The sequence below is a fragment of the Rissa tridactyla genome, chromosome 2 (genome assembly GCF_028500815.1).
Source record: "Rissa tridactyla isolate bRisTri1 chromosome 2, bRisTri1.patW.cur.20221130, whole genome shotgun sequence".
Taxonomy (NCBI): Eukaryota; Metazoa; Chordata; class Aves; order Charadriiformes; family Laridae; genus Rissa; species Rissa tridactyla.
This window is the reverse complement of record NC_071467.1, coordinates 121,284,732-121,573,089: the sequence shown is the minus strand read 5'-3', so window position 1 is coordinate 121,573,089 and position 288,358 is coordinate 121,284,732. Positions and strand designations below refer to the sequence as shown.

At 42.3% G+C, this 288,358-nt stretch overlaps 6 protein-coding genes and 1 long non-coding RNA gene across 14 annotated transcripts; 4 read left to right on the top strand and 3 right to left on the bottom strand.

The window, feature by feature from the left end:
* Positions 1-30,880: 30,880 nt before the first annotated feature.
* Positions 30,881-47,570, bottom strand: MTURN (maturin, neural progenitor differentiation regulator homolog). 2 transcript variants are annotated; one of them, XM_054193026.1, is made up of 4 exons: positions 47,396-47,570; positions 41,387-41,509; positions 34,989-35,141; positions 30,881-33,160 (listed from the first exon to the last, which is right to left on the bottom strand). In XM_054193026.1, exons 1-3 carry the CDS (start codon positions 47,555-47,557, stop codon positions 35,031-35,033), a joined length of 396 nt encoding a protein of 131 aa, XP_054049001.1. In that variant the 5' UTR covers positions 47,558-47,570; the 3' UTR covers positions 30,881-33,160; positions 34,989-35,030. The 2 variants fall into 2 exon arrangements, with proteins under 2 accessions (XP_054049001.1, XP_054049000.1); XM_054193025.1 differs by having other exon boundaries at positions 30,881-35,141.
* A 14,120-nt stretch (positions 47,571-61,690) lies between these two features.
* On the bottom strand, positions 61,691-81,177 carry EAF1 (ELL associated factor 1). Its single transcript, XM_054191532.1, has 6 exons — positions 80,871-81,177; positions 77,249-77,343; positions 73,869-74,005; positions 71,159-71,325; positions 64,256-64,486; positions 61,691-62,221 (listed from the first exon to the last, which is right to left on the bottom strand). The coding sequence occupies exons 1-6, from the start codon at positions 80,971-80,973 to the stop codon at positions 62,175-62,177; spliced, it is 780 nt and encodes a 259-aa protein (XP_054047507.1). The 5' UTR covers positions 80,974-81,177; the 3' UTR covers positions 61,691-62,174.
* METTL6 (methyltransferase 6, methylcytidine) lies at positions 80,983-101,574 on the top strand. Of its 2 annotated transcripts, XM_054191530.1 has the most exons (9): positions 80,983-81,107; positions 82,701-83,085; positions 84,816-84,950; positions 86,142-86,312; positions 87,866-88,007; positions 90,699-90,836; positions 100,096-100,182; positions 100,546-100,750; positions 101,470-101,574. In XM_054191530.1, exons 2-7 carry the CDS (start codon positions 82,804-82,806, stop codon positions 100,113-100,115), a joined length of 888 nt encoding a protein of 295 aa, XP_054047505.1. In that variant the 5' UTR covers positions 80,983-81,107; positions 82,701-82,803; the 3' UTR covers positions 100,116-100,182; positions 100,546-100,750; positions 101,470-101,574. The 2 variants fall into 2 exon arrangements, with proteins under 2 accessions (XP_054047505.1, XP_054047506.1); XM_054191531.1 differs by lacking the exons at positions 80,983-81,107; positions 87,866-88,007; positions 100,096-100,182; positions 100,546-100,750; positions 101,470-101,574 and adding an exon at positions 81,291-81,364 and having other exon boundaries at positions 90,699-91,203.
* Positions 101,575-101,583: 9 nt separating this feature from the next.
* Positions 101,584-123,234, top strand: LOC128905434 (uncharacterized). The gene is made up of 3 exons (XR_008464873.1): positions 101,584-103,081; positions 121,864-122,024; positions 122,792-123,234. It is a non-coding gene; the product is annotated as an uncharacterized LOC128905434 (long non-coding RNA).
* Positions 123,235-123,550: 316 nt separating this feature from the next.
* SH3BP5 (SH3 domain binding protein 5) lies at positions 123,551-176,005 on the top strand. Its single transcript, XM_054189617.1, has 9 exons — positions 123,551-123,744; positions 125,905-125,967; positions 136,696-136,824; positions 156,859-157,023; positions 165,051-165,181; positions 168,402-168,444; positions 170,667-170,886; positions 173,548-173,808; positions 174,547-176,005. Exons 1-9 carry the CDS (start codon positions 123,664-123,666, stop codon positions 174,726-174,728), a joined length of 1,275 nt encoding a protein of 424 aa, XP_054045592.1. The 5' UTR covers positions 123,551-123,663; the 3' UTR covers positions 174,729-176,005.
* Positions 176,006-176,999: 994 nt separating this feature from the next.
* Positions 177,000-212,909, bottom strand: CAPN7 (calpain 7). Of its 6 annotated transcripts, none has more exons than XM_054189610.1 (21): positions 212,739-212,907; positions 207,952-208,060; positions 206,188-206,345; positions 203,882-203,949; positions 202,579-202,779; positions 200,971-201,057; positions 200,098-200,224; positions 199,166-199,251; positions 198,151-198,244; positions 196,404-196,550; positions 194,550-194,656; positions 193,307-193,427; positions 192,931-193,075; positions 191,002-191,101; positions 189,220-189,355; positions 188,693-188,768; positions 186,116-186,261; positions 185,347-185,409; positions 182,272-182,402; positions 180,938-181,030; positions 177,000-180,856 (listed from the first exon to the last, which is right to left on the bottom strand). In XM_054189610.1, exons 1-21 carry the CDS (start codon positions 212,838-212,840, stop codon positions 180,712-180,714), a joined length of 2,442 nt encoding a protein of 813 aa, XP_054045585.1. In that variant the 5' UTR covers positions 212,841-212,907; the 3' UTR covers positions 177,000-180,711. The 6 variants fall into 6 exon arrangements, 5 of the variants coding, with proteins under 5 accessions (XP_054045585.1, XP_054045586.1, XP_054045587.1 ...); XM_054189611.1 differs by lacking the exon at positions 212,739-212,907 and adding an exon at positions 206,684-206,770 and having other exon boundaries at positions 206,147-206,345; XM_054189612.1 differs by lacking the exon at positions 212,739-212,907 and adding an exon at positions 206,684-206,767 and having other exon boundaries at positions 206,147-206,345; positions 207,952-207,970.
* Positions 212,910-243,777: 30,868 nt separating this feature from the next.
* On the top strand, positions 243,778-287,989 carry LOC128905102 (collagen alpha-4(VI) chain-like). Its single transcript, XM_054190583.1, is given in 36 exon segments — positions 243,778-243,782; positions 246,425-246,955; positions 247,062-247,072; positions 247,471-247,512; positions 247,515-247,814; positions 247,817-248,032; positions 251,787-252,136; positions 254,320-254,398; positions 254,982-255,127; positions 255,222-255,314; positions 256,616-256,669; positions 259,380-259,451; positions 259,929-259,955; positions 262,483-262,527; positions 262,755-262,808; positions 263,059-263,121; positions 264,053-264,118; positions 265,234-265,287; positions 266,255-266,290; positions 269,571-269,633; positions 270,272-270,334; positions 271,223-271,285; positions 272,727-272,789; positions 273,239-273,289; positions 275,301-275,336; positions 275,461-275,523; positions 275,841-275,903; positions 278,265-278,300; positions 279,207-279,243; positions 279,832-279,843; positions 279,955-280,442; positions 283,316-283,406; positions 284,521-285,192; positions 286,075-286,168; positions 286,385-286,653; positions 287,817-287,989. Coding segments are annotated over 36 exon segments (4,581 nt in total).
* Positions 287,990-288,358: the final 369 nt, after the last annotated feature.

The window sequence follows — 288,358 nt, the reverse complement described above, 5'->3', positions numbered from 1 at the left end:
CTTTGTTTCTTGAGCATTGCGTTTCTCTGCTGAGGCTGTAAGAAGCCAAAGGCTGGCCATTCTGGATTACAGCAGTCAAAACCTGTCTTTCCTTTCTTCCCTTCAGATACCAGGGCTGTCAAACTTCATGTCTGGGAGAGCATTCGAACTGGAAAATAGCTTTGATTTCTTATTTATATACACATTTCTTTACCTCTGCTCAAGCTGCCTGAATGTCAGGTTTTGGCAACCAAGGCACAAAGAACCGGGTGGGACTGGGACTGGAAGAGACTGCTGTCTCACAAGTGAAGTCAGGAGTGTCTTGGGGACAAGTCAAGCTCCTTGGAGGTAATGAGGAGATTTGATGAACCAGGGTCACTAATTCTGCTGGAACACGGTAAGGCAGGCATGGCTGTTACCAGCACTCAGAGCCAGATTTGCAACGTGTATTTAATTGCAAGACACCCAGGCTTCATTTGCCATTGTGAGGGACCCTGCATAGCGGGGAGGACTCTCAACAGATGATTTTCGTCCATCTTAAAGACTATATCAGGCTTTATTATTTGTGGGTTTGATCTTTATGGCCTAATTTTCAGAGACAGCTCTCACCTCCAGCCCCAGTGACTCTAACTATACTTTGGGGGATTTACTTCCTGTGAATTCTTAACTAACATAAATTACCCTATTGATTACACAAGGGGGAAATGTTACTGCTGTGTATAAAAGCTGCGGGACTGGACTCTTGAGGGTTAAGATTCTCCTGGCTATGATCAGCTTCCCCATTTGGTCAGCCTCCAACAAATTGAAGACAAGCAGAGCATCAGCGTACAATATACAATTACATTTCTGACACATCACATCTTTCCGTGCCATGTCTTTTTAAATCAGAACCTGTTTTCACTCTTGTAATTTAATAGAGCATGATATGAAGCCTTGAATAGAAAGCATTTATTTTAAATTTGACTAAAAATAGGTTTCCTTACACAGTGAGCTCATGAATTTTTACTTTATCTTATGGTCAGTTGGCTTCCCCTTCACACATACACTTATTTTATGACGTGGATTCATACAAATGAAGTCTCTAAATTATTAATTTGCTTTGTGGTTTATTTTAATAGTTTCTTGTTATAAACTTTCTCGGAAAAGGAGTTGGCTGTTATGCAAAAGCACTTGTTGCAGACATACCACCTATTCTTGTACATACTCAAACGTAGTCAAGTATATACTCTTATGCTTTTCATTTGAAACGCAGTAGCTTTATTGGCTGCTGAGGAAGAGTTTAATTTGCATACTTTTGTCACCTGTCTATTTCATTAGTCTCTGTGACTGTAAATTTGCAAAATAAGTTGTATACATTTGTTGGTCAGGCATAATATAAGGCCCTATTCCAAGTAAAAACTGGGCCCTGTTCCTACTGAGTCAGATACCTGGAGTGAGGTTGTGGGAAAAGCTCTATTTTTTATTTTTCCAGCATTCTAAGGAAAGACAGAGTAGCTTTGAGGCTGTGCTATGTTACCTTCTGCTTTCCAAGGTTTTCTGTTAACTCTGGGAAACGGACATCTGCTGGGACCTCTCTGTACAACTCCTGGTCAGCTGGCTGGCCACTTCAGGCTCCACTTATGTCTTAAATCCCTTTACTCCCACTGCGGGTGCGATTGCCAGCTATGATAATGGTGTTTTCAGCCACTCATTGAAGGAGAACTTTATGTTAATGAAAAAAAGGAAAGAAAAACTGGATTCTGCATTTCGGTGCTGTGGAGTTGTGGTTAATTAGCCCTGTGCAAGTTTTAAGAAGTTGGGTGAAATTGTCTTCTTTGATCCACCATTGACAAAAGACTTCGGCACAATGCAGTCCTAATTATTTGGCCTAGTGGCATCATTCATACAGATGCAGTTTACTATTTATCTTCATTTACTTTTGAGCATTTCTAGCAACACTAGGCATTAGTAATCCATCAGTCACACTCATGGTAGCTCAGTAACTTTTCTTTATGCTTTATAGTTTGGGTCTGAATGAGGTAGCCAGAAGTATTTATTATTTGTGGTAATTTTTGTTCATTTTCCAAAGGGTGCAGGAAAAAAAGTTGTCCTTTATAAAATACGTGTTAACAGGAAGAGCACACTAAGCTGCAGGCAGTTTATCTCTATTCCAATCTGGAACATGAGTTAGGATGGTCTTACATCTTGGCAACTTCACCCATACTCACATGTGCTTGAGTGCCTTTCTCTATACAGTACAATCAGGTTTCTTGTCCCAACATACATTGTCCATTTTTATGCTTACACATTACAGTGGAAAACCTAGGCATTCTGGTAGGCAAATGTTCGTAATAAAGTACAAGTAGTATTTTAAAGAGAGCCATACATCTGGGACAGAGGTTCTCTGCCATACCTGTCAAAAACCAAATTGCCTAAGGATGGCAAGAAGGGAATTCACGTTCACAAAGTTCAATCAAATAAGAAAGACCTGCACATTGACCTGGCAATGGGGTGTGGGACCGTGTGCCACCACAGCCCATATTTGTTCGGGAGAGCTGTGACTGACTACCAACAATGATGCGACTGATTACTCTGAAGGCCTGAAGAGACTTGCAAGGGGATTAACACTGGAGAACAGAAAATGCTCTTGGCACAAATGACCTCATTGGAATAGATTTATTTATGGAAAGAAGACAAATTTGAAAGTGTCCTTTGTATTCCAAGAAAAACCTCTTTGTGATAGGTTGCTTCAAGAGTGCAACACATTTAACATATTTACTCTGTTAGGGATATTCAGGACCAATGCAATAACTGTGGTGGTGAAAATTAATGAGGCGACTTAAAAAAAAAAAAGACAAGTAAGAGCCAAGGTTAGGTTGTGTGTATGTTAGAAGCTGTGTCTGTTGACTCAAAAGCTGTAATATTGGTTAAAGGGATTCTGAGCTTGTTTGCAGGAGGATAAAATTTCAACAGACTTGCAGAAGTCTGAAATATTAGAGTGACATTAAGACAACTCAATTACACTTCACCAGGTCAATGTGACTTTTCACAAAGCATTTGTTACAATGTCCAGAAATCTGCTGAACAACCAGATTCAAGTATTTCCTCCAACTAATAGCCTACTATGACTGGAAAAAAGAGGAAGAAAATCAAAGTACAGTGTCCTGTGCAGTTTAGCAGGGCAGCCAAAAAGACATCTGGCAAGTGGCAGAAATTCAGCCATGGATTTCTTTGTCTCTTAGTCAAAAGGGAAATAATGGGAGGAGATGTCCTGTTGCACTAAAGCACAGTATCTTGTTTTTGTACTTTGAACTTGAAACAAGAGACCTGATCTTGATCTTCAGGGTAAATGTGAGCTACAAAGAGACCAACACGGAGCAGGTAAGCACCGAGCACTTCAAAAATCTAAACCCTGCAAGACAATTAAGATCATGTCTAATTTCATAACATCGTGATAGAGCTAGTCTGCCAGCACCACAATTAGCAATATGTAACTGCAAAAACAGGAGTCACTTTCAACTCTGCTAAGCAGTCCCTCACCATAGACTAGTCAGAAATATCTCAGGAGGTGAGAGCTTTACAACAGCTTGAAGCTCCCTTAATGTCAGCAGGGACTTCAGAAGGTACTGAAGTACTGGGACCATTGAGGTGCTGTTAAGATTAAGAGCATGGGTCTCCTTTTAAGGAAGACCCTATTGAAACTTAAGAAGAGCTGCGTTTCGTAGAAACATCCCACCTAACATTAAGAAAACGGTACAGAGTATCATGACTGAGCACCATAAATGTCAGCGTTATAACCTTAACTCTGCCCCTTGGTCCATGACAGTACCAGTCTGGCAGGGCACACTTCAGGACAAGCGGCTGGCTGAAAGGAAATCCTAGAAAGCCTATAGCTTCCATTAACATGTATCTTAAGATACTTCTCTCTGCATCTCTCAAGTCCCTCACAAGCCAGTGGTCCCCCTCCTGCCTAAAGCAGCAGTCTTTCCCTTCTGATACCCACTTCTTGCAGAGTGGGAGGGAGGGGAAATTCTGCTGCTGCTCTGTGAATCCCCTGGGTATTTTGAGAAAGACTTTTATCAAATTTACTATCAGCTAAGCATTACCTGGTTCAGGTACTTGCTGGAGGCTATGGGAGGTGACAGTTTAGAGAACAGCCATGCCTCTACTACCATGAGACTATATCTTTTTCCTGCACCAACACGCAGCAGGAATGTGGCACAGATGTTCTCCTTTCACTGTTGTTAAACTGTGACCATGAATGCTACAACTGTAAATTCATCAGCTTAATCAATATTAACAGTAATTGCAAGAATAATTTCTGCAGGTTAAATTAGAAATGCTCTCACTTCAGATGAAGGCCAGCACTTCAGCCATAAAGTTGATGTCAGTTGGTTGTTCATCATTTTGTCTAATTTTAATTCTCTATTATAACCGGGTTATATTTTTTTGAAAAGGAAAAAACAAACTAGAAAGTTCCCCTGTTCTTTGCAGAGAGTATTTGCTGTATGGCTCATGACATTTGAATGTACATATAGCCTACCTGAACAGTAAGAGCCTTAACAGAAGAACTATGCCCAGTTCCTCATCAACCATTAATAATGTTATGGTTAACCAATACCTGAGCACTGTATCATAAAGCATGTGCTGATTTTGACTCTTTGTAGACTGCAGAGCCCCATTATTTGGGAAAAAAAAAAGGGTTTATGTAGGTGACTGTCTCCATTAATTAAGCTATTCAAATCCAATTAGTTTTTCCAGAGGGTACTTTTATCTCATTACAGTTCTCCCAACTTAAACAATAAAACAAACAAGCAGAAACTACAAACCCAATGTCACTGTTCCCGGTGTCACAACGAGTTAATGTCCTGCTCACCAAAAAGCGATCAGTGATGCTAACACTTTTAGTCAGGCATGCACTTTGCCTTCATCTAAGGGGGGAGGGAGTAGGTCCGATGTTCATTAGAGACACTCATCCCTGTCGCAAGAGAACGGCAAGTCATCACACCTCTCTGCCTACACCACAACAGCAATGGCCCACCATGGCCTTCATAATCCAGCAGCAAGAAGCTTTTGAATGTAACTTGCCTTTGTAGGCAATCACAAGCCTGGCTACTGCATTTGAAGGAGAGGCCAAAGTTGTGCTCTTGACTCGAGCAGCACTGACCGTATGCTGATAGCGTAGCGCATGTGTGAGGATTTCCAGGACTCAGGCCCAACATAGTTGTTTCTCACACAGGATTTCACCCAGCCATGTGGAAGTGAGATGCTACCACACACCAACTTGTTTTGCCATCTGGACACTGCTGGAAGCATTTTGCTTCTCATAAACAGACTGAGATCATCTTTCCTCATTAGCTAGGTCATTGAATGGCAGGCCAAGTTATTGTGCCTTGTTATAACATGCACACTTCAATGCTTAATCCCTTCCAACCAATAGCCTTCAAATGCCAGAAATAAGGACAGACCCCTAATTTTTAGGTTTCTTTGCTGAAACATGCCCCGAACTCATGTTCAATGATACTTGGCAGTATGAACAAGCACCAAGTCATTTACTGAACACTGATACTGATTGGCAGCTCCAAGAGAAACGCCCAGACATTCCTGTTCATTTCTTGCCACCTTGCAGGACTGCGGTGGGTGACTGTAATCCAAGAAAGGACTCGTAAAACCAGAAAGAGGGAGAAATAAAGGCCAGATACACTGGGGAGCCCATGATATCAGAGAACAAGCTGTACTGCCAGTGACTCAGAAGCAACCTCCTCCCTTAGGAGGCATTATATGTATTTTTGTTAGAGGGCAGGATTTGGATTAATGAGAGACTTGGTGGATATAAATAATAATATCGCTATTTGGGAACTTGCGTAGTCAAGAAAACTGATCCAAACAGTCTGTGAGTGCTCATAAAAATTGATAGCTCCTGAACCAAAGCAATGTAGGACTTGGCGAATTAGCTCTCTGACTCTTGTCCGTAGCAGGTGCGGGTGCTGGCACGCAGGTGGGACGTAGTAGTTGCCAGGGATAGAGCAAACTGAGAATGGTGTTCAAAACTGAACACCACCACCAAGCTTGAGAGAGAGAAAACAAACAGGCCAAAAGTGATTTTAAACTAGAGGGTTTATAAAACATTTGTTATTGATGTCAAAAAAAGACAATTTGACACATAAATCCTTTCCTCCTCTGGTCTCTGAGGCAAATCCTTTGTGTCTCAATGTTATATTTTACAGTATCGGATTCTTCAGTAGTGCAAAATCACATACCATGACCCTTCCCTTTGTCCTGCTCTTCTTCCACAACTGGTGAAATTTCAACCTATATGGATAAACAGTGATTTTGAAATCAGATCTGCATCATCCTAGTTTCCTTCAGTGCATGGACTCAGAAGGAACAGCATCGTAGATGTTTTTACTTTATCAGATGACCTAGGTGGAAGCTGGGAGTGCTGTGGAGGGCATAGCTGGAAGCAGATGAGGGGGAAATAGGACACAGATCTGTAGGAATTCAATATCCATTTGTTCTGCTGCTCATAGAGCAATGTGCTTACCTGAGGCAACACTTACAGCCGGCTTCGGCAACAGGTTCTGCTTTGTAATGATGACGAAGACCTAACAGCCGAATTTCCCTGTGACATTTGAATGGTTAAACAGGTTTTGTTTCAGAAACCAGGGGAAGTATGACAAGTATTATTATGATTAATGGGTGTTGTTATACTGCCCGTTTCCTAGATGTGTTGTAGCTAATTTTAGCCAATGCACCAACTCTTTGTGCAGTCACATGAAAACACATCAGTCAAAGAGGAACGTGCACAGCTACGAGCTGGGCACGTGAATTTTAGATGTCTGTGAAAATGGCTAGCTTATTCTCTTTACGCACCCTCTCCTCTCTTCTGCCCTCCAGGTTGGCCTCAAAAGCTGTGGTCGCAGATTGGTCTCTAGATGCCTGTGTCCAAAGTTTTGTCCTTCCACTTACTAATTTTGACTGGTTTTGTGGGATGATTTCAGGCTATCCTGAAAGCGCTAGCTTGGCCACTAGCTGTTCTTTGCCCCAAGCTAACTAGCTGTGAAAGTACTGCTCAGGAACCCAGAGTCACCCATCCTCACTGAATGCATGTCCCAATGCTGTTGAGACCCTAACAATCAGGTTGTAACACTGAGGAAACTGTTGCAAGACGGAGTCTCGGTGTTGATGACATATCCATGAAGTGTATAGCCAGAATCCAGTACAGGCAGCGCTTGCAGAAGCTGTGTTAGGCAACTCTACGGAGCCCAAGATTACTATTCAGGGAGGAGAGCAGCAATAACAAGTGTCAGACACACAGTCATTTTGGCTGAGCCCTGAAATCCTTCATTCATTCCAAAGGCAACTTTGTAGATGGCTAAATGACAGGTTTGCCTTTGAAATGCAGCAATTGCTGCTGATTTGAAGGAACGGTACCAAGATCGATAAGCTTGCCAACCGCTATTTAGCTGGCCTCTCAGGGAGATTGTAACACTGGCCTGGGGTAAAAACTGCTTTTTCGATACTGATGATTAGGCTGAGCTCCTGGGTGGTGCTGGAAAGGTTGCCTCCTAAGCATGGGACGGTGCTACAGCCACCAACAAACAGGATTTTCTGGATGATCTCTTCAGTGACCCTTGCAGTTGGATCTCAGCAGCTGTGGGTGAATCAGTGGCCACTGTCACCATTTGTCACACCCTGAGAAGGACAAGGCAAGATGACTGAAAACAGGGGGCTTGAAAAAGGGGATGACTGCCTGGTTCTGTCTAACCCTGAAAACCTGCTGCTTTGCTGACATTCGTGTTCCTACACCATGTATTGCTGTGTCAGTTGGCATGGTTCTCACAGGCGCTCAGCCTAAAATTGGCCGCTACAGCCACCTGGTCTGAACGACCACATAACCTGGGCCACTGTGTTTAATCTACAACCTTGCCTCTGCTAAGCTGATCCGGGCTATCATTCCTGTGGGCTGGGAGCATACCCAGACAGTCCTGAATGAATGGTGACTTTCTTCTCTAGCTGGTGTACATCGATGTGAGAAAGCAATCAGACACAAGATTTCTCATCAAGTCACCAATTAGGGTAACATATCATACAGGTGCTACGCACTCTGCATGTCTTGTTCTTTGTCTATCTTATATTTTGCGTCTTAAGGTAGTCTGGCCAGTCAAGGTGGGAGTCATCTCACCTGACATCAGATGTCTCCATCTGAGCTGGCCTTTATCATCAGTGAAGAGGAGAAGGTACTTGTAAGGCATGAGTCATCTGCTCTCTTTCAGATGTCTGCACTGGGGTGAGATGACTCACACTCTTCCCAATGCCCACAAAGGAAGTTCAAACTGCAAGTTCAGATAAAGACATTTATATTGTAATGTCTAAAATTAGATGAGTTGAGCACTATTCTTATTATCTTGAGGTGTGTCAGTGGCCCAGTCTCACTCCTGAGCTGTCATTTCTAAACAAAGCAATACATTTGCCCTGAGAATGATCTGTCTAATTCCCACCTACTTAAGTGGGCACTCTCAAACTGGAAATAGCCCAGTGTCAAGCAAAGTGTTTAAAAGATATTATGGAAATGCCTCTTGTCCCTGGCTTCTATCCAGCCAGCTTCTATCTTTTGCTGCTGTTTTATAGTCACGTCTTCCTATTATTTTTTAAATTATACTTCTCCAGCCTTCTACTCCCAATGAGCTGCTGGGAGACCAAAGAAAGCATGCAAGGAATGGACACAGGAAAGAGAGAAGCTAAGATATGCCACTAATTCTGCCAGCTGTATGAAATAAAGTGATTACCCAAAGGATTTTTTTTCACTGTAGTCTTCTATTAAAAAAAAAATTAGTTACTTATGACAGCAATACAGACTTCTCCAACAGAGTGATCTTAGTGGGCAGTGTCCCTTTAAATTAGATTTTTCTAATCGAATAACTAACTTCATCAAGCAGCCAAAATCAATGCTTTGTATTAGACATGGACCCAAACCCATTAAGGCCTTATTATTCAAGCATGCACCTCCCTTCAGCTTTTATCTCCCCTCAAGGGTTTTAATAGTAAAGCAGGCTTTTTTTTTTTTTTTTAATTAGCCCTTCTACCCTGGAGTCTTCTATTTGATTTTCCAGTATCCAGGGAAGTTGTTTTTTTTTTTTAACTGCTCAATCCTTGAATAGAAAATTTTGCCTCTTAGTTCTTCATTACCAGTCATAATAAAGCTTTGTGGAAGAAATTCTGATAATGTAGAGACAGAAGCACACAAAGGCAAAGCGACACTTCAAAGGGGCATTAGCTCTGATATTGGAATCTCATTCATCTAACTTGCTCTTAAAGGGCAAGATAGCAATTCACGGGGGCGCAGTTCACGCGTGTACGTGAAGTGGCATGAAAGGCCCTTCGGTTCAGCGGAGCTGCCTGATCCCAGTGCCCTTGAGTGTGTGGAGCTCTATGAATGTTGTTGTTGTATTTTTATTTTTCCTTGACTTTATTCAGTTTCATATAGAGAATCGATCACTTGCTTACCTGTTTCTCCGTGTGTCGTGGGGGACCCAGAAATGGTTGTACAAGGAGCACAGTCATTGTACGAGGAGCAGTATGCATGTTTGCTGCCTTCCCACGTACGCCAAGCAACCTGTGACCGCTCACCAGCCAACGACATGCAGTACCCCATGACTACCCAGGTCTACACCTCCATATCACAGATGTTGTGCCTTTGCTACTTAAGCATGGTGTATCTCATCAATAGTGTAACCAATGTACACATCAATCAATGCATAGTTAATCTGTGTACATGTATTCAATGGGCATAGGTATGTATATCGTGCATTGTCTTATCCACGGGACATATTACGTGCACCTATTCAGGAACTGTAATTTTATTAATGAAATAAGGGCATTGGAGTGTATTGTCCAAGAGACTCCTCAAAGCTAAGTCCGCATGCTGGACCCAATTGCTATCAGCGACTGGTGAATCTGTATCATGAGCACCACCACGAGCACCAAGAGCACTAGTGAACTCAAAGCTGCTCGGAGGGGCTCGTCCCAGTGTGCCATGATCAAGGCAGAGGAGCGCATCCCGTGCTGCAGCAGCCAGGGCTCCAGTAGCAGAAGGGGTGTAAGATTGCTATCACATTGTCTGTTATTTCCATTCTTTACACAATAAACTGATGAGCCAGCCTTGAGTGCTGGTGCAGACGCTACACCTCCATGGTGCTGTGCTGGGCCTGACAGGCACACCTTTGGTAATTTTCCATTCAGGCAGGTAACTAATGCATCTGTCTCCTTTCCTTTACCAAAGGCTTACACTTTACCTTATTTCTGAGCTTGGCTGGCAACTGCCAAAGTCTCCGTACCTTGCTGAAAAACTGGAATGTGGAAACTGAGACCAAGAAGCTAAAGGTTTCAGCAAGAGGGAAGCTCAGGAGCCAGTGTAAGTGAGTGGGAACAAGGCATCTGGTGAAGTTTTACCTCTGTTGTTTTCAAACAAGACATCACTGCGTGAAGAAAACTCAATGAGAATTGCCAGCAAGTTGTTTTCCGGAGCATGAGGCAGTTTCAAGCAGTAACTTCAAAAGGAAACTGTTCTCCTCCTTTTGATGAAAGAAGAGCTCTGCAACCTAGACGTAGCCATTTAAATGTTTATGCAAATTATTTCATTCAGTGATCATTTTGCTCCTGCTAATGAGTTCATCCATATCCTCCCTAAATCCTCAAAGCCTGGGAACATCAAGGTTGCACACTGTTTTGGGGAAAACCACAATAAGAGCAGATGAAAAATGGAATATGTTGAAATAGTGTAAAAAAACTGAAATTGCCTGAAATAGCTGTCAGACAGAAAATTTTGCCTTGCTTTCTCAGTCCGATAGGGTCATTTTCAAAGTTAATTGCTTCTTAACGTAAGCTTGTCAGAAGCGAGCCCCAGACCAGTATGGAGGGCTCTGAATTGTATATTCATTTTCATACTTACTCTATATGTTCTCATATTTAAATTGGGTTGCCCCAGAATCCCTGCTCCGTCCCACCAGAGTGCTCCCAACAAAAGGAGACTTAGGGCAGAGCTTAGCATCATCCTACTCACTGCGTGGATTTGGAGATAATGGTTTTCTTCATTCTGCACCTTATAGAATCATAGAATCATAGAATTGTTAGGGTTGGAAGGGACTTAAAGATCATCTAGTTCCAACCCCCCTGCCGTGGGCAGGGATATCTCCCACTAGATCAGGTTGCTCAGAGCCCCGTCCAGCCTGGCCTTAAAAACTTCCAGGGATGGGGCTTCCACCATCTCGCTGGGCAACCTGTTCCAGTGTCTCACCACCCTGGAATTTCTCCTGTAGCTCTTTGATGGGACTCCAGGAGCTGTGGCTGGGAAGAGGAGGCTGATAGATCAGCTGTGCTAGAGGGATGTCCATGACTGCTGCACAGCAGAAGGCCTGGCCATCTCTTCCTTGGATCTCAGTAGGCCATCTGGCTTAGGTACACTGAACCTACAGGTCCGCCCTTGAAATCCTTTCACAAGAAGTAGTAATCTGCAGGAAACCACCTGCTTTTTGGCCTTCTCCTATGTTTTCCTCCACAGGGGTGACTTGAGTAAGCACCCTAGCCTTCAGCTGGCAGCAGGCAGAGCAGGCAGAGTATCATAGAAGGAATATGGACTGAAGCGCTGGTCTTTATGGCCAGGTCCACCTTGCCTCATGGACACTGTCCAGACCTGACTCCCTTGCAGGGGCATGGCCTTAGCTGTCCACAGCTGGTGGGAGACCTCTGGTGTACCTGATACACTGAGGTGTGTGGACAGCACGGGCTGTCACAAGCGGTCAGGAGCTAGGCAGGACTGTGCATAGAGCTGGTTTTCAGCAGAGCAGACAAAACGATGGACAAAATGTGAGTTTTACCCCTGACCAATGCACAACCTGCTGGCTCTGCCCCTTGGCCTGCGCTGTGACCCTGGGTGGCATTGCCCCATCTTCCTACCTTCCTCCCCACCTCTTGTAGGAGTTGAAACAGTCTGGGGAAGCAATGTGAAACAGGCACATCTATGAAGAAAGCGTGTCACAGGAGAGCATGGGGGAAGAACCTATTTAGTGACAAGGTTTTCCTAGCAGGTTTTCCTCTGCAGAGACACCGAGTCCAGCACCACAGGGGTTAATGGAAACCTGGTTTTTTTGCAGATTGCCTCAAGAACTGGTTGACAGCTGCTGCAAAACCACTCTGTATGGAGGCTCGCCTGTCACCCACAGGTGGGCACGCCGTCTCAGCTTGTGGTATGCTCCATCCTCAGAAAGCAGGTGTCTTTTTGTTCTCCGTTTTCCCATGGGAGTCAGGTTAGCGGTGGATTTTAGCATGTTGCCTCATCTGGACCTCTGTGTTTCTGGTGAGTTCAATAGGCCAAACCAGGCTAGATCATGCTGTACTGGAAAGTAACTGGAAATTCCCAGAGCAGAGTGTCCCTATTGCTTGTTCCAGCCTGTGCTGGGGGTTCCCAGGCCCTCTGACCTGACACCTTAGGTGCTTGTGTGAGCACTCCCAACCCTGGTCAAGTCTAATCAAGTCTGTTTATTTGTCATAAATCACGGATTTTTGCTAACTTAAGGAGGACAGGTAGACATATATGGGGTTTCCTAAACGCGTGAGCCAGGGAGTTTGTGCGCTCCATGTCCTGAAGCTGGCTGGCTGGCAACCTGATGAATATGCTGCTCTTAAGAATATGTACCATGAATGGCATTTTTAATACAGCTGATTTGCTTGGGACATTGCTCGCTGACTGAAAGAGAAGTTTCCCTTTGTAGCCAGACCATGGCTAAGAGCATGCCAAACATGCCAAGTATGCTAGGTATTAAAAACAAATACCTAGCTCTTATGAACTGTTTAGATCATTAGCACATCTAAAAGCACCTCAGGAAATAGAACTGCTTCAGGCCTTTGGTAGCCATCTAGTCTATCCTTCTGCCCCAAGGCAGAATCAATTTGATGTAAACCATTTTTGACAGTTGTTTTCCTAGTCTGCTCTTAGAAACCTTCAGCTACAGAGATTCAATAAGCACCCCAGGCAATCTACCCCAGTCTCTCACAATGCCTAGAGTTAGGAAACTTAACTTTCTGGTCTAAGTCTCCCTTGCTGCAGTTCACTTCTCTTTGTCCTGTCTGTGGTAGAAAGACTCTTCCCTGCACATCGGTGGCAGCACGTTTGAGGGCTGCAGTCCTCGTTCTTCTCAGTCCTCGGTTTTCCTTTCTCGTCTCACTGAGCACTACTCATTCGTATAGCCTTTTCTCACCGGTGGCGTTACCTAGACATCCCTCCCCTCCTGGGTCATTGCTTTCCCCTGAAGTACTGAAGTATATCAACTGCTTTTTTTCTGGTGTGCTGTTAGATGCCAAATACAGGACTCCAGCAGCTCTGTGGTGCTCACGGTGCCTAATGTATGACACTCTCCTATCTGCGTGAATCCAGTGTCTCCCTTTTTTCACTGCAGCATGATATCACCTGTGCAGGTTAAATCGGGAACCGTCGCCCTTAGGTCTTTCTGCAGAGCTTCTCATGGGTGGGTGGGAAGACCACGAGCTACAGAAGTAAAATGTCTTGCTCGGTCCCCCTCTGGATCAGAGGCAAGGGTAGGAACAGGCAAGAGGAGGTTGCTTTTGAAGAACTGTGTGAAAAGCAGAGAAAGGACATGGGAATGCAAGCGGCAGGGGTTCAGAGGAAAGCCCACAGGCGGCCTGTAGGACTTCTTGTTGTCAGAGTTTCAGCCAGTTCCCAGACCACCCTCCTGCATCCCAGCCCAACCTGGAGCTTTCACTGTTTCCTCCAGACAAAACCAAAGCATCTATTCCAGCACTTGCAGCCTTAAGAAGTCCCCAAGGCGATGAAGGCTGTAGAATGTCACACTAAATCGGGGGCCCTCGCTCACTCAGATATACACCTGGAGTCCTCCGTGGGTGGTTTTCTGCCATGTTGGAGTGAGGTTCAGAAGGGAAACCGGCCAGCAAAGCAAAGACTGCCATGCCGTAGGGGCACGTCTGCCCAGACTCGCATGTCTCTGCTGCGCTGTTGCAAGACGCGTGGCTGAGCACAGCCCCCTCCATCTCTCGCTGACACAGGTCGGGAGGCAGAGCACTGAACACAGAGAGGTGACAACAGTGTGACGACAGCACCGGCACAGGGTCACCGCGCGGGAAGGATGCTGACGCACACAAGGGTGGCAGGAGGGGGATGAGAAAGCCAGACCCAGAAAGCTCTGAGCATATTGCTCCCTTGTTACCAATTTCCATTTGCATTGAGAAGGCAGCTTTTTTTTCCTAATCATTGCCCATACAGGGCATATTTCCTGCCTATTTCCTTCTCCTTTCACGCAGCAAGCAGTGGTCCAGTCGAGCAAGCTCCTCTTATTGAAAGCCAGGTCGCTTGGAAATGGGAAAGTCTGGGTTTGAAGAAAGCCACCTTTTTTTTTCCCTTAATGCCCTATTGTTTGGCAGGCTCTGACAATGCTCGATCCCATGTGCACAGCATCGGGGGGAGGGGGGGGGCGTACCCCAGTGAAAAGATGCACAAGGCTGTCATCTCGGCTGCAGAGAAACAAAAGCTGCAGGAGGCACTGCTGCCGGGAGCGGAGGGGATGTGGAACCTTGCGGCTGTCACGCTCCGAGGGAAGCTCCCTATTCACTCACCTCCTGCCATCCGTGCTCATCGGGGCTCCAGATATTTCCCCCTCCCTCTCCTTGTCACTGATGAGCCCCCGGGGATGCTCATGCCGTACCCTCTCCTCTGCAGCATGAGCAAGCAGCTCTCCTCTGAGCTCGGTTTAGTGGGAAGCTTCGCACCACTAATTAGAAAAGATTTGGGGTTTGGTTGGGGTTTTGTTGTCTGTTTTGTTGTGGGTCTGCAGTGATGAGCCAGCTCTCACACCCCCAGCAGGGTTAATTATTTATGAATGTTCCACAGAGACCAGGTCCTGTCGAAAAATGATGAAGCCAAACGCCTGCCGGCTGCACCGCTTGGCTGTTGTGGCAATCATTCTCACTCATCGCTGGCAGAGCAGGATACAGACCTTATTAAAATAGGTAGACTACCTAATTGCCTCTTCTGGGAAAAAAAAGGCCCTTTCCAAGTCCTCATCTCCTTGGAAAATAGCAGACTCAAAATAGCTATTTATAGCTAATACAAATACATACGTAGGTATTTACGTTACTGTAGTTAATGCGTACACACTCGCATGTGCACACAGGCATTAGAGAAAGGTGATAATGGTATCTTGAGTATCTTCAGCATGGTGTGAGACAGTGGGCAGGCTGGTGCTATGGTGGTAGGTGGATCTCACCAGGCATCACAGAGAAGACAGCTCAGTACGGATGTGCAAGGGGAGAGAGCCAAGTAGCTGGTTCCCTTCGCACCGGGCCCTGATGGACCATCCCTGCCTTGCTGCCCCCTTTGCTACACCACAGTGCCATAAGCCTTCTCCTAGTCGGTGGTCCCACAAGCCAGTACCTTTGGGCAGGGGCAGGAGAGAGGCTGATGGCTCTGTATTTGAAATATTTTGCAGTATTTGCACTCTAAAAAAGCAGGAGCCCAGTTTAGCGTGTGTCTTGGAGCACTGTTATCAGTACTTTGCCCACTGATTCATATTTCTGGAGAGGGCTGGGACTGGTGAGTGGTGTGTCCAGCTCAAATCTCTATCTCCTATCAAGCACTCATATGCTAGACACCTGATGTGGTGCGATCAGTGTCCTGCTGGAGATATGGAACAGGGTGAGGATAGATAAGGAGGAGACATTGACCCAGTAACTACCATCTGTTGTGCAGTAAGTACTGACAACAGAGGCTTCAATATATGATGGAGATGTATGTTGTGAGTCCATCACTGCTTTGTTATATGAACAGCAAATTTTGCTTCCCTGACTGACAGGTCTCCTCCAGTTCGGGACTCGATGCTGCTCCTGTTCTGATGGCTGCATGCAGCTTCTCCTCTGCCACTAGAAAGAGAATGGGGGGCACTACAGCCATTTCTGGTCCCCCCATAAATCTGTTCTTCTACAAATTTGCCTAGTTGAGCTAAATTTTGGGCACCCTCGTTCTCCTGTGTTAAGTAACATATTCCACCACTTGAGTACGTTTTGGGTGAAGAAACACCGTTCACTTATTTGAACCTGTCTCCTGCGCATTTCATTGATGGCCCTTACCTCCTGCATCGGAGGAGAAAGTGAAAACCTTTTTCCCGTTCTCCACCTTCACATCACTCATGACTTTATAGCCCTTTAGTATCCCCCTCTGCACTTTCCCTTTTGCAGGAAAAAGAGTCCCAGAGACATTTACCAATGTTAAGTTTTATCTGCCATTTTATTGCCCGTTCCCCTTGCAACTCTTTGCATTTGGCTTTCATTTTACTACGGCTATTAACTTGAACTTTCAGAGCCAAAGAATCAATATATCCTGGAGACCTAGCTCATGTACACCACAACTGAGAGTCCTTCTGCTGTGTTGGAAAGCTGCTTCAAAGCAGGCGGCCTTGGATCTCGTTTATGATGTCCCCAAGGAGAGCTTAATCTATAACTTTCCTGAACAGAAATTCCTAAAGATTTCGGAAGCAGCCAGCCCCAGCTAGCAGCCAGCTGGCTGAGCCTTGCACCTTAAAACAGAGAGGACCCACTGCTGGTAGCTGATGCCGTTGGGAGATGCCTGGGAGTGCCAGGGCATTGATCGACACAACTGGATGCATGTTCTGCTCTGCTGCAGTGCAGGGATAGAACTACACGAGGCATGCAAGGTCTTGCCTTACTCCAGTTTTCAGAGGAAAGATGCTGCTTTCTGCACTGCCACCAGTCCATGGTATTTAAAAGCCTTAAAACGCTGGTAGCAAAGGGCAGCTGCCCATGTGTTAAGTACAAAACCAATTTGTTTTGGCCCAAAATGCAGTTCCTCTGTTCCTAGGTTTACAGCGACATGTGCCACCAGCGCAAGAGGAAGATGCATTTGTGAAAGCCTATAAATAAAACCTTTACCAAAAAAATGGGGCAGCTACACTTTACACGAGCCTTTGCTTCTCTCTGCCGCAGACATATCCCTTATGCGCCCAAAAGATGGGTGAGGTGAACGAGGTAAATGCTGAGCTGTGAATTCCTGAGCCACCCAGCCTGTTACTAATTACCATGATTAAATATTGACACAGTGACTGCACACAGGGCTCCCAGCCAGAGATCAGTACCCGCTCTGTGGTGGCGGCAGAAAAATCCAGACAAAGAAATAGTTCCCAGTGCACTTACACTGCACTACCCCAATCCATCCTACAATGAACGTCCCCTGGGGTCTGCCAGCGTGTGTGAGAACTTGCACAGCTCTAGCAAGGGGCTGGCGGGGGTCAGGAGGTTTCTGATCCAAAATCGTTGCCTTTGGGATTCCCCTTGCTGCAGTCTCCAGCAGCTGGTAGGGCGAGTGGGATGAGGCAGCACAGTGGGATCTGCTTCCCCACAGCAAAGGAAGGTTGTTCCTCAGAAGAAGAGAGTAGGGTCCTGCTGCTCTGGCTGCCAGCCCCAGGGCATCCTCAGGGAAGCTCCCAGACAGACCTCACAGCCCCGCTTGGCTACCTCTCTGTACGCCCGCACAGGCTGGCAACCCGGGTAACTGCATCCCCCTACACGTTTCCTCGAGCATCTTATACCCAGCTCTTTCGCAGGTCCCAGGTAAGAGATCGGAAGGAAAAACCTATAAATATACACTTCAGATTGCCCCTACTCAGGAAACCATTAATCATACGTCTGGAGTCGAGTGCTGTAAAGGGATGCACAAACTCGCCCGACACAGGAGGATTTTGCCCAAGAAAGACTCGCCATCAGAACAGGGAAGCCTCTGGAGGCTGTAGCTCTTTCTCCCCTCTCCTCCTCTTCCCCAGCGCTGCTGGTTAACGTGCTGGGCTGTGTGCCAGGGTAGCAGATGTACTACTGCACGCTTTCTCCTCCCCATATTGTGGCCGTGTCCAGCACTGATTTTGCCCGTGGTCATTTTTTAATACAGCAGCTGACTTGGTCACAAGTGAAAAATAAAATACGATCCCTTGCAATTGCAAACCGCCCAAAGCCATCTGCAGCCCTGAGCTCCTTTTCCTCTGGGAACAAGGAGCAGTATCTGTGAAGCTCTCCCGTATCCAGTGCCTCCACCAGCCAAACCCCCATTCCTTCTTCATCAGATCTTCCTTCTTCATCTCTTCAAATCCTATGGGGCGGCCGCAGAAGCCAGGATGGGTCTGCACCAGGCTAGTACTCTTTAAGCATCAGAATAATCATGTTCTCAGCTCGACCCTGCTCCCATGCTAAGGTTTTTTATGAATGCTGCCTGTTACTTGTGTTAAGAACAGCCACTGCTCATAATTTGAAGCTCTAAAGAGCCTCTGCTTTGTGGGTGAGCTGTCTTGTCCTGATGCCGGGCAGAAAAGTGCTTTCCAGGAAAAATATTTTATTTCAAAAGCGATGATAGAAGCGGTAGCGTTTGAGATTACATTTTCAGGAAAACACCAAAGAAACCAGGTTGTCTATTAATAAAAATTGTGGCAAGGCACCAATTTCTCCATTCCCCTGGCTTCGCATCCAGCAGCTTTGCCCCTGCGGGGTGAAGGGCTGCAGCTGCAGCAGCCGAGGGGGGGCCGGACGGGACCACCCTGCCTCCAGCTTCCCTCCTCACTCCTCTGGGAGCAGCCGGGATGGGGGGAAAGAAGGAAGAAGTTGTACCGCAGCTCGTTTCCCTGTGGGAGATCAGAAGCTCCAAAGACAGACGAGACAGGGGGCCAGGGAGAGGACTAAGGTACTCACTCAAGGTGGTTTTTATCCCCTTTCGGTGTAACCTGTGCTGGGGATAGCCCATGTTAGGACCTAGTGGCAGCCGTGAAAGGCACTCACAGTACCTCCTTATTTGGGATGGGGAGAGCAGAAGACAGGACACAGTGTATTTATTATCCACCCCAGACATAATCAACAAGCTGTTAATTATCAGGCTGTAGCATATACAGCTCTAGCATACATGGCTTAAATGGGAAACGGTTGTTTAAACAAAATATCAAGGGTGATATTCCTTTGGCTTGTGGTTTGTCTGTGCTTTAGTGTGAGCCTGGTATGTTTCCAGTTAACCAGAGCTAAACTGCTCCTCCCGGGGAGAAGCCCAAGCTCCCCCTTGGTTTGCGGGTGGGTTAGGAGCGGGGTCAGGGAATCTGGGCCTTGTTCCTCTCCACCACAGCCTTGTCCCCTGGCTCCAGGGGAGGGGGTTATTCTAACCCAGACGTAGGTCCCACACATCTGGCCTGATTATTTTTTTTTTTAGCAGCTGAGAGATGCTTGGTGGCCAGTGGTAGGAGAAGACCTTATCCAGTGGGAATGATGGGGATAGCGATGTGGGAAGGAAACACACTTTGTCCTGATTTCTCCAGGTCCTTTTGTGACCTTGAGACAACCAGAAGGAGCTTCAATTCAGTTCTTGCACTTTTAATGATACCTTAATATTTGTTAATCAACACAGTTACGAATTCAAGCTCTTAAACAGTCATTGTTGTTCATGTGTAACATCCACCTCCAGTTCAGGGTTAGCCACAACTCAGGATGAACATCCTTGTCCATAAACAAACATCAGTGAAGCACGTACAGGAGGACTGACAGTCCGTCATCTTAGGCAGACTCACATTTCTTTCAGCAGTGGCTTCTTCCCTTGCGATGAATAGCATTCATTGCCCCTTAGAAACATCCCCTTGTTCCATCAGCTCTTGATTTGTGGCCAAAAAGTGAACAAGCCTAGGTTAGAAATAACCTCGTCTGTATGGGAGGTTGTTTTTAACACAAATCAAGTCTCCGGTCCTGTTTGTTGTGGGTCACAACAAATAGTCTCACTGGCACAACTGAGAGAGCAGGGCTGGAGAGAAACGGATGGCCAAATGCAGAATGAAGTCCCACTTGAGCTAGACTGCCTCCAAAAATGTGCATACCATGCAGGTGCTGACGCTGCTGCTGCTCTGCGCGCAGGGGCTGCCTATTGCACACACTCTTCAAAAGCTGTGTTGGCAGTGCAGTGCCATATGCACTCTAAATACCAAAAAACAGCAACTGCGATACATCTACTGAAGAGCTGAATGTGTAATGGAGAAGGCAGCTGTTCAGATGAGAGTCCCAAGCCTTGCTGCTCTTGGATCCCCAGTGACTCTTTTCCCTAGTTCCCGTTTTCTGTAGCTGTGTTTCCAATTCACTTATTAAAATGCATAACAAAGAACTCCCCTTATTTATGCAAATTTGTACCCAGAACTTTAATTATTGAAAGAATAGCATGGGCTTAAGTACAACTGATCTGAATTTCCTGATGAAATGCACCCAGATTTTACTCTTTTCTTGAGAACAGCTAAATATTTGGCAGTAACTTATACCTCCGCAAATCAAGTACCTATTATCCATCCACCTGCATTTTTTCACCCTTCTTTCAAATCACCTTTGATTCAGACTTTGAATGCTTAAGTTCAGCCTGTAAAAGCTGTTCATGGGTTGGCATAGGGTGTGAGCTGAGACAAACGTTGTCCCAGGCTCTCTGTCACTTCAGAAGCCATCAGTCCAACACAGCCAGAAGCTGGTGTTACATTAAGGCATCTACGGTACGGCCGCTCCTATAAATACATCACTTACAGCAGAGGCCTCTATGGGTTGTCAAGGGGCAGGTTTGTATTTTATGGCACCCATTGAATAAAAAGAGGGAAAATTAATTTCCTGTTTTGAAACGAGTCTCAATTTTATCAAAGGGAAAACTACATCACAAAGCTGACTAGCTGCCTGCAATTTGGTGTACACAGCTTTCCTATTTAGCCATTAAGCAGATTATTCTCTGCTGGAGGGATGTGTCATTCCTGTTAATGATAGTCCCACATATGCCGTGACAGAATAAATGCCAAACTACGTGAACCATTTACTCCCTAAAGAGAAATGCAACTCCTTCAAGCAATGTAGGAGTCTGCCAGCAAAGTGATGGGAGCCCAGGAAGAGTAGAGAGAGCTTCTCGCCAGGCTGAGATATGGGGGAGTTGCTTTGCCAGCTTTGGCAGCAAAGCCAACCGAAGACGTTCCCACCCATCCTGTCCTCATCCCTGGCCCCTTGTGCTGTTGCCCCCTGCTCCCTGAGCTGAAACAACTGTAAATGAGCTGCTAACATGTGATGGAGTTTTTAAAACAGTCCTTCAGAAGAAACCAGAAGCCTGGTTGCTCCTCATTGATTTTTTAACCCTACTCAATGCACGGCGCAGCTCTGCAGATAGTTGTACCAGAGGCACCGGGAGCAGCAAACTGTGGCCAGAGGCCAGAAATAATGAGTGATTAGGGCAGGGCTGGGGTGAAAACTTCCTGCGCTGGCGTAGGAGGGAGCAGGCACGTCAGGGTGCCTGTCTTGGCACCCAGTGTGTGTCTGTGCCACCTCCGCACAGTGACACCAGCTCATGGAGCCGTGGGTGAGCTTTGCCTCCGCAGCGGCTTGCCCAGCTGCTGGCTCCAGCACGTGGCTTCTCGCCTGAGCGTTTCCCCAGGCTCTGCGGCAGGCTGTCCAGTCCTCCTGGATCAGGGCCAGGCCATTCCAGGTGCATCCCTGTCGTCTGCCCTCCGAGGCACCTCTGGCACTCATGTACATGTGCCAGGGCAGCGTGACAGGTGACTCCATGACCCAGCAAGTCCTGAAGCCAGAAGGAAAAGGTTTCGCCAGAACACCTTTAGGAGTTCTCTATGCAGCAGTAAAGCAGTTGATTAGATGGACAAAAAGTGGAAGAACTGGCTGGAAATCAGCTCTCAGATTCACTGATTAAGCTGAGGAGGAGATGGGGATTTTGCTCTCTAGACTTTTATGAGGCTCTTGTAACGGCTGAGCTATGTCGGTAAAATTAGCTTTAACCATGTGCTGTCTTTTCACACAAATTTCACATCTTAGCAAGTTTATCACTAAACAAACCCCGTGGCACTACTTAACACCAGGGCCACTGTGGAGGAACTAAGCTTGTCCTGCCCAGCGTATTCCCAGTGGATCCAAACCCCATGCATGTCCCCAGTAACAGCCCACCCACAGACCTGGGATAATTCCACTCCCTGCACTTTGCCACCAAACACGTGTTTCTTGACTTTAAGAAATAAAGAAGGTTCTTGCATTTCTGAGATAACCCTCATGGCATGAATGCAGGAATACGTCATGTGGTGTTGAAGGAATGCAAACAGTCAAACAGCCACAGCAGAGGAGGGAAATAAACCAGGCTTTTGCTGCTTCCACATAGAACCAGTCACAGGATCAAGTTGTTTCCTCCCCACGTAGGGTTTTCTTCCATGGGTGAGTCAGACCTAATTCACATGCAGTCTCTCATATGGTGCCAATAGGATATGAAAGAGAAAATAGCCAGGAGGGTTCACATTGCACATCTGGCAGGTCAAACTCTGCAAACCCTGTTTGGCTTCCCATGTTCTCCTGCTTCTCAGGGACTACAGGGGACTTTGCAAACTCTTGATGTGTTGCTGTGGCCAAGACAGCTCCACGTGCAACCTTGCTACTCGCGGGCTGCAGGCAGCGGCTCCTGCTGATGTGTTTGACCTGCTCTTCTGGCTGACTATGGCTTGGTGAGCCACTTGCCTGCTCTGCCAGCCTGTGTTGGCTACAGCTTGCTGTAGATGAGCAGAACTGCAGCTGAGAGAGGGGAAGAGGACAGAGGACCTTTCAAAGGAGGCTTCATGGAGAAATGCCCACCTTATCTAGGAGGGGTTGTGCTGTCCATCAAGGAGGCTGTGAACTGTGACCAGTTCTTGGGGTCAACAGTGGAGGTGACAGTAGAACATGTAACTCTGAGAGCACGGTTGTCCATTCAGAAGCATGTGGCCACCACTGCCGCCACAGGTCCAGCTACAAATGGACCAGCACCAGCCAACTTCATCTGCGCAGACTGGCTGCTGGACAGGTGGGTATTGGTTGTGTACTCTGCTGCTACCACATGTTGTAAGACTCACCGGTCATCAGCAGTAGTGGTTACTGGTGGTTAGGACTGCACGGGAGCACCACAGGGAGTCCTCATTCCTCTCAGCTGCACTTCACACCATTCCTCAGTGCTCATCTATAGACACAGCAATTTTTTCATTGTGCTTTAGCGCAAGTTTAACAAGGCAAATGGAGCTTGGGCTAGAGACATTCGGGCTGCTTGAAAATTTTCAGGAATTTCCATGTTTTCTTATGTAAAAAGCTCGTTTGCCAGCATAGTAATACAGACATTGGTGATATCAGCAGTCTTCCCCTTCTTCTTGGAAGCTGTTTTCCTCTGTTATCATGGCTAATGAATCATTTTATGGGGCATGGGGATTGCAGCCTGACACTATTTAAGTACTGCTGCCAGATGAGAGTGGTGCATGCATTTTGAGAAATGAAGGGTAGGTGACGGGCACTGACTGGAAGCTCTACTCTGCTGAGCAGCAGCTGCCAAGGCAAAAGAGAGCAGAGGTTCAGAGACCCGCAAGACCACACGAGCCACCCATCGGATGTGTTGGCTTCAGTGGTAATAGTCAGAAATACATTATTTGTGTCTTCTATGCGATTTGCTTGCATGTCTAAATGTCCGATACAACAGCACGTGCCAGGCCACTGCAGGTGACTGAATTTGGTCACTTTGCTTTGGTTGTATTAACTCTCAGCATCGTTGTCCCATTAGTTCTCAGGCCTCAGCATGGGTGAGCACAGGGACCTGCAGGCCTGGGCAGGTCCCTTGTCTATGGGCAAGGGCAAGACTTGCCATCAATTATACAAGGGCCAGTGGGAGGAAAGAAACTGCCGTAGGGCCAGTGGGAGGAAAGAAACTATTAGGAAGGAAAACATGATTTTTATTGTTCTGAAGGAACAGTTGGTGGTGAAAGCGCCAAGGGTGTGATAACACGTACAAGTTTGTGAACCGTGCAAACGGATGTGGTGAGAACCTGTGCCAAGGGTACGGAGAACTTCAGCCACAGAGCTGCAGAAGTGTCTCACACAGCAGCAAAAAGCCCTTTCTGTTCGGTGTGCTGGGTGTGGAGCGCCATGGCAGCCAGCTGGTGCTTAATCACACGGATTTTAGGTCCTGCTGATGCTCTTTTTGGAAAGGCAGAAGCAGCTGAGTGACAGGGCAGGGAGCCTCGGGTGGGCTGCAGATCCCAGAGCCCACCATGGCTGATGCAGGACCAGGCACAGAGCACCTCACTGAAGGATGGTGTGGAGGAAGGAGAGGTGCAGTGATTGCTGCTCACAGGCACTTCCTACAGCCATGTTTGCCTACATGTTTTCCATTAAGATGCTGCTACATCTCCCTGTCCATGTCTGTTGCCTGCTCTGGCCGAGACAGGCTGCACTCAGCTGTCACAAGGCCTTCTCCAGTCCCGTCGTGGAGTACAATGATCCCCTTCTCCACCAGTCCCTTGCTATGTATGATGCCCTCTTACGGGTCTCAGTCCTCTTGTGTGGGCTGGCTGTGTCAGCATCCCTCCTGTGAAGCAAGAGAGGTAACAAGCTGCTGTTCATTGCTTGGTTTCTGCAGTAATAAAGATGGTTTTTGTTGGGGTTTTTTCCCCAAAAAAAACATCCCCCCTTGCCCCAGTTTTGAGCTGCTATCTCCACCACCTCTTTCGCATTTCAAGACCCCAGAGATGGTAAGCCTATCCCTAATTTCCCTCTTGAGCTCTTCTGTGCACTGATGCACGAAAGCGGGTTCCTGGGGCTGGTGGTGCGCGCCTTTGCTGATCTGCTGCTGCGCTGCAATCTATCTTTTACGAGGAACGCTGCAGGGGGCCAGTTACTTAATTAACCGCTCATATGCGCTTGGGAGGGTTCAGGGAGCGCTGATGCAGCCCGGCTAGTGATTGCATTACCGGTTCTGCAGGTAGTGCCCTCCCTCCCTTTTTTGGATGACATGACAAAGAAACTGCACGCTGACAAAGCCTAAAGGAATGCAGCGAGAGCCTTGCTGCGGTTCTTCCAAGAAAGGTGCCTCCTGCTGTCCCGCAGAGCTGGAAAAACACGAACCCATGTGCTGGAACTGGGGGGAAGCAAGGCCTGACACGTAGTTTGAGGGGCTTCAGCAAGCACTTCATCATCCCACTTTACATCCCCAGGTCAGAGCTTGTTGCCTCCATAAAGCTGTCTTGGGCTCAAGCTCAGATATTTCATGGAGCTGAGAAAGGGTCCACGGCCCAGTGCTTTGTAATTTAGGCTTTGCATACATAATTTTGTTGCAGTCTGCTACACTGACTTCAGAAGGCTCAAGAAGGCTCAAAGCCAGGGCTGAATTCATTAAGGTCAGGGCATACACTTTCTGTAGCCAGTGGCACGTGGAGGAAAGACGTGACCGGCGTTGTGGTTGACTACCCTAGGAACTGCATCCAGGAAGTCCATCGACATCTGGGTGACCCACCAGCAGCCTTGTCATGAGACAAGTGGGGCACAAACTCACATGCTGCCACTCCCCATTGCTGCTGCATGACTCACAGGCCGTTCAAAACCTTCCCTGATAAAGGTTTTGGAGAAACAAAAAGAAATACAGCAAACAAGAAGTAACAGAACAATTTTAAAAAAACCAAAACCACAACAAATCTTCAAGAAGAGCCAATATAAAAATTTCCTGACTTCTGTTACTCAAAAGAGACAGAGTGATGGGTTAAAAACTGGCACTGATTTTCTGTGTGAATCACCGCATTTCCAGCACAACATAGTCCTGAACGAAGCATGCAAGTCTTGGTTCTCATCAAATGCCTTTGCTGGAGCTGAGCGTATGGTCCTTAAGGATACGGAGAGAAACGGAGAGCAGGGGAAAGGGCAGCCACAGTCCTGCACACACTGAATAGAAGAAAAACTGGGGAGGAAGAGGCGTATTTCGATAACTGCGCTCCCAGTTATTTAGCCTGCACCTGCTGCGGGGGAGAGGGTGAGCAGTATGTAGGGTGAATGCAAGTTCACATCCACTTGAGGTAACTAATTTTCTCATTAATGATAAGTGAAATGCATGGCCCTGGATTGCTAGCACAGGTAGGATTCACCACTCGCCATCTCCTCAGCATCCTTTAGCCTACGTCTGTGCCAGTGCTTTGTGCCAAAGCTGTTGTCCCTCTCCTGGGATTGTAGAAAGCTGACTGTACGTGGAGTGGCTGTCTGCCACCAGCTTGTCAGCCTCAAGTCATCTGAATGTGGCACAGCTTGGCTCCCTTACACGGCCACTCCAACCCCAGAAGCTGAGAAGGTCCAGGGAAAACCAGTCCCACCTCCAGTCCCGGGCAGGGGTGACAGTTAAAGCAAGTGAAGCAGGTTGGGATTGCAAGGACCCGAGCATGCAGAGGGGTGACATCTAGCCAGCGGCTGCAGCGTGGCTGAGGCCAGCGGAGCATCGGGGAGGCAGCTCAGGGCTGGGAGCAGACCAGCGCGACCAGCAGCCATGCCACAGCAACACTGAGGAGCAGATGCGTGCACACAAAGCGTGGCTGCAGCAGAGCTTACTCTGACGGGACATTGCTCCTGATGTGGAGCAGTCCAGCCGTGGTCCCAGGAGGTTTGGGTACCACTGGGACCAAGAGGTGTAGGCACCAGCTCCCACTGCCCTACGCAGCTTTGACAACGCCAGCACCCATCTTCAGGCTGCTTCTCACCGCTCCTCCCCACGGTTTTTCTCCACGGCAAGCTTTCAGCCCATCCATCTCCAAAGCGGGACTTTTTGTCCCAGGCGCTGATTCCTTTTTTCCCAGCCTCATCCCTTCTCCGGCAACGACTGAAGTTGCAAGAGAGCAAAAGCAGGGTCTGGCAGGCCAGCAGCAGCAGACTTGCTTTTATCATCCTGGCAATGCTACCATCGGCTCGAGTTGCTTCAAAATTTAGGCTCTGCTGACCTCTAGGGGACTGCTACAAACCCAAAAGCATAAAGGCTTCAAGGCTCATGGGGTGCTACAGCCCTTCACACGCTTTAAGGAACCCCGTGGTGGGTATAACATAGCTGACACCCACTTCTGGGCCCTTAGCGCTACTAGAGGCTGTAAATATAAACCTGGCTCAAACACTGCCTCTTCCATCGTGCCATTATAGCAGCAATATCTTAAGAAAAGCGTACAAGCAAGGTGAGGTTGTTGTGGAGAGATATTACCTGCTATCAGACTGCTCCCCATAATCGCTGCTTTTATTTCAGCGTGGAGAAGTATTTGGGAGCCTGAGAGCTTGTGGCTTTCCCCCCCTTATGTATTGGTTTGTCTAATAAAAGGCATAAAAACTTTGCCTTGGTGTCACAACTACAGCACTACTCAATGAAAAGCGTGGATGCATACACCGAGGCATTGGAAATAAAGTTAAATGTGCTTTTTCATGGCACGTCATCACTCACTAAACAAGTGGTGGAGGCAAGAACCTTGTCACAGAGAAGGAGCATGAAGACAGAAAATCTGATGTGCTCCTTAAAACCGCACATGGAGCTGCTGAGGGGGTTAACTCTACATTTCCCAGCTGAGGATGCTTGAGGACAGCTGTGGTGGAGACCGAAGCATTAGGCAGATGCCTACAGAGGCAACGCCAACTGCACACCTCTAATGGATCTGTTCTCCTTGATTCATAGCCAAAACCTATCATAGCCCTGGAATATCCCCATTTCTTGACTTGGGGAAGGCGTGATATAACTCTGGAGAGCTGGAGTGTGGACGGACCCAGACTGGGGCAAAAGCTACATGCACAGTAGCGTGCCCCCAGCTGCAGCCACCACCTTCTGTGGGAGCTCCCCACCGCAGCAAGGCACTATATCTGAGGTCCGTGTTAGCAGAGAGCTGCTATCCAAACTGTTTAAGTTCACTCAGCCTCCTGACATGGGAAGAAGTCCATCTAGCAGACCTCAGCGGCCAGCGGGCTCCAAGTAGCTGAACACATGCTGGGACCATCACCTCTTACACGAGAGCAGCTGTATCTCTAGCCAGAGCCTAATTGTCACAGTGACTTCCACCATACACAAAGGTCTCTCAAGAGGTTGTGGGGCTTGTGTTGCCAGGACCAGGCACCAACACGAGGGAGTAAGTCCTGGCAGGCACTCCACCAGCTGCAGGAACAGCTTTAGTGCCAACACTGAGGGCTTGGGATGCACCACAGGGCACGTAATTGGCACATTCCTACTCAGCACTCATGCCCTGGGAAGTGCCAAAAATACAAGGCAAGTGCTAAGTTAAAGCACTTTTCCACAGGCTGGAAGATGTTCTTCAACCCACAGACAGAAGCTCATGACAAAAGGTAACGACTGACAGCGTTCCTTCAGCTAAATCAGAGTGAGAAGGTGTCGAAGTGGCAATTAAAAGTGCAGTGTTTAAAGAAAAGAGACAAATGAGTTGAACAGAACAACCAATTTTCATTTTAGAATTGTTACACGTCTCTTAATTAGAACAGATGCCTCCCTAATCTGTGCAAAACAGAAGAGGACCTGGGAGGTCTGAAATACTGGCTTATCGACAAATGTTAACACCAGTTCCCATCTTCTGACAGCAAATCCACCACCTCAGACTGCACTGAACCGAACCACCCGGCAGTTCTGGGTCCTGTCCTGCCAAGCAGGGCTTACTCTGCAGTGCCCAAAGCTCAGATGAAATAATGTTCTCCTTCTTACACCTGCAAACACCATGTTTATCCCACCGTGCTCCGACACTGCTCAGGAAATGCAAGCCTCTCGTTCCCTTTGCCGCACGCATTGTAGTTACACTTTAGCCCCTCAAAATCCCCGTTTAGTTGATCTCGGTCACAAAGAAAAGACTCCATCAGTCATCAGAGTTTGGTAAGCTCTTTAATGGCAAGCTCATGGTGTAACAACACTGCTGGATTTGACGCCTCGGTGGTGGGAGAGGAAGGAGGGTCGGAAGAAAGGCAGGGGTCCACTGAAGGCTTACACCTTTTAAAGCATTGAACAAAAGGGCAACATCTTTTGGCAACTCATTTCACAGCTCTGTAGCCCCAAAGACAGAGAAGAGAGCTCTTCCAGCCAGAAAAATGGGGGAAAGCACACCGAAGACGGTTTTTGCATGGTGTGGTGCAACATGGTTTCTGCTTGACGTGTTGAGGTCGCATTGGTCCCTGCATTAGTAAAGGAAAACTTGACAACAACAAAAGAAGTTGCATTGACTGAAATCCAGAGCTGACATTTCCACCACCACCCCCGAAGATGAAAGCAGACACCTTTTACATGCAGTGTTACCGCAGATCTTTGCCTACATGAGCAACAGCATGTCGGTACAGAAAGGAAATTTCAAAGTTCAATGTATTTTACATTAAACCAGTGAGCTTTACTGTAGTCAGCAGCAACTAGTTCAAAGAAGGTTTTCTCTGCAGACAAATGAACACCCTTTTTGTTAATCTGTATATTTGTTTATAACCAAGCTCGTACTGACAGTGCAGTGTTACATGGCTCTGTAGAAACTGGGGTGTGCAATAAAGTATATGCACCTTTAGGGATTGCCTTTCTTATGAAAAAAAAAAAGCAATCAGAAAAAAGTCAAATGTAGTGCATGTAAATTAAAATTTGGCTCACTGAATGGGTGATCCATAGAATCATAGAATGGTTTGGGTTGGAAGGGACCTTAAAGATCATCTAGTTCCAACCCCCTGCCATGGGCAGGGACACCTTCCACCAGACCAGGCTGCTCAAAGCCCCATCCAGCCTGGCCTTGGACACTTCCAGGGATGGGGCATCCACAGCTTCCCTGGGCAACCTGTTCCAGTGCCTCACCACCCTCACAGGAAAGAATTTCCTCCTGATATCCAATCTAAATCTACCCTCTTTCAGTTTAAAACCGTTACCCCTTGTCCTATCACTACATTGCCTGCTAAAGAGTCCCTCCCCATCTCCCCTGTAGGCCCCCTTTAGGTACTGGAAGGCCGCTATAAGGTCTCCGCAGATCCTTCTCTCAGATAAAAGAAAGCATTTCCCTCTGCTCAGAAATTTACAGTCAGAGGCATCCAGCTAGAGCCCATGAAGGAATCCTTCCCAGTTTCCCATGTCCTGTGGCCAACCTGAAACCAGCCAGCACTGAGAAAGAGACCTGGAGGCTGGGCTGGGCTCCCCAGCAACCGGCAGTCAGAGGGGTCTCATTTTCTGGATGCCCAGCCTGGAAAGCCTCAATGGGTCATGATTTTCAGAGACTGGCTTAGTTAGACATTGCTCCCCATGAAAAGATCTTGGGTTTGGCACCTAAAATGACTGCTCTCTTCTGCATAACCCCGGTCTGTCATGGACCGCTCAGAGGGTGGTCCTCTCACACGAGTCCTCAGAGGGTAACACATCTCCCTTGCCACTTTGTCCCCCTGTGAGAAGGACAGTGTGGCTCCATAAAACACACTGTTCTGAACTGTGTCTCCCACAGATGCCACAAGCTGTAGGAGGCAAGAGGTGTTTCTCTCCCTGTTCCTCTGCTTCCCTTCTTCTGAGAGCAGGAATTTCTGAGAACAGAGTGGTAAGGATGGAAACGAGGGAAGGTTGGACACAGGGTATGGGTGGACACAGGTTAAGGATGGACATGAGGGAAAGACGGACGTGGGCAGAGGTCATGGATGGACACAAGGTAAGGATGGATGAACCGGTAACCTTGCCTCCTGCCACAGCTAAAGCTGTCTGTGAGTAACGTAGCCATGGACTTCAGCCCTGGATCCCAGTGAAAGATCAGGAAACATGCTGAAAGAGGCTGAGAATCTGTCCTGTGTGGCAGCTTTCCAAAGCAATGTCCATAAAGTCATTGCAATCACTTCTGCTGTCACCGTCCCGTGCCACACCTTCCAGAGAGGGAAAGGGCAGTCACCTTCTAAGCAATGCTGTGGCAGAAGCTGTTCCCCGCTGCCCCCAGCCACCATCTCATGCAGCACACCTCGCCGGGGACACAGCGCCAAGGCGCAGCAGCCAGCATGCAGGTCACCGGCGCAGGAAAACTAACTCTGGCTATGTCCATCAAAGTGACATTCTTACAAGCACACAACTTTCAAAGGCACAGCACTACGCCCAGAGGGAAACCACCTGGAAAACAACCCAGACCAGGGCAGGAGGCAGAGCTGGAGAAGTCTGGTAGGGTTCAGGTCAGGGGTGTGATATTGCCCCCATTTTTTTGAGGAAACAGCTTGCCAATTTTTTCGCTCATGAGCAAGTCCTTTTAAGAGATGTTACTGTGCACCTAATAAAGCAGCTTTGTGCTCCCTGACTGCTGTTCCTACCTACTCACATGCTATCATAAATAACAATGTTGGAGAAGAGAGGAGGAGAAGGCTTTTTAGTTTGCTTTTTCTTCATCCCTTCCTCTCTCAACCTGCATTCATCAGCCAGGACGCTAACAGAAAAACACAACCGAGCTCAAGGCCCCAGGAATGTTCAGAGCAGCTTTTTTTTGAAACTGCAGTGGTTCAACAAGCAGACCCACGGCAGGCCGGTTTGGGCCGTCTCAGAAATCCCAGCACCTCTCTGCAAGGGGCCTTTCTCACTCTTGCCCCTGCTAACCAAACCATTCGTTACATTTCTGGAATCCCCATGTATTTCCCATCCTCCAAGCAGCACTCCGCTCCCTGCATTCATGCAACTCGTATTCAGAAACGCCAGTTCTGCAAAAGGCTCTGCTCTGGTATATTTATATTTAGCTAGAGCATGAAATGCCTGTGAGAGAAGTGCGAGGGAGGAGAAGGGAGACTCTTCTCTGTCCTTTCACTAATGCTTTGCTTCGAGGACAGGCGATGACAATGCAGACCTCTTACCACCCACAGATCTAAAAGCACTTTATACACTGGTGGGCAAATAATACTAATGGCCCCTTTTTACAAAAGGCTTAAGGTGGGACTGTCAAAGGAGTTACCCTACCCTGCTCCCACTGAAGTTCATGGAGGCCTGGATGCGTAACTGGAGGCTTGCCTTGAATTCCCAGCCACTGAGATCCACCCGAAGCTCAGGGCAAGGCAATGGCAGAGCTCTGAACCCACGTTTTCTCACTGCGTCCCCAGGCTTGCAACCATTTATGCATGTGGTTGCGAGTCTTGTTATCTCAGTCTGGCAGCCTAACCACTGGGTCATGCTACCCCTGGTTAATCATTGAATGGCTACTAACCTCACTATGTGGTGGGCGTGAGGGAAAAATAAAATACAAATAAAATATAAAAATACTTTGTAATACAAGTAAACCAGTGCTGCATCTCTTGCATCGTTTGGTAAGTATGGAACAAGTAACACGGTCATACAGAAATGTATTTGGTAAAAGTAAGCAATCTTTTTTTTTTTTTTTTGATAAAATACATTCTATATTAATGCTCATTCACATTTAATACACAGGTAAAGCAAATTTTCTACGTATAAAATTCCAGTTTATCCTCAGTGCTGCCTGGTCATGCTTCAGTTCAGCAGCAGCAGGGCTCAACACATTCGTCTCCCAGCGAAGTGAGAGGGGACAGGAGCGCTCAGCTCTCTGCAGGACCAAGCCTCCCATGTCCCCTGGAGCGCCCGCCCGGTCCTGCAGGTCCCGTTTCAACAAACTCTTGCCAACTTCAGCAGGAATTTCGCAGGGGTGAGGGCTGCAGAAGGGCCCCCCCAGCTGTCCAGCACTTGCAGTCTTGCTGTGGAAGTCACCCAAATGGCATACGGCATTCCGAAAAAAAAGCGAGATAGTGGATACAGAAAATAATATATCTACATAATTTACAGCGTCAAGTTTGCTTGCAACCATATGAATGCTCAACCGCTCATTAACAATTCCGTCAACCGGCAGGGAAAGGCAGCAGAGCACAGTTACAGACTACAACCTCCCGTATGCAATTACAAGCGCTGGATCTTACAGTTTTTTCTCATTTCGGGAATTCCTGTCTATCCCGCTGCTGCCCAGAGCCCAGTTCTCCGTCGAGCCTCGTGGAGCCAATCCTTCACAGCACTTAGGGCAGTTCAGATTGCGTCCGCACCTCCGCCACGGGCACCTTCTGCTGCGGGTCCTCGGCTACCACCCGTGTCCACCCCTGCACCCTCCCCTCTGCTGTGCCGGCACCCGTCCGTGCAGCCACAGCGCGCCCAACCCCACACAAAACGGGTGCAAGTGGCTCAGCAAACCTGACTTTGTGCCTCCAGCTTGCAAATTACGTCTCGTTGCATTACGTTACGGCAGAGGAAAGTCAGCCCCCAAAAGATCTACTTGTGTGAGCCGCAACCCAAGGATTGGACGCTAGGAAGAGGATGGTTCTCCTGAAGCAAGGCTGTTTAAGGTTATGGCGTCTGTTTTAGCTGGAGAGGAAAGAAAAACTTAGGGACTTAGAGCAGGGATGGAAACCACTGGTCTTGCACTTTATTTTAGTAAGCAAAAAGCCTATTGCTGCTGTACAGTGTTATACAATGAACTGCCACAGTTCTCACGTCACTAGTCCATAGAAAATGTGCTGCGACTACCATGTTTACGCCTGCATGCCGAAAGAATGTACAAAGTTTCATTAAGCTCTGTTTGTCTTCCCTCCCCCTCCCTTTTTTTTTTTATTTTTAATATTCTTAAATTCCGACTTTTACAGTGTTGCAGACACTTCTGTGCATACTCAGGTACCACACACCTTCCAGTTATGGAAGGCCTTTGCCCCAAATTGGAAGAATCAAGTGGTATGCATCTCTCAAGCCATCATCAGAAATGTAAACCACCACAAAAACTTGCTCTCTTAGGTAACCTTTAAAAAAAAAAGTCTTTAAAAAATCTATTGTAAAGGAGATGTCGCTAACAACAGGGTTTTCAAAATGGTGCGAGGTGTTTCTGGGAGTTGTCCAAGCATTTGCTCTTCGCTCGCTTTTTGGTTTTACAAAGCTAATTCCATAAAAAAGGGCTTTTGAAGCATGTGACCTTCATTTCACGATTTTAAAAAAATTGGAAAAAAAGGAGTAAATTTAGAAACATTTTGCTCAGTTGTGGAAAACAGCTGTGTAACAATAGAATCCCTTTGCTTCTTACATTTTCAGTACAAAAGGCAAGTAAATAAAGAGACCTTGCATCTCCACAGTCTGGCACTCATCCGAGTCACTTAAAACTATGCAAAATAGGTATAAAATACGAGGGGTCTTCTCCTTTATACCAAGACCCCACCAAACCCCTCTGGGGAGCAAGTCCCCAGCTACGTAAAACCTCACTAGTTGTTATATCAGCCAAAGCAGTCGTATTTTAGCTCCCCTCCAATGAGGTGTAAATGCCTGGATTGGTTCAAAGGCCCAGGTAGAGGAACAGGTCCAGCATAATTTTAAGAGCCAGGTGCCGGTTTATACCCTTATGGCTTCAAAGTTAAGCTGCACTTTATTTCACGATGCCGCAAGGTTTGAGGAATAATTTAGCAGTGTATTAAAAACAGCGAAGCTTAAAATTGGTTGTCATGCAGAAGTGGGATAGACAATGGCTACTTTTTAACTGATTCGTACGAATGCAGCATTTGGCTTTGGATCAAATGATGTCAGAGTACCAGGGTTGGTTATAACACGTACTGATGTGATACTAATTATTCCCAGCACTTGTAAATTCAGGTGTCAGTAAAATGACATTAATACATCTGACACCAATATCCCCTGGATTTCCCTTGATATTTGTTAAGCCTTCGTGTGCACTTCTGCAGTACCGACCACTATTAAACTAGTGTTTTTCGGGAGAAATCTCTCCAAGTTTGGTACTCTGTCAAAAACCGTAGCTGTTGAACTAAAAAGAAAAGCGCAGGTCGCGTTTGCTGTCTGCGCTGGTTTCCTCAGAAAGGTCACCGGTGAGGACTTGGCACTCTCACCACACGCTTCCTACATTCTCGGTACTCTACATTCATGTCAGCGAACGCTACTCTCGAACACAAATCGAAGAGACAAGTCAGCGACAAAACTACTTCTAGACTGATAACGGCAGAATGCTACCAAGACAACTCCATAGAAAACCCATTGAAGCAGGAGCAAAATTCAGGTCACTTCTTAGCAAAGCTCATCACAGATTATTATTATTAATTTTTTTTTTAAAACCGTTTTGTAAAACTTTTCTCCTGGGAGCCAGATATCCCCATGTGATGTGCTAATCCGAACAGGCTAACGTGGGACCACCTGACCCCACCTGGTACCAAAAGCTTCCGAATTTTTTTAGCTTGTCAGAAAATCACTGCTGACTGACACCCATCTGTTGGTGATCGGCTTCTGGTTCCTCTTCTTCCACATCTGCGTTATATTCTTCAAATGCATCATCATCGACATCTGGAAGCCCAAGTAACTACAAAAAAGAGAAAATACTGTGTAATAGCGAATTACCCACTTGTGCAGCTTCGCTGCAAATCTTCACATACCACCTAGGTGCCACTCCTTGAAAACCTCAAATCCTGCAATAACAGTATTGCATAACAATCTCAACTCTCTTTCTCTCCCTCCTGTGATAGAGAAAGCTTTGAACACGCATCTTCACACCAAATTAAGTGCTCGGAGACTGGAAGATAAATAAAACCAAAGCAAAGCGCTCGCAAAAAAGCTTTGCGTTCTTCCCTGAGGTCATATCATGAATTACTGAGTGTTTAGACTTGGCAGTGGTTTAACTTCAGAAAGAACCATGATAATACTGTAGCAGTAGTTATCTTGGTTTAAGATTGCGCTTGGCAACCCTACAAAAGCCAAAGAAGAACGCATCCTCATGCAGAACTGGCTAGTATGGAGTAGGCAAGAAGTCCCTAAAAACCTAAAGATCTCACCATGTTAAGTGTTTCTCTCGAACCTTTCACTCCAGCACACCAGACTAAGCCTTGCACGCCGTGTGAAGCCCTCGCAGCGAGAAATACTGCGAATTCAACTGAAAATTGCCCAAGCTCCTTTAGGTTTCTGCTAATTAGATTTGGGCTCGTGAAGAACGGCCAGCCCATCTTCCTTGGACAATGTCTGGATGCCTCCACCTGACGGCTCCGATCACTGCGGCAGCACTCGTTTGCTACAGGCAAAAAGGAGCAAACAGCGATGTTTGAACTTTTCCCCTCTCCAAAAGGTTGCCAAGCCAACAGAAGTCAGGAAGACAGATAAACCAAATAACAGTCAAAATAGCGCATCTGTTGTGGAAATCTCATATTAGAATCCTACACTAGCAGCTATTAATATCCACAAAGGAAAAAAATCACACGCTAGGCATTACTGGGAATACCGTGTATTTAGCTTGCCAGGGCTGGAAGAGCAGCACAGATGCCTGCAACACCCTGTACGGAGGGTGATGCAGCTGTTAGCTCTCAAAAGAGGCAAAACCCAGAAAAATCGGGAGGAGAGTGACACTCACTAGGTGGTAGCACGAAGATGAGAAGGCTGTGACGAGGCAGATTTTTAAGGACCTAAACTAATTCAGTCTGTGATCAACATTCAAAATTATTCAGAGATTACAAAGACAATGCACAGAATTAGTCTCTGGGTCCTATAAAGCTTATATTCCTCACTGCCACCGGGAGAAAACCAGCTTTTTAGTTGCAGGATTTCTTCGGCAGGGAAATGAAAGGAGAATTTGCTGACTAAACCCCCTCCTTCGCATTTTAAAAATACTTACAGAGAGACCCCAAGCTCAAAACATTCTTGTTTTCTGAGAACAAAGAATAAATACTCCAATGCGTACATATTTTTCAAATCAAATGCTTAACTGAACGTGAAACTACTTGGTTCATTTTCAGGATGCGGGGGTTTTGTTTCATGTTGAAGCTAAAATTAAAATACTCAGTTTTTAAAATGCAAAAGCAAGGCCTCTAGACTTTCTTTTCCAACAGTATTATTTTTGCTAAACTGACTCAATGTATTCAAGTTAAATGTGAGCGTTGTACCGCTCTGCTTATATCACTTGGCAGAAAGACCTTTGATCACGTTTTTTTGGACCAGCTCTGGTTATAATTCCTCCTTGATTTGCAGGGAAATGAGCCACGAGTCTTCATTTCACGGGATACTGTAAGCCTCTCCCATGCAAAATTAGCACAGAAAACACAACAGACACCGAAGACACGCGTGATCCTGAAGGATGGGGAGCACGTCCTGCTTTTCACACATCCCTTCTCCCTTCGCCCTTGGGAATCCCAGCTCTCCTCTCCCTTGCGCAGTGTCAATTAAAGAGTGATGCCGCTGAAGTTATCAGTTTTATGGAGCATAGGAAGGATGGGGATGGGGTGGGATGGGATGGGATGGGATGGGATGGGATGGGATGGGATGGGATGGGATGGGATGGGATGGAATGGGATGTTCCTCCAAGAGAGAAGCAGTTTTGTTATGGACACTTTAGGATCTTCCAAGGCAGCGAGGACCTCAACTATGCAGGTCCTGCTTTTAGGGGTCACATCTCATCACTTCCCAGAAGGCTACGGTCCCTCACCGTCATTAACCCCTTACTGCTTTCTGGACTGCAGTGACAAATCAGTCCACACCTTGACCCCGAGGAGGGAGGACCGGGTACAAAGTGCACGGTGCGCTACAAACATTGGGTCAAAGCAGAAGGACAGTGCTTTGGAGAGGAGAGATAAGGACAAAATAAGACGATGAAGGTGGCGTTAAGTTGACCCTAGACCGACTCCCACTTTGTCTTCTTTCAAACACACTAGTTTCTGCTTCTAGTCCCTATCTACTTCGTATATTAAAGTACCAGCTATGTGGCAGACTTGAAAGGACTTTAATAGCAAAAACAAGGAGGAAAGAGGTAAAACAGGAAAGCAGAGTAGAAAGTGAGAGCTGATCCACCAACCAAACAGCCAAGGGGAACAAAACTGGTGGGCACGTGGGGAGGAGGAGGACAGGAGGGTGGTGAAGAAGGAGGGAGGACAACAACCAGCAGCGGCATCGCCTCAACTACATCTATTTATTATGGCTGGCCAAACTAACCACCTGGAGGTAAACTGGGACATGTATGAATTCAATGAATATGGGATAAATGGCTTTTACACTGCAGACTCCCCAGTTCAGCTGTTGGCTTTTTAGGCTCAATGTGGGAGCCCTGGAATTTGCTGCTGAATTGTACGACTTGTGTTTTAGTTCTCTGCAAACTCTGACAGCTAGTGTGATGTCCCTCAGGCAATTTTTATTTTTTTATTTGCCTTTCTTTCTTAACTCTTTCAAAGTTAAGCCCTGGTTTTATACAAATAACCTAGCAGGTTTTAAGTCACGAAAGCAGAGTGGCATTGCCCCCTACCAAAAGCTGACATACAAGCACACTGAAAAATAAACCAAGTGCAAGACGTAGCTTTAGCAGTCCACATGATGCTACACTGGAGATAATGCGGTTCTGTCGAGTCCCGCTGTGAGGGACACCAGCATGGACACCTCTGGCACCAGAAAGACAAGGGTGTCGGAGGAGCTGGGGTGCTCTGGGGTAAATAGTGGCATTTGAGCCCAGTGCTATTGACATCAGTTCATGTACCTGTGTGATGTCTCGTACTTTTGGATGCTCCCTGAGTAAGTGGATAATAAGGCAAATCACAGAGTTTTGTGGAGATTGAGCCAGGAGGGCAGTAATGGGCAGAGACAACAATGCCCCCCAACACCTCCATGAAAGAAACAGCTTGACCTTGTCTACAGCAGGATTCAGAGGCGCAGTTTAGCTGTTGCAGGTTAACCAACACTTTTAAAGACCCCCATCTAAATAAATATCCTGCCCTGGGACTGTGTTTGCGCCCATAAAACATAAGAGAGAGATGCCTGAGAGCAGTGACGGCTGGTGAGGAGCCCCCAGACCACCCTCATTGCCTCCTGTGCCCAAGGAAGAGCAGCGAGCGGAGGGAAATCTCTGTCTCTCACTGAGAAGGATGCTAATTGCTGGGCATCCCTGCCCTCACCGCCTCTGAAATATTGGGCAGCTTGAGCAGCCAGTCCCTTCCCATGCCGCAGCCCCAGGGTAAGCCTGCGGAGACACAGCTGGGCTGTTATCACAAATGTGTGGATCAAGGATGTGAGCTACTGGGCAAAAATTGGTCTGGGAGCCTTCAGTTAAGGGAGGGCAGGTGCTCGTGCTGTGCACAAGGGCATGGAGAGCTGCAGATGCACCACCGTTGTCTCCTCCTAAACATTTCCCTTCAAAGGACCCCAATAAGGACTTTCAAAACTGTCTAATAATCTCCGATGTCCGGCTGGAAACACTGAAATGAAAAAGACTTTCAGATCAGAAGGTGCTTACCAAGCACACGCTAAAAAACAACTCAGTATCTCAGACCGAGTAGCCAGGACCATCAGACACTTCAGAAGAGCCCGGTATGACCTTCAGCACCAGTTTTTCCTAAACTGCCGTTTTCCAAACTGAAATTTGCCAGACCGGTCTCCGACAGCCGACTTGGTTGGGATAGCAGAGAAGCAATGCCCTGCAAATGCACGGTTACCTCCACGCTCACAGCAAGGTGGTTTCATTAGCAAAAGAGGTCCAGCAGAAAACAGATGGGGAACAGTGCAAAGTAATGCCAAGGAAATAACTTCCCCATACTGACGAAAAGTGGCTTTGTTCTGGCAAAGGCCTGAGGGTGTAAAATAACTGTTTCCATACATCTATTGTAACACCCTCCACTTTTAAAAATCTATCCTACCACGCATGTGCTATTTTTAATAATCACAATAAGGGGAAAACGTCAACACATTCCCTATTAGACTCGTCTACACACAGCCATCCCTCAAACGATAAACTCAGTTTTGTTACATTGATGCAAATCTCTCAACACTAGGTCAAAGGAGAATCTGAGAAACTTAAATCTTTGTGGTATATCCAAGAGAAAATGAAGAGGTACTTGAATACTGTCTGCAAGAGGCCTCTGATAATCGAGGACACCGTTCTTCAGCAGACAAATGCATAATGAAATTCAACAGCTAGGAAGCAAAAGCTAGAAAAATGCAGATTGTAAATAAGAGTTCTTCACGGGAGCGTAACTAATGATGATGAGAAGAAAAAATGCCCGGTAGTGTTGTATCCTTTTAGTCACCTGAAGACTTTACATCAAGACTGGGTGTCTTTTAGAAAAGACACGCTCCAGCTCAACCACGATTTATGTGCTCAGTGGTAGGAATCACGGGGTGATACGTGATGTATTAATGAAGGGCCCAGACCAAATGAGTACATTGGTTCCCCTTGCTTTGAACCTTTTTATTCTGAGGAGTAGTGCAACTTGGTTTAACTGAAGCCAGTTTCTCGGCAACTTAAGCTATGCTGAAATAAATGTGGTTTAAATGAAATAAGCTATCTCTACCAATTTAATTAAGTCTTTTTGAAGTCCTCTTTAGTTAAGCCAATGGAAGTTTTTTCTCAAAGACACAGCTTTTCTGAGCGGGAGAAAACAGCTATGAAGATCCAAGAGCCGAATATTCTTCTGGGAAACATATTTATATTTTTGTACGTTTTCACAATTACAAGCAGCTGTACCGACGGATCAGATTTCCAGTCCTTTCTAAGAAAAGTGTGCATCTGTTCTATTTATTTCCAGTCTCTCAAAGAATTCTTTAAAACGATGCTCTTTCATGTCGACCAGCTGCAGCGGTCCGCGGCAAGGCAACGCAAGGGTGTAACACAGGGAGGGCTGGTGTTTTCATATGGGAGCTCCAAGCCCTCCCTTTCGCTCTAAATACTTGGGATACATTTTCAGTCTTCTCCACTAGTTGGCCAGAAAAACAGAGGAGGGAAAACCACCTATATTTTCAGTTAAGTATAAAAACGTCCATCGGTCAGCTTTCCCACGGACACCATGGTTCTGGCAACGAACCTCCACTCTGCTTTGCACCAGCCCCTTACCCAACCCCAGGCACTCAAAAGGAGAGGCTGTGCAAAGGGATTTGGCAAAAATGAAGGACAACGGCCAGCCTAAGTCACCTCCCCCTGACGCAACCCAGGCTTTGACCCAAATCTTAGTGTTAAACAAGGACAGAGAAAGCTGAGTAGCAGCAAAACAGAAAAATACGAGCCTCCTCCCCACAAAACCAAGCTTCTGCTCCAACCTCGTCTCAAGCAGTGACCAAACTGGCATTTGAAAATACCAAGTGGCAACCACCCTAGCAGCAAAAGCTGGACCACTTGGGGAAGAAAAATGCCAACCCTAAAATAAAACAAACCACTCTTCTCCAGCTTCCCAGAGGTTTACTCTCGCTCCTCGGATCCCTGCAAAACTCCCCAGTTTCGGTGCCAGGAAATAACTCTGCCACAGAGTCCCGCAGCGCTGACTCGCATCCCATTCCTCGGAGTCAGCGCTGCATCAGCAGGACGGGAGCCCCCGCGCAGCTGGGGAGCCGCTGCCGCCGGCTGCCGCACCAGTTGGCCTCCCACCCTGCCCGGGAATCTCATCCTCTCGAACCCAGGGCTGGAAATAAAAAGGCAGCTGGCTTCCAAGAAACAATTTCCAACCGCCTGATAGCAGCTTATGTGCGAACACCAGGCAGCTGACTGGAGATGTAAGTCCCCGTGGAAGAAAAACCACCTTGCTCCACCCAGCGCTATCCTATTAAACGTCCCAGGTAACTGTCAATGTTTGGAAGTAAAAAAGAGGCACTTACGGGTCTGAAGGATTTGAAGACTTTTTCCAATATTTCATGGAGTGTCTTTTTCCCACAGGAGGAGATGTAATCCTGCGCGAGCTGCAGGAAAGGCAAGCAGTCCTCGCTTTCGCTCCACACGTGCTGAAAGCCAACAGCGACACAAGAAAGAAAAGGCATTAACAGGAATTCACGCTGGCCTTTCCGCGTGATTTTATAAGGTGACGTGTTGTAAACATCTGCCAAAGTATGCTGGGCCTCCTGCAGTTCAGGCCTGCAGTGGGGACGGGCACTGCAGGCTGTTTCAGAAGCCACGCTTCCGAGAAGGAGCCTTGATTTTATTAACAGGACGCATGAGAAAGCAGGGAAATCGATCCAGAAGAGACAAGGCCTCATGACGGCACCAGCAACGAAGGGTAGCACCCCTCACGCACGTACATTTTATGAGTAAAGGTGTTTTCATTTGACATCAGCCCTGCTCAGACCTGGGTTTTCTCTTCTGCATCATCCACCACAATGAAGCCCCTCAGGAAGAGCTAAACCATCTCTTTGTCTTCTTGGCATTAGTGCAAGCGTGATGCGACCCTGGAGGTGGAACTTGATGTGTAATTCTCTTGACAATGCAGACAAAAAGATGCAAAATATGCCTGCAGGTTAGACGCAGAGCCAAGGAGAGACACTTGGGCACTCACAACATCCTGACGCTCCATGCCTCCCTCCCTCTTTTGAGGATTACTCCTCCTAGACCCAAATCATGTCTTCCCAGGCAGGCACGTTTAAACCCATTTGGGATATTCCTCTCGTCTTGCTCTTGCTTCGGAGACGCTGGTTCCCCAGCCAGGCTCTGTGAAGCCTCTCCCAAAACTGATGCTTATTCTGCTGCTACGAGGTTGTTAAAGATGGAGCTGGTGCGCGATGGTGGGAGCGCTCAGGCACCACTTCTGGCACACAAGGGCAGCACCAGCTAATGCATACGTTTACAGACCTTTCTTTTTGAAGACTGTGCACAGGACCGTCTCCGTCAGTCTGCTACGCAGAGAAGCGTAACGCTGCCAAATTGTTTCGAGACTCCTATACCTCTATTTGTGCACAGCAGCTCTTTTCCCCAAAGCGCCATGCAGCTTTTTACTGGGCTATAAACAGTCGGTTATGCTTAAACGAGGGAAGAGGAGGGTCTCTCTGAAGCTTAACTAACGTTCAGGGAAAGAGTGAGGAAGGCAGATGTTTCAATCCCTAACATAAGGCTTGCACGTTGCCTTCCTGCTCAGTGGTGAATACCTGCCAGGGATGCAGTTTTACACTTACGGAAAGAAAACACTACTTAACATCACCCAAGTTGCACCTTTAAGACTAAAACAGTAACTCCCTTGCTATGAACCTCACTTGACCTACATTTTCTTTGCTGCGTGTTGCATCTTACAAGCATAAACATAGTGAAATGTTTTGTTATGAAAAGAGCCCTGCCTTACTGAGTAGGTTCTGCTCTTTCCATATAACCAGAGTCATCTCTTAACCAGTCTGGCAATAAAAATAAGTTCTTTACAGTCTTGCCAACTCTCAAAGGCGCATACCACAAGTCTCATGATACTTCATGCCATCTTAGAGTCATGGGCCTTGTAGCCCTATAAATATACAACCAAATCTCAGCTTCTGTTTATTAAAAAAAAAAATAAATAAATGTCTGCACTTTGTGATTTCTATGGCCTAAAAAGGCAGAAGGTACATGAAGTAAACTCAAATGAACCCTCTGTAAAAAATCAAACGAACGCTTTCAAATCACAACGTTTTAAGAACAGCCTCAAGATTTTGGAGGCCTGGCCCACGATTTCTTAATACTTGTAGTTAGCAATAACCGTTTAGTAACTTATAATCTTTGCGCCAAGCGTAAGAGCTGGATGTTGCAGCTGGGCAATTCACGGCTCGTGCTAAACCTGTTGTAATTGTTTATGTGTATAAAACGATTATGACTGCTAACATCCTGATTCTTGTTTAAATTGTGGCTTCTTTTGACCAGCAGAGCTATACACAGGAGCTTCCACATAAATGAAAATCAGGCCCTGCCCTTTTATAAATAATAGCTAGTTCGTTCCCCAGGGAAAGTTAACCCCATCTTGATCGTGCTTTTACAATCTCTTTTCAAGATGCACCACGTTTTAGGCTCCAGTGTGAATTTGTCAGCAGTAGCGCAAAATAAAATGATCGAGCACACGGGGAAGACCTAAGCAAGGAACTTGATCATTGAGCCTTTGAAGAGACTTTTTTTTCATAGCATCGTAAGGCAATAAGCAAGGAAGACTTCCAACAATTTCAACATCTGCAGAAGATTTAAAACTTTGGCTGTAGGAACAAATGCACTATGAAAGATCTCACGTGCCATTAGTGCATGCATCCCATTCAGAAATGGCTTGATTTCATCCTTCCCCCCCAAGAAAAATCCTTAACCGTAATAAAGACCAGGGTTATAACACTTATAAATTCAACTGCATCTCCAGTTCTCTGTGGAGGTTCAGCTCTGCACCAAGGCAGTGCAGGAACTGAGTCTCACCACTGACTCACACATCTCCAGAGGAACCTGCAAAAGGAATTTTGGCCTCTCACAATAAAAACAAATGCAATTTGAGGATTTGGCTCTTGCTTAGAAAGTTAGGGCAGTCAGTGAGGCTGCACATACAGAGATGCTTTTCCTGGAAAAATCCCTGATGCCTGAGAACCTCTTTGCAGCAGGAGAAGTGGGCTGCTGGCAAACCAGTGGACCATAGTGCTCAGCCATGGCTGCGCAATGAAAAATATTAACCTCATCATCTGAGTATGTGCTTTCCAAGCTTGCCCAGTTTTGCTCACGGCTGCTTTGTGTCACTACAAAAGCACCCAGCCGCTCATTTCCACCTCAGCTGACCTAGGATCATGGTTGAATTATTTAGTTCAGCATCTACACACAGCACAGAGCTGAAGCAATTCAGAGGGGCTTGCTTTCCCTCACGCCTTTAGATGATCCAGTGTCGCTGGATGACAGGGTCACTTGCTGGACCACCTTCTCCTAACCAGCCCACCTGTTGGGCATGGCAGCAAAACCTTTTATTTGTGGGGATAATCCCACTTGCAGACAATACTCAGACTCACTGACTCTGCCCTAAAATATTTTACAGGAAATCTTGCATCAAGGTGGCACCATATTTTTATTTGCTTTATCGGTTACCTTGAACACCAGCAATAACGCTGTGACAAAACAAATGACAGACTGTAAGGAATAGCATCGCAACCCTCACCCTCGTTGGTTACGGCTACACAAGTCCAATTAATTTTCTGAGAACACCACGTGCCTCAGGAGCTGAATTATATGTAGTTCAGCAACCTAAAATGCTGATTCAAAGAGTCTGTGTCCAGGTGGTACTGAAAATGCCAAGCAGCATCTAGATGGGTCTTCTGCACCCCTAGCGTGTTAAGAACCTAGCCCAAAGATACCTTTTCAGGAAATTAAAATTATATGATTGTTGTGGTCTGGAATCTGATTTTATACAAAATTCAGAGTTACTCTCCCCCAGACCGCATCTTGGCAACCTTTCCATGTTTTTTTTTCCTCTTCCCTTTTAAGTTCATCATGTTCATCACTTCCTTCTTACAAGTGGACTTTTCTAGCACTTTCTACATAGCTTTTTAAGTCACATTATTATGAAATTAAGATCTAAAGAAAGAGAACAAGAACACCAGGCACCGGATGCTTATTCAATGCGAGGCTCCTTTATGAGAGTCACAGTGTGCAAAACGGCTGTAATTCTGTGAATGCTGTTTATATTTACTCACTTTCACACTCCATCATGTTACGGAGCCATGCAACAAGCCTCAAGTGCAAATGAGAATCAGGCCCCTGGCTTGTATTAAGTCTCCTTAAAAAAAACTTTAGCCTGTAATTACACATAGAAAGGAAACTTATCTTCTGGAACATAAAAAAAAAGAAAATGACTGAAAAAACCAAGATAGCCAAGCTGGGAGTAGAAATGAAGCCCCACAGCGCACTAGGAGCAGAAAACATGATGCTGGTGTATCAGCTCATTAGTAGCTCTTAATCGCATTAAAGAGACACCCTCAACAGGAAAAGAATTAAGAATGACACCTATCTGCCTGTCTTAAAAGTATTATTACTACAAAAAGTGCCTCAACTAATTATCCCCCCAAAAAAGACAGAAGAAAACACTGCCTCTAGTTTTCCACTGTTTACGTTCTGCATTCGACAGCAGTCAGCCCTTTTGCTCAGTTTTACTACTGGCGGCTTTGGGTGGGGAGTCCTTCCCACAGCAACCCTGGAATGAAAATATTTGCCAAAAAAAAAAAGAAGGGGAAAATGTGGTTGCAAACCTACAAAAATTGGCCACTGATGGATGCAGGGGAATAGGGTCTGAAACTGCTTAAGCTTTCTTTTCTTGAAGGTGGCTAGATTTTGTTTTGAGAGAGTTTGTTCAATTATTGAGCAGCATATAAGGAAACGACACATGTCTAAAAAAAGTAATGAGCTTTCTTTGCAATTTCCGATATCGTTAGCATCCAATAACAACTTTAACTGAGTCCTGGAATTGGATTCATACATATCCCTGCTTAACAGTCCAGCAGGCATGGCCCTTTCTGGGCACGGGCATCTCTAGAAGGGAGTGAGCACCGGGGTTTGGCACGCTGTTAAGGAAGACATGCTGGGGAGATGGGTGTGCAGGGCTAGTCCCACCATGGACCAGGAGAGTCCACACCCAGAGATGCTCCACTCCCACAGCTGGGATTGCGGGAGGTCTCCCGTATCCCTGGACAGACGCGCAACTAAACTCCAGATAACTTCTTCCATAATTCAGCACGACCATCTGCCCGGCACGATAAATAAGTGTCCTGCTCGCTGAGATTTGTGGTCTTGGAGAAGTCACTTCAGTGCCCTTGTTTCCACGAACCCATCTGTCACGTGGGTTCGTTCTGCACTTACCTGTTGGAAAGGGAATTAAGGAACGTTTGTCAAGCAGGTTGAGGGATGAAAGTCGCTCCGGGAAGGGAAGGACCAACAACATTCCTACAACAATAGTCTGTGCTAGGAGCTATTTTTTTTTTTAAATAAAATAAAATTCTTTCATTTTTTTCTTTCCAGTGATTAACTGGAGCTTTGCCGGTTACAAACCTCGTGGCGAGGTGCTGCTTTTTGGTAACTCTTTTTGCACTTCTGCTCACCACCGGGAGGGCTGGGTGGGGTGTGTGTGGGGGGGGAGGGGAACAACCCCTCCATCCCATCCCGAAGCCAGGGGTTGTTTTGCCGGTGCCATTTCTGCACAAACTTGTCGCTGAACTCCGCGAGGGGCGGGGAGGGGACGCGGCGGCGACAAGCCGGCACCTGCCCGGGGGTCCCCCAGCCCCGGCGGGACCGGGAGCGCGGCGGGAGGGGGCGGAAGGGGGGTGGCGCGGCCCTTCTGTCATCCTGACTCCATTTTATTCCTGCCCATTCTCCATTTGCCGTGACAGCCCTGCCAGCCCGCCCGTCCCTCCGCCGTGCCCCGGCCCCGGTACCCCGGGAGGATGGAGGGGGGCGGCGGGGGAAGCAGCAGCTGCAGCCCCCGCGGGGTGCAGGACGAGCCGGGCGGGAGGAGGGGGGGCTCGCACCCCTCCTCCTTTCTCACCCCCCCCCGGAGCCCGCAGCCTCCCCGGGCCGGGGTGATGGGGGATGCCGAGGGATGGGGGGGGTCCCTGCCCGCAGCCCTGCCCGCGGGGCCGCCCCGCACCGGCAGCGGACTCCATTTTGCGGATTGTGGTGCGCGCTGGGGAAGATCCCCCCGCCCGGTCCCCCCCCGCCCTCCATCCCCGCATCCCTCGGGGGCACGGCCCCGTCCTCCTCCCCACCCCCAGCCGGCGCTCCCCCTCGGGCGCTCCCCCAGCGGAGGGGTGTGTGTGGGGGTGGGTGTCCCAAAGCGATACAGGGGCTGCCCGCCCCTCCGTGCACACGCACCGATACCCACGCACGCTCCCCCCCTCCTCGCCCTCCCTGGGTCCCCTTCCCGGGTCACTCACGAAATTGTCGCCGCAGGCGGCCTCCGGGCAGAGGACGTAGAAGGAGACGCCGGGCTCGGCGTAGAAGTCCATGCGCCGCTCCGTCTCCTCGGCGGCGATGAGCTGGAAGGGGGTACGGGCGCACCACCGCTCCGCCGCCTCCGCCAGCGCCTCGAAAGCCATCCCCAGCCCCAGCCCCGCCGCCGCCGCCGCCGCCGCCGCGATCCCCGCCCGCCCGCCCGCACCGCCCCCCGCCCGCCCCCCGAGCGCCGCCCTCCCCCCCCCATCACCCCCCCTCCCCTGGGTGGGGGGGTGGGGGGGGTCGGGAAAGGGGCGTCGAGGCTCGGCCGCCCCTTCCACCCCCCCCGGCCCGGGAGGGGGGATTTGCTGCAAGACAATTAATTGAGTCGACTTGGCCTGGCAGCTTGTGGGGGGGAAGGAAGCCCACCCGTGGGAGACGTTGTGGGCACGGCGGTGCTTCCCGTCTCCCTTTCTCGCTTTCGTAGATGCGATCCCGAATTCCGCCTTGTACCACAGAGAAAGTCTGCCCAGCAATACCCTTTTATGCTAAACAAATCCACCGAGTTCTGCGGAAGCCACCCAATATGCAAGATTGTTGGGCTTGTCTAAATCCAGACGGATTCACCCCATGACATTTGAAAGCTCTACGGTTTGTATCGATGCTGGGGGCCGATGGATTTGCTGTGAGGTTCATATTACCTCTTCCCAGTGCATCCCAAGTGATTCGCTGTGTGTCTAGCAAGGCATATGAGATGCGAGAGCCAATCTGCATTTATAAAGGGCCTTCGATTTGCATCCGTGTCTGCGGCGCCAGGAGGGAAAATAAATCCCCACAGACCTGGGTGGGTTTTTGGCTGGAAGCCTGGGATCTCATGGGGGTGACCAAGGCAGCACAGAGCCCATACATGGCAGTGGGTAGAAGAGTTTATCATAGAATCATTTAGGTTGGAAAAGACCTTTAAGATCAACTTCAACCGTTAACCTAACCCTGCCAAGTCCACCACTAAACAATGTTCCTCAGCACCACATCTACAGGTCTTTGAAATACCTCCAGGGATGGTGACTCAATCACTTCCCTTGGCAGCCTGTTCCAATGCTTGACAACCCTTTCAGTGAAGAAATTTTTCCTAATAGCCATCCTAAACCCCCCCTGGTGCAACTTGAGGCCATTTGCTCTTTCCTAGCGCTTGTTACTTGGGAGAAGAGACTGACCCCCACCTCCCTACAACCTCCTCTCAGGTAGTTGTGGAGAGCGATAAGGTCTCCCCTCGGCCTCCTTTTCTCCAGGCTAAACCACCCCAGCTCCCTCAGCCGCTCCTCATAAGCCTTGTTCTCCAGACCCCTCACCAGCTTCACTGGCCTTCTCTGGACACGCTTCAGCACCTCAATGTCTTTCTTGTAAGTGAGGGGCCCAAAACTGAACACAGCACTTGAGGTGGGTCCTCACCAGTGCACAGACAAAGGTAACACTGGCTTCCAAATAACACCCTGCAGCTCTTACTTGTCTCTGGAGCAGTGTGTAAATGCATTTCCACCACGAGTGCCAAACGCCCAGCCAACGAGGCCTGCGTTACCCATCATGCACTCCCACCATACATATTAGTCAGTGCATAAATCATTCTATGATTCAACCACCAGTGAAGTAAGCGATGGGGTCACGAGCTGCCGAGGGGATGAGGCTGAGCGGGGCAGCGCCAGCACCCTGCCTGCCTGGCCTAGGGCACCCTCCGAGCACCCATTCTGCTGCTGCCCTTGGCCTCGCCACCATCGCTCCTGTGTCCCCCAGTTCCCTTAGTTCCTTAGTTTGGGACTAATGATGCCACAGAGCAAAACCTCTGCTGGTGTTGCAGCCGAGCACTGAGGCATCAGGAAATGCCAGCGACATGAGTGCTCCTGCAACCGTAACTCAGCCCTTTGTGCATCCGGGATGTGATCGCCTGGTTTTTCCACCAAAGGACGTTTCATTTATTCCGTGCAGATATTCTGGATGTTGCCCTCGTTCCCGGGGTTGCGATTAGAACGGCAAACGCTGAGCAGCCCTGGCTGCTCTCGGAGCTGTGCTCTGACCAGGCAAATCACGGTAAAAATGCCAAAGGAGGCCAGTAACATCAGTCTCCTACTGCACAGGCCTGGGGGAGGGGGGTGCAGTAACACCGGCAAAGCACTCGGTGTGTGGGGGAAACTCCACGGGGTCACCTGTGGAAGATCCATGGCTTTACGGGCAGCCCAGAGCCAGAGCGGTGAGTCCCGAACAGCTAGAAAGGAAATCTTAAGCCACTTGCCATTTCCCAAAGGTAGCAAGGGTCCTGCAGAAACCCGACCATGACCACCCGCTGCTGGGGCTGTGACTTCTGTGCAGGGCTTTGCGAATTCAACATTCTTTCAGCGTCGGGTGTTTGGTGGAGTTTGTTGGGTTTTTTTTTTCCCAAATATATTTACATAATTAGTGTGAAAATAGGACATGGAAAAATACAGCCCTTTCTCCTAAAACGTGACATTGGTAGCTTGCCTTGCAACCAGTGGTGGGCAGGGTGCCACCACCCCGGCAGACATCTCCCCCGCCACAACGCTCAGCCATCAAGGTCAACCCCAATCCTTTGTTTTCCGTCCTTCCCAAAGGCGTTGTCAGCATTGGGTAAGGGCACAGCGGTGGGAGCGAAGCCTTGGCCTTCCCTCTCGCCGGTGGGCTCGTGCGCAGGGTTTGGCACCAGGATTTGGGGCCACCCGAGGTGGGCAGCCAGGTAGCCACGTCCCCCCAGCTGGTAGCACCCTGGCCCGTGGCAGCAAGGGGAGGTCAAGGCTGCCTTGCAAGCAGCCATGATTTCAAATAAGAGAGGTCTCGGTGCTAACACCTATGATTTATGTGCATTTTCAAAGCCCCAAGTGAACGTCTTTTTAGTCCTTAAAACGTCACTTTGAAGTATGTGCTGTTCGTTATCTCTCTTCTGTGGGGTAGGGAAGCTGACAGGTCTCGAATGAGATTTTAAATATCTTATTGCAGCACGTGCCGCAAAATCCTTTGTCACGTCTGACAGCGGAGCCATTCACACCAGACAGCCGTGCTTATTTGTTTATTTACGTGTGACGGGTCTCTTTGCCCATACACCCGCACCCCAAAAGCAGATTATAAAAACAACCCGGTAAAGGGTGGTGATTTTGGCAATGCTAGAAAGCAACGTGCAGAAGCGCTACTTGCAGAGCAAGCCAGGCTCGGCAGCCCTGGCCATCGTGCCGATGCCAGGGGCCAAGGGGTGGGAAGACGGATGCAAGGTGGATGTGGTGCCCATGACACCCTTCTGCCTCTCTGCAAGCCAAAAGCAGAGTAGAGTAGACGGGTAGATGGACAGCAGTGCTGCCCTGTGCCTCAGCGTTTCCCAAATACTGTATGTATAAATCACGTGCACGGTTTTGCTTCTGACTTGCTCCAAATACCCATGAGTATCCATGCCCCGAAGGACAGCCACATAAGGGGAGCAGCTGTCTTCTTGGGAGGGGATGAGAGGGGAGGTCAAGAAACTGTCTCCTGTGGCAAGGACAGCTTGCAGAAGGGAAACCGCACCAGAGGGAAAGTATTTCCTCCTACCCTGCGGGGATGTACTTCCATTTCCATCTCCCTCCAGGACACAGCAGCTCTGGTGCTTTCCATTGCCCTGATCCAGGCCATCGCAAGGTCAGGGAAATGGTGTCAGGTCATTTCAGAGAGATGCCACTAGCCAGTAATTATCACCTACTGGAAATGGCATTTCACTTTGAAGAGCGTATGGAGAGTATTAGGAAGGGAGCGCACGTGCACTGCCATAGCCATGCTACTTGAATCAGAAATATAAATATCGGCATTTTACAGGTGACTTTTGGTTTTATGCCGGTTCTCCACCTTCCCAGAAATGAAACTGTCAGGTCAAAGGTGAATGACAGCATGAGGGCTGAGTGGATAAACCAATTTTCTGCCATTTGCATGGATTGGTGGAGGTGTGGAGGGGAAGGTTTTTGAAGTATCAGGTACCTGGCTCCCAGGAGTTACCTTTAGGAAAGCCCTTGCCACTGCAATGCCTGGTGATGAGCATGGTCTAGAAGGCTGGAAACTCAACAGCCCTGTGCTTGAGGGAGGAAGGGAAGAGCAGATCGCTAAGTGTTTACTTACTCTTCCCTTACTCCCCCAGGACATGGTGACATTAAATGACATGGGGAAAAGGGACGAAGTGGAGGGAAGTGAGGAGCTGCAGAAGGTGGAGGAGCAGAAGGGTTTCTGAAATGTGTCAGGCAAAGGCAACTTGCCTGCGGCTCTGGTGTCTCTCCAAAACATTGAACCACTGTTCTCCTCTACAGCAGGTTAGAAATCTGACAAATCCAGCCCATGGAGTGGCCACCTTCAAGATTAGGTTTTTTTCTGTTTTGTTTTTTTTTTTTTTTCTTATGAAGAGCCCTCATTGGTCTGCTTTTGGTGAACTGCCAAGCAATTCGCATTAATTCGCCTGACCAGCTGTAAGAACTCGCTTGCCCTCCCGCGGCCCTCATTACGCACCCTTCCTGCCGATCTAAATACAGAAAGGTCAGGAGGGTGAGCTCCAGTAAATTATTAGAAATACACCCTTAATTGCTGTGCTGCGTCAGCGTGCATCTCTGTGCTGGCTCCACAGTTTGGTCCCCTAAGGAAAGACTGGTTCCCTTGCTCCAGAAGAGAAAAGGATCAAGAAATCCTAGGGGAAAAAAAAACAGGTGGTGGGGGGGCTGATCCCCTCATGGCCAACCCCTCATAGACCTTCTTTACACTATGGACCTTGAAAAAGAAAATATTTCTTACTGTTATCAGTACCGGCTCATCCGCAACATGCATTTCACGTGTCCAGAGCCTTGACTATCGCGCTTGCTCGTGAGAGGTGCTGCAACAGCTGCCCCTGCAAAAGCCTGGTCTACGCAGGGCTTCCAATGGTGCTGGCACCGGCACAGCTCTACACGTTTCACCAAGCCTGTAACAGCATTAAACGTCCTACTGCAGCAGAGCAGTGGTGTTTTTTTTCCAGGGATTCAAGCTGAGTGACTGTTGCCCAGCAGAACAGTTTTTAACTGCCGAGCATCTACAACGAGGTTCCTAAAAAGCGGAAAATTCCTGGCTGCTATGACATTTCCAAGCCACCCATCGGGTGCTGTATCCTCCCCCCTCACACAACCCCAACCACAGCATCCCCCGAGGCTGGAGTCCAGGAGCCGGCAGGCTGGTATCTTGCACATTGCTCCACACATGACTTCCCTGCTCCTGAGGATACTCTGCTTTCCAGCATGTCTAGACAGCGATTTGTGTTTTTCTTGTCTTTAATGAAAAATGTCTTTTCTGCTTTTGGTTGTTGTTTTTTTGTTTTTGTTTTTGTTTTTTAACCCATTGCCATGGTAAATGGAGTTGAGGAAAGAGAAAGAAAACTGTGAAGAATGATCCAAGCCAAGAAGACGTTGTGGAGGGAAGGTGAACTAGAAACGCACAGTTTCTCAATTAAGTTTTAAACTACCAAAAAATGTTAAAAATCTATATAGACCGATGATCCTGCTGCTCCCACAAATCCCGACATCCTCCTTTTCAAGTCAGTGGTTGAACATCCTATTGCTTTGGCAGCAAGAATTCAAGCACATAAATAGTGATGAAGACCTGGGCTGTGCAAAACCCACTTGCTAATTAGCAGCTTTCCCTGGTGGCTTTGCCTTCTCCAAAACGTGAAGTTAAGTTTAAAAAAAAATAATCATCAAACAACACCCAAATCTGTCCTCCTCCAAGTCCCTGCTTTTTAGGAATAAGAAGACCATGTACTAAATGTGAGGGAGAAGATACTCATGCCCTGTCTTTTCCCTGGTCCTGCAGGCAGGCAGTTTTGAAGCCTCCATTGCTCTTGACCAGCAGTGTCATGCCGCGTTGCTGGGTGCTGTGCAGCAACAGTGGAGCGGCTCCAGGCTCGATAGTGCTATGCATTTATTGAAGCGATGGCACATTACATTTATGAGCAGCGTGCTGAAATACGACGGAAATATTTGATGACTCAGCAAACTGAGGGTGACACAAGAGGCTGTGTAGATATTTTCATCCATCCTCCCTTCATTCTGACCCTCAAAGCCCAGCATGAAGCCTTCATCCTACTGCATGCAGATAAAAACACCACCAGCTGATTTTGAAAGAAGTTGATTTTCCTTCGAATTTTCCAAAGCGCAGGCTGTGTACACATTTAATATTCAGTGCCCTTTTGAAAACGGTATGACTCATCCCAAATGTAGACGCGGTGGTAGAGTTGTGAACTTTGTTTAGGGCCGGCCAGCTGAGGGTCAGCAAGCAGCTGGCCAGATGTGGCCAGAGATGAGGCTTAGCGAGCCCAGGCTGGATACAGGGATGGGAGACACTCAGAAGAGAGCACTGGGCAGCTTCTGCCCTTGCGTCTTTTTTGGCCATGGAGGTTGGTACACCACAGTTCCTGCCTTTTTCACCAGGAAGTATCTGCCAACACTCTTGCTTACGGACCTGTGTAGCCATGAGCAGAGCATGTGGCCAGGCAAGCCAAGTCAGGGGGTATATTATGACTTGGCTCATTAAGAGCTGAAAGGTGATTTTGCAAAGACCTGAATGGCATAAGGCACCGTGATCTCTTCAGGCAAACGAACAGGACTGTTTGTCAATTTGCGATCCTTTATGGTATCGAAAAGGCCCAGAGCTACAGACTGACCCCGATTTTCAGATGAATTGCTCCACTAGTAGGAAAGATATTCTCATAATAGTCCCAAATTAGTTGATTGCTTGAAGTGCCAGAATCCTTAATGCTCTGCTATTTTAAACATATGGAAATCGATTCAACACTTATCATCTATTTAGAGATGTAAATTTATTGAAAAAGATGCTACTTCTTCCTAAGCTTCAGGCAAGCTCTGATATTTAGCTTTCTGGGCACAAGCAGGTTTTTATGAGGACTTGTGATTTTAACTACAGTGATTTATTTTCCTTCTAAAGGCTGGGAGAAGCAGAGGAAAATTGACTGTACTGTCTACAGAGGGGAAAAAAAAAAAAAAGATACTGGTACAAGCACTGGTGTGAATTGACACAGATACAGCAGTATCTGGCACATCCTGCCCTGAGGGTCTTCTCCCAAGCACGGCCACTGGTCCAGACCTTGCCCTAACTTCTGTCGCAATTGCTCTGTCAGTAGGTCCACAGTGATGTTAGAAGCATCACTTATTTCTGTTACAGTCACTCACTTTTGGGGAAGAGTGATGAAAAACTGAGCGCAGGCAGTGACGGTGATGACATTGGTCAGGTCAACACCCCGCGGCAAAGGAAGCTCCCCCCCTTCCCAAGTGTAGCCTAAGCTCCTACAAAGCAAAAAGCATCGATCGTTCATCTGCAATTAGTTCTTCTCTGAAAGTCAGATGGGTTTCCCAGCTTCAGTCTGTTGGGCTAACCTTCCTGCGCGGGCAAGCCCTGTGTTGGTGTTGGGGGAATGAGGCTTCTATTAGGATTAGATGAGAAGAATCTGCAGCCTGGTCCTAGCTCTGCTACCGACAGACACCTTTTTGATTTGGCATAGTCACTTAGCTCCTTCCTTATAAGATGGAGATTTGTGTGCATTATATAGGAATGCTGTTCGTGCCTTAAAGCTTGTGAAAATATGAGTTTCTCCTGTGGAAAAAGATATTTAAAAAAAAAATAATACGGTTGTCTCAGCTATTTGATCATGTGTTATTATTCAGCATGATTCATATATTAATACCATACGGAGAATGTCTCCATAAAGCCTAATATTATGCTTCTGGGATTAAGCAATATTTCTTCATGTGTTTCTTATCCCAGCATTTTTGCAGAGAAGCTGGAATGGGGCCCGTTCACACAAGGTGCCTACATGTTAGTGGTTAGCTCAGGTCAGGAGAGCACTGCCAAAGCCAATGTCCCAATCATCCCCACTTACCCCACTGCGGTTTGCATCACGGAGAGGGCGCAGGAGGTGGATTCCTCTCAGATGAAAGGCGCACGGCGCGCACGTTGCAATCTCAGCACTCCTCTGCATTATGGACCCGCTCCCAGGCTGCACGACTCGCTAGTGTAGACACAGCTACAGTGTATTTACTGCACCTCAAAATCTCTTGACGGCATTTGGGAAGCGAGATGACTGGCTGGATTAACGAAACACTAAACCTGGTATCTTGACTGGCTAATGTTTAATCAAGGGTTTTATTTTCTTGTTTATACCAGTTTCTTTAGGATGCTGAGTCCAGCCTCAGTAGCGTGGAAGAAAAATCTGGCTCCGTTCCCGAGGTAAAGCACTTTAGTCTTTTGCATAAGCCTGAAAGAATTGATTTGGAGCGATACAGGGTTACCACAGAGCTGGTTTTTGGAAGGGCCCATTCACTTCTGGGTTCAGGTTCAATCAGTATATTTTCTCCTAGTGGGAACTGGCCATCTCTATTGTCTTAAGACCCACTAACTCCCCTTTGAAAAGAGGAGGGAACCAACCAGAGCCTGCTCCTGCCGAGTGGTCCACGTCTCTACCCTTCCCTTCCACCTTCACTCTCCACCACCATCCAGACCCAAGCAACCAGCTCTCTTCCCTAATTACGCAATGACTGCGTACCTAAACATACCTCTTACATCATGAAGGAGACGGTGACAACTACCAGCATCTCGCAGGGCATTCAAAGCCTCTCCCCCATGCCGGTGACCTCTCATGTTGGTTGTGCTGGGCTGCTACGGGACTATGGTGTGACCTGGCCGCTGGGACCCTTTGGCTGTCATCACTGGACTGACGTTCACCTTCTTGTCCCCTCCACCTCAGTTCCACCAATGGCCCTGCTGTCATCTCCTCAGTGCAAACCACTCCCAAAGCTTTCCCCCCATTCAGGTTCCCAATGCACATGGGGCACAGCGTGTGGCTCTGGCGTAATTGAAAATTTTGGTATGCGTACCATAGGCTTATGAAATTTTTGGCCACCTTTGTTACATGTGATGAGCGTTCAGGTCTCATATCACAGGCTCTGTGTTCCTCGCAGACGACCACAATCACAAGACTTCTTCGAAGCACTGGAGTAAAAGCCAGGCTGAAGTATTTGATCACTGTTTTCTTGAGCAGATGCTTGTTTATTTTTGTTAGTAATTATAATGTCTGGCAGAAGGAAAATGTTAAGGAGCTATGGAGGAAAAAGCCAACTCCCAAGTTACAAAGGGGTGACCACGGAATTTACAGGCTGGCTGGGGGTGCAAAGAAGGGGACAATTGTATCTTACTCGTAACATGCAGGGAACATTTTCCTTCGGACCAGGCCCTGTACAAGTGTGCCTCAAAGGTTTTCACACAGGGTCCTACAACAAAGCGAGTGGGTCTGGGAAGAAATGCAGGTCAAAGTTTTCATGCGAAACATTCAAAGCCTAAAAAAACCCTTTAGTGCATTTTTACTCTCTGCCTTTCAGAGACCCCCGTTTTTACAAAAGTTCGGGAGAATTAAAATCACTGGCAGATGTACCAGAACCTATGGATTCTGTGGGATATCAAGTCAAATTCATACGATTCCTTCCAAGATAGGCCATCAGTTATCTCATTTAGCTTGTCAGTGCCATGTTTAACACACGCGGTTCAACTAAATCCTAACAGCACATAGAAAAACCACCACGTCAGCCTCACTCCAGCCCCTGCTTCCACCAGCATCTGCCTCAAAATTCAGGGAGACGTGGTACCCCCACGTCACACCTCAAACCAGGACACCCCACTACGCACAAAAACTCACTGGCAGAGCTAATTGAAACTTAGCAGGGCCAAAACTCTTGCGCAAATCCCTTTAGCAAGATATTTTTAAGCCACTTTTTCTCAAAACTTGACTTCTCCCAGCTATGGGGCAACGGTAGCAATGCATTTTGTGATTTATTTACAACGATGCTGTGAGATCAAGTCAGGCCAGCTCAGGTCACGGCTTTTCCGAGGGAGCATCCTCCATGTACCTACCAGCTGGAGCTATTTCACCCTCTCGCATCTCACCCTTTTCTTTCTCTGTTGTCCAAAGGAATACGGTTCAGTCCCAATAAAGGCAAAACCAAGGAGGGAGGAAGACGGGTCCATTGACAAGGTCTTGGTCATTTACAATAAACTTAGAGGAAGGGTGAACACAGCTAATGCATTTGTAACATTTCAACGCCCACCCCCTTTCCGGTAAATTCCTGCAGGACTTTGATGGCAGAAAGCATACATGTGCTAGAAATCATGGGATTACAAAAGAAAGAAAGAAAGGAAGGGAGTGTAAGCAGTGGGAATAGGAAGAAATAGCTAAAGAGGTACCTTTCAATTTGCATACACACCCTTCTCACATAAATCGGAGGTAGTAATTGGCTAACAAGCTATTAGTTCGTTAATCAGCTTATCTTCTGAGAACAGGGTTTGGGTGTACTGATACACATAACAATCAACTACTTCAAGTTCCCACACCTGTCCCAAGGATTCCTCAACATCACAGCTTTTGTTTTTAAGACGAGCATCAGCAATGCTCTTTTTCCTTTGATACTACATGTATTTACGTGTGTATAAAAAAACCCCTGTAAATAATCAGGTAGATTCAAGATGTTGTCACTCATCGTCAGCAGCTGAACCCGGGACCCTCAGAGTTACCAGCAGAAGCCTTCATCCCATCAAGACGCCCATTGCTGTGTTTTCCATTGTTTTCCCATAGGATCCCTCTGACTCAGCGGCTAGCAGGAAACGCATGGCACGCAGAACAATGAAGCACGGGCAATTACTGAAAATAAGTGTTCTCCATTACAAGTAATTCCAGGCTACATTTCTCTTAGTTTCCAAATTAAAAAAAGAAGAAAAAAAGGGCGGGGGGGGGGGGGAGGGGGGCGCCAGACACATGCATGGATTGTTGAATTTAATTTTTTTAAATTCAAAGAAATGGACTTTGAAGGAGCGAAAAAGACTATAAAGCTTTGCACAGCGACCTGTTTCTATACAGAGCTATAAACAGGCCTGTAGCTAGTCTATAATAAAGCAAACAGCGCAAATCAATTTAGGCAGAGATTCTTCAAAACAGATGGCCTACCCACAGCTACGTGCTGAGCTATTCCAAGCGGTGCTGAAGAAAACAAATTTTTTCCGATCAGTCTGCCTTCTCACCAAAACCGGTTCAGCCAAGGCTCGTGACAGGAGGGGGACGCTTTGGAGGAACGAGAGAGGTCTGTGTGACTTTCATCAAGGGGAACCGGGACACCTTTTGTCCGGAGGTGACGGTGTGACTCAAGCCGAGGTGCTGGCAGGGCTGGTCAGCCCTCGGGGGGTGGAACAAGGGTAAAAGTTTTTCTGCAGAGGACAGAAATTTGAAGCACCAGCTTGGGCATTGCTGCAATCATATTTCAAGGTGTCCCAAGACAGACAAGCAGGTGACTGAATCCGTCAATTTTGGAACAAAACCTTATTATTTAAGAAGTATTAGCAACTATAGTTGAAATACGACAATCTAATTGTATCAGTTTAAATCATTATTGGCTATTACTCCTACAGCAAGTCTAATTACGGGAAAAGTCATTTGCCGCTGAAGTTTTAAGCAAAGTCAAACCTCTGGAATGGATGAAGTCACTGAACAGAAGAAACCATCAAGAAAGCAAAGCTGTCTTGAACCTCTATCCTTGCGCCTTAACCAGCAGGTGGCTTCCCCCATCGATGCAAGGAAATATTTACTTAATTTCAGTTCATTCCAATAATTGCATTCCACATGCACTGTTAATTCACATTTCAACTAATTGGCAAATAAAAGATGTTCCTACTTCATGTGAAAAAAGTAGCGTAAAGTGGTAAGATCTGCCAGTGCTAAAATCCTGCAGGATTAGAACCTACCAGGAATAAATCACGGATACTTTGTTTCATTGCCAGGTTTAATCAAAACATATTTTAGCCGACTTATTTCTCCAGCATGGTAAAGATCTTGCCAACTAATTCTAAATAACTGCTTTTCTGCAAGTAATTTGAATTACAATTTCCATCTGAATAAAACTCACCCCAAATCATGAATAAATGAACAACCATCTAATAGAAACATATAGACAACTTTTACTATTTCTTAATATATGAAAAATAAAATTTTAAGAGCCCCAATCAAAACGTGAGGCTGGCAATGGCTTTAAAACACACTCAAGTGAATTTAGAAAAAGGAAAAAAAGCATCAGCCACACTTTTTGATGAGTTGCCTACTGAAGTCTCCACACGGTTCACCTTCACGAAACACGTGCCACGTACCTGTGAGAGCTGTGGGAAAGGTGGAGATCCCAGAGAGCTTCTCTGGCAGGAGACGCTGGGAGCTGCTCGGGGCACAGTGGCAGGGAGGGGACGGGCTGGTCACACACGTGTAGGGACTGTCCTGCTTACGCCCGTGAGTGGGCTGCGGGCCACCACGGTACTTCACTGGCACCGTGGACAGCCAGATGCTGTAGTCTGGGTGTGGGATGGGCAGCTGAACAGCTCACGAACAACAGATTGGCCACCCTTGATAGGACGAACCTCCGGGAGGTATGAAGGATGGCCAAATGTAGTTTAAAAGCTGTATGTAACTGTGAAAAAACATTTCATTACCAACAGAGAAGGGACAAAATCTTTTAGGGAGGGATAGAGCAGGGAAAGGTGACCTAGTGTACAAATACAAAACAAGGCAGAAACTGATTATCTGAATGAAGCTTTCCCACTTGCTGATCTAAACCATAATGAAATTGGCGATTCAAATCAGTGTAGCCTGGTATTGTCTTACCCTCTTATGTTTCATGTATTTTATTTACACGTAACTAGTAAACTTCCTACAACATGTCCTGGATTTTAGAGCGCATGTGCAGCCAGTGAATGATAAGCAATGAAAATGCTGCACTGCTGCTTTTCCATTAAAGCACAAATAATGTCAACAGAACTCAGGAATAAGCTCCAGTAATGAGGAAATGGCATCAGAGAAATGTCTCCCTGCTTATTCAAATCTTAAGCTGGAGAAAAATCAGGAGCAGTATTAGCATTAATTAGACTGCCAACCACCCTGCAGATCTCCCGCGCCACGGTGTAAAATCCCAAATTGGTACCAGCTTGTTAGAACAGAGCACTTTTACTGTCAGAGGAAGAACGGGGGCAGGGGAAACAAAAAAAGGAAAAAAAAAAAAAAAAAAGAGAGCGCATTTGTGGCTTTACGTCAAGTATATTTCATAATTTTCTGTTAAAATATGTACCCACATCATAAAACACTTTTAAAAAAACAAGTATTTTTAAATGTATGTACAATAATGCAAAAATATGCCTAAATATGTATCCAATGCAAAACAAAATAAACCATTTAATAAAATCTCCCTTCAAATGTCCCCTTGCTCTTCAACACCTTAAAAAAATAAAAAAAAGGAACGAGCTCAGTAAACAGACAAGAGTTAAAATACAAACTAACTGACAGACAAAAGCAGTGCAAAGCAGACACTCAAGAATGGAGAGGCATCCAATTCAGCTTCCTATTCCCCTGGATTAAATCACAACTACAGCACCACTTGTCCTATGCCAGTTGAATATTGTTTCTGAAAATTCAGCCTGCTGTTCAAGCTATAAGGCGGCTGCCTGTGGCACTCATTTCCTATGCGAGCAAAAAAAGTTAATGATAATCCAACTAAGCACCCTTTAAACCCCCCTTAAACAGGGGTGAATTTCACCCTAGGCAAATATTTCATGTTCTGTGTACTCCTGTACTGCCAAGCACAGAGATCCCGTCAAACAAACAATATGGATTAAAGTCTACCTGGACAACTGTGGTGGGAGAGACTTCTGCTGTTTCAAAGTTAATTGTTTAGTCATCTCTTCTTTCTGCATTCTTTAGGAGTAAAGAGGGCTCTGGTCTTACAATTTCAGTAAGTCCAGTATCTTGTATTTGTGACGTTGCAATTTCACTAGTAATCGGGTTCCTAAATATTTCTGAAGACTATGTCTGAATGTCTGAGTTAAATGAGACACTTCAGTTGCACAAAAAAAATGCCGCTCTGGTTCTTATTTGGCTGTCTTCAGGTAACTGATGTATTATATCCTTTATCTTGCCAGAGTAACCACCCTCAGAGTACAGCTGGCTGTATGTGAGATACAGCTCTTGTTTGCAAATGCAATCTGAGGGGGTTTCAGTATCGATCCCCACAGGAATGGTGGCACAAACTGAAGCTCCATTTAAAAAACCTGCTTATAAGGCACTGGTGCAGCAAGGTTTGTGACGAACGTGGTTTTATGATTTCTCTTTTCCAACTGTTCAGAAATCCATTAAATCAACCATAAATAGCAATAAAAAGACATTAGAAAAGTCCCAAAACCAACGAAATCAACTTAGTATTGAAACTAATTTACAACAGTCCCACTTCAGTGCACAAACTAACTCCTGTATGTTTTTTTTAAACTTGTTGTTGGCTCATGCTCATCCTATATACAAAAGTCCTCCCTGCAAAGTTATGATGGGCTGAATATCTTCTACAAACAAGAAATTTTTAGACAACATCATAAAATTACACATTAAACTTACAGATGATAGACAGGAACATACATTGGCTTACCCACTGCACATATCTATTTAAAGCCTTAAAAGAATAAGAATATACACAAAATATACACTTAATTCACAAAGTAAAACAGCCCTCAATATCTCCTATTTTGTAGGGCTATGCGTTTCTTCTATTAAAACTCCACACTTGGAACTATCTCCGTGCCAGCTCCTCTTCGTAAGCAACAGGATCACTTCAAGGTAAATTAGTTCTTCATGTGTATGTAACAGAAACAACAAAAGCTCAGCCTCTAGTCATCACTGTCGCTCCCAGACTCACTCAACTGCAAGTCGTTTCCTATGGAAAACAAAAAACAACAAAACACAAGTGGGTAGGCATTAATTCACACTTCATGGCAATCAAATCAAAGAAAAGTCACATTTACACCGGAAGATTTAAATAAGAATAACACAAGAAATGAACGCAAACATCATCTGTCATTTAAGGGAACTGCTCCCGATGCCCAAGAAATTAAGAGCTGCATGGGGCTAATACACAGTCGAATCCAGGCCAAACCAAGTGTCCTCCACAACCACCAAAGCTGCTCCTGGTGGGAGAACAGCACTCCCCACACTAGCAGCTGTGGAAGGCATTCCACAGCCTTCACGCACCCAAGTTCCCGGATATGGCTCGGGGACAGGGCATTGGGGAATTCCCTGGCTTTCTCGGCCCTTTTAAAATAGATTTTTTTTTGTGTTAAGGCCATTTACGTAGCCAAGGCAAGGCCTCCACATGTCAATAAACCAAAAGGAATGTTAAAGCCTTCATAACTCAAGGCTATCGGCTGAACTTAGCTGAGACATGCTGTGACAGTGAAAATCCCCCTCCAAAGTGCAAAGAGAGATTAAACAAAAGATGGCCAGGATACGGATCAAAACTACAGTCTCAGACCCTGTTTTGCAGAACACTTGTGATTTGGTGAGGTGAAGGGGATGAAAGGGGGCAAGAATCATGCTTGTGTTCTTGTAATTGAACCCAGCTCTTACAGCATTCTCCCATGGTCCTGCCCCAAACAGATGCAGAGCAGCTATGCAACAGCTATACCCTGGATTTTTTCATCTCCTCTTCCCTTTCATGATACAAGAACGCGATTCTCCCCATGTAGATGGTCACCAGTGACTTAGTGACTTGAATGCTCAAGGACAGATTAATCCTTGGCAAAAGGATTTTAAATCCAAATGCAAAAAATCATTGCCTGAAGAAAGGAGCTACCCTATCAGTTCCCAAATTTTCCTGGAGTCAGAGGATTCTTGACATTGTATTATTGTATTTGTCCAGGAGAAGCAGGGAAGAGGCAGCTCACAACCAAAAACAGAGAAATGGAAAGAGTCCTACTGACTTTGTTGAACTCCGGATTTCACTTAGACTTTCATTACTGACAGGACGACTGACAGGCCTCTCCAGTTTTCCAGCAGGCCTCTTCAGTATTGTCTGTATAATATACTCATCTTCTTGAAGCTGGAAACCCTACATTTATCTGCATTTAAACTCCATCAGTTCCCTATGTGTGGGTGCCAAGCGATGTATGCAAACATGCCTCAGGAAGAATTAAGAACAATTTATGATAACTGAGTTCTAGTTTCTTGTAAATGCAGTATTTTAAATCCACTGAGTTAGAATATATTGATCTAGCATAAGAGCAACACAGATGTATATCATCTCCCCAGAGAGAGTCTCATGGGACAAACGTATGCTTTAAAAACATTTTTTACACTTTTTAAAGGGTGGAGTGAGTTTGTACCGATCCAATGTTTGCAAATGCCATAGCTGTAATATCTTAACCAAATACATGGCACTTTAAATTTCCCTTGAAAATGTGGTATTTGTGAAAACACAGCATAGAGAAAACACAGTATAGAGAAAATATAAAGCAATAGAGATAATAATGAAGACCACAGAGACTGCATTTATGACCACAGGACAGCCTTGTGCCATTCATAATTCTTTACAGACCTTTAACCAACATAGCTGACAACACAACTATTTATCTAATCTGTGTTTTCACATTAGAATAATTCCCATCCTCCGCTGCACCAGATCCTCCCACACTGATGCTTTTCTACCCACTCATTCCACTTGGAGGCCTGAATCAAGGCTCAGCGCAACCATTGCACTGATGCCCACAGGCTCTAGACCAAACTGAAGCAATCTCCACACTTTCAGACAGGTCTCATCCCCCTGTTCAAAAAACCTGCCCAAGTATTTCAGCCAACGCAACTCCCTGGGATTACTATTTGGCAAACTGCACTTCATTGAGCTAGCCTAACATCCTAAGAAAAGGAATGGTCTCAAGCAGCTTTCCACAGCGATAAGACACAAGCCTTTACTTACGGAGCGTGTTCATGAGATGATTGCTTCCTTGTGGCCTGCTCGTGCCATTAGCAACAGCATTCCTGTTGTTATACTGCTGGTGCGGTGGCTGGGAAGGGGAAACATGTGCTGGCTCTTCCCCCTCGCTGCTGGAGCTTTCATCTTCACTCCCAGATGAGCTTTCTGAATCCGATGAGCTGCTTCCACTGCTGCTGCTCATCTGCTCGATAATTTCAACCTCTGCTCTCAGCTCTGAAATAAAGGGACATTCATCTGGTTGAAACCATAAACAGGGACCCATGGAATTTTGGAAAAGAATGTGAAAATGCAATAGTTTTGTCAAGTATAATTTATCACATCAAAATATCTCACATGAAAGAGAGAGACAGGAAGGAAAACGAAAAAAATTCTGGGGGCTTTTTTACTTAATTGTAGCTAAATTTAAAAAAGCAACAGCGTAGGTTAGTATCATAAAACCTTCACTTTCACTATTATTATTTATATACATTACACTCCTAAAAGCACTTCCTACTTCATTATTTCCAACAGGTTATATGCTCTACATATAAAGTAAGTACATTTCCTGATTGAGTTTTATGGGCCAGCAGTCAGCCCATTTTTTAAAAGCATCTTAAAGTGGAGGAATCTAAACTGTTAGATGTCAGTGACATTAAGGCTTTTGGAAAACATAAAAAGGGGAGGAGGGCATAGGCACATGATCACAACAGAAACTGCCTTGACTTCAGATAATGTATGAAACTGGTCCAGCGTAAAGTCACACACCTGATTTTGAACAAACTTCAGAAGCAGATGGATGACATCAGATAACTCTGCAGCAGGGCACATGAGAATACTCACAGGCTGGGGAGTGGTTATAATACCTTAACCTGCCATAAAGCTTACAAGTAGCCAGGAAAATACAGAGTCTACTCTGAAACTGGGAAGTTATTCAAGTCAGACACACCCCACTTCAGGGTTTCCAGTGCAAAGAAACACTGGAATACCATGACAGCACTACAACTGCTGTATCAGCAGCCGCTGGTGTTGAATGATTGGTTACTAAACAGCTATTAAGGTAAGACACCCCAAATCATACCCTACTGTTAAATTTGTCATAATTACAAGTGGCCTAAACACTATTAGAGGACAATTCTTTTGTATCCACTCACAAAGTTGAGGATTTAATGACTCAGTTCACCTAGGCCGGTTTCCATCAGAGAACAATATTCACACATATGTTAAGCATAGGATGTGAAACCCTCAAAATTCAGACTTTTGTTGTGCTAGCAGTTCTATACCCACAGGGTTAGAACTCCTTGCTTGTCCTGGAGAAGTTACAGGATAAAGGGACAAGAATGAAAGAAGGAAGAGGTGAGGTATTATCATCTCTACCTGACAAATGGAGAACTGATGCCAGGAGTAATTCACCTCAGGTCAGATGTGTGTCAGTGAGACGAACCCCAGTTCCTCAGCTGGGGACATCCTTCTTGTGTATGGCATAGCCAGATCATGTAAAATGAGCCTTTCATTTATGTAAAAATGGCACAATTTTAATGCTTTTTATGTTTAGCCCCTGCAGGATTAAGTCTGAGCAACTGGAACTCTTCCCTTTTTTAATAAGACCCATTTTCCTTGGGCTGCTTAACATCATAGAGTAACAGCTAAGTTTTCGGCCTCCATGTTAGAGAGTTTCTCTAGCTCAGCATGTTTTGGTTTTAGACATTAAGTTTTCTTTTACCAGTTTTAAAACTGCTATTTTTCAATTTCAAAGTTCAGAGCTCAATTTCAAATGCTATAGTTATATTGAATCAGAGCCAAGGAAGGTTTATTGAAAGGGAATAACCAGATGACTAACTCCAGCTGGGTATTTAAGGATAGTGGGGTTGTTCCTCCAACTTACTTGCTAAATCTACATCCCTGACTAGACCACCTGTGTTCTCTGTACCTTATTTGTACGCCAGGTAAAACTTACTCTTTCATCTTGAAGACATAGCATAAGAGACCACTGGAAGAGGGAGGAATAATATATGATTAGGCCAACAGAAGATATGACTTTGTACTGTATTGTCTTTCTCCCTTGCAGGTCTTGCAGGTATTAAAAATCCATTTCATGCCTGAAGTCTGATATACAGACAAATGAGCACTTGTAAGTCACTATTCTCAGCCCACCCATACTGAGGATTTCAAACGGTAACTATTCTCAGTATTCCAGACTAAGAAATTCATAGGGGAAAGCTAAAGGAAAGATCAACAGAAATAAGGGTTCTTTGTCTTTAAAATGCCCAGACTTAATTTTTTGTCCCCCTAGCTTAATGATGTAAAATTTACGCATACCTCTAGCAACGATTAGAGTGGTTAGTTGTAAGTTATATTGATAATAATAATATAGTTAGAATATTCTGGACTGTAGCAAGAACAATCACCCATAGACCACAGTACATACTGCAAAAACATTCAATAAACAAGTCTAATAAAGGACAAGCATCTGAGAATTACACACATATGCTTACAGAGCTACAGAGTCTATAGCTGAAATGGAAAAGTGCTAACATAAGGGCTGAGAAGAATACAGCAGCCCAGAAAGTAGCATATAAAATAGCGTGAAGAAGGTGAAGCAATCTAAGAGGCATTAGTGATGAAAGGGAAAAGATGCAACAATAAATGCACTTGAGAGAACTAGGAAAAAAAAAATCTACACAAAAAGTTTGAACTTGATACAGCAGGCGAGGAGATAACTGAAGGAAGTGATGCAGTTTGACAAATGGGAAAGGAAGATTAGCCTCGCTAATTTTAAACAGAATTAGAGATTAGCGTCAGATTGAAAAGCGAGGGTTTTCTGCTGGGGAAGCAGAAACTAAGAGCCCATAGAAGAGGTTTGGTTATGAGGAGGGAAAGGGAGAAGGGAGAATGCTTTGGAAGAACTGGTAAGGCCCACTATGCTGAATACAGGCAGGAAAAGCAAAACAGTGCCAATATCACAAGCTTCAAAGACTGTGAAGCTAAGGGTGTTCTCAGTAACAGCAGTGACTGGTGGAAATTTGGTCTGAGTCCATCTTCTAAGTCAATTTTTGCCTCACAGGCTGTCAGCTTCCCCTCAGGTCTCTCTTGTCTCTTAATTCCTTGAGCCCAGAGTTCTAAACATTTTGTCTGTGCAGATGAGAAAAAAAGTAATTGTTTTCACTCATGTTATGGGGGCTGCTGCATCGCTAAAAGTCTGTCAGGCAGAACTCCAGCAGGACCACTAAGGAAGTCTGTTCAAAACCCTCTTGTGTCACATTGTCAAAGATGGTGGCTAAGCCAATGATGACACCAAAGCCTTGTAGGAAAAACACATCTGCTTTAAAATTGTGCAATTTTGCATTTTCCTATTTGCTTGTTATGCTTAGTGCCGTTACAGGTACTGAAGCCTTGGCTAAACATTTCCTACCGGTGCCTCCAATCAAAATAGTTGTGTGTGTACAAGTGTACATAAGCTGAACAACGAAAGAGTCAGACCTTTCCCAGATCTTTTTGTGCCATAAGATCAGACGCCTCATGTTGATGCACCTTTAAGGTTTAAAAGATGACAAGAGCTAGGATGTGCAACAGTTACTTTTAAAAAAAGCTTTCCATACAGTATGGTTTCGAATGCTTGCCTTAATTGAGTCTACTTCATCTGAAAAGGCTGACATTGCTAGGGGAGCCTTAACTTTTGCACATTTCATGTTACAAATGTAGGCTTTCTTTCAAGAAAACAAAACGGCTTACTGTTTTACACTGACAGTCAATGCAGTTTTTAGAGTCAAAAAAAAAAAAAAAATCAAGGTCAGAAATCAGTATACAAACAGAACAGCTTTTCTCAACCGGGCTGTCTTCTGTATGTATTCAGTATCAAATGCCCTAATTTCTTTCCATAATCATGTCTGAGGGTTCTTACTTCTTCTCTCAATTTCAATGGGCTATACAGAATTTTTAACTAAAGCCCTAACCTTGGGCTGCAAGTATACCAAGGGCTTTTGGAAATAAAGTCATTCAGCTTTAGGGAGGATAAGGTTGCATGCCTATCACAGAACGCTTACTGTTAATAATGGTACACGAGGTGGAGAAATCAACTTGACACTGGCACTTTGAGCACGCGGAGATGGCATCTAGAAGAGGCAGTATTTTACACTGAAGTGCAAAAAATTTGACTGAGGTGTTCTTGAGAAACAAACACGGTGCTATGGCATAATCCTTATACACTACAGCTGCATTTTAGGTAAACAAGATCTGCTCGGATTTTTAAGCACTGAATTTACAGTCTCCAAACCAGAAATACGTTTCTGTGGGTTTTTTTTCCAAGTACAGCATGCTGTAATTATGTCAATGTTATTGAAAACATTTCTGTTGTGGTCAAGTATGTCTGATAAACAGCGATTATTTAATGTACACAAATGGTTGTATTGTGGTATATGTGTGCAAACATTCACTGCTTAATGAAATGTTATCAGATGTAGCCAAGTATTCACAAGAACAAGCTCTTACCCTCTCTTTTGCTCCTTTCAAGCAGGAGGACTATATAAAAGCTTGCAGGGGAAAAGATTCCTCTGGTGCAGGACCCCAGACACAGCCTCCCAAAGGCCTCTCTGCATGAAGGAATGGACTGGTTCACCTCCCACATGCTCTGACTCTGTCCTCAGGCACTGCTGTTTAGACAGCTGTGTAATGGGACAGAAAACCGACCTACCTGAAAGTTCTTTTCCCAGCTCATCTGTAAGGGGAGCTATGGAAATACACAGCTGAGGGTACCAGGGGAAAGCAGAAACCTGCACTGAGGTTACCTTAAGACTATTGTTAAGCATCGCAAGGGCCGTGTGTCTTACCATACCCTTAAGTAGGGCATACCGAGACCAAGAGAGTGTCATAGCATCAGAGATCCTTTCAACCACCTCCTTTGGGGACTGGTGGGTAAGTTCTGTGCTGTGTCCATTCAAGAAAAAAAAAAAACAGAATTTCAGCTTTATGTTTATCTTTCTTCCGTACAAATGAGGTACTTCACCTAAAGGAAAGCTACTGCTTCAATGGAAAGAACACAGCCTCTTCAGAACTTACAAGTCTTTGTTCATAAAAAGACACATTAAGGGAAGATGACAGGACTGAAGACTATCTCACAGCTTTTACAGTTAAGTTTTATTAATTATTTTCATTGTAGAATGGTGCTATTTTAGTTCTACCTTTCCTGAAGTATGTTCTTATGATATAAATGGTTTAGTAATGCTGATGCTCTAGCTAATCAATGCTGGAGAAAAGTTATAAAGAGCATATACTGTAAGCATAAAAAAAAACCCTGCCCAGCTATTAGTGCCCTTTTTGGGCCTTGAGTGAACCTCCCTATAAAACACCAACTTGAAGTCCTATTTTTAGTTCAAGCCAGGTGTTCTTTTGCTTGATTTTGGAAACAAAACTCTACAGGTAATTTATTTGAGGTACTTTCCAATAAAAGATGATCAAGTGTCAAAAAAATTACTAGGACAATTCTAAACAATGTGGCTTATATTTTAGACCACTAGAAAATGGTCTTTGTAGAATAGATGTCACACCAGACAAATGTAATTATTTTACTGTAACATGGCCTTTACAAATTGGTGTTTGTATACAAAAAGAGTGTCCCAATGGTTAAGTAACTTATTACATACTACAAGAAAAGACATTTAAAATTAACAACTGATTTAATTTTTAAATTGATATATCACCTGTTATCTTTCTCCTTACCTATTACACAGAAAATAAAAATGGCAATGCAGCTAAGGGTACTGTAGCTAACAGACTCTCAGACGTTGATTCTGTCTGCTGACCAGCGTCCAGGTATTGAAAATACTACTGCTGTGAAAGAGTGAGACCAGTCAGCACCTATGCAAACACACAGATAGCTTAGCAGTAAAAAAATGTCACCTAGTGATTACCATGAACTGAAAAAATACCCTGCTAAGTAATTAACATAGTCTGGGCAATTAACATCGACTAAGTCTACAGGCAAAAATAGCTATATGGGACAGAGAGGAAAAAAAAGAAAGAGAGACCCAGAAAAAAATATTAGACAGAAAGGACAATCTAAAATAAAATAATTGCATCTGGTGCCAGACAAGAAACACAAGAGAATGAAATAAAAATTTTAAATTAAAGTCTTCCTCATTATCCACAGCAATGCCAGATATCACACCCATATGAAAGGAAGGACATGGTTAAAGAAAGTGTGCCCTGCCCACAGCGAAACACTGAAACAAAGCGTTGCTTGAGCAGGAGACTGAGTTGAGCCAGTCATCCCTTCAAGGTACTTTAACAGCAGTACAGCAACTACACGGCAGATGTGATCAAAGCTGCAGAGGAGTGGTTGTGGTAAAGGGGAAGCTGCAGGGTTGTTCACTCTCATCCCTCCCCTACTAGCACTACTTGGCAGAGCACAAGCTCCAGGTCTTGTGATGGGAACACAGCCACCCAGCCCTTCCATCCCACTGGCAAACGGCTCCGACCTTACTCAGTACTCACTGCAGGAATAATTTCCATCCAAGTTACTTGATTGCGTAACTAGATCTTGGACCATTAGCTTTTGTTGTTGTCGTTGCCTAAGACACCCATTCAACTTGTCTAGCACTCAGCTACAGGTTTCTGAATTCATGCTTATTTTGTCTTCTTTTCAGAACAAAGAAATAGTTTGGAAGAGAGAAAATTATCCAGAAAGTTCTCTTGTGCCAGAGATGACTGCAGTATAAATATCTATGCTGGCAGAAGAGAATAAATAATTCACTAAAATGCCTTAAAATGAGATATAAAGATGACAAACCAGCTGTCAAGTACCATCTTTTAATCCCTGAATATTCCAATATTTTTATAAGTTGTAGTCATAGGTTTTATTATAAAGAAAGACAAAACCAACCAAAACTCAGGAAACTACAAACCCTTCTTTACCTCTCTTAATGTCATCCAGCTGAGGCTCAGGTGAAGGATTATCTTTCAAAGGAGAAGTTTTAGGTCCAACTGCTGGCTTGGTTGGGGCTCTAAACTGTGAAGGAGGCTGAGATGCTCGGGCAGACTGTTGTTCTATTCGGGCTTGGATCTTACTGCTGCCCTCTGCTCTGAAAAAAACAACCAGAGACATTCAGCGGTACTGTGCAACTATGTTCAGCTTTTTCAATATCCTTGTACTAATGGATCGTATGTGACTTCCTTTTGTACAGATCTCTACTTTGTCTTATAAACAATGAGTTACAGCTTTCTGTATGCAACACTTGCTTTCAATAACAAATACGCATATACAACTACACTGCAACACCATTACAAAATGTATTTTGAAAACCAGATGTGGTTTAGTGAGCGGTGCCAAATTCTCTACTTGAAGAACAATGAAGGCTTTAATTCAGAAATTAGTATTTGTATTTTTAAAAAAGAATAAGCAATCATAATAATTTAAAGTAACTACATGATAAAACAAATCCACTCACAACAAAATCCTGCTTAAAGCAATCACAGCAAAAGAAATAATTTTCTCACTTGCAATTAAAACATCTCAAACTGAACTCTCTTAGAGGTCAACCTGACTACAGCAATCATTCTTACTGCTAAATACAGCATGTAAGCATTTAATTCCTGTTTTTCATTCACTTGCTATTATCCCTTAAAAATAGTTTAAGCTGTTTCCTTAGTGGGAAATAGTCCCCAGAATCACACTATGCCTAGCTGTTCAATTCAAATCAGGTATTTCTTCCTTTTACTGAATCAATGATGTGATTGAGATTGTAAAACAGTCAATACCCTTGGCAGAAAAAAAAAGCCAAAACAAAATACTCACTCAGGTCCCTCTATGGTGCACCATAATGAGGTGTGGTGTATTTATCGCGTAACACCAAAGCCTTTTGGGGTATGGCTTTATGTAGTGTAGCACAGAAGCAGCTTATGTGGATATTAGAGGTCAGTTTCGGTTTTAAGAGGGTCCCATCTCAGCAGTGTGATATTTTGTGCCTGTGAGCTAATCCCACTGAGAAACAAGTTAAACCAGTCCATGCAGGACTTCCTGGGACTTCACCTAAACCACTTCTGGTATCTGAGCTAGTACATTTCGCACTAACTCGGCTATCTCTGTGCCTCGTTGAATTGCAGATGCAACCTCAAAAAATTAAGCACAGAACCACCTCTTCATTCATCACTGAAATGCAGCTATTAGATACCACATTAATGCAGTTTACACAGTCATTTACAATAGAAGTGACGATTTGGGAATACACTCACTGTATCAAGTGAAAGGCAAAAGCAAAAGACTGCTTCCAGTTTTAATTATGCTCTTGCAACTACAGAAGGTTCTATGGAGAATAAGTGTAATTACTCCCCTGTGAATGTGAGTGACTTTAACTCTAAAAACTCTGCTCTCACAGAGTGTCAACAGGTCATTAAAGATCAAAGTAGCCATGGGGAAAAAAAAAAAAAAGAGAGACACTTCTGATCTAGAAAACGGAATGACTTTGCAAAGCACTATTCCTCAAAACAGGGATCCCGAGTTTTTTACTACCCTGCCTCTGCTTGAGAAAAGTTGAAATATTTTTCACATCATCCGAGCCAAAACTCAGCGTGTCTACACACCTCGCTGAACCCAAGCCCTCCTGCACTTCTTTGCTCCTTTCCGACTTAAGCTTCGCCTGGACAAAGTCCAGTAGAACTTAAATTGGGAATCCAAATCTCATCTCTGATGTGCTCATATCACTGGGCAAGATGAACACCACATGGATGAGTTTTCACATCACTGATTCAAAGCAGCATTACAGTCCATTTACCTTGAACTCAAGGTGCTCTTGGCAAACTTCCAGCCAACTGTTGATGAGCTGCAACCCACATTTCTAGTAGTTTTAGCAGCTAAAAGTTCTACACTGCAATAAAGTAATTTTTCTTTTTTGAATGTAAAACTTGTAAAATTATTGAAGAGCTTAATCTTCAGGAGACATTTGAATAACTGCTTTCTCTTTAGATCTCAATAACCCATGGTCCAGTGATGCTGAAAGAACATGATCCAGAGACTTTAGGTACCTGCACAGCAGCAAGACTACTAAAAACGTTGCAACACTTTGTAGCATTTGTGCAGTGAAGAATACTGGGTCAGAGAGGATTTCTGGCCTCAGCAATTCTAGGCAAAACCTCATAACCATTATTTCTACAGTTCCGCCCCCTGGAGCTGGAGGCTTTGGACTTGTGTTCCACTTGATATATCACTGATCCAATACAAGGATTAGTGTTTCTTGTTCCCTAAGAGTATATTATTAAAATCATGACTCCCACAGGAAGCTGTAGGGAACAAACCTAGAAAGTCCAACAATCCTTTTGACAGCCTAATATTTCCATGGTCTTTTTCAGCTAACTAGAGATTCCTGAAACACATCCCATCCTTCAGCCAGCTTCCAAAGCTTCAAATCATCAGAGGTGTTTCACTGCAAACTATAATTATGTCCTTTCAGCAGTGGAGAATTTATGAATTCTTTACTCTTGGATTCACACTCCTATTTGCATTTTTAGGCAAGATAATTGGCCATGTAAAGCCCATAAGGCTTAGTACTGAGTTCTGGTTCAAATGACAATCTGAAGAAGAAATTTCAGCAAGAATCAATCCTATCAACAGCCCTGTCCCCAGCTTTACCTTGTTTTCTTCACTTGAATGCTGCTACTAAGTTTTTCCAGCACATATTCCCCAGTGTCATGATTGATAATAAGCACACAGTCCTTCTGATATGGCCTTTTATTTCCTTTAAACACAGTCATTGGTGGAGTTGAACCCTGGTATCAAAGAAAGAGCACACATTTCTTTGGTTATATTCCCCTACCCAAAAGTTTACAAACACTAAGAGAAATTTATATATGTATCGTTCTGACCAAGAGGCTAAGCAGTTAATGTTTAGCTCCTACAGAAAATGTTCATTCATGAAAAGGAAAAAATACAGTTATATGCAGTAGATCAGACATTTCCTCATAGCAATATTATGCCTTTCATCATTTTAAGTGTCTCTGCAGTGACAAAACATCTTCTCCATGGTTGCCATTATTTACAGTTTTCATTCCCAAAATGGTAACATAACTGAATTTGCGTAGCTGGCCCTGGTAAGTATCAGAAATCATCTTGACATTTCTGCTCTGGAAATCTTGGGTTTGGACAAGAAATAAAGTTCTAATTATTCATGTATCAGGATTGTTGCCAAAAGAAATATGTGGTCAATTGAAAAATAATTTAAACTACTTTGTATTTTTTTATATATATATATATATATATGTATATAGAAAAAGGCAGTATTTTCACAGTGGATTACAAGCAACTGTCACGAACTGCATAAGAACAGCTGCCTTCTTCAAAGTCAGATTAGCGTGTAGATGCCATGGAATTATACTGAAATGTCTTCTCAAAAGCGAATGGGGTATTTTGACGCCTTCCATAAAGTTCCCAAGCCCACACAATGCTGCATAGACCCACAAAAGTCTAATGGCTTAGACTGAGAAGCTATAAAGACAAACTCAGGTAGTGGTGCACGCTGGCTAACTGATACTACTGAGATTATGCTCAATTGTACTGCATCCATGCCCAGGCTGGCTCATACACCTGGTTTTGGGGTTACAGGAGGCAGAATCTATGGTCTATCCGCACACAGCAGCACACACAAACACCTGGCCATGTCAAAAAAGGATATGTTACTCAAAGGGAATATACAGAAATATGTTCTCAGCTATGAAACCTACTCAGATTTCTCTGTAATGTATAGCTACTGTACAAAAAAAAATTTTAAAAAAAGTTTATTCATGTGCACTTTTGCATGTGCTGTAGGAAATCAACCAAAATCAGGGAGAAATGGAAAAAATGTACTCTTTGACATTTTATTCTGAGTAGCAAAAATGAACAATCATATTCTAACCACTCAGAATGCAATTCTTATTCTCTATATTGCTAACAAATAGAGTACGTTTCAATTTGAAATGGCTTTGGACCAGTAAGGGTGAAAAATCTGAATTCCTAACAAAGATACAGTAAGAGATACAGATACGATTCAGAAAAGATGTCTCAAGAAAGTCTAGTCTTTGAAGGCATGTTACATTTTTATCATTCCTACATTTAAGAGAGGAAACCAACATTTAAGAGAATAAAAAGCAAACTGAAAGTCAAATCCTGCTCACTGTTGACAACTAAGTCAGGAAATGTATAATGCACAAATTTAATGAAAATTGACCAAAAATCGGTTCTGCTACCCACAAGCTTCAGCAAAGACCGAGTTTTTGGCTAAAAAAAATAAGCAGAAATGAAATCCTCCTTAAACAAATTAACAGTCCCACACTTCTACTTAAAATTACATGTTTAGGTTTTAAGTGAATGCCTAAATAACACTGGCTTACAAATTCTGCTGATTACAGGATAGAAGAAGGAGGTGGGTGAAACAGGTGACATTTAATCAATTTGTTTTCATGCGTTTTCATTCTCTTAACAGAAATTCTACACTTCCCCAACCAAGACTTTATCAAATATTAAAGCCACTAAATACACATGCAGAAATAGTACTTCAATTTATCCAAGCAGCAAGGGACACCAAAAATATCTCCATTGAACAAATTATCAGAGACATCCTCAGGGACCAGGCAATTTCAAAAAACAACTTAGAATCTGAATCCTATCCAGCTGTTGGGCAACTGAGATCCAACTGAGATCCAAGAAATTCAGTACATCTTGTCAAGATGAAACGATCTCAAAACTTCTCACTCTTTTCCAGCATAGTCAGTGTTTTCCAGCTCTCTGCCTGGAACACAGACAGCACTGCCTTGGAACAACATACGCACAGTAGCTGCATTCAGTGCAGTTAGCTGCCCAAGCCTCTGATGCATACTATAAGCTTAAAGCTGTTCATACTCACAGGAAGACAATCAAATTAAACTCAAGATTACAGAGATTTGGAAAAGGACATTAGGAGTTGTTCAACACAAAAGATGAATGAACAACACCGTTCCCAGTCAATCCAAGATGAATGCCACTGCTACTAACCGTTTTGTTGCCTACTCTCAAATAGCACTACCATGCTTATCGTTTTTATAGGCAAAAACCAGTATGTGACCTCCTACAGCACTAGGTGACCAAAGCCATATAAAAAACAGGAGCCAGGGGGAAGCAGGCTAAAGCCTCATTCAGTGAGAATTACCACATTACCATCACCTAGCAATTAAAAACACCAACATGCTACAATAAACAATACCAAAAGGACCTGACACACAGCTTTCAAACTGGCTGGTGCCCCCCTGCAACCACCAATCGATGTCTGTGAACTCTGGTTTATTGGCTTGACACATAGCATTAACTTCAGCTAATAAACGAATTCAGTTCCAGCATGCAAGCACTGTCTTTTGGGGTTTTTTTTGGTAAGGAAACCACTGAACCTTCAAATACAAAACAGCTCCACCTATAAACAGTTTGATCACTTGTTTTATTGCTGTTTGACTCTCACACAGTAGATCTTTATGGCATAATTTGAGTAGGAAGTGGATAGGAAACCACTTCATTGCCATTCACCAGAACCATCCCCCTTGCTTCCACGGATAAAACTAAAGGCAGGGAACCCTCTATGCCATCTGTACATGTTTTAGTAATGGGAAGAATATGCTTACAGGCCTACCTGTGGCTTCTGAACATCAAACCTTGACTAAAGTCCAAATTACTCTGTCTTTCTTCATTTAGCCATAGCACTAAAACTGGATGGAAACCAGGTATAGAGCTTCAGCTAACAGTACAAGTCCTGTCGTTATTTAAGGAAGAGTAGGAAGGAACCAAAAGCAAAGAACAGACTAGAACCTTACAAATATAACCCTTTACAAAGACTCAATTGTACAGTCCTTTCCTAAGGTAACACACTACAAGTCTGGCCGCTCAAATATTGAATCCACTTGTATTAACAAAGATGAAAATGAAAATAACATTTACATCAGACTGCAACTACACTGCAAATTTGTTGAAGAGTAAACAAGGACACATATATATGTATAACACAAACTTACTGGAATATGTGGCAAAGTGATTGTTACGTCATCTCCTTTACCCACTTGAAGGTCCCCCTCACAAGATGTATCAATCGATGCTGGCTTAAAATCATCTAAAGAGGAAAACAATTGCAATTACATTTCTTAGAGTCTTCAGGAGTGTCATCCTGTCTGGCAAAGAGTCACTGCACATTTACTGCGATTATAGGGAATGCTAAAATACACACCAGTGTTTACAGCAAGGGTGGAATAACTCGCCAGTACAATGTGTCTATGCCCAGTGTCCCAGTCATATGATGGTACCAGATTCTGAACTTTCTTTTTAAAATGTAAATAAGGTCTAGATCTCATGTTTGAAGACCAAAAGCAGACTTCTCCAAATCCCAGGCTTTGAGTGACGCCTTTTAATTTTACAGGCAAGTGTAAACCTGTACCATGCATCTCAAAAGAGTATCAACTTCAAGACCCAGGGCTCTGTGTGGCTCCTGCCAATTCCAAACCTGAGGACTCTCTCTGTCACAAAGACTAATTTAGTGACAACAACTCATTTAGCCTTACTGATATTTCTGGCTATTTAACAGCCATCTTGCCTCCACAATACGTCCTCAAGGGTAGAGGACACCTCAGATCTCATCTATGAGGAAAAAAGAGTTGCTGGTCTTACTTCAGTAGGCTCCATGCTAGTCCAAAGCCACTGTGGATAGAAAGCATGACTAAGGTGAGACACTGTAATAGGTTTAAACTAACCCTAGTTTTAATTATTTTTCCTTCTTTGTACAGAATGCTTTGTCCCCCAAACAAAGCACTTCTGTTTAGCGTATTTATTTGAACGAAGAACATTTTAACTCAAAAGTGTTTTTCCCTCATTATTCTGTCATGCTGATAAGCCACAAAACCCAGAAAGAACTATCAGAACCAGTAATATTTTGACAGAGGATTTAGACGAAGGGAAATAAGATCAGACAGAGACAGGTTTTTTTTGTTTGTTTGTTTTTAAAATGAGCCTCCATTCAATTCTAGCATCTCTGGATATGCAGAGGTGCAATCATATTCACGATCAAGGCTTTTAATTACTGCATTAGCTAAGAAATTAATACCTCAGAACAAATTTTAAATATAATTCCACTATGAAAAGCACATCTGCAGAAAAAAAACCCAAAACCCCAGCTTGTAATAAATTCTCATTAAGAGGACATTAATGTCTAATTGAGTTTTATCTTCACAGTACAACAAGCAGAATCAGGCACACTTGACTTAATCCTCATGCCTTAACTGCCAGACCAAATCATACCCTTCATTTTCATCTGAGCAATCTATTTCTAGCTATTGTTTCCCACCTACTTTATGTGCAAGCTTGCTAAATAAAACCAGCCAGCTGTACGTGAACTGGTGTCTTTGCCAAAAAAGGATCAAGAGTTTCAACAGCGAAGTCACCAAATTAAAAGGAATATCACTATGACAGTGCTTTTTTAGGTATCATCAAAGTATAGTTACTCTAAACAAACACTCAACTAATTGTTTTCATTTGGTTAGCTTACTAGGTGTACATGCTTGGCCAATCTTGCTGGAGATCGAGTGCACATATGTCCCTCCAAACGTGCCCACAGTTCTTCTTCCAAAAGTCAAATGTTTTTAAGATGCGTTTTCCAGGGATAATCCAGTTTTTCAGTACAGTATTTCATGAACATTACAGAAAGGAATGAAGTATTTTAAGAAGGCCGAAACAAATTTAGCCTACAAAATCCTCTTATTGTAGTTTGTGTGAAGAGGATTATTGGAACAATGTAATGCTCGGATCCCAGATAAATCATTCCAGATCAACAGTTAGAAAAAAAAATTTATAAGCAGGAAATGAAAAGATCTCACTTGAAAGTCACGGATGGAAAACACAGCACACAGAAAGCTCTTTTGAAATAAAACTGCATTCTTACAGTTGTAGTCTGAAGACCTCTGGTTTTGCAATCCCTTAAGAAACTGATTACTGAAGCACTCTCAGTTCAGTTCAGCACTTTCAAAAATCCAGTGTATTTCTATCTGGATACAGCTCGGGTTTAATTCATGCGCTATCAGACAACAATTTCATTCATTTGATAGTTGGGCTATTTTAAAATGTTGATTTATAAATGGATATTTGCTAGTATGTTAGTGCTGGATAAAACTATTCAGTGTTATGTATAAACAGTTAAATGTACCAAACATATGGCATGGTATTTTTTAGCACGGTGGAATTATGTATAACCAGAGGGGTGAAACACACAAAATTTGTGTTAATCCACTAGACAGAGTTTCCTTTTGAGCAAAATAGCTTTTCCTCAAGCATTGACCATCTGCTTGAGTAACAGCTCAATCTAGAAAACTGTTCTTTCAAGTCACACTCGGGTAGCTAATATCACCAGAATTACTTACTCGTCGTGTATGAATATGTGCCGTGAGACTGGGCCTGGGATTATGCACCATACAACAAAAAAATCCTACTGTTAACCATATAAATTCCCCACCTTAATACAAAGCTACTGAGACATATGTTTAGTATTACTTTCATTTACTGTTGGTGATTTACTACTCATTTTAAATCCAGGGCTCATTTAGGGGATGAAAAAGCAATTTCTTGCCCACAGAATTCAAGTACAGAGATACACCAAGCTCCTCCTCAAAAAAATCCTCTAACATGAACTTAAATGTACCAAATACTGAAATAGAGCAGTTGGAATAATACCTGTCGTCTTTAATAAAACACATATTCTTCCAATTATTCAAAAACTTCGCAACTGCTCGAGACCCTACCTCTTACACTTATTAGGCAGTAATGTATGCAAAATTACTGTATAAGTAACTTCTGCTTGCTTTACTGGGAAGTGACGTATTACAGCTGGCTGGAGTTGGCACAAGCCAGGGATGGGGCTGCTGGGTCACACATTGCCTCATGGCAAAAATAACTAGTTAAAAAAAAAAAAATATCAAACTGCGGGCGCTTGGGCTTCCGACCAGCTGTGCTCCTCTCCAGGCACTCCTGCCAGGCCGGGGTCTGCGGTGACCTACCTGTCCGGCAAGGGTCATAAAAAAATCAAATAAAATAAAACAAAATGTCAAGCCACCCCTTCACGGTGGGGATGGCTTTGTGCCCCTCAGCCACTCACGCACTTTCATGGAAAACTTCCTATGCCGTTCGCCCTCCTCCTCCCCCGGCCTGCCTGCCTCAAACCTCCTCCGTACCCACCTTCCCCTTCTCCCCTCAGGCTGCCCCCCGTTTCTGTGAGGAAAACACTCGTGCGAGGGAAGATGGGCGCTGAGGTGAGGAAGGAAGCCCGGGGAGGCGGCACGAAGGAGGTGGTGAGGAGCCGGGGGGACATGAAGACTCCGTGGTGGCGGGCTGAAGGGCCCCGCAGGCCGGCAGGGAAGGGATAGCCCTTAACAAGTAAGAAGCCGCGGCGGGACCCCGGGAGGAAACCCTGGGCTGCCCCCAGCCCCGGGGGCCTGCCGGGGGAAGGGGTCCGAGGAGAGGGGGCTCACCGGTGGGTGCGACAGAAAGAGAAGCCGCGCCAGCGGAACGGGACGCGGGGAGCGGGAGGAGAAGGGGGAAGAAGGGGCGGCCGCGGCGGGGCCGGCCGGGAGCGTGGGGGGGAGAGGGGGTGGCGCTCACAGCGTATGGTGTGGAAGGAGGCCTTGGGCCGCCGCTCGAAGCTCTCGCCCAGCTGCAGCGGGTGCTCCTCCTTATCCAGCAGCGAGTTCGCCGAGCCGTTCATGGCCCCGGTCCCGTCCCGTCCCGTCCCCACCCCTCCCGGCCCTGGTCGGTCCCTTCCTCTCCTCCGTGCGCTGCCGCCCGGCGCCCTTCCGGGGGCCGAGTGCAGCCGGGAAACTGCTCCGGGGCCGGCGGCGGGTACGGCGAGGCGATGCTAGGCTAGATGGGGGCGTTGGGCCGAGCAGGGGCCGCTGATCCCCGCGGGAGGGGTGCGGGTCCCTCAGACGAGAGCTGGGAGACAGCGCTCCCCGCCCTCGGGAGGGCCGGGCCGGGCAGGAGGGGCCCTTCCCGCCGGGGTGGTCGGGGCGGCGATAGCGGCCGCGGCCCCTCTGAGGGGAGCGGCCGTTGGCGGGAAGGCGGTTTTCCTCGGGGGGGGACCGGGAGCTTCCACAGGGGTATGATCTGTTTGCGCTTTTAGGGCAGGATTAAACATCTTTAAAAGGCTCTTTCAGCATAAGCACAGGCTGTAAAAATCGTGCTTATCCGTAACTTCGCACCACGGCGTTTTCTGAGCGCAAATGGGTCAAAGAAAGGAGTAGCTTGGTTTTATTTTTTTTTTTAATTTTCTAGCTTGTCCTATGAAGATATATAAAAGTTGATTGTTTTGTAGCGTGCCAGGCACATAGTAGAAATTTTGCTCATTAAGCTGTTTGTTGAGGGTATACTTTTATTGAGGAGACTTTCTTTCAAGGCAGACTCTTCTCTGTAACCTTTTCCATTGGTTTTGAGGGAAAAAGAGAGTGCTGTCTGTCTCCCGTGAAGCTGGACAAAATTTTGACAGTTCTTTATTTCATTTGCACACATTTGTATTTTATGTTTGTGTTTGTCTCATGTAAGATAAAATATGTAAGTGCAGTACTACTCCTTTTTTGTTTTAGAGGGGGCATTGTTGGGGTTTTTTTCATTTCTATTTTGGTAGAATGACACCAATGCCTGTTTCTGGGCACTGACATACAGCAGTGGCACCTTTTGGCTACCTGGACTTCCCTGGGAGTTACTGGGCCATGTAGGATTTAATTCACATGTGCCATCGTCCAGAATCCAGATGTTGGCGGCAAGGCAGGGGTCAGAACTAGTTTAACATCAGATAAAAGATTTAGATCCCTTCCCAGCCTACACAGAGCCCATTTCTTTGCTCCATTTTTGTTAACTTCTCAAAAGAAAACCACCTGTGATTGTGAAAAATGGCATGGCTCCTTAGGAGGAAGCGGTGGAGGGAATGCTGACACAGGCTGGCCATGGGCCTTTCGGCCACTGGTTTTCCTCTCTTGTTCGAGTGACGTGCTGTTATAAATGCTGATATTTTCACTAGTGTTTTCTCACAGCGGTGAGAGTAGGAAGGAGGAATGCTTACATGAATATATTTTGTTTCATCAACTTTATGGGACTTCTAAATGTCATCTGTTTTTCAGTTACAATTTTTCAGAGGTTTTCTAACTGGCATTAACAAGAAGTCCATTTTAGTGAAAATAAGCTTGGAGCTGCACCATCTTTCTCTTGTTAGGTAGCTTTCTAGGATGCAGAGGGAAGAGTAGCAGACTCTTAAGTATCTTCTTTAGCTTTGACATCAGTGTCACACTGATGTCATATGCAGTTGTTAGTTTGGATGGAGGATTTCTGAAATTAAGAGAAAACTGGTGGCCTTGTAGTCCATCAGGTAGGACAGATCACCATAAAACCCATAATAAGTTCACACTGTAACCCTTTCTCATTTTTTTCTTCTGCTTCTAGATCCTTGGCTATTTTACCTAAGTTAAGTGATGGAAACATACACTGAAGAAAAAATAAACACCTTTGGGTCTTTGGCATTCATATTTGTGAGAAAGAATCTAGGATGTTCCAAGAAAACACATCAGCCAATTGCTTAAGTAGAATAACAACATCTACTGAAGATGCTGCTTTCCAAAAAAAAGGCCACAGTGCAAGAATCCTTAGCCCAGAAGAAGCTGAGAAGCTGGCAAAAGATCAGGTTTTGGTGTCTGAGTTCAAACAGCTAAAACTGGAGAAAGAGGCACAGAAGAACTGGGATCTGTTTTACAAAAGAAACAGCACCAACTTCTTCAAAGACAGACATTGGACAACCAGAGAATTTCAAGAGTTAAAAGCATGTTGGGAGGTGAGATCTATATGCTTTCTCTGTAAAAGAGGGGATTGATTGTTTCCAAATGATTTAATAATACTTCTAACAAGGCCATTAGCGTAAGAGCTGTCACATGTTAAGTTTGCAGTGCCCTGCATAGTCTCTCTTAATATCAAAGATACCTCCTCAGAACCAAATGCATCAGTTTGGTTTCAGTTTATAACTGACCCATAGTAGATACTAAGAACGAAATCCGCAATATTTATTTTCTGTCCTAAATACGCAACTTGTCTCTGCGATGTGAGTTTTCAGATGCAAGGTGGCGCACTTCAGAGCACTACTTTAGCAAAAAGCATCCAGAATTACAGGCTAATTGCGAAACGTTGTGAGGGGGAGTAGCCAGATGCATCTGTTGTTCATTATAGCTGAATGCTCTGAATTGATCTGCTGGATCAAGCACTGGCTGGATGGATGGTCCCAAAGAGTGGTGGTCAATGGAGTTAAATCCAGCTGGTGGCTGGTCACAGGTGGTGTTCCTCGGGGCTCGGTGTTGGGACCATTTCTGTTTAACATCTTTATTGATGATCTTGATAAGGACATAGAGTGTATCATCAGCAGGTTTGCAGATGACACGAAGCTAAGCAGGAGTGTTGATCTACATGAGGATAGGGAGGCTCTACAGAGAGACTTGGATAGATTGGATCGATGGGCCAATGCTAATGGAATGTGCTTCAACAAGGCCAAGTGCCAGGTCCTGCAATTGGGCCACGACAACCCCATGCATCGCTACAGGCTTGGGGAAGTGTGGCTGGAGAGCTGCCTGGCAGAAAAGGACCTGGGGGTTCTAATGGACAAGCGGCTGAACATGAGCCAGCAGCGTGTCCAGGTGGCCAAGAAAGCCAATGGCATCCTGGCTTGTATTAGAAATAGTGTGACCAGCAGAAGTAGGGAGGTGATTGTCCCCCTGTACTCGGCACTGGTGAGGCCACACCTTGAGTACTGTGTCCAGTTCTGGGCATCTCAATACGACAGAGATATCGAGGTGCTGGAGCGAGTGCAGAGGAGGGCAACGAAGCTGGTGAAGGGCCTGGAGAATAAATCTCATGAGGAGCGGTTGAAGGAGCTGGGACTGTTTAGTTTGAGGAAGAGGAGGCTGAGGGGAGACCCCATCGCTCTCTACAACTACTTGAAAGGACACTGTAGACAGGTTGGTGCTGGTCTCTTCTCACAGGTAATTAGCGATAGAACAAGAGGGAATGGCTTCAAGCTGCAACAGGGTAGGTTTAGGCTGGACATTAGGAAAAAATTCTTCATGGAAAGAGTGGTCAGACACTGGAATAGGCTGCCCAGGGAGGTGGTGGAGTCACCATCCCTGAATGCGTTTAAGAGTCGTTTGGATGTAGTGTTAGGGGATATGGTGTAGGGGGAGAACTTTGTAGAGTGGGGTTGATGGTTGGACTCGATGATCCCAAGGATCTTTTCCAACCTAAATGATTCTATGAAAGACAAGACAGAAATGGTACAACAATGTGTTAATTACTTAAGGGGTAGATGACTAAAGAAATATTAATATATTCTAAAAAGATACGTAATTTTGCAGAAATCAAGATTTCTGTTTTGTAGTGTCAGATTATCCAATGCATGCCAGTTTTTGAATCAATAGCAATTAAAATTGATTATAGCAAAATGCTCATTGAACAGTGTCTCTGCTCATATCATGAGGAAACAAAAATGATGTGCTTTATCTTTGATTTCTTCCTTCCCAGTTTGCAGATCAGAAACTGACCATTCTGGAAGCAGGCTGTGGGGTTGGGAACTGCTTGTTTCCACTCTTAGAAGAAGATCTGAATATTTTTGCCTATGCTTGTGATTTCTCTCCTAGAGCTGTTGAGTATGTGAAGGTTGGTGTGATATTTGGAACTTCTTTTAGAGTGTCTTTAGAAGCTTCTCTTGCCTTCCTTTTTGTAAGAAGGGTAGAATAGCTTTTGCAAAAAAATGAAGACTGACATTTCAGATGCAAGAAGCCAAATCATTGCTCAAGTCCTAGTTTTTCAGCGTTGAATTGTAGTATTATGGTAATATACGTATATTACTTTACTTGTATGATTTGTGAAGACTGTTTTTTGGGAGGACTGCTGTGTCTCTGCTGACTGTGCAGTACAAGCAAAATTTGTTTGGGATGGAAGCTTGCCCTTGATATTTGTGAGGAAGAGGGAGTCCTGTGAAGAATCTTGAAAACAGGGCCATGAATGTTATTGTTAGGGAAATTTGTAGCCTAATTAGAAATAGGTGTGTTTATGCTTATTCCTAGGTAAGTGGTCCAAAGTTAAGTCTTCCAGCAAAGCTGGTGAGGGCTTTGGGCTTTAAAAGTCTCCTTGTTTATTAAGTTTGTAATCACAGGTAAATTTATATATATCTGTTATTTGAAAGCATTCTCTTGTGGGACACTTGTGACTGAGAACCACAAGACACATACTGCATATCTCATGGGAAAGATGGGAAGAAATACGTGTGGCAAACAGGAGAGGACAGCAGCTCCCTGGGGTGGCACAGCAGCACTGCAAGATGATGTTGGGCTGAGCGTGTACTGTGGGTTTTGGATGACTTAGTGGTGTCTGCCTCCACAGCTCTTGCTGAACATATTTCTTGCCAGGGCCAGGTTTCCTTTTACTCATCAAAACTGTGGGTAGAACAGCCCAGCTGCAGGTTATGTGACATGAACCCGAGCTACTCACAGTTCACTTAAATCTTAAGAGCTGTGTACTTTGATCACCTTGTAATACAGAATTACTTTAAATATTTCTGTATTTTTAAAGAGTAGAAGCAGCAGTAAAACAGATGTTTTCTGAAGTGTCTTAATGCACATTCCTTCTCAAATTCTTGAGAACAGACTGTTCTACAGTAGTTGTAGTTTCACTATTGTAGTATGCAGCAAAGAGATTCTGATTGCGTTAGTCACCTGTTGGAAGTTAATGTTCTTTTGCCACCATGTTTTGTGTTGCTCTACTGATTAGTTTCACAAGTTTTTTACTTTTTTGAAATAACAAATGCTGATAATTTTCAGTGAAAGCATACTCTTTTCATTTCCCTAGCAAAATCCCTTGTACAGTACTGAAAGATGTAAAGTGTTCCAGTGTGATCTTACCAAAGATGATCTTCTAGAAAATATACCAGCAGATTCTGTGGATGTTGTCACACTTATATTTGTGCTTTCTGCCATTCATCCTGACAAAATGCATCTTGTCTTGAAGAATATTTACAAGGTAAAACCAACTGATTTTACAGCCTTTAAAGCACTTTCCTTCTTTTTAGCTTGAAAGCACAATTATTTTTTTCTGAGAAAATAACCCCTCTCGTAATGGTGATTTTTAATACTATATTCCATGGATGTATTTAATTAGCTCACCTAGTATACAGGACTAAAATATGTTTTACAATGGTTTTTTTTTCCTTTCTTGGTATTGTGAGGTTGTTTGGATTCTGGCCTAATGCATGCCAACAATATAACAAAACGGTATTTTGAACTGTGACTTGGGCTCCTAGGTTGTATGCTACAAATAATGTTTATGGATTGCAGACATTTCTGCGTTGATAAGGTGTGAATGACAGTGAACCAAAATTGACTTCCAGAAGATACACTGACTTGCAGTTAGGATGTTATTGTTATTATCAAACACGCTTGGTTGGGGCTCATTTAGAAGTGGGATCTTCAGAGATCAACGTTAATCTAGAGAGACTCATCTCCCTGGGCTGCCTTTGTTAGTTGATAGACTAGGATAGGCCCATCCAGAGAGGGGGTTTAAACAATCTGAACTGTGATTGTTCTGAATTTCCCTGAGGTGTCATATATTGACTGAAGAGGGAAATAGTCAATGTATTTTTTATTTATGCACGTGTGTGTATTTGGGGTTTTATATTATCAGATATCCTGTTTGTGTTATCATCTTTTCAGTACTTTGAAAAGGGAACATTTTTGGTATATCTCCAGCTGTTTTCCAAAGTCAGTATTGGTTCTTAGCTCATGCACATGAAAAGGCTAATTATTGTTTTCTCTGTGGAGATGCCTGGCTCGTTTAACTTGCTTGTAGGTTTGTGCACAAATTTGCAGGTGGCAAGTACTCCTTTTCTCCTCTAACAAATACAGCTGGTATTTGATGAGGTAGGAAAGTTGCCTGCATCAAATGTCTAAAGTCAGCATGACCAATGACAATGTATTTCTAAATTTTAAACTCTTTATGGCTTGATTTCCTTTTCAAAGAGCAATTAAAAAAAACCCAAACAAACCCAAACCTGCAAACCATTTTCCTAAAATTATTCCTTTTTCATTTCTTATTATATCACAACATTTTTCTTTCTCACATGAAAAAAGAAATGTCATGGTATTCTAAGAAAAAGAAATGTCATGGTTAATCACTAAACAAAATCAGGTGCTAGACTGTATACTACCCAACAAAGAAAATGCCCTCTTAGGACTTAATTTTTATTGTTAAACTATATATTTTCTTAGTTGCTCTGTATTTGAAGAATTTTGCAAAAAGCTTATTTAGCTGATCAGCACCCAAACATGTATCTTAAAACTATTTGTAGTCTACTGTTCATGGTGAAGAATTTTTCAGAGTGGACAGTCCAGTTTATATACAGCTTTTTTGTTGCACAGGGAATGAATTAAATACACATATATATCACTTCTGTATTGAATATGTTAGGATACCTTGTCTTAGTTATATGCGTATGTGTCTGTATATGTATACAAATAAATAAATATATATGGCTAAATCCATTTACCTTATTAAAGCATATATGTATTATGTGACAGGTATTAAAACCAGGCAAGTGTGTCTTGTTCAGAGACTATGGACTGTATGATCATGCAATGCTCAGGTTTAAATCTGGCAGCAAACTTGGAGAAAACTTTTATGTTAGACAAGATGGGACAAGATCGTATTTTTTTACTGAAGGTAAGACATACTGTAGAGCACTTTCTTTTCCATGAATCTTCTGTTTAAACTTGCTTCAGGGAATTGCCAACATGTTCATGGAAGTTTTGTTTTACACAGAGGAACTGTTAAATCGTGGTGTACTTCATTTGCCACCCTTTTTGTTAGGAAGAAAGTATTTAGACTGGCAGGACATTTTGGAGCGCTTTCTTGTTTACAGACTTCTTCTATGTGCTATAATGTGCCAAGAGCAGCAGCTTCTGAATTTGCTGAATTTCATTCAGATTTGTTTTTTTTGGGAAGAAGACCAACGTTCAGTAACAGAATTGATCATCTTCATGAAGCAGCTAAGGAGTTCTCTTGACATCGTTCTTTTTGCAAGGCTATTCCTCATGTGCAAGGTGAAATCTACTGAAGAAGTCAATGACTTCTAAAGCAGAACCATGACTACAGTGCTGAGAAGCTTGTGTACAAATCCTGCTGACATAGCGCTGAGTAGCTGTGGTCACTCTGTCTTCTGTTTTTTAATAGAGATGTTGCAAAAAACATTTCCATGTGATACAGTATTTAAACAGTTTTTTGTTCAGTGCTCTTAATGTTTTAGGGAAGGAAGGTAATTATTGCAGTATACTGGTGGAGAATTTGAAGCACAGAGATGTGAAGGAATTTGCTTAGCCTCTCACAATGAGTTGGGATTATAGCTCGTCCTCTAACTCCCAATTTCTCATGCTAAACTTTAGTGAACCCGTTACTTCTCCCTATCAAGTATAGGGCATTGTGTAATAAGAGTTGTGTGTTTAGTTCTGTCGGGATCTTTGTTCTTAGTCTAAAGCAAAATACAGCTACTGAAGAGACCGATTTGGAGCCAAGTAAATGTTATATTTTATGACATAATGTATTGCCTAATTGGTTCTGATATATAAAAAACATTAATCTTGTCTGAGCTCCCTCTGTTCTTTATAGGACAATGATGAAATCTAACATAATGCAGGTTGTGCTACAGCTTCATTGAAGCATTTCTAGAGCTGTTATTTATTCAGTGATTTTTGGTTCTGTTTAAACAATTAGCTCTTAGAAAGAGAATGGATGCTAAATGGAAAAAATAAGAGACTGACCTAGCTGTGGAATTTTAAATCCCATTTTTCTTGTGTGTTAGAATTGTTTCTGAATGAGAAATTCCTTGCTAGTGTGCATGTTTGCTTTGGGGGAAGAACTGAGGTAGGGAGGAGGAAAAGGAAGGAAGGGAAAAAGAGAGAATTTGTCTTGTATTGCTCATGTTAGCAATTGTTTTGCCTTGTTCTGGTCTGTGACTGTCCCATGGACCACCTCTGCTCCCATTTTTAATCATTATGATCTCATTCATCTCACTGATTTTCATATAAATATTGCTTAATGCTTGAGAACTCTTTTGTTGCTAGAAACATGACTGCCATCATTTCCACACAGTTTGCAACCCATACTATTTTTTCTTCTTTTTTAGCACTACACTGGTACACCAAGTAATTGGTGCATGGGAGGATTTGAATGATACTTACTTATAATATGTCTGGCCTCAGATAACAACACTGAGCTGCTTCTGTGGAAAAAAATATCCATTCATACACTGTTTGAAATAATATTAAATTTGTGGAGGAATGCATGGTTGTAATTTTCTGTTATGAAATAAGTAAACTTCCTCAACAATGAGATTTCAATAGGTCCACAATTAAGTACTGTTTATTTATATTATATTACATTGATATGTGTCCCCCATTTTACATGAACACACTATGTCTACAACCAGTGCACGTGGCTTCACGATGGGCTTAGGTTGCTGTAAGCCTGTGCTACCACCAAAGTGGGTGGTCTCATCTTCCTCCCTCAGCCCCGCCTCTTCTAGTGCTGGGGTTCCTGTACCCACAGGATCAGCTGTTTCATCATGCAGATCCCCCTGGGCAGTGAAAAAATGGCATGTCTTTGTTTTCTATCAAGTAGCACAAGTTTAGAATGGCGTAAATTTATTGTGAAATTACCACATGAGTAAATGAAACAAGGTGCAGTAAAGGAAAAGTGATGATTTTTAATTAACATGACAAGTCAATAGCGTGAGCACCCTTCTCTGCTGCATAGGTCACCCTGTTTGTGAGGTACTTCTGCCTTCCCTAAGGGAGATACGCTTTTGAGTAGGATTCTTTTGTTATGGAAAATACTTTCAGTTTGACTTAGTGGAGGCTTGGTACCACCATATGCACTTGGCTGTTTTGTCCGTTTTTCAGTTGAGCAATGGCATGTGAATGTCTGGTAGTGTAGGGTGGTATTCTTCCTCAAGCAGAGATGTGTCTACAAGGCTGGATTACCTTTGAAATACTTGAAGTAAGTGATGTATTCAGCTAGCGAAGGTCAGCTGCACAAAGTGAAAATGCACTGGTGTCAGTCACAAGGAGAATGACAAGGCTCAATAAAAATAAGACATGTGTCAAGTTTTGGAAACTAAACTGAGTGACTAGCTTAAGCCGCAGTTTTGCAAGCTGTTTTGCTTAGGTTGATATTTCTAAAGGAGACCTGTATTGATTTTTGTTCAGCAATCCGCCTGCATAGAACAGCTTGAAATCTGAAGGCCTGTGTGATTTTCATGCTGTAAAACATAAGAACATATGCTTATATAAATGCTGACTAGTGTTTTAAAAATAGTTTAAACATAATATTTAATCTTTTTTTTTAATTCTCTTCCAGAGTTCTTGTCTCAGCTTTTCAAGGCTGAGGGATATGAGCAAGTGGTCAATGAATATGTGCAGCGAGAAACTGTGAATAGGAAAGAAGACTTGCGTGTTCCAAGAGTTTTTCTTCAAAGCAAATTTAAAAAGCCTTTCAGTAAGACATAAGTTCTTCCTGATTAGCAACAGCATTGCTTGTTTGAAATGGAAGCTAGCATGTAGTTTTTCCTTGTATATGCTCATCTTTCTGGTAAACCAGAAATGACTGCATCCAGTACCTCTGGTGGGTTTTCATCCTCAGATATGAAATATGAATGCTATTTCTAACTCAAATTTAAGATGGTTTAGTGATGCAGGCAACCTGTTGAGTATCTGTATTCCTGCTTCTAAAGTAAATCCTGTGCAGTATTGTTGGAGGATCAGGTAAAGCACACTAAATATGGTTCATTTTAAGCAATAGTTTTCATTAGTTATTATCATAATTGTTATTTCTGTTTTTATTAAAACTAATTTTTAAATAAGTATCCTGTGTTTCCTGTCACTTATGGGTTTTGTGCCCTGTTAAAGTTACAGTGTTTCATCTGCTTTCAGTACTCCTAGGACTTCTGAGTATAATTTCTCTGATACAGGAATGAAGCAGACTCAGTGAGTGGTATAATGTAAGTGGCTTTGATATTTTAATAATGGTTCTGTTTTTAATGTGCTCAGCATTTAGGTATGTAAACAAATGTTTATATTCTAAATAAGATCCTAATTTATCTGATTTCATGCTTAAAGAGAATTGTTAGAGGATCAGGTTGTCTTAATTTCTAATTAATTTCAGAGGTTCTTCATTTGATGAGCAGAAATAGTTGAGGTTTTGCAAGTCAGTTTCTCATTCGGAACTGAAATCAGTGAGTCAGAAGTACTTTCTTTTATATCAAGTGTAGTCAGCTGCTGCTTTCCTGGGCAGAGGTCTTAATTCTTTTCCAACACTCTCAGGAACACTGTTGGTCTTTGCTGTTCCTATCACTAAAAGCCACTGTATTAATGCTACGGCTCATAGCAAGCCACAGACTTGACTGCTTGAAGGAACTTCATTCTTTCCCTTTAACAGCCCTGGCACTTTGCACTACAGAACCTCTTCTTTGTTCTTGGATGACATAATCTCAAAAACATGTCTGGATCTTAAACCTGCATTTTGAACAGCTGCTCTGCAGCAGAGGAAACTCAGAAGTATTGGTGACTTGTGCAATGGGCTGTGCTGATCTTGTGTAATGTAGACAAGGTGCAACAAGGGAAATTCCAATGAAATAGTGGAACCTCCGTCCTTGGAAATACCTGTAAATGGACTGGGCAAGGCCTTGAGCAACTTGTGGCTTTATTTCAGAGTGTCCCTATTCTGAGTAGGGATTCCATCTCTTGCAATATATATTTGTATGTGATTGATTGATTGATTGACTCAGGCTGTCATTCCACTGGGCTTATGTGTTGGTAGATGACCCACTCATACACATCTGACTTGGACCAGAGGTGAGTATTTGCCTCTATTTGTGACGAACTAGCCGTAAGGTGTGATAATGATCTAATGATTTCTTTTTTTTTCCAGTGCACTTAACACTGGCTGTGTGTGCATGGAGGGAGAGAAATAGTAACTTTTCCAGCGTAAAGCCTAATGCTACAAAGTTAACCAGTCAGAATTTTTTGAGCAAATTGGAGCGGCCAGTGGTCTTATTCAGTTGATACGTTTATAAATAAATTTGCAGCAGATCATCGCTTTGCATCAGGGCACCACAGCTTTTTTTGGTCTGATACCATGAGCCCCAAAGCTGGATTTATTGTGTCATCCAACTTTGGTCTCAGAGGAAAAAGAGATTAAACCACACTATTCTCCTAATGACTCTTTGAGGAGGGTTATTACATGACATCTCCTTTTTTTATGGAGAGTATCATCCTGGGGATTTATGCACTGCTGACCCCTGGTGCGCAACCCATTAGCACTTTCTGCCATACTAGCGATAAATATCTAGTAGTATTTACAGTAAATGAAAAAATATGTTAAAAAGGATATAACAATGATAGCGTTATTATAATCTGTGCAATCATAATTTTGTGGCTTCCCTCAGCAAATGTTCATCTTTAGTACAGCAGTTCTGCAATGACTGCATGTAGTCTGAGCTCTGTTGACTTTTAGTGGGATTTGAACCCTGTAACACCAAGTGACTTATAAGACTGAATGTATGGTCGTTTTAGAGTATACAGCATGTAAATGAGGCTGAAGGGTGGCTCCTCATCACTTTGGCCTATGATTGTCAGCATATGCAAATGCATGTGCACTGAAGTGAGCATCCCAGAAAGGAAATGAAATGCAGCAATTGTTAAAAATATTAATTGGAAGGTTCGAGTCAACCCAATACACAGCTGCAGACAGCCATTGGCTTCCTTTTTACACTGAACTAGCTATTGCCTGAACAATAATACACCTTTTTATGGCTGTAGCTTCAGTGTTTCTGTGTGTTTCTGCTTGAGGAACTACTGTCACTTTTTATGTAGCAACACATTAAATGGAGAGTAGTAGTTCTAATTTATTTGTTTCTCATTCAGTCTCATTTCCAGTCAGACCTGGAAAATAAAGTAGCATGCGTTAGCGCCCCTGACAGAAAGGCCTTCAGCTATAGTTGCCATAAAGCAGAGATTATTTTCAGGTGAATGGTCAGAAAGCTTTATTTGGTCTCTATGCCTCTGCTTCTGTAAACTCTAAATCATTACAAGTTTTTGTAACTGGTAAAGTTTGAGGAAGTTGAGTCAGCTTTAAGAAATCCTGGCCTCATCATGTGAGATGCAATAAGTGATGGTATGCATGTGGCTGTTGTAGTGCTGAGTAAAGTGGGTATATTTCCCCCCCGCAACCCTTCAGCCTTTCCAAGCTTGTGTAAGCTCACCAGAGGTGGCACATGCCAAGGATACTCCTATCTAGTATCCTTGCTTGAAGAACTGTCCTTGGGGAGATGTGTTAACCAGGGTAAATAACGTCAAAAAGACTTGGAAAAAAATATACATGCACTGAATCATGCTCACCTTGCACAAACAAGCTACTATGCCGTGATTGTAATAAACATCTTGATTGTTCTTTGTTTTAATGGAGGCTGCTGAGACCGACTCAGTTGTCTGTAGAAGACTTTCCTTTTGTTTCCCTTAACCTGAACTAGCTGCCCTATCTGGCAAGCATAAGTAGTAAGTTACTTCATGCTATCACTTTGTTCTGAGCAATATTTAGAATAGAAGCAAATTATTAAGAAAACCCAATTTATTTATTTTTTAATTTTTTTTTATGGTTTGGTACACTGTGACTATATTCTCTGATGTTTAATAAAGAATGAACTCTGGTTAAAGCTTTTCCTGTGGTTAGGGAATCCTAAATGTCACTTTACAGTGTGGGATTCTCTGATGTCTCCTACTGGAATTAGACAGCTTATATTAAAGGATCATGTTAATGGGGCAGTGCGTCAGTGAGGACATCAGTAAGGTCTGTTTGTTGGCTGTTTTCATCAAATTTACAGAAATATAATGGTTTTGAGCCTTCTGACATCTCGTGTCCTTTACTGTTCTGTCAAATCTGGTTGATATTGTTCAATGTGTTGACAACAGGCTAAGACGAGACAGAAATCCACACATGTATTGTGCATGTACTGTATGCATGGGTAATCATTCTTTCCTTAGGAATATAGGCTACTGAGAAAAATCCACTTGAACTTTAAAGTAGTGATATCACAGCAGGTTTTATGTGGTTCATTTCATAGCTAAAAGGCTATTTCTGTGCATCTTTCAGGTACCTGAAGGTTCCTTGGGTTCCAAAGGCATACTATTTAAGCAGTTAATACAACACTATCCCCATGGTTGATTGTGTATCATTTCTATGTAACAAAGCACTATAAAAACAGGACCTGCAACTGTAGCATGTATAAGCATCAACAGCCAACTGTAAAACATACAGGCTTGGGTGTTATAGGAGGAGACTGGTATATGAAATCTGAAAGGTCATTTATAGGCCTAACTGATGTTCTTTTTTTTTTTTCTTGATTTGTTGTACAGTTTACACATCTGAATATATTGAAAGATACAAATTACCAGTTAGGAAGTGTTTCACTGCAGGAGTTATTTCAAAGATATATGTTATTTGGGGAGCATGTCAGTGTTGAGCATCAGTATGTGAAGGAAAGAAGGTAAGATTATGTTCAAGCTTCTGGGGGAAAAAATGTTTCCTGAGTTTCACAGGCCAGGGATGACATGCAATTAAAGGAGTTGTTCATCTAAAAGGTGAAATTTTGTGAATGAAGGCCCATAGCTTCCAAAACTAGACTAATGTTACTAGGCAAGCAGAAGTGTGACATCCAATTGTGTGCAATATTAGTAATACATGTAAGACAATCTGGGAAGCAGAATTTTGTATTGGAAAGATAGTATGAAGATACAGTTAATGAAAATAGGTAAGTCTTTGTTCATGAATTTTTACCTCCCATAGTGTAGCTATGATTAATTTTTCCCTGGTTATGCTTGTTACTATTAGGAAGGATTGTGAGCCATTTCAAACATTTGGGAGCAAACATTTACTAGTTATATGTTCTGCAAAAACATCTGGCCCTTGGGTGCAGTAGGTTCAGGATATGAGTGTGTTTGCACTCTGTATTTGTAATGTGAGTTCATTTATTAGGACAAAGGCAGGTGGTGAGCCTGTGCTGTGGGGAGGCACACAGAGGCATTTCTTGCAAAGATAAAAGATATTAGCCAGGTAAGATGTTCCATTAGAGAACTTTTTTCTCTCCCACTTCCCAGGCTGACATGCACCATTCATTGTGTTTTCTAGCAGGAGAAAATACTGCTGCTGTGAAATCAGGGAAGACAAGGACACAAGGAAAAGAGTGTATGATTTTTTTCCAAATGACTAGTGATTTTGTGTACCTCTACTTAAATGATTGTGGGTTGGGAAAATTTACCCCCTTTTCCGGCAAGTCTTAGATCTCATCCTTGGAAAACTGAGTCGTTTTTGAAGGTCTTTGCCAGAGATACAGGTGTAACCAATGCATGCTTGTAGAATACCTGACGTGAAAGATTTGGAAAGACATCTGTGTGACTGAAAATATAAATCCAGATTTGTTCTTCTCCCTTGACTTGTAAGAAGCTTTATACTTCACCATCACTTCAGTGTTTTTTCAGAGTTCCCTCGCTGGGGTGTCTGTGCTGTTTTATCCTTGTTTAAGATAGATGTGCTCTGTCAACTCCAGCTCAGGTTTCCAATGCCTGTAGTATCCAGAGAAATTAGAATGGGAATAACTGACGATATTTGTAGGGAAAAGTGAGAGAGCAGACAAATCACAGCCTGCCTACTGTCTAGGCTCCACTTAGTATTTTTTAGTTGGCTTCTCTGAACCCTTGGTTTTCTGTAGTAGATTTTGAATAGCAGAGAATGGGGTAATAATATTTTCATGCGTATGGGATTGTTGTGCATGTGCAATCTGGGGATTCTGATGCGCATTTTTTTGTTGTTGGCTTTTTTCCGATTTTGGCTTCAAGCTTTTGTGTGACAGATGCCATTTAGTTGGAATTTTTATCATCTAATAGAAGCCTTTTTCTTTTAAATGTACCAGACCTCTTGCTGTGACTCTAAAACCAGAGTATTCAAAAGCAGGATGGAAGGGGATGGAGGGAAGGGACAGTTGTTTTCTGCACAAATAAAACAAATGTTTTGTTCTGTTTGTTTTATTAATAAAGCAAATTTAATATGAATATAAAATACTTTGAAGAACCCGCAAAACCATTACCACCGTTTTTTCTGAATTACCTTCAGAAAGTTCTGAAACCTGAAATGTTGTACAACTACTTAGACTTAGCAGTGACCAGCTGGCTGAGGTACCTAAAACACGCATTTCACATTCAGCGTTCGAGGATGCTCTGTAATGTCCTTTAGGACCTGGCCTCAGGGAACATCATGTTTGTCACTTCTTGTCTGGATGAATGTGGGTCACTTATTGGAAGCTTAATATGCAGAAATAAAAATAAAACTCAGAAGAGGGAAGAACCCACTTTGAAGTAAACTGAAACAATCAAGCTGATACAAAGCCAGAAGGTATTTCAGAAATACTGAAAGAAGTCTTCCTCTGTACAAAATATTAGCCTGCTCTTTTACTCAAACTAAACAAAACTGAACCTTAAAGGAAAATACTACAAACAGACTCTACAACACGAGCCATGTTTATCTCTTAAAGTAGGGCACAGTTGTTCTCAAAAGCCCACTGAAGACAGGGTAAGCTTGTCAACTGGTACTGAGAGCTTTTACCTTGATTCCATAATGCACAGTTTATACTTCATTCGTATAAGCAACTTCTTATGGGAGCTTTTTGTCACCAATAGTAGATCAGTGAGACAGAATGATTTTGTCGTTATAACAGGTCTTAAGATGTACTAGTACTTCGGTAATATAAAGGGCTTTTGTGAATGACTGATGAATTGAAGGAGCAAGACTGCTTTGTCAATGCTAGGAGCAACATGGTTTGCTTGTGTGCCAGGCTAGGCTATCGTTTGGCAGGAAATGCAATGTCAGGCAGCATTTCGTAGTACTACAGTAAAAATCCAAAGATTAATATCCTTTAAAAAAAAAACAGCTTTCAGAAATTTAGAGAGAGGAGCTAGAATGTGCCTGGCATGCTCAAAAAGCCTGCAAGTAAAACTAGCTGCAACGGTGGCATGATTTGTTTTTAAATACTAAACAAAAAAAGCTGCAGATGTGCAATGCCGGACTTTGCTGCCGTGACACTCAAATGGTTTTTCAGCACAGATAGCAGTAGTATAACTGTCTGTTACTGTGATGGTACGGTTTTGTTTCATGTACTCTTGTAGAGAGTTGGAAATATGTTCCTGTTGACTACGGTCATAAATAAGAGTAAAGTATGAGTCATAAATATGAGTAAAACATGTGAAGCTTGCTTTTGTGGCTTGATTTGACATTTCATGGAGCCTTTCACATTGCGTATTCTTACTTTAACTAAGTTTTTATTGCTATTGATTTTTATGGTGGATGTGTTGAATATTACAGGAGGTGGAAAGGAATATAAAGTGCTGAAAAGGTAGATTGTACAGAACTACAGAAGAGTGTCTGAAACCAGGGTGAATGGAGCCCAAATGTCAAGTTTAAGGTGTGGCATCTTCCAAAGAGGATTCTTCTGAAGAAATCCCTTGAAAAATGTTCACTGCATGCTTGTTGTGGCAACATCTGGAGACCCATGAATGGGACAGCATTGTTCTGAGTGCTGTAGACACAGAGAGTAAGAGACAATCCCTGTCCTAAAAATTGTAACCATTCAATTATGCAAGATGGGTAAGAAGAGGAAGAAAGGACATTATCCCGTTTGTCACAAGACATAGGGATTAATATTTTTCCCTACTTCAAATTTAAATTACTGTGAAAAAGGAACTGAAGAAATTGTTTCCCATATCATGGTTCAGTACTGAAGTAACAAGACATCTTGCTGCAGAGCAGATCATCTGTTAATGAGAGATGCTAGCTCTGATGAAGAAAAACATGGTTCCTGAATGTCGTCACTGCAATTTGAAAGACAAGTATACCATTCCCAACCCTCCTGTTGGTTTCCTGGGTGATTTCAAGTCTCGCCTTTCACTTTCTGCCCAGTAGGGAGGAGAGAATGAGCTTGGAGAGAAAAAAGGTACACAGGAAACCAGTAGCTGCTTTCGGTATGAGTTCTAAGTCTTCCTATTTTTTTCTCCTGCCACAACCATCAAGTTTTTCAAAGTCCAGCAGATGAAGAGGTAACCACAATGCATCCTTGAAAAGGAAAGTATTGGGTAAAATGGCAACACTGGAAAGTAACTTTCCCAGGTTGGAAATGGACGTGGTAAAAGGCTGCTGTCAATGGGAAGACTTCATCTGACTTCCTTAAGAGCTGCTGCAACTTCTAGATGGCAAAATGAATCACACTTTAGGATGGCAGATCTAATGCATCCCTCCCCTTTCTGACCCTTGGTGTTGGGAAAAGAGGATCCACTGAGACAGTCAATCCTGATCATAAAAAATGATGAAATAGGCACTCAAGATCCATGAGATTAGGGGGGTGGGGAGAGAAAAAGATGTAAAAGTGCCTTGATGAGGGATACAAAGTAAATATTTTTGTTTTAAACAGAAGTGCTTTGGTTACAATTGCATGGTGCCAGAAGCAGACACTATAATAAAAATGGTAGTATGTTATGAGAAGTGGCAGTGCTGCTCTTTGGCTGAACTCTTCTGTCTTTTGCCTCTCTTGCCCGATCTCTCCTGTCTTTCCAGTTTGTTCCTGGTCAGAACAAAGCAAATCCAACCCTCAAGGAGTCTGTAGGGAGGTTGGAGAGTTGGTGATCTCTGTGTTTGTCAGCCTGCTGGATTTATAGCATAAATCACTTTATATTCAATAATTTTAGTGCAGCCTTTTCTTCCACTGCTGTTTGAAGCCTGGGCGCAGAAGAAACGTAGGTTTTAAAAAAGAAACTGACCTAAAAAAGGAAGGAAAGTTTGTCAGTGTTGGTTAGCAAAGTCTGTGGCTGACAACATAATGTGTATTTCTTGAGTAAGGGTAACATTAGGTATCGTTTGCAATTCAGTGAAAAAGAAGGAATAGCTTCTGTTACCATCAGCTGTACTGTAAAACAACTTTATTCTCTCTAGACTGGCTCTACTTTGTCAAGCCCTTATCTAGCCTGGTTGGAGGCTTAGTCTCATGTTTTATGCCTGAATGTGGAGCTCTTTTAATTAAGTTGTTGTGCAAAAGTTGGATATTTTTTTTCCTCTATCCTGCTGCATAGGTACAGTTTGACTAAAAAGGGTGAAGGAAGGGTGTTTGGGATTTTGTTCACAAGATGGCACTAGCCGCTAACCAGTGTTACCTTCCTTTTAATCCTAGCACTGAATTGTCTAAATCTTTAACACAGTGATAGGAAGAGCTGGTAATGATTAACTGTAGACAAGACAGATAGTATCTTTTCTTATATGCAGTTAAGTCATCTTTTTGTCTACTTAAATGGCTCTTGGATCTTGAAGAAAGAAAATGATTTTTTAAAGAAAATATAGTTGCATCTTAGAGATACTTGTTATTTAGAGGGAATGTTCTTAGCACAATGTGAGGGAGAGTGAGGTGAAACACTATTCCTGTGAATGGTAGCAGGGATCCTAATTGCCTCTACCCGTAAGGCAATAATTTGTTGCATTGACAATTTGCTGTTTGTTTCTGTTTGAGTCCCAGTGAACTGATACCTTAGAAACTACAGTGACTTAAGATACAGATTTCAAAATGTGGTACCTTAATACAATTTTTTTTTAACTCCTCAAAAATATTCGACAAATTTCTGTTTGTATGAACTGCTTCTGTTTTCTTCCCACTTCTTTTGTTTTCTAGATGAGCTGCTCTCCAGTTGATCAGCTGTTGAAGCAGAGCTGCATAAGATGCATATGACCAGAGAGGCTGTCTCTCATTAATTACTGTGTGAGCTCAGCTGTAGTTAGTTTGCCATTTTACAGTTTCTCCTACTCTAGTAATCCCCATTTTGTCTCCAGCAAGCTCTCCTCATTTCAATGGAAAGAGGAAGAATAGAATAAAATTACATTTACGTCTTGCTGGCTTTATATCTCACTTTAAACATTATGTGTTTAGTATAATCCGTTACCAGGCAGCACTAATAAGCTACATGTAAAACTGCCTCAACTGCATTTTATGCAACGGTAATTCTTTTGGATATTAAATATTTGAATTAGTGTAAATGCTAATTATCTGTCAGTGCAGAAACCTATTTGTAAAAATGCAGCTCCTCTCCTTGCCTTTCTTACATTTTCCCTTCTCTTTATTTAGGACTCGCTTATCCTTCCTTTTTGCACAAGTCAGTGGGATCTGCCAACCCGAAAATAAGGAGCTCCATGGAAGGGCTTCTTGGAGTGAAACCTGTCACCAAGCCAAGCACAGAGGCTGTATCCTAGATGCTTCCTTCACAGCAACTGGATGATAGGCAGAAATGGAGCAGACTAAGAGCTGCTTTTTCCTACTTCCTGGGACAGTGGTGAGTGGGAATAACTGGTGTGTTCAGCCCAGAAGCATCTCTTCCCACAGCAGCCTCTTCAGGCACAGTTCTTTTCCTGGCCCCTCTCCAAGCAGTATGCCTATTTATTAAATCTTCTCGTGGGCTTTCTTGCTCAGAGCCTTCTTATGTATAACCAAGGGCCTGATCCTACAAAATGCTGACAGACTTCCATCGAGGGACCACAGCATCCCATGGGTTCAGGCCTTGAGACATTGCAAGAAAAGGTTACTTTGGGCAGTGACCGGGAACTGCAGTAGAGGTTTACAAGTGACTATTAATAGCGCGATACTGGAGTCCTAGACATTGTTTTATTCTTTATTCCCAGTCCACCAAACTTGTCCTGATTTCCACTGTGTAGAAGTAGTATCTGGCCTACCATTTCCTCTCCAAATACCCAGTGATATAAAAGAAAACGTGTCATTGTTATCTCAACAGTCACATGTCTGTACGGGCTGAAAGAGCAGCAGACCAGAGACAAGGCCAGCTGAGAGTCTACTGGTGTAGTTGGGCAGGACAAGAGGTCTTCTCTTTCTGGTTAACACAGGCCGCTGGGGCATCACAGAGCCATGGGACTGTGAAGTTTCCCCATTTAGCTTGGAATTGTGTTCAGCCTTGACGTCTCTTTTCAGTAGACACTGAACCAACAGTGGAGCAGGGGTGTTGAGCGGTACCCTGGACTGTGATGTTTCTGTTGGCAGGTTGGTCTGTGTCACTGCCTGCAGCTGAGAGGAGCCACAGCCAACTCACAAGGCAGAAGGATGAGACTGCATTGCTTGCTTTCTACAGTGCTTGCACCAAGCCAGGTACTCAGAGCCAACAGCTGTATAGCCTGCAAGAGGAGAACTAAAACTGGATCTGCCCTTTGTTCAACAGGTTGGACCATCCTGGTACATACTTACTGAGGCTGCATCCAATACACAGCTAGAGACAACACCATAACCCCAGTCTTCCTCCTCCCCACCCCTGCAGCACTCTCTAGCACTAGGCAGGACAGCAGAATGACTTGGACAATTTGTATCCTGGGTGTGCAGTGCTTTGCTTGGCTCCCAGCATCACGTTCCTCTTCCTTTCTGCCACGTTCCCAGCATGAAACTGGGAACAAAAGGCATCCGAAGGCCTACAGAGTGGTTGCTCCCTCCTCTCTGCATAGAAGTTGAATGGAAGCATGCCTGTTCTGTGTTGTAACTAATCGGTGGTCACAGCTGCCTCTGAGACAGTGCTGGTGCGTTGTACCCCTGAGAAAGTGTGGCACAAGCAGTTGGAATTGGATGCCGTGCTATGCGGTGGTTCACGTTGTGCCAGGCTAAGCAATTAGGGCTTGTCCACTGAATAAAGCAGACTGTGGCCAGGCTTCTTGGCAGTGTATGACTGTTGTACGGCAGATGGTACATGGAGTATAATGGACTAAGAAAATATTCTGAGTGGGGAAAATGTCACAGCTAAAAATGCCATCACAGCTGACGTTCTCTGGAAAAGCAGAGGCCAACTGAAAAAGCCTTTTATGCAGACAGTGGGTACCAGCAAAAATGAAGACAGTCATGAGATGGGGTTTTTTTGCATTCTGAATCAGTCAATGTCTCTCAGCTATTGAGGCATGCATCAACCTCCAGGACATTACCAAATAAAGATAAGGGGGGTGGTGGTTTTGTTTTTAATACAGGAATACAGAATGAAAACGGAAACTGAGGAACCAGCTTTTTCCATCAGGGGAGTTAACATAGTCCCTGATGAATTGCCATATGCTGATTGGGATCTGAGACAAAAAACTCTGAGAAAGATTACTAGAGAACACAAAACCGACCAGTTATATTGATCAATTGTGATTTGCAAAGCAGAAAACACCCAGACCAGTTTATGAAATTTATGAAGACTGAACAACTGTCCAATACTGTGGAGTTACTAGAAAATGAAAACTACAGACTACAAGTAAGGAGATCTAACAGAGAAAGGCATGCCAGAGCTCAAAACTGGATTCTCAAGAAAAAGAAAGATGCAGAGATTGGCGAACATTGTGAGCCAAGACAATGCAGCATTTGAAAGAATACAGGAACACCCGTGGGTTGTATTATTTGCTAGTGGCAGCAGTGAGTATAAGTTGGACTAGAGGATAGTGAGCTTCAAGAAGGAAGGAGAAGCGGATAATGCTGCAGCTGAAGCTATATGGACTCATCTCCCCTAAAGCAAACAGGACGTGTTAGCAATGAGTTAGCCAGTGGGGTACAAACTGATATAGCATCAGAAATGGGAATATCAACATTGAAACACTGCCGATGAGGCTGAAGAGAAACAGATAAAGCCCAAGTGATGATGGTAAGAGATGTTTGATAAGTTGTGAGTGGGCACTATTACGGTTTGCTTGGGGGCAGGAGAGGGGAGGACAGTAATTGTTGTGGGAATCTGTGACTTACCTAGTTGTTGACCTCCTCACATGGATATACCCATTACAGAGGCATAAGGCAAAAAAAAAAAATTACGAAATAATTTGTGTTCACAGATCAGCAATATTTGTAACACAGCACCAAACAGCGATAGTCCAACTGTCCCATAATTCACACCCTTAGTAAAGTTCTCCTTGCTCTGAGGCTGAAGTCTGGGGAGAGACAGGCAGATTGTGATTACAATAGGAATCACAAAATCAGTAGGGGATGTAACAGAATGGATGACCATTTGCTCATTATTGTGGGAGAAAGCAAAACCCCAGAATCAACCACTTCGTATATGAACCCGAAGGAATTTAATAAGCATTTAGAAAGCATTTTTCCATGACCTAGAAGAAAAATGCTTGAAGATGTCAAATATTTTCTTAAGCTTAGTGCGCCAGCAAAGTTCTGAAAGATGCTCCTAGCATAAAAAAAGCGCATGCATTATTCAAACCTCCTTCATTCCTGTGACACAGCTTTCTCAGGTTGTAGCTAAACTGTGGGACTCGGATCCGCATGCTGGCCCCCAGATGACTGAATGTTGGGATAAGCTAATTTGGGCATCATTTCCCCTCCTCTCTCTTGAAGTCCTAGCTTTCATTAAAAGGAGCATAGCTGTGCAGGCAGGGGAAGAGACAGAAGGGTCTCCATGGGTACTGCCATGTGGCTGTATTATGGAGTATACTCATCCCAATAACCTTAAGTTGCCATTTGGGATTTCTTGGCACTTGAAGGATTTCACTGGAAAATGCAAAGGCCAATAAATGGTAAGAGGAGCAAATGTTTATACAGAGAGCTGCTTGGGCAGCCTGGGTCACTGCATGGGTCTCCTTCTCTCACAGACAATTGTGAGATAGATATTTTATTAACTGACAGAAGCTCTGAGCGATCAGGTCCATGCAGGGTGTGGATGCTGATGAGCACCAGCTGTGCACGGTTGGGAAGGGAAGCAGTGCTGCACCTTTTGGGAGGGTCCTCTGCAGAGTCACATGTTGCCCAAGGGTGTGTGGTTGCAGCCTGCAGATTGCACGGGGCAGATCTCTGTGCCTGCTTGGCTCAGGCTGATTTCTGAACCAGGAAATGGAGCCTATAAGCAAGTCGTCTCTTATCCAGCCTTTTCCCCCCTTTCCCATAACATCCTTCTTTCAAATCTCCTTCTTTTCAGTAACTTGACTTGCCTGCCTTCTTTCTCCATTCAGTGATAACTGTGACTAGCATTTGCCATCTGTATGTGATAAACATTTCTTCCTTCTCTAGTTTTATTGCCTTCAGACTGCAAATGTTTGGGGGCAGGTTTGACTTCCTGTATATTTATGTGTTACTTAGAATAGCAGAACCCAAATTTGGGATGAAACTACCAGGATGTAGTCACCCCTGTTCTTATTTATCATTTATAGAAGAGAAGCTCTACTGATAAACGCTCTGGCAAAAGCATTGCTGCCTCCATTGGTCCCAGTTCCTGCTGTGCCTCATTTGCAAGGAGGATGTGCTGGAGGAAATTGCTCTACAACCAACATGGGGTTAATTGTTGCTTATTATACCCATATTCAACACCTCTTTTTTTTTTTTCTTTTAATTTCTCCTTTTTCTATTAAGCACTAACAAAAATGTTGTCAAGTCAGATTATTTTTCTTTTATGAACAGTAACAGCCTTCTCTGTCTCCTTGTTACGCTGACTAGTGAGTTCAAACAGTTTCATGTCACTCTTCACATACACCTATGCGGAGTATGTCATCCAACCTCTTCCCTTCAGCCATTTGTTCCTATCTCAGCAAGCTCTTAGGCTACTAAAGGTCCTAAATTGCATTAATTGGTCTGCGAGCCTACATGTAATGCAGCCTGGTTGAATGAAACCTCATTCATTGTGAGCTTATGTTCTAATTTCTTTCAGCCAAGTGGTGCTTGCAGACATTTGTGCAAAGAAGGCACCTGTTCTCTGTAGAGCCAGGACCAGTACCTATTTCCCAATTTTGGATCATGTTCCCTTCAGAAAGTAGGGGTAAGAGGAAGAGCAGCCCAGCTGAAGAGAAGAAGTGAGAGATTTGAGGATGACCTTCAGCTGTTTGGCAAAACAGACGAGAAACTTGCTTGAATTATTGGCTATGGCATGTATGAGAAAAAGTACACAAGCTGGTGGGCTTCTGCTTTGGTTCCAAAAAACAAGTTGTGGGATCTTGTAACCACCAGAGAAGCATGGATAGAGCTAATTATTACCTAGAGAATTGCTTCAGGTGAGGATCCTTACTATAAAATGAACACAGACAAAAGTCAACAGCAGTGTAAGACAACGTAAGTGCTACTGCCAGCTGTGTTCTAAGCAGTTTGCTTTGTTCTGAAGAGTTATCTGGCCATGTAACTCTTGCCTAACTATCTTAAAGCTGGCTAGCAAATGGATGGTAGTGTCTTCTACACACAAAATCTGTTTGGAGAAGTTTAAATAGCAGCTCTTGTTTCTTGAGGCAGGAGAGGATTAAGTAGTAAAGAGTGATGGGCCAGGCTCACTAGCAGATGTGTATTGCTAAGCTTGTATACTGAGACTAGCTAGGGCTAAACGGCTGCCAACTGTGCTGCCCTGCAAGGACATGGACAAGGGAGAAAATCCTGGGTTAAGCAGCTCTGAAGGTATTTTGGCCACTCTCTCAGTCTGTTAAGGACATTAGAAAAGGACCAGAGGGAGGTAGGCTCTGGTTTTCCTTGAAGCTGGAGTTTCTTCTCTGTGTTTGTTTGTTTTCAGCTCCGTGGTTCTCTGTGCCCTTGGGTAGGAGTGTAGCCTGGGTGTCAGACTGGGCTGAGAGCTGCAGGCAGTCAGAGATGACTACCTCTTCTTGTTTTCCCAAGCATCTCTAGCTAGCTGAAGGCTCTTGGTGTAACATGCCATACAGTAACGTGAGGCTCAAACTCTTAGCATAAATAGTGAGGCTTGCTCACTTGGCAAGACTTGGCTTTAGCTCTCAAGAAAGCTTTGATTGTCTTGCCCTGAGTTCCTTGGGTCCCTTAAAAAAAAATAAAATAGTTGTTCAGCTGGCCTTAAAGTAGGGAACAAATGCAGTACAAGAAATACAAAAACCCACTTTGGGGACGCCATTAGAGCAGAAAATAAGCAAGCAATATGGAAATAAGATTTCATGTGCAACCTTAGCTCTACTCTATGCCGTCTTCCCAATATGCAGCACACTTTCATCGTTTTCCTTTTTTTTTTCTTGGAGTCCTGGCTCAGGCTGTTGTAATACAAACTCAGTTCTTGTTACCAGAGGTGCAATCTTAGTTCCCAGTCCTCTGAGTTACAGAGCTTGAAACAATGGCACAAATAAGGTAGTAAGACCCCTAAAATGAGGCTGTACTGTAAATCTATTTTAAGACACTTTTTAAGAAGGAAGAGGATTTGACTGGAGGAGGATATTTGGCTATGTTGTGCAGAAGCTGCAGAATTCTATTCCCCAACCTGCAGTTCTTGTAGAGGAATAGGTGCGAAAGGTACCTTGTTACCTGGAGTTGATGGGAGAAACATATTTAGGATTTCTTGATTTAAAAACTGCTGGACTTTCTGCATTTTAACATAAATATTTCATGAAGCTCCACTGCATTTCTTGTGTGTCCCTCTTCAGTGCTTGTAGTTCTTAAAGGTGTCCCAGGTATAATGCACATAAAGTGTATTCTGGATACTGCAGACAAGAATGCAATGCTTGTTACTATTTGCAGATAGGAATCTAATTCAGTAGGTGTGTTAGAAACACCTAGAAGAGAGATCTGCTCGTCTGGGAAACCACACAGAACTGCAGACTCGAAAGCAAACTGTGTGGCAGATAAAAGCAATCAATGTCTTTTGAACTGCCAACTGACTTTTCATTGCTTGTCAGTTTATGTGTAAAACAGCTATGAGACCCTTTTAATACATCTTTTGGAAGGAAGAGTGGTTTTAAAACTCAAATTTTGTTTCTTTCTCTGCATTTATGTTTCCCCTTCAGGTTATACAGGTGTTTCTTTGCCATCTCTATGCGTGCTCATATTGCAATCTTCCATTTCAGTGCTTGAGGCAGGGGTGGCAAGCAACAGGCTGGCTCTTGGTGAGGTTGTGGCAAGCACAGGAGGAGGTATCTGGCAGATCATACACTTGTTCTCCACCTCTGTTTTGAAACAGGCAATGGGATGGCTCCAACAAACAGCCCTCCAGTTAGACTGTGTGGATTTGTGAAAATATCAATTTAACATGCCTTGCAGAAAACCATGATTTAGTAGAAAAGTATTTCAGTGCACTTACAAAATTATTCCAATGTAAAGAATTCTTGCAGTTCTAAGAATAACCTTTCTTTAGATAGCTTAAAAAAACCCGCCTACTGTTCCTTTTCTACTCTTTTCAAAAATAACACAACTTTCTTAGAGAAAGTGTTTCTATTTTTCTACTGAATAGAAGAATCGATGTTCTTTGTTGTGAATTCAGACTGTAAATATATAACTCCTGAAAGCTTAAAGTTTATCTATCTCTTGCATGAGAAAACAAATTCAGGTCAGGAGTCCAAATGTCAAAGTTTTCTTCATATGCATTTATCTCAAGCTTTAAAGATTAGGATTGTGGAGAAGTAGGAGGATATGGACTAGTAACATTGCAGAGGAGATTTCTGAGCTCTGAATTTGGCATTTATCACCAGTCCAAGTTCCTAAAGTTTTGCTTATTTTTAAGCCGTTTATTTACTTTGTCTGTAGTCAATTATGAAACACATTAGCCACACATCTGTTATCAGAGTGGTTCCATCAAAGCCTGATTATAGTAATTTTAAAAATCAGATCCTGTAAGTGAAGTCTGTAGTGTCTGTTTTCATCAGGATAAAAAGCAGCACTTTTTTTTTTTGAAGAGGAATTGATCTGACTCTGCACACTTGGATACCAATTAGGAACAAATTCTCACTGTAAAAGCACAAAGAAGAGTGGGTGGAAGGTTGTACATCTCCTTAAAAAGGAACTGAAATAATAATCTTCGTACAGTCATGTTAATCTCACCATATGAATCACAGAATATACAATGTCTTGAACAGTGGCTTTTGGGTGTGGGGAAGGTGCACCTGAAAGCAAGCCAAAATCAATAAAAGGGTGCTGTTCTGTCCCAGCACAGAAACACTGGTAAGTGTGAATGTGATGTATTTCTTATAGATGAAGGTGTAATATGCAGCATGTTTGTACCCACTTATGTATTTTTGGTAGAGAGCCTGTTTCCTCCCAAAACAGCTGCAGTTATTATAAACCTGTGTAAATGGTATCATTAGCTTAAAAGGAGATTAGAAAGATGTTGCTGTTTCCCATGTGGGCATAAGGTCAGATCCATTTTGTACATCCTGCATGAGACTTAAGTATTTGAGTATCAGGCATCTTCTGCTGTGTTACCTTCACTTCCAGCCTTGTGTGTGACTGGGGTGGAGGAGACGCCACAATTTTACAGTGCAGCTGGGGTAGGTTTTGGAGCCAAAGGACCTCTTCCCAGAAGGTGATTTTCTATCAGGAGCTTCATACCATGGGCCTTCCTTCATCCTGAAGCTGGGAGCCAACGTTTTGCTGTGCCATGTGATGCGACTGGTGAAACCTTGCATGTTGGACTGAAAGAAGGTGGGAAAGGTCTTCACCTTCATGCCCACGGGCTCAGACAGGTAGGCAAGCTGTAGCCTGTGAGTGTCTCTACAGTGATTGTCCATGGGCATACTCATGTCCTTGGGGAAACGCAGGGGAATTTGAGCCAACTTTGCCCTTCTTCTCAGTGTTTTTGTCTGTACAGAGAAGGTTGTACCACATTATATCATGATTTTTGTATGTAGGCAAGTCATGACTAAACCCATTGCTTCTGTATTGTAACATTGTCCCTGCTGCTGACAAGGTTATAGGCAATCCTTCCTTTCCATAAGTGACCCGAAGGAGGTTACTCTGCACCCTCGCCCTTTTGGGGCTTTTCTGGCCTCTGTTCCCCCATCTCAGGCATGTCAGACTGGCTCTTCAGCTAGGGAAGGGGCACAGCTTCCTTGAAGTCAGCGGAGGTCTGCTAACGTGTGTGTGGTGGATATGATCCATTATTGTTAGTGTTGCCAGGGTGTGATACGTGTCCAGATGCTGTTACTGTAGGCACGGGATAAGAATCCACAGTTTTGTCCTTAATGTGTATCTTTGTAACACTATGGTGGGGGAAAAGGTGAAGAAGCATCTTGCCTTCTCTCACTTCTGCCAGTATTTACTCATGGATGTGACAAGCTGTCATTTTCTAGTTTGTGTGAAAAGTGACACTTAATTTCCCTTCCCCGCATTGCAACCTTGCCAATATATTTGCTGCATGCAGATATAGATTTGTGTTCATTTCCCTAGCAGATGTCACAGTGATTCAGTGCAAAATCTGCTTGGGGATGTGATTATAATTGTACTGTTCTCCAGGAAGAGGAGATGAATGCATTGGTATTTTCTGCTTCTGTTACAATACTAGAGCTTTGTATTTCAGATTGTCGATTCAGAGTTTCAACTTCCCAGTTTGCGCAAGGAGGAGGCAATGTGTGCAACTGTTTTAAGCACTTCAGAAATTCTTTAGGATCAAATATAAATAATGAAAGTATCTGATCCTAAAAAATAACTTAGGTCTATGCTGATTTCTACTGCCTTAACATTCGTCCAGGCAGTGGCTTATAGTGCAAGCTGCTATTTTTAAGGTGTTTTAGGCAAGGCTACATGAGATGTACTGACATACCAATGTGAATTCAAGCTTTTTCCTGCACATTACCTAAAGATGTTTAGAAACTGACTTTTTATTCATGTGAAGTGACAGTTGTTTGATATTTAGATGCAAGAAAGTGTCTATGAGTAGAATTTGAATACTACTGTTACTTAAAGGAAGGTTTAATTAAATGCAGGCTCCTATTGCTCAGAATTTTACTGAGAATGCTTATCTCCTTTCTTTCACTTCTGCATCCAGTTTACACGGAAAAATCATTCTCTGTTGAGGAAGTGGCTCAGGAAGGTTTGGCATTCTTATAACAACAACCCAGGGGCACTGCTTGTGCCTTCAGAATACAAGTTAATTGTATAGCTGCAGCAAAATAACACAGGAGGCAAATTTAAAAAGAATAAAAGGCAATTATTAGCTGCTCATGTTGCTGCTGCTACGCTATTGTTTGATAGATGTATAATTGATGTGTGTGGTTGTGATACGTAATCTCTAGTTTGTGTGCATGTTTGATGCCTATATATTCTTTCAGGAGTTCCCAACTGCCTGCTATTTTCTGTCATTGCAAGTAGATGCTTACATAGTAATGTGTCTCCAGCTGGCTCTTGACCAAGCCTTCTCGGGGCTTGTGGAAATACCCCTCCCTTAATAAAGTTAATATCAGCGGAGATTCCCACCTTCAACCATTTTTGATATGCTTGGCACAAAGGAAATGCTGTTTCCTCCCTCTGGAGGATTAGAGAGCATTAAAGCTGCTCTGTCTGTGAAGATTAGCACACTGCTGGGTGGTTATTTTTCTCCCCTTCCTCCCCTTGAAGGAATTATTGCTCCGAAGGGGTGCCCACAAGGGGAGAGCTGTACTGCAGACCGCCTGACATCTGCTTTGTTCCTTTTGCTCTCTCTGCAAAACATCTGTGTCTGAAAATCAATTTCATCTCTTACTGTTTGGAGAGGGTGTTCCTGTTCTTGCATTCGTGCATCCCCAGCACTGTGCAACCGCAGTTGGAGGACCGATTGTGCCACCACAGCTATTGTTACACTGGGACTCCCTCCCAGTCCTGCTGGCTGGGACTGGGAAGCAGCGTGGATGCCAGACTGAGCTAGAGCAGCTTCCGTCCCTGTGTGTCAGGACTGCATTTGCACTGTTGACAGTTTTCCCAATTTGATTGGGAAATCTCAGAGACAAGCCTTCTGCGTCTCTAGGATGCTGAGCACACTGAACCCTTACTTGTGATGGTGGCCAAGGCGGCAGATCCATCTTCTTTCTGGTAACCTTGCTCCTAAAAAGATCTGCACATCAAACATTCTTAGAATATTTTGCAATACGTGGATCCTTCTCCAAACGAGGGATGGATGATCTTCACACACCTGTCAGACATAAACCCCTTCAACTACCTTTACTCCTTATCTGCATTTTGGCTGGTGACCACGCTGATTTCCCGAGCCATTCAGTCCATTCGCCAAAACGGTCCTGGCAACAAATCACCTAGGCATCCTTTCCTTTCCTAGATGCAGTCCCTGAACACCTCTTTTTTACAAAAAGCAATGTGAAATGTTTAACGAAATGGAGATACCTTTTCAGATCAAATTTTGGACATGTAGAATCCCACAGTCCTACCCAGAACCTGCCCCAGGTATTCATCATGCCTACCATTTCCAGGGAATTCAGATACTTTGCATCATGAGAGAGCTGCTTGTGCCGTGGCAGCTAGTCAGAAGTGTTGGTGCAGGGGTGTGTGTATGACTTCTGGTACTAACAGCTCTCTTGCAAGGAGCTGCCCTGTGGGAGGGTAGGAAATGAAAAGACGGAAGGAAATTGGAGGAAAGGCCAAAAGGGCTAAAAGGGAGGCTCAGGGGTCACATTTTAGATCAGAGGAACATAGTCCCCAGTGTGGAGTGATTTGTGTTCATCTGCATCTTAATGAAGGACAATCTATCAGGCTCCCCATGGTCCTCTTGGGCAGGATTTTCCGGAGGGCTGAAGCGTGCTCCCTTATCTCTTCCTGCTGTTGTGGAGCTTGCTCCTGGGATAGGCGATGCCTGTTATAGCTGGGAAATGGCCCAGATGGCACATTTGAGCTGGAAAAATGCTGTTCTGATGTAGGCATTGGCTGAGAATAAGGGAAATGTCGCCTTACCTCCTTGTGTAAATGGAACAAGGAAAACAAAACAGTGAATGGCCTTTAGGGGTGAAAGTGAGCAGCTTTTGAATCCAGTCATTTGAAGCAATTGTTACCTGGCACATAGCAATCCTATGTATCCACCACTCTGGAGGTCTAGAGGGCATCCAAAAAAAAAAAAAAAAGGTGGTGGTGGTGGGGAAGTGAGTTTCCTGACTGTTGGGTGGGTTGTAGGTACTTCCAAGATGAAATGCTTCACTTCTGCCCCTGTGAACTCTTATTCAGTGGGATTGTAACACTGCCCACGTACCGCAGAGATTTCAGTTGAGAAGAAGTCGCGTCACCATATGGTGGTCTTTTCTAGGGTTAAGCATATTTTCTGTGGCAAAAGAGACTGGTCTGGTCTGGATAGGACCAGCATACTCCAGGTGGTACCGCAAGAATTCTCCAGTCTCTACAACAGGAAAGGAAACACATCCCCAAAGTGAGAGTTAAATGATGGAGCTGCATCATTTGGACAAACAGTGGTGTTGAACCATAGCTAATCGCAAGTGCTATGGAACAGTTTATATAAGTACAAAAGAAATCTGTTTTGGAAATAATTTATCACCATAGCAAGAATTATGGCTTGTTTTTTTTTTTTTAGTTATGTAACTTGTGCTATGGAAATCTTAGATTTTTTTTTTTTAAGGACCATGCTTTAAGGCATGGCTGATAAATAGATCAATCTAGTTCAAAATGAGAAAAGGCCTTCTGCAGAACTAGAGGAATGGAGCAAGGATGAAGTGTGCCAAAAGACGAGAGTCCAGAAGAGAGGTTAAACTAGAATTTAAAAAGTGATTCTTGGGGTCTGCTTTTGAATTTTGCCATAAGATTCTTATGTATCTTTTTTGGAGTAAGTTAGCCTCTTTATATCTTTATGGCTTTGCCTGAAAAGTAGATCTAACTATAAAGTTAGTACAGGTCTTCTCTCAGTCTCTTACCCAAAGCTACTTCTGTTGGCATTCTATGGTATAGCACTTGCTTTTACTAGGAGAGATCATAGCTAGCCTGGCCTTGCAAAAAGATTTTTACTGGTATATCGAACTAATATTTTTAAGCCTAGGTCTGGAACTTGTCTGCATCTGCTGGTAAAAGAGAAAAATCTGAAGCAGTTCAGCTAATAGTGAGACCAGAAGCGCGTGGTACAGGTAACTCTAATCTGCTAACTCTAAAGGTTTGATCTTGTGCTTTCACAGCTCTTCAGTTGATGGAGATCTGAACCACTCAGTGTCATGAAACTCTGAAGACCCTTCCCCTGCCCTGCTTCTGCCTATCTGTGCTGTACTTTCCAGACATAATGTCAATTTGTAGAAGCTGTAAGGATATTCCCTAATCTTTAGAAGTCCCCAAAGCAGTGGGCAGTTTTGCTTGCTTTTTTTTTTTTTTTTTTGCAGAACTTACACTGTGTCTTCTTGCTGCTGCCTCTGTTCCTCCCCAGGTCCCTGAGGCAGCCCCAGCAGCCTCCGCTTTGTGCCTGCCTTGTCAGCATGGCTGAGGGACCTGTGAGGCAGAGATGGTGAGGGGTGGGATGGGTGAAGGTCGGCCTGAGGATTGGTGTCTAGTCTGGGTTGCAATGCTGAGAGCGCGCTACTGAGACTGTGTTTTGGTGATGGAAAATTGGGGTATGGGGAAGTGAATGAGAGATGGGGTGAAACAGAGAAACGAGAGGAAAAATTACAGCTGGGGAGAATGTTCAGCAAATTCTGCCTCTGGGTGAGGGATTTCCAGGATGTAAAGTTGGGGAAGTCAGAATAAGGGAAAAAGAGAAAAGAATGACAAGGACAAGTGAAGGAAAGGAGGGAAGCAATAAGTGAAATTATCACAGAATGACAGAATGGTTCGGGTTGGAAGGGACCTTAAAGATCATCTAGTTCCAACCCCCCTGCCATGGACAGAGACACCTCCCACTAGACCAGGCTGCTCAAAGCCCCATCCAGCCTGGCCTTGAACACTTCCAGGGATGGGGCATCCACAGCTTCCCTGGGCAACCTGTTCCAGTGCCTCACCACCCTCCCAGTAAAGAATTTCTTCCTGATATCCAATCTAAATCTACTCTCTCTCAACTTGAGGCCGTTACCCCATGTCCTGTCAATACACTGCCTGATAAAGAGTCCCTCCCCATCCTTCCTGTAGGCCCCCTTTAGGTACTGGAAGGCTGCTATAAGGTCTCCTCAGAGCCTTCTCTTCTCCAGGCTGAACAACCCCAACTCTCTCAGCCTGTCCTCATAGCATAGGTGCTCCAGCCCTCTGATCATCTTCATGGCCCTCCCCTGGACCCACTCCAACAGGTCCTTCTTGTGGTGAGGACTCCAGAGCTGGATGCAGTACTCCAGGTGGGGTCTCACGAGAGTAGAGTAGAGGGGCAGAAGCACCTCCCTTGATCTGCTGGCCACACTTCTTTTAATGCAGCCCAGGATGTGGTTGGCTTTCTAGGCTGCAAGCGCGCATTGCTGGCTCATGTTGGGCTTCTTGTCCACCAGCACCCCCAAGTCCTTCTCCTCAGGGCTGCTCTCAAGCCGCTCTCTGCCCAACCTGTATTTGTGCCTGGGATTGCCATGACCCAGGTGCAGGACCTTGCACTTGGCCTGGTTGAACTTCATGAGGTTCGTACAGGCCCACCTCTCAAGCCTGTCAAGGTCCCTCTGGATGGCATCCCTTCCCTGCAGCGTGTTGACCGTGCCACACAGCTTGGTGTCATCAGCAAACTTGCTGAGGGTGCACTCGATCTCACTGTCCATGTCACCGACAAAGATGTTAAACAGCATCGGTCCCAGTACTGACCCCTGAGGAACGCCACTCGTCACCGGTTTCCATGTGGACATTGAGCCATTGACTGCAACCTTTTGAGTGCGGCCATCTAGCCAGTTCCTTATCCACTGAGTGGTCCATCTATCAAATCCATGCTTTTCCAATTTAGAGACCAGGATGTTGTGCAGGGCAGTGTCGAACCCTTTGGATAAGTCCAGGTAGATGATGTCAGTTGCTCTCCCCTTATCTACCAATGCTGTGGCAACATCATAGAAGGCCACCAAGTTTGTCAGGCATGATTTGCCTTTGGTGAAGCCATGTTGGCTGTCACCAATAACCTCCTTATTTTCCATGTCCCTTAGTAGAGTTTCCAGGAGGATCTGCTCCATGATCTTGCCAGGCACAGAGGTGAGACTGACCGGCCTGTAGTTCCCTGGGTCATCCTTTTTTCCCTTTTTGAAAATGGGGGTTCTGTTTCACCTTTTCCAATCAGCGGGAACTTCACCAGACTGCCACGACTTTTCAAATATAATGGAAAGCGTCTTGGCGACTTCATCTGCCACCTCCCTCATGACCCATGAATGGATTTCATCCAGTCCCATGGACTTACGCACCTTCAGGTTCCTCAGATGGTCCCGAACCTGATCTACAGTGGGTGGTTCTTCATTCTGATAGACCCTGCCTTTGCATCCTGCAACTTGGGTGGTGAGGTTGGAGCCCTTGGTGGTGAAGACTGAGGCAAAAAAGTCATTCAGCACCTCAGCCTTCTCCATATCCTGGGTGACCAGGTCTCCTGTCTCCTTCCTGAGAGGGCCCACCTCTCCCCTAGTCTTGCCTTTACCCCTGACATACTTATAGAAGTTTTTCTTACTATCCTTGATGCCCCTAGCCAGATTTAATTCTATCTGGGCTTTAGCTTGCCTAATCTGAGTCCTTAGCTTGGGTGGGTTGCCAAATCTGGTTCAAATTATATTTGAGATGGTGGAAAGAAGGGGAAGGTATTAAGACAGTGGAAAAGAAGAGGTTGAGCCCAGGTGGTGAGGGAGAAGTAGAGATGACAGAGCTGAGGAATGGGGAGCAGAGCTGAGAGGGAAAGCCTGTATCTGAAGAGCCTGTACCTGCATTGCAATCCAAAAGTGTTTATTCAGCTCTTGAAGATGTGAGGCGCTTTGTCAGATACTGCTGGCAGCACAGTTGTGTCAGGAAGGCTTCATAGCCAGCCCTGTGTGAATGATTTTGGATGGGGGTGGGTTTCACAGCCTTGGTGCTGCTCTGGGATGCTGTCAGGCACCAAGGTGGAAGTGTGGGGATGCGGCTCTGCAGCAGCACACCCCTGCGGGTCGTGGCATGGGGGAAGGCAGGAGAGGGAATGCAGGTAATCACTACTTCTTATCCTGATATTCAAAGTTGGGTGCTAAAACAGACTCTGCTTCACTCCCACACACAATGTGCTCAATTGCTCGATTTTTATGTAATGGGAACCACCGAAGAGCGTGATTCTGCCAGGTAGTGGGTGGAGGGCAGACAACCTTGCTATTAATGGTAGGAGAAGGGGGGAAAGGGGCTTTGTAGACAGCAAGCATCTCACCTTTACAAAGCTGAGACATATTTTTTATTTGAATATTTTAAGGTCTTGTGGATTTCCATACATATCTGGAATGAGACATTCAAAGTGTGGACACTTAGGATCTTGCAGGCATCAAACTCAAATTTGTTAAACTGACAATTTTTTCTGTATTTAGATACTTGATAAGCTCCTGGAAAAGAAACTAAAGAGGGGGGTAGAAAAAACATTTCCTATTTCTCCTGTCACTGCTTATAGGTCAGCCAAATGTGGTTAGGAAGCAAAGAGACCGTGCAAAGACCTTTCTTAATACCTTGCTAATTAGGCTTGGCTGTGGAAGGGCCTGTCCCCATCTTTGGACTTCCCAGCTGTTTCCCTCTTGGCTGCCAGTCTGCCTTCACAACTCTGAGGCAGGAGTTCCCCTTTGGTTGCCAGCCCCTGTCTTTTGTTTATCTAGGTATAGACCAGGGTTCTGCCTTTTCTCTTTGCACTTGAGCTGATTGTGATGATAACGAGGTCCCAAATCTTTCTGTAGCTACCTGGTCTACTGAACCCCCTGTTTGAAAGCTCATTTTGAGTAGGTGCCCATTTCCCTGATCTTCTGGACCATCCTTGTACTTGAAATGTCTGTGCTGTTTCCTTCTATTTAATCAATTAACACCTGTATGAAATGGGATTTGTGTAGGAAACCAAAGGGAAAGCTTCCCTGGATAGCTGATGCTTGAAGGAATACTCTTGAGATCTGCTGATGAAAGGTGTTCTGGAGGCTCAAGGTGTTAATATTGTGTGCTTAAAATAGGACACGGGTGAGTTTCCTGTCTGATAGCAAGATTACTAAGATGTGAAGTCTGTGTTCAGAGAGCTCTCGGCGGTCACCAGGTTGCTTTTGCATGCATGGGGTACCTTTGTTTTGCAGGAGATATCTCACTGGCAGCGGGAAGGTGTTCATGAACAGTGTCACAAAGTACGTCTCAGAAGCATTGCCCATGACCGGGAGGTGTACGGAGCCCTTTTCCTGGTGAGCTGCAAAATTACTGTGTACAGAGTGCATAGGATAGCCATCCTGTGTGAGGGAAGGGTTGTGGAAACTGCTGCCTTTGAGCAACCGTTCATGGCTCTTACTGAAGGACGCTGAAGTCACTGGGCACATGAATACCCTGAACCAGACCCACAGGAGCTTCACTAACTGGAGTTTCTTGTTTGTCATTATGTTTTCATAGTGCTGTGTTGCAGGGACTCCTGCCTTCATCTATCAGTGTTGTGTTTGGTATCATGAGCAGTGTGGGCCTGGTGACAAGAGACCAGTGAGGAGATTTAATCCTTTAAATCTACCAGTGAGAAACCTGCTAGTACAGTTAAATAGCCACAAATATGGAATTAGTCTGAACATGAAGCAAACAAAGGACTGGAAAAATGAGATGTATTCTTGCACATGGCTAATGTTATTTGGGAATTAGGGGTGGTTCTTTAAATAAATGTTTTAAATGTGGTTTGCATAGATGTCTAAGTATAAAGAATAAAAGATGAGTGTGGGTGTTTTTGTACTGAATAGCAATGATGTACCACTGCAGAAGCATTACTGAATTGTCAGGCTGGGTAGAAGAGAATGGCACTTGCATCTCGTTTTGGCTCTCACAAGGCAACACCATCTAAGGCCTGGTTTTGAGTACAGACTAACACCTTTGGATTTGATCCTGCTGCCATTGAAACTAAGGAGACTACTTATCGAGGAAAGCAGACAGCAGGACTGGGAACCTGGGTGGATATACTCAAAAGGGTGCAGTATAGGGTTTTTCCCTGTTCAAGTATCAAGCACCGTAAAAGGGATCTTCCTTATAGTTCAGCAGCAGATCTGAGGAAGAGTTTCATGTTACTCTGTTATTTCCTTAAATCTGCAAAAGCAGCACATTGTATTTTGGCCAGATGAGCAGCAGGACCGCCCTGTTCCTCTGCAGATGTAGTGTCGTTGTACTGATGGTTTCCAGTGGGAAATTCCACCCGCCAACCACCTTGCCAAAAGACAGCTTGGAGGAGGAGAAAATAAGTTCTGTAATGATGGTGGTTCTTTCCCAATGAAACAACAAGAAGCAGGGAAATCCATCAAGCTGTTAGTCATGCATTTATATATATATATCTGTCTCATAGTATGTGTGAGTGTGCGTGTATATATGTATATAAAAACTATATTGCACTCATACTATCTGTATAAAACATTATGAATATCAGGCTTCAGAATAATAAGAGTAGTAGTTCATGAGATATAAATGTGTATCCAGTAGAAACTGCCCTAGCAGGTAATTTTGCTAATAATCCTTGTATTTAGTTTTTCTGAAAAATATTAAGATTAGTGTGGCTAGAAAATAGATTGTACCTCTTTAAATGAGTCTCCTTTCTTCGTAGCCTTGTGAAGCCTAGAGGGTATTTTTAATCATCCTTAAATGGTGCTTGTTAAAAAGAAGTGAAATTAAAGGGTATTTTGGGATGTAGCTTTTGCTTTGAATATGTTCCTTCTAGGGGGTGAAATAGATGCTCAAGCTCCATTAATGTGTCTTTGTGTGCATCGTTTCTATCAAGTTTATAAAGCAATAGAATGTTACAAACTGGTGTAAAAAAGCTAATTGATTTTTAGCACTTCCTAAAATGCAGAGCCCAAGCACGCCACAACCATTGTAAGTATGGAAGCATGAAAATTTGCCTGAGAAATAAGCCAGAGGACGTTTTGATTCTGACCACTTCTTAAGTGTTTAATACCCTGCATGTGCATCCAGGGAGTTCAAAATCTTCCATAAATGCAGTGCATATCTTCAAAAAAAAAATGTATGTGCTTAGCCTCTTATCAAAGATTACGATATGGAGGACCAGATCTTCAAATGTACAGTGACTGTGTGTGAGATCCTCCTTAACGTTTAAAAATGTTTCAAACGTGCAATATAGTTCTGAAAGCCAGGAAAGCGTATGGGGCTTGAGTGTTGGTAGGGCAATGTCTTTGCTGCATTTTGGAAGAGGGAGATGGTGGTGGCTTTGTTTTGAAATGAGACGTTCCTTGAGCTAAAGTAATTTCTGGTGTAACATTGTAAAAGCCAGTGTAGGAAACTGGTCTTCAGATCACTTCAGTTAAGAAATTACATGGAGGCTTATTATGCCCATAAATGTATTTTGGGGACCATGTTTTATACACTTTTTTTCCTCCTTAGATTTGGAGTGTTTATACTTCTGTGTTTGTTATTTAAGTTATTTAAAAGTAAGTTATTTAAAACCAAATCGCAACAGTGCTTCCATATTTGAGACCAATTGGAAGTTAGCCTCTAGCACCATAATCAATGAAAGCAGAAGAATTTTTCAGAGCAGAATTATTTCTCCAGTCCCCTTGAGGAGAGAGGCAGTATTCTGTAAGGAAGGCTCTGTCTCTCAGACTCTTTTCTCTACAAAGGCTTCTAGGAACTGCAAACGTGTCTCCAGTAATCAAATGTGCCTTAATTAGTCCTAGACTCTGCTCAATATGCTATCAGTGTTCAAAAAGTAGAGATATTTCTTTCTGAGGAAGGAAATGCAACTTTGATTTGTATTTTAGGCCCTTGCCTTTAGTGCTTGGGCAGAAGCAAGCTTTGAGGGCAAGTGCGAGCAGAAATTTGAATGTAAGATGAGATTTGGAAAAAAACCCAACTCTTCCTTAAAATCCATTCAGAATCCACCATTATCAAATATATGTAAAATTACACTATCCATTCACTTTGATTTTTTTTCTCCCCTAAATTAACTACAGTCATTAGTATGTTTCCCCAAGCGGTTCTTCAATGATGCATGCTTCTTCCCAGCTGATTTTATTTAAAATGCAACTTCTAGTTCCCTGATGTCTATTCAGAGATGTAATACATAATCTACAAACCATCCTCCAGAACAAGGGAGAGAATTCCTCTCTGTACTCCTCCCTCAAAGCACAGACGTTTCTTCAGACTCTTTCCCCTGCCAAGTGCTGCCTGCGCACTGAGGATTTCTGTGAGACCCAAAAATGGGGTTATCTAGCAACTTCCCCCCAAAGTAAGACTGTAGCGGTGCTCTTGGCCAGAGCATCGCTCTTGGCCACCAATTTCCATGCCCCGGGATCTGGCGTTAATGATAAAGTTGTACCCCAAATGGCTGCTGTCATGTTGCAACACAGAAGTGCTGCCTGGTGCAATTAAATTGGTTGTTGAAGTAACTTGGATCGGGTCTCTCCCTGCACCGGTACCTCTCCTCCTGCTTTTTTAGCTGAGCTGTACCATCTCCAGCGTAGCTCCTGTCAAGCCGCAGCCCGGCCTAGCGGGAATGCCATCGTTGCTCTGGAATCCCATTAGTGAAAGCGTGAGCTGTTTTCTTCCTGCCTTAACTGCACAGTGCTTTGTTCAAATATTGAATGCCCTGGACCAGGGTTTTGAAATATTGATACAGGAGAAAACACGGGCTGTGTCTCGGTTGAGCCTCGTGCAGGCTTTACTCAGCCGCCTTGGCGCATGTGGGACCGTGTGTGGGAAGGGAAGAGGTCAGTACGAGTGGTTTTCTGGGAGTGGGGTGGGGTTGGGGAGGTGTCTGGCTTTTCACAGATCACGCAGGAGAGATTTGCTGGGATGAGGTCACTCATGACTTGGCAAAAGTAATACCCAAATGCCATCGTCCGCAGTTGACTTCTGGCGCCGTGCTGACTTAAGCAGAGGATGAAGCCCGTCTACATGCTGTGCAGGATTGTTCCCTCGATACTCCTGGGGCTCTGCCAGCCTTTGCACGTGACAGTGGTTTCAGCCAAAACTATTTAATGGGGGAGGGAAAAAACTGAGCATGCAAATAATATTCTTGAGTCTTTTATTGATCTTCATGTGTACCGAATGGTCTCCCTTTCCCTTTTCCATCAAATCCCTTACGGCCACTTTCTTGTTTATGCCTTAGTGATGTCTGCAGTGACGACAAACATATGACCTGTGCGTTCTTCAGTGATTTTAAAAATACAAATCTTTCTGATGTATTTGTTTGATATAAAATGATCTCAGTGACCCTGGGGATCCATGTGAGATTTTGGAGCACTGGGGACAGGGGCCTGTGTATTCATACTGTCTCTTGCCCAGCGCTAAGCTCTGCAGGCAGCTCTCCCAACATGCTAATTCCACTGTACGACTGAGGAAAGAAACAGCTTGCTCTGCCTTGATGGTAGCAGATTGATGAATTTGGCTGGAGGTTTTTTGAGCTGTGACAGTCACGGGGACTGTTGTGGTAGCAATGGAAGAACAGAGTTCTCGCTCAAACGTTACAAATCCCTTGGGGAGAGCAATGTCTGCACGGGAGTATTTCCGTACCCCAAGCAGCGGGCACTGCTTTGCGTGACATTGTTGTGGGTCAGACTGCGAAGGTTTTGGAGAAACGTGGCAAAGCTACAATAGCTGTTTTATGTAGCCTTGTTTTCTAGAAATGTAAGTGATAACGGCAGTATTGCCAGCATTAACTCTTCCATATGCTGCTTTGTGTTTTCTCTGCTCTTCTAGGACGATGAGAACTTTGGACGTTTGACCACCGCGGTCTTGGCATGAGCCACAGCCCACCAGGAATGAGAGATGCCAGGGCCCTGGGAACCTCTGGCTGTATGTACACATTGAATTCCCTTAATGGAAAGCAGTAAGAACAAAATACTTGGCTTTGTCCAATGGTGGGTTGGTTTATTTTTTTTCTCTTTTTTCTTCTTTATGTGATTTCTTCTGCTATGAGAAATGAAGATGTTGCAAACAACCCATCTGCGTTTTTGCAACACCTCCTCTGTTCCTTGATTATTTTAGTTTGTTGCTGTCACTTCGCATGTTTATACTATTTTCAAATGTTTGTGCCACTCTCCTCTTCCTCCTGTCTTTTTTTTTTCCTGGTTGCTTTACAGTGTTTGGAAGAGCTTGAATGCTTTTCTTTTGCCTCCTCTTTTACCTTAGGAACATGAATTTTTATCTTCTTGTGCTTTGCTGAGATTTTTTTTCATCTTGAGTGTCTCAAAGGAAGCTTCTTCACTGTGTCTAAGAACTGTTTTTTTAATTATTTATTATTATTATTATTTTATCTTTTGAGGAGTTTTCTAACACAAATGGGGTTAAATCAAAAGTGATACTTTTGAGGTGGAGATATATTCCTCATCTGTTTGAAATGACTTGTTACCCACCCAGAGGGAGTGAGGAAGCGGTTCAGTGTGGCTGGCGTGACTTGAAGAAGGGTCTTGGCTCAGACAGTTGCCACCTCTTGCCTTGGTTTTCCTACATGGGTAGCACCATGTGCTATGGTGGGACCATCTTCTCTACGTCTTGAGGAGGGAAAAGACAAAGCATAATGTTTTTCCTTTTCAATGATGAGGGAACACACTGTTAATCTCTCTCTGGGGTTACTGTGAGAAGGGAAGAGAAAGTAATTGTTTAAAATTTTACTTCTTTGCTGCAGCCAACAAGAAGGGGTTCCAGCTATGCCCGAGGCCAGAGAGATGAAGAGGTGTGGCAGCCCATTACTGCTGGTCAGAAGGGTTGCCCACCCGTTAGTGTTTGGGTGCCAATTTGGGCACTGCCCCCATGATTAAGGAGACCCTAATCTGAAGTACATCGTATCAGTGCTTCTTGCAAGAAGTTCCTCTTTACTGACAACAAAAGGACATGTCTTGAGTATGTCTTGTTCTGCTGCATCCAGTAAGTACAATAGTGGCTTGCTCAGCTGCCACACAATAGAAATCTGGGTTTCATCTGAATTTTCAAGGTTGTTGAAAGTGCCTTTATTATTTTTATCTCCTCCCTTTTCTTCTCCGTAGACATGTCAGCCCCCAGCAGAGCCTGAAAAAAAGATGAAAGAAGAACGGGGGGGGGGAGCGAAATAAAAATAAAAAAGAAAGAAGAAAAAAAGTCTCGTTAGCATTTCCCTCCACCTGAAACTACTCATCTTGGTTTCAGTTGCACGCACTTGGTCTGAGGGCGGTGGGGCACCCAGCACGGCAAAACACAAGCGTTAACACACAAAAAAAGGGGTGTGGGGGAAGAGGGAAGCAGGGTTAAAAAAAAAAAGAAGAAAAAAAGAAAAAAGAAGGAAACCCCGCAATTTTGCGCTCATTTCCTCCTTGCGGTGCGAATGCACAAAGAGACGGGGTGGGGGGGGACCCTTCCCTCCCCACAGCTCCCCCCCTCCCTCCCGGAGGCGGGGCCGGGCGGGGACCGGGCCGGGGCGGCCGCGGCGCCGGAGCCGGAGCTCAGGCAGCGGCGGAGCGGGAGGCGCCGGCAGCCGGGGCCGGAGGAACCGGAGCCGGAGAGGGAGGAAGCGGGGCTGCCGCCATGGAGGCGGGGGGCAGGCGCGGCCGCGCCGCCGAGGAGGCTCCGCGGCCCGAGGAAGAGGAGGTGGATCCCCGCATCCAGGTGAGGGGCGCCGCGCCTTGCCGGCCTCTCCGGGGGGGGTGGGATGGGGTGGGGAGGGGGGGGCGTGTGTGTGTGTTAATTGTAAAATTTGTTTTTAAATGTATATAATTTATATAGTAATTATTATAATGATTGCCTTTTATTTTTGATCTTTGCTTTTTAACGCATATGTACGGACGCATATATAAGTACATATATATGCATACATATACACACGTGTGTGTGTGTATATATATATATATATATACATTTGCCTAAGCAGCCCCGGGTGTCTCGTCACCCGCCGGGTGGGGGGAAGCGGCCCCGGGGCTCCCCAGCCTTTTGTTACCCCGCGGCCCCGGTCTCCGGTCGGGCGTCCTTCCTCCTTCTCCTGCTGAAATCCCCCTCCCCTCTTATTTTTGGCCATGACGGCGTGACCTTGCTCGTGGAAACAGGGCTGGTGCTCAGAAATTCCTAAATGGGGGGGAAACGGAGATTTAAAAATTATTTTTGTTTCTTTAAAAAAGGGGCTTTAGTGGAAGATGGTGTTTCCTTTCTATGAACGCCTTCCAAAATGCTTTTTATTCTTGCATGGTTTCTAAACAAAGCTTTTCTCCCCCGAATCATGTCTTGACCAATTGCCTAGTGTAAACTTCAGCACGCTGTGGTCCCTGAAATGAAATGTATTTTTAGGTCTCTGCAGATTTATGGCTTTTGCCTCCAGCGTTTCTGGGACTGTTTGTCATGAGTGAATATAAGCATGTGTGTACATTGCTGAGGGGATGGATCCTTGGCACGGGGCCCTCCTTGCTGTAATTGTCATTCTTTTCTCCATTGTGAACGTTTCTTTTCCAGGGCCGAGGAGAGCAGTTGCAAAATTCACAAAACATGGTTACACATAGAGAGGCCCTCAGCCAAAAGCTAGCCTGTTACTGCCCTGGTTTTGAGACGCTGAGCTCCATTAGTGTCTATTGATGTAATTTTGGCCTTAGGTTCTGCAGCTTGCAACATGTTTCCACATACCTGATTTGCGCGTTGTTGGTTAAACAGTGTTTTTGTTAAGTTTACTGTTCGGCTGAAAAAACAGGGTTGCTGTGTTTGCCTCTGTGAGAGCCATAGTGCTCCTAGCCTTACGGTAAAAGGCCATTAGGTAATTTCTGTATGAGTGTATGTTTCAGAAAACGTGGACATGCAGGTATGTATCTTCCAAATCCTAGGAGCCGCAAATGAAATCTGACCTCAAAGGATAAGAAAACTAAACTGTTGCAATTAATTCCTTTCTTATTGTAACCAGAGTCATTCTTGTAACCTAGTGGGAAATCACTGGAGTGACAATCAATTTACAGTGTTCCGTTTATACAGCTAAGCATTTCAAGGCAGATTCTGTTACACCGGTTGAAAATTAAATAACGTTTGAGTTAGAAAACACTCCTGTTGAAATTGTAGGATCTCACATGGAGTAACATGTTGCTTAAATAAAGAGGGCTATCGGAGTCTGCTCCTGAGGGTTGCTTTTTGTGGTAAGAAAGTCATTAAGAACGAGCTTTGTTTTTACAGTAACTTCATTCATGCCGACACCACCTCTAGTAAATATTTATTCAAAGGATTTACCACCTTTGTTTTTGCTGTTAAGAGATCAAAATGTTGGCACGAAGGCAGAATAAGTAAACATAATCATATGTCCTTTTGACTGGTTGTGTTTTAAAATGGTTTGACAAAATCCAGAGTAAAATGCCTCTCATGCGCTGCAAGACACGTTTCTTATCAATGCTGTCCTTTCACTTTATGTCTCCTGTGATAGTACTAACTTTATGCTAATCCTTGTGGAGTGTGTGTGTATCTCACTGGAAACTAGCAGATAGTGACTATATTGATTAGCAAGACAGAACTTACTGTACCTTATGTTTATTTTTAATAGTGAGGAATAAGCCAGAACAGGAAACGTACTGCCTTAAAATAAAAACTGTAGAGCTTTTCTGATTATTTTTCTTGTACGTAGCAAAGTAGAAGACCAGTGGTAAAGTTATTCTAAATGTCTCAAGGTTTCCTCTTTTCGCTGAATTTGTAAGCCACAGCCCTTGTGAGCTTTCAGTGGGGATGCTGAATGAGCCTTCTCAGACACTTTTTCCCCCCGATTTCTTAATATGTTTGACTTTCCTTTTGTTCGTTCTTTCTTTCTAGGGGGAGCTGGAAAAACTAAATCAATCTACAGATGATATTAATCGCAGAGAGACGGAGCTAGAGGTACGGAATTTTTCCTTTCATTTTCCTTTCGTGCATGTTGGATTTTGAGAGCAATAGAACGGTATTTTTGAGTAGGTTCCCTCCTGAATTGCCCCATCCTGAATGGTAATTCGGCAGCAAGAGTCTGGTGATTTTTTTTAAAGGTGTGAATCGAGCTAACAGCTGGAACAGAAAGGGAGAAGGTAGAGGGATGCTGACAGTGTGAAAACCCTATGTGGAGAACCCCCTGATGCACAAACTGCCAAACTCTATTTTTAGGTTTTGAAACTAAACTTAGACAAGTTCTGTTTTTACAGGGCACTGGTTTGGGTTTGTGTTCTTGTGATTATAGACAGTGAAAGTTTATTTGGTTAAGAGGTCTTTGCCATACAATTATCTGCCAGGATCTCCTCCTTGGTGGCTATTTTTTTTTTTAGCTTGTTAGTTTTGCCTTTTTTGTCATTACTTTCTGAGTAAGGAAAGTCACGAAGGAAAAGGCTTCCTGGTTGGGAAAAGAGTTTTTCTTGGACACTTAAAAATCTAATAGAAAGTTCTGAAGAAATTGTTTCTAAAGCCTCAGATTTGAGCTTCAGTTACTTGGTAGTTATTCTGGAAGGTTCAGCATTATTGATCTTATAACAAATCAAAACAAACTGTCCTACTTGTGCGTCTAATTTTTTTTTTAACTGCAAAACAAAGAAGAAAAAGTCAGTGGAAGTGTAAGATGAATATGCTGCTAAAGGAAAACTGGCATAAAATGCTACTTTACATCCTAAATCATATTGATAATATTACAATATTTTGAATACTGTATCAAACCATGCTGAGATTGCAGTTATGAACATCTATAGATTTCTCTTCTGTATCTTTAAAATGTCAAAGTCTGTGTTTGTGTGTGTGGTTTTGTTTGTGGGTTTTTTTTTTTTTTTTTTCCTTTTATGGGTGTTTTCATGAGATGGGTACCTGCAGCATGGGATGGGTTCTGGTAGTATTTTAAAATATTTGAGTATCCACTGTATGCACCAAACAGAACACAGGGTTATGAACTTCTTTGGAAACAAAGCAGCCTTGTTATGTGGCTGTTTTCTTCTCCCTACTTGTTTGCATTTTCTGTGCTTTGTGGCATGTAGATCATGAATTTATTGGCAAATAAACTTAGTAGAATGGGGGACTATTTGTTATACAAAATTAAACTATATTTCAGCTGTGAAAACTGTTCTATGTCACTAGCTTGATTTAAATTTGATGAGTGAACTTTAAAAATCAGTATGCTAGTCTGCAACAGTACCAATTAAATGGACGTCAGGACTCTTTATATACATATATTAAAAAAAATAAATCATTATATGTATCTTTTCAGTCTCCTTATTTCATGCTGAGGTGCTGAAATTGAAAGATGGTACTATGGATAGTTGCCTGGATTTCATTAATCTTGCCATAACCTTGCACTGAGGGCATATTATGAAGCAGATAGAATAGTAATAATAATGCAAATGCATACTCATGAAATAAGTCCCAGTGACTTAAGATGGGATTTTACTGCTTGATTAAAATTATTCATGTGTTCAAGTGTTTGTAGAGCCTGGAGATTTGTAGCTACTCTGTATGTGACACATGCTGAGCTCTAAAGGCCGAAAGGCTCCTGGATATTTAATTGTAAATAAGAGAGCACTGTTTCCATGTTAGTTTGCTCTTAATGTTATCGCTTACCTTACTTAGCCTAAGAAATACTAGGTGTCAGACAGTGCAGAGAATGATTATATGATGCTTTCAACTTCTATGCTATTAAATGTTTACTGCAGATGTGTCTGTAGTACATACTGTAGGCAGTGTTTGATGGAATTAAGTGGAAATATCATCAACAGTATGATTTTCATGAATGTTTCCTCTTCACTTTTCATCCAAAAATCTTACTGGATTGAAGCCAGTTTGTGGTATCATGGAACTGCATAATTTTTAATCCAGAAAGATTTTCATTACTTTCGATCTGCTTAAATTTTGAGGACAAATGCAGTTGGATGATGTAAGCAAGGCTTAATTTATATACATGTTGATAAATGCATTTTAAATGGACTTAAGTCTTTTCTAGAGGAGAGATATTAAAAAAAAAAAAAAAACAAACCAAAACCCAACACTTGTGGTTAGAAGAAAAGCCCTGCATTCATACTCTGGAGAAAAAAAAGCAAGCTTTGCCAAGCAGCCTTATAGGATAAATCCAGAGTTTGGAAGGGGGAGTTTAGAACTGGGATTGTTCTGCTTCAAAGACTTCAAAAATCCTTGAATGCTGCTGAAAACGTGGGCTTCTGGGAGAGCTGTGCTCACTTTGCCTTTGAAGATTTGCTCTTTTGGCTTGTATTAGCTGCTTTGGGTCCCTCTTGCTACCCCTTCCTAGTTTGTGGTGTTGCTGCTATTGTAAGATATTTCATTAGAAGAAAGATGGGATTTTTTTTTTTTTAACCAGACAATGGAGTTATATTTATCCTATTCTTCTATTATTATTTTCCTCATGTTTGCGATATCTGCTCATCATTGACTTTAATGGGAACACAGACCGTACCATTAGGCTATTTACATCACAAGATGCTGGTTGCCAGCTTCCTGAAGCACTACTTTGTGGTCCATACATTCCCAGAGTTGAATTTTTTCCCAGAATAATGTGGAAAAGCAATGTGAGCATTTGGGTAGAAGGTATATTTCTTTGAAGGAAGTTCAGAAAAAGACACTGGTGTTTTTGTGACTTGATGTACTCTCTGATAAAGCAGGAAGAGTAACCTTGTGGCATCTAAGTACTGTGAGTCTATTCTGGGCTTCCTGTAGCTTTGCATGAGTTGCTCTAAATGGGACTGCTGACTATCTCCAGTTCCCATTAACTGGAAAAAAAAAAAGGCTGTAGGTGTTAAATGCTTCTAAACCCAACGCCTTTGTTGTTGCTGTGTTTACATCTGCAAAATGGAAGGAAAAATGCTGCTTTACCAGATGGAAATGTTACGGGGCTGAAATCAGTAGAGGCTTCTAGGATTTTGAGATTACACTTTCTTGGTGTAGTTACAGACATGTCCGTGTTTGAATGATGTAGAAAACATTGGTGTTTGCTGCTCGCAGAGGTGATAAAATGGGGAATTCTGTTTTAAGTTGATCAGCCTGCCATTTTTTTTTTTAAATAAGTTCTGCACCCAAGCCACCTGTGAGAGGGGTGGATTTACATGCATGACTTGAACAGATATGTTGAAGTTGGCTACATCTATTCTTTTACGTGATATAGTTACTCATTTTTTGCTCTCTTGACCTATCCTCTTAAACCCTGGAGAAATATCCTGACCTGATGGTGCTCACAGCCTGTTCAGGAGTTGCGGAGCTGCTAAAGGGCACTGAGTGGCTGGTAGTTATATGTTGCGTTAATGTATTGCCTGTTAATGAATCTTTGATTAGGCTTGATTTAAAATCCATAATGCTGCTTATAGTAAGTGCAACGCTGAGCATTACTGACACAGCAAAAGGATGATAAGGGTCCTCTGAGGGATTTAACATTTGGCTTCGCTAACATCCCTGTTTACGTTTGACATGTCTGTGAAGAGGTGGAGGGGAAACATCTTGCAGTGGAGCTACAAGTATGTTTTGGCCAAATGCAAGTTAGAGTGGCGCCTTGCTATTTGAGCTTTTTTCCTGTTTATTGGAAATGTATCTCCATCTGAACTCGCATCAGGAGTTGCAAATGTACTTAACAAATGTGCATAACTCGCCTGTCCAGCTAACTCATACACATCTTTGACTGGCTCCTGAAAGTACAATTCAGATGTAACAAATTCACCCAGGGACCCTCTGGCAGCATTGCAGGGAGGGGAAACACAGCACATGCCATTAAAATTACCACTGGAATCTCAGCTATCCCAAATGTGGTTTCTGTTAGTAAGAGCTTTTGTGTTGCTGGAGCTACGAGCTTGCCAGTGTTTGGTAAGGGGAGACGACTGCACATGAAGGCTAGAGCTGAACAGTGCTGCTTTCAGCCATGCTTGTTGTAAGTAGGGCCTGGTTAGGATGCTTCTTGTATGCTTGCCTAGATCCTCTTGTCCTGATCTGTGTGTCTTTGTGTTACTTCTAGTCCTGGATTTATCCTAAAGGTCCCCCGGGTTGGTGTTGGATAGAGTCAAAGGAGAGGGGTGTTTCACTTGTGGTGTTCTTTCAACTTATGAGCCTTGCCAGCATTTGAACCCCTCTCAGAAGGGGAAAGGTTATCTTATTTAGAGTTGCTCTTCTTACTTCCTCACTAAAATATTTGATTTTGGGGTAAAGCTCAAGCTTTTGACCCTGTCACATACAAAAATTCTAAGTAGGCTTTTTGGAAAAAAAAATAAATCCTCAATATTTCAAGTTAAGTAGACTTTTTAAAAAAAATCCTCAATCTTTCAAGTTTTAGAAAAATGGCCTGTCAGTGGCAGGAATCTCATTCTGAGCAGGCCTGCTCAGCCCGGGGAACTGTCTATCTGTGGAAACATCCGCCACCTTATCAGCATCCCTGTGCAGCATTTTCCAGTGTCCATAAGAGTACACAGATAAGGGAGAAGCAGCTCACTGGCTGGTATTCCTGCTGGTTTTTGGAGTGCGATATACACGCTTGATGGATTTGTCCAGCACTAGCAGGGCAAATCTTTCCGTGTCTCTCTATAATCTACTTGTTTCCATAGGAAATGGTTCCTCTGTGTGGATTGCTTTTTTTTTTGCCGTCTGCTTTCATCCACGGATGAGTAAGGAAAGGCTCCTTCCTCTGCGATGGCTCTGGAAAGATTTTGTTGCCTGAGCGAATCAAAGGACTTTACTTGATTCACATTCTTGAAGCAGAGGTGGGTTTCTAGTCTAAGGGAGGGAGGAAGGGTTAGGCAGAGCAATCTTGTTTTGGAAGGAGCACCCGGTCTGCTTTCCTCCCTCTTCTTCTAAGAGGACTGAAAATAGCAGTGTATTTGTAGTCTCAGTCTGTAACTGTCTGCAAGCAGGAGGTTAGAGCAACTTCCAAATACCAATTTTTATCGTTCTTAGATGGCAAACTAGTAGCTGTGTGGGGAAAAAAAAGACTTTTCCCCATGCTTAGAAACTGAGATGTTACTTAACCCCTTCCTTGCACTTTGTTTTTAAGGTTTGGTAGTCAGTCTGGTTTACTTGAACTGCTCAGGCACCAAATAGATGTTAAAAATATCATTAACCTCTTTGCTTTGAGGTAGATTTCTGAGTGTGCGCATGCGCTCAGAAATCTGGTGCGTATGTAACTGGGAAGCCCACCTGTTTTCACACTTGGACATTGTTGATACCAATGCTATTTTAACTTGGAAATGAGCTTTTGCAGCTGGGTAGGTCTCTGTAGCAGAGGTAGTCAGGTATGGATACTGCCTGCCTCTTGGAAATAGATGAAGCCTGTCTCTCAGTCAGCAATTTCATTTCCCATGCGCTTCTCCGGCTGGTTTAATGGATTCTCGGAGGCATTGTGCACCAAGGTCGTAGGACTGCCTTTGTAAATGAAATTTAGATGTGCTTGGTACTAAGATGCTTCATACCCAGTTGATGTGTTAACTTAATTTTCAACAGAAAATTGTTTGAAAATACATGCTTCATTTGATGGGCGGCAATAGTTATTTGCCTGTCATCTGGCATCTAACACCAGCTCATCACCATCACTCATGAGAGAGGAAAACAAGCATGCTTTATTCTCCAACAGGTGCAGTGTAAGTGTAAAATTGTATTTTAGTTTCTTTCCCTGTTTGAGGGTGGATCTCCAAAATGCTGCTGTATGGACGGCCTGTCGTTAAGTGTGGTCCCTCTCTTGGTGCAGGCAGTAGCAGATTGTTTCCAGTAACTTGCTCTTGAGCAGCTAAGTCTGCTTTTAATAATGAACTATTGCAGTAAAAACATATATGGGGTAGAAGACTGGCATGCTTCCTAAAACTGTGCTTGTGAAATCTATAATTTCGGAGAAAAGTGCTAAGGTTTTCCAGGAAGAAAGTTGATAAGAGTAGAGCTCTTACAGGCCTAGGACAATATGTTGCAAAGTAAACTACAGCTGTTCATATGATGCACTAAGTGCCATGCCTGCTGGAGCATGTGTGTGATAAACACCTAGTTAGTCAGAGTCTAGTTATTAAGACTATAACTTAAGTGAGAAGTTTCAACTCCAACTTTTTTTTTTCTTTTGCTCCTTGCAACGTGCATTGAGGGCAAAGTGCCTTAATTTTGCCGAGCTTTAAAAAGGTTTATCATCATCTCCTTTGAGCAAATAGGAGGGAGAAAACATTGGAAATGTTAGCCAGCCAGCTTTCAATATTGCCTTTCTGTTTGCAAAATCAGTAACAAGGTGCTCTTAAAAATGACCACAGAAGATTGAGTGAGTAGAGGGGAAAATGTGCTTTTGAAATGTTGTTTGTGTGTTTGAGATGTTTTTTGTCAGTTGCATTGCTTCTGTTACAGTTTACCTAGTCTGTGTAGGTATGCAGTGCGGTGATGAGAAAAACAATCCCATGTGCTTTTTTCAAAAAAAAACAAACCCAGAAATGGTAAGTGTGACTCACAGGGTTTGCACCTAAGGCTGCATACTTACTTTTATCAATAACAGGCGTTGCTGCTGGGGAAGCATCATCTTTCAGGGAACTGAAATACAGAAACTAGGAATTGAGGACTGTGCTAGAAAAGTTGCATGGCATATGCTGTGCTGTCTCAGTTTTGCTCGTGGCAGCAAGTTGCAGGAATTGTTGTCTCTTCCTTTCTCTATTATCCTTGTGTGCTAGGTAAAGGTCTGAATGAAGCAAGAGTTTGACAGTTGAGTAGTAACACTTGGTAGAGAGGCACATCACACCAGAGCATTTGATAAGTAAGTTGAAGATGGTGTGGTTGTCTTCCTAACAGGCTTCCCTCATGCTGGGGACCACGGATGAACTGCACTGTTGTGCTGTTCCTGAGCCTCTAAGTTTTTGACGTGAGTGTTCTTACAGAAAACACCACTAAGAGGATTTATATCTTTGAACCGTTTTGCATGGGTCAGAGTGTTTCACTGACAGTAAGACAGGAATCTGAACGTAGAGCAGGGAATTAAATTGATTCCCATGTTATTGCCTTGACCACAGGCCCATCCTTCCTGTGAACTGCAAATGTGCTTTTCATGTCACGTAAGTAGCAAGTGCACCAAGCCCAGTGCTCCTGGTGCAATTGCCTGGATGCAATTGCCCCGTTTTCACATGAAGAGTAAAAATAGCCGCTGCACCTGTATTTCGTATTTAAACTTCCCCAGGGTGCCTGCCAGGGGAATTTTGGACTGTCCCAAGGGTAATGACTTTTACAGATGCTCTGCCACACACTGAGCTGATGCACTGAGTGCATCTGCCTGTTTGCAGGAGGGAGCTGTGCCCCTGATCACGGGAGATGTTGCCATAGCTCCCAGATAGGAGCCGTGGTCACTGAGACCATGAAAGCTGGATCCGTTTGGACTGAGGAGGTTTGGTAGTGTGAATGCACTGGGCTGCTGCAGGAACACACATGGTGTATAGAATCATAGAATGGTTTAGGTTGGAAGGGACCTTACAGATCATCCAGTTCCAACCCCCTGCCATGGGCAGGGACACCACCCACCAGACCAGGCTGCTCAAAGCCCCATCCAGCCTGGCCTTGAACACCTCCAGGGATGGGGCAGCCACAGCTTCTCTGGGCAACCTGTTCCAGTGCCTCACCACCCTCCCAGTAAAGAATTTCTTCCTAATATGTAATCTAAATCTCCCCTCTTTCAGTTTAAAACCATTCCCCCTCATCCTATCACTCTGCTACCTGATAAAGAGTCCCTCCCCACCTTTCCTGTAGGCCCCCTTCAGGTACTGGAAGGCTGCTGTAAGGTCTCCCTGGAGCCTTCTCTTCTCCAGGCTGAACAACCCCAACTCTCTCAGCCTGTCTTCATAGGAGAGGGGCTCCAGCCCCTGGTCATCCTCGTGGCTCTCCTCTGGACCCATTCCAACAGTACATGCCCTTCTTATGCTGGGGACTCCAAAGTTGGACACAGTGTAGATATATAATGTGGGATCATTTGCATTTGTAGTGTGGTTGGAGTTGGTGGAGAGTAAAAGTGGTGTGTATAGTGCAGGGTTTGGCATTACACCTTCTCAGAGACCTCAGCATCTTGTTTCTGTGGCGGAAGGCAATGGCTGTAAACCTTTGGTAGGGGGACAGATCCCCGCGGAGTAGGAGCATCTGCTTATTCTGTCATGCAGAAGGTGGTGGAGCCTGTGGGCTTGTGTTCCTGAGAGTCAGAAGCCTGAGAATAAATGTCATTTTAAATAAGTCATGTGATGGATGATACGAGTATAAAGTTCTGGGGTGTTTTGCTTTTTGTTATTATTCTTCACTGGAAAAAATGAGGATGGTTGGACCCAAAGAAAGCCTCAAAATAGGAAACAGTTGTCTTTTGAGGAAAATGATAAACTGGAAGTTCGCATCAGTATATTCTTCAGATGAAGCTTCCTATTCTGTGTAACTAGGTACTGTGTGAAGTGGGGCCGTGCTCACGGGTAAACGTGTACTTAACCATTTGCAAGACCTGTGCCTCAGGTGCTAGTTACAGGATGAGTTACAGTTTAGTAATTTGTACGTGCTTCATCTGAGTTGGTGGGAGATTAACAGTACAGAAGTTGCTGTTAGTTTGACTGCTCTGTCCTTGTTGGGTTTTGGTTTGTTTTTTTTTTTTTCTTTTCTGAAACTCCAGATGGAGACTCGTCCTCTTTTTCCTTTTGGATAGGAGTGTACACAACTATTACATGAATAAATTTGGGGTAGCTCTCTAAGCACATATTTGGTAGTGATGGCTTCTTTGTTCCAAGTGCTTATATTACAAACATGGGAATTGAATTTTTTGATTAATCACTGCATGTGGCTTTTTTTACTTAATGTGTATACATTTATGTTTTTCTTTAATCATTTGCTTTACAAAACTAGTATCCTAATATGCAACTTTCACAAAGAAAGTAAAAAACAAACCTTCAGGCTCACTCATTTAGAAATGAGTTTTTATTTTTATTTCTGCACTTGCAGGAAATTTTTTTTTTTTGTAAAATATACTTCAGTTCTTAATGTTTTTCTTGTGATATTGCCATGATCATGCTTGCAGTCTTACTTCAGTTACTTGTGAAGCTCGTTTTGAGCAGTGAACCATATATCGTCCAGTACTTTAATTAGAAATGGCCAAACTCTTCTCACTGAGAAAATCATTGACTCGATACGTGTTGCTTGAATGATACATTTCAGGCTTTCACTAGATTATTGTCTGGATTGAAGTTAATAAAATTTTAAGTTAATGTGCATTTAATTCTCCATTTTTGACCTTGTTACCCATTTGAATAATTCCTTAGAATAAATTGGAGTACCTTAAAAATCTAAAGCTATTTGCATTGGACTGAAGTATTACCGATGCTGGTTAAGGTGTTAGATGACACTAAAAAGGAAGCAAAGAAGCTTTTACTGAAGTGTGCTGCTTTTTCTGTAAAAACTAATTTATTACTGCATTTTTTTCCCACTTCTGAGAGCACAGTGGTAGGTTCCAATGTATTTTAATTCTTCCAACGAATAAATAGTTGTGCATTCTAGAAATCCTCAGCAATAATGACAAAAACCTCCTGAACTAGAGCACTTCTTCAAGCCAGCTGCTTCCTGATAATCAGCATGTCACTCCATCAGTCCGTGTAAATCCTGCTCTCTAATTAGAATTACAACGCTTGTCAAGAGCTCACATGGCCCTTCCTCTTAGTCTCCTTAAATCCTGGGCCAAGTCCCAGCCTGAATTTGCATCTCTCGGCAATAATTCCATTGATTTAGAGTCTCTGTTGGATGCTGAGATCGAAATCAGAATCACTTTGCTTAAAGGTGTGGTAATTTCAGTGGAGCAGAGAAAATATTGTAATTGCTTCAGCTAATCATGTAAAGAGGGCAACCCGTCCAGTTTGGACGTACCTGGAATTTACTTTTATTAAATGTAGTAAATAATAACAATCAAATGGAAAGTAGGTGTCCTTACCCATTGATACAAACCATAGCAGAAAAGATAGGCTTTCACGGCAGGGTCTTCCCACGAGGACCTGGAAGCTTTTTGCTGCTATTGAAGTAAGTAGGATGTGTATATAAAAAGAAAGAGGAGCTGACCTGAAAATATACCATCTGGGAAGTGTCCAGTTCTTCCTATGGGAAGCAAATCCTGTCCATCCTTGTTTGCATTGGGAAATGGCATCCCTGGGGGAAACAGTACTAGGGATAGGACACACTAAGGTTTAGGAAATGCTGATTCCAGCCGATTTGCCAGCCTGCTGTGGGGATTTGGCTTGCCTGCTAGCCCCATTCTGGCGTTGTCTAGATGAGATGTCTTTGCCATTGAACTCCCTCTCAGAACTTGTTACGCTGCTGTTTGCCTCCTCACAGAGCAAGTAATTTACAAGCTATTCCTCTCTGAGAAACCCTGCCAGAGGTGACATCTAGCACAGGCTACTGCAGGCTTTGTATAAAAGCTGTCTCTGAAAGATTTGGTGTCCAGAATGCTAGCTTTCAGATGTGGTTTTGGATTCCTGTTATTACCTCTACTGAAAAATTCTGGTTTATTCCAAATGACAGTAACTTTTTCGCATGTATCAGCTTGTGTGTCAATCTAAAGAGCAATCTGAAGGTAGGAACAAACAGGTAGAAATAAATTTTAAAGCTCTAATCTGTCTTTGTCCTTTCTTTCCTTTCTGCAATGTTTTGAAGGATGCACGCCAGAAGTTCCGCTCCGTGCTGGTCGAAGCAACAGTAAAACTGGATGAACTGGTAAAGAAGATCGGAAAAGCTGTAGAAGACTCTAAACCTTACTGGGAAGCTCGGAGGGTGGCCAGACAGGTGAGAACTTTCTGCCTTATAAGCTTGTGCTGGTAGTTGGAGAGCACATACTGCACATTGCTTTCCTGCTATTAATAACATCTTAAGCATATGCACTTGGCTGACACTGGTCTATGTCTTGAGTTGCGTGTCAGCCATATGAATTGATGGCAAAAATGTGTTTCTTCACAGCCACAGCTGCACACGTTCTTCAGTCCAGGAACAGCTACACCAGACACAAACTATCAATAGCACAAGACTAGTTCTGTTCTCCTGTCGTTATTGTGAAAAGCATGGCCTTTCAGAGCCCTGCTCTTTCCTATCAGTAGTTGGACTTATTTGAAAATACAGTGTAGACTTTGTGTATCTGCTTTGTCTTCTTAAAGCAAAATGCTTAGCAGATAAATAGCTGCAACTGGAAGCTGCTAGGAAAGAGGCTGGAGTGGGATAGACATGAGGAGACCCACCAGCTTTGTTGCTGAAGCAGGAATACGCTAAACATAGCTCTAAAATATGTTGGTTTGGGGAGAAACTGAGCCCTGTGTTCTGTACTGTCATCAGGACCTTACCTCCCTTGCCCCAACTACTACTTGGTTATTGGTAGGCCTGTGTGGCTGAGGCAGGGAAGGACGAGGCGTGGAAGTAAGGGTGTGATCTACTGGCTGTAAGGAAAGCAAGAAAGCTTGTGAGGTGTCAGGCAGCTTCTCACTTTAGGGAAAAAGTAGCTGAGAGTTGAGTGTGTGGTGGCTTAGGTAGTGTTTATCCTTGGTGTCTGTGATGGGGTTTGCTGGTGTCTGAGGCTTTTTGTTTTTTCCCTGAGGGGGAGGCTCTTCCTGGGTGCTACTTCTGTTTTCTCTTGAGGCAGGGAGAGGCAAAAGTAGAGTAAGAGTTGCCTGGAACTGCTGCTTCTGTGCTCGGCTCAACGATGTGTATGGTGGCATCTGTGGCTGGGTTGCCAACATGTGATTGTGTTCAAAGGGAGAGTGAGAGAAGGAGTAGCACGTGTGAAATAAATGAAAATTACAGAAGGATTTTGTTTGTAAAAATAGCTAGGGGATGAGGCTGAGGGATGAGAAAAGTAGTGTAGGTGTGTGCCAGAAGGCAGAAAATAAACTCGCAGGGTAAGAGAAGGGGAGAGAAGAGAATACATCCTCAGAACAAGGCACAGGAAAGGGAGGAATGAACGCACGCTTCAACACTTTGAAAGCTGATGAAGCAGGAATTGGGCACGCAAGTTAATATGTGACCATGTTAATTCTTTAAATTGCACAGCATCATTTTGGAGCCATTGTCTCAGGCAATGGGGTTGATGTGTGGCGGTTATTAGGCTTAATCCTTCAGGCTAGAGGCAGCATGGCAAATAGGTAAACTCTGCTTCAAAGCACAGTAAGCACGGTATCCTACTACTCATCTGTAACTGCTCTGAAAGCAAACCCTGCTCATGGGGCCGATGGTGTGTGCTAGAGATAAACCAGTAGTGAGACAGAGAAAGAGAGGAAGTTAGCAACAAAATAAGATCAAGGAATTGCTTGTATTGTGTTAAATAGTATGCTCAATTTAAAAATAATAATCCCCCAAACCCCATCTCGACTTATACTTCTGTCACTATAAATAGCTACACAAGGCACAGAATGCCTAGATCTTAAAGAGTTATACTTGGAAAAGTCAATGGTAGAAATGCATACTCTGCAGTACAAAAAAAAAAAAAAAATCAATCAGATGACTTTGAAATTTCTAACATCAGGCACTGAGAGCAGTGAACTTTGTCCTCTGTCCTGAAGCTGGCAGCAGATTATGTCCTGAAAATGGAATTTTTTACTCCTGCGTCTTTGCTGCCCCTGAAATCCACTCAGTCATACTGGTTCAAAGGTGCTTTGCAAGAGCACTAAAAAAATCCCAAACCACTTAAGGTCTTTAGATTTGTGGAATCACTATTCCAGTATTGTGCTTGTTAGAGAGAACCATATTTTTCTCCCAGTCCATTCTGTCATTAGCTGGGTTTATATGCTTTTATCATAGATCTGCTAATTTTCTTTTAATTCCTTGACAGCTTTTTTTTTTTTTTAAAAAAAAAGCAGGGATTCCCCTTCTAACTGTTCATTTCACTTTTTTCTGTTTTGTGTTATGGAGCTGGTCATGGAACAGAGCTCCCTCTTTGCACCTGCTCTGCAGACAGAGCTGGAAGATGGCCTTTGGTTTCCCTTTGACTCTTTGTCTGATAAAACCTTGAAATAGGAAATGTGAGTGCCAAGAGGAATATTAGCATTGAAGGACAGCAACTCTATCTGGAAACAGGAGACTGGAAAAACTGGTTACCAGTTGTCAGCAAAACATCTGCCTAAAGAGTTTTTCTAGTCTTAATTTAGTCTAGAAAAGTTACGTTTAACTGGGAGCAAATTTGCTGTACTAAAGCGGGGGAATGGGTAGGTGGTAGGGAAATACAGAAGTGGGGGAATGTACCAATGTACCAGAATATTAATATATTTAGGTGCCAGCCAGCAACTTTCTTTTATACTTTGATTTGTAAAATTGTAGAGAAATCATGGGAATAGCTTGATATTTTTCCGTTCACATTTATAAAAGCATCTAGGCTAGGAAGACTATCTTCCACCTTCTGTCTTCACAGTTATTTTAGAGCCATTAGGCTGCCTCTGAAAACATAGACACAAGGTTCTCAGTTGTTGAAACAGCTTTAATGAAACAATAGGGGAAAAAAGCATGACTCTGCTTGTAAGAGAAAGGGAAGTGTAAATTCTTATTTCTCAGTAAAGGGAAGTAAAGATATGACCTATAAATTGAAGTCTTCTGTGAACAAAGAACTGCATAATTAATGACATCTAGTTTGGCAGAAATGCAGGAGTTGTCCAGAGTTACTTGCATTCAAGATGTCAGTTGTGGGGTGAGTTGGCTGCTGCAAGCTGTATTTAGTCATAACAAGAAACTTGTTTTCACTTGGGCACAATTATGATTGTCTTCTGGAAATATTTCTTTCATCTATTAAGATAAAACCTGTTAAAATGGTATGGGGGCACTGATTTGTGGTCAGAAAAAACAAGTCCCTGAGTCGAGTACTTCCCTGGAGAAGCTTTAGGACCTTGAGCCCTTTTGTCTCCTCACCCTTATCCCCATCTTGTGCAATCCTGTCTTGGCAGAAGATGGTGAATTCAAAACAAAATAATTCTCCCATGCAAGAGCCCTGTAGAATCCTGTTTGTGTAATGTATGCCAAGAGAATTTCAGCTTGGCCTATCTCGGGGTGAAATTTTGCTGTAACAGAACAATGGTCCCTTAGCATTAGGATTTGAGTGCTTTGCCTTCTGAAGTGGCGGCACGGGGAATCAGGATGCTGTGTGTTGGCACCAAAGCAGTAATATCTAGCTTTTGCTGAGGCTGAAGTGAGAGCTGGCTAATATTCTTGCCCCTGCAGATTTCATGCAACTTCTGCCAAGACAACTTTGTTGTGATTCCTCATTTGGTATACCAGTGGGCTTTTTGTGTTGATTGCAGGGGTATCATCTCAGTGTTTTGAAGCATTTTGATCCAAATTGGTTGTTTAATCAAATTTTAATGTATTTGTGCTGCAAGAACTTTTTTGCATTTAGCATATTCTCTTTTCATGTTGTTTTTCACCTTCAGCCATAGTGCACACGTTCAATGGAAGAACCTCAACATGTAGCTGAAATACTAAATTCCTTTAATCCAGAAGGTGGTCCAGGTTCTAAGCGTTGGGAGGATCAGTCTTCCCATGTCTGTATTATCTCTCACCCCCCCCACCCCCTCCAGTAATCTACTTCCTTAGTTAACTAGTCAGAGAATTAGGCTTTTCTTCCCAAAAGTGATGGGGAAGAAAGGTGGAGTTGCCAGGAAACACCAGTAGTGTAAACAACAGTGTAGGTCTTGAGCCTCTGAGGTAAGGAGTGTCTTAAGCCACTTTTGACTTGGCATTTTGCAGGGCTGGGTCTGGAAAGCACCTACACAATAGTGTTTAAGGAGGCGATAGAGTTTGAGAAATGTGTTACCTCCCTAGTGACAGCATGCTCTGGGACAGGATGCTGTGCAAAAGCAAGTATGGGTTATTGCATAAATCCCTGGGCTGGTAGGAGCCGATTTTATGCTGCTGCATGGCGTAGATAAATTACTTCATCTCTCTCTTAGTTCCCATGTAAAATGGAGCTGTCAAGCCGAGTTCATTAAGGGAAGTAAAAGCACTTTGGGGTCATTGGGTGAGAGGTGCCATTAAAACACTGTAATCTGTACATCATCACTTGTGAACCCAGGGACAAACTGAATGGGAGGACTTGCCTTTCTGTTTTGCTCCTGCTGGGAAAAAAAAAATCTGCTAAAAATGTGTTCTCACCCACCCCCACAAATAAAACAATCCATGCGTTTGTAGTGGCCCTAATGTGAGTAAAAGCCCTGGGAGTTTTGCTTTTGATTAAGCTTTAGCTCCTATTTGCAGAGTGAGAAGTTGTGTTTTAGTCCCCAGTACTGGCTCGGATTGGGAGTACGTGCAGACGCTTTGCTTAGCTGAGTTTATTTTGGAGGGACGTGGCTTTGCTTTGTGATATTCCCCTCAACCCTTCTGCCTCATTTAGCTTTTACAAAAGAGTGTCAGAAAACTTGTTTCAGGTGAAAATAGATGAAAGGTCTCTGCTAGGTCATATCTATATGTATCTCTTGCTAAGGGATGCATTTGTAGCAAGTGTTAAGAGAGCAGTACCTTGAAGGGTATGCATGTTCTGCTTCCTCTTGGGTCACTCTTCCTGGTTCAGTTTTACAACTAATTCATCTTTTCATGTTGTAGGCATACATTCTTAAGCAGCATCCTTTTATCTCAAAAGACTTGGAAAAACACGCTGGAGTCAGTATGTACAACGGTTCTCCCCTGCTGAAGTCTAGGCATACCTGAGAGGAAACGCAGTTGATGGACAAGTGGATGGTGTTCAGCGGGGACAGCTAACACGTCCTGTTTGCTTCAACTTTTTATGTAGTAGAGCTCCTTCCTCTCGCCTCACTAATAACCTTTCTGTCATGTAATATTTTATACTGGATTGGCACATCTGTTTGAAGAAACCAGCTGACAGGGTAAAGAATTATCAGGGATGAGCTTTCAGCTATGCAGATATTTCAGATATTCAGGCCCTGGATCTCCATTCTGCCTGTCTTCACAAAACTTAGGAGAACCCACTTACCACTGGGAAATAATTTCCTCTCTCAAATGTGAATTTTGGTTAGATTTGACCAGTGGGGTCAGGAGTTAATAGTGGGCACCTGTAGACCAAGTTGGTCTTGATTTACCTTGTTAAGCTTTATGTATTACGGGGTTTAGAGTCTAGTCTAAGGTAATCATTTGGGTCCTTTCTCACTGTTTGTAGTCAGTGGTGAGAGGTAGGTGCATGTGAAAAGCCTTCTGAGATAACATGCCTCTTCCTTAAATGCAGAGGGAATTCAGACATCTCGTCTTGGGTTGTTTCGCCATTTGAAAGTTGTGGGGTGGATCCTGCATCAAGTGGTTCAATGAATCTTATATCCAAAGTGAATTGGGATGAAAGGTAGTTGCTGTAATCCTGCAGAACAGGAACTGAGCCACTTGATGGTGAATGTGGGAGGGCTGTAAGCAGATAAGACCACACTTGCCTAGTTGGAAGACTCTTCCTCAGCAGATGAGACTGATACCATTCTTTGCAGAAGTCAAGATTGCAGTGCCTATAAATGAATGAAACTTTCCAAAGTTTCTAGGTGTTCAGGTTGAGATGTCTGAAAGTAGTGTGGCAAGAGTGGAAAGTTACAGATGGTAACTTTCTTAGCTCAGGAAACAAAAGCTTCTTAAATTCACACAACTTGGAGGTTCAAAACTGCCAATCACCCTTAAAATTAATTAGGAACTAGAAAGTATTGTCTTGCCAGTATTGCTTCCTCCAGCACCCAAGTTTCCTATCCAAATTCGCTCAGTGAGAACTAATTGGATCACAGCACCAGCTGGCTCTGCTGTGGACAGGAGGGCAGCATCGAGTGTGGCTGACAGATCCTGGGTTCAGATCCAACCGTGGTGGATATCCAGGTCTTCCCCTCTGGTTCTTAGGCACAAGATGTGTTATCCATCAGTATACTGGAGGTAGCCATGTCATAAGGAATCTCCTTTTCGTTCCTTCTTTCATGAGCTGAAGTCCTGATGCTCCTGTTTAAAACAACAAGGAGTTAAGAATGGTTTGTATTATCTGGTAAGCTTATCTTGGCAAAAAAGGTGGAGGGAGAGGGAACTTGAGAAGCAAAAATTAAATGTCAGCAGAACTGTGACAGACTTGCATTCCTGTTTGGCAACTTGCCATGGAGCTAGTAAAAAGCAAAATTATTGGCACAGTTACAGTGGAACAACCAACTGACCTTTCCTGGCTGAAGGAGTGTTTCTGGTTAACTGTTTAGAAACCAAAAAAACTATCTGATGGATTCACATTTTTTCAAAGCAGGGATACAGAAACCTAAAAATTAACTTTGACAAACCTTCTACAAATCCTTTCAACTGTTAAGGAAAAAAACCACAATCACCCAGAGCACTTGACTGCTTTCTATGGCTATAGTTCGGTGCTGCATTATCATTGATAAGTAATGATTGCCTGTGCAGCACTGCTGCTAATGGACTGTTAATTCTCGTCTCTCTTCCAGTTTGTTCCTCTGGCACATGGAGAAAGCAGTAGAAAGTGATGTGTGCAAAAGTGCCCCTTTTATCAAATGAGAACAACTCCTCTCAACATGGGGTCAGTAACCGCCATAGGCTCCTAAGAGTATTTGCACCCATGTTTGTGGTGGTGGAGCCAGCAGAAAGTGTTTTGTATGGATGTTGCTCCTCTGGCCATTTGCAATAATCAGTCTAGGCTGGTAATGTAGGTTATATTATTTGTGGTCTGCCTATGCTGATAGTTTGTCCTTTTAATTGAAGATGCTGTATTGCAGCTGCCCTGGTGGCTCTTGGGGACCCTCACAGTAGTGCCGGGGACAGAGGAGGCAACGATTTCTGGTTTAGGAAGGTGGGGTGAATGATGTGAGAAGGAGCTTGCTCCCTGGGTGTTTAAATCAACAATACAGAAATGGCTGTGGTTTTGGTTTTGGATTACTTAGGCTGGTGGGGTGGAGAGGCCACTTGGAGGCAGGTCACCAGCTCTCTTCCTGAACTGGGATTTACCTGTTGGTGGTAGAGAAGCTTGTCTGTGGGGTGGGGGCTGACGTGATGGTCTCATTTAGTGCTGGGGCAGGCCAGATACAGAAGGGAGGGAGGCAGGCAGCACAAGCCTTGCCTGGGAATAGATGGTTGGAGTGCCCCAAAGGGAAAGGAGACATGGAAATTGCCTTGTGGGCAGTCGGGGAGCCCAATGCTGTAAATAAATGGTAAGGAGATGAAATGTGGCTGAGCTGGCAAGAAGTGGTGCCTGAAAGGACTGAAGTATGGAGGCTGCGTGTTGTACCTGATGGCCTAAGAAGTTTTGAGTGTCCTTTTTCCCTTTCAGTTCCCTATGGACCTGCTCTAGACTTGAACCCCTTTTTCCCACCAACTCTTTCCGTTTTTGTTACGAAACACATCATTAAATCTTGGGGAAACCGTGTCGATGTGACGTCAGTCCCCTTGTGAAATGTGGAGTTCCCATTGCTGTGATCCCAAGGGACGTTCTCAGCATATACTCATCTCCCTTTCCACATGGTATGTGGCAGGCTGTGGAGCCAGGCACCCATCTGAAGAGGAAATAAGCCAAGCAAGGGAATGTAATCAGTAATTTTATTATTGAGGGTGAGGAGTCACTTCCTGGACTTCCACCAGGGGATCCACTGAGTTTTGCAACTTTAATTTTAAAGTAGGATGCACGTTTGAGTTAAGTGAAGAAAATGTTTAGCCACGCTCAAGATTTGATGGAGTGCGTTTTGTGCTCTCCTGTCATGTTTGCACAGCTGTGATTGATTGAAATCCTGGGAGCAGCGTGTAGAAGTCACCACCCTGCATTCAGGTACATACGGCTCAGTGTTTCAATGCTGCCAGACGGAGCTTGTGCTCAGTGTGTTCAGTTTGCTCCACTTGAACACTTAAAACCTGAAAACTGTATTTCAAGTCTTGCATTATGGTTCTGTTGCCTTTTTCTTCAGGCCAAAGTTGTGATGATGCCTAGGAAGCAAGGAGTTCAGGGAGACTTACCTGGGTCAACCAGTTGGGTCTTGCCTGGATGATTTATTACTGCTGTTATTTGGGGCCTTAAATTTTAAGTAAATAATTTACATTTGTGTTCTGGCTGTGCACTGGTTGAGCAGTGTGATATTCAAGTGTCTCAAGCTAGCTGTCCTTAAACTTCTGGGAAGATAACAGATGTTGCCTGGTCAGATTTGGAAAGTTACGCCAAAGATCAGATCTGTGAAGGAAAGCTCCTGAATGTGTTTGTCTTCCCATCAACCCTGCTAATGCAGGATAGTAGGTCAGTGTGACTGGCCGGTTTCTGCCCTCTTAATCCTGAGCAGCTGGAAATCTGCCCTGCATTTGGGAACGCTAACGGCTGCTACTTCAGATGAACTGAAAAAAAATCCTTACCTGATTCACATTTAGTGCTCTGTTACTTATATTTCCTGCAGACAAGGTGGCATCTGTAGCAAAAACATCTGCAAACACTATGTTCTTGGGACCTTTGGATAGTAGGAAACAATTTTTAGCTACTTGGTTGTTGAAATACCTGTACTGATAATTCTGTGCATATATGTTCTCCCTCTAAAAGTTAGACCTCCTGTGTCTATCTGTGCTTTCTATGCCTCAGTGAACAGGTCTAGTTATTTTGGGTTGGTATTTATACAGCCTACATCTTCATTTTATGTGAGCACTATTCTGTTTATGGATGATTAGTTTGTACAAGCTATTGATGCAAAAACTGTAATTGGTCTTCTCATCATTAGTAGGAGATATGCCTTGGAGGGCTCCATTGTTTAGATCTTTAGCTGTGCACTGTAAATTAGAGGGTCTTCCCTCTTCTGCTTTTCTTTCCAGAAGCAGAAGAAGATACTGTTTTCATCTAAGTGTTTTGAAGAATCCATCTAGAAGAGACAAAAAAAAAATTACTATCTTTTTTTTTTGGTGTTGCTTTCTCGTGCTTTCTTCCACCCTACAAAGCATCCATCAGTTCTTAGCTATTCTGGATGGCAGCAATACAAAGCCACCTCCTCTCCAGTAGCTGTTGACAATGCAATGACCTAATTATTTTCCCTACCCTTCAAGAATGTTTTTTTTCTTGTTCTTTTTCTGTTGTGAAATACTAACGTGTTGGGCAAGTAGGTCTGAAATACTGCAATACTGGGGTAAGTTGGTGTAGAAATACCCTACGTTTTTTGGAGTAACAAGGAGAGGGCTAGGGCAGGAAATTTTGGGTTTTATCTTTTTGTTAGATGTCAGCTGAGTTAGGCAGAAGGAAGTGACACAGGTGATCTGGCTATTGTGCCTAGCCACAGGTGCAATGGCGGATGCTGGAAGTGGCGGGAAGGTGTAAGGAGTTCTTCTAAAATGGTGCTGGGATGTGAAAATAGAGATTAATTTCTTTTTCCTCTGCTGTTGTCTGAAGATTTGATTAACATCATTTTGCATCCTCCTTAATTTGGAAAACCCCAATATAGGTATATTGTGAGTTCCTTTGCATAGCTGTAACGCCTTCCATAGCAATTGCCAAAAGGCAAATCTACAGCATATGAAAAACTGGTAATTTAAAGGAAAGCTTGCCTTGCTTTGTTCTCTCGTACTGTTTCCCCTCCCAATCCTTTCCGGCCACTAGTAAAGGCTATTTCAAGAGATTGTAAGCCACAGATAGGATCATCTGTCAAAAATAGTAGCTGGCATTTGTGCCTGGGTGACTTGAGGTCAGGATGATATCTTATGTACCTGTTTTGCCTGGTAATTGCTCAGGGATGGCTGCTGACGGCAGTCTTCCAACTTTGGGGAAGTTGTTCAGCCACCCCAATCTTTATTGTATGCAGTGGTCTATATAGGTGGGAGTTTATTATGAAACAATAAACGCTCATGCTAGGGGTTGCTGCCAAAACAAATCCGATACGGATGTTGGTTACTGCCTTCTGGGTGTGTTTCATTATGACTTCTAGTAAAACAGTATGAATTTATGAGCTCTTGTCTGTTCTTGCTGGAAAAGACTGTGTGAAGAGTCTAATTCCTATGTAGCACGTGTAGGAACAGCTCTGTATTGACTCGGTTTCTGCAAGAAAAATCTCTCCTAATTGCAGCAAACTTGCAGTTCTACTGCTAGAATATAAATTTTGCTGCCAGGATGTGGAAGAAATGTTTGTCTCTTTGCTGTGTCTGCTTCTGATGTTTGGTTTCTTTTTTTGGTAAAGGGTGCTAATAGTTTGATATTGAAGGAGAATTTTATTGCTGTGAAGTAGAATTGAAATTTTGTCTGTTCCTGCTGCTACCTAGACTTTTTCATTCAAGGATTGGACTTAGCCCTTCATTTGTTCAGAACAGCACTCCCAACTTTTTCCTTTAAGCCAAGCAAGCGTGTTATTCACACGTGCTGTGGAGTTGTATAATTCCACTAGGAAAAATTTTGAAGAGTCGAAAGCTTAAGTATCTTCAACAGGTCCCTTAGGAAAATGTCTGTCTCAAAAGCAGCCGTGAGCATGTAGTCAAAGATGTACAAGGTTAGCCTGGGACGTTCTTCCAGAGGACGTCTCTGCTATTGAGGATGGGCAGTTGCTGGTGGGTGTGAGGCTTTCCAGGGACTGGGAAGAACATGTTCAGAAAAGCCCATCTCCCAGGCGAAATTCCTACCCGCGTGCCTTGTCTTTGCTTATGTCGCTATGCATGCACACACAAGATGTGCTTTCAGAACCAGGCTGCCAATCCCTTGCCAGCCTTCTGGAAACTTCTGTGAACAAACTTTTGCTGCTTTGGTGGCCATTGTGTGAGACAACGATCCCGTGTTTCCCTTGAATGTATCTGTTGTATCTGTATGTGTTGAACATTTATTATCTTGGATAATTAGCAAAATCCACTAAGGCAGGCTGTGTAAATCTTGCAGCGTGTATTTGTGGGAGTTTGTTCCTTGCTTCTATATTTGATTTCAGCAAGAGAGGCTGCTGCCAGGTGCAGATGAGCATGTAGAGCCTCTGTAAACCTAGAAACCAGCTGTAAACCCTAGACTCGCTGAGTCATTGCCTAAGCCCTGAGAATGCAGGTTATCTTGCTGCTTTTCCTCTCTTAATAAGGTAGTGTACCTTGGAGAGGAAAAACCTGGGCATATTCTATGATCCCGTCTTCCAGAAGACAGCAGCTTTATTATTTTGGCCACAAACAAGTGCACAACTAAAAAGCAGATGGCAGTGAGTGCCCAAGAAGGCTGTGTCTGGATAGTATTAGGATGAACAATTTTTCATATTCTGGTGCCATAGGCTCGTTAATTAGTGTGAGTAACTCCAAGCAGACCAGCATCTCGCAACAACCTCATGAAAAATGAGGGAGGGCCAAAAGGCTCGGCGAAGGATGTCCCATACAATCTCTGTGCCCAAATGAGCATGACCTCCCTACTCCTGTGAGGCAAAGAGCTAGAGCAATTAAAAACGAGGAGTCCAGTAAGTTTTAGATGACTGAGTGTACAGTGGTGATGATCGGCTCAGAGATTATATTCGTGCTCTCGTTTCACAAGATCCTAGTGTACAGCCTAGATGGGAGCCACCAGAGAACAGCGAAGGGTTGGCAGCTGATTCTTCGGTCCAGTCCAGGATTGGTTTTAACAGCATTTAAAGAAATTGTATATTTATATATTTTCTTTCTCATTTCCTTCCATATCTCCTAAAGAAGGAAGGTAGGATTCTGTCTTTGAGGAGACCAACTGTCTGTATGCTGGTAACAGAAGCAGCTAATGAAGTGAGCTGCTGGTTGTGCCCTGAACTTTTTGTCTCTTGGAATATGGCTTGTGATCCAGTCTTAAGGGAGTTTCACACATTGCCTAACTTTAGCACAGGGCTAGATGTCTCTCAGAACATGCTTTCTGGGTCTGCTCTGATTTCCTGGGCCTTTTTATAGACTACAGGTTTACCAGAAAATAAAACAGAGCCAGGAGTCAGGTCAGTTCAATAACAATTAAGCTATTGGAAGCGGAGGGGTGCATGCATGGATGGGACCAAGAAACCCAGCACAAGAACAAGACGCCTAATCAAAAGCAGAGACTAAGGGACATCTGGTCATTGTATTCCACAGGCATTTCATTCGTTATGCAGCAGGGAGGAAATGGTTTGTGCTCCAAAAAGCTCTAGCAAGGCTTATTTTCACCTTCTCCCCCTTGTCTTCTCCATCCAAATAAAAATCTTCAAATCTGCTTTTGTAAAAGCAAATTATAACCTGTCTGCACTTTTATAGCTTTTCAATAAATAGCTTAAAGAATACAAGGGTGTTTCAGCCTCTTGCGAGACGGTATTTTCTGTCAGTAATTCAAACAATCATCACAGATTAATATATAGCTCACAAAAAGCCTCACAGATCTGCCAAAATTGGGTCACTCCTGAGGCTTTGGATTTTATAAGTTATTTATAAACATCTGTACATGGCCTATAGCAAGAAGGGGGTTCTGTTTTTTTACTACCTCTCGGTTCTTGTTTGGCTTGGAGTTTGTAGTCTGTGGGGAGAGGGGAAAGGAAGGTCATGATCCTTAAAAAAAGCAAGCAAAACCCCACCCCCCAACCTCATCGTTATTCTGATTATACAAGAAAATAAATGCGTGGGTCTGAGAATCTAGGAGAACATTCAGCATCACTGCAAATTTTTTGCAGCTAGGTTCTTTGTTTTTTGAGAAACTGTAAGGAAAAAACAGTGGTATCTGATAGAAATGCTGGTTGTACAGGATCTCTAGAGGTCATCTGATCGAACCTCCTGCTCAAAGCAGAACTGTCATCATTGCTGGACTGCATCAACAATGGCTTTGCCAAATCTTGAAAATCTCCAGAGATGGAGACTTATAACTTCTCTGGAGAACCTGTCTGTGGGCCGCACTGCCCTCCTGGTAAGAAAGACTTTTTTAATGTGCAACCTGAACTTCCAAGCTGCCATCCGTGGCCGTTGCTCCACGTTATATCATCCAGTACTGCTGAGAAGCATTTGTTTGTCATCTTTGCAGCTCCACTTCAAATTTCAGCTGGCAGCTAATTAGATTACTCTTTAGTCTTCTCCTTGCTAGACTAAAAAAGCCCACATCCCTCAGCACTCCTTATAGGGGTCATTGTAGACCTATGGATACTGCCTTGACATCCCTCTTGAACTGGGGGGGCCTGGATGTAGTATTGAGCGTGCAACCTCACCAGCACCGAGTTGGGAGGAATGATAACTCCCCATGATTGGCCAGCCATGGCCCTCTTAATGTAACCTAGGACGTGGTTTGCCTTACTCGCAACAAGAGTGCACCTTTTCAGCTGTTGCAGCCTGACACCCATAGTAATGCGCAGGTCCTTTTTGGCAGGGCGGATCCTCCCATCTGTGCTGCTCATGGGATTATTCCACCCCAGGTGCAGGACTCCACACTTCTTGAACCTTGTGAGGTTTCTCTATGAGGTTTCTTTTGGCTCAGTTGAGTTTCACAAGGTCCATCTGGGTTAAGGTTCTGTCATTTGCCATTTCAACCACCTCCTCTAACTTGGTATCATCCACGGATTTGCTGGGGGTGCAGCTGTGCTGGTATCGAGGTGGTTGTTAGGATGTTGAGCATTATGGGCCTTGTGTTGGCATCTGGGCTGCTCTTCTTGTTACTGGCTGCCAGCTGTGTTGAAACAAGTTGAGGAAAACTGGAGCCAAAATAGCAGCACTCAGCAGCTAGTTGCTGTGAATGCACTTAACTGCCTTCGCCTTGTAGGCTTCTGAATTATTGAACTCACTGCAGCAGTGGGGAAGAGGGGCATGCCCTGGTCAAGGAGTGATGATCCTGCTGTCCTCATTCCTACCAGAAGCTTGTGCAGGATGCCGCGGCGCAGTCACCGTGATCAGAGTGATCCCTGAAGACAGGCAGTGCTACAGCAACTCCGGTGGGCGACTGATGGAGGAAAGTTCCTGTTTTAAAACATGTTCCCTGTTGTACTTTGCACAGCAAATTAACCGTGGGATGTTGTTAAGTGAATGAGAGGGGGCCAGAATGGAAACATCTGAAATTTGCTTCCTTCAGAAGAGTGTGACTGGGACACAGTTAATCATTATCTATTTGGTAGTAAGCAAGTACGTGTTTGCTGGTAGCAATTAAACTATTGTTTTAAAGATTAATGAGTGGGAGAGACATTGGTTTCACATTAACAAACAAGCGCCTTTTTAGAGCAAAGGCCTTGGGCCAGCACGTAATGTGCTGGTGCCTTGTTCTGAGCAGCAGCTGTGTGTTCCCTTCACGCTCCAGCTTACAGCGACTTTTATAAACAGAGATTGTTCATGCCTTGTATTGGCAATAGCGGAGAGATTCTGAAAGAAAGTGGGTGTAAAGACCTTGGCAGCGCGGGATGAGATAGGTTCACCTGGCTAAACGAGAAGCCAATTTTGTAAATATTCTAAAATAATTGGTCTTTGCTGACTGTCATTTCTAATGGGAGATTTGCTGGTTTGTGTTAGTGATGCCCTTTTAATGAATTTACCAGCACTTGTGGCCTCATCCTCTGGTGAGGGATGCTGGTCAAGGGGAGAAATTCTGTAGCCGGCTTCACCCCACAAAATGTACCCTCTGCACCTATTTCTGGCAACCTGGCTTGGTCGTTAGCTGCATGCATATGTGCTCATGGGTCAGAGGCTGGGCAGTGTCTACCAGCTTGTATTAGATGTCAGGTAACCTCAGAGGAATGCTATAGCCGTGTTGCACCGTGTTTCGGTGTCAGTGATATTGTGCAGTCCTGTATATAACTAGATAGGCAAAAACTGAAATTGGAGATTAGGTGAAACGAGGAAGAGGAGTATATGTCTTGGTTGATGTGGATGCAGAAGATTCAAGCTGTGTGTGGTAGGGTGGGAACCATCCTCTATTAGGTCAGTTAGGCAAGGACTCTGACTACAAAGGGGGAGTGGGGCAATAAAAGCTGTGTGGACTAAGCAGAAAATTGTATTTCGTAATTAAAGAGTACAGGGTTTTCTGCTTTGAAGGTGGACAAGCAAATGTGTCTGTGCTGGCCTGAAAGTCTGTCTGTATGCTGCTGCCAGTTCCAGAAGAATTACTGCATTTTAAATAGTGCATGGTTTTGTTTTCTTCTATTAGCTTGCCATGGCCTAGCTTTTTTGTTTTCATCACTCTCTTTAGCTAAAAACATAATCCAGCTGTTGTGCGTGGTTCCCATCTGTGCCAAGGCCCTGTGTAGACTAAGCAGAGGATTTCCCGTAAGGGTGCAGCTTTTATCCCCCCCAAAAGAGCTCCTTTCTGGGATATGTTACTAGCTTGCAATTATGAACCCTGTCAGTACCCCTTTAATTTTACATCATTTATTTTAAAAGCTGACGTATTTTATACTGTAGTGCTCCATTTGCTTCTGAGAGTGCTGCTACTGCATGTCACCTCTGAGTCTTTGGGAGCTGGCTGGGAGTTTGGGGGCTGCACGTATCGGAGCCAGGGAGATCAGCAGCAGATGAGCTGGTGAGAGGAGATTTTTGTCGACACCCCTAGTACTTTTTCCCTTGTGCTACCCCAGGGCTAAACCTCTCTCAACTCTAACACCAGTTTGTGCTTGAAAGCAAAATAAACTAGTTTTCAGCCATGAATTTGAATTTTGAGTTCTGGTCTTCTGAGAGAAACAGCCACTGTCTAAAATGAAGAAGTTCATACGCAGTGTCAGGAGGTTGGATGAAGATGTGAGCTCCTGTTCTCTATGAGAACATGGTTCTCATGGTTTTAAAAGCACATGAAGAACACGGCTACTCTGTCTTCCATCAAACTGAGTGACCTGCAGGCTTGAGACTAGAGAGCATGAGAGCAATCTGTCAGTGATGGTGCAGAACAACTTGTACGTGCTGGAGGGAGTTTTAAATGAAGGCTAATTATGGAGTAACTATACTAACTAAAAAGTGTTTGAGTATCCTTTTTCACATTGGCAAAACCACAAACCTGTTGATGTTTCCCTAATGACTAATGCATCGTTCTTTACCCTAGCGTTTGGCTTTTTTCTTTCCTAGGCTTTCAGCAAGTTGCTTAAAATAAAAGGCTGTAGACTGACTTCAGATAACTGTTGAAGCTAAATTGCTATTTGGACTTACTCTTTTGCTTAAACCAAAAGGCATTTTGTGTTCCAAAACAGTGTTTCCAAACTGCCGTTGCAGAGTAGTGTTCAACAAATACAGCTGGGAGACAGTATGTAAGTACAGTTTTGTTTCAGTTTCCCATTTGCCCACACAGTTACGGGGTGTGAAGCTGAACGTGGCCAGAGTTATGGGCCTGCCTGTTAACAGCTTCAGCTCTCAATGCCCTACAGGTCCAGGTGCAAGCAGAAATCTAGCTGAAATGTAAATTTAACTTCTGGTTTTCTCATCGTAAAGAAGGTTTTCCTGCTGTGCAGCCAACAGTGCTTTAGAGGCTTCATCAGAAGAGCTACTAGTACTGCAAGCTACCCCTAAATGTTGTTTTCCGTGGGGATTTAGTAACTCAGCTCCTAATGCTCCGCAGGCTTTTTGTTGGCTTAGATGTGTTGATCCCTGACCCGGGTATCTGTGCCAACAGAAACTTTCAAGTGCTGATGCAGTTACGGTGAGAAAACTGTACTTCTCCTGTGCTCGCATTGCCCCTGGGATCTGGTTTTACTGGAGTTTCGAAAGCGCTTACTTGCCGGTGCGGTTCTGCCTGTGCTGGGAATGGGTCGCCGGTCTTTTTTTTCTGTGTTTGTAAGTTGTTTCTTGCGCAGGCAGGCCCGCTCCTGCGGCGGGGCAGCCATGGAGCTGAAGCCTTCACTGGAGCTAGGCTTTGACAGCCTTATTGCTTGGAAGTTATTGGGACCTGGCTCCCTCTCATAGGGTCTTCCATGAAAATCAGTCCTGCTCTTCCTCCCAACATCCTCAGCGCTGTTCTGCAGTACTCTGTGCCCGCTCTTTACCGGAGTCTTGCATTTTATTTCACTTTTAAAATCCTATCTCAAACTGTTTTATGGAAAACTTCTGGTCTTTATTTGCATTTGATCCCTTTACTAGCATAGGTCAAATTTACTGGAAGGAAAAAAAAGTTGCGAATTTTTTGAGAATTCAGCAGAGGATGTTTTGGGGACTAAGATTCAGGCATCTTGCTGTGTCCTTTGTTGGAAGCTTAGGTTGAGCCTTGTTTAAACATCCTCAGATGGCTTTCCTGTACTTGGTGGGTACCATGGTTTAGGTTAGTTAGTGGCTAAATCACAATATTCTTTAGCCAGGCTTATTCTGAATTTATAAATTGTGTTAGTATATTTGAAACAGGCAGCTGGTGTCTGGGGTGATGAGAAGATGTAATGCATGAGGTTTTTTTCTTAGACTTTCTGAGCTCATTTGACGGTGAATTTGCACCAGGATGCTGTTCATCCACTAATATTGGCTCAAAGCTCTGTACTGCTTTGGGATGTGCAGTCCTGCACGGAAATTGACACTTTACACTGTGGTGTAAGCTGCCTGAAAGCAGCAAATGGCAAGGTTAGATGAATTTCTCTTCTGTGGAAACCACCAGCAGCGGCTTCAGAAGGAAGTGCATCAGGGACCTTGGTCGGAAGGAAATTACTGTGCCGATTGTGATGACTTTGATTTTCCTCCCCAGCTAGTAGCTGAAGGACCTCTGACACACAACTGCTATTTTTCCACAGTCACTTTGGGGTGAAGTACCTCTCTGTGTGATAGGGGGAAGGAAGTAAGAAGAGCTTGATGCTAATTCAGGACATTGTAAGGGAAAACTTAGTGTGCTTTATTTCCTTTTGAGACTTGTGTTTAAAGTAGGAGTCCATCTCCTCTGCCACGGGGCAGGGAGGGAAGGGTTTTTTCCATTACCTTTACAAATAACTGATGTCTCAAGTGTGAAGGTATTTGATGCAGCTGGTGTTGAGGAGTTGCAGCCAGCTGCTTGCTGGAGAAATGTACCATTGTTCTGCTTATTTCCCATTTTGTGTCAGGGATTTTTAGCCACTTCCCAAATAACCACCATTTCTTCACACTGCAACCTTTTCCTTTATTCATAAGACTTAATCTTCCTCAATTTAGCATTCTGTATGTCAGAGTCCTTTCTCCTGTTTCAGCCTCAGACTCCTTCTCTGTATATCATGACATGTAAAGTTTTATTCATTATTTTGTTCTGTCAGTCATGTCTGGTCAAAGACGTTTCCCATAGGTATAAACTGGGTAATTCCAGTTTATTTTTAAAAAATCATTGAAGTGTAAACGAAAACTGCTTTCACAGTGCTGGATGCTCAATTAATTGAATGTGAGGCTTAATTGAATGTGAAGGCTGGTGTTTCAGTACAGAGCAGCTCAAAAATACTGCTTTAAATAGAAATTTATGAAATACATAATGTAGAAAAGTTCAGGTAAAGATTTTACTTTTGAGATAAACAAGGCATTTGTGCATCAATCTCAAGAGGGCTCTAGAGCAGTAAAATGTTGATATAGTTGAGAGATGGCAAATGAACGTAGAAGCTTCAGAAATTAAATATTTCTGATGAAGGAAAACAAAGTGAAACCTGCATGTTTGAAAGTCTGAATGTTAAAATTGCTATCCATTCAGTGATAACTATAAAAAGAGAGGACACCTCTATCTTATTAAAAAAACAAACAAACAAAAAACCCCAAACAAACAAACCAAACCAAAAACCACCAAACAACCAAACCCCAGCCAACACCAGTACTTTTTTTTATGGGTATTCTGTGTCCATTTATTGTAGAGTCACTTATTTTGAATGCTTAAGACTTGTCGCTGGTGCTAAAGTGCAACACTGCAGACTGCTGAACTCTGTGATGACTTTTGTCACCGTGGTGCTACTGAAACCTGCAGCATGACTGGCATTATTTCTGCCTTATTGGCTGCTCTCCCTCGTTGGGCTGACTAGGCAAGGGTTTGCCGCTGCGTTAGGGACCCTGGAGGGCTGACACTCAGCTGTGGAAAACTGAGTTGGCTCCAGCCTGCAAGATGGGATGTGAGCATTTTACTTGAGGACTGTTCAGAGTGGGATTTGGATATCGTGAGAGCCTTGTTAAAACCTTCAGGAGAGATGAAGGTGGTCTGTAAATGCATTGTCTTGGAGATTATTTTTTGGCTCCAGAATAAAAGAGGTCACAGCTCGTTGATTAGACGGCTTCTAAGCTGTGTTTGCTTTGCTGGGAAGGTCTTGTTGTTTAGGAGGAGTCTTTGTTCGCACAGCAAGAACCATATAGTTCTCCCTTGCTTCCACGCAGACACTTGAAAGGGCTTCCTTCAAGCTCAAACTTTGTGTTAATTTGCTAAAAATAAGCAGTTTCAAAAGGACATAACAAGGCCTTTACCTGTGTGTTAAGTGCATTGCAAACTCCCTTGGTTACTTCTGGGTCTGTGTCCTGGGGACTTGCTGCACCAGTTGTTTCCCAGTGATGGCAAAGGAGAAGAACACCCAAAGAATTATCAGTTACCTTCTCAGAAAACTTGTTTATGCTTTATAGCAAGGTAGTACTTCCAAAACATTTCCTCAGAGTGATAATAGTGCACCAGATAAAAATCTACCCTGACTAAACTCAGGGAGTGCCATTCTTAATGTATTCTTCACATGCTACAAGTTCGCTATTGCATTTTCTTTTGTTTTGTTTCTCAGTGATTAAACCTCCATCATGAAGTATTTATTTCTCAGCCAGGTGCTTATTTGTAGGCCATCAGCTGTGTGTTTTTTGACTATGAACACCATGAGACAATTCTTTGCAAATTACCTGTTTGGGTGGAAACTGCTGAATTAGCAGTACTTACTCCAGTGAGGAAATATGTGTCGCTTACAAGTAAAAGGCTGGGAAACAGGAATGCTGGCGCGGTGTTTTTAAAGCCCTGGGATTAGTGTGGTAGATCTTGTAAATGTGACTGCAAGGGTTCCTTTGTGTCTGATCCCAGCTTCTCTTTTTTAGGCACAGCTGGAAGCTCAGAGGGCGACTCAGGATTTTCAGAGGGCCACTGAAGTGCTGCGTGCTGCAAAAGAGACCATTTCGCTTGCTGAGCAGAGGCTCCTGGAAGATGACAAACGTCAGTTTGACTCTGCCTGGCAAGAGATGCTCAACCACGCTACTCAGAGGGTAATGCAAACTTGTCCCAGCATCTGTCTTTTCCCTATTTCATGTTCTCCTGTGGTACATGAGGATTAGTTTCTGAAAGACCAAATTTTTGTATTGGTCCAGATACATGACATGTAGGAAATGAAGCTACAGCAAATTACAAAGCCTAAGGTTAAATGATTTGGGCCTTGGGCTGCTATTGGGGAAACTATAGTTCTCTATCTGGCTGTGCTGGTAGCTAGTGGAGTAGCTCTCTAAAGAAAAAACCCAACAATCTATATAATAGAGATAAACAATGTCTTAAGGCATATATGCATTTGGAGTTATGCCAGAATAATTGCATGGGGATGGCTTTTCCTGAATACATGCGTTACGGAAACTCTTACTCTGGAAAAACAGGGACATGTTCCAATTTTAGCATAACCTGTGCTTAGTATGGAGGAAGTCGAACAAGGCACTTCAGAAACGTGTGTTTGAATATAGAATTACTCAAAAACGTGTGTTGCATTTTAAGCTTGCACCCTGCTCTATCTTGAATTATCTTTCAAATTTAGACAAGATCTTACCTCCTTTGTAAAGTCTTTGTAAATCTACAGGAGAGATGCACTGTCTAACAATGAAAGGTGGTATTCATTTTAGCAGCTGTCAAGAAGAATTTTCCTGTCATCTTCCATGTCTCTTTTTTCCTGTCTGTTAACAAAAAAAAAAAAAGGCAGAAAGTTTTTTTTTAACATGAAAGAACCAAAAATCGAAGCTAAAAACCTTTGTTCTGTCAGAGTTCCCTTAATATGCCAGTGGAGCTGAACTTGCTATTCCAAATATGCTAGTGTGCCGTACAATGTTCGTATTGTCTTGCAGTCCTCAATGCTGTAGCTCTGTTCCGTGGCAGAAGCTTCTCAGTTAAAAGAAAGCCTGTATTTCAGAGTGAATTGTAGAAGTCAGCTGCCTGAGGAAGAAACAGGGAACAAAAAGGATGTTGGCTGTGTGTAGGGGAGAAATGGAAAACCTGGTATATATTAAGAAAGAGAAAACAAACTCCAGGCTATTGTTTGTGTTATTGTTCCTGTTATCATGAGGTATTTGCAGATCTAGTAACTTCTGTGTGTTTCTGAAGGAAGCCCCACCTTTGAGTGCACGTGCACCAGGGCACCAGCAGCTGTCACGGTGCCTAGTTGTTATCCCTGCTCAATAGGAGCAGAGTCCAGAAATGCATCCACAATTTTTTGATTCTTGGAATAGACAGGTGAGAAAACTGGAAGCATCTGAGGAGTTGCTTAGAGCTCCTGACTGCTAAACTGCTGAGATCTGGTGGAGAGGGATAGCAACCACATATCAGCTGCCCCTCTCTAGCTGGCATAACAAGGACAGAAATGCTAGCAATTTTGAGAGTTCAAATGGATTACTCTTTTCCTTGGATATTTAAAGGGGATCCCTGTGTCCTCCTACAACTCTTAGTCCTTCCTTGACAGTCTGCAAGAGGAGTACGCCTGAGATGGGCAAACTCCCTCAGTGATTTAGAGCAGAAGATGGCTGCTGACAGGGTTTGGTGGAGTCATGTTGGTGGTGTTGATATGTATCATCACTGAATGCAGAATATCTGCTTGTCGGAGGACAAGTAAATAAGAACCTTAGGTTTATTTACTGCAGTTTTAAAATCTCTCAGGCACAGACTGGATTGTATAGAGCAGGTGATGGCTCCTCGAATGGAAAGTGTGTTACCCAACTCTTCCTGATGCTTAAAATAGTCTGGGTAAGCTCAGTTCCCAGAAAGCACCTATCTGCATCTTTCCAGGGGACAGCAGATTTTGAAAGAGTTACATGGAAGTTTGTCTTGTGATCTTCATTGGCTGTACTGGAGGCCTTAAGCCTAGGGCCAGAGCCAAGAAGGGTGAAAATGCTGTTGGAAGTCCTGACTGAACAGACCCAGCATTAATTTGTTTGTAGTGCCTGACTGAGTTTTATAACTTCTTTAAGAGCAGAGCGAGTACGTCCTCGGTTTCAGTGCATGCAATTAGTGAAATGCTTAGTGTTCAGTGAGGTAAACAGAGTAACTGGGGTCTCAAGGAACAGAAAACATCATCGTTTCTTACCAAGCTATGAATGAAAACAGGTTGGAGGATGCGATCTACTGGAACAAAAGTTCTCCTTGACTGCCATGGTGTTTCTCTTAACTCAGATCGTTAACTATTAATTAGATTAGAAATTACTAATGGAAAAAAAAAATGTTTCTGAGCGTGAAGGCTGAGGGTTAAGGAATAGAATTCCTCTACTTCTACATATAAAATCACTTTTGGAGTAAGTTTTTGCACTCTAGTTGTTTGGATTTGCTAGCTTTTTTGCACGCATTTATAAATAACAGTTGTACTGGGCAGAGAAGGATCTTGCACTGGGCCTTGTACAGCAATGAGTCAAGGGCAGAAAAGCACCTCTGTGCCAAATATTAGAAGTGGGCTACTAATTAATTTGTTTCTCTATTGATAGAAACGTCAGGCAAGAGTAAAGTGTTTTTATTTGCTATTCTTAGGCAGAGGTAGCAGGCTGCATTGAATTAATCTGAAATTTGGAACAAAACCCGAGCCCTGTAGCAGCTTGGTAGCTGACAAACAATGCAAACAAAGAGCATAAAGGAAAAGGGTAGGCGAGAGAGCAAATGAGACACTTATTTATTTTTTTTTTTATACAGGGATGTATGGAAATACTGCCAGGTTATGTTTGCACTTGTCCCAGTGGATGTGCACAAGGACTCTTGGGTTCCAGGGTGCCAAACAGGAAATGCTGTTTGCAGACCCTCACTGGGAGGAAGCGGAGATAAGGGTTTCACATTGTAATTGCTTTTTGATTTCTTCATAGACTGAAAAGCTATTTTTAATGCGTCAGTCTAACAGGTTACTGTAAACAAGGCTGTTGTAGCCACCAATATAGAAAATCATAGAATTAAACTGATGAGAAAAGGGGAAAGTTACTGAATTTTTGCTTATCCTGGGTAGCTGTAAGCATAGCATGTGAAAAATCTTCTTATTCATGCAACAGACAGGACCAGCTTGAATAGGTACAGGGAGTACAGGGTGTCACTCAGCATTTTTTTCACCTTGGAGTTTGAGCTATGTTTCCAAAGGAAGCTGGGTGCCTAAATAGGAGCTGGATGCCTGCCTGCCTGCAAAGATGCAACTAATCCCTTAAATGTCTGAGCTTGAGCCATGTGTTGACCACAGTGAAGCGCAGGACGGTGATGCCATCCTGCAAGTCATACAGCTGCTTTAGCCGCTTCTACTCTTAACTTGATGAGTGTTTTGGGGTAAATTCCTGTGTGGTGTTTGTTTGGTTTTTTTTCCCCTAGATGTCAGTTTCTCCACGAATCTCAGATAAATGTAATGACACTTAGGCTGGGATTTAGCTTATCAGTTTCAGGTGTCTAGAACATTACTCTGTACATCCCAGTTACTTGCCTAAAATTCCATATAGTCAAAGGAGGTCTGATTAATAAGTTGACGATGTCTGGAGAACAATTCATGTGACTAGAGGGGCAAATTCTTTGTAAGACGAATTCTCTGCTAATTATAATGGTAATGTAGTCACCTAGCTTGCATATTAGATAGGCTTGATGAGCTCTTAAGATCCCTGGCGAAGTACTGTTCGCTGTTATCCCTTGGTTTATCAGGTTTTTGGTAACTGCAGCTTGTATTTACAATTTGGAGAAAATGTTTTTGAGAAGTGGAATGGTGTTGCCGATCTGCTAGTACCTTGAATTATAATGCTGCAGTTGGGGGTGCAGAGCGCAGGGCTATAAAAGGGCCAAAGGACAGAGAATTTTGGCGTGATGAAGGAGAGAGATCTTCATGTTCATACTCCTGTTGAAAATCATTAATAAATGCGTACAAAAAGAAAGGGCTGACAGATGTGCTACCTCAAGTTTGAGACAAGCTGGAACAGAAAGGAAGATCCTTCATGAATTTCAAGAGCAATTGCTAATTTCTAATTGCCGATGCAATCTGCAATCTTAAAAAGGTTCTGCTTTTACAGTCTTCCCTGAGATGTGTTCAGTTCATAAATTCTGGCAGGGAGAAGAAATGTTTTGGCTCTTGATCATGAGACATTTTAAAAAGGAAGGGATGAGGGGAAAGTGAAGAGGGAGGAGACACGCTCCCTCTTGGTTTAATTTGGCTTGTGAAGCTCCCTTTGATATTACACCATGAAGTACCATCTGTCAGTGTAAAATGCGTGGGTACTTTCGTGATGTAGAGAGAAGAGATGCTTCTTGCAGACAGAAATACCTGGAGAAAAAGAGGGGAAAGGAAAAATCTGTGAAAGAAACAACAAAAACATCCATGTCCTTCCCCATCCTCATCTCTCTGTCGCTTCACCCTGGAAGTGCAGGGTTTAAATGCAATCCCTTGTATTGTTGATTCTGTCCTCCTGGTTTATTGATCTTGCGTTGTCTCTTACCTCTTTTATGTTGAATTCTTCCCCTAGAAGAGACATCAATTTAATTTTTTGAGAAAGAAACAGTTGTCTAGAGTAATTCTCTGGCTTAGATGGTCATATTTGCTTAATTTCACTGATAAATTTTTCTTTTGCATCTGTTGTTATTAGTAAAATTTTGTCTGGAATCCATGTTTGGCTTCAAATCATGCAAATTTTTTGCGAGGAACAAAGCTACTTGTACAGACTTATTCACTGAAAATACATGCTCTACACCGACCGTCCTTTCCCAGACGTCTGGGTTGGAAGTAGAGGGTAGGGAAGGAGAGAAGAGGAACTGATTGATACCTGTGTTGGGTTATTTTGTTTGTTTTGTTTTCCAATAGTTGTATCTTGTAGCCTGTGCTACCTGGAAGAATGAGTTCTGCCTGGAATCGGTGACCTGGTAATTAAGGACAGGTGTGGGCTACGGAAATGTCCAGTGAATGTGTGGGCATCCTAGAAGTTCGCCCACTCTGGATGTTTTTGTGTAAGAGTACGTCCCCTGCTTGCCCCGAGGGTATGAATGGCAGGTACAATGTAAGGAGGAGAGGTGTGTCTTGAGCAGTCTTAACTTGAAGAGGTGTGATCTGCACTTTTATCTCTGCCTTTTTCTGAGCGATGCTGTTGCATCTGTGATGGCTTAGGAACATCAGCAAGGCTAGGCTAGTGGTAGAAGCACAGTGATTTTTATTAGACAAAACAGCTTATTCGGTAACTGTGACCAAAACCTTGTTTACAAGTCCACACAAGACTGCTTTTTCCTCAAGTCTGTATTATTAGGTCTGATAAAAAGTACTTCTTTCCCACACAAGCCTTGTTGGTCGTCTTCTAAGACCTTTTTAAAAGGTGAGGGGTTTCCCTAGCTGGTCTTACGCTGAACCTCCCAGATGTAGAGGTGGCAGCATGGTTTGCCATCTGCTTCTGTCCACCTGCCCTAATGGACAGCTTCTCTGTTTAAAGGCTGTTTTGCTTCTGTGGAAGTGATTTTTGATGATCTTTTAGTTTCTTCTTGTCTGAATGAAATGCTTAAATGCATCTTGGCAGGTGATGGATCTCCACAGAGATACCTCACGCTCTTCCAGGTATTGTCCTCATCCTCAGGTATGCACCTGGAGCCGCTGTCCCCAGGGAAGGGGACAGACTGTCTCTGACCTCTCCACAGACCTGTGTGGGTAATGCGAGCCCCATGACAGAATACCCATAGGAAAACAAGGGAGTGGGAGGAGATGGTTTTCCTTACATCATTGATTTCTCAAAGGGATGAAGTATACAACCTTTTCTTTTTTTTTTCTTTCTGGAAAGGGTAATGAACGTGGGTATATATGGCTGGCAGCAAATTCCATATTTTGTCAGATATTTTGAGGCATTTACTATCTGTCATCCTCAAATCCCAGTGCTGCAGGGTTCAGCATTTCTGTGATGTTTGATACGAAAAATGTGCAAAATCAACATGGTACTGGACATCTAACCTGCTTTACGACCCTGATGCTGGTAGTACTTATCATCCCAGATATCAATGTTGATGCTAATTTTGCCCCAAGAATGGATGTGAGGGATTGACATTTAATTGAGCATTGGCAAATTCCAGCTGCTCCATTATTTTGTAGCTTCCAGCATTTTTAAATTGCAGTTTCCTTGCCACACTACAAAGAAGGCGAACCAGCTTCTGTGCAGTCTTTGGAGACTGCATTTTAATTTGAGACACTTCCATGCCAAAACCAGCCTTGTCTGACACATGTCACTAGGGAAAGTCATTGCATCAACTTAGCTTTTGAACAGTTGTTCAAGGTAAGAGGCTGCAGCTTGTTTTCAGGATGCAGGAGAGAGCCTGTTATGAATCTGATAGATGATTTTTTTTTTTTGACCTTTCTTTGAAAGTGGGTGCCTTATTTATATATAAAATAGTTAAAGGGTGTTGGAGTTGAGTATGTTATTTTATATCTAATCAGAAGAGCCTTTGGAAACCTTTCTGTCTCGTAGTTTGAAGTTCTGTAGCACCTTCTTTGTTTAATAATAAGTGGTGTGGGCAGATGAGCAAAACATTTCTGGCACCAAGAGCTTCTAGTTGACGCTGATGCAGTTCAGCTTTGGTGTGTAGCAGTTTCAGACATCAGAAAGGACAACGTGACAGTTTTCCTGAGAGGAGCAGCACTCCAAACAAGTCAGAGTTGACCGTGCTCTTTTCCCTGTTGTGTTCAGCCTGAGGGCTAGGACACTTTCAAGAAACTAGAGCTTTTTAAGTGAGGTTATTTAAAATCAAACTATCTTGAATATTCTCTCTCTCTGAATCTGAGAGCTCAGATGCATGTTTTGGTGGTGGGAGACAGTTGGAACAAGTTTGCTTGAAGTTGTGGAGTAGTTGATTTCACAGCTGAGACGTTTCATAATCCAGTACTGGAGAAAATCAAGTCCTGCAATTTTTTTTTGTATGGATACCTTCATAGCTGCAAGAGGGGGAACCTGAAAACTGCCAGCTTTCTCCTCATTGCCAGACCAATGGAGAGGTGTCACCACTTTCCTTACTGTAAACATATCGGTTGTCTCTCTCTCTGGGTCTTGACAGCTAGTGCATTAAAGAAGACAAATTTTCTGATTTACACCTCTGACATCTTAAATTTGCACAATAAAAGTACCCTGGACAGAATTACTGGCAAAGCGTGACTATGAGACACCAGCAGAGCACCTAATGGAGGGACACTTACTTTTCCTGTTGCTTTTGCAGACTCCTAATTGCTGCAAAATGCCACAGCAGTGAGTGTTTGTTTATAAAGCTTTGAAGAAATGATTGTTTGAAGAATTTTCTAGCTTGTGTGTGAGGCTGCAGCCCCAGTGGCTGGCTCTGGAGAGCGGGTGTCCTACTGGGCCTGGGACTGCTGGGTGTTAAGCATCTGCCTGCCTGGATAGTGGGCATCCTTCCCCCATCTGCATGATAGCGGGCGTCAGCTCAGGGCTCAAACCTCTGCATTTTTGGCGTTGAAACCAGGATTTGCAGCTGGTCAGCTGTTTTAAGAGAAAAGCCGGCTTCCTGGCCTTCTGCAAACAGGCAGTCATTGGACACACTGTTTTCGGGTGAGTGGTGATTTGGGCTGGACTGCATTTCAGGCCTCCCCACTGCTGTGGTTGGTTTTCAACCCTTTCCAGAGTGGTGGGATTGCAGCCGGGGGCTGAGCAGCCTGTCGTTTCCCTGCTCGGAAAGGCAGGCTCCCGTGAGAGAAGCAGGAGGGAACAGAAACAATGCTCTTAAACGTAACTGGGTGACCTCTGCTAGGGCTGCTCTGCTCCTGAATATCCAACTGCGTTAAAAAATGGACGATCCCAAAATTTGAGACTGTTCTGAACTTCCCGTAAGAGAGATTATGAAAGAAGCCGCAACACCTCTGTCGTAATTAACACAGTGTTTGCAAATCTGACATATTGCTACTCCTTTCCGGAAAGGCTTTTAAGTAGGTTCGCTGAAAGTAATTTTTTCTATACCCTCACTTTCCTGACATGAGCTGATTGGAGAGATTATGAAGATGCTGTTAATTAAAATGATAAGCAATGGATCATTGTGTCTTGCCACTCAGCCTGTTTTTTCTCTCTTGAAGGTCATGGAGGCGGAACAGACCAAAACGAGAAGCGAGTTGGTTCACAAGGAGACTGCAGCCAAATACAATGCTGCAATGGGAAGGATGAAACAACTGGAGAAGAAGCTGAAAAGAGCCATCAATAAATCAAAGTACGTTTTACCTTTGGAGATGAGTTTAGTGGCGAAGTCTGTTTGGGGGAAATACCGCGATTCTGTGGGGTTTTTCAAACTTGTGGAAGCGTGTTGCCCTTTGTACCTCTCCCTTTGGGTTCCTGTCTGCATGCAATAGCCTTTAGCACAATTGGTACTGGTATTTGTCCTTGCGCTTGTTGTCCTTCTAAGTGTCTTTTGAGGCGCCTGACTTGATAGACTGGTGAACTAAGTGGGATAATAAACCTTTTCTGGGCATATTCCTCGTCTTGTTCTAGTGCACTGAACCTTTTGGTGGTATGTGTTTTGAGAAACAGGGTCATGGGATTCACATAGATGCTGCCCACAGAGCCGCAGAGCTCTGCGCATAGGTATTTTGCAGCTTAGGTTTGTTTGCGGTTTAGTTCTTATTTTTAGTTAGGAGAGCAACAAAGCAAGTGACAGAAACCTGAAAGGTGCGAGACTTGCATCAGTGTAGCACGCTGTACATCAGACTTGTTTACTTCCTAATGCTGCCCCAGCAAAGCTGTGTGAGAGCTGTTCTTGGGGAAGAAAAAGCGCTTCAGAGAGCATAGCTAAGCAGCAAGCGTCGTTAATAAATGCCTCTGCATTTGATGTGCAGTTTTGCTCTGTTGCGTGGAAGTGAAACAGCTTTTTGCTCAGAACCTGTTTGAAATTTTGGCCCCGTTTACAACCAAATCTTAATCCTCTTTATATTTCACAGTCGTTTTCTTTATATTTCCAGACTGTAGCTTGTCTAAACAATCTGCTTGCTGTATTGAGCTTTTAACCCCTTCATCTAAACATGGCTTTTTGGTGAAATTGGTCAACTAGAAATCTATTTTGGTGGGTGTTTGCTCAATTCGAGAAAGGATTAGCATTTCTTAAGGAAGATTCAAGCACGTTCGCTGAAACAGTGTAGCAGCGTGGCTTGGTAGGATGAGCTGCAGGCTGTTTGTCTAGCACTGCACCGGGACTGTGAAAAACATCATCAGATCACTAAATGACAGATTCCTCTGGAGAAGAGCAATGTCTGAGAAGCGGTTTGGCTGCTAGGAGTTCCTTCCTTAAAATAAGATTTAAAATAAAGACCCTGATAAGTTGTCAGTGGGGTCCTACGTACCTTTTAATAACAATGACGGTGCTGACCCTGATGCCCCAGCTGCCTCTCGTGATTTGCCGGCTTAGTCTTCATTTCCTTGCTGAAACTACCATCATGGGGGTGTTGTCCTGTGTCATTCTCCTTAGGACAAGCTGCTTTTCACTTGTGTGGAAGGATCCCAACATGTTCCTTTGTCTCACGGCAGGGCTGACTGCAGCATAGGCCACCTAGCCGGGGTGTTTTGAAGATCCTTTAATTAGGGGTGTACAGAAACACCAATTCTAACCTAGTATTGAAGTGGAAGATGCCTCATGGCACAAACAGGCTTATCGTGGGTGTATCTGAAGTCATACTGTATAGGGATGTTGGAAAGGTCAGTTGTCTGTCAGCGTTGCAGTTTTCACGTAAAGGAAAATTGAAACTGAGCTGAAAATATCAGTGCTGCCAAGTAGCGACATAGAACTGGGAAATGAGGCTGCTGAATTTGCAGCTGCTTGTATGGTAGGGCGTAACTGGCTACTAGCTGTTTTTCAGGAAGGGTTTAATACCAACAAACTGCTCTGCCCATCTCCCTGGATGGTGCAGGAGGGTCGGCTGTAGCGCCTTGGCCTTTCAGGCCCATGTTGTCCATCCTCTCTCTCCATAAACTCGTGGGTAAACACGCCAATTGGGTTGCTCTTTCCCATGCAAAAAATGATTTTCGTTTGCTCCTTCCTTCAGTCTGGATTAAGGTGCTTAAAGCATTACTATTTGAAAGTAAGACTGGGACAGCCTGGAGGAAAGTCGTTTAGATTATTTGCCGTGTAAAGTTGGTGAGTGGGTGATTATTGCATTGTTTTGGTTTGGTCTTGCTTTTAATTTTGTTTCTGGGTGCTTGCTTGTAAGCTATGAATGTGCGTACGGCTGCATGTTCTTAACAGTCACCAGATCTTCTGGCTCAGTGCCTCTGAGCTGTAGGATAATGAACTCGCCTGTGTTAGCTTGTTTTTTGGAAGTCACTTTCTGCTCTGGTGACTTGGGCAAAGTGCCTTTTGCTCTTCTGTCATCTACTTAAAAAGCACTTTGCTTGACTACGCGATGTCGTGGACTCAGCCAACTGATGACGTAGGACACTGATTGCATCAGTGAGCGATCCACCAGCCCTGCTGTGGCACGGACCGGGTTTCAGTAGTTACGGGGTCGTGGATGTAAGAGAATGAAGTGACCCGAGGAGACGCGAGTCCCTACCCTGCCAGTGCATTGCTTTCTGCTGGCATCGCGGGCCCGTCTCTGTGCTAGCGATGAGTGAGGAATAGTACTTAGTTTGAGCTCCTACACGTCGGGCCATTGGGATGGCATCTTTCTTGTCTGTTGCCTGTAAAAGCGCCTGCTCAAATCGGGGCTTTTTTTTGCTGCCCACTATTATATCGGATCATATTGGCTTGTGGGTTTCAGAACTTCAGAGCTGGAATGTGGTTTCTAGGCTTTGTACTGCACCTCTTGTGTTCCTCTCCTCCTGCAACTTAATAAACAAGTTTTTGTTGTCTGTAGTGGGAAACGGGCTGGGTGTGACACTGTCTGCTGTGGCCAAACTGCTGCAGAGCCGTGCAAGTGGGAGGGAAGTGGCTGGTGGGCCGCCGGTGGGAAGTGCTGTGCCCTTGCATGTGGTGCTCTGATCTCCCTTCATCCCCTCTCCTTCACTGAAAAACCTAAGAACTGCCCCTTCACCCCCCACATCTGAACGTGGACAATTCCAGGTTCACCTTCTGTGGGCCATTTACACGTGCTGTGGGATCAAAAATTAGGCGGATACAGAGAGGATGCCTATGCCTAAAGCTGGACACTGCATTTAAATATCTTGCGGAATCTAGGCCTGAAGGAATTATGCTGTCAGCTCCAAAAACTGGAATTTTGCAATTTGTATTTAGGTCGACAGACCCATGAGAAACAGATATATTAGAGGGGAAAAGGGAGACATTGAGAACACGTGTAGGTGTTCTGTCATCTAGATAGCAGTCTCTCGGGATTACAGTGAAACACAAAATAGCTATGTTAATGCTGCAAAGACAGCAACTCCCACTCCAATACTCTGCGTTTGGTCCCAGTGATTGTAAACAATTTTTCTTTGTTTTTTCACAGACCTTATTTTGAACTCAAGGCAAAGTACTACGTCCAACTAGAGGTATGTATGTAATTCAGATCCATCTGAAACTCTTACAGCTTACAGTAAATACTGAAATTGCATCTAAAGTGCTCCGACAACTGTGTTGTGTTTCTGTACAAAACCAATTCAATTCAAAACCTCTCGAGCAATTTGCTAAGCACATTTTAAAGATAAAAGACTGAGAGGCTTTGTTTCCTTGTGTGAAATTAGAGTGTTCAAACACTGCTGCTTACTGCCAGACATGAACAAATACGGTTTGACCGTCTTCTTGTAGTTTGAAGTCTCTGGGGTTTGTTTGTTTGGGTTTGTGTTGTTTTTTTTTTTTCCCCTATGTTTTATGCATCAGACTGTTTAACTGTGCTTGGGGTACTCTTTTCTGTTCTCTGGTTGGGTCAATTAATAGAACGAGTAACCCACTTGAAGCGCTCAAACATCATGCAGATGTGAATTTCTGATTTTGGGTTTGGCTGGATAGGCTGACAGAGCTTTTTTTTTTGGCATCTCCGCACTGCACTCCGTGTGGTGCAACGATGTGCTTGGGCACAGCGCACGCCTTGCAGAGCACGGTGGCCCCAGGGTGTGCACGGGATAGTAATCCCTGCTATTGCAGCCCTTAGTCTTGGAGCTGCCAGGGGTGGGGGAGAGAAATTGCTCTAAAAATTCAAATGCAAGGATCGCTCTTTTTCTATTTGAGTGACTTTTGCTGCATGTGGCCCCCAAAACTGGCTCCTCTGAGTTGAAGGGTGGCGGCTGGTGCTGGAGATGTGTGGGATGTGCACAGGGTCTAAGCGGAGCGTGTTGCCTTGTGCTGTTGGCCCCGGGTGCAGGACGGCTCCGGTGGGGCGCTAGGTCAGCAGAAGACTAGCTAGAAGAAAATTCTCATTCCTTGCCTGGGATGCAAGATACATCCCGTGCCTTTTTTGTGAGCCCTTCTCTGCGCTGCCTGAGATGCAACAGCTCTTTGTAAGCCTCGGAGACTCTGGCGTGCACCTTTTCCTTGCCAGCATCCAGGCCTGGGTTGCCCTTTGCTCCTCTGTTTTGCCTGCCTGTGTATCGGACCTGAACCCTCACCCGTCCTAGGCTGGGTGCTAGCCTTCTGGCTAGAGGCGGCTTTTGAGAAATCCCCTTTTCTCCATGAGCAAAGGCCCGCTGTTTTGGGGGCCTGTTGCTTCTCCACGACAGCTGCTCAGTGCCCTCCTGAAACACTGTGTGTAAAATATAATACAAAAGACAGCACAGATTGCTTTTAACGTACAGTATAAGTCAGAGTTGAGATAGCTACGGAATCCCAGGCAGCGTTTTACCTTTGGGAGACGGGGTGTACAACGCTTTTGCCATTGCTGTAGAGTGAGGTTTGTGCCCGGGGACACGCAGACTGCTGTATTACAGCTGTCAGGGTTTGAGGCATCCTGCTTTCTGGTCTGCAGGTTTAGGGACCAAGAAGTGATGGTTTTGGTGCTCAGAGGAGAGTGAGGCTTAGCCCCTTTAGGGATGACCTACAGCCATGGTGTGCCCTGCAGGCAGAGGCCGCCAGCAAACCCTCAGGGGTGGTTGTGGGATAAGCAGTGACATACTTACTGTTGAGAGCTGCGCTCAGGTTAAGGAGAGACCCTGCACATTAATGGAGGGACCCCTGCTCTGTGCTCAGTCAGGGGCCATTACCACACTCCAGAGGCATCCCAGCCCCGGGGTCCCGTGGTTTGCCTTGCTGCTGTCTCCTTCACGAGTGCCACTGCTTGCGCTGGGGCGCTCTTGAATGACGAACCGTCCCATCTCCTAGATGCCAGCCCTGGTTTAGCTTGTCTGTGCAAAGCCAAGTCACGTGCACACGTAACGAAGAACTGCATAATGTGTGTTCTTCATAATGAAAGCACATCTACTACTACTCTCTGCAACTACCTGAAAGGAGGTTGTAGAGAGGTGGGGGTCGCTCTCTTCTCCCAAGTAACAGGCGATAGGACAAGAGGAAATGGCCTCAAGTTGTGCCAGGGGAAGTTTAGATTGGATATTAGGAAAAATTTTTGCACTGAAAGGGTTATTAAGCATTGGAACAGGCTGCCTGGGGAAGGGGCTGAGTCACCGTTTCTGGAGGTATTTAAAAGATGGGTAGACATAGTGCTTAGTGATATGGTTTAGTGATGGGTTTTGTCAGAGTTAGGTTGATGGTTGGGCTAGATGATCTGAAAGGTCCCTTCCAACCGAGGCAATTCTATGATTCTAATACCTGTCTGTCTTGTTAGCAACTGAAGAAAACAGTGGATGACCTGCAGGCCAAACTGGCCCTGGCAAAAGGAGAGTATAAGACTGCCTTGAAAAACCTGGAGATGATCTCAGATGAGATTCATGAGAGGAGACGGTCCAGTGCCATGGGGCCCCGAGGATGTGGCGTGGGTGCTGAAGGGAGCAATACCTCTGTGGAAGACCTGTCAGCAACTAAACCTGAGTCGGACACCATCTCCAGTGAGTACAGAGCGCTCCCGTGCCTGGGAATATCCCATGGGCATCGCAGGAAATGCTGAGATGAAGATTGCTCTGTGTATTCTGCAGTTTGAAATTTGCTGGCTGTTGTGGGACTGTGGCTAACTTGTTAACGCTTCTCATTATTACAGGAGTTGATTGTATTCTTTGATAGCCAGTTTTCAGTGGGAAGGGATATGAGTTGAAGTGCATCAGCTGTTCCCTTAGCATCACTGTTAGGTTTTTTTGTACAGTGCTGTATGAAAGGAACAAAATTAATGCACTTCAAAGCTTGCTTCTAACTTCTAAGGCAGTGATGCTGCTGTCAGTGACTTGCCTGGGGTGGTCGCAGGCTGTTTCAGATCGTTTGGGCAGGTTGCTGAGGCGGCAGTGCTGTTTGGAAACAGACCTTTTGGATGAAGCGCATGTCTCTCAGTGCTGGGCCTGTGGCAGAGGGACTAAAGTTGTGGCTACAGCAGCACAGAAAGGTGTGACGCTCGCACAGAGGGCTGTAAGGATGAGCTCCTTTGCACTGCAGGATCTTTTGCCGATATGTGATTTCAGCAGAGCGTGTGTGCTGTGAAGAAGCAGCGTTATGCTAATGCAGCGTACTGAGAGGCTATACGAGAGACGTTTCTCTTGGGTGACAGCAACAACCACTGAGCAAGCTCCAAGCCTAGGTAACCTGCTTTCTGGTGGCACATGGGGACCTTCAGTTGCAAAGACTGGAACAGTCTGTTGTATTGTGAGCTTGCTTTTGTCCTGGCTAGATGGACACTGCATATGGCTTCCTTTTTCCTCCCTCCTGGACGCTTTCTCCCTTTCTTGATGCAGAAAGTAATATTTTTTTGGGTTTTTTTTGCTGCCCAGTCCCACAAATCCCGGTTTAATGTGCCTGGTATGTAGAGGCAGAAAGAGCCAGGAAAGTTAATTCGGAGCAGCCAGTTGCTGGCCCTTCTGACCACTGCTGAGGCTGCAGCATGGGCTCATTGAGTTGCACAGTCTGACATAGGTGGAAGAACTCCAGGTTGCATCCAGTGCCAACGCAGAACTGGGTTTCGCCAGGGCAGGACTAGCACCTGCCAGACATAATAACCAAAATAACCTAGACGGGTTAAGCTCTCAATGCATTTTTACGTGTCGGAGGTTTCCACCAAGGCCCTTGTATATCTTCATTTCTGTCTGCTGGAGTTGAATAAAGCACCTCATCATCAGCAAGGGTTTCTTGGCCTTCTGTGTTATGGTCAGTTTAGATGGTGATAAATAACCTACAGTTTAAGTTGTGCTTGTTGGTAGGCTGGCTGGTGTCAGTGCTTCTTGCCAAGCAGAGGACTCCTGTAATTGGAAACATCTTTTTTGTCCACCCTTTTCTCGCTTTCACCCCCTGCGAACTTATCTGTATCATTCATGGTATATTGATAAAACACAGCAAGTGAGAAGAAAGGCAGTCTTGGATTTGATGTCCTTAAAAACAAAACAACAAACCCCAAAGACGGCAAACTGTCCCTGAGCACAAAGTGCCCTGGAGGGGGCTCAGGAAGGTGGATAAGGCTGGTCCATCTTATGTTTGAAGCTTTTTAGGTCAATTCCACAACGTGTAAGTACAGCTCTGCAATCTGCAAATACAGCAGAAAGAGGCTGAACGTCTCTGCAGTTACCGTGACGGTAGCTGCCTCTGTTGGCACCCTTCATGTCCGAGTGGTGCACGTGAGCCGGGGTAACGGAACGACTATGCTGAAATGTCTCCTTTGAGCCATTTTGTTACCGCTGCCGCTTTGCTCCTGCTGCTCTTTCGAGGTGGTGCTGAGCCTCTCTAACAATGGCAGGAATCGCAAGGAGGCGTATTTGAAGATAACCTCAGGTCACTGTAAATGTCTTGCTGTTCGTGGAACTTCTTCAGACCGGTGTGACTCCGGCACGTACTTCTGTTCTGTAGAGGCTGATGAACATAAAAAACCTTCTGATCCCAATGGGGCCACTTGTGTGCATAAGCCTTTGTTTGTAGGTCCCCATCCTGCAATGAGCCAAGGCTGAAAAATATTGAATTCTAGCAAAATCTACACTCCTGTGTTGCACAAAATGGAACCTTCTTTAATGGATTCCTCCTCCTGTTGCTAACAAAGAGTCTGCAGCTTAATCTAGCCAGACAGTTTGGAGTTGGTTTGCTTTAATTAGAATTCAGATCTGAGCAAACATGAAAAAATTACATATGTGGGTGGGGCTTTTTTGGTGTTGCTTGGTGATCCTCATCCAAAAAGAGATCTTGGGAGTTCATGCTGGATTTTAACTGCAAAAAAGGGAAGATAATGTGGAAGCAATCTGCCCCTGAAGCTATGTCTTTCTAATTAGCGTGTTAGCTAACCAGGAGTTTATGCTGGGATCAAGATGGTGCTGGCTGAGGCGGGCACAGGGGACTGGGCCCCGGCCAAAGTTATGTACTGAAGCCCCCACAAGGGCAGCTGAGCAGGGGGCAGCAGGGAGAGTAAAAATCCAAGAGCATCTTGGCATGAGGAGCAGTAGGTAGTGTAGAGCTGGTCTTGCATGGCACGGCTGGCAGGTGTGCTGCTCCTCAAGGCAGAATCAGGCCTTCGTGGTCCATGTATGAAATGTTGGGCTAAGGAAGGGGGAAGGCTTGCTAACTGGAATGTTCTTTGAACGTTGCAGTGGCTTCAGAAGTGTTTGAGGATGACAACGGCAGCAGCTTCGTATCCGAAGAAGATTCGGAAACTCAGTCGGTGTCCAGCTTCAGCTCTGGTCCTACGAGTCCCTGCGAGGTGCCCGCTCAGTTTCCTCCCGCCGCGCGACCGGGAAGCCTGGATCTGCCTAGCCCCGTGTCCCTCTCTGAGTTCGGGATGATCTTTCCTGTCCTCGGCCCCCGAAGCGAATGCAGCGGGGCGTCCTCCCCCGAGTGCGAAGCTGAAAGAGGTACGCACGGCTGGATCCGCCCTGGGCCAATGTTTTTCAGCTTTATAAAGGGAGCAGGAAAACCCTCTCAGCTCCCCTAGGCATGTCGCCAGCTCACTGAGCTCTGACCCGCTGGTCGCTTCCTTGGGGAAGGCCGTTCTCGAAGGCCCTGCGTCCCACGGTTAACGATGACATCTAAAGCGTTTTAATTATTCTTCTGCTGGCTGGGAAGGTTCCCCAGTTCTGTCTTAGTGGAGGGGTTCGAGGTTTCTCACGAAATAAGTGGTCAGTGGGACTCCGATGGTACGTTTATTTTAAGGAAAATCTGAGTTTAATATTTATTTTTTTTTTTAAATTGCTGTCTTGCTTGCTGAAAATCCTGCTTTCCAGGAAAAAAAAAAAAAAAAGAAATAATGTGCCAAAAGGAACCTCTTGCAGGCTCTGGCAGCCCCTGCTGACAAATTGAGAACTAGAGGATTACCACCGCTCTTGTGTACTCCAACCCAGGGCTGCTCACACTGTAATTTGCTGATGCAGTGCACAAGGCGAGTGCGGCTGGGAAGGCCAACTTCGGTTCCGTTAAAGCATCTTGCTCCTGCTCCTGTATTTTTTTTTTATATATATATATGTATACATATATTTTTTTTTTTATTTTTTTTGGTGCGCTTTGGCCAAGGAAGCTGCGGAGGCACCCGCTTGAAGCTTAAGTTGCGGAATGAAATCCCGGGTTTAACATGTAGTTTAATCCTTTCTTTGCAGGGGATAGGGCAGAAGGGGCTGAGAACAAGACAAGCGACAGAGTGAACAAGAATAGGAGCAGCAACAGGAGCGGCTCCGCTGAGGGGCTGGCTTTGGATAACCGAATGAAGCAGCTCTCCCTTCAGTGCATGAAAATCAAAGAGGGAATATGCGCAGGCAGAAAAGCTGCCCAGATTGGCTGAGTCCTCCTTGTGCCCTGTCCTGATTAATGGGAGTATAAATATTTATACATGAACTTCTAAGTGTTTGAAGAACGTTGTGCCAATAATATATGCCAAATCTTAAGCGTTTACTCTGAGAATTTAAAACTGCACTAAGAAGTCTAATTGATGTGGAGGGCTGAAGTTTTTATTCAGTAAATCCTTTGTAGGCCGGACAAGTTATCAAATGTTTAAGCTGTGCTCGTATTTCACAGACTTTGTAAATGGTTTTGTAGCAGCCTGGCTGAAGCAATAACTAGTAATGTTCCCGTGTAAATTCATGCCAGCAGGGGGTCTGAAATTCAAGCCAGACATTTGCAGAGAGCGGTTTGGCTTCAGTTTTGTAGAACGAAATGCTCTTTAGATACAGTGGATCTCTTGAGTATAAGTGGCATATTCTTTAAACATCTGTATTTGTCTGTATTATGCTGAAACTGTAGAAATATTTTGTATACAGGAAAGCTGTTGCATGTGTGGGGTCTAAAAGCCTTCACTCTTCCCTTGGTGCTCACAGAAAGGATGAGTCACGCCTGTAAAAACTGGTGTTAAAGAGACAGACAGACAGACGGAAAGGGGGTGGTAACACTCAGCGGTGGTGGGCCCTTTCCTGGCCACTTTCCTGAGTCTGGCTGGGACTCTGAGGGCGATTCCAGTGACCAAAAAAGAGTTGATTGGCCCCTTGCCCTTCCCCTCCCCTGAGAAGTGAAGTATTATTTTTCAGCACTTTAAGTGTTTTGCTTCCTTTTTTCTCAAAAATGGGAGTCATAGATGTTTTCAGGACGGTTACGGTAAGGGATTCGCCCTTGAAATATGCATGAAGAAAAGGAATTGCCAGTGTAGATTGACAATGTGTTCTTAAGCTTCTCGTAGGTTGTACTGTGTGAGGTTTTATAACTGTTAAAGGGACTTGGGATTTTAGTGTGCCCTAGAGAAAGTGTTCAATAAAACTAGAAAGGGCACGGGCATGTTTTGCCAGCAGCTGTTAGGCAGTAGTAGTGTCTGGTAATTATGCTAATAAGTGGTAGTAAAAATCCTAGGACTCTTCAGTTTTGGTGGCTAAGCATTTCTGAAAGCACCATTTTATCTAAGATGTCCGTTTATATTGTTAATTTGATGGGAATTTTAGTATTGCCCAAAGTATTTTCTATTCTATGTTTTTTGCAGTCCTGTTGTATTTCGTCCCTGCCACAGCTTGTGTATCTATTCTCAAAGTTAATGTAAAATTCTTCACACTACAGTAAACATTTTTGTTTTCCACATTTCGAGTCTGCAAGCTAAGTCTATCTCAAGTGCTAAGAACCGAATCTTCTCCCACGGCAAGTTTAGTCTTTAAAATACCCAGTTCCAGTTGACGATCGCAGCCCGGTGTCACTCCTGGTATTAGAGTCCTCTGCTGTACATGGACAACTGTCACCTCCTTCCAGCTTCCTGAATCCCCACATCCACGATTCACTTCTTATTCTGAACTGTGCGAGACCAGAACTTCAGTCAAGTTTTCCAAAATCCCTTAGTACGCAGAAAAGATGAAGGTGTTCTGTTACCTAACACATCTCTATGTAATGCTGCTGAAAATTGCTGTAAGGAATTGGAGGTGAAGAAACCTGTTTTCATAGAAATTAGATTCAACACAGTATAGCTGTTTAGCTGCACTAGCTTTAAATATTTACGCATTTACATCTTCCAAAGACCTGAAGGCTGAACTCTGCCATTGGTGGCATTTCTCAGCCCGATAAATGCTTAGTGGTTCCAACTTCTGATGCGACCAATACTTGGGAAAAGCTGGGATTGACAGTATTAAATACGAAACGAAATGCAGTCCAGAAGTGCCACATTGGCACTTAATAAACGTCTTTACTTAAACTGTTGTAGTTCAGCTATTGTCTGTGCTGCGTACAGTTAGAAAAATTAGCAGAGGTATTTGTGGTTGAATATCTTATTTTTGTAGACTTGCCAGTCAACCCCTATTACATTTTCCTGGGTTATTTGGGTAGTTTTTTCGTGGTGGTTGGTTTTTTGGGGGTGTGTTTGGTTTTTTTAACCTCTCTTGCCATCAGATTTCCTCTCATCTTGCCAGTTCTGACTGGAAACCCAAACTCCCTGCACTTGAGCAATGAATTAATTTCGTGTTCAGCAGGATATAAAAACAGTTTCTTAAAGATCTTGCTGTAGCCTTCTTCCTTTGGCGACCCTCTGGACTTGGCAGGTAAACCATGCTTCAAACGTGCAAGCAAACAGGCAGAACTGCGTGTCTAATAAATTAATGGAAAACTCATTTTATTTTGAACTTCATAAAAGCCATAATTATAAATATGACAAACTTAAATGAACATACATCACTATGGACTACAGGAAAGTGAATGAGCTTTCTCTAGTTGGAGCTCTTTCTGCGTTCTGATGTGTAACATGATGGTAGCTGCCTTCATGGGTATAAAAATAAGCCTCTGGTGTATCAAAGTATATGTGATCACTTCAGCTGCCCTGAAGTGAGAATGTATAAAGCAAATATTAACCTTGGAATTCTACTGCTCTTTGGTATTATCAAACAATCTAAATGTCCTTTTTGACTAAGTGATGAAAATCTCTATCATATGTACACAAACTTAGTTCTGAACAGCTGGCTGCTCAAACATCACATCGGTTGTGTGGTCAAGTGCATAATCACTGTACAAAATAGTTACATGAAACTTGCATCAGGAAACAAGGGCTGAATCTCAGACTCGGGGCAGATGGGATAGAAGCTGTTGGTACCACTCATCCATGTACCACCACTCATCCATGTACCACCGCTCACCCAGTCTTTCAGAAGGGATGGGTTGGATTGACCACGGACTGACCTACGTCTTCCGAACAAAACGACCTGGGCGATGTGTGTGTCTGGGGTGTCTCACCCTGAGCTATAAACAGCAGCATTATGGGGGCTTGGATGGAGCTTTAAGGTAGGATTTAAAAAAAAAAAAAATACTAATAATACAGAGAAAAGGTTTTGCAGTGCATAAGTAAACAGAATGTCAGAATTCTGAAGACGCTATCTCCAGTTATCCCTCTGCACGACTGATGGAGAATTAAAAATCATTTCTTGGTAGTAGTTTTCAAAGAAATTGTAAAACTTCTTAAAGCCCCTGACAGCAACTGGCTTTCATTTTGTCTGTTGCCCCCCCTCACTCTCTGGCTCAGGCGGTAGCTCAGAACTGTACAGTGTGGGACAAACAACTTACTTAAGAGGGCAGGATGCTGGGTGGTATAATTTATGGGGCTTAGTATTTTAATGTTTAAAAGCTTGAATTGCATGTTTACAGGCAGAGAAGATTTAAGGGTCAAGAGGTGCACGACTGTCTAACTGGAAGTGAAGTAACATGACCCACGTACCTTTGTTACAGTCTGAGCTGTTGTGCAGCTACTTAAATTTTTGCACACACGGGTCTTATTCCTTTCTAAAAGTCTTGCTGCATAGCATTTCCATGCTTACATCAGCATCTAATATTCTCTGATTGAAAAATTAAACGGTATAAGGGCAAGAAAAGCTTAACCTAGATGTTAAAGTCTAAGGATCAGTTCAATTTCCAATAATTTTTTCCAGATTTATTTGTGGAAAAAATATAGAAGTATGTATTTGACAAATCATAAGTGCTTACATGAACATTTTTTTTTTTTTCAAAGAAAAAAGGGAGAGAAAAGTTTGTTGTAAAATTAATTTGCCACAACCACAATCTAGAACTTATAATTTCCTTTTAAATATTCCACCTGAGTGTTGGTATTCTAGTAGCCCGTGAAATGTTTGAATAGGACTTGCCTTATCAAGGACGCTGATACTGAACATAGTTTAGCAGAGTATGGAAGCTGAGCTTTACCCTTGCATCCAGCGTAGGCTTTGGCATTAGATTGTGCTCAGCAGGGGGAAGAGGAAAGAAAAAAACCCCTCCTGCAGAGTAGAAACCAACTATAGAAGAACAACAACAGATTTTACTGTAGGCAAGGCTACCAGCTTGATCTCAAACAGCTGAGGATGCGCAAGAGCCTGTAGCTGAAAGCTGGTAGTTCTGGCCTCTGCCTTTCGTACTGTCAAAAATATACTCAGTTGAGACTTCCTGACTACCTCTAACTTCGTAAGTGATAAAATATATGCAAGCCTCCACTGCTGCTCTGGTTTAGACTGAGCTAATTTCACACAAATTTGTAGGGAAAATGCGAGCTGAATGAAACTTTAATTTTGTGGGGATGAAGCAGTCCTTGGCACGTATTCCTGAAAGCTACAGATCACCACAGAAAACCTAATTTTTGCTCAGCTTGTGCCTATGCTGTTCCCTGTGTTGATTGGTTGCAATAATCATCAGAAACTTCCCTGCAAAAGAAGGTAAGTCAGTCACACTGTGACAAACTCGTCACAAATTTCCTCGCCCAGATGGTCTTTGAGAGAACTGCAGTCGGAAAGGCATTTGTTTTCAATGCCCTTTTAAAGCTAGACATTTGTTAAGCAGCTGTCTGATGAAGGAAATGAAACAAAAGGCATCTTGTACTTTCTGGAGAGGGCTAATAGCAGACTTCACAGGAACAATTTTAGCCCACAGATAATATTTCTGGTACTCCTTAAAGCGTGTGCTCAGTTTCCCAATGACCAAATTATACCTGTGCTCTAAAATAAGATTTAAATGCCACTTTTTTTTGCTTGGAAATCTGCCAAACCAACCTGAATGGCAAAGAACTCCCGATGGCTGTTTTGCAAACACCATCTCCTCCAAATGTCCAGTCTAGCGGAATTTTAAATCTTATTCTAGACTAATCCCACTTCCACTATTTTCTGAAGACCTTTGACGCAACTCCTATTGATGACACTGGCCAAGCGCTCAATTCATTCACTGGTTTCAGCTTAAAAGAAAAAGGTACCTTTTAAAAGATGCCTTGTATAACAGGATCAGCAAGTGCGTTTCTTGCAGCTGTGGTTTATTAGGGGGGAGAGGTTTAAATGATCCTTCCCCTACAAGCTGAATACTTACAAAAATATTGAGACTAAAACATTCCTTTGCTGGGATGCTGATGGTGGGTGGTTGCCTACCTCCTCCCACCAGCAAATGAGACCACCTCAGTAGATACAGAGAATTTTATAGTGCAGCTTTAGATGTAAAACCTCTCCCACCCGCTAAACGAAGGGTGAGCTGCACTGTCTGTACCCTGCTGCTGGCTCCTCTCCTTAATTTACTGCTGATCTGCATTGAGCTGGGTCTTGCAGCTAGTATGAAGAAAGCCATAGAGCACCTTGTGCTGTAATATTCTGTATAAAGTAATATAGATATGAAATAAAACAGCTCTCAAAGTACATGTAACACCAGCAAAGCCATTGCTTTTCTTTTAGGATTAGCTAAGGTGCGAATCTTCCTTTTTTCCTTTACCCTATACACATATTCTGAGCATGTTAGTTTGGAATACTACATGCTCAGCAGTAGCAAATTTACTTTTAGATGCAAGAATTAGTTCAATGCTGAAAACATTCAAGATAAATAGCAGCACAAATACGTAGTCAAAGCTAGTTGGTCCTGAGACTGAATAAGCAGAGTACACAAGCATATTTTTTTTCCTTACATGTTTACTTTTAAGAATAAAATCTTAAACCCATATACCCTGTATTTTGGGAGAAGAGAATTTTTATATTATTTATTTTTTCCTCTTAACTCACTAGACTTTGATTTGAAGTGGGGAAAAACTGCAATAAATTGAATCCTGTCAGTTCATTTAAGCATTTTAGCCTGTTCACAAGCTGTTGAACAGTGCTCACTCCAATACCATAGCAGCAAAACCCGCAGCTAATTGTCTACCACAATTAACTGGCTAATTGGCGATTCCATGCTTTTGGTTATAACTTTGAATGTAATTTTCTTTTATGCATATGTGCAGTAAGAGTTATTCACCTGTTCTGAGACTGTAGGACAGATCAAAACCACCTCCTTAAACGCTAACGCACAGATCTGTCTCCTCACTGCAGCTGCGATACCTTAATAGGAGTAACACTGTTAAAATCTAAGAAAAAAGGACCCTCTTGCTGAGGCAGGAATGTGGTGGGGATAATGTTGTAAACTCCAGCAAATATGTTCTCCACTTCCAAGTAGCAAAATCCACACCTACAATAAAAGAAAGCACCTGTTAGAACTAACACCTGAAGTACGTTTCAAACCTCTAAGACTTCATTAAGCGAGTATTACCTGTAGTCACCACTGCTCTTCTTCTGAAAGCCATAGGAACCAGGATCTCCTACTGTTGAGACTGTGACGAGTTCAAAACCAACGCTGTATTGCCTGCAAGTGACGTGACAGACCCGTTACTTTAGTTATTTGGGTCCTCAGGATTACCATGAAGAGGGTTATTTATTAAAAACTACACAGTGTAACTGGAAGACATCTGAAAGTTTTGTCACATTTGTGACAGAAACATTAAGTCAAACTTATCATGACACAAACGTAGAATTTGGAGGAAGATGGAACACATTTCAGGTTCAGAACTAGACTATACAGAACATGCCTGCTAGAAATCCACCTCTGCATTTAAGCAGACTTGAAGTGGTTAAACATGTGGGGACATACTCGGATGCCACATGGCACAGATCCTGGGGTGTGATCTGATCGCTGTCACAGGAATCGATGTCAGCGATCTCAGCAGAGAATTTCTCATGTTGCACTATAACTCGGGAGGGTTTGTCTACTACCCGTTAACGCATGTGACAGGCACCATTGCCCCTGTCATTCAAACCACCCAAACAGGATCTGCAAGTGCAGAAAAGAAAAAAATGCATACAAAACCCCACTCAATTAGTGGAACAGTATAACCACACCTTTGCACTCATATTCATTTCATTAGAGAAGGAGTTTCCTCAAAAAGGGGAGGATGGATAGAAAAGTGCTGCTATTTTGTGGGGCCCACCTTACAGCTTTGCAAAAGATAAACGCTTGACCGCATGTCAGGCGATGTTGCTATTTAGAAGCGCCGTATGCTGCTATTTTGAGGTAGATCACAAATTTTGCCAAAGGAATTTGACCTGCTTAGGTCTACTCTATAGGGCACTGACACCCAATACTTCTCCTGGCCTGCTAGCAGCAGAGTAAATGCACATTCAGAGCTGAAGCTACTGCACAGGCCACTATATAATAGCCTGTAAGGGTTTAGTACCCTGCATACTAACTCTACTACAAAAGAAAAGGAATTATGATGATAATTAATTTTAAGAGGAAAAAGAAAGTCCTTTGTACCTTCCTCCCTTCTGTGAAAGGCCAAGCTCTGCTCAGATCCCAAAACTAAAGACAAAGAAGGCTCCTGCTTTCCTTGTAGGTCAAGAATTTCCTTAGTAGCAAATGTGCAGGTTTAAATCAGTATTGATGGTGAAGTTCGAAACATAAGTTGTACTAAATCTGAGCCACCTCCCATACCTTGTCTTCTGGATTTTCAGGGAGCTTCCCACCCTCCCCGTGGAGGACACTGGCGAAGCTCTATCTTTAGCGCATAATACGCTTGCTGTGTTGATGCACGCTTATTCTCTACAAACCTTGGTCCCCGTAGTTCAATTAATAATGGCCCATTCTTGTCCAGCTGGAATTGATAAATGGGGTTATTTTTGTAGGTGTCTCTGAAGTTTCCACATCCTCCAGCACTGTGACCTTTCCACTGTCCATTAACCTGAAAGAAGCCAAAAAAATTTTTCTGTAGAAAATACTTTATATCCTGAGGATTTCTATTGCTTATTTATACACACAAAGAAGAGTAGAGGCTCCTCTCACTTTAGAGGTCACTGACTTTAGTAATCTCTCCTAATTTTTAAAGTGCAAGTGAAAGACTGTGTTAAACATTCAGAAGGTTTCCCTGCAGTCCTCTACCCATCTCGATCAAAGCCTTAGATTCCTTAAAAGTGTACTGTATTATTTTCAGCTTATATTAAATTAGTAACAAGTGACTGTTTCTTAGCATTATGAACTGCATCTAACGAAGGATCTGTGTTCCCATCTATCCCCTGACTACTGGACTACATGCGGGTTATTTTTTTGGCTCAGACACTCCTCTGTTGTGCTAAATGAGAAACAACAGCAGTGGCACAGGAAGTACAGTGTGACTTGTGTTATAACCTTTGCTTTTGAAATTGCTGCCTCCAATCCTGTCCATTCACCTCAGTGCACTCTGAGAACCAGCATTACTGGGACAAGATATCCGTTAAGGACAGATTCCGCAAGGACAAAGACATACAAGAAGAAAAAAAGCTGCTCAGACTTTGAGAAACAGGCCATCTGTTTGCAAGTTCTTCCTGCTAGTCATTAAACTGAAAGGTTAGACTTGTAAGACATGCCAGGCATTCACACAAATTTAGAGCCGAAATCCATTTCTCCTGTTACTTCCCACCCCTTTCTGTCAAATCAGCAAGGAGCAACATTTTTTCTTGTGATTTAATTTCTTTACTCAGTGTCCAAAAACCTCAAACATGGCAAGTTTGGAAGCAAGAGGGATTTCTCTCCCCACCATGATACTACCCAGGAACCTAAAGCTGCTGTTAGCTTTCCAGACCTTTTCCACTTCACTTAGTTCCACGAATCCCTGTAGGGCTTGGTGAGCTCCAGAGGTGACCACTCAACTTCAGTATAAGACATCTAACAGAAATTGCTTTCACTGGTAAACTGTGAATTAGTTATCTGCTTGTTTTTTAAATGTGATGACTTCTGAGCAAGCACCAAATAAGAATTAAGCACAGGCAACTTTTTGTATTTAGTTATACACAGAGCCAGCCTTGGATAGATAGAACATGCCTTTTATTTGAATACTAGACGGACATCTTCAAATAATTAACAGGAGGTTTCCATATACTTAATTTTCTTTTGAAATATAATACAACATAAAACAGATGTCTTGCTTCAAACAGGCTGGTCACCTTCAATGAGTTTTTGACCTCTTAAACCTTCTATCTCCCTAGTAACAAGCGACAGGACAAGAGGAAATGGGCCCCAAGTTGCCCCCAAGTTGGATATTAGGAAAAATTTCTTCACCAAAAAGGTTGTCAAGCATTGGAACAGGCTGCCCAGGGAAGTGGTTGAGTCACCATCCCTGGAGGTATTTCAGAGACCTGTAGATGTGGTGCTAGGGGACATGGTTTAGTGGTGGACTTGACAGTGCTAGGTTAATGGTTGGACTTGATGACCTTAAAGGTCTTTTCCAATCTAAATGATTTTATGATTCTATCTATCTCCCAAGCACTCCCCCAAACTAAGCCCAGATTTTAAGAGCTGAAAATGACAATGATTTCTGGAAGCACCAAGGAAATTTTCTCACTGTTCCCAGGAATCTCTCTAGCCACTTACAGTTCTCCAGAACAGGCTAGCTTCAAGGGGCTGTCCCAGAAATACCAGCTGGTAGAAAACAGTGTCTGAACCCAAGAGCCTAGCTGCAAGCTGACATGGTCCCCTGACCACACAAAGCAATGTAATCCCTGGCTTCAGGCACGAGTGTCATAGAAAATGGACTGTTCCACTGTGGCTCAGGCTAGCCTTGTTTCTCTCTTCCTGAAGAAGTTACTGCTTGGACAGAAGATTTCTGCCTATAGTAGGATTCCCCAGGGTACGCATGGTAGGTACAGAGATTAAAGTTAACAGCTGCTGGTTTATTCTTTCTTGAGGATAAAATTGCTAATACATGAAAATACATGCAAGTTACTTTATCCTGTGAGCTCTTGGCTATATTTATACTTCATCTGAAGAAGGTATAACTGCAGCTCATGTTGACAGCTGAAATATGAACAGCAGCTGGCCCCAAAACCGCCTGGGCTTCTGACTTAATTTCAGTCAGGTTTTTTTGCTCTTTCCCCTTCTGCTGTACTCCCAGGGAGCATTTCTACATTAAGTGTACCATGGGTATATTGCCTTGATCCTGTTTGGCAACATGAGTTCTTATCCCAAAGGTTACAGACCTTTGAGATATCTTTGCAAAATTTAGGAACAGTAATGTATCACAATATCACCATCCTAAATTCATTTGTCAGTCTTGCCACTGGTGCCTTTGGTTTGCCATTGCTGATTCTGTCCCATCATGCCAAGAGTTCTTCCAAGAAAATCACGCAACACTCTCAAGGGAAAAATTAGCAACGCTCTTGCAGGGTTTTCACTCTGCAGACAATCTGATCTCTGCAGAGTAATTACATATTAGGATACAGCTTGTTATTCTAAAGGCCAGTCTGTTCTACAAAGGCTTTACAATGTCTCTGCAATGGTACAGAGATAACAACACACCCTGCAACAAAGGAGGAGATCATATACCAAATGCTGGTGAAAGTTAAGCCACCATCCACACAGAGTGGTGTGAACAGAGTGAGGCAGCCCAACGACTTCTATGTTGGTATGAAGTATGCTAACAGTGCAGCTAATTGTTTGACAAATTACATGTAACCTGAGTACAGGATTGGTCTTGTGCTAATAACGCTTAGATTAAGCTTTAGTTAAGAAGTTTCACCTGTCAGAAGATGGCCTAAGCTGACATTTTTTGGCAGTAATATAAAAATATATTTTAAAACCTTGTATATCTCAAATATAGAAAAGCCAAACCAGAATTACTATCCAGTGACCCATAAAGGAAAATATTTCTTTACCCGTTTTGAAATGGTGTAGGGTGTAGGAATCTTGGAAAAGGTGAACTTGCACAAGGAATACACCTGTGTTGTAAAAGAAGCAGCTGGTCACACAATCATCTTGCACTTTTCATATGAAATCATAACATGTTAAAAAAAAAAAAAAGCAGAATTGCCTACACATTATTTTTAGATTCTTGTTCACTACATGCCTGTGTTACTCAGACGACCCCATCTGAAACACAAAATCCAGAATTGTGCTGGGACTAAGAAGACTTAGTTCTACTTAAATTTTTATTGAAAAAAAAAAAAACCAACAAAATTGAAACAATCTGTATTTTACTTTTTTCAGGGACAGACATCTAGTCTTGATCATCACATGACTCAGCAGTTACAGAAAAACCCAAATACTGAGTCCAAGGACTTAGATAAGTCGAAAAACTTTAAATCTTAACTTGAATCTAAAATAGGCTTATTTTGGACATGTAGAAAGCCAATGCTCTGCCTGTACCCAGATATTATTTTTTTTATTCTAGGAAATTAAAGTATTCTTCAGCTGATTTAATTACTAAAATTTCATTACTAAACCCACACACGCTATATTGTCTTAACTGCAATGGAGAACATTATCAAGCACTTTTTATCCAGTGGTTCTGCTCCATCATTCACAGCCTCCCTCCCCAGAAATAACAGTATCGATCCAGAATCACACTTTTTTAATCAAATTTACAAATAAAGGACGCTTTATAGTTTAATTGCTTACATTCACAATGAAATCAACGCTACGTACCCTGATGGTGTAATGGATAGTGTTTTGTTTCTCGTACTGGGACACCACTAAGGTAAACGTATGGGTCCCTGGAGAGGTCAGCTTTATCTTGGTCAGATAATGAGGACTGTTGATCCGAATACCATCAATATACGGAGGAGGATCAGCTGGAAAAAAAAAAAAAAAAAAAAAAAAAGGAAGACTTTTCCCTCACCAAAAAATCCCCCAGCTCAGTAAACTTCTTAGCCATTTTATATCAGTGAATTTTGTCAGGGAAGTCAGACTTTTGGTACCAAGGTTAGACTGTAAGCACGCCTGAGTGCTCTTCGAAAGAACAGAGTTTCAACATTTGCTCATAAAAAGGACAGATAATCTTGACAGCAACTGTCATTTTCAGGAGAGGTACACCACACATGACAAGACACAAATTCTGCACTTGAAATTACAGCTTAAATCCGATGACTTTCAAGAACTGCTATATTGATCTCCCACCAATGTCACTATTCAAAGGAGACCTACTGTGATTATGTTGAAATTTAAAGAGAAACATAAGGAACGTTTGAGAACTCTCTAAAAATCCCTCTGAAGGGTCTGTTCTTTCTCCATTGTCTGTACAGTTCCAGAATGCAAACTGCTGAAATGCAAGCTTTGAAACATGTTAATTTCTTTAACTAACACACACTTTCTCTCTCTCAGAATCCTTGTGATCATTACACAAATGTAGTTGCATCCCACTACCAATGCACATGTGGTACTTACTATAAACATCCCAAATATTTGCTTATACAATTAGAGAGTGTAATTTGTTATTTGGCCTCTAATTGGTTCTTTCCAGACTTCTTTTAATTTCAATGAAGCAGGAACAAGTCTGGCCAATTACTTCAATAGGCCCAGGATCAGGTCCTTTTATTTTCTTCCACAAAGCAACATGGGAGAGTGGAAAGGATTAATATAAAACAATGAGAAGCTTAGGAAGGGGAAATCTCGGCCTCGCAGCCAAAGGATTAACCTGCTTTGTTTTGATCTCATTTTAACAGATGGTAAAAGTAATACTGCAGCTTGACCAATCTACTTCCATGGAAAAAGGTTTTAAAAGAGTTTGAGCTCATGAGATTAAAAGTTTACAAAAGAGTTTGGGTAGCGAGACAAAACATATGAATCATCCAGTTCTTGCTAGTGGTCTTGCTGGAAGACTGTCTCTTTCAAGCACAACTGAGCAACTCCCTCCACTACACAAACGTGTTTCATTTGCCCACTTCAGAATGTTTTCAGTAAGACAGCATGTAAAATAAGCGCTGCTACAAGTACTAGCAACTCAAACCACGTCTTGGGCTGGAAGGACAAGCAGATGCTTTAACAAGATCACCTCTTGCAAAAACAGGTGATGATTTGGTCAGGTCTCAACAGATGTCTTCTGCAGAAAGACAGCTTGGATTCTAGGGTAATTGGTCAGCAGAGTTCACTGAACAAGACCAGAGACGAACAATGCAGTCCCTATCAGCCATTCCAATAGGAAAAACCCCCCACAAATTCCACTCTTTGGTGAAAAGGAATTAAAAAAGCTACTCTCTAATTAACTGTTGCTAATACCTGTTGCATGAGCAGCTACCTGAATGCAATCCTGGTTCTAAAGAGGTTCCCTACCTGCAAAAGCAACAGGCCAAATCCTACCTATACTTTGAAATACATTGAAGTGTTCAGCTGTATCTTATGAACTTGCTTAGGTACTTTGCTAAGCCAAGTTCATAGAACACTAGTGCTGGAGCACCTCTCCTATGAGGACAGGCTGAGAGAGTTGGGGTTGTTCAGCCTGGAGAAGAGAAGGCTCCGAGGAGACCTTGTAGCAGCCTTCCAGTACCTAAAGGGGGCCTACAGGAAGGATGGGGAGGGACTCTTTAGCAGGGAGTGTTATGATAGGACACAGGGTAACGGGTTCTAACTGAAAGAGGGTAGATTTAGATTGGAAATCAGGAAGAAATTCTTTACTGTAAGGGTGGTGAGGCACTGGAACAGGTTGCCCAAAGAAGCTGTGGATGCCCCATCCCTGGAAGTGTTCAAGGCCAGGCTGGATGGGGCTTTGAGCAGCCTGGTCTAGTGGAAGGTGTCCCTGCCCAGAGCAAGGGGGTTGGAACTAGATGATCCTTAAGGTCCCTTCCAACCCAAACCATTCTGTGATTCTGTAACAATTAACCTTGATTATTTTCATTTAGTAGAAGCTATAAACCTTAAAATAATTTCACAAATCTAGGAAATAACTATGCTATCAGATAAACAGAAGCACGGTATCTGTTCCCTCTAAGCATTAACTACTGCCAGTGCAAAATCAACAGAACAATAAAGAAAATGCTGTGCCGTAAGAAGTGTCAGCAGAACTGTGTAGACCTCTTAGTGTGCTTCCAACATGTACAGCTTGGTTTATTCCTTCTGTGTAGGCTGCTGAAGGTGGTCAAACAGAGCTAAACAACTATTTCAGAAGATTGACCTCTTAGACTGAGGCATCCAGTTTTAAAGAAAAAAGTGCCTTTCCTCTCCACGAAATCCCTTGCAATTCTTCATTTATTTCTAACATCACCTTCTTGACAATTAAGGTACACTAACCTGGATAGTAAACTTTTTTGCCATCAGTCTTGTATACAACCATTGTAATGAATTCCCGATTGTGTGCAAAGTCATCCTATAAAAAACACAAAGCAAGCAGATTTGTACACTTCCATGGAATGCAACTAATGCTTCAGCAGAATCAAGTACACATTCTATCATCCCCTTCGATCACCACATCGCTGATACTTGTATTTACTAAGATCCAGTTCTTTAAAAAAAATACCTGAAATAAACAAAATGTCACTAATTTAACTTAAAACAGTTCAGAGTTATTTCATTACCTTTATGGTGAATATAATCACCTCACTCAAATTTACTCTGCGTCTGTTTCAACAATCCTGTATACAATTACATATACCCGCTGAATTTAAAATTCATACGTATACATAGGCGTACATACCTGAACATGAAAATACAAGCAGTAATATACTAATAACATAGAAAGCTATATAAAAAAAAAAGAATTCACAGAAGATATTACAGAACTCAGAATATAGAAAACATAAAAAAAAATAAGCCGGCACCTTATCTGTGATGTGCCTGCTAAGCAGAACCCAGACGGCAGCACCACCCTGTGGACACTGGACCTCAAGCTTGTACTGAGGATTATTAGCCAGGCTGTAGGCGTCCTTCACCGGCCCTTGCTTTGCATCCCAAGTACTAGAAGTAATACAGACACGTTATTAGATGAGTAAGACACTAATTGGTGCTTTGAGACCTAACTCCAAATCCTACACATATACAGAGCCATCCATTATCAGTAACAAAATTACCGAAGGTTAATTTTCTGCAGGAATCTGTGACAGTGGTTACATAATACATCAGTGTCAAAAGAATTTTGTTTTATAAGTGAACAATACAAATGTGACAATAAAAAATGCTAAATACAAACAGTGTGGCACAGAAAAAGCTGAGCCGTTCAGGGAGTCCAGGCTAGCTAATTATTGTGATGATGGCAGACACCACATTTATAATTAAGGGAAAAACACCTACGCTTTTGTAACCGTAAGACTCCAGATATAAGTTATGGTTAGTTCCAAAAGCTTGCCACATTTTTTTCCTCCAGTTTTTTATTCATATAATTTTTCTTTTAAAATTTGATCTGGTTTATGTTTGGAAGGGTTCCTGCATGAAGTGTTAAAAAAACCAATAAATACATCTTTGAGGTACCCTATTGCAAAATCTGCCTGCTGCCTCGTGAACTGTCTAGACAAGGAAAATAAGGTCTGAAAAATCCAAAAGTGCTGATGACTGCATGCAAAGCGTGGTACGCTGGGAACAGAAATGGATAAAACTGTTCATAAATCCCACTGACCCTCCCACACTTTCAAAACTCAACAGCATGTGTGGAAGGCTGCATTATTAACTAAGCTTCAAATTATGACCATCATTACTCCACTTTTTATGGCAATTGCCACTTAGCTAGGCATTTCCCTATACAGAGGTATGATGAATACGAAAAATAATAGAGAGACAGACAGACCAGTAAGTAGGTGAGCTTTGAGATTCGCATATACACATTACCTCATCTTATTACATCACCACAGTGTATTTTAGAATTAATTTGAACAAAAAGATGGAAGGAGCCTTTACAGATAAAGCTCAGCAGTTGTACTATGGATGAAGGAGCTTGTGCAGAGCTACCATACACAGAAACAGTGTGGAAGCAGCAGTGAAGTGCAGTATAGTGGAGTGGAAAAACAGAGAAAGTCTTGCTTTCAGGAACTGAGACACACTTAACCTCAAACCGTGTGACAAAAAGACTGAATGTGATGGATACTAGCTATGAAGCGGGTATGCTCAGAAAAAAAGTCAGCAGGCAAGGAAGATTACTTATGATAACTATGACTGGTGAGAAATGAAAGTAGTTAAACTACTCGTGACATCAGTCAACACACCCTGTAAAAACAACATGCACTGCACAAATGACTTGCAACTGTCCAGGAAAATGAATTCCAAATAAAGGCTAGGTCACTCAAGCACAGTCTGCTGACTGCTTAAGCAAAACATAGAGGGCGCAAAAATCTGATTTCTATTCTAATAGATTTGTCACTGAGGTCAGAATCTGGTCACATAACCTTAGGTCCACAGCACCATCAGGAAGGTCACTGAAGTTTCAACCATGTTACAGAAGTAGTCAAAAAACAAAGCCTGGGCTTAGAATTTAAAAGTGTAAAGTCAGGCTCAAGGGAGCACGGTTGTAGTCCAACCTCTTCAGCTGTAACTAGGAAGAATGGAAGGAAGGAAACACCAAATCAGAACGTTTAGTCAGATATTGACACAAAGGCTTTTTTTCTTAGGCTAACCTGTGAATACATGTAGATTCTTTAAAAAGACTTGGGTTCCAACTCAAATAAATAACATCATAGTACTGGCACAGGTCCTCCCAGGCAATCCAGAAAATGCCTAAAAAAGAAATGCTGTTATTGTTTCCTTACCAGACACCTTCATTTTACTTGGTTTTCAAAAGTCTTTTTCCAGGCAAATGATCTAGCTTATATAAACCCACATTTCTGTAAAACTTAGTAGTAACATCTGCATTGCCCAAATTTCTAAATTTAAATTTAACCCCCAAAACAAACAAGTTAAATCAAGAAAAAAAAGCTAGTCTCTGCCTATCATCAGGGACTTTCTGAAGCTGTCAGAATGCTTTTATGTTTCAAGCACTACGCAGAAGGCAGGAGAGAATCTGTTGTATTGAAAGAGACATCATTAGGTCATTCTGACTTTCCTTCCCCTTTCCTAGGTTTCTGAAAAAGAAGTTACACTTTCAAACAGGTTCCCCAAATTCAACAACCTACTTCTGCAGTCATCCAGCACAATCAGGTATTCAATCAGCATGTGAGTACGTTTCAATGTGTTTCTATGGTATTTCACCATCTACGTGACTTGTTTTAGCACCCTGAATCCGCTTCATCTTTAGAATATTCTTGGGCGTTTATTCTAATTCCCTGTAGCTCCCTTAATTGCAAATCCAGCCAACAGGAACGCCTGCAAGCTGACAGATTCCTGATGAAACGAACTCTCAAAAAGGTAACAGCCTTATAAGTCTCTGAAAGAGGCAGTTGCAGATCTTGCAGCACTAAAAAAAATAAATAATTAAATGCAGTCAGAATAGCTACCTGTTTAGACAAGACCAGAATGTAAATCCAGTGAGAGGAAGCAACTCCCTTAAAACTATTAGTGTAATTTTATATAAATTTTACCTACTAGATGTTACAGATATAAATTCCTCACTGAATGAATCAGTAAATAAGTAATGAGCTAATCTCATAACTGTCACAAAGCCAGGGCTGCTATTCTAATATTTAAATCAAAAGTTTTTCTTATACATTTGCATGAAGCTCATCATTAAATGCTATAATTTAATGGATTTGGCTGCATGCTGTTGTCAAAATAAAGTGTAACTGAACAAAAGGGTTCCCTTACAGAGCCAAACAGCGACTAGGACACTATAAAAAGAGCAGACATCTATCTCTCTCTGAATGTAAAATGCAGCTTCTGCAGAATTTCTAAACTATCAGCAGTTGCCTGCCCTTCCACCAGCAAACCCACGCCACCTTTCCATGTGCTCCACTCTGCTGTTCCCTAAGGAAGATAGGACAGGACAACACTAGGCATCATTCTAAGTGGTTTCTTTGGACCGTGACATCGTAATGCCACTGTCTCAAAAATGGATCTCAATATACTCTTACAGCTGGAAACAGAATGTATGTAAAGATTTGTTTACAGATATATTAATGTAATGCAAGGGAAGAAAAAAACCCACTTACCTCCAGTGCATAACCTCAAATATAAGCAAGACAAATTTAAATACTGATTACAGTAAACGTGTTGATAGATATTTGCAAATGTTGGAGAAAAAAAAAAAAAACACAAAAAAATCTATTCACATATTAAAAAGCAGCATTACACAGCTTATTGCCAGAATGTTATCTTTGCGCTGAACTCCCCCCTGCCCAGCTACTGAGATAGAAGCACTTAAGCAGAGAGGTAATTTCTTTTCAATTAATTTGAGATACATTAAACAGTCCAGACTATTTAAACCCCAGACAAACCCAAAGTGACAGTTTTATATACAGAAATACTTCCTAAAGTTTTGGGCTATTTAGTTTCTAGTATCTGTTTTACTCTCCCTCTCCTTGTGCTTAAGCATTCCTTTCCACCTTCCTGCAGGGATACACAACAAATATCTACATTATCTGAAAAGACAGTGACTTTTTAAGCTTTATTACCGTTGTCTATTTTCTGAGCTGTTCTGGGATCAAAGTTCAAATACTTTTGTAAATCTGGGGTCCAATTTCTTGTGTCGTTTTCACTGTATCGTCCTTTCCAACGTAAGTGGCTCCAGGGATTTTTTAACTGAAGAAATCGAAGTCCCTAATGAAATAACAAATAAAACTGTCAGATTCATCTTGTCAAGATAATTTTTGTATTTGTATTAACACGGAATATGGACCAATAGCTCAAGAAAATACAGCACCATTAAACTTTCTGGAATTTGCCAATGGAACTAAGACAAAATAAACTGTATAAGCCATTAGAGCAAGTTTCAAACTTGTTTCAAGTTTCAAACAGCCATCTGAAAACACCTTCAGTTTTACTTGATACCTTATATTCTCTTATATCCAAGACTGCGTATGCATGGGTTGGAACTAAACCCCATTTTTCTCCTTCCTCTTCAGACATCACCCCTGTTGCTGTTGTGATAAGGACATCTCCCTTGTGAAATCTGTCCAAAAAGAGGTGAAAAATAGCTTAATTAATATTTTGCAAGTTGCAAACTGACATTTGCCAGACACTGTAATAGTATGTTTTTACACTGTCCATTAGTGTGACCCTGCTTTATAAAAAACTAGAATACAGGGTTTTTTTTATCAGCAGAAATCACTCCTGAAAAAGCCTGAGAAAGTGGAACTATTTTCTTTCAGTATTTAAGTATAGGCTTTAAGTGAAAAATTTGCATTTTCATATAATTTCAAAATTCCATATGTTTTACAAAGAAAAATCAGCATTTATACTATAATGGCTAGATCCCATCCTAATTGCAGTCACAACTCCAAATTGCAATGCCAGAATATCTGCAAAGTTGTTGACAACAGAGAGCTCCTAACCTACTGAAGAAGCACTCTAAAGAGAGTCATGCTCTTTTATCATGAATGCAGATGTTTCAGTCATCAGGTTATCCCCCTTCTACTGCATTGAAGCGCATAAGAAACTGGTTGCACAAAACAGTTTTGAAGGAAATCAAAGTACTTGCTAGCTGACATTTATAAATTACAACCTTATCTTTCACTGTAAGTAGAATTGTTATTGTAGGTCTGAAGAGCAGTATTGCAGTTTTGATAGACTTTTGCTGCTTCTCCAGGAGATTTACTAATGGGGCATAATTACAAAGATCTTGTGATATGCTTAGAAATACTTTATTATATCTACTTGCTAAAGACAGCAGATCAATAGCAAACTTCTGGGGAACTGTGTTGGAACACAGAACACATTTTCTTCTACTTTTTAAATGCTTTGAACTTACACATTGGTTCTAACATGCTCTTCTCTGACTCTATATTCTGTTTTCTTCATCAAGAAATGGGCTAATTTTTCTTCTTTATATTTTTTTTTTCTTCAAATATATCTCATACAAAATTCCACAATATTTTACTGTTCTATTCTATCAATGACACCAACACCTCAATTTTACTTCTTCCAGAAAACACATGGAGGTTTTATAAAGCACAACTTGCAGTAGTATCGAAACACTATCAAAGGATCTGTGGTGCTGGTATTGCTTTTACAGTGGTAACCCAGCTACTACACATCAAGCATTTTAATTACTTCAGAAAAAATAAACTTCTACCTCTGATAAAGCATTCTGAAAGTACTGTCTTTATTGAAAGCTTGATTGTCCGAGTGCATAGCAATTCTTTCAGGTATCCAACCAGTCAGTGCATGAAGATCAATATTCTGAAATGCAAGCATTCAAAAGAAATCAGAATAGATACTACATCTATAAACATATGATGTTTGTACACAAATTATAGAAGTGCCTTGAAAGAAACAGAGTATACACAAGATACAATAGAGCTCTACACATCAAAAGCTGAAGATTAAGACTATATTAAAACAAACAAACAAACAAACCCCAAAACTTATTTGATTAGTTTAGAACATTTCCAAATAGCCTCTCAAAAAAGAAAAAAATCTGGAAAGAGAACTGATGAAACAAACTGGAATTTCAGAGTAATGGAAGCATAAGAGAATAATCAGTCATGCTCAACTCTATGATGTGTTTCATTTATTTTGTTGATTCACAGACTTTTAAAGCACAATCTCAGAAGCACGATTTGGAACCTGTTACTATATACACATTTTAAATAATTTAAGTGTTACTTCTAAGGCTCAGGGTTTGGGTTTTTTATTCTTTTTGGTAACGCTGACACTGACACGTATTTCCATAAAAAGAGGCTTTAATCTCCTCATTTTATCTCCTTGAAATATATTGCTTATCCCCTTTTCTTTTGCTTTGTACTCCTCAAAGCAAGAGCAGAGACTAAAAATGCTTGACGTGTCAATAATGAGCACTGGTGGGTGGGAACTCAAGGAATTACAAGCACAACCCAGCCAGTAAGTGTGATTATACAAGTGTGATTAAGAAGACACAACCCTGATTATAGACGGAAGCTATGATACAGTCGAAAGCAGAGGGGTAGGAAAGGTGGAGATTCAATCTTACAAGTCAAGTTGGTTTTCCAGGTAGCAAGTTAGAGGACAACAAAGGGAATAAAATACAGCTAGTCTCAGCAGCTTCTCTCCTCCAAAACAAAGCAGCCCAACACTGACATAAATATACATAAAACCATATGCTACATTTACCCCTTATACACAGAGACATTTGTCTCCATAATAATTTTTCAAAATGTGATGATTATCTACTATACCCTCCAAGAATGCAATGATCAAGACAGTGATTAGAATGTGAAGAACACCATGAATATAAAAAATATACTGTTAAAATGTTAAAGAATTTTAAATTAAAATCAGAAATGCTTCCTAAGTAACAAGCGAACATTATGCGGGCTACTCATTTCAGTAAACCATCCCTCTTTGACAGAATAAGTTGCATGTCAGTCTAGCTGCAGTATGATGACTGTTTCTTCAGTAACCATGTTATAGGAACCCATCACATATTGATATAAATGAGTGGAACAATCTGATGAACAAACTTTCACAGATCAAAGTACTTGCTCCCTCTATATAGATGTACTAAATGATTAGGCTGTTCCTTTCCTAGCTGACTCTTCTGCCTAACGAGGGAGAGATGCCCTATTTAACGACAGTTAGAAACTGAAATCGGCAGTATTGATAGGGGCAAAAAAATGTATGACTTCACCCATCACTTTAATCTAGACCCTATACAAAACACATATACTTCCCAACCATAAGTGCCAATCCTGCAGTCAGTGAACTAAGATTAACTCTGCCCACCAAGATATCTTGCTCATTCTATTTTGATGGGATAAATCTCATCAAATACAGCTAAGCATATTTGTGAAAGAAAGAAATTAAAAAAAAAAATAAATTTAAGAAAACTGCAAAGCCAATACTTGCCTGCCCAAGCAATTCAGTTTGATTTGACTACAGGGAAAATTATTTGACCCAAGATTATCTAAGTGGAATTTTAGAAAAATCTTAGAAATAGTCTAGTACTTACAGAATTTGATCCAGGAAAATCATATCCTCCCATGACTTTCATGTAAGCCTTTTCTATTAGCGATACCCATAATTCATTCTTATTGTTAGAATAAGAGCAGAGAAGTTCCCCACTATGATCAACAGGTAACTGGTCATCTATGATTACCTGTGTGAAATAAACAAATGGAAAGTGATCATAAAGCTAATAAAATTGTTTTAGAAGTATTTAAAAAATAAAACCAAGCTCTCATTAAAATACAGCTTCTCAGACACAGCCAGACCTGACCATCATTCTCACATGTGGACACCTCTATCAATCCTGCAGTGGTTCGCCCAAATGAACAAGAAATTCTGTTGCCAGCTCTTACTTGCACTGGTCCACTGGGTGACCTGCGATCACCTGCCTTGCTTTTCCCTAGGTAAAATTGAGATCATAGATCATGACAGTATGCTCTTGTAAACTGTCTAAAATCTATTGTAAAAGGTAGCCACAGACATGTTCAGTGTAATTACAAGCATAAAAAGTAAAGAAAAGCCTAACAGTATTCCTCACCTAATTAGGAAACAGAGCATGGACTGTGCTTGGTAGCCAGCAGAAAAATAAAGTAATTTATCTATAAGGAAACAAACTATGTGTCACATCACTTTCATAGTCTCTAGTTCCAGATTTAAATTTCTTCTCTCTGGAAACGAAAAACAACCCATAGCAGCAGTTGTGAAAGCATTAACATTTCTTCTTTAAATTAGGTAGAATATATTCAGCATTATTACAGATTGTTACTGCAGTATTTGTAGCGGTTTGAAACAGTTTCCCAGAACAGATGTTTCAGTTTCACATTGACATTAGTCTGTGCCAATCCAGGCTACCAACACAGCACATTTTCTGTGGTCAAATCCTATTTGTGCAGGAATAAATAATCCTTTTCATAGAAGAGCAAGTGGCCATTCATCCTAACAAATGGCAGCCATTAGGAGATATTTTGGAAAAAGTATTAAACGCAAGGCAAGCACATAAAAGATACTTCCCCGAAACATTAATTCAGATTCTGGAATTTTGCAAGTCAAGGACTTCCTGACCCAGAGGTTATATCTTAACAATTAATGGCCTTTGAGGACTTTCCCTGTACTCTCCTGCCCTGTGAATATGACCACTCAACTTTTGAACTCCCATAAACATTCATCAGTCACTATGATCTGCAAGAATCAGTGCTACAGTTAAGTATTATGTGAAGAAATACATTATTTTATGTCCTTATGTATTGCACTGAAAAGAAAATGAAGTTGTTTGTGAGTTTATGAAGTTCTATCATATATCTTTGGGCATCTCCTCTCCTCACTAAAAATCTGTGGTTATCTGAGTTATTCCTCGAAGGTCATTCCATGTCTATACTCTTCCTGGATGTCCTCCTCTGTATTTTTAGTTCTGTAACTTCCTAAGTCAGAGTGGAAAGTGGATTGCTTGCACACCACCCTATTCATAGATGTGGGATGCATAATTTTGTTCCTGTATAGATTTCATAATTCTTTTAAGCTGTTTAGAGACTTTTCAATGATTTCAATGCGAGTACGGCTATTTTCATGAATGGCTGTAGAAGAAATACCTACATTCTGTTACAAACTTTACAACCAAAATGAATCTCAAAAGGCTTAACAATTAAATTAAAAAAACAATTAAAAGCATAGCTTCACAGTGAAGCAGATCAAGCCTTTAAAATATGTGACTCAAACAGTAACAGTATTAAGTCGTCCCCCCCCAAAGCATTTACCTTTCTAGGTACACCATTGATATGAAGCTTCACCATGTATTTGCCACATGGATTATATTCTGGTTCTCCTTTCTTATTCTGAGGATAAATTATACTGTAAGAAAAAGAAAAAAAAGATGAGGAAATTGTGACATAAATGACTTGGCTCTACGTACGCTGATAACAATAAGAGTGCAATTAACATAGTCTTTCTGGAATTTACATTGAACATATACATAGAATTTCTGATGAAAGAGCAACTCAAATTTAGTAAAAATGCCACGATGTTTAAATTGGTTTTATTTTTCAGGCCTTGCTGTTGCTGCGGTTCTCTGTTTAATATACTAACAAAAAGAACATAAGTAACCTCATTGTTTCTCCAACAGAAGCAAGGCAAACAAATTTATCTTACTATTAAACAAATGGTATTTACATATCTGTAGTATAAATATAGTATTTGCCTGAATGACAAATCAAACATCTGAAGAAGGAGAACACAGTGCAGAACTCACTGCCCTTGCAAAGAATACAAGTTCAGTTCTAATGAATATAGGTTAAAACAAAAAAACCTAAAATACAGTAACAACATTCACACACTGGTCTGGCAACAGGCTCCCAGCAAAGTCTGTCAAACCCACACCAAATTTATCACAGGACACTAGTCGAGGGGAACTGAGATAGTGCTGTTAACATTAGTTCTACAATGAGATGCAATATGGACCACCTGTAGCACAGCAGCTGGCATAGCAAAGTAGGAAAATAAACCTGTAAAGCATAAGTATAATTTCTATTAAAGACCAAAACAAACCCTACGAACTATTTATTAGTCCTCAAAGCACATCTGAGGTTAGACTCCAGTGTCTGTCTACATATCTATATAAAGCTGGCTTCCCTCTCAGAAGTGCTGAAGCCACATGAGCCCCAGAGGGACGAAGGTGAAACAAATGCTAGTTTTTACTGTGTCCAACTGTCATAGAACATATTGCAAAAGCTTGACACCATTAAATCTGAAAAGATCTTAGAAAGCAACACTTACCTTGTGATCAATTTTTTGTTATATCTTCTTTCATATGCTGCACTGATTGCTAGTGATGCCACAAAAGAACAATCTGATACTATTGTCTATAAAGAAAAGAAAAAACAGTGAGGATGTTTACTAATAACGTGGAGGGAAGGGTTTACTAATAACGTGGAGGGAAGGGTTTACTAATAACGTGGAGGGAAGGGTTTACTAATAACGTGGAGGGAAGGGTTTACTAATAACGTGGAGGGAAGGGTTTACTAATAACGTGGAGGGAAGGACAATTGCCAGTTAGTAATTCCCTTCAAGAGGGAAAGGATTTGAACTAAGAGAAGTAAAGTTACTACTAAAAAGGCAGGAAACATATGCTTGCTCAACCTGAGGCCCCTACAGAGCAAACTAGAGTTAGAATTATTAATGACAATCAGAGGCAAGTGCAGATACCTCAGGATTCACTAACACTTACTCCCTCCTCCCCAAAACTCACTGTGTACTGTAAACCATATCCAACAGCATAATCTATTGCCGATTTCAAAATAGCTTAGGCCATACGCAACTTAAAGCTAAGCCTTAGCGGGGCACTCTGCTTCCTGTCAAATAAAAAAAATTAAAAGTCTTGCTCATTATTTTTCCCATGCAGTAAATTAAGTGAACAATTTGCTGCAGAGTACACCTTGCCTTTTTTTCCATACTAACCCTACCACTATTTCTGGAAAACAGGATTTGCAGCTGGAATTCAAATTCCAATTTTTCACTTCCGCTGCTAACACGCCTGTTTATTCTCATGGCTAGAAAGTGCATGGAATCTGAAGTGATACTATTTATTTAATCTCATGAGAGCCAAGGAAAGCACAGTCACATTTGGGGATTCCTTTTTGAACAAGAAGGTCTTATATCCCCCACAATAAATTGCTAGCAGCTCACATTTTTCTTCAGGAACAATTTACCTGCTTTATGCTGAAACTTGATACAGTATAAATCATCGTAGGGTTATTTGTTATGTCATCTGGTCGCACCCACTTGGCAAACATTGCTTTCTGTTTGGGGGATAATGGTAACTTCCCACATTTATCACTAGATTTAAGAGAGAAAATAGCAGTAATAAATCAATAGCAGCTTAGGAAAGTTTTTCATGGTATGTCCAGTCTTATATATTTATATATAATTTATCTTATATCTGGGACATACAGATGGTGCAGAATATGTGCAGAACAATTACACTGCTTTGTATACAGAGCTGTAAAACAACTTCAAAGAACACTACTGATAAGTTTGTGATTTTTAGGGAAAAAAGCAAAAATACAAAAAACATGAAATAAAATCCATGAGCTTCCTTCATAGGGGACTGAACAGGAGAAGGGAATTTCAAAAAGCCACATACACCAGCAGAAACTCAAATTCTTCACTTTATTTCAATACGATGAACTGATAATAAAAAGTTTCTTTAGTTCTGAAAATATTGAGGCTTGTCTGATTGACAAGCCTTAAGTGGGGAAAAAAACTCACCAACCAACAAACCACAAAAAAACAACCAACCCCAAGCGTCTTTGTCTATTATGGCTATGTAATCTTAACATATTGTTATTGCTCATGAATGAAGGTTTAGCAGTTACATGTCACTCTTCCTTGGAATAGTCCTTTAATAATTTTAAGATCAGATTGGAAGAAGAAAATGGTAGTATTTAAATATCTTCTGAATTATGCTTAAAAGGATGTTTAAACAATTTTACACTCTGAAAACAATCCCACAGAAATACTAAGTATGGGAAAGCTTTGGAAATAAAAACAAAAGTAAATTTCAGTAATTGAATAACACTTACGAAAATGGCATAGGGAAGGCAAAACGTTCCCTGAGATCAACACTCATGAAAGGTACATATTCAATGCCATTAATTTTTGAAGTCTTCCTGTAAGTCACAAGGAAAAAAAATATATATAGTTACAAACCTATCTATCGTCTTTCAAAGACTAAGTTCCAGAAAATTAGATTTTAAAAACTAACAAGTCAGTGCTTCTGAAAACAGGAGTTTTCCTCAAGATGACTTCCTCTTGAAAATTAAACAATTGCTGTATTTATTCGTGTTTGAAACGTGCAGTACTTGATGGCTCAGTCACTAATCCTGCAAGTACATACTTGGGGACAAGTCACCATGCCAGGCTAGAAACGATTAGCAGCCACAAACCTCCTCATAGTTCTAGAAGTCACATTTAAAGCTACATTTGTCTAAACAGAATTTCTCAAGTCACTTAAGCCTGTCATTAAAGAGAGTCTTAGGATAAGCTGACAGCAATTAACAATTAGGAACACTTAGACTTCATCTAATTGGGACAGTATTTTGGAACACTGTCAAACAATAATAACAAAAATACTGCACATGTTTATTAGTACATTTTTAAATAAAGCATACAGAACACTTTAAAAAATGAGAATCATATTTAAATGTGAGTGTAATTTAAGTTTCAAACAAGGAATTAACTGAAAAAGGTATGTGAAATATTTTTAAATCAAATGATTATTAAAGATGTAAAACAACTTGAAGTTGTCTAGCAAGACTAGAAACAACAACAGCAAAAACCACCCCACCCAAAACCATCCAAACCATCCACAAAACCAGAAAAATTCACTGCACAGGCACTGAAAGAGAATCAAAAGCGACATTTTAATAAGCCAATTCTTAATGCTCTGCAACTTTTCCAACACACGTATATTTCTATCTTCATGATCATATCCTCAGTCCATTCAAGTCTCCTAAAGTCAACAAGCAGTCTAAATGTTTTATGATCAAATCTTGGACAGTGTTGAGCATCCCCTCTGTCACAGTCTTTATTATTGCATGGGGAGGAGGAGGAAGGTTGAAACACCTATCAGACAATGCTTTTTTTTTTTTTTTTAAGATATATTTGATAATCTTCAAAATTTACAAATTAGCCTAAATGGATTATTTGTAGCTTATTCCACCTATAATAAAAACCAAAGCAAAAGGAACTGGATGTAATAGAAGTCATAGTCCTACAAAATATTATGCTTCCTCAATTTCCAGTGAAGTAGTAGTTATATAATCTATAAAAACATCTTTGTACCTTAGCTTCTCAGAGCCAGATCTTTCATGAACTCAGTCAGGTGGGTTATGTATGACATACAAAAATAACATTATGAAAAATAATCCTGGCAGTCAGTTACAAGAAACTCTCTTCTCAATACAAACTAGAAAGTATGCTCTGTGAATAAAAGCCATTAATTACATTACCATAGAGAATACAAGAATTTATTAATGTGTAGGTAACACCAGCAATGGGGTTTGTAAGAAGTGGTTTTCCAACCTCTGAAACAGCTGAAGGATGAGATGTATAAACAATCTACTGTGTAAGATGCACAAAGGATCTGAGCACAAATGATAACATTTTAGAAAAACTTGTCTTCAACTTACCTGAGTACTTCAATCTCCTCTGCAGTGTATCTCTGGCCTTGAGATTCACTAGCTTGTACTGCTCTGATCGTCTGTGGTTTATCATTTAAAGAAAAATCAGGTCCCAATGGAAAGAATGTTCTGACTGGCTGATTTGGTTTAGCTGCAGTTGACTTCTCCTTCTGAGATGACTTTGACAGAGATTCCTTCAGTGCCTCTGCTCTAAAGCAAATAAAAATGTATTTTGTTTACAACAAAGACAAAGATATAGTTATGGTTCAATTATTGACTTGCTTGGTTCATGTTCCCATATATGTTAAATGGAATGAACAAATGCCCAAGTTGACCAACACCACTTTTCCTAAGAAAAATCAATTTCTGATGCCAGTACTCATTTATTTTCCTAGAATCAATCAGAATACAGCATTTCCAATTCATATATAAGCTACTTTTGTCAGAACTCATTAGATTTTTGTTGCCTCTAAATTATGCCAACAGGAGAACTTGTGTGAGTGTTTATTATCTGGAACTTCAGAACAAATCCACTGAAATACAGAGAAAACTGATTTGCATCCTCTCATACCTTCAGAATTTATTTTGTCTAGCAGCTACAATAGCAGTAAAAACTCACTAGCATTCTCACAACCCTGCATTTCAACTGCTTGAAGACTGTGTATTCAGGACCATATTTTGTTGTTGTTGCATTAAGCTGCTGAATAGGCACACATATGCAAAATACAGGGTTTTTTCTGAACACAGACTGAGAAGTGCTGAAAACCAGCTTATACTGAAACTTAGCCCAACATAGTCAGTTATACACCATCATACAGCTGGTTTGAAGTCACGTTGAACTTACACTTGTATAACTTGTTTCAGATATAGACTCCATTTTATTAGATCTACCCATACAATTAGATTGCTACTGTCAAGATAAGCATTTCCCAGCTTCCAACTGTCTTCCTTACAAAGGAATGCTGACACCCTGACTTAAGTGCTGGCTCAAATTCAGCACTTTTATAGAGGCCAAAAATTGTAGTATAGTACTCTGGTTTATATCTCTGAAGTAGTGCATTGGTACTGATGAATGCGTAGTCCTTTCCTAATTCTGCACGTCCCAAGATTCCCATAGGGTTGGGCACAACAGCTACTATATTCAGCGGTACAGCAGCTGGCAGTTATCCGCCAGGAGAACTCGACAGGAGCTAGGTCTACCCAAAATCCATACTCTTTGCAGTTCAGAACAGACACGCTAGACTGAGAATCCAACTCAGAGAGTGCGCTTATCCCTGACAGCAAGTATTTTACAAACATTGTCAATACTCACCTATCCAGTGCTTGCCGAGCCAGCTGTTTCAGTTTTGACTGGGAGCCTGCTTCTGAAGTTTCATTAGCCTTAAGTGCAAAATAAAAGAAAAAGCTACACATCCAAAAACCCCACAGGTTTTATAGGCTCAATTTGTCAAATTCCACACTTATAGATTACAACAAACAGTAACTAGCTATTTTTTTTTTACAGTTCTCTTTCAAAATGACCAAATGCGTTCTTTAAAATCTCTGCATAAAAAGCATACTAATCGAGGAAATAGAGTTTTGCTGTTCTAGTGAATGTTCATGGAACAAAAGTAATATTTCAAATTCTTCAGTGAGGACAACACTGTATACACAAAAAAATCTACCAGAAGAATTAACCATATTAAAACACTATGGGCAGAAAGAAGACAAAACCAAATCTTAGGTATACTACTGAGCTTAGATATGTTCTAATTCTTTTTCCCCAATGAGTCAAAAACAGTCATGATCACTTAGGAAAAAAATAAACTCGAATGTTTACTTTCATGAAATACAAACAAACAAGATTGCTTGCAAGTTAAAAATCTTGTTCTTGCACATCTAAGGCATAAAATAATCTGTGACAGGGCACCAAAACAGATTATCAAGAGTGCTAACTTCTCTTCCCAGTTGGGACGTCAGCAATGAAGTTTACTCATACAACCAGTTTATGGTTTTGTTTTCCTTACAGAAGAAGCATGACTACTGCAGCTAAGCAATCTGCAAGAGGCACAACATGAGGTGTGGCTTCTCCTGAGACACCCACAAGCAGGTTTCAGGTTCTAGCATGGTACCTTGACCAATTCTCCCAGGTCTGCTAGGCCAACTGAGGAAACAAAAGGCAAGCTACTTTCACCCCAAGAAACAAAACTAGAAACACCCTCTAGAAGCAACTATTTTAATTTGCAAATAAATTACACTCTGGAGTTTCTGGTTGGAAAAGACTTTGAAAGATGTGTGAAGGTAAGCAGTGGAGATGGAACACCAGTACACTCATCTAGGAGTCTGCCATAGAAGAGGGGGAAGGGCTGCTCTCCGAGTACTTCAAGGGTAAGGAAGAAATAAATCTCTCCACCTGAATATACTGAGGAGAAAGACAGAAGCAAAGCTTCGAGATAGAAGTGTTCCTTCAGTCTTCTTTCATCCTGGGAAGAAGGTACTTTTTGATCACCCTGAGGGATAAAGCCTACAGTCATCTTAAAATAATATGCTAGTCAAGATTAAAAGAAACTTCAGTAGTATCTGTACCTAATGAAATACCTGATAAAAGCAGTTGATATGAGATAATGTCAGACTAATTTCAATATAAGTAATATTTGCATGCACTGACACAGAGGGAGGAACACAGCAGAGGAAAAACAGTATGCTGCTGCAGTAAATTTTATGTAATAGACAGACTGGAAACATTCTGTTCTAACAGCTCAAGTGGAAAAACTAGAGCAGTTCTAACTCTTCCTCTGGTTACACTGTATCACCAGGGTTTGTTAGCCTACATAAAATCAGTTTACAGAATTCAGAGAAAAGAAGATTTTACTCTAGCATGTAGCAAAAGTAACATTCCCCTCCCAACAACCCACATACATTTACGTTTAAAAAAAAAAAAAAAAAGGAAAAAGAAAGGAAAAAGAAAAACAGACTTGGTGGAGTTACATTATGATGGTGAGCTCTTCCTGTAATGAGTTAGTTAAGGCAACTGGACTTAAGGGAAAAAAGCAGTACCTGTAATTATATTCTCCATCATTTACGTAATGGCCAATTCATCCTTACCATTAATTTCAGTGTGAACTGAATTCACTCCTAACAGCTTTAATGTTGGGCACTGAGTAATCAAGTAATATTTTTACTAGTTTTGGCATCAGTAGACCGTTATGTTTTCAGAAAGTGTTGCACACCAAAATTTCCCTTAAATTACTTCCATTAATGTAGTCAAAGTAATACAGCTGACACATTAGCAGTCATCTTCAGTTTTAGCTGTTTTTAATTTCTGTTTCAGTGTTGCATTTGCTCCAGGGAAAAAATTAACATGAAAAAAGTTCCAGAATATTTCTAGTTTTTAGTATAATCCAGTTCAGGAAAAACACATAAATCCCAAGTCCCAAAAAATTCACAGTGTTGAATAGCAACATAACATACAGACTGGAAAACCCACTAAAAATGCAGTGGAAAAAAAATTAAAAAGTAGTGTTTAGAAATACAGGTACTCCATTTTTAAGCCAGCCTTTAAGGGTCGGTCATTTGTGTAAGTGGAAGTATTTCTTACCATCACATAATTCCACCAAGTTAACCTGTAGCTTAACATACTGTTTTCAAACAGAGTTCCACTGCTTCTGTGTACAACTCTATAGCTTCTTCTGCGTTGCCTTTATCATCTTCATCAAAAGCCTGTGTAACTAGGAAGCGAGCACGCTCCAAGTCCAACTGTTGTTTTGACTTCAGAGGGTCTGTGTTCTGTGACTGAACTAAATGAAAAAGAAAGTATTAGCTTTCTACAGCATCAGACACGTAAAAACACTAGCAGTTCTAATCAGATGGGTAATATCTATTTCTTAGCCGGAAACCAAGTTGTTCTAGACTTTGCTAAAAACATCTTTGCAAGGACAAGAAAACAGCACCACAAACACCCCCAAATCAGAGATACAGTCTCAGGATATTTCACATGTCAATTAATGTAAATAAAATCTCTTTAATACTACACTATGGACAAGGATGTTTAATTATGTAAAATATTGCATCACTTGTGAAAACACATCACCTATGGTAACACACAAGTTCCTTAGGTGTCTATCTCATTTAATACCTTTATTAATGACCTGAAGGAGAAGATGGTGTGCACCTTCATCAAGGCTGCAGATCCCACCAAACTGATTCACTCAAGGACAAGCTGCTATTCAAAGGGACACAGACAAACTAAAGTAAGGGACTGACAGGAACCTCAGGAAATTCAACCAGGACAAATGCTACATCCTGTGTCAGGGACTGACTAACACCTTGCAGGGTACAGCTGTGCAGAAAAGCGCCTAGGGTTCTGGGAGACAGCCGGGCAAGCCCAAGCCAGCGATGAAGGCTAACAGCACCTTGGGCTATGTCAGCAGGAGAATGGCCAGGAGAAGGGGGAAGCAATCACAGCCCTCTACTTGTCACTCAGTAAACTGTATCTGGAATATCACATCCACGTGTCAGAGATGATGGCTGGAGCTGGAGGACTTGGCCTTCTGAGAAGAAGCTGAGGGAGCACGGCTTGTCCAGCCAGCAGGAGAGACAGCTTTTGAGAGGACCTAAATGGATTCAGGCTCTTCACTGAGGTGCAAAGAAAGGGAATGAGTGCCAGTGGCTATGAATTCGAACAGAGGAAAATCCAAACATACATATATATAAATAAACCACTAGAAAGACAATTGCACCCAGGAACAGGGGCCCAGGGGCACTGGGGAATTTCTGTCCTTAAGCGTTTTCAGGACCAGGGTAGACATTGATTCTTGGACCAGGTGGCTCAGGTCCAAGAATCAATGCCTGCTCTGGTTTGAGCAGGAAATTGATCTATAGACCTCCCAAGGTCCCTTTTTGGCCAAGCGATTCTATGATTCTAATAATTGCAGGTGTGCAAAAATTTGAGATTTTGGTCTAAGCACAAACACTGAAACTGGATCAAACAAGGAAACCCTTTTGAGAGTATAGAGCTCTTTTGTCCTCTCCAAGTTAGTAATTCTAGATAAATAACAGAACCTACTTGCTTCAAATCCATCATGCAGCTGAGGCTTAGATGCAAGTTTTGATTTGTTCCTGATCAATTTTTGTTGCTAGATTTAGTTACTTTCTCAGGTTTGCTCTGCAATGAATATTTATACCCACACCCAAATCCTCAGGAAGTAAATCTCTGCTTCATTTCTGATACATCAGAATTCAAAGCACTGATGTGCTCATTGTATTTGTGGTCCTTCACAAAGGACAAGAAAATTGCAATAATGAAAACCAGAGCAAACATTATTGATACATATTTCACAGTACTGAAAGGCTTTCCACTCAATTAATTTAAGCAGAGGTTTAATTAGAAAGCTCCTTACCCACCTGCTGAATGGAGAGCTTGAACTCTCTCCAAGTACTCATTTATTTTTTCTTGAATATTTTCCAAGTTGGACCCTGCCATCCCAGCATAAATCAAAGCTTGTGCAGCTTCCTGCAGGGAGAAAAATTTGAGGCAAAGTTAATGTTTGCTGCCTAGAAAATTACTTTCCATAAACAGAGGGCCTATAGTAGCCATGAGTTGCATGAAAACAAGCTTCTGCATCTGACAAAAGGCTCAGTGGCTGCAGGGCAATTCTACTGGAAAGAACAAGTTTCAAGTTATAAATGAGATCGTGTTCAATTTCTCACACATGGGACAACCTGTAAGACTACAAAAACCCTTTTGAGGTTCTATAAGGCAGGATCTTAGGCCTGTCTGTATAGCAATACATAGAATTAGGAGATGTTAAGTAAAATTTTTCAAGCATGCACTGAAATCAGTTAAGTAAAGCTCACAAGCCACAAACTGCCTTTTATTTTCAAAGCTGCAGATTTAAGGTTAGGCAAATAAAAGAGCTACTCACAAGTTATTTGCATTTAATCTGATAACAAAGTAAACAAATATAAAAAGCTTTTCAAAGTCAATGCATAGAATTTTGTTTTAGAACGTCTTTTATTTTAGTACTACTCACATCAAGCTATCAAATCTGAAAAGTCTACAAATTTAAAGTTTTCTAGTTGCTCAAATTTGTTTTTTAAATGTTTGTATGTACACAAAACACTGGATATTGATGAAAGTATACTTCCAGGAGGGAACACGTACGTTATCTGCATTAAGGCTTTTTCCATACTCCACAAATCTATTATGAAAAAACACCTTCAGTTGCATAAGATGGCTATCCATTCACTAAATTTATGAAAAACATGTAAGGTTTGGCAGGGTTGTAATAAACAGTTAGAGCTGACACAGTCTGAGAAGCATATGGAGAATTGAAATTTGTCACTCACAAAAATGAGGATAAAAACCACGTTTTGTCCTCATTATTGGCATGGAAAAACCTCCACGCTTTTGTGGCAGTGCTCATCTTCCCAGCAGCAGAAGAGAGGAGGCAGTCATGTAGCAGGCTGAGTATGTAGGAAGCAGAACAGTAACTAGGGAGCTGCTCCACAAAGAAGGTGCTCAGCAAGGCTGCTCTGCATCGGGCAAGCACAGAGCCACGGCCAGAGGGTCTCTTGTGTGCTTTATGGCCATGATTTCTGTCAAGCATAGCAGTTTTCTTCCATACACATCTGCTTAGCTTGCCCAAGCTTAAAACTGATCCTGATACAGCCTGTTCATGTTATCAGGATAAATTTTCACTGACAAGCATCACAGAACCGAGTACCGCATACTCCCTGTCAACATCCATCACCATATTACATCACATAAAATGTCTAGAGCAGCAGAAAGGTAAACAGGAGTACTGTTACATTTATATCTAGCAATTAACTACCCTTAAGGTCTAGTGTACAACTTTTTTTTTTTTTTGCGGGGGAAAAAAGTGCACTACAGATATCTGCTCAAAGGATGTATTTATTTTTCTGTGACATACCATAAGTATAGAGTGACAAAACAGGTGCTGTATCATAATGGTAAATTGTCTACACATGATGCAAAGAACAAATGTGGATTTTCAAACGAGTGCTGCAAAACCAATGCTTAATTGATGTTGCTTCTGTGATTTCAAGCACAACTGTTTTGCCTGGTTTTAAGATGTAATGAAAACAGCATTTTATAAATTAAGCCTCTGAAGCACTGAAGCAGTTGACCAGCTGGCTGCAGAGCCAGCATACCAACTGCTTCCAGTGACAAGATGGATATGCAATTCAGATTTAGTATTTATGAACTCTTCAATGCCACTACTGTTCTTTGGCATGAGCAGTGTGCCACAATCACACTAAGCTAACTACCGATCCGCAGTTTGCGAATTGCTAACTGCTGGTCAACAGCCAAACTTAGCGACAAGACTTCAGCAGTTTTGCTGAAGTTATCAGGTGCCCAAATAATGTGCTTCTGACATTTCTGCAGAGCCCCATTAGCAAGTTAGCCGAAGCGGGTTCACACGCAGCCCTCCTCTAGGGGTCTATCAAAGTTACACAATAGCAGGAGCTGACACCACTTACTAGCCATAGGAACTCCATTCGGACAGGTCTGTCTGAAGCATTTCCCATGCTTCACCCTTAAGGTTAAGCTCTTGCAGAATCCAGTTCAGTACCCAAGCTCTCCCACATGCTTAGTAATTGCACCAGTGGACTCTGAACTGCTTAGAAGCAGCTGAAAAGAATGTTGGTGACAGGCCAGAGCTTATTTGCCCTGTCTGAAAAAATGCACAAAGTACCCACAAAACGTTATTTTGTAACTACTCTTGTTTAATCTAACATTGACAGTGATTCTTCAGGCAACACTGGGAAAGCCAAACCTATCTAGGCTAAATCATACATGAAGAATTCCGCTTCAACAATATCCACTGGGCTTGCTCTCACTCCTGATCACAATAGGTTTGAACACCAACACCTTCCGCATGACCTGACACAGGAGTCAATACCTAATCTTAGGGCTGCCAAGAGTCACCTGTACGAATACCAAAAATCTTAGCTGCAGTTGCGATTCAAAGCTTTCCTATTACATGGCAGTGTCCATAATCGTGCTGCTCTGTGGCACAGCTTTTGCATACAGAATCACAGAATCGTAGGGTTGGAAGGGACCTCTGGAGATCATCTAGTCCAACCCCCCTGCCAGAGCAGGGTCATCTTAGAGCAGGTTGCACAGGAACGCGTTCAGGTGGGTTTTGAATGTCTCCAGAGACGGAGACTCCACCACCTCTCTGGGCAGCCTGTGCCAGGGCTCTGCCGCCCTCAAAGTAAAGAAGTTCCTCCTCATGTTTAGATGGAGCTTCCTATGCTCAAGTTTGTGCCCATTACCTCTTGTCCTGTTGCCAGGCACCACTGAAAAGAGCCTGGCCCCATCCTCCTGACACCCACCCTTTAAGTATTTTTAAGTGTTGATAAGGTCGTCGTCCCCAGTCTTCTTTTTTCCAGACTGAAGAGACCCAAATCCCTCAGCCTTTCTTCATAAGAGAGGTGTTCCAATCCCCTAATCATCTTGGTAGCCCTTTGCTGTACCCTCTCCAGGAGTTCCCTGTCCTGAAAACATTGTCTAGATGACACTCTTTGTCACGTGTAGCTTGAAGTACACCAAGACTGCCAGGGATGCATTTTTGCACTTAGCAAGAATATCACCCGTATGCAGCAAGTGAAAAAGACTTTCCACATACTGTACAAAAGCATAAAAGAGTGATTATTTGCACAAAAAGATGGTTTTCTTCTGAAGAGCATTTGATAATTTCTAACAGATACACCAAGAAATGTACTGTAATAAGTAGTACTGCACATAGCTATCAGACCATGCACACACACACTGCTTGGTAAGCCCAGTGTGGTATTACTATGGGTAACTATAACTTTTACATATACCAACACACTTTACACATATAAACGTAGCTCACCCTACATTAACAACCAGGTTAAAAGAAAGATACTCCTCTTCCTATCCTTTCACACTTACATGCATAGGCCACCGTGATAATAACACTATGCTTTTTATACCTTTCAAAGACACATAGTACTCATGAAATAAAAGGCCAACTACAGAGCTCTTAGCAAGTTAATGGAAAGAATTACTTTGGCAGGATAATGGAATATGTGCAATGATTACTGCAACAAGGATAAACATAGTCTTCAAAGAAATCCCTTCTCGCACATGAGAATTAAAGCCAGTGAGATATGGAACTTTAATGTAACTTTGAAAAACATAAATCCAACAAAAAGAGACAATTTACACGGTGGAAAAACGCATAATGGTTGCACAGAAGCAACTAAATACCAGCAGTAAGTCTATAGATCTTGAGCAAGATGCTGAATCAACCTCATCATACCCTTGGTTACACCAACCTGATGATGTATTGAAATAATAACATCAGATCCCTAATAGAAAGAATATTCACACGTGGTTAAAAACATGTCACGGGAAGCTTGAGATCTGAAGCTAGCTTACACCGAGCATCTTGTATTTCACCATGTACTTCTCTACTTGTTTGATGACTGGTTATACAACAGAGTTGTTTCCAGCTGCACACTCAAGACCTGCAATATGCCCACTTGCCGTCCTCCGAAATGCCCAGCGCTTGCATCTCCAACGTAAAATTGAACAGTTTTTCAGGCCTGGCGAGGGTAGGGGAGAGGCCAGGAACGACAGCAGAGAACCAGCGGGGCAGAGACGTTTTTAGCGAGACGAATCTTCCCGAGAAGCACCGAGGGTGCCGCGTCCCCAGCGGCTGGAAGAAGCGCCCGTACCCACTTTGCAGGTGCCGTGGCTGCAGTGCGACCCCCACGCCCGCCAGCGAACAGCGGCGCACGGGCACTACTTGTTCCCACCTAAAAATAAAACGCGTTTCGCAACCTGCCCCAAAGGAGGCTGCCTCTCCGGAGACCGATAAACTTTCGACACGCACCCCCGGCCTTCCACCTTCTTCTCGGCTGGAACCGCCACGTCTTCCCCGCAGGCCAAGCGGCGCTGCCGTCTGCGGGACGTGCCCGCCAAGGGAGGGGAGGGCAGCGGCGGAGGCGGCGACAGCCCAGCGCACCTCACCCCGCCGGCACGGCTAAGCAGGGCCCCGGCGGGCCACCCCTCCCTCCCCCGGCCCTCTGGGGGCTGAGGGGAGGAGCGCAAACCGACCGGTAGCTTAAGGGCCTCAGAGCGGCGATGGGGAAGGGGAGACCGGCTCCCTGAGGCGAACCGGCCACCCCCGTACCTTGTAATAGAAGACAGCTTCCTGGTAGCGCCCGCTCTGGTCCCGCTGCACCGCCAGCTGCGCGAACTTCACCGCGTCCAGCTCCAGCGTGGTGGCATCCATAGCCGGTCCCCTGCCGGTGCCGCCGCCCACCGACAGCAGCGCCCCTCCAAGCCAAACCCACCCCACCGCCACCGGCTCCGCGCCCGCCCGCTTCCCCACCGCCTTCCTGACCCCGCCGCCGGCCCCGCCCCCATCCCAGCCGCCTTCCCCCCTGGCCACGCCCGCCCGCCGCCGGCCGCGCCCCGCCGGGGGCCGCAGTGCGCACGCGCCCGGCGCGTTGGGTTGTTGTTTTGGTGTTTGTTGGGGTTTTTTTTTGGTGTTTTTTTTTTTTTTTTTTTTTTTTTTTTTTTTGCCGGGTGGCTTCAGGGCGGGCGGGCGTGAGGGTTGCGCTGTGCGTGCTCGGGCGCGCGTGGGAGGGTGGGGCTCTCGGGTTTGGTGGGCGGGCGCGCGCCGCGCGGGGTGGTGAGAGGAGAGGGCGAGCAGTGAGGGGAGAGGGGCTAGCGCAGGGAGGGTAGAGTGAGAGGAGAGGGTAGTGAGGGGAGGGGGTAGCGGACGGAGAGGGCAGTGATGGGAGAGGGCAGTGATGGGAGAGGGCAGTGATGGGAGAGGGTAGCGGGGAGGGGGGTAGTGGGGGGAGAGGGTAGCAGATGGAGGGGGCAGCAGATGGAGGGGGCAGCGATGGGAGGGGGCAGCGACGGGGGGTAGCGGAGGGAGGGAGCAGTGAGGGGCGGGGGGAGTGAGGAAGGGGGAGCAGTGGGGGGGGCTGCAGTGAGGGGAGGGGGCAGCAATGGCGTGCACCTGCCTGTGGCGGCTGAGGGGGGAGCGCGCGCAGCGCCGTGAGACGTACCACCCCCCCCCCCCCCCCCGGCCCCCCTCCCCTCAGCCCGGCTTTCCCGCCCTGGTAAGCCCCTGGCGAGGTGAGCTGGGCGGTGGGGCCGATAGGAGAAAGCCTATCGAGAAAGGTGTTCCTGCTGGGTTTTAAAACAGTGTTGTTTTGTGGGCTTTGTTTTGGTGTTGGGTGTTTTTTTTTTTTTCTTTCCTCATTTCTTAATGGAGGTGCTTGAAAGACTTAGTAGCTCCTTTGAAGCCCTAAGCTGTAGAGGTGGGTGTTTGAGGCCTTGTTCATAGTTAATGTTTTTGCTCTTGAGGGTTTAATGCTCTGATCTTCAGGGTAGTGTTTCTAGCCTTAAAAGAGAGCACTCTCAGTCATACAAGTGTAGAGTAGAAAGCAAATAAGAAAAAGTGTGTTGTACTGCCCCCTCTTTTAAAGGAAAAAAAATGCTCCTGGTGTGCTTCAGTTTGGCAGTTTTGTAACATAGATCTATCTAGGATGTTTGGTTTTGTTTATTTCTTCTCAGGAGTGTTTTAGGGGAAAGCTGCCCTCACTGGGAGGTGGCTGCCAGTGCTTTATTTCTTGTTTGCATTATAGCACTTGCTTTCCCTTCTCCCCAGCTTGCGTTGCAGGATGAATTCCTGAGGCTGGGCTGCTCTGAGAGCCCTGGGCTGGGAAGCCTCCTTGTCAGTATCCCTTCTGGAAGCAGTGTCTTAGGGCTGTGCCCTAGAAGGGTTGGGTCTGGGAGTTCATTAATTGCACTTTAGTGTGAAAACCAGGTCAGCTGTAAGTTCATGCTTTTACAGTTTCTACTTAATATAGGACAAGGTCTTTGAGGGGTGAGGCCTCTCCACAAGGAGGCGTGTGGTGAAGACATGGGGTGGTGGGAATAAGTTGCACTGGGAGAGATTTCATCTTCACATAAGAAATAATTTTTTTTATAGTAAGAACAGCCATTCATTGGTACTACCTGCCCAGGGGATGTGGTAGAGTCCCCATTACTGGAGGCTTTCAAGATGGTATTGGACAGGGTGCTAGATAATCTCATCTATGCTCTTTCCCATGGAAGGTTGGACCAGGTGATCTTTCAAGGTCCCTTCTAACCTGGGCAATTCTGTGATTCTATGGGCCTGAAAACACAGCTTATTGCAAGGAAATGTTTTTATGAAATGTAAAAAATACTGCCTGGCAACTTAGTGTGAAGCTCTCCCTTATGAGTGTGTGACTTTTCAGTCTCTTTTCTGATGATAGATTTAGTAAGAGGTGCAGCTAAATGCAGGAATACTAGGTACTGAAATACTAAAATCTATTATGCTTCCCCTCTGATTTTGTTATATACAGAGTTAGCGTTCCCATTCTGTCTTCTTCTCTTCCTTACCCCTTTTGTGCTTTACAGACTGCATTGGTAGAAAATGCAGTAATACTCTATGTAAAAGATGACTTGGTTTTTGTGATCTGCTATATAGGGGGAGGTTCTTGTAATCTTCATAGCTTTGCTTTTGTTGTGCTCCTGATAACGTTTGTGGGGTGTCTTTTTTTTTTTGGACCATAGGAAAGATACAGATTAGACTGACAGATTTTTCTGAATGAAGACATATTGGTTCAATGTTTACTTAATGATACCATAAAAACAAACAAGGAATTTCAGTCAAGGTCTGCTTCAATTTGATGTTCAGACATAGTGGCATAACTTGCATAGCCTAAAATTAATTTGTGTATCATGGCTTCAGACTAAACCATTTACAGATCATGTGCGACTCTGAAGTATCCAGAGTGACATGCATGATGAAAAGGAGGTTGAACTGGGCAGAACAACATAAAATGTTATTCCTTATTTAAATCTGCATGTCAAAAAGACTTATTCTGTAACATAAACTAAGATCTCTTCTAGCTAATCAGGATTCAGAAATGTCAGTTGGGAGAATTAATTTTTCACTAATTAATGGTCAGTGGTGGTTGCCCTGCAGGTAATAAATGGCTTGTGTGTTTCTGTTTCTTACTAATCTGTTGTAAAATTCTACAAGAAGCTTTTAAATCTACAACAACTAGAGTAAGTTAGTGAGGTCTTGACTGTGGATACTTCATTCGTATCAATTTTTGTCTTTTGCTTGTAGTAGCATTTTAGTTTTGGAGACAGATATTAAAATCGGCTCCTTTTGTTTGTAGCTGAAGAAGCATCTTACCATCAATGTTGATGTATCTCAGGCATTTAAATGTTTCTGTCTATGGTTAACTCTTGTTTTCCAAGGTACTGTGCAGAAAAGAATCACTTGCAGTTACTAAGGTTGTTAAATATCACATGATGTTGTTATTCGGGCAGAAGGCAGTAATAGGGAGACAAACATTATTAGGGCTGATGATGATGGGCAGAAGCTTCATTGCTTCAGTCACTCAAAACTTGTCTGGAAAAAGTGTTAAGTGCATACACCTGTGGTAAGAACTCAGCCATAAGTAAGAGTACCCTCTGGAGAAGCAAATTCTGGTAATTGCCAGTGATACTGATTGCTGTCTTACCTTTCTCACTGCAAGCGTTGGATTCCACATACCTGACAAGGGCTTGCTCTACAGGTACTGGGGAACTGTATTTTTCTTTGAGCTTGTGTGCATTTAAACTTGATTATATTAAACTCTTCTCACTACAAAATGAAATTTTCCTTGATTGAAGGCTTCTGAATCTGAACCCAGAGCCCTGATTTCCACTGATGGTACTTTTGTGAAATTAAGAAGGCAGGTAAAGCACAGCTGAAAATAAAGCCCTCAAGTTTGTATATGGTATTTGAATTACTAATATACTAGAAAGCACTTCTATTTATAGGGCTTTGAATGTATGAAGCTACTTGAAAAAAGGAGTCAGTTATATTACACCACTAGATGTCCATCTACTGTTAGATTGAAGCTAGAAGTTTTTTCCATGGTTAAAAGAACAGAAATTGAACAAATACATTTTTAGTTTGGCTCTGGTTTGGTTACGAGTGTGTCTGGAGTTGCTTTGGTTAATTTTGGTTTTGAAGCCTTGTTGGTTCAGTCACAGGAGTCTAGATTTGGTTTTTGCAGTCAAACATCCAGTATCCAGACTGGCCAGAAGTTTTGGGTCCCCCTGCACCCCCACTCCCCTCCTATAGAGAAATAGCAGTATGAAATACAAAATCATGTTGCTGTAATTCTGTTGATAATACTTTTTTTTTAAAAATAGCACTGTTTCAGCAGAGATTACTGCAGTCTGCCAAAATTTTGTAAATTAGTTTCCTGCAAAAATTACTATGATTCTCTAAAAGTAAAGACTTCCTCTTTATGCAGTTAAAACACTGGCTCTCAACTTTATAGGCTGTAATTTGTGGCATCTGTTTGGAAGAAAATGGTCACTGTGATAAAGACTATGATCCTAACTGTGGAAAGAGGGAAGTGAGAAATGTATGTTGATAGCAAGAATATTCTTCACCTTTGTAGTTAATAAGCACGCTTCTTTTGGGAATTGCATCTGCGAGTTCTTTCTTCTGACTGTTGACTGGGAAAAGAAGCTTAATAATGAAGTAAAACTTAATGTGACATAAATTTGAGTGGAAGGCATCAATGACACTGAACTGTTGTGTTAACTAAGAGACCTCCACATGCTATTTATATGTATAAATTAATAAACATGCATCAGTCTGATGTAATCTTGTATAAAAGGTAAGAAGAATTTCTGCACTGAGTTATGGCAGGGTGGCATTACCCAATTTACTCAAAGTATTCATAGGTTGATTCTCTGGTGGCTCCTTGAATTTAGCTATTAGAGAATTGTAGAAAATGTTAAATCCTGAAACTATTGCAGTCCTCCCTCCTCTACTTAGATTTCAGAGATAAATGCTGTGGTTTTAGGAGGAATCTACAAAACTTGGGTTTGGTTTGTATGAAATTTGGTAACATTTTAAGAAGAAATTGACCAAGCAGAACCAGAACCTCTTTGTTCTGCTCTCTGAAGGAAGCTAATATAAAAATATTATGGATTGCAGTAGGGAGAATAATACAGGTGTTCAAGTCTCAAACTCGTGTGCTCTGTTGTATTAAGACTTCATGAGGGTGTTGAATTCAGGTGAAATTTTGAGTATGTTGAATGACTTTGCCAGGGACAAGATTTCTCTTTTTAGGGACTGGTAGGAGAGGATGATCTGTGTTTTATAATGATACTAGCTGGAATCATTAGTACAAAAATAAATTGTTAAATGCTGTCATGTCACACTTGAGAGAAAATAGGTGTGCTAACATTAGAGTCAGTATAATATAAAGGAGAAATGTAATTCTGATGTTGTCTTTCACTTATTTATGTTGACATGGGACCTGAAGGGTTACTCTGTTGTGCACCAGAAGGCATCTAGCATGCTGGTCAGTATGGTCTTTGCACTTAGTTCAATTTCTTGCCATGAGCTATCTCGTCTGGCTTTTCTTCTCTTATCACACTGTCTACTTTTCAATGCTAATATTCTCCATTCAGTAAATGAATTGCAATAAATATGTATGTACAACTGTGTCTTATTAAAAGCTAGGTTGTCACTTAATAGCAACTCTTTTCTTTCTGTGTGCTGCATTATACACCCAGGAGGTGTTCCGGAGCAAACTAACATCTGAGCACTGATAGTTTCTTGCTATTAACGTCCCATGTTAGTCCTCAAAATTGCCAAAAGTAATCAAAGCAATGAACACAGCCATAATTAATTTTCTCAATTTCAAGAACAGAAAGGTTCTAAAATAGATGCTCAAATGCATCTCTCATCTGTTGAAAAACATTTCTGTAAAGAAAACAGTTTTCTTTACAGGATAGCAAATTTTTACCAGAAGGACATGCTAAAGGGTGTATGTTAGCTGATTTTTTTTTTTTTTTTTCTTTTCAAAGAAAAAAAAAATCAATAATTCAGACTATGCATTGAGGGGCAAGGGGGCTTTTTTTAAGGTGCTATTTATTTTCTCATTTCCGATGAAGGGTTTTTGATTAGAATGAATAATGTTATTTGCAGGAGACTTAAATTTAATCAAGCAAGTCCTTTACTGAAACAGCTTGTTATACTGTAAGATTTGTATTCCCAAGGAATTATAAATTTAAAGCTTTATACACATTCATCATTGTGAAGGGTTGGCTTCTGCTAGCAGCCAAGCTTGCAGTCTTCCACCCCCACAGCAGGACAGGGCTGGGGGAGGAACAGAGAAAACAGGAAGAACAGGAGAAAACTTAATGGGTCAAAATAAAGACAAGGAAATCATTCACCAGTTACTGTTGTTGGCAAAACAGACTCCACTTGTGGAATTTAAATTAATTTATTGCCCATTAACATAAACATTTAATGACTGATTGGGGCATTGGAAAACATTTGAACACTTTGGGAAAACACTTTTCTTCCCCCGCCTTTTCCAGGCTAACTTCACTCCAGGCACCTTTTCTACCCCCTTGTTATTGACGCAGGTTACACTTAGTACATTCAGTGATGCAATGAGTGATGCAGGAGTTAGGGGTCAGTATGTAGCATTTTTGCTTTACTGCTCCTTTTTTTCTCTTTTCTTTTGCTGCTCCCTTGTCCTTACTTGTTTCCAGAGTTCTGCTGTAGGTACTCCACCAGCTGTAGTCCCTTCAGGGGTGTACCTGCTCCAGCATGGGCTGCCATTCCTTTGGGGTTGTACCTGCTCCAATATGCAGTGCCTCCTACTCTGACCTTATTGCTGCTTTGGTACCCTCCATCAGTCCTTTCAGTCTCAGCTTTTTCTGCCCTTTCTTAAATCTGTTTTCATAGAGGTGTGACAAACTTTGGCTCAGCTTTGGCTTGCAGTGGGTCTGTTGCCAAGCCAGCTGTGTCTGACACAGGGCAGCCTCATACCTCTTCTCACAGAGGCCACACCTGCAGACCCACCACTGCTACCAAAACCTTGTTCTTTATACACAGTACACTCATAAAGGGATTAGCTTGAAGGCAAGTAAGAGATTATTACAAATGAGGATATTTTTATGTTTTTCCCCTCACATTTGTTAGTGGGCAACTCAGTAAAGCTAAGGCAGTCAGTTGGACTTGATTAGTTGCTATTTGATTTTACACATGTAAGGCACGACTGAAGATGAGATACCTGTTGGGGGATAACAAGGCTCATAAAGAGGTTACATGGACTTCATGTTAGCGTACTGGGGTTACCGTGCGCTATTTGCAGTGACTGTACCCTGAAGTGAAGGTTGTGGGTTAAACTAAATCCAGAGCTGCAGAAGGAAGCATTCCCTGCTGCCTAAGCTGTTGATTCTGAATTCCACAAGGAGGACCATTGTTGAAGACCCAGCTGCAACAAGTTGGTGATCAAGGGGATGTAAGGTAGAACCACTGATACACAAGGGACAAAGCACAGGAGGTATGGGTGGTATGTTCCTCTGGCTACTGGTCCTGGGAAGGTTTGGATATAAGAGTGTTGGCTTCTGCTGTTGGAAGGATGTTCATGTAAGAATGTGTTTTTACAAGCAAAGCTATGGTGTGAACTTGGTGAGTATCTGCTGCACTGTGCCAAATACCATGTAAATACTTTCAGCCTGCAATACTAAATAGTGTGAGATCAGTGAGATGGACGAACTACTTTGTGCATACTGTCTTTGGGAGTGTAACGTGCTTGGGGCAACTGCTGATGGGGTTTACACTTGAACCTTCCCAAACAGTAATTTTGTTTGCATATCTTATTCTTAATTGAGAGTGTTTCCTTCAGATGCATGATTGGTATCTCTTGACCGTCCTTTTTTTTTTTTTTTTTTTCCCCTTCCTCTGAAGCTTATATCTTACATTACATGTTAGGTTCGTCTGAATTGAACTCACTTTCAATTCCAAGCCATTTGGAGAAGCTTGGCAGAGGTGGTCTGAAGGCTGAAAGAGCTGGGAGGCTGAAAGAGCTTTAAAGGCTGAAAGAGCTGGGACTCTTTAGCCTGGAGAAGAGAAGGTTGAGGGGGGACCTGATTAATGTTTACAAGTACCTAAAGGGTGGGTTTAAGGAGGACGGAGCCAGGCTCTTTTCAATGGTTCCCAGCGACAGGACAAGGGGCAATGGGCACAAGCTAGAACATAGGAAGTTCCGTTCAAATACACGGAAAAACTTCTTTACAGTGAGGGTGACAGAGCACTGGAACAGGCTGCCCAGGGAGGTTGTGGAGTCCCCTTCTCTGGAGATTTTCAAGACCCGCCTGGATGCAGCCCTGAGGGATGTGCTTTAGGCAACCCTGCTCTAGCAGGGGAGTTGGACTAGATGATCTCTAGAGGTCCCTTCCAACTCTGAAGATTCCGTGATTCTGTGGTCTTTCCTGTAGAGTATGACACCAAGATGTCATGTTATCTAGGTAGGAGTTCAGGGTGTAGAATGATGTACTATAATGTCTGGAGTAGATGATTATTTTTTTTTTAGTGCCTGGTTTCTGTAAACTCTGTGGCCCAAATAAATTCTATCAAACATCCATTTCTGAACTGTATCTATACATGTAGAAACATGAGTATGGGCAAGGTAAGTATAAATGACTGTTTCAGAGAGACTTGCAGCACAATCTGGGCAGGTATAATTCATTGGTCTGTTTTATATGTATCCATTTGCAAGACTGGTATCATATCGCTTTAGGAAGAGACCAGTCTCACGTTGCACTCAAGCTTTCATCACTCTCTGTGATTTGATAACGTTTGATGCTTCTAATACATTGCAAATATATCAAAATGGTTACATTTCAACTTTCACTTAAGCATGGAAATGCCCAACAATGTGGAAAGTTTGAAGAAAATTCACAACATTTGATTTAATTAAAAAAGTCAGCTCAGTGGACTATGGGGAGACTGATTTTCTTGAGAAATCCTTAGGATCACAGTAATGTTCTCTGTGGATCCCGAGTAAGCTGGTTTGATGGAAGACTGGATAGTTTATCCTCCTGCTGATACTGATGATAAAGTTGATCCATAAACTTTGCCTTGTAAACTTCCTGATTCTTTTGCTTAATATGCTTACTTTAATTAAGAAACAAATTTTTGCTTTAATTAAAAGGATGCTTTTTCAATAAAGTAAATTCTTACAGGATTTCATCAAATATCCATACTCTTTATTTCTGTCTTTCAGGGCCAGCAAGACATTGGATGGTCGAAGATCTTTTTCCTTAATGAATGAACTTCATTACTGTACTAATGACATTGGACTTAATTTTGGAGATACCATTTTGGTGAAAATGTTTTCATGTCCCTATGCTATAAAATCTAGGTGCAAAGAACAAATGTATATAAGGGAGTGAGGAAAAACTGCTCGGAATACATGTGATGGGAGGATGCCTAGGAATTGCTCCAAGACTGTTCCGATCCATCTTGGTCATTGTCACTCTACTGAGAAAGTTTGTCCTCATGAATCGATGCAAAGAACTAATTTGATAGCATTTGGAGTAAATACCAAGCCTGCATCTTCAGCTTTCCCCCTATGCGTAAATACACTGGTGCTCAGTCAGCAAGTGACATGCTTTGTTTGAGTTTATGTTTTTGCAACACAGACGCATTATTGTAAGCAGGTAAGTAGAGAGGCAGCAGGCAGATATCACAACCTGTGCTGAAATAATGCCATTTCTATTGCATAGGAATGCAGCAGAAAAAATGACACAAGTCCTGGGGGCACAAATGTAATGGTAGACTTCATTCAGTTGCATATACTAAACTTTTTTACTTTGTTCTTGAAAATTTCACTAGGATTAAGTTGTTCATGTGTCTGAGTGTTTGTACAGCTGGAACAAAAGAAATTATATGTACACTACATTTGAATCCCTTAACCATAACTCTCCAGCTGTTAATAAAACAAGCATGCCAAAAAAATCTGTGAGTTTCTCAAATGAGAAGCCAGCTATTATTTTTTCCTTCTGTAAGTAACCAGAATCTCCCTTTAGTCCTGTGGGACCATTGTACAGTATTGAACTGTGTGCTAAAATAACACTGAGTAGAATCTAGTATGTAGTGGGTTTAATCATCCTTGTCATTACAGGATGTCTACTCTGACCTACTAAAATAAAATGGTGAGTACAATCTAAAGGAATTAAGGACAGAAAAACATTACCTGGAAATATCACTTCCCATCTGGCTATCATATCCTGTAACCTTTCTACCTGGTGGTGGCTTCGCATGTGACTATCTCATTTTTATTGTGTTTTTACTTATGCATTCAGTTTTTTAAACCTTAAAGCCAATAGGATATTCGTTTGGTTTTCAGTGAAATAATGCCTACCTCAAGACTTGAGTGAACAGAAGGATGATATGAAAAAGTTCCTCAGAACTAAGACAATTCCTGCACTTTTTTCTTTTAAGTACTGCAGGCAAGGAAGCCGGCAGCGAATGTGGTCTGGAAACCAGAACTGGGACCTCCGGCAGTGTTGGTAGATGAACATATCTTTGCCTGTTTTCCTGCCTAGAAACAGACAAAGAAGCAGTTTAGAGCTGGAACTGGAGCAGTCTGGAAGTTATAACTGTTTAGGACAAAATCTCCACTGTTCTTTGCAGGAAATTGTCTTTCTGCTGTGTTTTACAAGTGACTTGTGCAAGTGCCTTTTTAAAGTGGGCTCTACTATTAGAGCTTAACTTCAGGCTCTCTACAATGATCTCTTTTAACCTGATTTCTAAGAGGAATTCTTGTGTTCTGAATGATGATAAACTTGTCAGATTCTTGGTTTAGCAAAAATTTTTCAAATTATTTTTCCCCCTCCCTGGAAGTCAGTATGAGAGATGTGCTGCTAGAAGAGTTCTTGTCCTTGTGCCATTTGGTAAAAAATTGTGTTCTTTAACAGGCATAATCTCTTTGCTTTTCAGAAGCAATAAATAAAATGCTATGATAGGGCTGTACTTGATCCGTAGGGCTGGATGGCTTGCTTATCTTTTTATGAGAATTTTAGCATTGGGATAACTAGCCATAAAAGTATGAATGGCAACAGTTGATATGACCAAATGTCCTGCTAAATGCCTACTCAGTCACCTTTTTTCCCTACTAGACTGAACAGTAATTTTGCACTCAGAAGTCTTTCCATACCTTTCATTTAGCCTTTTTACCCTGTTCTGTGCTTGGATGAATCTGCTGAGTTATTGGTGGTCTCCGAAATCACTGTTTCTTTACTCCACTGCGGACGTGAGGATTCTGTCACATGGGAGAACATGGGAGGGAAAAGAACAGGTCTTTTGAAAGGTCTGAGTTGTCCAGTCAAGTTCTCCTGTAATTAGAGGCAACTATGCAAACATTGCTGCTTCATTCTCTCTCATGTGACACCCTGTGGTAAACTTAGGCTCTTCAATAGATCAAAATCTTCAAATAATGTCACGATGGTAGAAGTAAAAAAAAAAACAAACAAAACCAACAAACAAGCAACATCAATGTTTAGGTGAGAGTGATATGGGTTATGAAACATTAAAGGGAAATCAAGAAAGAAGTAAGGGTGTGCAGTTGTGAATGTTTTATTAATTTGATCTCATCTCATCTTTATGTACCAATCAGGTGGGAAGGATTCCAGTTTATATAAGAGCTCAGTAAACCCTCCATTCTAAGGAACATTGCAAAGGTCATTTTGCCAGATGTTCTAATTTCCTTTCTTTTGTATGAAAACTACTGATTGCCAGAGGAGGAAAATGTATTTCTGTAAAAGATGGGGATGTCTCTGAGGATTTTCTTTGTGTCCTTTCGTTGAAATCACTATTATTGCCACTAAATACCAAAAATTGCCACACCAAGGTTTGACTTCAGTAATTACCTATGTCAAAAGCCAAGAATTTAGAGATTATGCAGAATGTATAGCCTTAAATTTTAGAATACTTTTTTCACTATTAAAGCTGTAGAGATTTTGCTTTTTACACTTCCTGTTTTGAAATACTCAGACTTTTTAATATCTGTAGTAGGACACAAAGTTAATCAAGTTTATTTAGCTCAATGTATGTTCTTCTAGGCAGTGCACATGCATTCGGATCAAGATCCTAAAGACATGATGAAGATTTGATTCGATGGAGTGAAAATGTAACGATGCAGGGGTAGCATGGTAGCGTATAGGTAAGGGCAGTTGAGTTTTCACCATAAGGCTGAGTTTGATCCCTTCACAAATAATCTCACAAAAATTGTATTGGACTCAAAACCTAACCTCAACAACAACAAAGTAAGCCTTATTGTTTCCAACACCCTCCCTCCCGGCTCCTCCCTTAATGTTTCCAGCAATGTATGCAAAAAGAAACCAGGTTCTCAAGAGATCTGTTTAAAAACTTTGCTATTCATCCTAAGAAAATCAATTTTACAGTGGTTTTCTTTTGACCCAGAAAAAGATATTTTGCTTTGAGTTAATTAAGGAATGAAGACCGGTCTTGCATTTAATTACGAAAGGGTATACAGATGCAGTGATTTGTTAGACTGGAATGGGTTTAGTCCTACAGTTTCAATTGAACATTTTATTGAACATGTTCCTTTGTAAGAACATGTTAACTTTATTAATACAGACTATTAATTCATCTCCCGCTGTCTTCTGCAAAGCAGATATAAAGCTCCCTGTAATGATATTCATGTGATGGCTTCAGTTCTCTGAAATTAAGAGACTCTTTTTTTTTTTTTTTCTTACTGCTTGAAACAGGTAACCACCTAAGGCATCAGACTGTTGGTGTGGTAGCTTGTCTGTGTTAGAAAGGGTGGGAATCAGTTTTTCCAGCAGCTAATGTTGCTTCTGTGGCCCTGCTCCTTAACTTCACTAAGTCCAGCTTAGTTTCTTATAATTTCATTCTCCCCATCCGTTCTTTCATGTTATTTAAAACTAGCATTCTTGACACGTGATGTACACGTGATGTACGTGCCTTGTAACAGGCAGTATTTTGTAGTAGCTTTATTTGCGAGGATAAATGAGTTTGGTGTTATCAACTAATGGGATTAGATCATCTCATATCAATAAGAGCTACCCAGTTCTCTACATGTAGATATGTGTTCCCCAGTTTTGTTGCTGTTCTTTGATGACACGCATTAGCTGCTGGAACTACTGTGATGCCATGAGATGTCACTGCAGTGTTGAAAACTGAGCCAGCAATATTTGTAAGAAGTTAAAAAAGTCAGTTTTTAAATGTGATTTTATGAAGAATTTTCACCTTCCATTGCTGATGTATCAAATATGATTTTCCTAGGGAGTGTGGATTTCTTATCTGTACAGGATTAAGGCATCACCTGTCTGCTGTCATCCCATGAATGTGCCACAGGACCATGGTGGTCCAGGAACTTTTTCAGGTATTCTGCAAATAGATATAGTTTGAATGATCCGTGGAGAAGAGCAGACATTCAGCAGTGTCAGTCCCATACACTGACCAGTGGGCCCCCTACCCCCCAGGTACAGGAGAGATTAACAAAGCATTACAGTATTTGATACCTGAAATCAGTTGTTCAATAAAAGGCACAATAAAATAGAAGATGTGCTGCAATGATAATTTAGCCTGCTGCAGCCAGTGATAGGTCTGACGTGCCTTTGGAATGAAAAGGATAGTGGATTAGCCTTTATTTGTCTTTTAGGACAATGAGTGTAAATGGTGATGCATCAAGCTGATGAAACTGAACATCACCCTTTCAAGTGAGAAGTTTGCCTTATAGCCAACTTTACTTTTTTCGTATCTGGTGTCAGATTTATTTTAGAAAACTTCGGAGCTCGCTGTAGTGTTGTCAGTTCAAATCTGTACCAGTGCTTTTATTGTTTTGTAGGAAACCGGCACTTAGTGAATGGGTTATAGGTCTGCCTCTCCACCTCTGACAGACCAGTATCTTGTAATTTACAGGAAAAAAAGAACAACTCTTTCCATTTTCCTGTAATACATCCTTGTTTTTATTCATTCCATAAATAGGGTTTACAAAATGAGATGAAACTATAGTAGAAGCTATATCGCATGGAGTTTGGTAGGCGAGCTTAATGATGCAACTCTGACTAATGAACTGAGGCTCTTGGTGATATTTTAAAATTCATGTTAAGGTTGAACTATCTAAAACAAAGCAGTTATGGAAGACTGACAGGTGCTGTCTTCACATGTATTTGCACTATATGTGGTACATGTATGGGGGCAAAAGCTGCCCTCTAAGGCAGATGGAGAAGTTAGTAAATCACAAAATTTTTACTTTGCTTGCTCTGTTCGCATCTGTACTTACTGTCACGTAAACTGAGACAATTTCTATCCAACTTAGAATTTGCATGATTTCTCACTTCCAGACGCTGTGTTGATGTGTTTTCATCCTGTCCATTGATTTTAAAAAAAAAAAAAAGGCATTAAAAGATATATTCTGGGGTTAATGATTCTGATGCAGATCCTGAACAGTGTTGGGGAACTACAGTGTCCCTTAAGTCAAATATTAAACTTCATAGCAGAATCCTGAGCAGGTTCACCTCATTTGCTGTGACCTATTTCTCATTGCAAAAAAACTCTGCAGAAAGAGAGCACAAAAAATTGCTTAAGTGTACTTCCTTGAGTATATGTACTACAAGTGTTTGTGTGTCTACCTTGAAAACTGTTTTCATCTGAGATCTGCACAGTTTCATGAAAAAACACGATGGTGTCAATCAAGTATGAAAATACTGGACTTGCAGAAGTGCGCCTATGTGAATGTGCAGCCACAAGAAAGATGTTTCCATCAGATACAGTGTGTATTTGCTGTCATTTAGTCCTTTCTTGCCGCATTCTTAAGTTTTTCAAGTAGATTAGCTAGTTTTTTCATGACCAGTTCTCAGCATTATAACTTTAGTGGTAGCTTTGCCCATGGCATGTAAATTTCCAAATTTAAATTGACAGCAACGACAGCACTAGTTTTTGATGGACTGAGTATGTAGAGAAGAAAAGAAGAGTTATGAAAAAGGACAGCTTAAAATTTGTGGCCTGGAATCGATGTTGTGATAGCATTCTTTACTCAGTTAGGAAAATCTCTTTCAAGCAGTGAACACCATAGTTTGACTTACTGCTTTTTCTGGCTCATCACAGAAATTTCCTTCTTTTGCATCTCTGTAATCCAAAAGCAGAAAACTTTGTATCACTTGTCATCTCACAGAGGCTCTTATGCTTCTGCCAGCAAACTGGAATGAATGCATTTTCTAAAATTAAAACCACTACATCTCTAAAAAAACCAAACAGTGCAATTGCCCTGTTACTTGCTGTGCTGTAGTACACATTGTGTAGAGCTCCTTGTGATGGGAGCAGGCATAGATTCACCAGAACCATTAATTATGTGATCTCTGTTCTAGCATTAGCCTTGCTTACAGTGGTATTACTAGCTCGTCCACGTTATTCATCCTGGTTTTTTACACCTTTTTCAGTTACTGTGTTCAAAAGGGATGGACTTTTTTACTAAATCTTTCTTTTACTTGAAATGAACCAAAATATCCCTCTAGTACCTCGAAGTAGTGTGGCCGATAGAGTCACACTTAGAATAATTGGTCATTGTCAGTGCCATACAGCCTAAAGTGCAATAGCTTTTTTTTTTTTTCGTTCAAGGAAAGAGATTACTGGAGAGGTTGGAATGAAAGCCACATCTGTATGCCAGATGCTTATCTACTGTAAGCTGTGGTATTGAAGTCAGTGGTGCTTTGCTGATTCATATCCCAAGGGATACGTTGGATAGGAAATAAATTGGGAAAAAAAGCGAAATTGGTGCCTGTCTTTCCTGAGACAGCTGATTGCTATAAAACAGAACAAAAAGTGTGTGGGTTTTGAGACTGTATGATACACAGAAGATGTTTCCTGGGGGAAAAAAAAAAAAGACACAGCTGTAGGTTAAAGCGAGTTGAAAATAAAAACTTAAGAAAAAAAAGTCAGGATGCATGGAGGGGATCAGGAAAGCCATGGCACAGCTAGAGCTGAACCTTGGTAGGGATGTGAAAAAGAACAAGAAGGGTTTCTTCAGGTACATAGGACAACAAAGGAAGAGAAAGAAACTTTACCCCCTGTGATGAGAGAAATGGGAGACGTGGCTACAACTGACATGGAGAAGACTGAGGTATTAATAGCTTTTTTGCCTCAGTCTTCACCAGTAAGTACTCTAGCTACACCGCCCAATTCACAGAATCCAATGGCAGAGACCGGGAGAATGAAGTACTGCCCACCTTAGGAGAAGATTTGGTTTGAGACCAGCTAAGGAACCTGGATGTGCCTGTGGGACCTGATGAGATGCATCTGAGAGTCCTGAGGGAACTGGCAGATGAAGTTGATAAGCCACTATCCATCATATTTGAAAAGCTGTGGTAGACTAGTGAAGTTCCCGCTGACTGGAAAAGGGAAAACATAACCCCCATTTTTAAAAAGGGAATAAAAGGAAGACCTGGGAAACTACAGGCTGGTCATTCTCACCTCTGTGGACGGCAAGATCATGGAGCAGATCCTGCTGGAAACTATGCTAAGGCACGTGGAAAACAGTGAGATGATTGGTGACAGGCAACATGGCTTCACTAAGGGCAAATTGTGCCTGACAGATTTGGTGGCCTTTTGCAATGGGGTTACAGCATTGGTGGATAAGTGTTCCAGTATGTGGTTATTACATATACTGAATCCTGACACTAGAGTAAAGAGTGGGAAGGCAGGACATCTTTTTTTACATGATGCATTATACATTATAAAAAGGTGTCGAAGGACAACATAACCCCTGTGGAAACAATTGTGAAGAGTGATGTGCTTTTCCATCCCCAATCCATTAATTAAAGAGTCCAAAAGAGAAGTTGTATTCAGAAGTAGCTGTACTATATAGAGCTGATGAGCACAAGCTTGGTGTACTGTGTACGTAAGTGAGAAGATACCTAGGAAGACTGTTATTTTTAATACCGTAGAAGGTTAAGTGTTTTTAATTAAATTAACTTACTTTAAGATTTAGGCTTGTGCACTCTCCCCTTTGGGAATTTTGTCTTCAGTCATTATCTCTGATCTGGGCAAGTGAGCTTTCAGCATTTTCCTTACAATTTAAGTTTGAGACATCTCAAACATTTCTGCAGCATGTACAAGCATTTTTCTTACTTAGAACAACTCTAGATATATCTGGATATGTAGTTCCGGCTGTTTCCCTTTCACTGAAGGGATGTGTACTATTTGCTGAGGCCAGCATGACCAGGTGGTATCAGGGACCCGTTTCCATACTCAGCTTTCAGAAGATCCCAAGAGCTCTGCTTTCAGTGTTTGGAAGTAATTAGCGTGCTTTAAAAAGGGACTGAACTGCAGTTAAATTATCTTTATGTACTATGTTGGACAATGCAGTGTGTAAGATTCCACTTTTTTTTTAGTTTTCTTGACACCAGATGAAGCAAAAGCATTTATTTAGAAGCCCTTTTGTAACTGAACTGAACCTACAACCTTCCGAAGCAAAATTAGAATGTAGAAACATAATTGCTTATGTAAGAATCCCAATCAGTAAATAACTAAAGGCATATGGTAGTTTTGAAGTGAGGCATTGTCCAGGAAATCTTGGTAACACTCAGGGAAAAACCAGTGGTGTTATATTTGTTGTTTTCTTTTGTGTGGTCTAAGGAAACAGAGGATTCTTTATGTAGATGATGCTGTAGAGGCTAAATTCTCTAATTGTTATTCTAGGAATTTTGCGGTGTTGTTTTGGTGTGTTGTGTTTTTTTCTCTGCATGCCTGATCTTTATTTTTTTTTATGCTAGAGCCTAATTCTTTTTTTTTAACTGAGATCAGTAAGAGCTGTGCTTTGAGTGCTAGGTACTGTGGAATGCCACATCTGAAGCCGAGTACACTGTATTAGCAGATATTTTTGTTCTTAACAACTTGGTTCCTTGGCTTCCCTCTGTAAAATGAAGCAAAAGGCACCCGTCATTTTGCAAGTGCGATATAGCTTGTTTCAGTGTTTAAAAGCTTGATGTATATATACATATTTCCAAAAAATCAGTGGACACTACATTTTGGGAAAATGCAGTACTTTGAGGGATGCCAAATTATTTTCAAATTAATTTCCCTTCAAGGAGAAATTGGAATTTTTGTCTCTTATTTTGGCTCAGTGTGAAGCCACATTTTAAAGTTCCCTATCTCCTTGCGAAATTGTTTTTCCTAAGAGCTCTAATGTAGTGATACTGTTTCTGAGGGTTAATAATGACTGTTTGCATATGCATTAACTTACATTATATCTAGTGCATGGTGACTTTATATCTAGTGTACGGTAAGCATCACAAAAAGCATTTTCTAAGTTACCTGCATAAGTACTCTAGAGACCTGAGAAAGCATCAGCTTTCCACACTTCTAGCATTTACATTGGTTTGTTCTCACAATGTGGCAATATATAAAACATGCTGTTTAATTTTCATTGCTTTTGCAACAGCTGTAGTTGTAAAGATGATGGCCATGAAGCTATTCAGCTCTGATTTGCCTGCATACAATCATTTACATAATTCTTCCACACATTCAAATCCAAAAATAGTATCATTCAGTCAAACAAATCCTGTTCGTTTCAGTGAATATGCAAAGCGCCTTTGGATAAACAAAATTTATTCCAGATGATTCAAAGTAAAATATGCACCTAATAATAATATTAGGATGCTTCAGAAATGTATATGTAACGTCCTTGGGATAAAATCTCTGCTTTGTTGATATTACAAAGGTGTTTCATTTGACAAGACATGGTGAGCTTTTAACTAATTTTGGGCAGTATGGTAGTTTGGGTGGTTTGCAGGAAGGAAAGATAGGATGAGAAAAGGTGCTGTTGCTTTTTCAGTTTTCTAAGAGTTATGGCAATGAGAAAAGCACTGGAAAGTTTCAGAGAAGACATTAAAATGAACAGCATCTTGCTTTATTTCTTATTACAAGATATATATTTTTTTGCATCTTAGTGAAAACTTAGTTTAAATTTTATTTACTTACCGTAAAAGACTAGTTATAAGCAATTATAACTGGCAAGAAAGGGGAGATACACCTCACATCTGTAGCTACAAAAGGACAGTTTTCCAGTTGTTTTCAGGGCAGATCTTGTGAAGGTATTCACAAGCAAAAGTCTTGATTCTTTCTAGCTTCATGTTTCCCTGCTATCAAATGTGGTAGATTCTGGTGAAACTGCATGATTTTCAGCATTAGAAATGAGAGGACAATTAGGTTATTTTAGCCAAGTGATATTAGCAGAAGTTTTACATCTATTGACAAGGCTACAGTTACAGTTACATCTAATTGACAAGTCTACAGTTACAAGGTTTACATCTATTGTCAAGGTTACAGTTTTCTTACATGAAACTTTTATAAAACAAGAACCTGCATTGTGCTACCACCAGTAAGCTCAGTTTGTTAGAGTCCTATTTCAAAGGTATGTCTATCATATGTTGGCAGATAACGTACTGGTGGTTCAAAAACTTCTGTAACATTACGTGTAAATTGTTGCCCTTAATTTTGAATTCCCCACTTTGTGGTACTTCAACATGAGGTGACTTACACTGTCTCTATTCTAAAGCAAGGTTTTTTATAAAAATAATCTGTTCCATATGAGACTGAATTTGAGTACTTACTCCTGTGTATAGGACGCTTTCCCACTCAGTATTCCTGGGAGCAGGAGAGTCACATCTGCTAGTTTTGTTAAGCACTTTTGGCTTTGAGAAGCTGCTTTCATGAATGAAATGTTTGTGTTTAGTTCACTTAATATCCTTTACTAAATGAGTCAGTGAAGCACATATGGGTAAAGCTGATATTCTTAGCCTTTATGCTGTTCACATTTGTCTACTTTCCAGTCAAAGGAACTGGCAAGGATATGACAAATTGCTTGTATCATCCTCCGGGTTTAGCTGGCCCATTTTACAAGACCTATCAAATGGTTTTGGTTTCCTGCTCCAATGCTTTTTATTGGTCACCTTTTTATTCTTTTCTATAAGCAAACAAACTTGATCCTTGGTACTGACATGATACTACATGTCTGATGTGAAGTAGACCTAAAGCCAGGATAGATAGGAAAGAGAGAAAAAGAACAATAACAGATGCATATCTGGCTCCATAAGGACTTTCAGATTTAGGAAAAATACTCCTATCAAAGAGCTCTTTTGACCTCCTTTATTCCCTTTTAACAAATCCCTTAGTAGAAGGCAAACCCACCTTGCTGGAAATACATGTAAATATATATATATATGTGTTATTGATTATAATCCAGAATTATCATATGAGGTCCCCTTTTGCCCTTCTTTTATTGAGGCCAAAGAAATAAATAGTTAGGAGTTTGAAAGTGAACTTGCTCTGTGTCAGAATGCATCATTGTTAGGTAAGAACTCATTTAACAAGGTGAAGAGACTCTTCAGCTTCACAGCTCCGTTTACAGGGTTTGATTTTCAAATTCGTTGCCCCATCTGAGATGAAAGGTGAAAGGTAACATTCAGCCTGACTTCTTTCTTGAGGAAACTGAAGGAGAAGAAAAGTCTATAGCCATGGTCATGTGTACAGTAATGTTCATATTTTAATGACAACATGGGATACTTTAATTAACTTCAACTGAATAGACAGCTGTGGTCTTAGGTAGATGCGATAAATATTCTGGTAGGTCTTATTTTCAACTAATGGGGTTTTCAGCGATTTTTTTTATTTTATTCTGTGATAAAGATTAGATTTCTGGGGGAAGAAAATGGACTTTTCACTGAAGATTCCCCAACAGCAGTGGGTTGGGGCAGGCAGCAGAGCAGTTTCAGAAATTTTGTCTGCATCTTATGGGCTTTTTAGTTCTGATACCTAGCAGGCAGCAAGGGCAGCTCTGCTTGTCTACCTGCTTAATCTTTTCCTTGAGGAGAGACTACAATGCATTGTGGAAAGTGCTGAGCTACGGGAAGGTGAGTAGATAGAGCAGGCCTTTAAAGGATGTTGAGAGTTCAGGTCCTGATCCTGAAGGAATATAAATATTTACTTAATACGTTCAGTGCATTTGACTTCAGGAGGGACTGTATGGCTATGGTTACTTCAGATATGGAGACATCGTAATTAGCTGGGCTCTCTGATAGATGCTTTGGTTTTGGGGATCCTCTTGACTGAAGAGAGAAATTATAATTTTATTTTTAATTTCATGGTAGGTTAAGAACTGTTTGAGGCTGCTAGGGTACCAGGGTCCATTTAAAAAATTTTGTTAAAGTGTACTCATTGCAATTTGTGCTGTTTACGCCAGCAGGGAGATACAAGTATGAATGATAGTGAATGTTTAAGACTTACGGCATCATAACGTGCTAATTATTAAGCTTTACTCAGAAAAGAAAAATAGACAATAAGCTTATAAAAGGTGCACCAAATACTGAAATGGAAAATCATTGTGTCTCTTCATTCTTTAAAATCAAGTCAGCAAGTAAACATCCATCCCACTATGTCACAGACAGGCAGATACCAATTCTAGCAGTAAATGAAATTGACTTCTAATGTCAGTCAGTTTTTCCGCTTAAGACTGGGTGGGCTGGTTGTGTGCTTGTATGTACGTGTGTCTGTATGTGGGGGCGTTTCTATCCTTAGGGCCACATCCTTTCCAGCTGTGGCTGCTTGCCCTTCTAAACGAAACCACTCTTTGGAACATCTTGAACCTCACGATCATCACGTTGACTTCCTAAGTCAGGTAAGTCACCCAGGGTATCCTTGCTTGAACCAGTGTCTGGCCATGTGATTGTACCTGGAATCATTAGGAAACTCTTCTTTTCTCTGAGAAACCTGCAGCGAGTAAAGCTGCAACTTTCTTCCCGAGACATTTCAGTGCTAACAAAAAGATAATCTACTCTAAAACTGTGTCTGCAGAGATGAGATAACGGATAAAAAGATTTCTTCATTTACACAAAGAGCTGACACCTAGGAAATATTTTGCATTATTTTTACAGTAACATTTGTCCTTCTGGTATTAGTATGTCTCGGTGATGAAAGTTCAATGTGTGGACGTATGAGGAGAGTGGTGAGGTGGGAGGATGGGATGGATTTCTCCTGGTGTTACTGCTTGTTGAAACCATGAAGTTCCACAGATGAAATCCAGGCTTTAAATTGCCTTAGTGTGAGAGAAAAGGGGGTGGCGGAGGAAGGGGGTAACTAACTGGGGCATATGAGCTGAAGCTGTCTGTTTGCTGCACTCCAGGACTCAGGCTTTTTCCAAAGACTTCAGAAGGAACGAAAGCAGTATGTAAAAGTTGAAGATACCTAACTGGAGTACTTCAGTAGGTAGGAGAAAGCTACATGAACACATTAATTTACACTGGTAGAGATGGGATTTGAAGATGTCATAAGAAAGATTGTGTTCCTTCTCTTAGTATATACAAACAGAAGAGGGAAAATGTCCCCAAACCAGAGTGTGCAGGGAGATCCTGCCTGCAACATGATTATAAATTATAGGTGAAAAACAGATGTTGCCTCAAAATCTCCATGCTTTTGATAGTGAGCTTAAGAAGGGTATTAACATTTGACTGTGCATTTGGCTCTGGCAGCAAACATCTAGAGAATTACTTTTTTACCTGTGTAAAACATCGATGTAGCTGAAGATAAAATTGGGACATGAGTTGACTGAAAAATTAAAAACCAAAAATATCATTGCAAGCAGTCTTTGTGAAGTATTTAAAGAATTCAGGGGTACTGTTGATATTTTTCTTCCTTTGAGATTTATTGCATGCATATTGGTGGGTCTCCAGGAACAAATAAGGAAAAATGCTGTCAGTAAAATAAGCTTTAAGATATGTATCCTTTTATACAGTTTTCTAAGGGCTTTTAGTAATTTTCATACTGTTGTCTCCTAAAATAGCATTAAAGTGGAAAGGACTCTTAGATTTTTGAGAACTGCTGTCTTAGCATCTCACATAGATTATGCCTATATATATTTATATAAACAACTACAGATATGCATCTTTAAGTAGCTTATGCTAGGACTTTGTATATACTGTTTTATGTTCAAATAAGTTTTGGAGTTAACATATTGCTAGCTTAATATTCAGAATTGATAGTGCTTTGTGACACCGCATATTTCTTAGTGAGTTTATTTAGGCTTTGATCCATAGTATCTATGAGCTGTATGACATTAGTTTTCCATTAAATTACTTCTTTCATTTTACCTTAGCAAATAATGAAGCATACACATAGAACGCATAAACTACCTCTGTTTATGCAGTTTGTAGTGCATCATTGGAATTTCCTATGTGAAGATAAGGCAAAATAAATACTACAAATAGGGAAATTAGTCTCCATACATCTTTAAATTGCAGTGTTCCTCTGTATTTAAAGAAGCTGCCTGATGTCAATAGGGTGTACTGAAGGGAAAAATAAAGAGTGAGTGGGAAATAGGTTCTCATATGCACTCACTGTTTAGAGAAAGTGGGGAGAGATTTTGAAGGTGTAGGGTATCTGACCCTATGAGCAGGGGACATTCTTGAATCATGAGCTTGGGAGAAGCTGAAGGAGGCAAACCGAGACTAAAGCTGTTAGGGCATAAGGAAATAGTTGCATAGGTCAACAGTCACTGATTATTGTGTCTGGTATAATAGTAAGAGCTAGGCTTTGGTATGAAATTTGAATGTTTACATTAGTGAGAAAAGTCTAGTCCCTTGCTAAAACAGCAGCTATATTTTGCTCATCTGTGGGCAACCACATACACCCTGGAAGCATGGTACTGTTGGTGCCCTTCAGTTCTTCACAAACTCAGTGTTTTGCTCTAAAAATCTCCACCGCTATGAGTAGAGGCTTTGCAAATACTGGCAGCATTTTACTAATCTGCCCTTGGATATATACGTTTCTAGCTGTGTCTAGAGATCTATATGCAATTTATTAAAACCAGATAGTTTAAGATGCTTACTGCTCTTCTGGTGCAATAATTGTGCTATCAATAGGTACTGCATAATACCATAATGAAAGTTAGTAATCACTATTACTTTTATTTTGGATACCATTAAAGTATTTAATTTTGTCTCAATAGAAACTTTTTGCTTATTAATGTCTAAAAAAGAGGCTGATGCCGTGAGGCATAGTAGTGAAAATAGACGACTGGGAATCAAATCTCTGTCAAAGTGATCAAGGAGAACTCTTAAAAGGTTCAGTAACTATTAGGGATATATACAGAAAAATTAATTGAATCCAAGACAAAGGTTAACTATGAGGATGCCATTTAAGATGATTACAAAACATTTTTATTTGCTATGGTTTCATATATGACATACCACAGTTTGCCTTGTGTTAGAAGTGCTTATTAAAGAAAATGGCGATGTGCAGGGGCATGAAGAAGCTTTCCACAATGCACAAACCCCAGCACTGCTTTCTGTTCTTTTTCAGGACCACACAGGACCTGAAACCCCTTTTGTTGCTTAGGGACCTTGGTTAAATCTGGAGTCTCTGTGTCACTGCAGTACTAATAATAGTAAAGAGTGCCGATATGTGATAAATGTCTTGAAATATAGGAAACGTGGCTTTTTCTTCCCACAGGAGAAGGTTCCAAAGAAGCCTTCAAGAGCTACAATGGGGCTTGATGTGGTGATACTTGGAAATGAAGTGTTGCTATAGCCTGAGGGTAGAATATAGAGTCAAGTAGATGGTTTCTTTTTTTGTTTGTTTGTTATTTACAAGACCTAGGGTAATATTACATACTGTTACCCTAATAACCTGGAACTGAACCCTGTGCTATGATGTTAGATCAGCTGTAGCCTTTCCACAAAATTGTCTTCGCAAATCCAAGGTATAGTTTAAAAACCAGTGTGATGAATTGTTAACAGCAGCATTGGATCATCAACTTGTATTTTCATAGACACTTGACTTGCTTTTTCAGTAGAATATAAATGATGTTTACAATATGATAAACAATGTAATTGGTTTGTGATTTTAATATAAAAGTATAGCTGGCTTCAAAAGAGATTAGAAGAATTTATGGAAGCATGGTCTTCACCCAAATGCAACCTGGAAACCTTTAAATCAGTCTGTGTGGAAGGGAGAAGATACCTATATTTAACTTTCCTTTTATGCTCTTTCCTTAAGCTAATGGCCATTGTGAAAGATAAGGGATTGGGCAAGATGGACCTTTGTTCTGATCACTCTGACTTTTTTGATGACTAGTAGCAAAGGGAAGGTTATCAAACAAAAGTGACAGAAATAAAGAGGAGCATTCTGCATGTATAGGTAGATACCCTGCCCCCAGCACATACCTTGAAGATACTGAAAAGGTATATCCAAAAAAGACTGATGTGTGGATTAATGTGTTATGCTGTAGCTGTCGCTTGAATATCCTCTCCCTCTATACAGATACAGTTCCACATCCTTCCACAAGAAGAATTTACCTGTGTCTGAGACTGACTGATTTTGAGAAGGATGGTGCTGGGTTCCAAGAAGCATGCCTAGGAAGCCCTTTAGTTGCTGTTTTGCCTGCTGTCCAGTTGCTTCTGTGTGTCTTCATGTACATTTCTCTCTCTGTTACTTACAAGTTTAGGCAGTATTCATGCCAACATAGTTATTAGATGTTAACCAATGGCAGACACACAGATGCCAGGGAAATTTGTGTGCAAATCAGCTCCATAATTCCAGAAGACCTGAAACCATTTAAAAAAAAAAAAGTGCCAATCGAGGATCCTGGGTTTACTGAGGTTTACTCTGTGTCAAACACAAGCCTGGAATATTCAAATATAGTAGCTCACTCAAATAAAGATAGCTCAAGCTATCTCTTCTGATCTGAGCATCTGCCAGGATCAACCAACAGGTGCAAAATATAGCCTGAGACAGAGCAGTGTTTGGCTTATTCTATATTACTGGTACCTCTGACATGCACATCCATGGGAAAGAAGTACAACATGGACAGCTTCTCTATCAAGCTATTCTTTCCCCAGAATAGGAAGAGATGTGCTGTCAGTTGACAGAGGACCAGCTACAAAGGTCTGGTGAGAGGAGTTACTTTGCCTGGCTGAAATGCAGCGATGGCATCTTTTACTCATCTGTATTAAATACTTGAATAACCAGAGCTCATAAAATAAATGAGCACTATACCTGGTTTTCTCATCCTCGCTGCTGGACATACCTAGCCAACCTGGTTCTCTGCTACTCATGTCACCATGCAGAAGCATTTGGCCTTTATATTCATAAATGTTACCAAAAATCTTTTCATCTGCCTGCTGACATAAGCATTGTGCTACACAGCTCAGTTTTGATCTGGGACAGAATGTGAGGGTGGAACTAGGAGAAAAGCAGCTGGAACTAGTCATTAAAGAACAACTTCAGCAGCTCCAAAGAAAAACAACACATATTCATCCTTTTTTGCACGCTTGGTCTCCAAGGCTCTGGTTCATTATTTCTTATTATTCTTTAAGCTATTTAGTGTACTAGTGTTCTAGAATTGAAAGTTTTTCAAACCTGTTTTGTTCTCACTTGTTTCGTGTGCCTAAGCTCAATGTGTCTTAATTTTGTACTTTCTTGCTGAGAGATTTTCATTCCCATTTCCTACAACGTTGAGTTGTGACAGTTTTATATGACAACTGTCTTCATTACTGGCCAGCTGGCATATTTCATTTGTTAATAAATTCTTGTTCTTATCTATGTGTACTGTATAGAGATACCACCACAAAATTTTTCTTTTGAATAGACGTGTGGGTGGAGAATTTCTAGGCTAGAGGGGAATCTTAGAAGCATAACTCCTATTAATCTTACATTGTGAATAGTTTGCTTTTAGTTGAATTTTGGATCGTGGTAAATATAGCTGTGTGAATCAGAACAAAGCACGATTGTGAGAGCAGAGCAGAACAGTTCATTTTTTCAGTTTCATATGCTGTACATCAGTGTCAGACTCTAACAGCTCCGTGTTCAAAGCCTGTACGTTAAAAGCTGAAGGAATTTAATTTAAAGCACTTTAAATTACATACAGCTAGAAAGCCTCCATGTTTTTAATAAAATGCACTTACCCATTTAATCCACAATTAAAAGTCTCTTTCTGAGGAAATTATGCTCTGTATTTCTTACTGTATTTGTGTTTTTTTTTCCTAGGGAGGTTTTCAAAATGGATGACTGGAAACTACTTCTTGTTCTTCTCTTTGTTTCCACCTTCTGCTCTATAGATGCACAGCAGACTGGTAATACACTAAAGAAATTACTCTTTTTCAAGTTGATAGCAAAAATAATTTTTTCCATTTATACCCAATGCCAGAGAGATGAAGAACTGATGACAGTTTATTCTTTCTATAACTCGGGATAACGTGGTATGTCTTTAGGAAACATATATTTAAACTAGAATAAGGGAGTTGTCCTAAAAAATGCAACATTAAATACAATAGCTCATTAAAATCTGTTTTTTGTTCATGCACGCTGAGGTTCCATATTTGCAAAAGCAATGAAAAACTCTTACAATTGTAAGACCACCAAAAGCAAGATAAGTCATAGGATTTAGGAGTTTCGTTTTGGTGAGTCAAGTCTTCTGGAAGATCTGCTTGAGAAAGTGTTCTGTCCAGTTGCAGAACATTTTCTGGCAGACTGTTTGTTCGAGGAAATAACTGTTTCATCCATGCCCTACTAGTGTCATATGCTTCTGAAAGGTGTGGAAACACATGAGTTTAGTAAATACAAGTAAATGTGGTTAGTCCTGCTTAAGTGGGTGTCAATTTCTGTCCCCCCCAGATAATAAATATTTATTAGTAATGTATGCTTGCAGAATGGAACTCAAAGTGCATGAGTAACTTTTCCTTTGGGCACACTGTTATGGTTTGAAGAATCCATAACAATTTATTTTCGTTTAGACAATTATTCTGTCACCTGATGACCCCTCCCCACCCAGAAAGGGGAATCGGGGAAAAAACAAGGAAACCCAAGGGTTGAAATATAAACAGGTTTAATAGAATAATACTAGATAATTAACATTAATAATACGAAAGAACCAATATTGATCCCAATACCAATATAAAATATACAAGGATTATACTCAGCCAATTCTATCAGCAGGAAGCTGTGTACTCCCAGCAAGGGACAGCGAATGTCGTACACAGCAAGTGCTGTGGTTTCGGGAGGAGGGGAAGGGCTCAGGGATCCGGTGCCAGGGCAAGAATTCCTCAGAATTGCAGCCATCATAAAAGGCTGAGAAACTCCTCAGCAAGCTTTCTATTTATATTGAACGTGACATTCATGGCATGAAATAATCCTGTTGGCCAGCTAGGGTCGAGTGCTCGGGTCTCGCTCCTCCTCATCCCTGCACCTGGCTAACTCAAAACCACTGAGACCTTGAAACTCACATACCATAGCTGGCTATAAAGTAAATATTTTCACAAGTTCAGACATTGGAGTCTTCTAAAAATGCAGTTTTTCCTAGCATTAGAAGAGATTTTCCTGAAAAGTAAAATTCATGAAAGAGAAATTAATCCTGTGTCACTCAAACCAGGACACTCAACACCAGATCAATGCATTCTTATTGTCGTGGTTCACATGCAGAAGTGTATACAGCAATGACCATATGCATTTACTACGTATGAAATCTGAGCAGGCTGTGTATGGAAATTGTGTTGGTGTGAATTTCAGCATCTCTCATAGAATCATAGAATAGAATCATAGAATCATTTAGGTTGGAAAAGACCCGTGGGATCATCGAGTCCAACCATCCGCTCCACTCTACGAAGTTCTCCCTTACACCATATCCCTTAACACCACATCTAAATGAGTCTTAAACACATTCAGGGATGGTGACTCCACCACCTCCCTGGGCAGCCTATTCCAGTGTCTGACCACTCTTTCTATGAATGATTTTTTCCTAATGTCCAGCCTAAACCTACCCTGTTGCAGCTTGAAGCCATTCCCTCTTGTTCTATCGCTAATTACCTGTGAGAAGAGACCAGCACCAACCTCTCTACAGTGTCCTTTCAAGTAGTTATAGAGAGCGATGGGGTCTCCCCTCAGCCTCCTCTTCCTCAAACTAAACAGTGCCAGCTCCTTCAATCGCTCCTCATAAGATTTATTCTCCAGGCCCTTCACCAGCTTCGTTGCCCTCCTCTGCACTCGCTCCAGCACCTCGATATCTCTCTCATATTGAGGTGCCCAGAACTGGACACAATATTCAAGGTACTGAATATTGTGCCGAGTACAGGGGGACAATCACCTCCCTACTTCTGCTGGTCACACTATTTCTAATACAATCCAGGATGCCATTGGCCCTCTTGGCCACCTGGACACGCTGCTGGCTCATATTCAGCCGCTTGTCCATTAGAACCCCCAGGTCCTTTTCTGCCAGGCAGCTCTCCAGCCACACTTCCCCAAGCCTGTAGCGATGCATGGGGTTGTTGTGGCCCAAGTGCAGGACCTGGCACTTGGCCTTGTTGAAGCACATTCCATTAGCATTGGCCCATCGATCCAATCTATCCAAGTCTCTCTGTAGAGCCTCCCTATCACGTAGATCAACACTCCTGCTTAGCTTCGTGTCATCTGCAAACTTACTGATGATACACTCTATGTCCTTATCAAGGTCATCAATAAAGATGTTAAACAGAAATGGTCCCAACACTGAGCCCTGAGGGACACCACTTGTGACCAGCCACCAGCTGGATTTAACTCCATTGACCACCACTCTTTGGGACCATCCATCCAGCCAGTGCTTGATCCAGCAGATCATATGCTCATCCAGGCTGTGAGCCGCCAGTTTTTCCATGAGAATTCTATGTGGGACAGTGTCAAATGCTTTTCAAAAGTCTAGGTAGACAATGTCCACAGCCTTTCCCTCATCCAATAATCGTGTCATCTTGTCATAGAAGGAGATCACGTTCGTCAGGCAGGACCTGCCTTTCATAAACCCATGCTCACTAGGCCTGATCCCCTGCTTGTCCATTATATGACTTGTAATGGCACTCAAGATGATCTACTCCATGACATTCCCTGCTGCCAAGGTCAGACTCACAGTCCTATAGTTTCCTGGATCCTCCTTTCTGCCCTTTTTGTAGATGGGTGCTACATTTGCTACCCTCCAGTCCATTGGGATCTCCCCAGTTAGCCATGACTTCAGGTAGATAATGGAAAGTGGCTTGGCGAGCACATCTGCCAACTCTTTCAGCACTCTTGGATGTAACCCATCTGGTCCCATAGACTTGTGCGCATCCAAGCGGTGTAGCAGGTCACTGATCACTTCCACTTTAATTGTGATGACCTCGTTCAGCTTCCCCTCCCTGTTTCCTAGCTCACGAGGCTGGGTGCCCAGGGAACAGCTAGTTCTACTGCTAAAGACTGAAGCAAAGTAGGCATTGAGCACCCCAGCCTTTTCCTCATCCTTTGTGACTATGTTTCCCTCTGCATCCAATAAGGGAGGGAGATTTTCCCTAATCCTCCTTTTGTTGTTAATGAATTTATAGAAACATTTTTTGTTATCCTTAACAGCTGTAGCTAGGTTGAGCTCTAGCTGCGCTTTGGGTCTCCTAATTTTCTCCCTGCATAGCTTTGCTATATCCTTATAGTCTTCATGAGAGACCTGCCTCCTCTTCCAAAGGTCATAGACTCTCCTTTTGTTCTTGAGGTCCAGCCAAAGGTCCCTATTTAGCCCCACCTACTTGTTTTTCGGCACACGGGGACAGCCTCCTCCTATGCCTTTAAGACTTCTCTCTTGAAGTATGTCCAGCTTTCCTGTGCTCCTGTATCCTTCACGGCAGCCTCCCAAGGGATTTTGTCCAGCAGTCTTCTGAACTGGTCAAAGTTTGCCCTGCGGAAGTCTAAGGTGGCAGTTTTACTAACCCCTCTCCTTGTTTCCCCAAGAATCAGAAATTTGATCATCTCATGATCACTGTGCCCTAGACGGCCACCAACCTTTACTTCCCCCACAAGTTCTTCCCTGTTCACAAGAAGCAGGTCCAGGAGGGCACCTTGCCTCATTGGCTCACTTACCAGCTGTGTGAGGAAGTTATCTTCCACACATTCCAGGAACCTCCTGGATTGTTCCCTCTCTGCTGTGTTGTATTCCCAGCAGATATCTGGGAGGTTAAAGTCCCCCACAAGAACAACGTCAAGTGACCACGAGATTTCCCCCAGCTGCTTATAGAAAGCTTCATCCGCCTCACTCCTTTGGTTGGGAGGTCTATAGCAGACTCCCACAGCAATATCAGCTTTATCGGCCCTTAACCTAATCCAAACTCTCTCCACCCCATCATCAGTGTACTTGATTTCTGAGCTCTTATAGCATTCTCTAACATACAGGGCTACTCCACCACCTCTCCTTTCCTGTCTGTCCCTCCTGAAGAGTTTGTAGCCATTGATTGTGGCACTCCAGTTGTGTGAGGCATCTCACCCCTTTTCTGTGATAGCCACTATGTCGTAGTTTTCCTGGTGCATCATGGCTTCAGGCTCCCCATTTGTTGTGCATACTGCGTGCATTGGTGTAGATGCATTTCAGATGTGCTAATGATTCCAACACCTTTTTGTGAGCGTGGGCCCCATTTCCCACCAGACCCCTCTCAGGTGCTTCCATGATTTCTAAATGTCTGTCCATTCTCTCAAATGAAATGGCAGAGTAAGAGTCCTCGCTAGTTCACCATCCTTCAAGCCCTGGCATGCCTCCCTTTGGTTTATTCCTGATGGGCCCAGTTATCTTACCTTCCCCCCTCATGTCTAGTTTAAAGCCGTGTCAATGAGCCTTGCTAACTCCTGCCCCAAAATTCTTTTCCCCTTCTGGGACAGGTGCATCCCACCTGCCACCAGCAGGTCAGGTGACTCATGCAGCAGCCTATGATCAAAAAACCCAAAGCCCTGCCGATAACACCAGTCCTGGAGCCATGAGTTGACCTGATGCCTCTTCCCGTTAATTTCCTCATTCGTGATTGCCACTGAAGGGATAGAGGAGAATAAAACTTGTGTTCCTGACCCCTTAAGCCACCGCCCCAAGGCTCTAAAATCTCTTTTAATCGATTTTGGGCTCCTTCTACCCACTTCATCACCACCCACCTGAAATACTAAGAGGGGGTAATCGTCAGAGGAGTTTGCTAGGGCCGGAAGTTTGTCCAACACATCCCTGACCCGTGCCCCAGGGAGTCAGCAGACTTCCCTGTGAAATGGGTCAGGACGGCATGTTGGCCCCTCCGCCCCCCTCAGTAGAGAGTCACCCACAACAGTGGCCTGTCTGCTTTTCCTTTTGGAGCCAGTTGTGATGCTGGGTCCATGGCGACTTTGTTTTTCTAACATTTCTGGCCTGGGTGTATCGTCCTCCTCTCCAACAGCCAGTTCCTCCTGCAGGGCTTCATACCTGTTCTGCAGGGGCAACTGGGAAGGTGGGAGGGCCCGGGAGGGGATTCGCCTGCTTCCCCAAGCAGAGACCTGTTTCCATTCCCCCTCTTCTCTGTGATCCCCTCCTACTGCCTGGTGACGAGAGGGGAGGGGGTCCTCTGATTTGTGTGGGGCCTCAATCTGTTCCCTTTCACTCAGGGAATGGGTCCGCCAGTCGCTCTCCCTCTCACATTCTCTGATGCTCCTCAACCTCTCCACTTCCTCCTTCAGCTCTGCCACCAGAATGAGCAGATCGTTTACCTGTTCACATCTGACACAGGTGTTGTCTCCGCTGCCCTCCATCGCAAGTGCCAGGCTCCAGCGCTCTCTGCAGCCAGAGGCCTGGACGCCCGTATGTTTGTGTGGGGCCTCTGTCTGGGTGCCCACAGTTTTTTTAACAGCAGCCTTCAACCAGGTAGCAACCATGGCTGGATCTCTACACACAAGTGACACCTTGTGACTCAACAGCCAGTTGGGGTAAGCACTGGTTGCTCACTCTGTGGCCAGGGACTAGTCCCTGCCCTCCCGGAGGCTTCCTATAACCTGGTGGCTTGATCAACTGGGGAGGTGCTGGCTCCGCCCCAGGCTCACTCAGCAGCCCGCCCACCAGCTGACAGCCCTCAGCACAGGCCGAGGGCTTTTGCCGGCTTCCAAAAGTCCCAAAAAGAGCTTTTCATTGGCCCTTTTCGCTGCAGATCCCTTCCCCAGCGCAGTCTTACCTGCCCTGAAGCTGGTCTCCGCAGCAAAGCTGGTCTCCTTTGCCTAAGAATGGTGTTGCAGAGGATGTAGCCTCTGACCCTCTGTATGATGAACAGGGGAAAAGGAGGAACTAGTGGGTGCTGAGAATTTATCAGGATAGGTGGAAAGACTATTCTGACAAGGGCCAATAGGTCTTGGATTCTGAAAAGTAATCGGGATGGAAAATTATTCTTCTATTAGATTACACATCCTGTAGGAAAACAGGAAAATTACAAAATATTTATTCAGTCTGCAGGAAAGCTTCTATAGCAGACATCATCTTCCTGGTAGATGGAACGCGTAGCACAGGGACAAAGAACTTCAAGATCATGCAAGACTTCTTGTACATAATGGTCAGTGGCTTTGATATTGGGCAAGAAAATGACCATAGGAGAGCTTGTATTTAACCACAGAATAACTTCCCTAATATTCTGGGGTGTCCCGATTAGCAGTCACTCTGCAGGAGAATGGGAAAAGCATTTGTCTAGCAAACTTTCCTGTAGTGTGGGCAAGGGACCAGTTAAGGTATGGTGTTTATTTTGGGGATTTCTTTTATAGTGAAAATCAATATATAAATCTCTGCTCTTCAGCACTGATAGGGATTTAGGTTTCATGTTTTGTTGTAGCACCATCTTGTGTATTACCTTGAGATGATCCTTTTTGTAGCAACCTATTCTGATTATCCCATGGCGTGACTCACTCTTATCTGCCTGATGTTTACTTTGCTTTTACTGTGCTCCAGTGCGACTGTTGCAGACATTGTGTTTCTTATGGATGACTCCAGCAAAATGGGGTCAAAAAACTTACAGCTGATAGGGGCCATTCTGTTAAAAATTGTTAATGCCCTAGATATTGGTCCAAGTAATGTAGGAGTTTGGCTAGTGCTCGGGCATTGGAGGTCACGGTCAGGGGTCAAGATTAGGGGTTAGGGTCAGGCTTAGGGGTTAGGGGTCCCACAGCCCCCATGTGGTGCATGGATCATCTGGTGTTGCAGACCTGCAGTTCAAAAATGTGCAACGGCTCCTAAAAGCAGTAGCTAATGACTCAGTGATCGGGGTGAATAAAGTTCATTTTGGTGTTTTGGTCTGTAGATGCAAGTGGGAGATGAATTTCTCACTGAGTTCATACTCCTCTGAGTCTCAGAGTAGAGAAGCAATATTCAACTTGAAGCCTCTGCCAGGCCAGCCCTTCACAGCAAGAGCTTTGAGCTTTTCCAGGCAGAGACTAGGTGTGAACTAGGGTGGGCATGCATCTTTCCATGCTGTCACCAGGATCCTTACTCTTACTGATGAACCAGCTGTACCATTGGATAGAGCCAACCTTCGCATGGCTGTAAAAGCTTTGAAGGGAGGTGAAATCAACTTAACTGCTGTTGGAGTGAAAAAAGCAAGCAGAGCAGAACTTGAAGAGATTACTGAAGGTCAAGAAAGATTACTCTTTGGACAAAGCTATGATGCACTGCCAATAAAAACGCTAGGGAACTTGCTTCTGCAATGAAAATATCAGGCAAGAATTCTCTTCACTTCAGGGGTACCAACATGCTGTCTTTCTCCACAAAAGTCATGCAGTTCAAGTGTTGTGGTTTTTTTCTCACAGTGGCCATTCAGGTAGCAAGGGGATGAGTCTGGTGAGTGGGGTAGTTAGTCTGACTTACGTTCATTGGTAGGTAAAGTCTGATCTCCCTCAGCTGAGAGTTCGGCTTTGATTGCAAGCTCTGCCTTGTTGTGACTCTCCCAGCTGGTCTTTTGATGATACATAAAGATCTGTGATTTCTTCTACAAGTTAATAGTAGAATAATCTATGCATGGAATGTCTGTGGATTGAAGTAGGATAGATGATGATGGGTTGGCCTTGCATGGCCTTACTGTGAACAGCTTCTGTGACTAAAGGTTTACACTGCAGAGAAAAAGGAAAAGTTTAAACACTGCCAAGGTTATGTTCCTCACAAGTTGTTGGTGTTTTTTTCTGTTTGTTTGTTTGTTTTCCCCTCTGCTTTTCCCCTTAGTTTGCAACAGTCAAGTGGCAGATCTGGTATTCCTGGTAGATGGATCAGCATATAAAAAAGTAACTTTTCTGTCATGAAGATCTTAATGATGGAAGTTGTGGACAGCTTTGTTATTTCTAGGGAAAAGGTATGTGTCAGAGTAGTCCAGTACAGCCAAGAAAGAAAATATTCTCTTAACGAGTTCTGCACTGACACCATGATAAAGGAACAGATCAACAGAATTGCGCAGTTGCATTCTTCTGCGTTCGCTGGCAAATGGCTGAGGCTTCTCCGGAGCTTTTTTCAGCCTGCCAGTAGAGGTCGCAAGAGCCAAGGAGTGTCACAGAACCTTGTAGTGATTACAGGTGCTCTGCTGTCAGACTGGAGGATGCAGCAATGGCTTTGAGAAGTGATGGGAGCCATGTCATTGCAGTTGGCATAAGGATTATAAATTCCTTTGAGCTGCTTTTAATAGCTTGTGATGCAAGGAGATTGTTCACAGTAGAAAACCTTGATGCAATGAAAACCCTCGGGAGGAGTATTGTCAATCAGGTCTGTGAATCCAAATGTCTTCCGAGCTAGGGTAAGTAACATAAACATTTTGTTGGGTGTATAATGGCGAATATCCACATAGCTACATGCAGTCCCTGATAAAAATACCTGAGCTAGGTGGACACCAATGCAGCTGTTATACCAAAGAAGACTGATGAGGTTACTCAGTCTTGCAACTTTCTAGGCTTGCACCTTGCTTCAGTCAAGAACCATTACATTCTTTAGTATGGTAAATAACTTCTGAGATAAGACAGTGCTTCACATCTAGCATTCGTTTTCATAGCTCCTCAGTGTCTGAAAGGAGCCAGAGCAAATATGCCCAAGGTATGTTAATCAAAAGAGAGAAACAGACATGTCAGTGATATTTAAAAAAGAGCCTTCCAAAAACCTAACTTTGTCATCTACAGCTGACCATACTGCTTCAGTGGGACTGTCAGCAGCAGCTGATGACAAAACTTATGTCTCACAGAGGCACTGGGGAGAGGGGTTGTGAGAAAATCCATCCTTGGATATGTGGGAGGTATTGGCAAGGTGTGAGCAGCAAATCCACAGTAATGCTGAGATGCTACCAAAAGCTTCGCCTATATAAGAAACAGAAGGTGGTATTGCTTACTACATCTTCTTGGTGGCAACAGTAGCTTGGATGCCACACAGCCTGAGAGGCTCCCAACCCCAAAGAAAATAAAGGTTCAGCACTACCTTTGATTAATGCAGCAACTTTTATCAGATGTCAGATGGTGTTTTTGTATTTGAGTTTATGCTGACTTGGTGCTGTGGTATCAGTCGCCTTGTCATGTGGGAAGACTGAAGCAGAAAACATATACAATTGCTCTTTAAAATTACATATTCATGCCAGGTATGTAGTAAGATAATACTGTAGATGTGTTTGTTAGGTTGCAAAAAGAAAAATGTAGTGAATGACAAATCAAAAGTCTGAGCTCCTCCTCCACTGAAGGTGAGGGTGACCTACTGTGGTGTAAATGGATGGCATCGATTAGGGATAACAGGAAGAGACAGTTCTGGAGTGGTTCTTTTCTCTGTGCCCATCCTTTGACTGTCCTTAAAGCTCCGGATGTTTTACATGTGTTGGATACATGCCCTTTGTTCTTTCTGTTATACCATAAAATTGATCCAACCCAGTTCTCCAGGTTTCATTCCCTTAGTGACCAGAAACGTAATGTGAGAAAGGAGCACTGGGATAACTGCACTGCTTGTCTAAGGCTTTTTTGTAACAATGGCTGAACAAATTGATAACCTTGCCTCTTCTGCACCCTGGGCTCCTGAGATCTTAATCATCCCCAAGCTGTCCGGTGTTTGCCAGAGTGCCAGGGGCCAAAACAAAGAGCGGAGCCTTCCCTCCTAAAGCCAGAAGCTACTCTATGTGAATTATATCTACTCAGCTGGTTTTTAGAGAGGACAGCTGGCCCTGTTTCAGTATGAGCTCTGCACCCCCACCCCCTCTTTTTTGCATCAAGAGCTGAGCAAACCTCCATCTGAAAAGGCATAACCCGGCTCCTGAAAGCAGAGAGAGAGGGGGCTGCTGCAGAAGTGTGGTGCGCTGCCATGGAACAGCATGACGGCTGATGTAGTAGCACCTCCTGGTGTTTCATGGCCAGAGAACAGGGAGATTCAATGGGAGATACAGCAGTAAACTTAATAATATACAGGCACACTTCTTTAGAGAGAGAGAAGTTAAGGAAAGCATATTGGCTTTGATCTCAGCAATGCATGTATTTATCTTCAGTTCTGCATAACTTTGTCTCATGAAACAAAGATCAACTTCCTGAGAAGCCTGTTTTATTTTGTCCTGTCATCTGTTTTCCTGTTTTCACTGATCTTCTTTCCTGTAATAAATCTATTAATTCCCTTTCTCCAGTCACCTTCTCTTAAACTGCCAGATTTTTCAAATTTAAAAAACTGCATTCAAGGTATGGAACATCAACAGGGGAAAGATACACCTTTGCAGCACTAAGACAGGGCAGTTTAACAATGTGGATATGTGTGGGAGGTGATTCTAAAAAGAAGTTAGCTACACAGAGGTGTTTACTCCTGCAAATAAATACAGATTATCAACAGAGTATAGAGTACCTATAGAATCTGTTTTACACATTCTCATGCACAACACATTAGCACAAAAGTGAATGCTTTGCTGCTGTTTTGATATTATTGCTGGTACACTGGGGAATTGTCAGGGAATGTTTTAAGAGCTAGGCAGTGTGGATATCCACTTGTCAGGGCTAAACTGCTGAGTCCATGGTTGCCCTTCACTCTGCTTCCGTACTATGTGATTAAAAAGACCCAAATCTCAGAAAAAATTCATTGTGAAAACTTACTCTGTGTGTGCTGGACACGAATACATAGTGGAAGAAATATGCGATAAATTTAATGTTCATCAAAATGTTTAATCAGAAGCATCCTTCACAATCAGAAAAATGTAGTTCCCTGAACTGATGATGGCCTTTGCATCACAGGTGTTCTGTGAGTCTTGAAATCAGATATACAGCCTTACAACCTGTGTAAGGAGCATGACTAAGGGATGTGTGTGTAGACATATGTGTGTGTATAGATATATATTCAACTGTTTAAGAGAATTTTTTTCTTGTTCTGGACTAAACAGAATAGCTGTATAGATTTCTTATGTTGCTCTGGGGCCTGAATGTTGTTTTTTTAATCTGTCAAAACTCATTCAATGTGACCTTTTACATTTAAAGACTTTCATGCTGCTTACCAGCAAGTCATACCCTCTAGGGGGCAGTTTGTACCGCAAGTAAAAATACTGAAACATAAGGATGACCACTCTGAGGGGAAATTATTTCTGGATTTGTTTTGTTAAAGAGCTGAACACATTCATCTTTTTCATAAGTGAGGGGAAACCCAGAAAACTGTAATGAAGCTTATATGGAATAATGGTCTACAGGAACTATGCCAAACTAGCAAACATAGGAAACAACCTTGTGTTTGATGAGTGTTTCAGAGTCAATGGGTGAAGAAGGAACAAAATTAGGGAGAGTGCAATTTTACAGATAAAACTGCATGCCTCTGACTTCCTTGCAGAGGTACAACAACAGATGATAATGCATGCAGGGGCACAGAATAGAATTCAGCATGGCACACGAAGAATCAAGGTACAAAAGAAATATGCCAAGTGCTTTAGCAGCTTGATGAAGGCAAGATGATTGGGGAGGGAGAAGGAATTAACCACATTGCAGTATTTGCTGTTATTATCAGGAGCTATGCAAGCAATTCCATAACTGAGATAGTCCCCACCTTACAGCAGCTGTTATTCACAGTGGATATATGACATGGCATGTAGGCAATGCTGCCTCTTTCTCTCATGTTTGTTTCTTAGGCCTGTTGCTCTGCGTTTGTATGTATCATCTGGTCTTGTGACAAAGTGATAAAGCACAGTCAACCATCAAACTTCCCATTACAACTGGAATAGGTACTGCACATTCTCAGTTGGTAGCAAAGCTCATGGAAACATTTGCAAGACTAGGTAGGCCCTTTAAGGACACTTGACAGCTGGAGAACAGCAACCTGTTTTGCAGTTTGGGTATGTATATATGTCCAGTAATGTAGGTCCTTAGTACCTGCAAGTTCACCTAGCCCCACTGAAACTGGTGGGCTGATGGTATTTTATGTTTACGGAAAACCTATCTCGCTGATTCTGACTTCTGGTTTTAAATCTACCATATTGAATTTTGTTCCACTCCTGTGATTTTGGCAAAAGACGAGATCACAAATAATGTAGGTTTATAGTTTCCTGTTTGTTCTACTTTTTTCAGATTGCAACATAGATCTTTCTATAGCAATTGATATTTCAAGGCACATGCAGCCAGCATCCACGGTGCTTCTGAAACAGAAATTGCAAGCATTCCTCCCCAAGCTTTTACTCCAGATGAAATTGCTGCCAAATACCAGCTGTAATGCTGGCTCTCCAGTCAACATTAGATTCAAGTTCCAAGTATTAGCACAGACGAGAGAATTCATCTTTGACTCTGATTTTGAAGAATATAATGAAGAGATCATACAGAAGTTCTTAGATACACAGACCACTGTGGACACCTACCTGAATGCAGAGTTCTTACAGGCACTTGGGGAGAAGTTCTTTAACGTGACCTCTGCTAACATTAAGGTAACTTAATGGTGTGAACATATATGTTGGAAAAATTATGCAGTTTGATTTTTATAGACTCTGATGCGGAGTACTCCAGGGAGACAAAAAGGTAGCTCAGGAATTGGTGACTCCAATAAGCAGAATCACAGAGTGGTTGAGGTTGGAAGAAAGCTCTGGAGGTCATCTTGTCCAATCCCCCTGCTCAAGGAAGATCAACTAGAGTAGGCTGTCCAGGATTGTGTCCAGATGGCTTCTGAGTATCTCTAAGAATGGAGACTCCACAACCCCTCTAGGAAACCTATGCCAGTGCTCAGTCACTCTCATGGTAAAAAAGTGTTTCTTTAGGTTTATATAGAACCTCCTGTTCTTTCATTTGCCCTTGTATAACCACGTATATCATAAAATGTCATTTTATTCTGAATAGGGAACATGACCACATACAATTTTGCATCTTTTGGGCCTCAGCAGATAGAACTTGTTTGACATACAAGTCAAAGCAGTGCTTTTTTTCTCCAAATTGCCAATTCTGTTAGATCCCTGTTGAAGAATAGAGTTAAGGAAGACTTCTTTCTGTTTATGCATTGCTACTAGAAATAAATATGCTGTGTGTCTCAGCACTTTCCGAGTAGATTAATATTCCTTCCTGATAGTGTTTATGTGCAAATTGAAAACACAAGATTTTAGAATGCATGTGAAATCCCAATTTAATCTCCCCAGGATTCTGAGCAATAGGGTGCTTGTTCTGTAAAGATTATTATTTGTAAACCTCATCAGGGATAGTAATTCTCTGTTGTTTGCATTTCTTCTTTTCTTTATTATTTGTTTGTTTCTTAGCAAAAGAGTTGAACCTCATTCCAGCATTTTTACAAAGCAAGACTCAGATGTGTTCCAACAAGAGCTTTATATAAATGGAAGCAAAAAAATGATGCCCACGCTAACACTGCACATTCCCCCCCCCGCCCCCAAAGATTGCCAAAAAAAAGCATCAAGCCCAGGCCTACAGTGTTGTTTCTAACAGTCTGTGGTGTGTTTACCTACCCATGGTCCAGCTCTCCACTGTATCACAATCTGCTTGAGCAAATATAGAATCAGTACCGGTGCCTCCATATTGGATGTTTGGGAGCTTTCCGCCACCAAAACCAGTTAACTCTACCCGCTCTTAAATTCTAGTCTCCTTGCTGCTTTAGCACAGAAGTGGGATGATTGTTGTTGTCACTTGTGGAAAAATTCGCCTTAACAGGAGTAACAGAATTCACATTGGTTCAAGCTGTGCATTGTACTGGGAATGTAAAATAAGAAGGATGGGAGGGAAGGGACTCTAACTGTGCTTGTCCGCTTGTTCGTCAGAGAGTTTAGGGGGACTTAACGTCATTACCACTGGGGGCAGGAGACAGTTTAACTTTGCAGCCTCTTTCTGGGAAACCTAATCCACTGGATGAGTGGGGCCTGAGAAGACTTCTGTGGGTTTGAAGGGGGAAGGTGAGGAGATAAATGGGAAGAGGCTGGTAGCTTGGAGGGTAACTGTAAGAAACTGTGCTTTCCTCAGCCCTGAAAGAGGCTTACCTATAGCTCTTTGGCATGAAAAGGTGTAAATGTAGCAAATGCAAAGGGTCAGGATTAGCATCCTTATGTGAGCTAAGCCTTATGTTTTAACAAGGAATAATATGTCAGAAGGTGGAGCAGGGTGATGCACTGCCTATGCAGAAAGGGCGAGGGGACATAAGCATCTGCGGGGAGGGAGGTCTGTACCCAGAGAGGATGCGCTTCCTGGTGTGGCTCAGTTGACAGCCAACTGGACCTGCTCTTGTAGAAAGGGAAATTGTTTGCTCTAAGTTCTTCTTGATATTCACATATAGGAGAACTCTTCTGATAGAGAAAGCTCTTCAGTGGATAAGTCACAGCAGAATTGGCCTTCCACCTAGCATACTAAGAAGATGACAGATATAATATAATTAATAGCAATACTATGAACTGGTCACCAAGACAAATCCCTCAAATGTGAATGCTGTCAGGGAGGAGAGGCTTTTGTGTTCTGTTCTCCTTGCTCCTCAGCTCTTTTTCCAGCACATGTTCCAGATCTGCCACAGTGTAGTGCAATTTGACCACCTCATAGCCAGTTTTCAATGCAAACTGTACTTTTTACAATGACTCAACTTTTAGTCTCTTCTCAATTGACTTGTCATTACTCCCTTTCCTGACAGGTTCTGTTAGTATTTTCAGATGGGCTGGATGATTCGCTGGGAGATCTTAGAAAAGCAGCTGACTCACTTCACTTTAAAGGTAATACAGTACCACATTGATGCTCCAGCCTCCTACTACCAATGGCCCAATGTATTGCTCCCCCACTGCGACTTATCCACGTGACGTTACCTCTCCAATATGGCATTCCTCAGGAGTCAATGGGAGAGTGTTTGCTTCTCCATGTGAACCTGTGTACATGATAGCTTGTCTGCCAGATGATGCCAGAAACACGCCTAGGGGTGCAGAGGGCCTCGGATGGTTCTGGTTTTTGGAGTTCAGCTCTGGCAGCTGGGGCAATTCAGGGCAGCCCCTCTCACTGATGAGTGCAGCACCAGAGGTTAGACCCAACTCTGACTTCTGCAGGAGAGAACAGTTTTCAACTTCTGTTTGGGCACTGAGTAGCAGTCTGGTCTGACAAGTGGGGAGAGAAGTTAATCGTAAAATTACTAGTCTGGATTTTTCTCTTATAGATTTTTTCTCAATATCTTGATTTCTTTTAACATACTGTGTTGAAGCAGTGAAATGTAAGTCTTTTAGAGAACTGCTTTTATTCACAATGATATTGTTGGTTAAATAATATAGTTCAGACATCCACTAATTTAAATCTATGCTTATGTTGAAGGTCTTGATGCATTTCTATTAGTTGGCCTGGACAATACACAGAATTTGACAGAACTTCGGGAAATAGAGTTTGGCAGAGGATTTGGATACAACGAACCTCTGAGTGTTGGGTTTGCAGAGATTGCAAACATCTTGCAGAGAAATCTTGTAAGTCCTTCTGTGATATAAATAAAAGGGGGAAAAATCAGGTTTTGTTTTATGATTAATATACATAAATGAGATGTTTCTTGCCATTTTTTAGGATACTGTTGCAGAAAGGAAATGCTGTAAGGTGGTTTGTAAATGCCTTGGGGAAAATGGTGATCCTGGTGGCCAGGGAAGTCCTGGAAGGAAGGTAGGAGAGCTAAGATAGACAGTACTTAAGGATTGCTTTGTTTTTCAAGGTAGTATTTCAGAGCATGCATGCATGTGCCCATGACCTTTGCTGTTAGGACAGATGAAGGAGAAACATGAAATGTGATCATTTCTCTGCTGCATATTCCTATTTCAAAAGTCTTTTTGTAATGATGGTAATTCGTACATATAAAGAGCACTAAGCACTCTCCTTCACCAATTCAGTAGAAAATGGAGAGGGATTTAAAAATTTAAGTCTGATTAACCAAGAAGCTTATTAGCTATTGTGAATGAGAAACTTCCAGCCGACAAGCCGAGAGAAGAAAATAATCCTTCTTCCCTATGTGTGAGCCTTATCCTTTTGCTATCCTCTGTTTATTCCAAATATCCTCTTCTGTAAGTTTATTCTTATTGAATAAAATACCAGTTTACATTATTTTCTTTAAGATTTTATATTGTCTGTTTCAAGCCTTTCAAGTATTGTAGATATCACTTCTACAGCATGCTAGTAGACTTAGTTATTAAGGTTTTTAGTACATATAGTCTCCATCTGACTACTATTGATTCCATTATTTCCAGTTATTCCAGTAACATGCTAAGTAAGTTATATCTGTAGTTCCACTCTTCAGTTATGTGATTGCATTTAAATGAATTTTTGGTTATCTTTTAGCAAAAGTATAGTCTTCTGATATTTATTCATAAACCAATTTACGATTTTTTTCCATTACTCTTCTTGATTTTCTTACATCCTTCTGTTTTACTAAAATGTCTAGATTAACATACTTAGACAAAACAGTGTTCAGAATGTAGACATAATTGTTTTGCAGGCAGACAGACTGATGCCTGGGTTGTACAGCCTACAATTGTAAAAGCATGCTTTTGCAGCACAAGCTTTCCTAACAAGCTTTCAACTCCTTATATTTTTCATTCCACCTTAGAATTTCATTACTGTATAATGCTTTCTTTTCCAAATCACTAAGGAAGATATTTAATTTGACCAAACATCCCAATGAGCTTTCTTAACACATCAGGCAGTTTCCTGAAATAACATACTGAAATATTTATATTGAATATTGTTGTGTTGTGGTTTTTTTGGGTTTTGGTTTGGTTTGGCTTGTTTGTTACATAGGACTGTGCAGAGTGTCTGTGTGAATGTAGCTGATGGAACCTGCCCTCCTCAGCATAACCAGGTCTCATTTTCAGGAAATGTTTTCTATCCCCACGTGCAGAGTAATCTGATAGAAATGAACCCAGTGTGCTTGGAGAACAGTGTTACTTATTTCTCAAGTTCCTGTTTTTCAGGGAAGTACAGGGTACAGAGGATCTCCTGGCCATCCTGGTGAGGAAGGTGGAATTGTAAGTAAATATTATTCCTTCCTGCTAAGGTGATGTTGGTTGGTGCCTGAACGTGTCTGCACTTATTCATTCACTGAATGCTCATCAATGTTAACCTAAAATGTGTTTAAGCAATATGTATCTGAAGGTAAATATACAGACTTGATTCTCTATGCTTCTCACCTCACCATAGTTAGTAATAACTTCTAACACAGATAAAGAATCAATTAGAAAGAATCACACAACAGCATTTTATGTGGTATATTTATGGCTAAATCGTACACTAATTTTTTTGTGACAGACTACCAGATTCTGTGCTGAAACATCTTGTAGAAAAGGCCATCCCTTCCCTTCTTAGCATGTTTAGCATAGAGAAAAGGAGGCTGAGGGGAGACCTTATCGCTTTATTGCTCTCTGCAACTACCTGAAAGGAGGTTGTAGAGAGGTGGATGTCGGTCTCTTCTCCCAAGTAACAGGCGATAGGACAAGAGGAAACAGCCTCAAGTTATGCAGGGGAGGTTTGGACTGGATATTAGGAAAAATTTTTACACTGGAAAGGTTATTAAGCATTGGAACAGGCTGCCCAGGGAAGTGGTTGAGGCACCATCCCTGGAGGTATTTAAAAGACATAGTGCTTAGTGATATGGTTGAGTGATGGTTTTTGTCAGAGTTAAGTTGATGGTTGGACTAGATGATCTGAAAGGTCCCTTCCAACCTAGGCAATTCTATGATTCTATGACTGGATAACAAATCTAAATTTTGTAATATGTTTTGATGATTTCCAAATCCTTTGCAGTGTGCTATTCCTGACCTAAACTTCAACATAATGTGCATAAGCCAAAGCCCAGCCCACTGGCCGTATTTCTTCCTCCTTTACTGTCTAGAAACAAACAAAAATCCCCCAAAGAATAAGACATAATTTCCTTAGCACCATAATTTCTTTACACCTAGTTCTAGGTTTAGCTAGGTTACAACACTGCACCCATGACCTCTATATTACTCCTAACTACAGGAGAGAAGCCTGCAAACTGAGAACTGGCCAAGGATTTATCTCTGTACGTAACACTAAAACCCACATTGGAGTAGTTCCAGTTCTCACAGAAGATTGGTCAGCCTGGTCAGCCTTTAGTGAGGCAGCCTGGGGCAAACCTACTGTCTATTTGGAAAAAGGCAGTAGTGGAAAAGAACAGTTGTCATCTGGGATTCTCAAGAAAGTGCATTGTGATGGTGGTTTTACAATTTCTTTGGAAATCACTGGCTGTTTCCACAGAAACTGGAGCAGTTTCCCCAGCATTTACTTTTTTTTTTCAGGTGGCCTGATTTTCTGAACGTTAAGAGTAAAATTCCATATGAGTAATCTCCATAATGACTTAAAAATATTTGTTACTCAGGTATAGAACTATTTTTACATCCTTTTACAAACATGAATGACATGATATAAGTAGGAATTAGAATTCAAACCCTTAGGGGCTTTTAAAATGAGAAACATTGTGAACACATTCAAATGGGATGCCCCAAATTTTTCCCCACAGTACTTTGATTTGAAAGTTTCTAAATCTTGTCTTTTTTTAAGTGATGAAGGGGTGGAAACAATTTTGAATTTGATTTTATGTATCAAATTGAATTTCTATTTTTGACCTTCTAAGAATCCAGAATAATCTTCTAGAACAGATAAATTACAGAAGTTTTCTTTCTGAATTTTCTGGTCCCTTCGTTTTTCTTTTCTTTACTGTGGAAGGATGAGAAGAAATCATGTCCACACTTTCAGAAACTTTACACATCTCCTGCGTGTGAAGCCAACAAGAGACTTCCATGTTGTAAATTTTTCTTGCTTAAGGCTAAATTTTTTTCCAGCCCCAAGGTATGTGAAGCATCCAAAGCAATTGAATGTAGTAAATACACAGCAGAAAGCAGACTGCAGGTAATAGGTTACAGAAGATGCCACAAGGAAAGGACGTTGGGGAGATAATGCTGGACAGCTTTGGTTTATCATGGTGTAGTACTCAGCTCAGAAATTAGTCTTAATGTTTCACATAGGCAATGCAGCCAGGCCAAAATGGTTACACTTTTGTTTTTTCATATTGTGTGGTTCTGTGGTACCATTGTCTACCTTCATCTAGAATGTGATCCATGTTGCCTTTTTGCTAGAGAGAGACCTTTCTTTAAAGATGAGAAAAGAAAGAGAATGGTGTTTGTTTTTCTGATCTTAGGCTTTTCAAGTTTGTCTTCTCTTTTGCATGGTAGTACAGGAGCTCTCATGTTTACCACGTGTTTGTTCTCATTTCATTTGACATTGTTTAGCTTTTTAGACAGCAATTTTAAGGGGATCTGCTGGGAGATGATGCTTTCTTTCCATTTTTTTTTTTAGAACTTCCATCTTAACAAACATGGAGTAGAAGTCTTCAAAGATCAGTGATTAGAGGAAAGTCAATCAATATTCAGTTAAAAAACAACCCACCAAAAGGCCTACCTTCAAGCACAGAGATTTCAGTCTGAGATTGTTAGTGCAGTCTAAAACATGGCGTGATAGTGAGAGCAGAGAACCATGTGCAACTCAAATGAATAATTGACTGTTCTCTTATGGCCAGTATGAAAATTTCCAGGTGACTTCCATATGTGTTCTTAGTTCAGTGAATGGTAATATAATTCCGTCTTGCTTAATCTTATACCGTGTCTTAAACAATAGCCATCATCATATGGATGAGTTTGAACATTCTCTTTTGTTTTCTAGGGGGAGAGAGGCCCAGTTGGTTTCAATGGCACTCAAGGAGACAGGGGATGTCCAGGTGCCAGAGGCCATAAGGCAAGTATGTCACTTTGAAGTGTTTCCTAATTTTATTTCCAACAGACCTGTTTTCTGTACTGAGGACAAATCCCTGTGCTGTTTACTTGAAGCATGGAGGGACAGCAAGACCCAGCTGTAAGAATAGCAGACAATTTTTGCTGTCTCCTTTTGAGAGATAATTTGTGTAACCGAAGCATGGTCAAATTGCTAAGGTGATTGCTGACTCAGCAACTTGCCAGTGACTTTTCCACCACCAACTCCAGACTGGCCTTATGTAAAGCTATAAAGCTTTACAGAACGGGCATGAAAATGAAGGCTGTACCTCCTTCCCACAGGAAGGGTGTCAATCCCACACGTGACAGTAGCAGGTTTTACAGTAGGGACTACAAATACTGAGCCCAGCATGCTTCTACACAGCAAGTTATTATACCCTGCCTCTCAAATTCAATATAAATACTTTCAACAAACTTCATCTTTGTTTATTTTTAATTTCAGGGGGCCAGAGGCTATAGAGGAAGTCAGGTTTGTGTTTTCATGTGTGATCAATTTTCTTTGAGAACAGTGTTCTGCTTCCTTTTAAGTTCCTGCTACATTGTAAGATGAAAATATCAACAAGGAAGGAAAACAGTGTAAAAAGGTCAGAGTATTTAATGTACTTCTGCTGTGGTTGTATAAGAATGGATTTAAGTGAGCTGTTAGGTATCACATTATTAAAAGCCAGCAGTCTTACTTGTATTGTATTTTTAGCATGGTTGCAATCATAGTTGATTTAGTCTAATTGACAGGAAAGGAATTTATTACTGGCTATTTTAATAATCTGTCAAGGTGGTAATTCTGATCAGCTGAATCTCATATTCTAATTGTTGAGGAAGCAGAGCAGAAGGGGGAAAAAAGATTGTAACTAATATTTATTGATGATTTGGACAGCATATTCACTGAATCAGTATTGACACTTTTTCAATATCCTAACTTCTCTTCAGCTGTTTTTGTCACCCACTGTTCTTGCAGCTCTGCTTATTTAAACTTTCAAACATACCTGTTCAGCAAAGAGATAATGTCACCAATTTGTTAATAAAAAGTGAAGCCTGGAAGACAGTTGATCTATAATGGCAATATTAGTTACCAAGTTAGAGCAATTAAAATTGAATTCAAATTGTGTTGGGTGCTTTGATACAAAATCGCTCCTAGAAAAGATTTAGGATCCTCAAAGACTCAGAAGGTATTTGCTTCCAAACCTGAGCAGCTGTTCATGTGAGAAAGTTCAGAGGGCGTTTCTGATGCCTCAGCTCTATGTAAAGTACTGCTCTGTACTGACTGTTTTAATCCTCCCATGTGTTTTTACTTCCCTTTTCCATTTTCTGCTCTGTTCCCTGAAGTAATTTGTTTTCCCTTAAATATATGAGACATCTGATTGTAGAAGAGGGAGAGTGCTTGCTGACGATTTTGATTTGTCCAAGTTGAATTGTATGGTAGGAGTTATGAGGAGCACAAACCCTGCTGAAATCCAATGAATATGTGAATGTCTTCATTATGTTGTGTCATGATAGCCATTAATTTTATTTTAAATAAAAATATGAAACTTTCAGCACATAAAAAAATATGATTCAATACTGTTGACTTAGCAAGGTTGAGGCAGTTTATTGAAGTCTGTAAGGCATTTCAGTACAGCTATTTGAAGAAAAAAGGCAACACTGAATATTTAATACTATGAAGTTTGGCTCAGGTTTTCTGAGGTAGGAAATGAGTATGGGAAAAATTAAGACTTGAATAAAAGTCATGATTGCTTACTTAGTGCTCAAAATTTTCTGGAATACTTATTCAAAAAATTATTGTTTGTAACATGTTACTCTTATCAAAATGTACATCCAGCTTTTTTTTTCTTGTGGTACATACCAAACTGTTATAAGTTAATGAAAATATTCCTCGGGAAACTTAAGTATGTTGTTTTGCATGGTCAATTTAGCATCAAAACCTACAAAGCAATTGTAGCTGTACTCTTTATCAGAGTGAGACTCCTGTTCGTTTCACTAGATTTACAACATGCTCTTGTGCCACTTTCAGTGATTTGTTGAATATCCTTTCAGCTTTCAAGGTAGTGGTCTCTGCTAATTCCATTTCCTACTGCAAATAAAAGAATCACAGTTAATTCCTTCATTTTTATCCTTGTAAAGAAAGACAGAAACAGCACTTCAAAATGTCCTTTAAAAACTGTGTGTGTTATTTGGCCAGATCTGAAACATTGTGGAGCGTATATAAATGAAATAAAGTTCTCACAGTTATAACTACATACAGAAGCCTCACTCTTCATCTGAACAACAAGTTAACATTGCAGACTGCCTAAGGTTGGGGTGGGTGTTTTGTGGGAAAATGGCTTCCATAAATGGTTGCAATATTGTGATTCATTTTTGCAGACAAAGGGAAAAGAAGAGCAGTGTGTGTTTGAATGGGAATGTGGCTGCCGTTTATGTAGCAAGCATCACATTGCTGAAACAGTAATGAAGTTTCTTTTACACATCCTAAAGCCTAAGATTAGTCTTCTGTAATTGTTTTTATCATGGTTATTCTTTCTAGCTTTTCAATATACCACTCATGGTATGAAATTATTAAAAAAAAAAAAAGAAAAGAAAAAAGCACAAACACATATGATGGTTGACACCAGCATTACAAGATTATCAGCATTTTAGATCAGATACTAGTAGTTATACTTTGTAATATATTTAGATTTTGAAGGTGCTGCAGTAGGGAAGAAGATTTGAAAACTAACAGATGGAAAAGCAGATTTTAAATGCTGATGAAGACCTATACTTTTAAGAACCATTGTTCTTATTAAATGTTCTTAACTATAAATTGTTTTAGTTTCAAGTTAATAATTCCTTAGAAATATGATTTATTAATTCCTATTTATAATTAGTATTATTATTTATTCATGATAGCCATTGAAAACCACTCTTCTTATTCAAGTTTCCAAAAGTAGGGTGAACACTTCCTCCCCTGCTCAGAGAGGCAAGTGTACTGATGCTAACAGGGCTTTTTTTGCTTATTACTACAGGGTGAACACGGTGAGAGTGGCTTTGATGGTACCGACGGAGAGCAGGTAATCATTGCTTTAAATGTGTAGTGCAATTAAAGACACCTACCTCAGGTTTCAAAAGTACAGGTTTTTGTGACTTTGAATGGGCTTTAAACCTGAACAGAATTTCTGTTGTTTAGAGTTATGTATCTGATTGAAGTTGGATTCTGACAGACAAAATTTGGGATCCACCTTTATCAGAAAGAACAACCATTAATTTTTTCTTCTTTCTTCCCTCTTTATGAGTCTAGGGAGAACGTGGAATTCCTGGACCTTCTGGAGAGAAAGGCAATGCAGGAAAACAAGTAAAGTATCCTTTATAGTAATGTTTAGATTTTATGGAACCATCTTTCCAAAGTGTGATGCTGTCTGTAATGCCTGTAAGTTAAGTTGTTTTTAATAGCTGCCTCTTCTCTAATGTGATGTGGCTCCTGTTGTAAATCAGTGTAGCACCACTGACTTAAACAGATCAGTGTTCTCTTATCTGGCCTACCTCTACCACAGATACTGTTTCTTCATGTACCCAAATTGCTTGTGCTCTTTTTATGAATTTAGGGCAGAAAAGGCCCCAGAGGAGAACCAGGTGAACGAGGAGAATCTGGTCTGAGAGGAGATCATGTAAGTGTATTCCTTCGTTTTTCTTAGGTTGCACTGATTTGTGCCTGGATTTTGTCATGGAGCTGCCTGAAATATATGTGATTTGAAGAGATTTTCACAATGCTAGATGGAGCAGTACTCTGCAAGAAGTACGGTATATTCCAGGACTCCTGAACTCTTTAGATGCAGATGGACTGATGTGTTTTGATGTGTTGCTTGGAAGCAGGTGTTTAAGCCTCAGGTCTCCTGCTTGTTCCTTGCATTTTTGTTTTATTTATTTGTTTGTTTGTTTTTACCATGGGAAACATAACTCCTTTTGGAGGTACTTAGTCCTCCCTGGTGGAGGGAAATTCCCACCCTACAGAGGAATTTCTGGGTCACCTGAAAACGCTGTGCACTGACTCCTGGTTAGCAATTTATAGTGATGCAAAGGCAAGTTACTTCTTCATGCTGACGTTTTTTTCCTTTCATGCTCCAGAGCCTTGTATAAATGCAGTCCCCAAGTACCAAAATTTCAGTGAAGGCACCACGTATATTTCAAAGACCTAAAAAAAATAAATCAGGTGTCGTGGTAACTTGCCTCTTTGAGAGATCAGGATTTCACCCGTGTCTAGATAAATGGAACTCCATTCTAATGTAACTCCATCTGAAACTCACTAACTAGCTATGATCTTAACTCAATTATCTGTACTCAAACAACCAGACCAGGTTCACATTTTCAGGGTTTAATTTGTTGCCCATTAGTAATATTTCTTTTCATCTCTTTGCAAAAGAAACTTTGCAAAACTTGCTATATAGTGTTCTTACAAGCATCTTCATTTAAAATAGCTTTTGTATTTCGTGTTGGCTACAATTAATCCTCATTAATCCTTTTTCCATATTCTGCCTCTGTAATCAGAGTAATAAATGTGTGGTCCCTGAAAAGGCTAAGCTTTCTGCTTAATTTTTCCAGGGAGATCCTGGAACTAGCAATAATGTTCCTGGTCCTAAGGGTGAAAAGGGAAACCCAGCACATCAGGTAAGATAATAGTTCTATATTATGGGTAGAGGATTTGCATAATTGCTAAATTCTATTGGCTGTCCAGTGACTAAGCAGCTCTTTTCTTTTATTTTGTATTTTGCCTTTAGTGTATGTCTGCAACACAGAAAGCTTTCAGTGTACAGTGTAAAAAAGAGAAAAAAAAGTTAAAAAGGATAACAAAGACTGTGGAAATGTTCTCATATTATAGAGCTAAGGGAACATATGGATTTAGTATAAATATATTCTTCTGCCAGAAATCTACATTATCAACCTGAGAGGCTTTTAGTAATGGGTTGTAAGGATACTGTTAAAAACCATGCTGGGAAAAATGCATTGGGTATCAACAGGCTGTACTCATTTTACTATGGAACTGCTATTTCCTCAGGGTGGTGGATAAACTCTGTTTTGACCTGTATCTAGAATATAAGAGCTGGGAGTGATGTCTGAATTTTTAAGAGGTGTTTGAGCAATACTGCAAGAAAAGAAACATTAAAAAAAGCACAACCCCTTTTACTGTTGCTCTTTGTTTGGAAAGAATAAGCAAAGATTATAAGTAGTTGGTCAGTAGTATATAAGTGGTGGTAGATGAAAGCTTAAGAGGGTGCAAACTAGCAACATGTGAGAAAAATCCACTATTTTGGAAGTTTGATTCTAGTGAACAAGTAGGGTTTTGCACACATGTTCAGGCATACATGTGTTCATATATGTCTATGTAGAGTGTGCTGAAATCAGTAGAAAAACTGTGAGGGTCACTCTTGAGAATAATTGTGTTTTGATGACCTTTTGGAAACAAACCTCATGAAACTTTCTCATCATAAGAAGTCTAACTGAAAGGCTAAAGTGAACAAAAACAATTTCACAAAAGCCTTGACCAGGTATCAACTGTTAATAACTGATGGATTGGAAATCCAAAGCAAGCATAATCTCTCTGGTTTATCATTTTTTCATTGTAAATGATTTGCAGAAAACACGAATCAGCATTTAGCATGATACAACTGATTGCAATGAAATTACGTAGGAGAAGAAACAAAGAAGGAATGTATAAAGAAGAATGTGTAAGTACAAGAAAAAGAAAGAGTATTAAAGAGCTTGTTCATTACTTTGTTTTGCAGGGAGACCCAGGACCACATGGACTCCAAGGAGAGCAGGGTGATGCTGGCCCTTATGTAAGAATAGTAATCAATACAGGATGGAAGTAACTGGTACAAGATACAATGGTGTTCCCACTGAGAAAACCAATTTTTCCCTTCTTCCTTTTATCCCACACTTAAAACTCCTGCAATGAGAGGGAACAAAAATCTTACAGAATTTTTGTAGTGAAACACATTTGCCTTCAAATTTAGTAGGGTTTGTGTATTGCAATGTGTTTTGGTTTTTTTTAAAATCAGGAATTTGTTGTCCCATTAATTTCAGGTCTAATTCATGTGAAGTCATAAGCCTTAAATTCAATGCAACCTTTTCTATGAGCCTTAATTACGTCATAATTTCACTATAGGTAAATCTATCCCTTCTTCCTCCCTGTGATTGCAAGTTCCATATGCCTGTTCAAGCCTATATATAAACTCACTGGCAGCTGAGCTGCTGTTTTTAATGCACTGGAGACTGGAACTCCTGAAGGCACCTCTTCTAGTCTGTCAAAAAGATGCCTAATGCCAAAGTCAGGAATGATGATCACTCAGGCTGCAGAAACATCCTAAAGGCCTCTAGTGATGTGAGGTTTAACAGTAACATCTCTGGTGCTGCTGGGCAGCATGCAGGGGGAAGCAGTGCAGGCCTTTTAGCTCAGAGGGAGAGAAGAGGGCTCATGTTCTCTTTATTTTGGCCAAGCAGCAGCTGCCTGGGAAGATGTTTCCAGAATTTTGTTGAGATGCCTTCCCTCTGCTCTCACTAAGGGTCTAAAGCCTTTTTTTGTGTGTGTGTGTGTGTTTGTGATAAGGCTTATTTGTGTAAGAATTTCTTTCCCAAATCCACTCTCTTTTCTCATTTTTACCTTAAACCTTTCTTTGGAAATAATCTCAGCTTTCTATAAGCTGTATTTGATTTGACTGCATGTATAATGTATTGTATTATAAACTATTGTTTCACATATTGCGTGGTGTTCTGGATGTAATCTCTCATGCCACTCCTTCCCAGGGAGCAGCAGGTCGAAGAGGCCCTCCAGGTGTAAAGGTGAGTGGCTGACGCTGCTGCTACCTATGTGTATGCAGCTACATGTCCAGCCTCAGTGTTTGCTTCTCTTAAGGGAGAAATTTCAGTGTGATCCAGGAGAGATCGTTCTACAAAGATCCTCTGGTGGAAAATTTTCTCATGTGGTGGTAGGCGTGGTTTTCCTAGACCTATACCTCATGGAGCCACGATGAAAGGAAACTTTGCTGAGATGTAACTGGTAAAGACGTCACTGTGATTCTCTTAAATGAAGTTTTAGATAATGTTCTTGGAAAAGAAAGCTTGTTTGTCCCAGCGTATAAATTACAAAATACAGTTATCAAAGCAATTCTAAAAGCAAAGTGGATTACTGCAAGTAAAAGTTAAATTCTAGGAACCTGAGAAGACCCAGATTTCTTTCTTTTTTAATCTTTTTTTTTTCTTTTGATTTTTTCTTTTTAGGACAAGGTAAACAAATGTTTTCCTTTGTCCATCACCCTGGCAGGAGTCTGTAAGAACACCTAAAACCATGACTCCCATACACCTGCTTGCAAGATATATCCCTTATCTCTAGCCTATTGCTTGCTTTTTCAAGTATGGCTTATATGATCATTCCAGGAAACATATTGCTCTAGCACAAGTAGTTCAAATTTGACCCAATCTCTCTGCAGAGTTGCTAGCACAGATAAGGCAGATGGTATATGCCTTGGTTTAACATTTCCCCTTTACCTTAGTGCATATAAACCCAGGGAAACATCGCAATTTCGTGTATGACACTGTCAGTACCTGCAGAGTGGAATATGTCTTGAAGTCATACCCTGTGTTGGAGTCTGGGGAATGGGTAAAGTTGTAGCCTCTGAATAAACGTGCAAACCAGCATTTTGAATAGAGGTTGTTTTATGAAACTCTTCACTCACAAGCATGGTCAGGGCAAAATTCAGACCAGCTTTACCCCATCTGTTCTTTCCAGGTCATATTCATGCAATGCCAGTGCAGTTCTAATATCAAAGAGAGGACAGGATGAAGTGCATGCACTCTTTGTCTCTGGTCTCAAGTAGCAATTGTTTCAAAGTTTCTGTTTTCTTCATCAAAGCTCACAATATGAAAGTATTTGGCCTGTACAAAACAGGCTGTTGGACGTCACCTGGTAACAGTTTCCTCAGTTTGATAAGCTTGATGTTTTACTCACGTTTTTAATTATGGACGCAGTATGTAAACTGAAGTGCTTGCTGTGTTCTTAATTTGGCAAAAGGTTCATGATTTGTCATGAAACTTTTGCATGGATTGCATGCCTTTTCTGTAACAGCAACAAGCATTTAAACTGAAGGCCAATTTTAAAATGTTATTAAATAACAGTGAGAATAACCATAATGATGCAAAATAGAACATAATTTTCATCAAAGGCAAAAGGCTACTGGAAGGAGTGGGATGTCTTTTTACATTTAAACTAACTCAAATTAATTTTTCCCTGGGAAATGACAGTGAGAAGTAAGAGTCCTGCAAGTTCCCCAAGGTAGTCCAATCACATCCCAGCTTCATGCAACACACAGGTAGGCCTTGTGCTGAAGCCTCTGCCCCACCTCGTTTCTGAAAATCCCAATTTGGATTTCACTTTGAGAATCCAGAAGTCTGGAGTATCCCAGACGGGAATAGACCTGGACGATTTTGATACTATCCGCTAGTAAGGGGGAAGCACCGTGCTTTGGCTACTCACAGGGATCAGCATAACTTGAAAGAACACAAGTGTTTTATAGTTACTGTTTACTATTTCTGTCTCAGAAATTCTTTACAGCATTTATGCAGACATTTTAGATTAAAATACTGAACAATACCCATGAAGCCTTCCTTTTAATTATTCCAATTCTTGCTTGATACCTCAGAAATCCATTTCTTAAGTAATTATGTAACTTTGTGCTTTCTTTTTCTTTTCCATTTGATTGCTGCTGAACTCTAAAAATCTTTGTTTGCATTTTTCTGTCAGGTACCAGCAGAAAGAAAGAATCCAAGTGAGCTATGAGGGTAACAGGACAAAAACTGAAGTCTGTGGAAAAGGATTTGTACCTTATCTTTGTTGTACTAACGAGCACAAGAACTCTGGTGTGGTTAGAAAGTAAAAATGTTCAACTTGTTTAGTAAAATCACATAGTGCAGAATTAGTTGAACCTTTTGAGACAAGCTTCTTCATCTCCATGGGGGCCCCCTCCCCCAGTGATGAGGCCACCCTTTAATAATATTTTTGGGAACAAGAGACATGACTGAACCTCACAACAACAGAGATCTTCCAAACTGTTTTCGTTTAAGTACTTGATCATCTTTGACTTCTAAAAGTATAACAAAAAATATTTGCACAGGTCAGTAGGGATTAAAAACTAGGTCCCAACCCATGTTCTGAGCACAACTTATATAAATCACCTGTTCATTGAAGACATGTAAAAAGCAAATGGCAAAGAAATGGCTTGCTCAGTGCTTTTTTTTTTGTTCTTATTTTTCATTTATCTTTCATTTCATTCATGTGGTGGAGAATGGGAGTACAGCCTTTTGAATGCAGGAGATTAATTCCAGAACCACCTGTTTCCTGAGAATCTTCAGACATACATACGTTTATAATTTCTCCAGTGAAAGGTGATCTGCAAGGCCTGGAATATCTTGGTGCTAATTATCACCATTTTACTTAGTCCAGCAGACAGCAAATATTTCTTAGGGATGTCAGCTAAACTGACTCATCCTTAGATAGCTACTTTATGTAGATGGGAGCTGGAAAAGGTTTGGGTTTTTTTTTCCCCTTCATCAAGGAAGATTTTACTTGCCTTGATGAGTAACCAGAATGAAAAATGGGGAGTTATAAAGACATCTAATTCTAGGATGAATTGGAAAGTCATGGTTCCCCCTCAGGGTAGTTCTCCATGGATAAAGGTGAAGGGGATCTGCCCTTGTGGCCCTGGCTTTATGACTTCTTGTGGTCTCTGCAGTGGATAAGGACAAGGGTAATGCAGCGATGTTGCTGAGACTGTGGTGTAAAATGTACTTAGCAAAATGCAAAGCGGATAGAACTGACCTCTTGCACTCCAGCTCTTATATTCATCACACACCCTAAACAACCAAAAAAAGCTACTCAACTTTTGCTTCTTAATTGAATTTTCTTCAACAGGAATTTGAAGCTGCTTGAAAGCTGTTTTGAAGCATTGGAAAACATTCTCTCAACTGATACTCTGTGCAGATATGAAATTATTATCTGTTGATGTACATATGACAGGTGTTAATTTATTTGGCTTGGTTGTTGGTTTGTGTGTTTTTGTTCTGGCAGGGTGAGCAAGGAGATCTGGGGGAAGCAGGTTACCCAGGAGACTCTGGTCTTCCAGGCCCTCAGGTAACTAAAAGAACTAAGTTATTTTTATGTTGATCTTTTTTTGGGTTTTTTTTTGAATGCTTTGTTTACTTCAACTAATGAGTATTATAAGCAAGATTCTTCTGTGGCAAATCTCCTCTGTAACCCTAAGGAATTAAATGTGGCAAGTTTCTCTTTTGGTTTATGTGGGTGCAGCTTCTAGTGAAATGAAAAGAGGAAAGTGCATAGCAGAAATAAGTAATTTAACAAACACCTCTCTACCTTACAGGATATTATCAAGCAGATATCTTCAAAATTAATTCATTAGAAATTGCTAGCAATAAGTACACTATTGCATTTTTGAATGTACTGTATTTCCAGGGTGCATTAAAATGATGAAAATAACATACTGATTGACAAAACCAATTAGGAAAGCTTTGCGTTACCTTGTGGTATCTTAAACACCACAGTAGCTTTCTGAATATGGCCCTCAGGCAGTGACCATCACAGCTGTTTCACACAGACCAATCCTTACAACCAAGCAGTCAGAAATTTCACCCGTGCATTAAGGCTTGTGAAACAGGCACTTGGATTCTGGTTGTTACAGCAATCTAATTTTCACTGAAAGGCTATCGGCATTGAACTGACTTTTTTTTTTTTCAATGGCTTTTTTACATTAGGGCCCAAGAGGACCACAAGGGATCAGAGGACCTCCAGGACCACAAGGCATGCCAGGCCCTCTGGTTAGCTTTAAATAATATATTCCTGCTGTACACATTAGGGCTTTTCATTCTCAGTTTTGATATTATTCCTATAAAGAGTTTTAAAAATACTTATAGAAAGAAGAAACTGAGGATTTTTCAGTATAGTACTTAAGGAAGCTGATTTGCAGCCTCATATGATAAAATAACAGCCTTGAAAATACTTTTAGGTGGTGAATAAGAAGTGAACTTCAGCGTTACCAAGCTTTTGCATGATTGCAATTAAAAGCCTTAGCTCTAGATTTCACTCTTGGTTCTATAGTATCAGGACTAACAGCATGTATAAATCCAGATGTACAGTGGTGTAGCTGAGGGCAAAGTTAGATCATGGTCAGTGGTTTCATTAAAGTATGGCCTTTGAGATTTAACGCTAGGGTGTGATGAGGTTGTAACTATTGAGCACTCACTGCTGATCTTCTCGCTTGTGTGATGCTGTTGATTTGGGGGTTCTTATTCTGAAATTACACCAGTGTAACTCAGGACTGTAATATCCTACTCTGTCAGCTTTGGGCATCTGCTTCAGTCATGTAGTGATGCTCTTGCTTACACACATTTGTATGTGTATGTATATATATTCATATTGTTTGTGCACGTATGCATGTATTCGTTAGGTATCTATGTAGATAGAAAATAACATTCATGTCATACTTACTTAATAACATTTTGAGAATTTTAAAGCAGTTGTACAGAAAACAGGTAATAACTGGAATGATAGCTTGACCGGTAACTCTTACTGTGGTGCTCACAAGCCTGTTAATGTGCTAATGCTTATACCAATTCTGTAATAATTTCAAGGGGCAGTGAATCCTTGAGTTCAATGAGCCCTTGAGTCTTTGTTGTGCACCTTTTAACTGATACTTCTGATTACAGGCCAGTCTGGGGGCCCCAGGTGCACCTGGCTCTGTTGGAAAGTTAGGTGCAAGAGGAGCAAAGGTAAAGATTTTTAAGGTATCTAATTACAGCAATCTAACATCATAATTCATTCAAGAACTACCTGAAGAAGCATGAACAAACACTTGTATTGTTCCTATGGAACATGTGAAGAATGTTAAGTTTTATAGACATTTTTAGATTGCATGGGAAGACAAGTGATGTGCTCACAGAAACCTTACAGGTGTCAGAGCTATACCAAGAATTTTTTAGTGTTGCCATGACTACTGTTCTAACTGCTGTTGTGGTCATGGTTCTCAGTGGGGCTTGGATTCTCACAAAATGCAGTAGTGATATGGCAGTGCTGACTCTTGGGCTTATTTTATGATTCCTAGAATCTGTCCAATCCATTGAAAATATGTACGAGTTGACCATAGAATATCTCAAGTTGGAAGGGACCCAACGGCTGTCGTCTCAGTGAAGAACCTTCCCTAATACCCAGTCTGAACTTCCCAGTTCAATGAAGCGTAACTGCTTATTTTAACCTTTTTGTTCTAAAGATTCCTAACCAGTTTAAGGAATCTTAACTGTTACGATGTCTGTTATACAGGAATGAATGTGTTAAGAACTGAATCAACATGAAGGCCACTACTAAGTGGTCCACATTATGGTTCACTTACTTATAATAAATGCTGTCCCTTACTTTCCTTTCATTAATTGGCTTATAATTCATTGATACGGGAGATTAAAGAAAAATAACTCATTTTAGGTATCTTTGCATTTTTGGATCTAAAAGGCATAAATAAGACCAGTTAGCTACGCCTTTCAGTCTCTTTGAAGGGTTATTACATTCGCTGTATTATTACATCCAGTGACAGAGATGTATCAGAAGGTTCAAGTGCTACTGTGAGAAAAGTCACTGTGTGAAAACATAGTGAAGCAGTGACAAAAATTGGGAAGGAACGTAGGGATTTAATCCATCATACATTCCATTTTCTCAGTCTGGTTTTGTACTGTTTAATATTGGAGATCTCGTTAGAAGAAAGCTCATTAAGAAAGTCAAAACCAAAACCAAAAGAGGAAATGAAGAAAAGAAAACATGCAAGAGGACTAAGAGCACAGTGCAGGCAGCGTGCCTGAGAAATACTGTTTGCTCTCAACAGATGCTTCATGGTGGTAGAATTCCAGGCTACGTCCTGCTACCATTAATATAACTTTTTCCAGAAAATACTCTTTCACTGGTAATTCTGTATAACAATGGGATATTTACTGGATGAAGACCTTTGGAGTTTAGCTGGATGAATGCTTAGCGTATTCTGATTTGCCAAGTGCTTTCCAGTTCCACCCCAAGGAACCTTCCATGAAACATGGTCTGTAATGGAATGCTGTTGATCAGCATCAAGTAGTCTATAAAATGTATAAGCACACTTCAGTCTAACAGGCAAGAAAGAAGAATTCTCCTGCATAAGCCAAATTAATGCTTTTTATGTTTCAATTATAACAGGGTGAACCTGGTGACCCTGGAGAGAAGGGCCCAGTGGGACCAGCTGGATGGAGAGGCATGCCTGTGAGTCTTTCTGCCCAAATTCAGGGCCCCTGTAATTTAACACCCATCCATCTGAATCAGTACATTTAATTCCCTTCTATTTTCTCTATTTGATACACTTAAAATTATTTCACGTTCGGTTCTCAGTTTCCTTAGGACACCAGATTCCTTGTGGGCTAGAGAGAATATCTTTCCCATCATGTTCTCTAGGAGAGAGAGAATATGCTAGAGGTAGGGCACATAGTGGAGAGGAACTCTGGCCTTAATCCTTTTTTTTCTCTCTACAGATTTTGCCACCATTTGCTACTGTTTTTTAGACATTTGCTACTGTTTTGATAGCTTGCCCTACTTTGTCAATCTTAACAGCCTGGACACCCTGTTGTAATGAGAGGTCTTTATTGCAAAGTGGAGTTGAATGTGAATCTAATCCTCTGTTAAAAGCTAACTTATGGCATATTCAACCTATGCAGGGGGTGGATGGCAGGGATGCCTATGGTCCTGAAGGAAGCAAAGGAGCAAAGGTGAGTGCTTAGAGTCAGGATGTCTTGCAGTGTCAAATTGAACATGACCATCCATATTCGATTCAAGAGAAATGTAAGACATGGCCAGTGCGTTCCGTAAGAGGCTCAGCCTTCCCACAACCATCCTTGTGAGAAATTCTGCAATAGGATATTCTTTTGAGAACCACTCTCTATTACTTTTTCCCTTGATGTGTGTATGTGTGTATATGGACATGGGGGATTGTACTTCTTGGAGTACACGGTGCTTTCTCCCCACTTCAGTCTGCTTGACTAGCCACTTCTGTTGGCAAGTCTTGGTGGGCCAGCCACCTTGGACTATTTTGTTCTTTCAGAGGAGGGATTCCTTGACCACCAAGGTGAGGGTGATTACCCTCCAATGGCCTCACTGTTTCAATGTGAAATATTTATTCTTCCTTGTGCTCAGCAGTAAAATCTGAGGATTAATCTCTGGATTGCTACATATTTAGAAATTTTTGTCATTCCCTTCACAGCCCTGATGAAAAAAATAGCAGTGAAATTCCTACTTCTCTAAAAACGTACAAGAATCCAGCTAAAATAAAAAGTATACAGAAAGTATGAGGTCAAAATCATGGGACCAGCAGCACGAATGAGTCAGTCCATGAGCAAAATGGTCGGGATGTTTGAAACAGCTGCAGTCATTTCAAAGAGTTTATGTAGTGTTACAATACTAGTCCTTTTTCATTGCTTGCAAAACAGAAGTTGGTCCAATGGATCTCACTGGAGGAACATCTGTTTCACTCTCCCTTTTTGTGGGAGAAGCAGAGTGCTGCAGAAGCTGCAGAAAAGATATGAAAGGCTTCCCAGGAGCCTCTTCAACTGATGAGTTCCTTTTTCTAAAAAGGCTTTTTATTAAAATAGCTCTTGATGCTTCTTATTATCCAGTCTCTTTTCTTACCTTCTTACCCCCAAAAATGTCCTTTGATGGGAGAGTTTCACAGGTTACTTGTATGTTATATGAAAGACTAGTTCTTTTAATCTCTTGGAATCTCCCACTTACTCATTTCAGGAAACATCCTGCTTGTTACAAGAAATGAGGAAAAAAGGTTTCTGTTAAATCTTCTTGTCATTATTCGTTGTTTTAAAGGATTGACTTAAAGCCCTTCTTATACGTTGATGTGTCTCCCCAAGGTTTGGCAAGGTCTGAATTAAAGGAATTAATAAAAACAAACAAAAAACCAATTCACCCCAGAATAGTGATCCAGAAAGAGTTTGTTTCCCCTGATAGCTAAGAGAAGAGCCTTTAGTATAGGTTTTATTTAAGATCGCTATCAATTATATAGGTTCACAGTCACATTATGCTCTCTTAGGTGTAATGTGGGGCCTACATGCGTGTAATTTTTTAGAAATTATAGGATAAAGTCATATGATGTTTGACAGGCCTGCACAATTCCATGGGAGGGAACTCTTAAAACAAGGACATACATAAATAGTGTGAATTCTGATAGTTACTCTAATGTCAAGTAGAGATACGCTTCAATTCTGATTGGTCTTTGTGAGAGTTCTCATACTTCTCATATATGAGCAAAGAATACACCAAAAACTGAAGTAACTGAAAACAATTAATGAAGTGACTTCTAATATGCCAACAAAATATTATGGTATCACTGCTTAGTATGGAGGGTACAACATTTTGAAACTGCATTCAAACACTGCGTTCTGAATGTTATAATTTACTTATAATACCTGAACATGAATTCCAACATATGTTACTAGGAGGCCTAAATAAGTTTTGATAAAACACTTACTTGAGAAATGGAACACGCTTGAAAATTCAGAAACTGATGGAAAATTTTAAGATGTTCTTCCTTTAGATGAACGAGTTGTTAATCTAAAACTATGTCATTTGAGACCAGAGTGGTAGCCTCTGCTCCTTCAATGGGATGGAATGCTAAGAATAATTTTGAAATTGTTTTTGATTTAAAGACATCAAACACTAAGCAGATCACAAAGTTCTAGATTCTTATGAAGTCTTTGTCCTTTCTTTTTGTAGGGAGAATCTGGATTCACAGGATATCCTGGTCCAGAGGTATGATCAAATGGGTGTGTTTGCTTTATGTCTTGTTTTACGTTGTTCTTGGTTAGAAATGGTTATCTGTCTTTCTGTCTGTCTTCTCCTTTCCTATAAAGTTCTGGATTTCATTAATTTTCAGGGAGAAGATGGAGACCCAGGCATTCCAGGAGCTGAAGGACCCAAAGGAGTTAGGGGTAGAAGAGTAAGAATGATAAATCTGTTAACTCTGTGAAGAGTTCTATAAGTAAAGCCCTTATGTCTTAAGTGTTTCCTCATCAAAATTTTTTGAAATTGGTTCCCACTCTGATCTTTTATTGCTGTATCCTGTGCAGAAGGTCTCGAGAGAATGCTGGTCTAAGTCTTTAGAGATGTTCGTGGCTAGTAATTCTTAGGGGTAGTATCCTATCTTTATGTAAATGCGGGATCCAACTCACAATATAGTTACAGATGTTTTCTCTGCTAGAATTCTACATCTCTGTGTGCAATTATAATGAATAAAACTTGTATTTCTATTTGTAGGGAAATGCTGGCATACCAGGTTCCCTGGGAGATCCAGGGGACCAAGGGCCATCAGGACCTATGGTAATCTATTTTTATTTTTAAAAACCACTCTTAGATTGCTCTTAAACTTTCTATTAGATTAATGGAATATTTAATAATTTTTCATCTGGTAAACTATGTTTAATCAGCCTGGCCATTGTATAGAGTTACATCTTGCCTGTGAATGTGTGTGCACAAGAGCCCCCACTGTTGGAAATCATAGAATGTGTTGGGTTGGAAGGGACCTTTAAAGGTCATCTAGTCCAACCCCCCTGCAGTAAGCAGGGACATCTTTCACTGGATCAGATTGCAGAAATGGAACTGCAAAGATACAATGCAGGCATAATTTCCTACACAGTGTTTGGTATCAACCTTAGGCAGGGTAAATATCTAATTAAAAAAGAACAGAGTACTAAAATGTAGAATTGGATTGTTCTGCTGAAAGCCAATGTATTTTTTAATTGAAAAAGAAAAGCCATTTAAAATCAGACTTGCAATTACATGCACTTACTTAAAGTTTAAATTGACAGTAACCTGTTAATCCTTATATACAAGTAGATGTCTTGATGTACTTTTCCAGTGTCTGTGATCTGCATTTTATATAACAAAAAGTTTTATTCTCTATCTAAGCAGGAGAAAGGATTGGGGATTTCAGTAGTATTTAGGACGAATGTTGTAGGCAGTTAGGAAAATCCCTATATATGTCTATCTTTATCTTGCTGCGGTTCTGCAAATCAGCTCCATGGAGACCAGAAACAATCCCTACTGTTAATTATTTTCTTGTTTAACTTTCTTAAGCTTACTCTTTCAGTTTAAATATGGAACATTATGGATAACAGTATCTTTACCTGTATAATATCGCCCACAGGACGTATGCAACTTAGAAAACTTTTTTTTTTTTTTGGTCATTATGCTGTGCTGGTCAATGAATGTAACTGGCCCACTTTATTTTATGAAGCTGAGCACAAGAATGACCAATAGTGCCAGCTGGAATGCATCGCCTTCCCTTCTGCTTGGCTGCTCACATACGTTACAGACAGACAGACCTTGTGTGCTTGTGAGCCAGATAGCTGTTGGCCTTGCCAATCTATGGTTCAAGAAATCTTCAGAGAGATTTCAAGCTCAAGATCTCCTCTTCAGGTGTAGAAGTGAGAGTGGAGCTTGGGAGGTATGGGCTGGTTGGGATTATTGTAGTAGCAGTCCGTCAGTGAAATGCGAAAGTGGGAATTCTGTGGGAAGTGGAAGAGATAGGGATGCAGGAAGGGATACAAGTAGTAGGCAGGGCCAGCCAAAATAGGCCTGTTTTACCCACCCTCCCTAACTTCATGGCCTGATTACCCATATGGGTCAAGTCTGCACAGCTCAGTCACCACTAATAAGTTGCTGCAAGTAACATTCATTAGGGCTCAGGCAACTCACAGTTAACTCTTGCTGAGCAGTACCAAAGAAGAACTGGGACCTGCTGGGAAACATAAGAAGATAAAAGCATGGAATGGCTGTGATAATGCTAACAGCAAGACAGCAGAGGAGATGGGGAAGGTAGCTCAGGCAGGAGATGGAGGAATGGAAGGTTAGTTGGAGCAGAAAGCAACAAATATGGAGATGGCGTTGTAATTTAGGGATGTAAGGAAGTATATGATTTTGGTAAACCATAGTGTCATGGTAGGGAGAGGCTAAGGTAAAGGTTGTGGGATGTGTAGTTCAAATTTTTCTGGTATATCTCACTGCAGCCCCCTGTGAATAAGTGAAAATTTTCAGTAGTCTTGCTACATATCTGAATTGCACACATGATGACAACTTTCAAGCTGCCTTGAAAAAATGTTATTTTGCCTGTATTTTACTCCTGTTATGAAGATTAAACAATACTTTTATTTTGAAAAAAGGTGCTTGGAATCCTGGCATTTGCCCACAGTCCCAAGGAGAAGGCTGCAGAGTAGCAAAAGCTAGCTAGACTGGTCGAGCAGTCGTGATGTGTTTATGGTCTTGCAGGATCTCTCAAGGTAGAACTGTGGGGATTGTACCCGGCAAGAGCAAAGGGCAAGCCTATCACATATCAGAGGTTGAAAAGGATGTAAGGTGCAGGTAACTGAACCACAGCACGTAAATTGCCGTTTAGAAAGGAAATCCAATTCTGAATTATACTGTTCCTCAAGGGCAACAAATATTGAACATTTATAAAATCAGGAAGGAAAATGAACGGAAAAATAGGTGTGAGAAGTAGTTTGCAACTCTGCTGGGAACGGGTCCATAGAAATCCATACTAGGAACTGATGTCTCCTCATATCTCAAATTCACAAATGGTTATCAGGGAAGGACTGTATGCCTGCATTTTCTTTGGGCTACAGAGTCATAGATGGAAATACGTTATCAGGGTCTGATTTTCTGGACCTGTGTTTGGTTTAGGGCGCCAAGGGACCAATGGGCACCGTTTTAATGGAAGTAAGTTAATACTTTACAGCTAACTCACGCTGCATGGAACTAACAGTTTTAGTCTTCTTCCATTTATAAGCACTGACTGCAATGAGCACAATTAGCTGTTAGAAAACCATATCCTTTTCAAATAATTGTCAGAGTGCAGTGGGTGCTTCTGTTTAGCAAATAATCAAGGATTGAGAAACAATTATACATATGGATTAATGCTGTGTCCTAACTTTTGCGAACTGTTAGACCATTAATATTCCTTTATTTGTTCCTTCAAATCCACACTTTGAAGTTTCCAAAGTGGTGTGGAAACTTCACATCAGTTTCCACACCAGCTCAGGATTAGAGTTACTTTTCACTCTCTTGTAAAGGAGGGCATTTCCACAGTAACAGCTGTTTTCACTGGGAATAGCAAGGCAGGATTTCTTCAGAATCCTAATTCCCTGTAAAATTAACACTTCTGAATAAAGGCTTCATCTAACCCTTGCATGGACAACTACCTGCAGGCAATACTATTGCAGGTGTGTTCTATGTCCAAATGGGGTCCCTCCTCTGTGGACCTCATTCTTCCAATGTGAGTTGCTATTGAAATGCCTGTTCTTTTATGAAAGTGCCATTGCCTGGTGACATCCTAGATCAGATTAGTACAGAAAATAAAGAATGGATAAATGGTTGCTTAATACTCCAGATCATAATTAAATGCCAACAGAGCACGTCTAAAGAAACCCTTAGTTTCTGCAGCAGGGGCAGAGCCCCTGTACTATTTGAAATAGAGAGGAACTGGAATGTGGGATTCTGGATTTACAATAGTGAGGGTTAGTTCAGGAGCTGGGATATGACCTTCAGCTCAAACCAATAGTAAGGTTCCCAGTCTGGGATGATCTGGTATTTGCCATTAATTGCTTTTTTGTTTTGCTCCTGCAGCCTTGTGAACTTGTGAATTTTACACGAAAAAACTGCCGTAAGTAGGGAGCATCTTCTTTTACTGCTGATTCCACCTAGTCACTCTTCTTAAATGGAATAGCCTCCATTGGAGACCCTCTAGACTGGTAGTTTGTATATGGGTTCAGTTTGATGATGACTGCTAGTTGTTAACTATGAGGGGTTTTCAGCAGGTGTATGAAACAGGCTTATGCTTTTTGCTCATTTTTCCTGTCTCTTAATTACAAAAACTGTAACAAATGTCTCTTGTCCTCATTTAAGATTAAATTAATTCTTTGGCATTTTGCCTACCGTCTTTGGGGAGTTATCTGAGAGAAGACAATATTTGTATATCACCTGTCCTCCAGATTTCGAGTGTTCAAGTGTTCATTCTCTCTCAGACTTATATGCTCAGCAGAACCCAGAACAATTTCTTTAATTCTCACCCAGTAAAATTGCACTATTTTAAGTATTTAATTGTGGAAGAGAAGTGCTGTCTCTCATGGACAGATTCTGTCAGTTGCCTGAGCTTTGGATCAGGCTCTTTAGTGAAAGCAAGTGTATGTGTCACTATTTTAAGGAATATGAGTCCAAAATAATTTATTTGCTCTCCGCCTTTTCATTCCAGCTTGCTCATCAGGTAAGCCCGTCTGGCCTCTGCATGTCTGTTCTTTTATAGACTTGAAGAAAAAACTAACAATGTTTGAGTTGTGGAAAGGTTCTCACACAATTTTTTAATTTCAATATACAGACACGTGTCCAGTTTATCCAACTGAAGTGGTGTTTGCCTTCGATATGTCTGATGATGTTACACCAGCTGCATTTGAAAGAATGAGGAACATTGTTATGTTATTGCTGAAGACCATTAAGATCAGTGAAAGCAATTGCCCAACAGGTGCTCGTGTCTCCGTTGTTTCTTTCAATACCAATACGCGCTATCTCATCCGATTCTCAGAATTCCAAAAAAGCAACTTGCTGCTACAAGCAGTCCAGAGAATACCGCTAGAGAGAACCACTGGAAAACGTAATATTGGGGCAGCCATGAGATTTGTTTCAAGAAATGTCTTCAAACGTGTTCGTCAGGGCATCCTCACAAGAAAAGTTGCCCTATTTTTTGCCAATGGTCCATCGCAGGATGGTGTCGCCATCAACACAGCTGTACTTGAGTTGAGTGCCTTGGATATCACTCCAGTGGTTATTGCCTTCAGTGAAGTGCCAAATGTCAGACGTGCCTTCTCAGTAAGTAAATAGACTATAGAAAACTGAGTCAGTCATCCATTTGCTTACCTTTGGATAGCTGTATGTGCCTTGTGGCCAAGAAGGCCAATGGCATCCTGGGGTGCACCAAGAAGAGTGTGGCCAGCAGGTCGAGGGAGGTCATCCTCCCCCTCTACTCTGCCTTGGTGAGGCCGCAACTGGAGTACTGTGTCCAGTTCTGGGCTCCCCGGCTCAAGAAGGACAGGGAACTGCTGGAGAGGGTACAGCAAAGGGCTACCAAGATGATTAGGGGACGGGAAAACCTCTCTTATGAAGAAAGGCTGAGGGATTTGGGTCTCTTCAGTCTGGAAAAAAGATGACTGAGGGGGGGATCTCATCAACACTTATAAATACTTAAAGGGTGGGTGTCAGGAGTGTGGGGCCAGGCTCTTCTCAGTGGTGCCCAGTGACAGGACAAGAGGTAATGGGCACAAACTTGAGCATAGGAAGTTCCACCTAAACATGAGGAGGAACTTCTTTACTTTGAGGGTGGCAGAACCCTGGCACAGGCTGCCCAGAGAGGTGGTGGAGTCTCTGTCTCTGGAGACAGTCAAAACCCACCTGAACGCGTTCCTGTGCAACCTGCTCTAGGTGACCCTGCTCTGGCAGGGGGGTTGGACTAGATGATCTCCAGAGGTCCCTTCCAACCCTACCATTCTGTGATTCTGTGATTAGTACAGGAGGCAATTAACAATTTTTGTTTTAAAATGTGACTTCATATAAAAAGGTAGTAAACAAAAATAAGCAATCCATTCTACCAGGTACCAAAAGAAAACAATTTTAAGTTTCTTTAAGGTTTCATAATATGATTCCATGTTCTCTGTCTTTTCAATTTATTTTTGGATCATCTGTGCTTAGTTTTAACTTTTTAAAAATAAAATTCCTTCTAGATGCTGTTTCTTCAAAATTATCCTTATAGAAGGAAACTATGTTTATTTTCATGTGACAAAAGGTGCAAAACTTGGAGTCTGATCTAGTAGCATCTTAAGTCATCCCTTTAATCTTCATGTTACATTTATTCTCATGCAGCCTCATATCTGTTAGTCAATTCACATATTTGTCTGGCTGAATATTAATTTAGCAGAATGAAAAAATTTTGCTGGCATATGAGAAGGAAGCCTACCGTTTATTCACTGGGTTTCTCCAGAGGATAAACCAGAGCAAACATCAGTATTTTGAATTACAAATCCAAATACATATGATAACATCTGGTATTTACACAGGTACCAACTTTCCATAAATCAGCTTTCACAGTAGAGAGGTTTAAAAAAACTGCTTAGCGGGGGGAAAGGCAAAAAGTTCACTGCCCAGCTCTCCTTTATGGTTACAGTGGCGGGAAGGCAACCAACTTCGCCACAACCACACAAGAAAATACAGTATCTCTTTTTCTTTTAGATGGACTTGTGCCCTCGCAGTTGACAGTCGGTTTGATCTTCATGATCCTACCAGCCTGTAGCCACAGATACTTGCTGGCTTTGGTTAGTTTGCTTTAGGAGCCTCAGTTTGGAGATCACTTAAACAGTCATTGCCAATTCTAATTCCTCTGAAGAGGCCTATCTATATCATCCTTTACAGACATTAATCAGAAGTTAATTGTGTTGTGTATAACACACACAAAGCTTAAGTTTAATGCAAAGAAGTAATTATTTCTTTCCTCACCATTTTAGCTTATCCATATACATGGTTCATTTCCTGCAATATTATGGTATTTTACAGCCATTTTTATTTTTCTTAGTCCACAAGGAAATGTTTTTCCCTTGAATCACATTTGGATGGGGTTGGGTGGTCAGTGAAATTGTAGGATGTTGTTGGAGCTTCTTCAGGGTTCCTCAAGCATTTTTGCCGTCAAATCATCTGCTGGCAAAGATTGTCTTTGTTCTTCTGATCACAGGCAACATATAGGTTTTTCTAATGCTAGAATTTTCTAATGCTAGAATTTTCTCTCCTGAGAAAACATCTTCACTGTGGAGAATTACTCTTTGTCCCAGAAAAAGCTGAGATCAGAGATACTGCCATTTACTCTGTAGCGCCCTATTAAGAAAAGAAAAAAAGCGGTAGCCCTTCACTGGCAAAAAAACCCCAACAACCAAAACCAAAACCAAACCAAATCTTAATATCTTTTACCTGTGCTAAGATTTCCACTCATACGTATAAAGCTGTCTCCCCAGATTTTTAAAGAAAGTATTTTTCAAGCCAGAATATAGTGCTCTGCATTGTCAAGGAGAGAATATGGTGACCTTTACAGAAAGCTCTTGGTATATGTATTTAGACCATGAGGTTTTCTTACATTTGCATTCAATTGCAATCTCACAATGACTCACAGCCACAGAGTAGCACATAGCCACCCCAGTCAAGACCTGGGTAGCCACATGCGTACAAACAGAGAATAAAAGTTGAATCCCTACCTAATCTAGGATCTAGGAAGAGCAGAAAGACAACGTATAAAATGAATGTGAACAGAGGACCTAAGTTCAACACCATGCAGAAATATCCAGGCTAGTTTTGATTAATCTACCATGACTGTCTTAAAGCAATACTCTTAGCTAATAAGCTGTGCTAACACCTATTAATTGTCATTAGCAGCTACCTGGCAATCTCAGCGTGGCACAGCATGGAGTTAGACATTTAGGCACAAAGCAGTTTCCTTGTAATGCTTCAGGGCAGTCAGAATGCTCCAGAACGACAACTGAAAAAGTCTTCTGTGTACCCGTTCAATATTACAATAGCAGTGAAACCACCAAGTCAGGGATAGTATTTTAACAGAGAAATAGTAATGATATTGAGAACAAAGAGAAAACATCTGTATTTCACATATATCTTTTTAATGTTACTTTTGTGTCTGCTTTAAAACATAGATTGATGATACTGGAAGATTTCAATTATTTGTTTGGGAAAGACAACAGGATGAAAGTTTGAAGAACATCACATATTGTACACTTTGCTTTGGTAAGACATTTTACAAATTCCGGGTGTTATATCGGTCTTTTTACCCTTTCAATAAAAATTCCTATGGATTTGATTTTGCCATGTGATGTTGGGGAATTTTTATGGTGCCCCCTAAGCATGTTTGAGCTTAAATATCTTTAAAAAAATATTAATAAACAATACACTGGGCAGAGTCCTACTGCCATAAGTGGTTCTACAAGGAGTCTGCAAAGATGCATTAAGAGGTGATTCCTTATATACACTTATACCAGCACCAATCCTATGAGCGGTTGCATGGTAGACTCAGCCCAGCTCTGCTGCCCCAAAGTGGCCCCTGAGTGCTCGCATTCTTGGATGGCTACAAGACGATGTTGTGGCTGTTTCTTGGCATCACCAAGGGTAACTTCACCCCCTTACAGGGATTTGTTCTGTCTCTGGCATTCCTGCTTCCAGCCAGTTTAATCCCTTCTAAATTTGGCCTTCTTGCCCATGCCAGATCATTCCTTGGTTACAGATTAACACTGCTGAGAAGTTAGTTACAATTTAAATTTTCCCTTCAATGAATGGTAAGAATTAGAATCTCAAAACCACAAAAGCTGTTTAATTGGTTTCTGTCTTAGCCACGTGAAATTAATTATTGTGTTTGGCATTTCCTTTTTAACAGAAATGCACTTAAAATAGCATTATGATTCTGGGGAACCAGGCTCGTTTACTGTAAATTCTATGTTGTGGGGGTGGGAAAAGCTACTAAATTATAATATTTAAGAGTGATGAACAATGATCTGAGACGAAAAATGGAGTTTGTTACAGTGTCCTTTACAATTTTAGATTTTCACAGAAGAAAATTTCTCAAGGGAACTCTTACATGTTAAGTTTTAATTTATGAACATTTTTTGCTCTCATGACTGAATAATTTCCCATGGTATCTTAAAACATTGTTCAGCAAGACTCATCTGTTATTCCTTACTAGAACAAGAAGATTTCAAGTTGCCAAATTGACTTTTCTTTTTTAAATAAAAAAATTAAGAAAAATAAAATAGATGAATAGGACTGTGTGATATTTTTTTTTCTCTATGAACTATTGCTTTTGTTGTGTTGCTAAATAATTTGCTGCCTATTGGCTCCTCCTCTCTAGATAAATGCAAACCAAGTACCAGCTGCGTGGTGCCCTTTTCTCCCCCTGTTCTGATGGATATGGATATCACTTACATCATGGACAGCTCTCGAAGCATCAGCAGTGAAGAGTTTCAGAGAGCCAAAGACTTTGTGAGCAACATGCTAGATCAGTTTGTCATTTCCTCACAGCCAAATGAATCATATGGAGGTATCAGAGTGGCACTGCTGCAGCAGGCTCCCAGGGGCTTCCTGCCTGACAGAAACCAGACCCCTGTGGCCTTGGAGTTTGATCTAGTCACATACAGCAATAAAGATTTGATGAAGAAACATATCCAAGAATCTGTTCACCAACTGGAAGGGCCATCAGCCATTGCTTCTGCCCTGCAGTGGGCAGTTGAAAATGTGTTTTTTAAAGCCCCCAGACAAAGAAAACACAGGGTCGTATTTGCAATAATTGGAAGCAAAACAAGCACATGGGACAGAGAGAAGCTGAGAGAGATTTCACTCGGAGCCAAGTGCCAAGGATTCACCTTGTTCACTCTTGCACTTGGCAATGACGTGAGTGACAATCAGCTGATGGAGCTGTCAAGCTCCCCTACAGACCAGCACTTACTGGCATTGAGCCGGGTTTCAACGTCTGAGATGGTATATGCTCAGAGGTTTAGCCGTGCATTTCTAAATCTTCTACAACGTAAGTAGCACAAAATGGTATTTGCTTAAATTATGGAAAGAAAGGGAAATGGTGTGTAGAAAAAAGTAGACAAGGTGTATGCACTATCATTCAGTTTCTAGCCGTAATTTAGCTCGTCAATCTTTCATCTTTAGTTTGCTGCCAATGCTGGACGCTAACGGAAGTGCCAATAATGACAGAATAGCATTATATTTTAATGGTGCCTTAGGCCAAAATCTGAAGTAGTTTTTTTCCCCTAAATTTGTATTTAATGTGTGGCTTTGTTGACACCACTTTCACTAAAGAAAGACCATTCCTCAGCCAAGAGAACACAGTTATATTCCTGATTTAGGCCTACATTTCTCCTCTGACCATTAGCAGGTCCAGATTTACTGAGCTGTTTATGCCTATTTAGGCTTTGAGGCAGTCACAAGCTTAAACATTTAGCGGATTTGGCATTAACCTCTCTTTACTGCAGCTATTCCTCGTCTGTAGAGTAGAGAAAGAACTTCTTCACTTTTCAAGACACATGCATGCAGATTAGCGGGTTTTAGGTGCTTTGAAATACAAACGAGAATATCAAGAAGGAAATGGTGACTGATTTAAAATCCTCATCAGAAGCATGTATAGAGATGTCAAAGTTTCTATAGAAGGATAAATAGCGTATTACAGAGCAAGACAAAAGTATAAAAGGTTGGTTCAGGAGTCATTCTTGTGTAGCTGATATCTAACATAATTTTCTCTGTCGTGGGTGTAGCACCACTCTAGATATGGTGCATTACTTATTGAAAGATGCAAACTCCAGTTCACAACAAAAAAAAAATCATGTGATGCTTTTTATTAAACATACTGGGGTTTGGAGGACTTTAACACTCACCCGTGGTATCTGTGCTTTCCCCACAGAAGAAATGAACAGTTATCCTTCACCTGAACTTCAAGAAGAGTGTGAAAACTTAGATCAGGGAGACACACAACAGCAAGTGTCTGCAATTGAAAGGTTTGGAATTGCCCGTTAAACTTCTTGAGTGTGTATCTCAACATAAGATTTATCCCTTTGGGTTAGTAGTTACATTCAAAGTAGCTTTAACAGAAACAGGATCAGGATCAAAAATTTTTTTCACATTATTCAGAAGGAATGAACCATATGCATTTTTTTCAAGGACATAGTGGTGCTTAAATACTTCATTTGTTTTCTTTTTCCTTTCCTTGGAAGGATGCCTTTTCCCGGAACTGGTGAAACTGGTTATGGTCATGGTTTAGAAGACATTGAAAGAACTGAAAGTGGAGTCTGGGAGAATATTAGAGAGACCACCACAGAACCTGTGTACACAAAGCCAGAAATGAGATATGATTATGAGGAGAATGAGTATTTCACAGAGGAAGATACTGAAGGAGAAAAGCCACAAGGGTATGGAGAAGCTCAGGAGAATGAGGAAAACTTACAGGCAACAGTAGAAACTAGAGCTTCCTATAGTGATTATGGTATGATTTTAGAATATGAAAATCTTTTTTAATTCAGTAAAAAGACTCTAAATTGTGAAGGGCTCAGTCAAATATTTACACAGTATGAGGCATTTCCATTGATTTTATTTTCTAACGTGTTTTTTCACCATATGTTTGTATTCAGTCCAAATCTATACAGCAGAGTTTGTAATTAAAGGCTGAACTGCAGGTGTCATTGTGACCTTATTTTTTATTTGTAACTTTTTGTAATCATATAATATAAAGTTCTAGTCCTCTTTACTAAAACAGCAGATCATTTTAAATCCCCAAGTTGCACTATAATTACTGAGTTACTCCTGCTGCTGACTTAGCTTAACATGGAGGAACTAAATATGTCTACAGTCTGTTCCTGTGGGAAGAACAGGATCCCTCAACAGAGATATCCAGTCAATATATATATTCTTCATGTTTTTTACTTTGCTTCCTAATTATGCCTTTTTCTTTGCAGATTTGCTATTTGACACAGTAGATATGGGATGCTGATAGTGAGATGATTTGTCACCAACATTCTTTTAACACTATTGAGTGTTTTTATTGTTTAGACTACAATTGGAGAGAATTTCTATGAAAAAAATGCAATGCTGTCTGCATAGCTTTGGGCGTGGTAGCTCATTGCTACAGCTGCCATACCTTTGTTTTTCATCCCTCTCCGTTCAAAAATGGTTCTGGGAATGTCTGCTAGCCCCACCCCTGATGACAGAGGACCAGTGCTTTTACAAAACTGTTTTAATGTTGGATTTTTAATTAAGAGCTAATGTGCTTCTGGGAATGCCACACAGCCACAGTGCGTGACAGACTTGCTGAGCACAGATGGAATGTGTCCTGTCACTTAACTGCATGTGTAAAATCTTGAATCAGTGCTCTCATTAACCAGTGCACGAACTCTATGGTTGCACAAAAAATTCAGTGGCTTAAGTTACTGTTTATACTTTACCAATAAAATATTTCCTGTGAGCCAGGGTTATTGCACTGATGTTGGGAGCAGTGACCTAAACCACTTATGGGAGACATATGAACTGCTATTCCCAATCCCAGCCTTTCATCTGCCAGTTTGCACCAAACATTACTTTTCCCTGAAATTACAATACTGAGAAGAGTGAATCTTTCGTTCATTAAATCTGTCTCTTATTTGCCTTTTTCAGATGCATGTGACCTTGTTCAAGATAGTGGAGAATGTCAGAGTTATATTCTGAAGTGGTACTACAACAAAGAGCAGAAAATGTGTGGTCAATTCTGGTACGGGGGCTGTGGAGGCAATAAAAATAGATTTGAAACACAAGAAGAATGTGGATTCTTGTGTATAGAGTCTTCCTAGTGCAGAGATACTCAAATTATGTTCATTCTTCAGTTATACTATCAGGTTGATGGGGAAAAGGGATTGAAAGAGAAAGCTTTACATAGCTACTTTGCTCCCAGGTTTCAGTTGAAAGAAATACTTGATTATGAAATTATTATCTAGAAACTTAATAGAGAAAATAAAATTAAAACTATTTCACAGTTGATCTGATACAACATGTTGAGTACTGAGCAACTTCTGTTAGCCAACAGTGTATTGTTTAAAAGGGATAAAAGTATTGAAACTTGACTTTGTTCCAGAAATACCAGAATGTGCACTTTTTAAAAGTACTGAATAAAGTAAAACAATACCTCAGAGATTTTTATGAAATACCATTGGATGCAAGAC

What these genes read in the sequence shown, in the direction of transcription:
- MTURN (XM_054193025.1), bottom strand. Translation starts at nt 47,557, where the DNA reads ATGGCTTTCGAGGCGCTGGCGGAGGCGGCGGAGCGGTGGTGCGCCCGT. An exon ending in CCGCCTGCGGCGACAATTTC is followed by an intron (nt 41,510 to 47,395) that starts GTGAGTGACCCG and finishes GTTGGCTTTCAG; the next exon opens with CACGTGTGGAGCGAAAGCGA. An exon ending in TCTTCAAATCCTTCAGACCC is followed by an intron (nt 35,142 to 41,386) that starts GTAAGTGCCTCT and finishes TCTTTTTTGTAG; the next exon opens with TTACTTGGGCTTCCAGATGT.
- EAF1 (XM_054191532.1), bottom strand. Translation starts at nt 80,973, where the DNA reads ATGAACGGCTCGGCGAACTCGCTGCTGGATAAGGAGGAGCACCCGCTG. An exon ending in GCTGGATGACATTAAGAGAG is followed by an intron (nt 64,487 to 71,158) that starts GTAAAGAAGGGT and finishes CCTTTATTTCAG; the next exon opens with AGCTGAGAGCAGAGGTTGAA. An exon ending in TCATCTCATGAACACGCTCC is followed by an intron (nt 62,222 to 64,255) that starts GTAAGTAAAGGC and finishes TGTTTTCCATAG; the next exon opens with GAAACGACTTGCAGTTGAGT.
- METTL6 (XM_054191530.1), top strand. Translation starts at nt 82,804, where the DNA reads ATGTTCCAAGAAAACACATCAGCCAATTGCTTAAGTAGAATAACAACA. An exon ending in TCTTGAAGAATATTTACAAG is followed by an intron (nt 86,313 to 87,865) that starts GTAAAACCAACT and finishes ATTATGTGACAG; the next exon opens with GTATTAAAACCAGGCAAGTG. An exon ending in ATCGTATTTTTTTACTGAAG is followed by an intron (nt 88,008 to 90,698) that starts GTAAGACATACT and finishes ATTCTCTTCCAG; the next exon opens with AGTTCTTGTCTCAGCTTTTC.
- SH3BP5 (XM_054189617.1), top strand. Translation starts at nt 123,664, where the DNA reads ATGGAGGCGGGGGGCAGGCGCGGCCGCGCCGCCGAGGAGGCTCCGCGG. An exon ending in TGAGTCGGACACCATCTCCA is followed by an intron (nt 170,887 to 173,547) that starts GTGAGTACAGAG and finishes TGAACGTTGCAG; the next exon opens with TGGCTTCAGAAGTGTTTGAG. An exon ending in CGAGTGCGAAGCTGAAAGAG is followed by an intron (nt 173,809 to 174,546) that starts GTACGCACGGCT and finishes CTTTCTTTGCAG; the next exon opens with GGGATAGGGCAGAAGGGGCT.
- CAPN7 (XM_054189610.1), bottom strand. Translation starts at nt 212,840, where the DNA reads ATGGATGCCACCACGCTGGAGCTGGACGCGGTGAAGTTCGCGCAGCTG. An exon ending in GCCTTCCCTATGCCATTTTC is followed by an intron (nt 200,225 to 200,970) that starts GTAAGTGTTATT and finishes TCTTAAATCTAG; the next exon opens with TGATAAATGTGGGAAGTTAC. An exon ending in CAAGTTTCAGCATAAAGCAG is followed by an intron (nt 199,252 to 200,097) that starts GTAAATTGTTCC and finishes TTTTCTTTATAG; the next exon opens with ACAATAGTATCAGATTGTTC.